General features: G+C 42.8%; 4 protein-coding genes across 11 annotated transcripts in view; 3 read left to right on the plus strand and 1 right to left on the minus strand.

Moving 5' to 3' along the window:
• The first annotated feature begins 40,073 nt into the window (after positions 1 to 40,073).
• LOC121879559 (neuroglian-like) lies at positions 40,074 to 212,580 on the plus strand. Of its 3 annotated transcripts, none has more exons than XM_042386208.1 (24): positions 40,074 to 40,231; positions 71,734 to 71,775; positions 125,156 to 125,217; positions 162,206 to 162,255; positions 191,281 to 191,520; positions 192,112 to 192,227; positions 192,383 to 192,576; positions 193,488 to 193,789; positions 194,087 to 194,286; positions 195,715 to 195,990; positions 196,686 to 196,863; positions 197,316 to 197,474; positions 197,735 to 197,949; positions 198,518 to 198,708; positions 198,885 to 199,064; positions 199,682 to 199,919; positions 200,503 to 200,621; positions 201,084 to 201,273; positions 201,992 to 202,245; positions 202,689 to 202,870; positions 203,197 to 203,368; positions 204,254 to 204,468; positions 205,523 to 205,620; positions 209,181 to 212,580. In XM_042386208.1, exons 5-24 carry the CDS (start codon positions 191,303 to 191,305, stop codon positions 209,288 to 209,290), a joined length of 3,807 nt encoding a protein of 1,268 aa, XP_042242142.1. In that variant the 5' UTR covers positions 40,074 to 40,231; positions 71,734 to 71,775; positions 125,156 to 125,217; positions 162,206 to 162,255; positions 191,281 to 191,302; the 3' UTR covers positions 209,291 to 212,580. The 3 variants fall into 3 exon arrangements, with proteins under 3 accessions (XP_042242142.1, XP_042242143.1, XP_042242141.1); XM_042386209.1 differs by lacking the exon at positions 162,206 to 162,255 and adding an exon at positions 208,111 to 208,226; XM_042386207.1 differs by lacking the exon at positions 162,206 to 162,255.
• An 11,291-nt stretch (positions 212,581 to 223,871) lies between these two features.
• On the minus strand, positions 223,872 to 230,625 carry LOC121879560 (thioredoxin domain-containing protein 12-like). Its single transcript, XM_042386211.1, has 4 exons — positions 230,480 to 230,625; positions 228,539 to 228,652; positions 227,712 to 227,855; positions 223,872 to 226,085 (listed from the first exon to the last, which is right to left on the minus strand). The coding sequence occupies exons 1-4, from the start codon at positions 230,589 to 230,591 to the stop codon at positions 225,934 to 225,936; spliced, it is 522 nt and encodes a 173-aa protein (XP_042242145.1). The 5' UTR covers positions 230,592 to 230,625; the 3' UTR covers positions 223,872 to 225,933.
• Positions 230,626 to 231,037: 412 nt separating this feature from the next.
• Positions 231,038 to 251,398, plus strand: LOC121879561. 2 transcript variants are annotated; one of them, XM_042386212.1, is made up of 12 exons: positions 231,038 to 233,715; positions 234,928 to 235,128; positions 235,256 to 235,404; positions 236,304 to 236,432; positions 237,117 to 237,298; positions 237,928 to 238,120; positions 239,138 to 239,312; positions 241,299 to 241,478; positions 241,622 to 241,834; positions 245,011 to 245,322; positions 247,777 to 247,874; positions 248,262 to 251,398. In XM_042386212.1, exons 1-12 carry the CDS (start codon positions 231,096 to 231,098, stop codon positions 248,370 to 248,372), a joined length of 4,563 nt encoding a protein of 1,520 aa, XP_042242146.1. In that variant the 5' UTR covers positions 231,038 to 231,095; the 3' UTR covers positions 248,373 to 251,398. The 2 variants fall into 2 exon arrangements, with proteins under 2 accessions (XP_042242146.1, XP_042242147.1); XM_042386213.1 differs by having other exon boundaries at positions 241,622 to 241,828.
• Positions 251,399 to 269,253: 17,855 nt separating this feature from the next.
• LOC121879563 (myelin regulatory factor-like protein) overlaps positions 269,254 to 288,358 on the plus strand; it is a 96,907-nt gene continuing 77,802 nt past the window's right edge. For 2 of the 5 annotated variants that reach the window (XM_042386218.1, XM_042386217.1), the window contains exon 1: positions 269,255 to 269,442. In XM_042386218.1, coding sequence (XP_042242152.1) covers positions 269,391 to 269,442 — 52 coding nt within the window. In that variant the 5' untranslated portion in view covers positions 269,255 to 269,390. Of the gene's footprint in view, positions 269,443 to 288,358 lie in introns of all 5 variants that reach the window. The other 3 variants (XM_042386215.1, XM_042386219.1, XM_042386220.1) reach the window with 3 other exon arrangements.

The following is a 288,358-nucleotide window of genomic DNA, read 5'->3' on the forward strand; positions in this document are numbered from 1 at the left end:
AGTTGTAGGATTCATTGACTTGTGATGTATACACTGGTGATAGACGGAGATGCATGTGTGAGACTAGTGTGTTTCTTGATGTAGAGGAGATGATACAGGGTGGTAGAGGGATGGTGCTTGAAAGTTAACATCCTGTATAGTGGTGCCTGTGACGCCCAGCCCAGCCCAGCCGCCCAACTCATCAAACAGCCCAGTCAACCTAACAAACTAGTTCAGCCAGTCAACTAAACATCCTATAGCTAGCCCATCAGACAGCCTAACTTAACTCGCCACTTGGTCCAGCCAGTCAAAAAAAAAAAAAAACAGCTCATCAGGCAGTCCAGTCAACCGAAAAACAGTCCAGCCAAAGTGTATCAGCCAACCAGCGAGGTCCTGTTGTGACTGGCCTCGTCCGTTACGTCGCGTCCCCTGTCAGTCAACTCTACCCCGGTGACCTGGAATTTTAGTCACGTATCTGTTGTGCCACCGTTATCAAGTGAATACGTAACAAGTTCGTATTTAATAAGGTCAAAGCCTAGTGTGATGCATTATCTTGACGTTGTGGTGGTGAGGAGGAGGAGGAGGAGGAGGATTTACACGTCATGACGGTATAAAGTGAGCCCGATGACGATGGTACTTCATTTGTTTACTGCTTCCCGCTTCCTGCCTCGCCTTGCTGCTTCCTGTTTCGTTTTACCGCTGCCGTTGGCCTCTTCCTGCTTGATTTATACTACTTGCTGCTCCTGGTTTTGGCTTGTTTACTGATTGAATTCCACTCTTGAGATGCTGTAACCCATTTGGTAAATCCAATTTGGTCCCTGGACAAACTTGTTTTGTGAACCTACTTTGTCGTTTGAAGTCATGGAGAAATTTGGGATCTTTTCTGTCGGCGTCTTGCAACCTTTTGTTTATTTTTCTCCAGTTACCTTAGAGTTAAAAGTTGGTTTATATATAATCTCAATCTCTTCATTTAATCGTAAATGTTTTTGATAAGATACAATAACTTCTTTACAATTGCTAAAGTGAGAAACTTCTTTCGGTGACCTTTACGAAGTGCGGAAGAGCTTATATCCTTGGCGTCTCCGTGTCGCCCATGGTAACTTAAGACTACGGGTAAAAAATAGTTTGGTTGAAAAAGGAAAAAAAATCTCGCCGTTTGATTTACACTAACTTATTACCTCCAGAATATCTGAATTAAATAACGGGAGTAATTATTGTATTGGTGAATCTTGTACAGTTATAAGGATGATTATTATGAGTCCTGAACAGTTGTAAGGATGAAACATGTGCTTAATTCTATCGTATAAGATACTCCTAGTGTGGTGCGAATTCATAGTTTGTATTGTAATAAGGACTCTGACGGTATAGGAATGCTGATGTGTGAAGCCAGACACGTGAATAAAATTTATTTACCTTTTCATAAAAACTTCACCAGAGACAAAATTTGGATCTCATTCCAGACAGTTGAGTAAAATTTATTTGACTTTTTATATTAAAAAAGAGAGATACAATTGAGATGTTAGCCTAAACAAGTGATTAAAATTTATTTGACATTTCATAAAAAATTAGCCCCAAAAAAGACAAAATTGGGTTACGTGTAATAAAAGTTCAATTACAAATGATAGTGTAGTTTAAAACACACGTGTAAAAAAATGGTGTTGCTGCTGCCTTCCCGTGTGTTGTGTGGGAGTGATGGAATGCCACTACAGTATCCCCAGTGTGTGTGTGTGTGTACGTACATGAAAGGGAAAGAGTGGGCATGGAAAAGGGAAGAGTGGACCTGGAGAGGGGAAGATTAGGTGTGGAAAGGGGAAAAGTGGACGTGGAAAGGAAAGAGAGGGTGAGTGGGGCAAGAGAGAGTGAGTGGGGTGAGAGGGGTCAGAGTGGTGTGAGCTTGGAAGTAAACAAAGGACTGCTGAGGGCGGTTATCCAGAAGTTTTAATATAAACCAAGTCCAATATTCCTCAACGTCACTTCCAGTATGGTTTAAATATTTTACTATGGCACCCAAAGTTGTTCAAAAATAAAATATAAAATGAAATCTCCATATAAAGGACTTCTCTCTCCACATATTTCACATCTAACGGACCCTCGATATAACGGACTTTTATCTCTATATATAGTTCGTTAGATGAAGGTTTTACATTTGACGGACCCAAAGGCGAAATAACCTGAGGGGTGGTGGGGTGCTAATCTTCAGGTGACCCGCATCATCTCCCTGCACATAACAGTTACTGTACGCCGCCTTGCCCCACAGAGGAAGCATCCCATCAAAGACGTTTTGACAATAACCCACACACTACCCTTTGCTCCCTCCTTCCCTCCCACCTTCTCCCAACAACCCAGATAACTCAATTCTGTTCTTTAAGGTCGCCAAAGTTATCCAGCAGAAGGTAAACATAATGCCACTGCTGATACAACACACCTCCCCAGCACAACATTAGGGGTTATGTCGACAAGTCGGCTATAATGAGGTCAAGAAACTCCTGCTTTCCTTCCCCTTGCGGATAAAACATGGATCCACCAAATTAACGTTGTTTTGGTGGGTGCTGACAGGTCCTGGTGGGTTCTGGCGGGTCTTGGTGGGTCCTGGCAGTTCTGGTAGGTTCTGGCGGGTACTAGTGGGTCCTGGCAGTTCTGGCGGGTACTAGTGGGTCCTCAGTTCTGGTAGGTTCTGGCGGGGGTACTAGTACCCTGGCAGTTCTGGTAGGTTCTGGCGGGTACTAGTGGGTCCTGGCAGTTCTGGTAGGTTCTGGCGGGTACTAGTGGGTCCTGGCAGTTCTGGTAGGTTCTGGCGGGTACTAGTGGGTCCTAGCAGTTCTGGTGGGTTCTGGCGGGGTACTAGTGGGTCCTGGCAGTTCTGGTAGGTTCTGGCGGGTACTAGTGGGTCCTAGCAGTTCTGGTGGGTTCTAGGCCTCTGGCGGGTCCTGGTGATCTCGGCCACACAGGTCATACTCCCATTATTGTTCACAAGTAAGTTATATTTTGGTTGTTGTAAAGTTGTTGACGTAGCGTTAATGTGGTTGTTACTGAAAGTTAGAATGATAATTGTCATGATATATAAACCCTGGACGTTAGTTGTGGGTGAAGTGTTTTGTTTCTCTTCACTGCTGTATATTGTTGGTTTATTTTTACGCTTTTAATCCAGAACCGAGTATATTTTTGTTTGTTGCTGCAGTGGACATAAAACTTGGTCCCAGGACAAATAAAGTTTGAGATGATAATAAGAGTTTCGAGTATAATTGTATCGTGTAAATCTCACATAGTGGTGGGAGCGTTTTGAAGCAGGCAGAGCTCTTGACCAGAGGAGCGACATGTTTTAATAACAGGACTGCAGGGCTAGCCAGGTCAATACAACAGGCGCCTGTGGAGTGCCGGCCCCGCGCGCTCAACTCTGGCTCAGCTCTGCATATTTCTTGGCTGTGAATCTGCTGCTGCTGCACCTCCCCCCAATTTTACTGCTAATACTCCTAGTCTGAAATTGAGGACCTGCGTGTAGATATCGTCAGTACTCACCGTCGACAGTGTTAGTGGTGATAACATGTAGTCGTAGGTTATGACTCGGCTCTCTTTAACACTGTCAATATTCCAGTCCGGAAGATTCATGTGACACCTACATAGTTCAGAAACAAGTTAAGAAGGTAATATCTGGCCAGGGTGCTATTTGGAAACACTTCTGGGTTAAATTTACAGATGAAAGAATCCTTGTTATACATTAGTGGTATGTATATATTTGTATGTGTAATTAGATACGTTTCCTCATTGTAATAAATCTACTGAAGGTGTTATTAAAATCATCTGTGTCCTGGTTGGCACCGTCTGGTACAAGGTTACAGTGAACAAACGTCTCCGGCAGGCTAGCACCAACACCATGCAGCCCCTCCAGTTATTCACACCATATTCCAGTGTCTGGCTCCATGCACAAAAATCACGGACAATTTATTTGGAAAAAGTTAGGTAGTAGGACATGGAAGCTTTTGAGTTTGTTGATTCCGTAATGTTGGTCTGGATTTATTTTATTTAATCCACTCATGGTCGTTGGTTGGGTATTTGAATATTCTCTTCTCTCTCTGTTTGTACTTTTGTGTGTATGTATGTATGTATGTGCGTGCGTGCGTGCGTGCGTGCGTGCGTGCGTGCGTGCGTGTGTGCGTGTGTGTGTGTGTGTGTGTGTGTGTGTGTGTGTGTGTGTGCCATAGCTCAATATTAGATATAGTACATTTAACCAGTTGAGAGTTGATAAAGTAAGGGACCTTACTACACCGGGCTGAAGATTTGACACCCCAACTTATTTTACCAGACTTTTAAACACCCTAACACTACTTGAGGTTGAGGGGGTTGGGTTATGTTTGGTTGGGTTGATTTGAGTTGGACTGGGCTGGGTTGAGTTAGGTTGAGTTGGTGTACGATATCGTTGGTTTAGATTGGATTAGCATTAGGGTGTCTAATCATAAGATGGATTAAGTTGGGGGCTAAACTACAGGTGACTCAATATATTTTTTTCTTAAGCAACCTCACTGTATATAGATATGTATTTTTAATGAGAATAATAGTTGCTGTTTGACATTTATCTATTTACTTATGGAAGTTTGTCGTGTTTCATAATGTGTGTTTTGTTATTCACTAATTATATATATTTTGTGTGTGATATTTTTCATTACTTTGTTACCTTTAGGTCGGGAAATTCAAAGTAAACATCACAGGGTTGATTAGATGGATTTAATTACAGGTGGGAAATTTGTCGTGTGTGTTTTAATCCACATAATCACACAACGAATTTAAGCTGAGATTGAACATACTCTAAGCTGCGTCAATGTGGACCAGTGAAGAAAATATCTGCCAGTGAGTGAGTTAGTCAGTTACTCAGCAGTCTAGCAGAGATCTATACATTAATTTTAGTTAGTAGTATACATAGGAGTGGTTGACGCCTATGTCTTACAGTGATTGTGTTGGTGGTGAGGGAGGTGGTGATGGTGGTGATAGTGGTGTTGAGGGGGAGGGAGGGAGTAATTGACTTCTCTACCACGCACCCACACGGAGGAGCCTCGGTCACTTTACCTGGGTGATGATGATGTCACCACCCACAGACGCAGAAACGATAGCCAGCTTTACCTGCCGTCGGGGTGTATCGTTGTATAGGACTTAATGTTACATTATATTAGTTATGTTCTATGTCGTTATGTTATACTCCTCCCCATCACACCTACTCCTCCCCATCTTACCTACTCCTCCCCATCACCCCCTCCCCCAATCACCCACTCCCCGTCGCTTGGTCAAGGTAGTGTCTTTAACATGAACGTCCCCGAGCTGATCCTAAAACACCCGGGAACTCGTGTAACGCTTCTCGGGGTGTGTTAACATGATAGTCTGGTGCCGTAGCCTGTTAATGTGAATCGCTATCCTGTTCTTGTGTCTGTAGGTTGAGTTTGGTGATCACAAGTGTAGTATTGAGTTCGTCAAAAGCTTCCTAATATGTGTTGTCAATAGTGAGGAGGTGGTGGTGATAGCTGGGAGGAGGAGGAGGAGGAGGAGGTGGTGATAGCCAGGCGGAGGAGGAGGTGGTGATAGCCAGGCGGAGGAGGTGGTGGTGGTAGCCAGGCGGAGGAGGTGGTGGTGGTAGCCAGAAGAAGGAGGAGGTCATAGCCGGGAGGAGGAGGAGGAGGGGGTGGTGATAGCCAGGAGGAAGAGGTAGGGCAGGACTGAGCAACCTGAATCTCGCCATAGAGTGACCGAGAGAGACAGACAAAGAGGTAGAGAGAGTTGAGCAGTACTGAACAGATTATTATTGATGTAGTTTTATCCAATCAGTTTGTGTTATGTTTACCTTCGACTGGGTGTGTCTTTGGTGACCTTAGAGAGCAGGATTGAGTTATCTGGGTTGTTGGGTGTGTGAGGGAGGGAGGGAGGGGGGAAGGGTAGTGTGTAGGTTATTAAGGATGTATTGTGAAGGTTATTGTCAGAACGTCTTTGATGGGATGTTTCCTGTGTGGGGCGAGGCGGCGCTGCTGCTGCTCCTCTACCCTCCACTGTGTCGAGGACCAGCTCATGGTGGGATGTGGTGGTTGTAAGTACACTGCTGTACCTGTGTATACACCACACACTGCTCGCTTACCAATGTACTACGTATACAAATTGGTTGAAGCGATAAGATGCAGACCAGGTGTGTGTGTGTGTGTGTGTGTACTACAGATAACCGCCTGTTGCTGCTAGGTAAGATGGGGGGAGTAGGTAACTCAGTAACTCGTCGAATTATGACGTCACCAGAGTCACGTGTAAAATGACGGGGATATACTAAACAAGAACAACTGTGAGGTCACTAGTGAACGATAATGACGTCATAGCAACAATGACGTCAGTGGTTGGTCTTGTGGTGGCTCCCGGCACAGTGTTAGCACAAGATATAGTGTCAGGCAAACAGTGGCAACTGATAGGCCACACTACACCACACTTAAGACTGAGTGAGACAATATGCGGGTAGATAAGTGGATACTAGCAGGATGTGACCCATGTGAACACTTAACTGGAGGATCTGTTGCCACCACCACATACACCACCTTCCCATCACCGCAGTCTTTGTTGGTAAACATGGGTTACTGCAAGTCTGTGTTTGTACACAGTTTATTGGTTGCTTACATGGGTGATAAGACATTTTCAGTTAGGTGTTACATATAATATTTGTTTGACGTGTGCTTGTTCGGTTTATGTGAAAATATTTACATTAACATTATTGTAAACATTAGAGTGAAAACCTGAATAAAAATTAGTTTATGGATAATGGACGAGGCAGTCACAGGAACCACAAAAGACTTTATTCAGCCCTTTGACCCGAGTGTGATAGTTAACGTTACCTAAGACTATACAAACTTTTGTTATTATTTATAAATCCAATTTGTCTCGTCAGCCACTTAATCTTAGTCTTGGGTCGTTTGGATGTTGAACTACAGCAACATCATGCAAAACAACTATATATATATCTAAAAAAAATTTAATGAAAATTTAAAGTTCCTTTCACTCGGATGTATAAATACAATCACTTATGTCTAACATCTTGGCGAACACAGGAGGTATAGATGACATGAACATTCGACTCTACAGTACGTAACAACATATGGAGGGAGGGAGGGAGGGTTGTGCACAACATGCTGCTCGGGGGATCACGCAACCAAGGAAGTCAGCCCCAGATGACTGCGGCCCACCATCGATTCCTGCACGATGCGGCGCTGTCCAATCATCAGTTTAGGGAGACACGGGCGAGGAAGGGGGGACTGCAGCCCAGCACTACAGGCCACATTCTCAGAAATTCGTAAAATGAATGATCCTCATAATTGAAGACGTAAGAATACACCTAAAAGGCGATTACACTCAACTGGTTGACTTAAGTTAAAATACAAAATTAACTTATGTTAATTTTATTTCACTAATGATGCAGAGTGACAGTGACCAGTTAAGGCAGTCTCATCCCCCCCACCCCCCAAATTTAGGTGCATTACTACACACACTGTACATTTACGAGAATATTCATCTTACGATCCTTTGAAACTCTGAACTCGGTGGTACATGGTCGAGTATAGTGCTTCGACCTCCTCTACTCCTCGTTTACTGATCTACTAACTTCCCTCATCAGTAATTCCTTTAAAATAGAATAAACGAATGAAAGCATCGATTTGACCTGCCAGATCAACGATACAGAGGTGGGTTTTGAGGGTCACGTGTGTTGAGTCTCTCTTCTGTTTTACTGTGTTAATGTATCTATACTTTTAAGGCAGGAAACTTATGATCAAGGATGGTCTCTAAATTGATCTGAGACTATAGTTTAATCCAGTGCGTTCTTTAATCACGTGAAGATTAGGCACCCCGGCTAATTTCGCTTGATTATTAAACAACCTAACCCCCCAGGTAGTTAGTTTTAATCACCTGGTGAAAATAAGCTGGCGTTCTCATACCCCAAGTTATGAGAATAGTTACCATATGGAGTTTTGAGAATTTTAAGGTTGACTCTCTCTCTCTCTCTCTCTCTCTCTCAGCAAGTGACGTCATACTAGTTCGTAAAAAATGCTTAATGTTTGGCTTGGTGTGTATGTATGTATGAATGTGGTACCATCATTATCCTCACCATAATCATAATTATTACCTCTAACGACTAAACTACCATCCATTATCGGCATTATTATTATTACGTATCCTATCGTCAAAATGTATAACTCGACTACAACATTCAGTATCGCTACTATCTTCACCACCACTGTTACAACCTCCCATCATTGCCATTATTACATACATACATACAAACGTACGCACGCAGAGTGAGTGTGGTGTTTCAGCCATGTATAGTGTGGCGAGTGCCGGCAGAAAAGTGTGTGTTTTACCGGCTCCTGGTTGATGAGCTTCTCAGGCTCAGGTGGTGCCAGTGCCAGTGCCATTAGGAGGGTGGCATTGTCTCCTTGGTGCCTCGCTGTTGAGAGTGGCTGAGGAGGAGGGAGAGTTCGGAGTATAAGAGGGAGGGTGTGGAGTGAAGGGAGGGAGGAAGGAAGGGAGAGAAAGTGTGGAGTGTAGGAAGGGAAGGAGGGAGGGTGTGGAGTGTGGGAAGGGGAGAAGGAATGTGTTGAGTGTAGGAAGAAAGGAGAGAGGGAGGGTGTGGAGTATAGGAAGGAGAGAAGGAGTGTGTTGAGTGTAGGAACAAGGGGGGGAGGGAATTTATATGATGGTGTTGGAGGGGAGGGTGTTGTAAGTAGATGCTGATTATGAGTGATGGATAGAGACATTCTCTCTCTTTCTCTCTCTCTCTCTTTGTTTGTTTTTCTATTTTTCATAATATCTGTCACTGATCTCCAAGTTACACAGTCTCCTCCATGACTAGTGACACACACACACACACACATATGCTCCCTGAATCGAGGTCATGGTCTCCCCTATAACAGGAGGAAATGCATTACCAACCCCCCCTCCTGCGTCCTCCAGAACTCCCCCCCCCCTCTGGGATCATCGCCACGGCCCTCTTTGTGTACCAGTTTATCAGCTCAGACCACCGAGCTTTGAGGACGTCAGGTGCTGTAACACACACACACACACACACACACATCGTATCTCTAGGGCCACAGATCAATAGGCCATCTCTTTGACCTCCGAGGTACACAAGTATCAGGTTTTGTTGATATCTGTTGAGTGGCAGTTGGAGGTGAGGTAAAAGTCCCACAACGAAAGACAAACAGAGGGACAAATTGATCGTGTGTAATATCCCGCTTTAGGCGGGGTATAAGACGTGCAGAGATAATATTATGTATTGAGTTTCGTTACTCTCTAGTCTCTCATCATGTATGTTGGTCTGCCTCTCATTCACATTTCTTTTTATATCCTAATGTTTATTCTCCATTTTTCAGATATACTTCAGACTCTGCTCTACGGGGATCTAAAGCAATACCAAACCTACACAAGAGTGATACTGCTGGCTGCCGGTGGCTCTCTCCCAGGTATTGAAGTCCACCGTCTGCGCCTTCACAGGTAGGTCCTTATCTTCTTACGATATATGAATTTCATCTCCCGCTAGCCGACGCTGGGAGGCTTGTATCTGAAGATTTGTGGTTTCGTCCACTGTTGGCTGGAGGTGAGGGGCCTTTCTTCTGGGATATATAGATCTCCTCCACCATGGTCGTCGTTTCCTCTGGGGTGTACGAATTTCAGGCACTGGGCTAATGAGGAACCAAGATGTATCGCCTTCACACGTCCGCTGTAAATTTCCCCTTCAGGTCAGAAACCGAACTTTAGCTGGTAGCTTTCCAACATTATAGCTGTTTAGGACGCGATACCTGCAGGTTGTGGTGGACTGACGGAGAGAACATGGCTTGTGATGTCTTGTGCGCGGGTTGTGGAGGGCTGAACGTGAGACTGACAGAGGGAATATGGCTTGTGATGGCTGCTGGTTGTGGTGAGGTTGACGGAGGGAACATGGCTTGTGATGTCTTGTCTCATGAGGGGAGGGGCGGCAGTCGGGTAGCCCCCGGAGGAGAAGAGCCGCCTGGAATACCTAATGTCATGGTGGGGTGCGTGCATGTGTGTGTGTGTGTTCGCGCGGTTGTGTGTGTTTGTTTATTTATGTATAAGTGTGTGTGTGTGTGTGTATAACCAGGTGTGTTAAGATGGCGTGGTATAATATAAGCTTCACTACGCTAGACTTAACCAGACCAAAGTTCACCACGGTATAATTAGCTCTGAGAGGCTGCATTATAACGAAAAAAAACCCCAAACACACACACTGGCGCAAGAATCATCAAGGTAAACTTTAATCTCCGCTGGCATGACCTCACCAAACAAATTTCACCGGACCTTAGTGGCTTTACCCGTTGAAGCTTGGCCCACAGAAACAGGAAGAGGCAGCATGCGTGCAGGCCACAGGCAGGCGTGCAGTTAACAGGCAAGCGTGGAAGCAACCGAGGCAGGCGTTCAGGTAACAGGCAGGCGTGCAGGTAACAGGCAGGCGTGCAAGCAACAGAAGCAGACGTGCAAGCAACAGACAGATGTGCGAGCAACAGAGGCAGGCGTGCAGGCAACAGAGGCAGGCGTGTAGGCAGCAGAGACAGGCATGCAGGCAACAGGCAGCTGTGTAGGCAACAGAGCCAGACAAGCAGGCAGGTGGTAATCAAGACACAATGACGTAGCTTAATGCAGTCTCTCTCTCTCTCTCTCGAGTATAGCCTAGCCCGGCCCGGCCCGGACCTTATTGCATTAGGATGTTTAATCATCAGGTGAAATAAGCTTCGGGTTCCTAGTCTTAATGAGAATTACTCAAGAGTCGCTGTAAGTCGTCTTGTTTACCTAATAATAAACCACTTGACCGTTTGATCCCCTGCCTCTCTAAATTCTCTTTGTGTCATCTATGTAAACACGGTAAATACTTTATTGAGAGATAGATAACAACAAGGTAGATGGAATAACAGGTCGACAAGTTAATGAGTACGTGTTTTCCAGGTGACCTATGAATCACTTCTCACCTGCGTGTGTATTTGTATCACCATCACATATCTTTCTGTGCTAATGATAAATTCGTCCCTTGGAGCTCATTCTACCTTGTGTAAATAGTGTTGGTCACGGATTGTGTGGTGGCCTCTTTCACTGTTGGACCGTTGTACCGTATACGACCCATAACCAGTATATAATGAGGCTAGAGGAATTAGTTATTGGGATATTTTCATTTAATTGTGGTTAATGTTTCCTCCCCTGGGGCCGTAACCCTGCTGCTAAACGGAAAGTACAGTACAGTATCTAGGTTGGTAGTTCACCGTTCGGCTATCCAAGATCCGGTTTCTTTAATTTTGTTTTTATTTATTTATTTTGTACGTTTTGCTTATCAAATATCCAGATGCTCTATGTTCCTGGATAACTGAGATCACCTGAAGATTAGACACCCCAGCTTATTTTACCTGAATATTAACCATCCTAGCGTTACCTGGGCGTGTTGGTCAATTTGGAGTAGGTTAAGTTAATAGAGTAAGGTTAACATTAATTAAGGTAGTTAATCTTCAGGTGAAATAAGATGGGGTGACTAATCTTCAGGTTATCCGTAACTGGGATGAGTGTGTGTACCTAAATACTATACTATTGTGAGTATTTTGGACGACATATCGGTCGCCAGTTCTGTGTTATACCAAAATTGTCTGGTATAGCTTCTCACTTGATTTAAACATTTTCCATTACTGTATTTATTTTTGGTTCAATTTATTTATTTTTTCTCAACCTAAATCCCGATGTGGGTCGGTGACCTGTGTCTGGGTGGGCTAATCCCCGTAAAAAAAAGTTACGGGAAAAAATAAAAGTTCTGTACATTGGATCTTAGAAAATCTGTAGTTAACGCTGTTGTCTACACGGATGGACAGAGGGATTGAGGCTGTCACTTGGGTTGACAACTAGAATATTGAATGTTGGATTCCCGAATAGAAAGTGACATTCGTCGTCTTGTTTATGACAGTTTGGAGGACAGGGCTGTGATATACGTACAATTGTTCTCGTTATTGGTCTACTGGTTTACTTAGACTTATGTGAAGAAAAGACCTTCATAAGCGTATTGAAAAGGACATCCCTCACTAGCTATTTGATATTAAGAATCTAGACAAAAGATGTATATAAACTCAACCTAAACTAATCTTAACTAAATAAATTAAAGGCGAGAAGGAAGAGGTGTAGGTAGGGGCTTCACGTGACACCCACCACCGGAAAAAAAAAGAAAATCACATAAAATATTTGAAGATAGAGTTCCAATTTCCAGCTGAAAATACTCCATACTGCACCAGGGAGGATTTGATATGCCAGAGCTGCCAATGAGATATGGTTTAGGTTCTCCCCTAGGAAGGCTCACCCATCCCGAGCCTTACTATATGGAGGTCGAACCCCTCCCTCCTCTCCGTTTCCTACCCCTCTTCCTTCCTCACTTTTCTACCCCCTTTCCTATCCCTCCTCCTTTCCCATTTCCTATCCCTCCTCCTTCCCCCTTTCCTATCCCTCCTCCTTCCCCCTTTCCTATCCCTCCTCCTTCCCCCTTTCCTATCCCTCCTCCTTCCCCCTTTCCTCCCCCCTTCCTTCCCCATTTTTTATCTTTGCCCCCCCCCCCCTCTTTTATATCTCCTCTTCCTCCCCCCTTTTCCACCCCTGCTAGTCTATCAAAACCTGAGACCGTCTTAATAAGATAATTTAAACTCGTAATATTAGCATCAAGTAACGCTAAATAAATAAAACGTACTGAACCTTACCCTAAAGTAACGCATACAGTATTGTATGTAAAGTTAATCTAAATAAAAGTAAACTAAACTTTTATTAGTTATGATAACCAACGGAAGTATGTATATAAATACACCGTAACATGAAAAACAAAGACATTATTATCTTGAAAGTCAGGAGGTATTTTTTTTATTATTTATCTCGATGTTGGTTAGAAAAGTTAATGACATATATATTTTTGGTTAAAACGTTTTTGTTTTATTATTTTTTCGTCTATATAAACTAATAGGGGCTGGATATACTTTGTGAGGTTGGGCCAAAAAAAAATTGAGTACAGTACATTATCTGTAATTTTGTTGTTCTCATTTTATTTTTTCATTCATGCTTGAGTGACCTTGTTAGGATGTGTTAAGGGGATTAGTCATAGAAAATGTGAATCATTCTGTACTGTGAATGTAAAGTAGCTGTATTTAATTAGGATGTGGATATCCTTTCCCGGCCTTTTTTTCTATTCTTTGTCTTGCACCATCTTTCTCTTACTGTTATTTCTCACTTTGTCTTGCACCGTCTTTCTCCTACTGTTATTTCTCACTTTGTCTTGCACCATCTTTCTCTTACTGTTATTTCTCACATTGTCTTGCACCGTCTTTCTCCTACTGTTTATTTCTCACTTTGTCTTGCACCGTCTTTCTCCTACTGTTATTTCTCAATTTGTCTTGCACCATCTTTCCCCAACTGTTATTTCTCCCCCATTAAAGTATATTGACAGGTTTCTATACCATGTGATCCACTACTCCACGTAGGAGAGATTGGAGTCAAGGAAGAGTTGTGTTATTATTCTACAAAAGCCAGCTGACGAGTGTAAATATTGAAGGGGTACGACACTAAACCCTCTCTGCCCACACACACACACACACACACACACACACACACACACACTGTTTACAAGTCCCCGGGTGTTTGTGTATACAGGGTCCCGTGAGAAAGCTTTTATTCAACGTCTTGGTAAACTTTGGATAAAATCGAGAAAGCTTTTTATTATTTTATTTTAAGAATATTACAAGGCAAGGCAAGAATAATTTTGGATGTAGTAATTTTTAATGAAGGTATTTGAATAATGTTGTAATAAGTCAGGAACTGCTTTGAATATTGGGATCACCTAAAGATTAGACACCCAAGCTTATTTCACCTGAAGATTGATCACCCTCATGCTACCTTGGGGGAGTTGGATTAGGTGGTTAATTAACGGGTGAATTATGCTGGGATGTCTTACCTCAAGTTGAAATAAGCTGGATTGCCAAATCTTAAGGTTAGGTTTGGTTAGCATTAGGGTGGTTAATATTCAGGTGAAGTAAGCTAAGGTGTCCAATCTCCAGGTGATAGAATATTGTTGTTGATGGTGACACCAGCAGGTTTCCGTCGCCCCGGGCCACTTAATTCACCAGAACACACAACTGAAACTCCCGCCACTGAGGGGAGACAAGTAATTTATTTGAGTGTGTGTGCGTAGGGGGAGGGAAAAAGGGCAGGGTGAGGGGGAAAAGGGGGCCAGGGGAGTGGTAGAGGAGGGTGATGGAAGGGGAGAGGGGAAAAGTGTCTGGGGGAGGGTTAATAAGGGTGATGGAAAGGGGAAAAGTGGCAGGTTGAATGGGGAAAGGCTAGGGAAGGGGTTGAGTCGGGTAATGGAAGAGGAGTGGAGTAAAAAGGGCCAAGGGAGGAGATGAGGAGGGTGATAGAAAGGGAAAAAGGGCTGAGACTGAGAAGAAAGAACAGGAGGGAAGAGGGGCGGCGTCCCATTCTAAACAGTGAAAAAAACAAAGTGAGTAAAGTTATCTATCGTGTGTGTGTGTGTGTGGTCAATTTGTTATTCTGCTTCATGTAAAACTCATCATCATCCTTGAATTAAGCCAGCGTCAACAGAGCCTCCAGCGCACCTCAAAACACAACAGCAGCTCATAACCAACGTCAACAAAGGCCCGGCAGACCACAGAGTACAGGGCATGTTGTTTAGCCTCTGTTTACCATCTCCTCATTGCTGATGGCCAACTGCTTCAGCCTCGAGTGTTTGACGTCTAAAGCTCGTTTCATTTTACGTAAAAACTGAAACGAGAGAAGCTCATATGTTTATTACTGTGAAATATTGTTTAAATTGTACTTCGAAAACATTATATGGGGAAAGACTTGGGGTTACTTATTTATTTATTTTTTGGTAGTGGTATGAGGTATTGTGATGATGAGACAGATATCACGCTATTTTTTTTATCATGGTGTTGAAGTTTGGGTTGGTGAAGATAACGGGTATTGTTTACTTGTGCCGGAGGGAGAATAATTTTTGTTGGGATGTGGATGTTGAGAGCAGCAATTGTAATGATTTTTTTGGACTGTATGTTGAACAATTAATATCTCTCTCTCTCTCTCTCTCTCTCTCTCTCTCTCTCTCTCTCTCTCTCTCTCTTTTCTATTTCTCCCTCCATACCTCCCCTCTCTGTCTATCCTCACCACCCCTTACCCTTCGGCCCCCGTCCTCCTCCCCTCCCTCTCCCTTCCCTTCCTTTCCTCCCCTTCCCTTCCTTTCCTCCCCTTCCTCCCCCTCTCCTTCAGCTCCCCCTCCCCTGCACAGTGAGCTACAGGTGGTGGGTGTGTGACAGGTATGAATGAGGCCATTAGCAGTAGTTGTGTTATCGCTCTCCAATCTCTTACCTGCGATATTGTGGTAGTTAGTCGTGCCGTGCTGGCCGGCTTATTGGCTACTGGGAGGGATAGGGGAGTGCCAGTGCCAAATCCCCCTGGGTAAACTTCCACAAGACAAAATCCTTCTGGGTGAACTTCCACTGGACAAAATCTCTCTGGATGAACTTAAAGCAAGTAAAATCTGTGGGAAATATTACATATGCAGGGACATTGAAAAGTATTGCCAGATTTTAAATAGTTTTATGTTAAAATCTGGGTAGTATTTATTTTAGATTTTCGTTTAGTATTTAGAATTGGCAAAGGGTTATTATGCTTCATGTTCGGACAGCAGGTGGAGGTATGTAATGAATTTAAACGAATGTAATCAATTTGTGTAGCCGAATGAGCATTATTATTTTGTCTGGATTATTATGCTTCTTACTTAAACAGACATGGAATTTTTTTTATGAATTTGAGAGAATATAATTCGTGTAGCCGATGGAGCATAATTATTTTTTACATGACATTAAAAAGGGGTATTTAATTAAATGGTGTAGCTGAAGAAATAATAATGTGCAGTACCGTTTTGTACATGGTGAAAATATTACTCCAGTATTATAGTTTTGTCTAATAGGAAAAAGTGACTCATTAGGCTCATGTCTTTTGAACTAGACAAATCGTACTCACTGGGGAATGTTATTCACAGAAGTCTAAATTTTGCATTGTATAATAAAAAAAAATTGCAGTTATTTAGGGTTTTGAAAGTATTATAAATTTGCTACATATACTGGAAATAAATATTGAATTTATTTTAGTCAGAGGGACAGTATACGCTTTTGTATTGTTTGTGTGTGTAGCACATTTTTGCTTCCGTTCGTTGTCACTAAAAAAGAAATAATTGTGTACATACTTGCAATGCCTCGTCGATGTAGGATGCGACAAACGTGGGCTCTGTGTGTGTGTGTGTGTGTGTGTGTGTGTGTGTGTGTGTGTGTGTGTGTGTGTGTGTTTTGGAGTGACTTGTACACTGTATCTTTCCTCCCTCTGTTTACTCACTTTTCTCTCCCCCTTTGCCCTTACCTCCTCTTCCCCCTTTCACGCCCTATATCCTTCCCTCCCTCACGACTTCCTCCGTCATCTTGCAGTGTTATGTCGGCTAATTGTTGTTACGTAACCGCCTGTGTCAGTCTCATCACCACTGGCTAAAAACCTTCTTAATGTCCACTTTTTTGCGGTCGTGTTTGGAGGCACCATCTGGCTGGCCACCGGCACCTTTGTCTCCCGTCACACCTTGACCGTCATCCTCCCCCCCAAAAAAACAATATTGATTTCTGAGATTTTACGATTAAAAAAAAAATCTAAATGATCCTTCTTCTTTGTTTTGGTTTCGTGTCCATGTCTTTTAACTCTAAAAATATATTATTTTAGGTTTACTGTATATATGTAATTTTGATTTAAGGATTAGAAATTTAACATAATTGTAGGTACATTTATTTTGATTTACGATAATTTTAGGTATATATATTTTGATTTGTGGCATAGAAATATATGGTTTTAGGGTTGTATATATTTTAATTTACGGTGGGAATTAATCTTGAACATTCATTATAACTTGAAAGATTAATTTGGTCAGTTATATACAGCGTAGGGGGTTGGTGAAGCAGACTCAGCAGGTAGGGCGACAGCTGTTCCAGTGGGTGATCCTTCCTTCCCTCCCTCACCATTACTCCTTCCCTCCTTCACCACTACCCCCTCCCAACATTTCCCCTTCCTTCACCACTACCCCCTCCCAACACTTCCCTCACCCCTATCCTCTCTCAACCCCTGTTTCTCCCTCCCTCCATCTTTCACCCCTCCCTCCCGCCCACCAACTGGCTCAACAGGAAGTTCTTAATTATTATCCCACTGCATAAATTTGGCGTTCATTATCCTTCAGTGATCCTTATAGTGGTAGAAACTCTTTGTTCATATACTTTTTTATTAAATTGTTTGTAAAAATTGTCAATGGTAGTTCCGTATTGTCTCTGTTACCAAAGCAAAATAGAATTAAATTAATTGGCGGGAAACCGTTGATGTGAACACTTCGTAAAATTGGGAATACTGCAAAATGATCGATTTACACTACACAGACGAATTGAATATGGAGCAATTTGGTTCCGGAAGTGGCGGCGTGTGTACGAAAATCAATGTTTTTTTTTTTTTTTTTAATAAATAATGACGGCGATTGTGTAGACGGGTCATCATGACGCACTGAGTTTCGGATAACAAATGCAGCGGATCCCTGCGGCTGTGTTCCAGTAATTATTAACCAAGGGCTCGATTGTTATTTACGGTGGCGTTCTATTGCTGTTAATTAATTGAAAAAAATGTGATACTGTACTTTTGGGTTTGATATTTTTCTGATATAACGAAAATAAATGTGTATTGATAAATTTATACCTGACAACAACGACCTGAACGTACCACCATGAGTCACGTTCACTCGGGGGCGGGAACTAGGGCAAAAATTGGTTAAAACCCTTACTTTCCAGGGCTAGGGTAATTTATGTACCCTTGAGGGGGAAAGTAAATTGAATCTGAGAGGGGCCGAGCCTGCCACGGCAAGAAGGGAAGACCTACTGCCAGTCCGCCACACCCACCCACCCACCCACCCACCCTCCATTACCATATCAAGGAGGGGCAGTGTACGGAGTTGGCATCTGTGTGTATCTGTCTACTGATAAGAAATGTACACCGATATGAATGATGTTTATGGAAGGTCTTGTAGTTATTTTAGGCCCACTGCAGTTTCCTCCATATGTTATTAACTAAACATAGCTAAAACTTAGGAACATTAAATCAAACCAGTCCTCTCCAAACTAGTTTAACCATACCCAGTTTAACATTGATGTACATAAGTAACTATGAAACTACGTACATTTAAATTAACTAGGGAGCTTTTCCTTACTGGTTTCGTCTTACATTCAGCGTTTGTCCAAGCGAGTAGCGAGAGAGACTTTGTACCGTTATAAACTTTCAAAACATGACTTGGGTTTAGTCTGGGCTGGCGCTGTCCAATGACAACACGACTTAACACTACTGCTTTCCTCACTGATGCTTGGGTAGCTGTTCGTTTTGCTAGTGTGTGTGTGTGTGTGTGTGTGTGTGTGACAGAAAGTGAGAGAATGTGTGTGTATGCTTGTGTGAGTGTCTGTCTGTGTGTATGCTTGCGTGTGTATGCTTGCATATGTATCTGTGTATGGTTGCGTGTGTATCTGTGTGTATTCTTGCGTGTGTCTGTCTGTGTGTATGCTTGTGTGTGTATCTGTGTGTATGCTTGCGTGTGTGTGTCTGTGTATGCTTGTGTGTGCGTGTGTGGATAAGTGCAGTTTACCCCATCTTGGTAAATAAACATATAAATGCTTCTCCAGCCCGGTTTTTGGATATGATGTAACCAGCTGTGTTAATCTTAATTCATTCATCTACAGTGTCGTCATCTTTAATTGTGCCTTGTCACACTCATTTAAGTTTCTTTGTATTTGACAATGCTATATATAGTTCAGTATCTTAGTATGAACTTGTATGTACTTGTATTTAACTAATACGAACATATCTGTACTTGTATTTAGCCCAAGTTTCTCTATAATCAGTTTAACCATAACTCAGTGTCGTAATCTGGACAAGAAATGCATTGATCACACTTGGTCTAATAATGTAAACATCTCAGTAAGGATAGCTGGTTATATAAAGGTGCTGGCAGGGGTATCAAGGTGTACTGTATAGCCTTTAGCCAGCACACACCACCGGAACATGATCATCGGCGACCTCAGTCAGGTTTGGCCATCAGGGGGAGGATTGGGGTAGGGGTGGGGGACGAAGGTGATTTTTGTGTTTCTCAATATCTCTTCCAAGAATTGATCATATTTCATAGTAGTTTTGTAGGAGACGTTATCCCCTCCACAAGTTAACAGCCTCAAGTAATCTTCTCCTTCTCACCAAGTTTTGTACTTACTATATATCAACCACGAACTGGGAGGCCGAAATAGCTATAATACTTCCAGAAGTAGAATTTTTAAAAGTCCATCTTCAGCCGCTGCCGCCATCACCGTCGCCACCACCACGGACTCGGTGTTAATAACTAGAAAATCCACTTATCCATTGTTCATCTTACTTTGAATTAGTAAAATAATCAGAAAAATACAAAGAAGCAACACATTTTAACATCCAACTTACGTTTATATTAGCGAGGTACAGGAGTGTTGTCTGGGAAGCTATGGCGAATCGTCTTGGGGAAATGAAACGTAGCCTAACCTAACCTAATCTAACGTAACCCCACCCTATCAGATAGCATCAGTGAAGTTAGCTGTTTAACTGTGGGTGTATGATGTTCACAGTAATCTCTCTTATAAAAATACTCTTCAACAGAGTGCATTGGTGGGGTTGTGTGAGGTTGTAGTCACCCATTACAACAAATTGAGCGGGGGGAACTGTTGTTGTTGAGTGGTGGTGGTTGTAGCGGAGGAGAGGGAGGGAGGGAGGGCACCATCTCCCCAGCGGCCTCCCGGGTGGTTCATTAAGAGGGTAATCATCAGAGGCAATTGTGTCCGCTCACTGACACATCCCCGCCGTAATTGGCTGGTCAGTGGGGAGGAGGGGGGAAGTTGGTGAGGTTTTGGGGTGGAATGGGGAGGGGAATAAAGGGGAAAGTTGGTGTGGGGTTCAAGAGAGGAAACTGGGAAAGGGTCAAATTTATGGGGTTCTGTTGTGGAAATGGGGGAAGGGAGAAAGTTGGTGTGGGATCTTGGGGTAGAAACTATGGAAAGGGAGAGGGAGGAAGGGGAGAAGTTAATGTGGAGTCCTGGGCTGGTCCGGGGGGTTCTGGAGGGGATGCAAGGGGAAGTATGATCTGGGGTAATGATTCCGCCTGTGTCATAATACGGTCGCACGTCTTCTGTTGGAGTGACCGCTATACAGTACTCGTCATTGTTTATGGTTGTGGAGAGTGAGAGTGTGTGGGAGGTGAGGGTTTTGTTATATATACTGTACAGTCTAAGAGCTACATGATACAAGGTGAGTGTGTTGTGGGTAAGTGTTATACAGGCTGAGTGTGTTTAAGGGGAATTTAACTTATAAAGATCTTTCAGCCTAAGTTATAATTTTCCTGTCAACAGTAATTAGCATAATCAGTTACGTCACATCTCCGTTTGTTCGTCAGTACACTAACAAAAAACACCACGCAGGTTGAGTACGGCGTCCAGACCTGGTGGACCCCGGATCAATATTCACAAAAATGGCTTTTTTTTGTGATAAAATCAATATTGTTTATACAGATGCAAAGAAAGAATAAAATATTTTTTCTGAGTCCAACCTGATCTAATCTTAAGAGTGCTTATTATATAAAAGAATTATGAACTGGTGTTTTATGTTTATAGGTATAGTATTTACATAATTTAGTGTAGTTGTTTGATCATTAATGTATTTGTCACATTTTATTAAATTCTGCGTGTATCGGTGTGTGGAGATAGTGTGGACGGTGTACACCGTGCAGGCAGGTGGAGCGTCGCGGGCTGGCGAGGGAGGGCGTGAGGACTCCGCCTGTTGAGGAGGAAATGAGGACGAGGGGAGGAGAGTCTACTGAGGGGACGGACCGGGGCGGAAGTGAGGGAAGGAAGTAATACGTAGGGGAGAAGGGAGGTGAGGGTGTGGCACACCACGGCGTCGACCTGCGCAACACTGCTTGTGCAAGACTGAACCTGTGGGGAACTGCGCACCACGGCTTGTAGGCGATACAATCTATGAAAAGTGCGCACGCCAGCTTGTGGAAGACGAAACATAAGAACTGCACACGATGCCTAGAGTTATAGCCTATGTATGACTTGTGGGGGACGGCAAGGACGGAAAACTGCGTACACCTATGCAGTATATGGCGTTAATGATGGTAACCACATGAGATACAGAAGAAACAGTCCACTCCCTCCCGCCCATATATCCCCTAACAACAACCTCCCTCCTCACCCCTGGCCACTGACCTTTTCTTCTAACCTAACCTAGCCAAGCCTAACCTAACCCTGGTCTTTCTCCCTCCACTTTTTATCAACGCTCTCCACAGCTTCGTGTTCTCCTGCACCTCCTTTTTTTTCATCACCTTCCACTGTTTTTCTTCGTCTGTCTTCCTCATCTTGTCCTCCCTCCTACGTTTTCTCTCCCTCCTGCTTTTTCTCTCCCTTCCTCTACCCCTACTCCTAATTTCTTTCTTTTCCCTCCTCACTCTCCCCGTCCTCACCCCCCCCCCTTCATTCCATCCCTTCCTCCCTCTCCTCGCCGTCGCCGTTAGTGAGGGCTGGGGGGTTAGTTAGTGAGGGCTTGTGGGATAGTTAGTGAGAGCTGGTGGGATAGTTAGTGAGAGCTGGTTGGTCAGGTAGTGAGGGCTGGAGGGTTAGTTAGTGAGGGCTGGAGGGTTAGTTAGTGAGGGCTGGTGGGATAGTTAGTGAGAGCTGGTTGGTCAGGTAGTGAGGCTGGAGGTTAGTTAGTGAGGGCTGGAGGGTTAGTTAGTGAGGGCTGGTGGGTTAGTTAGTGAGGGCTGGATGGTCTGGTAGTGAGGGCTGGAGGGTTAGTTAGTGAGGGCTGGAGGGTTAGTTAGTGAGGGCTGGTTGGTCAGGTAGTGAGGGCTGGTTGGTCAGGTAGTGAGGGCTGGTTGGTCAGGTAGTGAGGGCTGGTTGGTCAGGTAGTGAGGGCTGGTTGGTCTGGTAGTGAGGGCTGGATGGTCAGGTAGTGAGGGCTGGTTGGTCAGGTAGTGAGGGCTGGTTGGTCAGGTAGTGAGGGCTGGAGGGTTAGTTAGTGAGGGCTGGATGGTCTGGTAGTGAGGGCTGGAGGATTAGTCAGCGAGCAATGTCTTCCTTCTACAATATATTATTCCCGTGATAATTAGTTGACCTGAGACAAACCCCCGTCAAGGTTGTCTCGGCTCACTGCAGTGGTCGTCTGTATGTCTGGTGACGAGGATTATTAGTATTTTATTGTGTTGGATTACCTGAAGAATCTCCACCCCAGCTTATTTCACCTCAAGATTAACCACCACCCTAATGTTTACCTATCCTATGCTATCCTGGCCTGACCTGTCCTGTCCTGTCCTGTCCTGTCCTGTCCTAACGTAACGTAGCCAACATTAGGATGCGCTGTAAGATTTCTACCATTCACCCCCACATGATTTGTTTTGTGAGGCTCTAATGGGCTTTAAAAGAACATAATGTGCATTTTTGGTGACGTGACTTCTACATAAAAATATCATGGGGGGGGGGGTTACAACAAGGTACATTTAACCGTGTTGTCATCTTAATTAGTCTAAATAATGACCCAACAGCAGCTCAGGACTATAACTTTGTGGTTTGTTTAATATTTGAGACGATAAAGCCACGAATAGACCCCAAAAATCTGGTAATATTAGAGGTTGTGTTGGACGTATTGGACCGAGATAAAATTTGGCCAAGTTTCAAATTAATTGGAACAGAATTGAAGGAGAGACGATTACTTCTTAACTCTTAGGAAGAAGAAATCCGCCCAAAACTATGATTCCTCCCTGTGTTGGAAACTGAGTAATGATGTAAAATTCTTAAGGATGGGGGAACTTACTAATGTTTTTAGCTGTTAAGTGAAAAATAATATAGTTAACAGTCATATTGTGCTCTTCTGGTTATGAATATATCGCTGACTCATATGCCAGGTGTGAGGGTCGTGACTTGATAATTAATGAGGGGGTCAGGCCAGGTGTCATGGTAAATACACCGCATGGCAACCTACATGACAACAACAATGTGCATGCGTGAGGCAGTAATTCAGAAAATTATAGTCTTTCATTTTTGTTATTGGGGAAATTTGCATTCGAAGTATCCTTAAGTCAGCCAGGTCACTGTTTTTGTGGCAGGTTATATTAAATCCAGCCATGAACTTCTTTAAGTGGTGATATTGTACACACGCACAGTACTGTACATAGAAATTCTTAAGAACATTTTTTCACGAACTGGTGTTAAAAAAAATTACATCAGATACGACTTAACCGCCAGCTAGATGCATCCTCACACCACCAGTTAAGGGGAAAATATTAGGATGGTTTTCAAATAATTTAGGTCCGTGTTTGTCTGTTAACAAGGTAATTAAGGGTAATATGGGGTCACTTAAGCCATAGTCTTCCTTTTCCCCCCTTCAAAACCATCAGTTGGTGGAGGGTGGCGAGGTTGTTGGTCATCAGTATTCAGTATTGATAGTGTTGGCATGACGTGTTCCCATCAACCCTCACGCTACCTCTCATTGTCCAATACTGTCACCCTACACCTGCCATCTGTCCCTACACCTGTTATTTTTGTGTATATACCTGTCATCTATGTCTATATACCTGTCATATTTCACCCCCAGGCCTGTCATATGTCTCTGTACCTGTCATGTCACACCATACCCGTCATATGTCACCCTAGACCCGTCATCTATCACCTCTGAACCTTAATACCCCCAGACCTGTCATACTGTCAATAATTAAACTGTCAAGCCTCATCTGTCACACCTTTACACCTTCAGCTCGCTACATAGTTTGGCAATACAGTCGACAGGACAACCCAACCAGGACAAAGTTATGGGCCGCCAGGACAGATAATCGACATAACGTGTAGGCTTATGACACACACACACACACACACACACACACACACACACACAGGCATCCAGGGTTGCGTGATGAGCGGCTTTAGTGTGTTACCGCGACAACCCACCTCCTCCATCACAGCAACCCACCACCACCACCACTGCGGCAACCCACCACCACCATATCAACCCACCCCAACCACATCAACCCACCCCAACCACATCAACCCACCCCAACCACATCAACCCACCCCAACCACATACATCAACCCACCCCTACCACAATATCCCACTACCACATCAACCAAGTACTATAATGCATCACACTAACCACGACCACCTTTATAACGACACCCACTTATAACCACACCCACTTCTATAACCACGCCCACTTATAACCACACCCATCTCTATAACCACGCCTCCAGCACTCGGGGTATCAGGTGAGACGCGGCCATTAATCAGGGAGGTGAGGTCAGGTTACCTCAGAAAGTAACCCCCGGCGGCCTCTTGACTGTGTGACGTTGACTGAGGGAGGGAGGGACCGCTACTGTCTCACACACTCACTCACTTAAAACTGACGGTATAACATCATCTAAAAAAAAACATGTGATTTACCTCGATATAATTAAAAATATTAGACCAATTATTATATACTTCGTGTAAAATAACACCCAGCCCCCACCCACCCGCCCGCTTAAAAGTAGCTTATATCACAGCTCTGTTGGGATATTTATAAGGTAATTTGGGTGAAAGGGTTGGCGGTATATCGCTGTTTGAATAGAACAGGTAAATCAAAACAAACTCGTAGGAGAAGGGGTATGGAAGGAGGGGGGTGAAATGGAGGAGGAAGGGTGAGGAAGAGGAGAAGGGGGTGGAAGTGAGGGGTGAGGAGTGGAGCGGTGGAAATGAGGGGGCAAAGGAGAAGAGGGGTGGAAGTGAGGAGGGAGGAGGAGGAGGTTATGATGTCATTTTAAGCTCTTTCCAGTTCCCACCACTTTCCATCTCAATTATTATTCATAAGGTGATTAGTCGCGAGTCTTAATTACTCGTATGATGATTGGCCGCTCGTCATAATTACTCGTGAGGTGATTAGTATGTCATTAGGGTGTCTCAGGGGGCGGAGATTAGTCGTCCCTAGGGTGTGTGTGTTTACAGATCAGCTTCTTCTGTTCATAGACCCAGTCAAGAGGTCTTTCCGTGTTGACTCCTGGGGCCACCGTGTCTACGACTACTACTACTGTTTCTGTTGTTGTGATAAGCGGTACTCCTGTTTATGTCGTTTTTAGTCCTCACACAGTACTGCCGTTTCTGTTGCTTATATACTACTGTTAATGGTTCCCAGTTCAATGACGTTTTGAAATAGCTCGTGTGTTGGTCCCTCTCTTGTGTGACGTGAGCGGCGGCAAATCATCATTACTTGGGGGTAATTATTAAGACCTAGCGGACCGGGCCAGCCATACCAGCTGCTTGAAGAGACGATTGATGCTTTTATAACGGAGGCGGGGGTGATTGATACAGCAGCTTGGTCTCTCTCTCTCTCGTTATTGTCATTAATAGCTGTTCTGGCTGGCAGCGTCGGTATCCAGGTATGTGACTTGCCTCATTAGGAAGTTACCTGTTTGTTCACGGCTGTCAGATACGTAACTGAACTACTATAATATAATAAATAATAACAGCAATAATATAAATAATTAATAATAATAATAATAATAATAATAATGTACTAACTAACTCCCCGACATTGTCCAGGTTTTTCCCAGTTTCGCTTTTGCCTAGAAGCGCGCGCGCGCACACACACACACACACACACACACACACACACACACACACACACACACACACACCGCTTGTATTTTAGACGCTCTTTGTAACTCAAGCCTTTCATTTCTAGGATGAAAGACCAGAGCAGATTAAATCGATCTATACAATTTCTCCGTTGGAAGTTAAATTAGTTTTTTTTTTTTCGTTCTTGGCCCGGGGAATAATTTTAGGCGGGCGTTATTGAAGAGTGAATTAAATTTATTAGTTCTTATAATTAGTTGGCCTTTTTTACGTTCGGATACGAGAAAAATTTGTTAATAAAAGGCTTAGGTTTGTTTTTGTTTTTAATATAATTTTGATAATAGTTTTTGGAGGAAGTGTTGTGCCCGGGAGATGAGAAGCGTTCACAGTTTTCGGATACTCTTGAGGACACCTGTTCGAATCCCATATGCCAGTACAGTAGTCATTACCACAAATATCACAGTCATTAACATTTTCAATATCACGCTGCTGTGAGTTGGAATGAAACCATTACATTACCGTATGGAGGAACTACTGTACTGTACAACCTTTGGATTTTAAACAACTGTACACAATTAGGAAATCCAAAGTACTGTAAATGGATAAAAAAAATCGAGTTATTATGTTATTACTTCTATACAAAGAGACTGTAATGTTCACTAATGCGATTTTTGTAACGTAGTGGTATTTCACGTCGTTATACTGAAGTGCTTAACGCTATATATATGTCCCTCCCTTAATTGTGTTGAACATTAAATATGACGACGACAAGGGGAGGTAAAAACTATTAAATTTGTTGTGTTATATAAAGGCCGTAAATGCCATATAAATAGACACTATAGTATACCCGTAAAACCGTTCAACTATAGCTGTCCCGCGTCACCCAGGGTCGGTCTTTCAACACACACACATAGATTGAACTTTTAACTGTTAACTAAAAAGTTTCACCGTGTTGGCGTGATGAAAGTATACAATATATACGATAGTTTGCACTGTAGTTGGCTATACATAGAGTAATATAGAGGCAGTTTATAGGTGGTTGATGTAGTGGGCTGGGGAGTAGGAGGAGGAGTGGTTATATCCAGGGCGGCCCCGGCGATGGACAGAGCAACACATCAATAAATACGTTTTTTTTAATTCTTTTGTGTTTTTCCATTTATACGTATGAATATTTCATTGTATAAATTGATAGGTCTATACACACTCCATTGTGTCATTACATATTCATTATTTCGTATACTGTATGTCATTTTAGAATATGGCTAATACGTGGACAACATTTTAGAATCGAGTACAAAAAATGTCATTTAAAACTCTGATTACTCCCCCCGGATTATCGCTTTGTATATAGATCACTGCCGTATAGAGTGGGTTTGTTGTCATAATTCTTCGTTCAGTTTTAAATCTTCCCGTTTCATATAGTTTCGGTATTTTAGTTGGGGCCGCGTCTCTGGGTTGGTTAGGTTAGGTTAGCTATTTTAGATGGGGCCGCCTCGCTGCTAAGGTTAGGTTAGATGGGGTCGCCTCGCTGGGTAGGTTAGGTTAGGTTAGATGGGGTCGCCTTTCTGGTCTGGATGGGTTGGGTTAGGTTAAATTAGATGGGGTCGCCTTGCTGGGTAGGTCAGGTTAGATGGGGCCGTATCGCTGAGTAGGTTAGGTTAGATGGGGTCGCCTCGCTGGGTAGGTCACGTTAGATGGGGTCGCCTCGCTGGGTAGGTTAGGTTAGGTTAGATGGGGTCGCCTTTCTGGTCTGGATGGGTTGGGTGGTAAATTAGATGGGGTCGCCTTGCTGGGTAGGTCAGTTAGATGGGGCCGGCTCGCCTCGCTGGGTAGGTCACGTTAGATGGGGTCACCTTGGGTAGGTCACGTTAGATGGGGTCGCCTTGCTGGGTAGGTCACGTTAGATGGGGTCCTTGCTATCACGATTAGATGGGTCGCTTCGCTGGGTAGGTCGTTAGATGGGGTCGCCTCGCTGGGTAGGTCACGTTAGATGGGGTCGCCTCGGGTGCAGGTCACGTTAGATGGGGTCGCCTCGCTGGGTAGGTCACGTTAGATGGGGTCGCCTCGCTGGGTAGGTCACGTTAGATGGGGGTCGCCTCGCTGGGTAGGTCACGTTAGATGGGGTCGCCTCGCTGGGTAGGTCACGTTAGATGGGGTCGCCTCGCTGGGTAGGTCACGTTAGATGGGGTCGCCTCGCTGGGTAGGTCACGTTAGATGGGGTCGCCTCGCTGGGTAAATATTGACAAGAACACTACTTCTCTGATCTGTGTCTGCGGGTTTCAGTAGTTAAAGAGAATGCTGATATTGACGTGGAGGCCATGGACGTTGTCGTATCAGTTTTATGAATATTTTTCCCTGGAATTACCTTGTACGATATAAACAGGAAATTGATCCCACAAGCCAATTTCCATCCAGGTTATTTCCCTCTTACACACGCACCACACACACACACACACACACACACACACACACACACACACACACACAGAGAAAAAGTCCTCGCTCATGTTACTATCTTGTTTTGGTCACTTTTTGAGGGTTAGGAATATATACAGTAAAGGTTAACTAGAAAATTGTCAACACGATGAATCTCAGAAGTGTAGGAAGATCCATCTAAAACTTTGTAGACGTAATCTTTACTGTGTGTGTTGGTGGATAAAAGAGTTATCTATATTATTACACATATAGGGACAGAAGGCGAGAGTTTTCTCCGCACCCCAGCTGAGTTACATCATCAAAGCAGTATTATTATTTAGTGTCACTTGATTTTCTCGTTATAGTGATTTAAAATTCCCGTATTACGAAACTCTAGAAATTAAAAAAAAATTATCCTTAAGGAATAACGTAAATCACAGGTTATTTAACAGATTTTCCTACACTTATATACATAGAAAATATACATACGATTTTCCTGGGTCATATGTATAATACACTCGTTATTCCGGAAGTGGTTTATAAGTGGTCTCCCTGCTTATCGTTCCTCAAATGATTGATAGCGTAAAAATTTCTCATTCCTTCCCTGGTAGCTGTTGTGGCGTGGCCCAGCAGGTATAACACTGGGCGTCCGGGACATCCATCTTACCGGCAGCAGTAGGAGACAGCGCCCCTCTTCCCCCCCTCCCCCCTTAACCCCGAGCCATATGGGAGCACGTGAAAATTAGCCTCAAGTACTGAATATTTCACCGTAAGATTAACAACCCTAACGTTAACCTAACCTAACCCACTAGGTAGCATTAGTGTGTTTAACCATCAGGTGAAATAAAGTTGGGGTGGCTTATCTTCACGTGATCCTAATACGGCCTCGATGGCTTGGGTCACTTCCCTATCACCTCAACTCATTTCCCTCCACAGCTCACCAGAAAATACGAATATTTCCTCGACAGCTGTAGTTATGTGATTAGTTGTGAAATGTGCTCATTGTCGTTCAAAACTTACAAACGCAACACAACACAACACACACAACACACATACACACAACACACACACACACACACACACACACACACACACACACACACATACATCTAGTAACACCTAACATACTGATCTAATTCTACTGTCCATCTCTATCTCACCATTTTTCGTCAACTGGTCTTTCCATTTTACCATTTTAGTCACCCATCATAATTTCTCACTAAGATTAGACACGAGATTGAAGTCACTGTTGGCGAGTCATGACCTCCTCGAACGTATTTCTTCCCGTCCAGATGGTTTCCTCCCACTTTTCTTCCCCAAATTATCCCTAATGGCGGGGGAAATTCCCTCCGTAAGTGAGGGACTGAGTCGTGATGCACTTCTGGAATTGTTAACTCCTCCGTCAGGCAATTTTCCCTCTTTCCATCATACTTCCCCCCCCCACCCCCGCCACCCACCCCCACCCATCCCCACCACATCAAAACTTTGGGAATTTTCTTCGCATGTCAAGAAGATAACCTCCCCCTTCTCCTCCTCTCGATGACTTCTTCCAGGAAATTTCTCGTCTATTTTTCTCTTTCGTGGAAATTACGGTGAATATTTTTACCTGATAATGTTTTCCTCCTTTCAATATCCTTTCTTTTTTATCCACCTGATAATCCCGTTCATTTACCTTACTGTTAATAATACATGATTCCTAATACCGTTTTATTTCATTATTCATTATATTTCGTCTTTTATTGGCTATTTATTACATTATATAGCGTTGTATATATCCGTATTATTATTGCTAGTTGTTTATTCTTGGTGTAGTGGTATTAGTGCTAGTTGTTTACTCTCGATGTGGTTGAGGGGAGTGGTGGTGCAGGACTGGTGAATGTATACCAACTTTGTGTCGTGGTTGTGAGTGACGGCAGGACCGGCCAGGAGCCAGCCTCAAGTGCCCCTGCTGCTCTATAATGACTTATTGTAATGCTGTAAAGTTTATGACGCTATGCGTGTATATATGAATGTATAAGCCGATGAAGTTGTATAATGTCTTACTATAGTGGTATGAAGAATGACACTATTGTATGTTTGTGTGTATTCGTTTATTTTGGCTTGTTCAGGATATACGCAGGTTCTCCAGTATAAGTTATAGATATCACGATTATTCTTCAGTATTCTACACGAAAAATCGAATAAATATATTTAAACAAGCCGTTTTTCACAAATCCACCTTAATGTTTATGGGAAGTAGTTACAATAGATTGATAAAGATGATAACCCGAGTAAGATTAGTTTGTTTAGGTATGTAGAGTCATAGCTTAATAGACCATCAATATAGTGATAATTGTTGTAGGGTGAGAATAACCTTGGCTTTGGCTTACCCGGATTTGATGATTTTAGGATTTGGGTGAAAAGACAAAGTATTTTCTGTGAATGGCCGTTTTCCTGGTCATCTATTGATTTCCTGGCCATTGAATATATATATTTTATCATTAATATATACTGACGGCTACATTCTCATTCTACGAGCTTGATAATTTGGATTACTGCAAGTCGGCTATATTAAGGTCTGAAAAGTGTAGTGTTGGCTTAATGGCCGTAAGCTCTGGCCAAAAATTCAACAACAAAGCCTGAAATGTAAAGCGTAGGTGCGTGGTGCCTCAATGGTTTTCCCTGAATTATATTTTAGGCTCGCCACGTCAAGTCGAGTTATGGCGCGCTCTACAGGGGTGCGTGAGGCAGCAGGACAATAGGGGATTACATGGCTCGGGTGATGTGTGTGTGTAGAGAGCTGACTACTTGACCGGGGGATTAATGCTCCTCTAATGACACTCCGTAACATTGTTATTACCAGGTACTTCACTCATTTACCACACAGTGTTATCTTAATCATCCTTGGAGGTATACTTGATTCATGATCGGAGAATAAGCGACGGGAAAATCATCGTTTTAAAAGACATACAGTACAGTGACTCTGGTATGATGGCCATGTTCGTTAAATGATGATGTTTGATGTTTTTACTCTTCTGGTGATCGTGTTTGCTGGGTCGAGTGTCACCTGAATGGCATTTGGATACAATAAGGAGGGGGACTGAATTATTGATATTTAAGGTATTTATAGAGATTTTAATCACATGCAAAAAAGGAAAAAAGAGAAAATAAAGATCCTTTAAAATTAGGTACTGCAGTTACTTATAAGACAGAGGAGTGTTTTGAAGATGTGATTTACAATACTGTACTGCTCTCTGGCCACACAGTTGGACATTTAAGCTGTAAGGTATTGTGATCGAGCTGCGTGATGAGGATTATTTAGCATAGATTGAGTATCTGGCTCCTGGTTTCGTGGCTAGTGAAGCTTGCACGGGAGGAAGGACAGGTTGAGGATTACTGTTTGAGGGATGGAGGCGGGACATATGTTATGGGATTTGTTAGCGGGGCGGAGGGCGGCGCCCCTGGGATTGAGGACATGGTAACCTGTCCCAGGGTACTTATGGGGTGAAGATGGAACCAGGAAACGTGGTGAGCTGTGTTCTGAGAGCTCTTGGGGGAGGTCACATGTTCAGGGTGTGGAGCAACACCTGACCTTCAGGAACTCTATTCGTAATATTATATATAATTGTGCAACTCCTTGGCTCTGTAAGAGACTCGCCGTCTTAAGAAATGTATTCATTTAATCCTTGTTACGCGTTTCAGCCTTTAAAAAACCCTATTCTGAAAATCTCGGGGCATTATCATCAGTTCACTTCAGCCAAATAAAACCCAAAAGTAAAGAATGAAAGAATCTGATATATATATATATATATATATATATATATATATATATATATATATATATATTGTATTATGTATGTATTGCCGTAGTAGAGAAAGTAATTATGGAGGTAACACTTATGTTTTAATAATATTGTTGTAAGAATAAAAGGAGTGAGACAGTTGCAGTACTACAAGTACCTGGTGTAACATTAGAATTCGCAGCAGGTAAAAAGTTCATCATTAAAAGGACTATCTGGGCTATTTCTGACGGAAAAACACCAGACTTTTCCTGGTGCGTTTTTCCAGTAATGAAATGTCGGGCGCTAACACCCCCAACTTAGTCTTTTGTGAGCCAGGGTTCTCCGGAAATAGATTTGGAATTAGATTTCGTTTTTCCTGGGTTCTTTCAAGGTCTTTTATTATTACTGTTAATATTGTTTAGGATTTTCTCAAGATTTCTTTTGAATTTTTATTGTGTGTTGCACCGCACAGTGTAGGCAGCACGACCACCACACGTCATGGGCTTTAACTGTGTTTATCCTGGCACTGTCCTCCACCTGTCTCCTCTCCACACCACCTTTCTTCCCTTCCACACCGCCTTCCTCCCCTCCACACCGCCTTCCTCCCCTCCACACCACCTTCCTCCCCTCCACACCGCCTTCCTCCCCTCCACACCGCCTTCCTCCCCTCCACACCACCTTCCTCCCCTCCACACCGCCTTCCTCCCCTCCACACCGCCTTCCTCCCCTCCTCCCTCCTTCATCCCCTTCCTCCCCTCCACACCGCCTTCCTCCCCTCCACCCCCCTCCCCCTCCACCGCCTTCCTCCCTCTTCCTCCCCTCCACACCGCCTTCCTCCCCTCCCCTGCCTTCCTCCCTCCACACCACCTTCCTCCCCCCACCCACCTCCCTCCCACACCACCTCCCTCCCCACACCACCTCCCCCACCACCTCCCCCACACCCACCTCCCCCCTCCCCCACACCACCTCCCCCCACACCTCCCTCCCCCCTACACCACCTCACCGCCACACCTCCCTCCCCCCTACACCACCTCCCACCACACCACCTCCCCACACTGTTGGCGGCAAATGCTGCCCTTCCTAGAAACTTGTGTGGTCATATATTTGGTAAACATTTACAGTTTTCATCCACATCAATATGTCGGTAGTTACTGTTACACTTCATCATGGCTTAAAATGTCTTTATGTGAATTCTTTTTTACTTGTTTTTACAGTATTTGAAACGAGTCGCTGAAACAGACAATGTACCTCGTCTTGAAACAAAATTCCCCTCATCTGAACCAGGAGTTGTAGTAGTGGTAATAATTATTCTTAGAGAAGAAAATCGTGTGTGTGTGTACTGTATAACATTTGTTTTAGTCAGTGGTAGACAACTCGTGTGTTAATATTGGTGGGAAGTAGCTCTAACCCTCCACCCCAACTAGTCGTAAGCAAGGTATATGCCCGTGTTGGCTGTACTGGCTGGGGAGATAAACCCGGCTGAGGCTCTATCACAGTCTACCACGACGCAATAACACCAGGTGGGGCGGCTCTCACCTCACCACACCACACTAAACCAAATATTTTCCTGGCCGAGACGACTGTGTGACGACCATGGGAAGGTTGTATCACTGACCGCAAGAAATTCACTGAAAAAATAAAAAAGGTTGGATTTCCTTCACGTTTAAAATCATCAGATGACGACTTGTTTACGTATAAGGAAATTCAGCTTATTTTATTTTTGTGTTTATTACAAAAGTTGAACGTGGAAGTGTCATACATCAACTTGGAAACTGATTTTTTTTTAATGAAGTCTTGACTATACTTACGAGTTGTGAATAAAAAGATGGCAATGTTTACTTCTTGGCCCTGGTGAGTGTCCACAATAATATCTCTCTCTCTCTCTCTCTCTCTCTCTCTCTCTCTCTCTCTCTCTCTCTCTCATTCATTACGATTGAGAGACAACTGAACCATGAGGTCTTCGCCAGTACTCTTGACTCCTAGATGTATCTGGGATGAGAGAACATGTCTAGTTACGAACTCCGCAAATTTCAACACCATTTAATCGTCAGTCTTTTGTGTCGTGGCTTGAGTGAACGGCTGGGGGCGTTCCTAAATCTCTAGAACTAGTGTGTATTCACCCTCGGAGCTTAACCTTTTTAAGACAGTCAGAGAGCTTGGTCCTTTAAAACAGCGTAAGAGCTTGACCCTTTAAAACAGCCTTAGAGCTTGACCCCTTAAAACAGCCTTAGAGCTTGACCCTCAAATACAACCTCGCTATGAGTCAGTCAGTCAGTGGATGAGTCAGTGCGTCTGGAAAGGCGTTCGTAAAAGTGACTAACGCAGCTAATAATGGGTGCCTGGGCGGTAGTAACGTGTCATGCTGCAGCCCCTCACTAACGGTAATTTGGGTTATTATCCTGAATATCAGCCAAGAATAGATTTTGATAGGCGGTGCAGCGGAAGAGCTTCTCTGGGAAAACAGTCGTAGTTAAAATTCTGTTGTAAAAATTCATTTCCTGACGACGATTACACAGAATAGTAGCGGGAAACACACACACACACACACACACACACACACACTCTGCTTCAACCACAGCAAAAAAAAAATCACGAACACAAAGAGATTTACTCGTATGTGTCCGTGTATGTCCTTTCGGTTTGCTGTGTATGTATGTATGTATGTAATTTTGTGTATCATGTATGTATGTACTGAGGTTTTACTGTGACGGTGTGGTTATCATACTTTTGGCAGACTATCTACAGTATACAGTACTGGCCCAGGGTTCGACTCCCCATAACATAGGCTGTGTCTGTGTGTTTACTGTGCTTCAACAACATACAGTACACTAATCATCAAAAATTTTCAAGAGAGTTCTTTCACTATACTTCACTCTCAGACAACCTCAGATAGGTACAAGTTCATCATAATGTAAACAAGTGAATAAAGAGTTATGGGTATTGTCGTGTAATAAAACAAAACACTGCACTCATAACACCACCTTTTTAATATCCAATCCAAAGCGTAATACAGTTTTTATCCAAGCATTCTGGAGCACCACAAACCTAGCGTCACCCTCCCTCCGCCTCAGTCGCTTCCCCTAACCGCCGCTGAAAATTATCCCACTTTTTCCCGATTATTTCATGGAATCGAAATTTTTTTATCCTGTGATATGTTTTGGTATTGGCGATATTCTGAAATGATTCAATTTTGCGTGTAAAAATATTAGAGATTTTTTTTTACGCGAGAATATGTATGTATTCAACCATTCCAGTTTTAACTAGACGTTTTTTTTTTTTGGTTTGTGAGTCGACCAGATTATTGCAGTTTAAATTCAAATATCTTTCATATGAATTTTTGGATAACAGTTGGTGGGGTGGATTTTAAAACATTTGTGATATTTGTACTTAAAAACTGGACTATAAACACACACACACACAACACACACACACATTCCAATAACAATATCATCCCAACTATTTATATAAAAAAAAGCTTTATTATAACTCGTAAAAATCATAACTAAGAAACATTAAACCATTTCTTTGTGTGCCGAGCATTATCACCCAGGCCAGCAGCAGCGGGAATACAGGTCACGTCAGAGGGCTGCTGGTGGTCTGATATCCTGGGTAATTTTTCTGCCCAAATGTTGACGAATTAAGAAAAAATACGAAAATACCACCAGGAAGTTTTTTTTTTTTGCGGAAATCCTCTTAATTAGCGGAAAAATTTCTTTCTTGTGGATTTAACTGGAATTATATGTTCACAAAGCTATACTGTATACTAGGGGATGATTATAGAGGGACGTAATGTTATAGTAGGTTATATGACTGTTATATGGGATTATATGGACACTGTATATAGGAGGTTATTGGACTTTGTTACTATAGAGGAGATTATGCAACACTGACTTATGAGATTATACATGGTGACTGCTATAGATTATATAACATTGTGACACTTTATATTAGTGTTAGACGGGACAAGAGAAGAGGATAGGAAGAAATAGATATACCTCCATCCCTTCTCTCCTATCCCCTTCCTTTCCTTTTCTCTCCTATCTCCTTCCTCTCATCACAATACCTGTACCATACAAGACTCAAGATGGTGATATACAGTAATTGTCCTAGTACAATGTTTACCAATTAATTTTAGCCATTAACCCAAAACAAGTCCGATAACAATACCTGTACCCATTACCCTGACATAGGTTTATCAACTGTTTATTTACACTATTTTTGGTGTGTTCAGTACGTGAAGCAGACGCGGTTCCGCCGTGGGAGACTGAGGCAAGAGATACTAACTCTGCCGTGTTGAGGACGTGTCTGACACACGAATGACTAGTGGGTTGTGTGTGGAATCAAGAAGCAAGAAAAATATGGCTATATCTCTTGGGCTGTCGTTACCCACGGAGAATGTCAAGGGGTAATTTACCCCTAATGGGGAGCCGCTGTCTTCGAATGAGAGTGTCCCTTCTTCAGGTGTCCATAAGATACCAGAAGAGATCACCTAAAGAATCTCCTCCCGTTTGTTTCACCTCACGACTAATCAACGACTTTATCTCCCTAACGCTATTTAGGGGGAATGAGGTGAGACTAGGTTAGGTTAGTTTGAGTAAGATTAGGTGAGGTAAAGGAAGATGAGGTTAGCGTTAGGGTGGTTAACCTTTAGGTGAAATAAGCTGGGGTTGAGATTCTTTGGTGATCCGCTAATTGTGTATGCCAGGAGTTAGATGCTGGCGGCGACGAGTTAGAATGTATAATTTTCACGTGGAAAAAGTTTGAAGGGGACTAATCTTCAGGTGATAGAAAAAGAACTTCCTGATGAGAAACTAATGAGTTTTAACTATACAGCGACTGCGACTCTTGAGATGATCACAAACACAGGCGCTAACAGTGTCTTGTGGCTGTGAGGAAAAGTGATGGTGATAAAAGAATGTAAACTCTCTTAGGAATAAAAATCGATAAAACTTTTAACTTGGTGCTTCGAAGACTTGACATGTTTAGGCAACAGTCAGGAAGTTTGGAGAGGTTAAAAAAAACGAAGGGGTCAAGATATTGCGGAGCAAGAACGATCACGGGTGGAAGTTAGGAGGGTGGTGCAGGTGTAGGAAGTAGCAGGGTTTACGAGTGCAGAGGAGAGTGTGTGGCCGTGTATGGGTGTAGAGGGAGAGTGTGGGTGTGTAGAGAGAGGGTTTAGGAGTGTAGAGGAGGGTGTGACCGTGTCGAGGTGTAGAGGGAGAGTCGGTGTTTTCCTTACTCAGAGCAAGGCAGAGGTCAATTGACTGACCTCTAAATTGATGACCGAAGTGTTGCCACAACTCGCCGGCTCTCGCCCCTTAGAGACAGCCGTCCTACTCTGGTCTTACAGATGGGAACGCACTGTATTTCATCACGAGTCATTTAGTATTCAATAATTGCCACTTATCGTGTCTTCAAGTAATTAGGTGACTATAAAAGCAATTAATTATAAAAGCAGTCACCCACAAAAAAGTGGGTGTGTAGGAGGAGGGTCTGGGGTGTAGGAGGAGGATGGTGTAGGCTTAGGAAGCAGCATAGGAGAGGGTGTGTATGTGTAAAGACAGGGTGTAGAAACAGTGTATAGGTGTATATTATGGAAGGTCGCCAAGGTTGGTAAATCCCCTGGAGCGTAGATTATCCATGGCGGGTCTGTGTAATCCCTTCGTGACGAATAGTACAGCGTGGGGGTACCGAGTTGTGCTGTGCTGTTCCTTTTTTGTGTTATATTGCTGTGTTGTGTGTTCGTGATGGTGGTCACTATCTCTCCTCCCCTCACTAACTCCACACAGTCAACACTCACTCTACATACACACACATTCAACCGAAGATTTATAAATTATAACAACTAATTGACAATCTAATGATGATAGGGTTGATGATGACGAGGATTGATGATAATGATGAGGGATGATGATTGAAGATGGGTGATAATTGATGATGATAATGATCCGTCAACACCTGGGTTATTACAGCCGTCGCAAAGTTGTGTATTGGTCTAAGTTGACTTGAACCAGCTACAACCTGAAATGCAAACATAACAAAATTAAGTAATAGTAGTATTAGCAGCAGTAGTAGTAGTAGTAGGTTCAATGCTCACCCCCGCACCCCTCCGACCATGATTTGAACAAAAATACAAGCAGTATGAAAAAAAAGTAAATGCCCCGTCGTTATTGTGTCCAAATTTCTGGTTCGTAGTTCAAAAAAGTGCTCGAGATATCGCATGGACTAGTAAACAATGACAATAACACTGACAAACGGAGATACAACTGGGCATTTTTTTTTCTCGGGCACTTGGAGGTCACACAATGGGGCATGATGAGGAGCAGTGTACCAAGGCATTAAAATTATAGGCACCCATCTAATGAGTTCAGCTGAAGTGTAAATACTGTATATAATTCCAAACATTATAATTATACCGAGACTTTACCATAATAAAATATATTCACTTAGCATCAGTTAGTAGACAGACTAATGGAGCAATTTTTTTTCTTAATATTTTTATCTCCGAATAAATTATCTGAAGAATCTCCACCTCAGATTATTTCACGTAAAGATTAACTACCCTAATGCTAACCTAACCTAACTTAATCTAATCTAATAGTGTTGGTGTTAGGTTGGTTTAATCTTCAGGTGAAATAAGCTGGGATGGAGATTTCAGGTGATCCATCATTATAATCCTGATGCTGGCTTTGTTTTTACCCAAACCAATCAATTACGTTCATTCTTTCATGAATGACAAGAAATAGCTATCGTACGGACCCAGTGAACCCTGGCTTAGGATAACGGAAGGATAAAAGGGGAATATAATCGGATAACCATTAGTATAAATAGTTGGTGACCTCTGGATTAACTGGATGCGTCATATCTGGAAAACAGTGGAGGTTGCTAGCTACAAGCCGACCTAGTTATGGCTTGCTGTACATGATGCTCTTATTGTGCCCTGTACTTAACTGCCAAATATGGGGGAAATCTTGAAGCCATCTTGACGCAGCGGTTAGTGGACGAGCCCCAGTAAAGAATGCGCGCGGCTTAGGAAGGAAACAAGCAAGCAAGCAAGAAAGCACGAAATGTAATTCTCTGAATGTTATTGTTAGAACATTACTCAGATTTCGTATTAAGCTTCGTAAATAAGTAGGTTTAAAATTTCCTTCGGTGCAAAGTCCGGATATACTGTACAGTAGGTTAAAATTATATTTTATCTTTATGGTATTTGATAGTTTTCTTAAGTTTAATCAATCGAGCATTTTCTTGGTGTTTAAGAGTAAAACATGATGTTATTGGTAGCGTGGAATAACTCCGGGTGAGGGTAGTAACAGACATAACCTTGGCGGGGTGGCCAGTGGGGCTGGTCCGGCCTTTGTGAACGCCACCCACCCCTTCACCCTACCACCTCACTGTATCTACTTACCTACGGGTCTGCCAGACAGATTTTCTTGGCCTATCTGCTAATTGTTGTATATATGGGTATCTATTAATATATCTTAATGTATTGTATCATATGATTTCACAATGCGTATACTGTATATTTACACTGGACGGACGAACTAACAGGTTTTGAATAGTACAGTGTAGGTTATCAGTAATACTTTTGTGTTTCATTGTAATAAATCGGTTCTCTCTTGGGGGCAGGATTACTTTATTAGTGCTCGAGAGAAAAACTTGTAAATAAAATACAATATGTAGTACCTTTCTTTCCCTGACGTCTGAGTGTCTGCCTGCTCGCATGTGGTGTTCGCGCAGTCGTGCCAGCTGCAGGATATATACAATGTTTTGTGTATTTCCAGGATAATGGAAGGATTAGTAAGGTGATTTAGCGTTTTAAAATTATTAGTATAGTCAGATTGGGATCTACAAATTAGTTTTATCTTCAAACGCTAGAAAATGATGTAATTGCAAATATATTCGTTGGGCTGGCAGCGGTTTTATGCAGCGTTGTTTTGACGTTTAAATTTACTAGTCCGTACGCAAAGGAGGATATTAATAAGCGGATTCGTAGTATTCTAGAAATAATAAGAGGTTCACGTTTTTGTTAATTAAATTACAAATGATGTAAAATATAAATAGTAAAAAACAATTCATGTTCTCTACGGTACGATAAGTTCACTAACCCCGCCCGGCGCCAGCATCGACCTGCCGGACAAATGGGTGGAGCTCAGTAGCCCTTTTGCCAGTGTAGTTGGGGTGCATACCGTCCGTATCCCTCATTATTTCTCTAGTCAAGCAATTTTTTCGACATGTAACAGTGCGAGTGCTTCGTAGATCAAGAGGAAACCAGGAGTAAACATTAAGGATCTATACAGTTCAAGGTGAATATGCGTTTCAAGTGTCGATTTTAGTGAGTTTTTTGTGAGAGTTGTCTTGCTGGAAGCTCTCTGCACGGCGTCCGTTGGAAGTGAAGGTCCGGGCTGGAACACTCACGACTTGAAGGATTTTTTGAATTTGCGACGTCGTGGTGTTGTCATCATCTGTGTTTGTTTTCAGCGTTGTTTTGAGGGATGTCGATATCGTCTACTGCACAGGTTGGCTTGCTGCTGCTCATTCACATCCATGGCAGCAACGTGGTGGGAGGCGAAGGTCGCATGTTTACCACCACACTGGAGCATGGCGGTACAGGTTCCCATTAACTATTATTTCCCAGTAGTTAATCTAGTGCTGGAGCTTTTGATAATTAACTAAAATACAGTCATAGGGAGATGTATGACAGTATTGTACTTGTTAACACGGTCTATAGTTGAAGGCAGCCAGGGAGGGTGATTACGTGACGGGGATACGCCTATACACCTAGCAGACTTACCTGTCCCCCTTCCCCCATCCTCTTTCTCCCCCTCCCTCCCGCCTTTACCTGTCGTACACTGACTCATCGCGGCCGTTGGCTGATACCTCGGCAGAAATCGTTACTACACAACCTCACCACACATCCGCCCACTTGGCATGAGAACACAACACTACACCTGGAGATGACGATCTTTCTCACTCGAGATTTAAATGTCCGAAACCATAGTTATTACAATTATATTCTAAAATTCTTTCATGTACACTTAGTCAACCCATAATTGTATTCCACTCCAAGTAGATAATGTATTCATACACACTTATTAAGTACAATAAAGAGGCTTGGATTTAAAGCCTCTTTTACTGTCTTAAAAGCCTTGTAGAAGTCGCAATGGAAATTTGAAGAGCAATCCGTGGAAGGGTCACGTTGCATCGTGGCCGTCCCCATTGTTGAAGGTGAAGTGGCTCTGTGTAACGTTTCCCTGTCTTGCGGTTAACTGGATTTTATACATTTACTGTGGCGGCTGTTGTGTTGTGTGGTGATGGGAGTAGGTTACTGCCCGTCCTCCAGGCCACTGGCTGGGTACCACGCCCCTTTTACTCACCCTCCGCCCCATTCACGTCCTAGTAAATGTTATTACGTTGTTATGCCTGTTTCAGAAGCCTCGATTATTATCACATCGTGAGAAAAAGTTGATTGATAAACTTGTACCTGTATATACAAAGCTGATGACAAACACAGCTGCTGTTTGATATGTAGGCGTGTTCCTGATACCTTGAATATATTGATTTTTTTTTATGGAGATACTGATGACTTTATATTTGGTATTTGTACAAGCATTAACCATGGAACACATGGAACATAATGCCCTTGACGAACAAAAACTGCAGTGCGATAACCTATTTTATGATAGTCTGGTATTCTATTGTCCATGACGGTATCAATAAGTTTGTCTATCTCGGTAATGTGCACAGTGCAATTCCCAGGACTTGGGGAAATGGATTTAAGTGAGCCAAATCGTATTTCAAGGCGAAGGCAATCCAGCTTTATGGTGGATGTGTTCAACCAGGAACTCTGGCCTGTACGACCGGCTTACCTCAGGATTGTGGATTATACGATCCTCGGGTAGTGGATGTGGCCGGTGAGTGTTATTACAGTTTACCTTTCCATAATTACTGAGGGAGACGACTCTTGGTTACGAGGGTCTCGTAACTTCCCTCTGCGGACTTATCACAGGCTATGGCCCTCCTCACGCCTATGTCCGTGTACGATTATTGGTTATGACCATCCTATCATTGTTACTGCTGGAGACGACCAGTGACCACGACTCTCCTGCTCTACTGACTGAGACACGGCCTTTTGCTGTCTGTCGGCCTTGTGTGATGACTTACGTCACTACCACCACCTTCTATATACCCTCTGATAACTGTAAACTACAATCTCTTCATTTATCCAGTAACTTTTAAGAGAACATGAGCCAGTGTGAGGCGTCACCTTCCCTTCTATACTCCTGAGGCTTATGAGTGCACTACACGCCACAACCTATTTTTTCTTCATTGTCCTGATGAATTATTTCAACATAACAGCCCTTCCCTTCATTTACTAGCCCCAGTAAGAACCAAATACACACCACGATCCTTCCCCAACTGCAATCTCTTGAACGAGACGACTACATGCCACTCCCACCTCCCCCTCTTTAGTTCCGTGAGAAACGACTTTGATCCCTTACCTCCTCTAGCCTCTGATAAACAGTACAGGCCACTTCCTCTATAGCTCCGGCAAGACAAAGGCTTTCCACCTTGGTGACTGAGAGGTGAGACGAGGCCTATTCTGTGGTATAACCTAATGTGTGACCCCGTCGTAATTATTTATCCAGTAGGCCTATGAGGGTGTCCGTCCTGCACGTAGCTATCAAGGCGGCAGAGGTATTGTAGACGTGCGACCGTTCCTTATGACTGTGTTGAGGGACAAGAGTCGCTCCAGCTGTGGGTAGTCGAGTGGGTGGTTCTACTCACGACCAGAGGACCCCCTAGTTGAGCCCATCATCGTGTTTAAACAGTTTCGAGGATCTTGACCTGAATGTGTGTGTGAGAGAGAGATGGGTGGAACTGGACTGACAAGTCATGACGATCCTTATCAAGAAACGTGGATTTGGTCTGATGGTCTTGATCTGGGCCAAATTTAATATACCTTACGGTATGCGGTGTAAAATAGTTGTCAGGTGTGTTGGAACCCTAATAGTTATTGCCGTTATAATCTAAGCGTATAGCAAAACCCGTCAGCAAAAGACGGGGCGAGAGATTTCTTTTATTCTCATCTCCGGTTGTGGGTATCGGGCGAGTGTGTTTCAGTGAAGATGGTTGGGCAGGCGCTAGAGTGGTGTAACCTCATCTGCCGGAAAGTGGCTGAGTTTGAGGACTATAAATAGCTTGGCTTAACCCAGGTCTCTGCTGCTGGGTCTTGCTGATGAATTCCCTCGTCAGTATCTTATCCTGTTTTACCCAGACTGGTGGCAGAAGTATTTCCCAGGAAATGGTTCACGTATTCATCACCTTTCGCCTGTTTTACCTGTGTTGTTTTGGCTTACCCTATAGTTTAGTTTTGGTATTTTAATGATTTTAACAAGTCATTTTTCGAAGAAAACGAACTATTGTCACAACCTTTTCGTTGTTATACATATATCAGTGACGGTGCTCTTGTTAGTATTCATACCGGTAGTGTTTCACATCACTATTTCCATGCTATTTTGAGGTCTGATATTAGTTGTTTTGTTGTGGAAATGTTTAGCAGTGACTCATTTAGTGAGACATTGTGTGTCTTAGACTTCTTTACATAAGATGAATTGCTTTAGTAGTACAATAATGGGTCATATCTAAACAGATTATGTGAAATCTTGTGGTGTTATTAAATAATTAGCTTTTAGTGAAGCTAAAGTAGAAGGGTGGTTCAGTCGCAAACCTTGAATTATATTATTTACATAAAGAGCAATGCCCTGAGTTGTTTAAAGGCCACCAACACTGGATGACGGGGGTGTAGGGAGGACCTAGGGGCGGGGGTGGAGTTAAATCCCCGAGCAGAGGCGAGTCATCTGGCGACGGGCCGGCGTCAAAGGGGGAATCAATACACTCCGGATCATGTTTCTATGGCCACGATTGTCAGCACTCCCCGGAGATCAATAATGGGAATATTCACGTTTTGTTTTGCACTTACAGTTCGTTATGGGTGTGTAGTTGAGCGTGGCGAGGCGTGTGGAGGAGGTTTGTTGAGTAGTATTGTAATGGAGGTGTAACAGTGGAGCAACAATCACTGCAGGGGAGGGAGATGCTCCTGTCTGGCACTTTCAGCCTGACCACACTATATGGTTCAGACTTCTTCCGCAGCTATGTTTGTTCAGTGGGCATTACTGAACTGCTTTAGAGTGAAAGTTGTTCAGTTTTGCTCCTTTTTGTGAAGTGCCGTTGAGTTTTTAATTGTACTGGAACCATTAAATCATATACATTATTCAGAGGCAGGGTATTTAAAGAGGACTTCTCCATGGTCGCTGCTTTGTTTACACTTTACTAGAGTGAGACGTGTGTCTGGTACAGCTTTAACCTTTACCACTGTGTCTCGTGTTGTTCAGGTGGCTCGCCCCTAAAGGCTCGACAAAAGATTGGTTGAATGCATTTATACGGGTTGACGCTCGCACTGGATACACACATTGAGGTTTCTGCTAGTATTGGTTCGTCCTTATTGTAAATTGCACTTTTAGAATATAAATCTTAGTTTGGAACTGGACGTTTTTTAAATACCCTTTAATGGTTGTGGCTGTGTTACATGAACAGTTGAATTAAAGCTTCATACTGGAACGTAATGATATACGTATTATATTTTAAATCGGGATAAATTAATCAGTAAGAGATACAGGAGTGGGTGTATTTATGGGTGTGGAGGTGGATAAACGGTAAAATGTGCCCCGAAATAATATGACGACTTTTAACAAGTACCGTATAATGTTTGGGGAAAGAGTGGGTCGTGGGAGTGCTTGAGGGAGAGTGGGTTGTGGGAGTGGGTGGTGGGGGAAGGAGTGGGTTGTGGGTGAGGGGGAGAGGGTGGTGGGTGGCCGCGCAGGATGTGGGGAGTCAGTGCAATAATCCGTCTTTTAATGGTTCAGATTATCCAAAATGTTCTACTGTATAATGGCCGAGTACTTTCTGGGGAGATCCTGCTTGTTTTGTACGTCTGCCGCTCCTACACCTGTACAGTACTCCCTCTTCTGGAGTTGTTCGTTATTTTAAGTAGTGCTGGATCTCCTGATCTCTTGGCGTGCCTTATATGTCTCTCTAATAGCCACTGATGAAACGCTCAATAAGAACCACTAGCTCGTACAGTCGCGTTAATAGTCTTTTTGTGGCGTGGTTTTATCCATAGTCGTTAATTACGTACTGTATAAGCAGTTCGTTGTTAGGGTACAGTACTTGTGTGTTGGTGACTGTGCAACCCATGTCAGGCCAAGTCCCCTTCAGTTGAGTTAACGAGGGCACTCATCTTACAATTGATTTTTTTGTGTGCGCTCTCTTTCAACTCCCCACCCTCTTTCCTTGTTGGCTTGGTATTCGTCCTGCAGCTGGTTCGTTGGTTGAGCTTGGTCCTCTAGTCGACTGGCGAATCTGATTTTTTCCCCCTCACATCAGGCGAGTAAATTGGTGCTTCTCGGAAATTTTATTTTATTCTTGTTCTTTTTTTAGCAAATTGGCTGATTACCGTAAAAGAAAATATTGAATACATTTTAGTTTGAATTCTACTCCCGGCATCCGGTCTAAAGCAAAATCGGCGATAAGATAAAGTGGGGGAATAAAGTATTGAACATCCGGTCTGTGTGGATATCATACGTTTAAAAGTAGAAAGAAATTAGGTTATTTAATATATACAATACATGAGAAAACGACGGAAATCCCACTGTCGCCTGAGGATCTGTGATATATATATTTCTGCTGAATATTTAACTCTGAAAAGACAAGCTAAAGTCATTAAGACATGCCCGAGCTTTTGGATACATTATCTTGCTTTAATATTTCACTTCATAATGGCAGATGAGGGAGCGGTGAAGACGGCACACTGGCTGTGGGATAAATTTTCATGAATGGGGCTTAGTGATTCATGGCGTTATCTTATTATGAGTGGAATTTACCCGCGTCGTGTTAAAGGGTTAGGTTTAACTCGACGAGCATCTGCTGTATAGTGTGTGGTTTGCAGTCACCAGTGTATTTTGTTTACAACCTGTATTTTATTGTTGATTGACAAGCTGAGCCCTGCTTGTTTTTATAGTATACTACAGTAACATGAATAATATTTAGTATATTATCTTAAAACTTTAGCTACCTCTATTAAATGCCTTACAGGGTGCTTGTTTACAGGACAAGATTCAGAGTGTAGCGTTGCTCTGGACGAGGGAGGGAGGGTGGGTGTAAGACTACACTAGTGAGGCTAAACGGCCATAAAACGTTCTGGGTGTCGGAGTAACTCACCTCCCCGCGACCCTTACCGTATTTTACCTCCTCGCCCATCACTCGTCACCTTGCCGCCACCCACACCACACCCCTCACTTTCCCTCTTAGCCTCACTCTCTCTCGTCATGCGTATGCGGCTGGCGTAATAACGTGTGTGTGTGTGACCTTCTTGGTAGCTATTGTTTTGATGACGCGGAATTTGTTGGGATCTTTTTTTTCGACTTGTTATCGTTTAAATTTTCATGCTTGATTGGACGCTCGGTGCCGGTATCTGACTCCCCCCTCTCCACTGCTCTGATATACCAACTAAGACACGTCAAAACCTGCTCTGTAAACTTTAAGACAAGACCCGTGTGCAAAAACTATTTAGTCCCTGTGTGACATTAACACTTGTCGTGGAGTAAGTGCCAATCATTTCTTCGATTTAGTCTACTTTATCCCCGTTATTTTCGTAGATATATTACAAAAGAGTGATTTTATTTTCTTACAGTCTGCCATCCTCCTTTTCGTAGTGTAGTACACGTGATCAATACCTAGGATTAAATAATACGTGTTATTGGACTGGACGTGGCTAGCGACTGCGCGGTTGTCTTGTCCCGACTACATTTACAACTTTTTATTATTTTTTTACGTCGAACGTGAGGCGAGGTCGTGAATACTCGCAGTCTGGCTATTTATGGGATTTTTTTTATCGCCGTTTCTCTCTCTTGAGGAAGTTGACTCGTCTCCTGTGTTGGGGGGAGATGTCATAGCCCCCCCCCCCTTCATCCTCTTCTCCTTCACCACCATCTCTTCCGCCCCCTCTTCCCCTCCGCCTTTTCTTCACCATCATCATCATCTCTTCCTCCTCTTGTAGCCACCTTGGCAGTGCAGATATACGAACATTGAAATTAGAAACTGCAGGTACCGGTATAGTCATCGGTAAAGAGGTACAGTAAATAGATTTGACCAAGGATAGATCAAGAAAGCCAGCATGTGCTTATTACCAGTAGGATCATTCATTAATTCAGACCCACCAGTGTACGTCTAGGATATAAAACACAGGTAACTTAGGCCAGTACGTGTGGATAGACATGTGCCTGCTACTTTAACCTTGTCATATACTGTATGCGTATTTATTAGCAGATCTCTTATCTGGCCTGAGGAGAAGCACCTAGTTAGCCTACTCCAGTGCTCCACGTCTTCACAAGAGCCCGTACACGTGTGGGTAATGCTTCTGTGGCCTCCGGGAGATAGTGATGGCAATTTTTCTTCAAGTGCGTGGTTGCCTTATCTGTTTTATGGCGAAGAGGGTGTCTTAACTTCTGATTGGTGTTATATGGAGAAGTAAAGACTGTCGCTCATGTGGAAGGTGGCAGGAAGCAGAGCTGTGCAGGATATATAAAACTATAATATAATAATAATAATAATAATAAAGGACACATTAATAAAAAATCATTGTGTAAATGAGGTAAAGTCAGATCATCAACCTGGGACTTGGTCACAATTTTTGTGATGCCATATGGCAGCAGGGTCTACCATTAGACAACACATTATGCTTCCAATATCTTCCCAGGCGGTAGTACCTCCCTGTTTGATAGCAGACCTGTTGTTGAGATTCTCTCTAATTTTGTTTGAGTTATCATTACATTATTATTATTATCTATGCTACTTGTCCTCATCATTGGAAGGTTATTACACTCTTGCTCCCGTCAAAGTTCTGTGTCCCCACCAGGAACTGATTCGACATGGTGAGCTCCCTCCCCCTCCAGCCTCTCTGTCTCGCGCAATTAAGAATTACTCCTATAAATACTGCCTATTAACCCGTCCTTGAAGGTCGTCATGGGCCCTTGGCGTCCATGGCTCTGGACGGGGTCCCCTTCAACGGTAGGAGGGGTTGAGAGGGGAATATGACCCACCCCTACCCGCACATCATCTGTTCCCCTCAATACAGGCCGTTTGAGATTATGCTCGATTTGTCATTCGGTGAGGGGTGGGGGCGGGGAGAATCACCCAGGGTGCGATAAGTGTGTGTTGTGGTTCCCGGTGTTGGTTAGTTCCCTATTCTTGTGGAGTGGCTCAGGGCGTTTATCTTCTTGTGTTTGTTTACTTATGTTTAGCATGATCAAAAAATATATTAGTTACTCGATTTATGTATTTAATTGGTTCGGTAATGTTGTGGGTCGTGCTTCAGTGAATGAGGGATTGTGACGTCATTATTGAGTTTTTTTTTGGGGGGTTATCTTGACAAGGCCAAGCTGTCCGTGCTGGTCGCTTGTGAAGTAAATTGACGTTCTTGATTGTAGTTTTGATTGATGTGGTCGTATGTTCGTGTTTGATGTGGTTGTGTTGTTTTGGGGGGGCAGAGTTGGTGGTTGTTTGTTGAGTAGAATAATTGATATAATCCTTATAAATTGTGTATACTGTATATAGTTTCATTAATAAATGCACCACGGCGGTGACCAAACACAACATACTTCTGACTGGCATTAGCTTGGCGATCATTACAAAAGTTGACAAGTATTAAGGCAACGGAGAGACTGGTCTGGTTCTACTGGTGTGCTGGATCTCTTGGCAAAACTTCAGTCAACTAACTTTTATCAGGTGTAGGTTTCCCGCTGACGCTTGTAAGGAATTTGCGAGAATACGACAATTTAATGAGTAGATAAAGAAAGCGATGATGGTGAATTTATACCTCTTAAACCGTGTAACATTCAGCTGTACACTAGACCTAATATATATTCCTTCTGTCTGCTGTCCTTTGTGAGGCAGTTAGTCTGTCATCCCCAGAGGTCGTTGCCAGCAGCTGATCCACACCTTTGTTTGTCATTAATTGCACTAAGGTTATGTATACATGAAATTATGACGTAAAGAACGTTTGATTTGTGGGGATTTGGTCCACCTAGGGTACGGTGTTGTTGGGATTATGACAACTTTAATTATCCGGTCGTGAGGGAGAGGATGATGTCCGTGTGTCGGTTTGTGCGGCTGTCCCAAATTTGACGCAGAGACGTAAATCATTACAATCACAACCGACTTGGATGATGAGTATTTACCGTCATTATTGTACAGTTCCGGGCAGTTGAACTATAGCTGCGACGGACGGGGGGATATGATGACCCCAAATGACAAATACTGGTGGTGGGATTTTGTCGAGTGGTAGCTTAGTAACTTATCTGGTGGGGAGGGGGGTCGATGGTGCTGGGCATCACTTAATTTGTCAGTTTACCTTCCTCCTGTGGCTATGGGGTCGCCGGCGCCAATCCATGAGGCGCCTCTCCTGCTCTAGTCTAGACAGTGTATATTCTTCAAGAAGAGCCGGCACCAGTACTAACTTATAGTCCTATCTCAAGTAGGTAATCATGTGGCTGTAAACACGACCGGTAGCGAGCCCTTGAATGGCTTTATTATCGGCAGTGTTATCGTGAGCGAGGCGCGTATCTGTTATACTTCCGCCGTTTATCCGTCGACTACGCCGGCAGCCAGACGGTTGCCGCGTCTCGTCAGAGCAATGGTCACACTTGAATGGTTTCTTGGTCGGACTGGTGTTCGTCTCTACACACAGGCTTAAGTGTTGTTTTGCTTATGAATTCGAATAATTTGTTCACTTTGTGTGTGGTAGACAGAACAGTGGAAAACTATAAGAGGGAAGTTGGTAAATTCACTCAAATTAACCCATGATCAACCAGGAGGCTACTGTAGATATACTGACAGACAAAAGTTTTCAAAGCCTTGATTAATCAAACGACGATAAAGACAGTCTGGGGGGTTAGGGTGGACCGGCGTCAGTTAATGAACCAGTGACACGCAACAAGGAATTTATGGACCTGTGATTCTGGTGGAAATTATTTTGGGATTGATTTTGGAACATTATATATGATGAAATAAGGTTTCTTTATGTGATAGCTAATATACAACTGTAATTTCTTGATTAGTCATATTTTCGGGTCTCATTCTTTTGCGGTTGTGTGTGACTTTGTGAGCCAGATATGCCTATATATAACTTAAATGGCGAGCTGTGGATTGTAACCATACTTAGTGTACAATATATACCACAACAAGATCTTAGTTTCATTTGATGGTCAGTATTTTACGTTAATTTTTCACCAGAGTTAATGGTATACCGTAGACATTACTGCGGCGCTGTTTGGAATTTTGTCGCTTGAAGCAACAAACAAATGATTACGCAGAATATAGCATGTAATCATTTTCTTTTCTCTCGCAGTGAAGTGTAGGTGTAATGGTGAGTGCCAGCCGCCAGGGGACCTATGAGTCACGGGTGTGTGGGTGATGACGCTCATGGGGATTGTCCAGCCTTCAGTTCCTCGTTCGGCTGTCTCCCCGCCCACACACACACACATAACACGCAAGGTCACCCATGCACAGGTGAACCCCTCCCCGTAGCTTCTGGTTTTAGAGTTGAGGTGGGGTTCTCTCATGGAGGCTATCAGCTGTTGGGGGTTATTGCCCTGTTTACTGGCGGCTTGTGAATATAAACATACTGATAGGCCAAGAGGCAATAAATACTGTAAACCTGATAAAATTGGCGGGGTTTCAGCGAGGAATTATGAGGGCGTGAGTCACTGTAGAGGAACATTTAATTTATCGTCTGACTATACTCTTAATGCCTTTCACCTAAAATTAGCTATTATAAAATGCAAAATGGGATTACATTAAAAAAGAAGCTTAGTTAAAGGTTAATATATATGGCGAATAACATCAGGATTTCGATTATCAGTTTCCAAGTGTCTCCTCCACTGGCGAGTATCACGTGTTACCAAAACCAGTATAATCGTATTGCAGGGCCAGAGAGCTTTCGAGACTCTTTGATGAGTATTGAGACTTCATGAGCGCCTTAAATTCCTCATTCAAGGGTTTTGTACACAACCTTGGCTCTCGCTTTAAACTGAACCCCGTGAATCTGAAAAGGATTCCATACCGTGTAAGGTTCTCTTTGAGCCTAGTCACTGCGGTTCTCCCGGACCAGAGTGATCCCTGCAGGCATGACGTCTGTAGTGAGTGTGTGGTCGCCTCTGGTTGTCGCGGAATATCTGGGTTAAAGATTGTATCAGACCACTAGAGGTTGGATGGTTTTACACACATTCCGCACCCACCAGATTGAGGACAAGTTTTAAGTTCTATTTTTGAGTAGCTACCGCAGTTTCTTCAGTTTTGACAGGCAAATATATACTGGGTGCGGTACTTAATTTGTTATTGCCCCTCTAGGATCACTTGACGATTAGACATCCCAGCTTATTTCATCTAAAGATTAACCAACCTAACCTCATCCTCCAAATAGTATCTGAGTGGTTAATCTTCAGGTGAAATAAACTTGGGTGTCTAATCTTTACATGGTCCCTTTTTTAACGAATCGGATGAGAGAATAGATTCTGGTTTAAAATTTTATACCATTGTTTAAGTTGCTTTGGGAGGAAGGGAGGTGTATTGACAAGGAAGGTGGGCCAGGGAGGGAGGTCATGAAGGACACGAGGCCATTAGTCTTAGTGGTGGTAGATGGACCATGACCTTTCACACACCCGTGACGGTCCTCCTGCCACCGTCAGGTCATGTAACATGAGTAACGTGGTAGGGGGTCGCGAGTTCAGTGAAAGCAAGTAAACAAATTGTGTGTTGGGAGAGGGGTGGTGGGGGTCGTAGCAGGTGTAGACGGTGAGGTGAAGGTCCCGAGCATAACACACAGGTAAGGTGTAATGACAGGCTCTTGGGAATTGAGGAGTGCTGTGTAGTTGTGGCTCAAGGACGTTCATATATTGTATATAGCCGGTAGTGTGGAGAGAGATGAATCAGCTGTTCTCACTCGCATTTAACTTACATTTGTCCTCATCTTGGGTGTGGGATGACCCTGGTAACCACATAATAACAACACGTTTGTTTTCATCACTGTGTCCTGGCGACACCAGTGACAGGAGGTGGGGAGGGGATAAACAGTGTATGCCCGTATGTCCCAGTATTGACCATGCAGGGGAAGGTGCCAGGGAGGGGTAGTGGGTGTTGGTTATATGAAACATCTGGCCGCTTCTGTGCTAGTCATGGGCGGCTCGTGTTACTGATTGCACTACCATCTCTTTTAGTCTATTTTTTTTCGGGTACATCGTCGCTGGAAATGGTCGGTGAATTGGAGGAAATGGTGTGGGGTACACGTGGGTGTTGGACAGCTGCCTGTGTGTGGGTGGAGATGGGCGTGGGTTGTCGTCGGGGAGGTGCTTTTGAGTTGTGGTGGTTCAGTGGGTTACGTGGTGAGGGGAAAGGACTTGAAGGGTGAGGGGAGGCGTAGTGGGTGGGTATTGGTTACAAGGATGAAAAGTGCAAGTCGTGGGGGAGGTGGGTGATGTTTGGATCTGTATGGTGGTTATTAGGGTGTGTAAGGAAGTGTATCGTGTGGGGGGGGATTGTGCTCGTCCTAATCTACCTGGCGTAGTTCACACCAGGTGAACTAGGGTGAGTAATATGTGAAAGGGTTGAGTGAGAGTGAATCTTTATTTGTGATTGATTGTGCGTGGTTGAGCTCTGGTTAATAGTGAGTACTGAGTGAAGGTGGTGGTGGGGGAAGTAGTTTGGTTGCTGGGGTGAGTAGCAAGTGAGAGTTGTGGTGGTAGGGGTGGCAGACCGGGTTGGGTGGGTGGTGAGCGTGGCGGGAGGCAATAGGACACCAACGTGTAAGGTTACACCACCACCCTCCTCCCCTCCCTTCTCTCTCCACATGTAATTACCCTCCTAAACTCCCTGTTGTCCCCCTTTGTGCCGTTTTATAGGTTATTTCCTCTACAGGGTTGTCTTGGGGGTGTCCTCAAGTGTTGATGTATATAGTAGGCTGCCCCCGAGGAGCGACTGCTGCCACCGGGCGCGGTAGAGTAGTTATTGAGCTGTGTGGTTGGTGTCAATTCTTGAAAGCCTTGAGAATACAATAGTTTTGTTGTTAGAATATGTTAATATAATGCAGTTCCCCGTTCCTGTGTTGAAACATCCATGTTTTCGTGCTGTTGGGTGTGATAGCTACTTTACTTGTATTAATAACTAGTGTTGTTTTGTTGACTAAGAGTGACAACATTCACTGCAACTGTTGATGGTTTTGTTGGGGTTGGACACTTGAGGTACTCTGGGGGTATTGTTTCATCTCCATGTTAACGTTTCATTGTTGTTTAGGCTGGGCTCTTGACTCCCCACCTGTCACAACACAGTCACCAAAGTTTGACTTCTAACTCTGTGTTTGTTAGACAAATACGTATTTCTGTTGGTGAGGCAGTTTACTTGTTTGTTATAGTCGTTGTATTGTTCAACCGGAGCTTAAAGTGTCGCTGGCTCAGATTTGAGTGCTTAGCTGTGTCTGTATGTTTGTGCATGTGTGTTTTTAAGCCAATGTCGGGTGTGTTTGGCTACATGGCCTAATATCCTCCCCCCCTCTACACACACTCATATTGTTTGGTTTATTTCATTTTGTTGGGTATACAGTTGGCAGAATCGGCTGATCAGTGTTAGATTGATTCATTGTTTTCGAAAATTGAGAATTTGTAGAGCGTATTGAAATTTTAGGGATTTGCAAATAAACGACTCACCGGAATTAATTTTCATATTAATAGCCACATGGAGATAATCAAGTCAAAATGCCCGGCACACACACACACACGCTGTTGATAGTTTTGTGGATTACATTTCAATTTTGTGATGTAACCGTGGAATATTGCATTGATATGTCAAACTGCAGCGTTTTAATAGTTTCCCGCTCACAGTTTAACGAATGTATTGTCTTCATTGCTGCCAACTGTTTGTTTGTAATGTAGAATCGTTGACTGTATTAGTGTAGTCTCTTGTTACGGTGTATTCGCGTGCTTATTAAACATACTTGTATACCCTACCGCTGTTAATAAAACACTTCATTTAATTTACATGTTGAGTCACCCACACGCTGCCTGAATATCAACTGGAATCAGGATATAGATTTTACCAGTTATTTTATTTATTTACTTTTATCTGTTTTGAGGGGGGTGGATTATAACGGGGTAGTTAGGTCAAGAGTTTAGGTTTAGTCTCACTTGTTTGGGGCCGCAACCGGAAGCTGTTTGTTTGTTTATCCCGGAGTTGAACCATGTTGCGTTGGATCCGTGTTTATACGTCCGCCTTCACCTAATCTAGGATGGCACTTGGTTTTGGTGCTGGTATTAAATTTTAAGAGGTATTGCCTGAAGGTCTTGTAGTGGTAGGTGAATTTATTTATTTATTTATTTTAAATTTCCCGGGAGATTTCTTTGTGTCCAGCAAGCGTAACCATCTTGTGCGCGAGGAAAGGTTGTGGGGGAAAGAGAACGCGTGTAATACCGTGTGTAGGAGGGTGTATATAAGGGTGAGGAGGCCAGTTATAGCTAGTGGGGTGTATATAAGGGTGAGGAGGCCAGTTATAGCTAGTGGGGTGTATATAAGGGTGAGGAGGCCAGTTATAGCTAGTGGGGTGTATATAAGGGTGAGGAGGCCAGTTATAGCTAGTGGGGTGTATACAGGGTGTGTGTGTGTGTGTGTGTGCCCTAGCAGTAAGGGAGGGCAGATTGTAAACTTTTGTAGGGTATCAGCTGTGCGGGGTTTGGTACACACTGTATTCAGGTACCGTACGTGTCGTGTATAAACTCAGGGCTGGGGTGGCGTTCGGGAGGAATAAGGCGTTTTCTCCTCATTGGAAATTTCTCTAATATGCGTGGTTTTTTTTTTTTTTACATCTAATGGGGAAAGAGAAAGCGCCTAATGGTATTTCCGACTCACTTTTGTTGTGAGTGTGCCGAAGTGTAAGTGATTAGCTGCGTTTGGTTTGGAGGGCTGAACTTGGCAACCTTTGAGACACGGAGTTCAGCCTGTGTGTGTCCTGAAGGTTATTCTCTCCTGTAGTGATGGCTCCTCACTGTCTCCTTGGCCAATCCTCACAGTGTATACTTAATACAGTCGGCAAGATAAGAATTGGTGCGTAGCCTAATGCACCAGGAGGAAACTTTTGACTTAACATAATTCATCGCGTCTTAGCGTCAACTTTATCACCACTCGCATAACACGGTGTATCCATCAGGGATGATATGAATGGATAATTGAGCTAGCCCGTGGAAGATTCAAATTTATTTAATCATTGACATCATTCATGCGGTCACGTACGCGCGTGTACTCACAACATATACATAGACCGTGGGAAAGAGTATGTAAATAACCCTATCACCGTGATTCGTTAAGGGTGATGTCCCGGCGGCCCTGTCTTGGTCATCTCGTGGGGCCACTAACATTCCTCTGTCTGATTCTCCCCGCATTAGGCGCATAACAAGTCCCAGAGGATCTCCTGAGTTGTTTAAAGCTTTGTGTCCAGCTGGTACATAGAGCAACTTGTGTCATTGTCTGAAAGTCTTATCATCGGAATAAACACGTAAAACATCCCCACGTGGCTTTATTATGCAGCACGAAGATGGGAGACAAACATCACACACTCACTACAGTATATGTATTTTGTACATGCGGCTATTCCTATATCCACTTGTTAGAGGCTGAAAAATCATCCTGCATTTTCCATGATATGATAAATATAAAAAGATTAGCTGTTTCACAGTTATTATTTTATGAATTAAGGTACCTGTACTCTTGTGTCCCACGAACATTCCATTGTAAATGGGTACAAGGCCACAGCCTACCAGATGTCGCTCTGTATACTCGAGGTGAATCATACTCAAGGAAGATGGTGGAGGAGTCTGAAGAATGCATTCTCTACAACAGGTCTTGTTTTTTCAAGGGTGTGTGTAATGCGTTGTGTCGGGGAGCTGTCGCAGAGGCGGTGTCATTTTCGGAGATTTTGAGGAACTTGGCGTGGCTGGTGGAGGGCGCTGCCGGTAAATTGGCGAGACATTCTTTTCTGATGGTGATAGGTAGTGCTGAGGGTGGCGTGGTCTCGTGCTTCCCGCATCATTCATACTGTAGTCACTTAAGGCGCGGTATTTCCAACACGAAAATACCTCGCCTCAAATACTCATACCCGGCACCATCCATGCCGGAACTCTCTTGCCACAAGTACCCACCAACATTATTGCCTCGGCCTTTAATGTCAGAACTACCGTACCAGAAGTACAACACCCAGCACCTTTCGTCTCTCGTATTACCACAGTTACCATGCCAGCCACACTGCTGTACTTGGTATCGAGAAGTACAACAACAAGCAGCACCGTAAACAGTACAAGAACTGCTTAAAGTGTATTAATTATTCTTCTACTTATCCAGGTGAGAGTTGTAAGACAGACTTCACACAGACCTTTTCACTGTCGCTTCACACAACCAAGTACAGTATCAGCAGCAGGTCCATCCCCTCAGCTAAACCTTTCGACGTAATGCTCTCTTGTGTGCTCAATGTAGACTTCTGAAAGGCCCCCATAAATACATCCTGGTGGATTCGTGTGTATGAGAGAGAGAGAGATTGATTTTGATTGATTCAGGTGTTTGCAATTTTGTGGCTGGAGATTTGCAGACTCGTAGTTATTGTTTCGTTTTGCCAATAATTATTTTTTCCCCTGTTTTTATTCTGTCTTGTGCAGTATCTAGGAAAACACCCCGGAAGAGAGAATGAGGTTTAGTTGGTTCAGAAAATGACTGAGAGTGTGAGAAAGTAGATACCCATGTGGCCTTGACATTAGAAATTGAAGACAGTTGGGTGATGTCAAGAACTCGACTTGTATCTACATTCACACTCGCTGATGTACTGTTACACATATACCCACGCTATAAAGGGGTACCTTGGGACGGGAGAGTGATACGGTACATACATATATACAATCGCAGCCATAGAGGTACACAGTCACACACACACACGCACACACAGATGCTCCAACGGTACACAAAGAAGTGAAATCGGTAAAGAGGAGCTCATGACAAGGCGGCGGAGGGGACGGCGATGAGGGACACAGGGAGTGAAAGTGGTGGGTGAGGGTTGGTGGGTCAGAGAGCGAGGACGACACATTAACTTCTCTCTCTTGTTGCCTCACACACACTGCACCACTCCCACCTACTTGAATCCTCCTCATCCTGGTCTCTCGTTGAACCAGAACTTGTTTACAGGTTTTAAGTAATGTGTCTTAAACTTTGCTTCTGTGTGCCTCGTCATCATCAGTAAATATCTTGCGTCTTCTAACCTTCTACCTGTCTGAAGTTCATAGTTTCACCTTGATTATGTCTGTTAGTTTACCTTGTTTTTGACTGGGTGAGTTATATACAGCTCCATTGGGTTTAATTACAGTCCGAGTTTAACATATCTATCTAGTTTATTTGCCTCCTGCTGTTTAAACTTGTGTATATCGTTTGTTCTAACTGTGTTGTAATCAGCTCTTCTTTTACACCGCGGTAGATTTGTGTGTTGTTAAATGTTTTTGAAGGTCCAACTTTTTTGTGAAACGGCTGCAAAAAATTAAGCTGTTTATGGATATAGAAGTGAAAATTGAGTGTGTGTGAGTGAGTGTGTGTGTGTGTGTGTGTGTGTGTGTGTGTGTGTGTGTGTGTGTGTGTGTGTGTGTGTTCTTTCTTCCCTTATAACAGGATACCAAGCTTTCAGACCTTGAATCTCCTATCTTGTATATCTTCTCTTCACTGACTTACCATCAATACGTTTCTGTAATCTATTTTAACTTACATATTTCGAGACCTGTAAGTTACTAAATATCTGAATGTCTTGGTGATTGGTGCTTGAGGTTTTGAAATCATTATATATCCTCTTGTCTCTCCTACGTCCTCAGTTGGATCCTGCTGTAGCGAGTTTAACCATATGTTTCACTGATCCCTTGAGCCTCATTTCCCTATTCTTTCTTGGCGTCCTCTCTGTCTTGTCCTTGTTTTAATTCGGCTTTTCCTACCTCCTTCTTTCTCCCATCTTCTTCCTCCTCCTGTGACTCAACTGAATCTTTGTGTTCTCGACGGCGTTGACACAGTTTCTAATAGTTTGGTAGTTTTTATATTTTGGTTCATGTGATTATTTCAAGTTAATGACCTGTTTAAACGAATATATAAAGCTAAGTATGAAGGGACTTGAGGAAAATTAAAGCGTCAAACGTAAATATTCTGTTTGTGGTTAAGTGTTCCCTCAGGCATTCCCATATCCCGGTTGTTTTGAAATATGATCTGTGTGTTTGACAAATCGTGAGTGTAAAAGTAAATAATTAACAAGTGGCTGCTGAGATGCCAACGTGGTAACTTAAGTAGTTTTTATTATTATTTTCCTGGACACTGTTACGAGGTAGTAAAGATGTGCTTATTGCTCTGGGTCTTGTTAGCTTACTTACACTGGTGACAAGGCGGTTTACAGATGTTCCTGTTTGTCTTCCGTCATATGTTTGGATATGTGAGGTCCTAGGGTATGTGGTGGTGGTAGTAGGATGTGGTATGAGGGAAGGGTGTGGGTGGGAGGGTATGAGGCTGAGGGTTCTGCTGGTGTGTGGTGATGAGGGAGTGGCATTGTCATGGTGAATAGTGTGAGGTGATAGTGGAGTGGTTGGTCGTGATGATGATGCCATTGTGTAGTGGAGCCAGTGTTGTCATGTCCTTGGGGAGGGTAGTTGGTGGCCGGACCTCCGTATTTGATGGCCAACCGTTATAGGGCCACCGTCCTTGCACATTTTATCCTCATTATCATTCTTCCTCCTCCTCTTTATACTCTTCCTCTTCCTCATCATTCTTCCCTCTTCTTTCCTCCACCTCTCCCTGCCTTTACTAGTGCAATAGACCCTACGCCAGGTAAACTATGAAGTGCCAATGTGTCCCGCCAAACCATCTTATAGGCCCTCGTCTCCCCGTCCTATACCCATCACCTGTCGGCTCATTTTGCTCTCGGCAGGAGTGGCAGACCGGGGGGCCGCCTGTCGCATAATTTGTTAGGTTAGGTTACCATATTTTTATAATCAAGGGCTCTCGATGTGTTGGGAACGTTGCAACTCCTCCCAGGCCTAATAGTATCCCCTCTCGTGTGTCTGTTTACCAGGATACACACACACCAATTATTCTTGTTGTCACTAGTTAGCTACACACTTTCCGCCTTAATTTAGTTACCCCCCTACGTCTATGCCTTGTAGCTCACGAGGTAATTTCGCTCACACCGCCTGTTGCCAAGTTGGTTAAGCACACCTGCCGCCGCAAGTCCCTCTGTACTACCTGACAATTACCTAACAATGGGAAATAATGTCGAGAATCCTGGGGAAGGAGAAAGATGAAAGAAGGTGTAGTAGCTATAGTGTAAGGCTCTCTCACATTCTTGGAAGACGCTACACTAATTTCCCAAGCATCCGCCCACTTGTGTACAGGCCTAGATAGGTATTTGGAACCCGGCCATGACTGCGAGTGTCCATACTGCTTCTTATTATCGAGAAATAGTTGGAAATGTTCGGCTTAAAATAACATGAAGCAGCAGATGACAAGTTGGGTCACTTGGGCGGCCTAGTGACGTGGGCGGGTGGTTATTTTTACCTGCGCCCACCCCCTGATTTATATGGTTCTGGGAGGTGGGCAATGAGGAAGGGTTTTTGCGGCCATCACGTGTTATTGTGGAACTGTTTGGATTGTGTTGACGGACGGGGCCCCTGCTGGTGGTGGTGTGGCTGGTATGGTGAGGTTTTATTCTCTCAGCTTGTAGTAATGATTCCCTCTCTCTTTCTTTACAGGTACGATACCGTGGTGTTTGGTACAGCTGTGGGGTTCTGGCGGTAAAGTAAAATAGGTATAATAACATTGTTAATAATCCTCCTTGTGCAGGCAGGTAGGCACAGGTGTGGGTGTGGTGATTGCTAATGGTATTGCTGTGCTCATGGTCGTCCTGATAAAAGTATATGACACACTGCCTCGTTTAGCCAGGGGGACTGAATGAGTCCCTGGAAAGTGGAGGTATCAGTTGAGCTGGGCAGCACACACGATGCTTGTTCCTAAAAGCCGGGATTAACAAACGCACAAAAAATGTAGACATCAAAATCAATCACCTGAATATTAGACACCCCAGCTTATCTCACCTGAAGATTAACCACCCTAACGCTACCTGGGGTTTAGATTTGTATAGCATTAGGGCAGGCGGTTAATCTTCAGGTGAAATAACCAGGGGGTGTTTAATCTTCGGGTGACCCTAACAGTCGTCTCGGTAAGTGGGTTGGACCTAAAGTTTCCTAAATTACAAGGGAAATGAGTAAAAGTTTTAAGCCCAGCGGGGGGAAATTACCTGCACGTGTGATGGTTCCTGTGTCCACCCATGATTATTAAGGAGGCAGCAGTTATATAAGGGAAGAGTGAGATCATACTTGACTGATATTTGTTCTATGTATATGAGAGTAGAGAGAGGGCTGGAGTGACGGGGGGGGGGCACAAGGCAGGGTCAGATCGTGTGCAACACACGTGGCAGTATTTTCCGTGTGTTCACAGTTAGATCACTGCTATTCCCGTATTTTCCCTTGACGTCTTATCAAAACGATCATCCAGTGAACTTATTTTCCTAAAGACGTAATGAAGTTTTCTCGTTATTAATGAAAAGGGGGAAAATTCTTGGAGGTATTTTTGTCTCGGTAACCTTCCGTCTACAAAGTACATTCCCTTAGCAGCTACTCCTCCTCCCGCCTCCACAACCTTCATCCCAGCCTGAGTGTGTAGTTGAGATCAGGTTCGTGTGTCTTAACATTGTATACAGGGTCTCTCAAAAAATTTATGCACCCAAGATTTTAGTGGAAAATGCGTGAAAGTTTTGTGACAACATCAACTATGTCCTTACCTGTTGATGTGCGAGGTCTCCCACAAGTGCGGACAATGTTGCTGTGGAAGTACTGTACACGTAATGCAGTCATTCACGTGATCTCACAAAGTCTTGTAAAGTATAGTGTAGGTAGTGTGTATACATTTTTTGGAGACACCCTGTAGCATTTCAGGCTTTGGGAAAGTAGGATATGTAGATGGCCATCGCCTTAGTTACATATTCCATTTTGGAGCAGCCTGGATAAATTACCCTCGGCGTGCGCCCCTCGTCCGATGGCAATATTTATGAAGGAGTGATCGAGATGGGGCCCCCGCCAGGGAGACGAGAGAGAGTGAGAGAGACCCTGATGTGAGGTATGAGAGATGTCTGGAAGGGAGGGAGGAGGCTCTGTGAGGTTGAGTTATTGGAGTGGAAGAGATGGGGGGGGGGCGCTTGTGGTGTGAGGAGGGAAGATGGATTTTGAAAAGTGTGGGTGAAGGGGTTTTTGGGGTGGATGAATGAGTTGGTTCCTGGTGGTAGAACTCTCCTTCATTAGGGGAGAGGGTGTAGTAGATAAGTTACGAACGAGAGAGAGGGAAGGGTGAGGAGAGAGAGAAGTGTGTGAAGGAGGGGGGGTAGCGGGTGGGTTGCGGAGGGAGGGGCAGTAATGACGTGCATCATTGTGTCACTTGGATGATAATTACCCTCGATAATGACTATCAGAGAGGGTATCGTCACGGCTTTCGATGACGGATAATTAGGTTCTGGTGACGCCCTTCCAACTTCCTTCATGACGACAGTTTAATGTGTACATGTAATCAATAACTTAACAAACTTCTCAAAAGTCGTCGGCAAATGAAAGTAATGAGAGGGTACAAATTAGAGAGGGGGAAGGTTGAAGTAGTGTATCGAGGGAGAGGAGGAAATGATGATGAGACCCGGTGAGGCAGTGGAGACAGAGGGGAAGGTATTGATAAGAGACGGAGAATACGACTCGATGAGGGGAGAATGAGGTGGATAATGAGGGCGGCGAGGGGGTCCACTGAGATGTTAGGCGATAAATAAAAGCGCAGTTGAGGGGAAAATATGAATACGCAGATGGATTGTGAATGAGGCCCTCCTGGGTAGGATGTAGAGGGGGAATAGAGACATTAAGGGAAACGAGGGCCTGTGTGTGTGATCGACGAGAGGTGATAGGCTGGCTGGCTGGAACACTTTCACTAGTTTAGTCGCCGCCATTATTTACCTGGGTAGTCTTTATCTGTAGGTTTTTCAGCCGCTGGAAATTCTTTGTTAAACAGAACGGGTGTCAGCTCGGAAAAAAATGTGCTGCTAGACACTAACACACACAATAAGATCTTGTATTGAGTCATAAAAGGGCAAGAGAGGCGCTTCACAATAGAGGCCGGAGTCGGTGGAAGTAGAAGAGGGACAACCTGGCCTCTTGCCAAGTGTTGGTTGGCTGCGTCTCCGGCCGTTTCTAGAATTTTGGGTCCTACTGTATCTCGACCTTTCTGGAACATAGAAACAAACTGGCTTCGTCTTTTTTTTGTGAACTCTATTGGTGGTTTATCATCAGCTCGTGTAGTGTATCTCTTGAACCTGTTGGAGTGTTATTGGTTACTGGAACTTGGGGGACGTAATGGAGTCTTCTCTGTTATTAGAACTTAGGACATCTGAAATTATTAACACATTTTATCCTTTAGCTCCCCAAGATTTTATATTTTTTGTTTCGTAAACTGTTCTTACTTTTTCGTAGGTCATGCTGCTGCTTTAAACTATGGTGTCCCTTAAGCTTGTGAACCTGTGATACTACCTCAATCAACCCTGGAACTTGAGAAACCGGTGGATGTGGTCCTCTGCGGGAGTCTGGAGATGGTACTGGAATTGGTGTTTTCGCCCCCTCGTCTCGCCTCACGGGGAGCTTGTTGATGTTGTTAGGTTGACGAGGGTCGTCAGCACGGGGGGTTGGGGTTATGAATAGCCCTGATTGGCTCCAGGGTCTCACTCCCTCGCTCACGTTCTCTTTTTCTTGTTTTTTCTTTAGCTCGTTCTCTGTTCCCTTTTCTTTGAGGTTGATTTAATTTTTAGCTCGTTCTCTTTTCCCTTTTCTTTGAGATTGATTTAATTTTCAGATTCCCTCTCTCTCTCTTGGGGAGGAGGTAAATGAGATGTTATGAAACCACAAATTGATGACGTGATATCGGAAAATGAAAATTATCAGTGGTGGTGTCAGTCAGTGTTGAGACGCTAGTGGTAAGGGAGGGTGTATTTAGTGGCCTGGTTGAGGAAATGTTTAAAATTACAGTTTGGGTTGTGGTTTCAGGGATCTGTGATAAATATACCGCGAGAATTTCATGTGATTACGAGTTTGTAAGGACGAGGTAGAGGAAGGGAGTATATATTAATGTGGCTAATGCACTGAGTGAGATATATGGGTAATGTCGATAGTGATCAAATCCTTCTTCCTCAGCTGTTTCACAACACACACACACACACACACACACACACACACACACACACACACAGAAAATATGCAAATGTATCGAGTCATATGGTGTTTGTTTTTGTAACTGCTGGCAAATCTATTCATCATATGCTGGGAGTCAGTGTTAAAGCTCTCCTCTCGGACAGGATCGACAAATACGATCATGGAAATATCCAGTTGGTTAGGGGAGGGGAGGATGTCATGCAGCCAGCCAGATAGGATTACCCACCCCACCCCTCCTTACCCCACCCCTTCAAATCCCTCCCGACCCACCCCTCCCACGCTCGCCAATGCAGTTTTAGGTATTCTGTGACAATCCTGTGGGTGTGTTTGGTGTGTGAAATGAGGCCACAAGACGCGTCAGTAGCTTTTGTGGTAATCACACTCACGGGAGCAGTTGTGTTGCTTCCTACTCGTTTTACGGTGATAGATGGATAGTGATGGTGGTGGTGTTGTTGCAAGTTGGTGTTATTTCGTGGTATTTGGTGGTCATGTTGCAAGCTTTATTGTTTTTGGTTAGGTTGCAAGTTAAAGTAAACTTTCTTGGTATTTTGGCGGTCATGTTGCAAGTTGATGTAATCTTTCTTGGTATTTAATGATCATGTTGCAATATTTACTCTCGTGGTATATTCAATTTGGGTTAATTTTGCTGCATTGTGATATTGAGGGAGGCAGGGTGGGTGTTGTAGTGGGTGGCTGTTGGTATCACTGTTGCTTGACTGTTTGGATAACGGGAACTACTGGTCTAGTCTTAACAGTCTAGTGAGCAGGTTACCCGATGGTGCGATGCGAGTCTCGCTCTAATATATATATATATATATATATATATATATATATATATATATATATATATATATATATATATATATATATATATATATATATATATATATATATATATATATATATATATATATATATATCGGTCTGATGGGCGTTGTGTTTGTTCATGCATCTCTGTTTATGCTGTTTTTGTTTGTGTGTTCATATGTGTGGTATGTTTCTTGGTGTGTGTTCGTGTATCGTTATGGTGTTTTCACTTGTAGGCCTATATCTATTTCTTGTGTTTTGTGTATATGTGTTTGTTTCTTTGTGTTTGTATGTAGATATGTGTTTGTGTAGTGCGTACTGTAAGGGTATTTGCAGGTGTGTTTGTCTATATGTACACCGGGTTTATATACACCCTGTAGTACATCAGGTGAGAGAAGTAGGTAGGTACCCCGCTCCACCTCATCACAGGGTCACCTACATTAGCAACAACACAGTCCGGGCTCTACACAATACAGTACTGCACAAGAGAATCGGAAGATTTTTTACTAATAATCAAATAAACGTAGAGAGGGGGGTGGATTTTTTAGGGCTTATTTTGTCAGGGGAATCTTTTTATCGCGTTACAATTTGGTGTGCTTTGGCGGTGTGTGTGTATTGTTTATGTAATGTATATGTGTTAGTGTTCACGTGTTCATATGAATAGGTGTTGAACTATGACGGACATCCAAAAAATTTGAGCTTTGTTCTCTTATAAAGTTTGCTTGAATGGTGACACACACACACACACACACACACACACACACACACACACCAGCAAGGACTCCCCGATATTGTAGTGGTTAATGGTGAAGTCAATACGTTACTGCGGTACTTACCCGAATTTTGACTCTTGTCATGAGATGAGTATCATGGTGTAATGTGTTGGAAGTGCGTCATACGTTTGGCAGGATATAGAGTTGTATACGAACATACAACTGAGTGCGTGACGCGAGTGTTTTCGAGTTCGTCACAGGGAAAGCCAGTTGGATATGGTCAGAGGAGGAGGTCGATATAACATGATGTATTGGGTGTTGTGGGTCACAGGGAAGAGTTGGCACCCACGTGTTTCCCGCTCTAGTTGTGTATATTCCGTGTCGGCAAAATTACTGTCGCCTTCCTTGGCTATTACATCTGACCTTCCCCAGTGTTGAAGGTTGTATGTGGGGGGGGGGGTGTAAGAAACTAAGAGGTGGGAGCCATAAGGTTTCTTCCCTGTAGTGTTAATACCTCGCTCTTACTCTAGTGATCCAGGGTTGTATTATAGTCGTCAGGGAACATGAACACGCCGTCGTTAATACTGGCATTCATAAGGTGCGGTATTTACATTTCAAGGCTGCAGTGTGTTCGATTATTCTCATAAACTCTTAGCTGCGTTCATTATCTTTTGATCGCAGTGTGACACGGCATATATTACCCTGCATTACCATTGTTCTTACTGTTTGGGAAAAATTGGGAATTCCGACCCTCGGTAGATATTCCCCCCCCCCCCATTAGTGGTTACTTGAAGGGCGTCTCTGGTTCTTCTCTAAATCTTAGCCGCCATCTTTGTTTCCCTTCTACTACTGTATGACGTAGTTGATTGTTATAGGTATTATTTTTATTTTTATTATTTGTCAGACTTAAAGCTTGGTCTCGATTAGTGTGGTTATTAAATATCGTCTTATCATTTAAAGGCTGAAAGGTCCGGGAGAACTTGATCCTTATTTCTTGATGAAGACTTAATACAGTTAATTTAGTGGCTAGAAATGTGTCTGTGTCCAAAACTGTTTTTGTCTTAATTGGTCGCTGTAATTAGTAACCTTGTAATAACATGTCCGTATAATGACAGTCTTGGGGAATGTAAAAATTCTTATCGTTTGCTCCTCCTCGTCTGTGACGGTAATGGGGCTATTAAAATGATAGGTGGGTAGCACGAGGCAGGATACCCGAACGAGGTCATAGGGGTTGAGTCATTTAGGACAGGTCACACAAGGCAGGAAGTGTGGCTCCCCTTATGGACTGTGTCGAGGCTTGAAGGACAGGTACTGATGGATCAGCACCTAAGTCATGATATTTTCCCTCCGTCTTAGGGATACAGACACCTGTGTTTGTTAAAGTAATATTCTTCACTCCCTAGAGTATAAGAGGCAAAATGCACTGAAGTACCGGGTGTAGGAGAGTGTCGACTGTGTAAGGTTTGTGTTGCTACTCTCCTGTACAGTCATCACTCCGAGCTACTTTCTAAGCTGAAAACAGTACCGGTACAGTATAATTAACCTTATCTGAAGCGTGGTATGTTTGGCCAGTGTACACAGAGACGGAATTGTTATTGTTTGTTGCAGCGGTGTGGTAATGTGTTTATGGAGTGGCGCACCTCACACACCTGGTGGGAGAAGGTTCAGCCTCTCCCCCTCTGGTACTCGTGGTGGCAGCCAACAACAATGTTTGCTCAACCTGTGCGTGGTTTTGATTATTTTTTGTTTGTGTATACAGTAGTAGTAAAGAACAATGGTCGTGCCAAGTAACCTACTTGTTATCAGTTTGATTTGCCTTGGTGTTTCAATTATTTGCTTAGTTCATGAAAGTGGCGGCCAGGGATACGAAATAATTGTGGCATCTGAGACTTGTCAGTGTCATATTGGTGTATGTTAACGAATGTGTATGACAAATTATGTGGAGGAGTTAAAATGTTGTGTAAATAACTCCGGGTATTCCAGAAAATAAACGTGATGGAAGACATCACTCATATCTGCTTCAGGTGTTGTAATTTGTACATATTTTACTTGACCAAAATAACAATGAGCCCTCCTTACCCACCTCCCGCACCTTCTCACATTTTTGTATGTCGATTTCAAACTCAGACAGGTGGCCAAGGGTGTACAAAGGCGAGGACTTGAACGAGGGGGGGGGTGAGAATAGCCCCCTAAGCCAGCACCAGGTAAGCGCCAGGTTACATACTGTAGGTATTAGAACCGGCATATGGCCACGTTGGTTGGGAAGGGGGAAGTGGGGCCGCTTCATAGTCTTTCTCTACCCGTGAGCCCGTACTGTAGTCTTGGTTGAATGTTATCTCAACTTGTCAAGATCCTGTGTAGGCACTCGTAGTCGCTTAATTTCATTGTTATCGGTCTTAACGACTATTTTTTTATGCAACGTAAATGTATATGTACATTATGCATTAAGTGCGTTTCTTGATGCTTCAGCAGCTTGTTGGCCGTGGTGTGTGTGTGTTTTACCATCAATTAACGTCATCACAGGTGATTATCTCTACTTGGGAATAATAATACAGTTTCCCTTCCTTTTTCCCAAAATATTCCAGCCCAGTTTATTTGTTTATTTTTTTCATCTTGTAAGAATTAGCACATACAGTATTAATTTGTCTTAGAGTGTTTGCTTCCTACCCTCAGGTTTTATGTCCTCCTCCCGCCACACAATGTAGTATAAGATTATAAAACGGGTGTGAGGTAGTGCGTCAATGTGGTCGTTCCTGAGAGACACTGGGCAACGATAACCTCCCAGTAGAAGATTAAACCGTGATGACGCTCATAGGAAATTGGCAGCTTTTCTCGCCTGAGCGGGGGAGTTACGAGCATAGTTGGGATTAACTAGTGTTTATCAGGTGCTAACTGGGTAGTGTATGTGCCATGGCGGTGAGGTGTGGGCCACTTTGTCGGCGAGGGCCTGTTGTGTTAGTCGCCGGCCTGGCATGTTGGTAGCTGCCTCAGTTGTGATAGTATCAGCCAGTGCTCCTTCCTTACCTTGCTCGCCCTCTCCTGCCCACACCGCATGCCTCCAGCCTTTTATTGGAAGGATATGACGAAGTACTTATCTGTAACTACTTATTTGACGTGTGTTTCTAAGACTATGCCATCCCGTGACGGTGGCCAACGCGTTGTGTTTGTGTCAGGCTGAGCTTTTAGTTCTATGCCACCCTCAATCATCAGACTTGAATAAACGCTTCCTTTGAAGAAATAAGAGAACAGCGTTCGTTTGGTATTGGCAGCATAATGTTTATTTATATATATATATATATATATATATATATATATATATATATATATATATATATATATATATATATATATATATATATATATATATATATATATATATATATATATATATATATTTATACATACTGGAATTGGGCTGTCATTGTTGTGTGACATTATCAGGGCCCCAAGTTGGTTTCATGGTGTGGAATGCTCGTTAGAGATTGTGTGTTAAGCGCCTGATGAGTTTTACTGTTTATAATCTTTCTTTTAATGCTTGGTCGGGCCGGTCACCTTTTTTGTGGTAACGCCAGACTCTTGGCATTCGGTTCTGAGATAATCTTTAGTCCCGTTTAGTGTCTATCAATTGGCTTGTCTTTGATGTTCTTTTTTTTTATAAAGTTAATCCCGTTTGTGTGTCCAGGTGTTGACACATGTTTTTGTTGTACCTGTGCCTCCCCCGCGCTGTTCTTTGTTCCTACGTCTTTGTTTATGAGGCGTAAGAAAATATTATCAGTGGACGGTTGTTGTAGGTACTGGGGTGACGAGACCTAAATGTTACTTCAGTCTGTAGTACCAGTTGCTACCTTAAAATGGGTAAATCAAACACTATGACTGCTGGTTTTTAATAATGAATCCACTCGTGTAAATCCCGCGTGAAGATGTCATTGTGATTTACAGAATAACTATATACAGTTTATAGAGACAGTAGCTCTCATGTGTCGAGGCAACACGCACCGTACGGACCACCGTTTATTAAGAGAAGGAACCCGAGAGGGAACAGGGAAGGGAACTGTATCCGGGAATATGTGAGTCTCTCTTGTGTATGGCCTATTACCCCAGACACTGATGTGCTATTAAACATTCCTTGGTGGAGGGGGTGGGTGAGTGGAGAGCCTGGTGAAGTAAGACGGGCGGAGGTGAACCAGGGTTATTATTGTTCCTGTGGCGTCCTCCAGTGTGTTCCTTGTTGCTTCCTACCCACTGAGGCACCAACCTAACCTATATAAAGACCCAGCCACGTTTCTTATCTTTGTTGGTGGTTATCAAGTTGACAAGTGGAGGTTCTCAAATGCTCACACTGTTCTCAGATTTTACACCAGCAGGCACCTCTACTCCTCAAGGTGTCTTATTCTTGCACATTCTTCTGTCTTTCATGTCAGTTGTGATCATATGAAGTACCTGACATGTTTTCCGTAAGTTTTGTCATTAGTTTCTCGTCTGCTTTGTTTTAAGGAATACACTTGGAGTTCTTGAAGCCGTACCTAGAGCCGTTTGTCAGAAGTAGTAAATGTGTATAAACTAACCTAGCATTGCCAAACCGAACCCAACTGAACCTTGTTTACCTAATCTAACCTAGTTTATCTCACCAAGCGTAGTCTTCATAACCTGACCCGAACCTTTGATCCTGTTAGTGGGGAGAGGTTGTGAAGGGCCAGTCAGCGCCACCACTCACTCATACTCTGGGGAGGACTTGATTACTTCAGCTGGTGCGGCGGTGCAGACAAGTTGTGTTAGCCAGTCGTAAACACCCCCCTTCATGCCCACCTGGAGGATTCTTATAAATTACACGATAATATTTTCCCCTCCGTGAAAACATGCTAGCGAGCATCTGACTGGTTCACAAAGGTTACAGTACGGCTTAAAGTGGCGGAGACATTGCATTGAGACGACCACAAGTAGACATTTTCTCTCATATCCAGTTACGTTGGGAGTGAGTTGGAGTCTTTGGGGGACAAGAGGGTTAAGCCATCGTCCTGAGAGACTTAAGCCATCGTCCTCAAAGGGTGAACTCATCGTCTTGAGAGGATTGAGCCATCGTCCTCAAAGGGTTAAGGTTAAGCCATAGTTCTCGGAGTCTGAGGCTCAAGCTAGTGTGTGTGTGTGTGTGTGTGTGTGTGTGTGTGTGTGTGTGTGTGTGTGTGTCGGGTTCCTCTGCGGATCTGGAAGGCGGCGGTGGTGTAGACAGTGTGTCGCCCAAGCTATTATGTACAGCCACGCCCCGAGTTGTGTGTGTGGTAATTGCTGTGGATGATTCGGGGCTTTAAATCCTAGCTCTGAGTAATGGTTTATCGGCAGTGTGTGAGGGAGGGTGAAAGTTTATCCAATTTATTACTGATGTTACAAATGCTTTAAATTTTATCAAGAAGGGCAGTGCTTGGATCACATGAAGATTAACCACCCCGGCTTATTTCAGCTGATGATTAAAACTCCAAAACGCTATCTTAGGGGGGTTAGGTTAGGTTGGCTTTAGGATGTTGTTTAATCATTACGTCAAATAAGCTGGGGTGCTAAAATGTCCAAATGAATCCATTGCCCAAGCTGGAGTAGACACATCAGACAGGAGGGACCGTAAACATTGGTGACGAACTGAGAAAGAAGACACAACAGACAGGGGAGACCGTAAACATTAGAGGCAGGACATAACGTAAGGAGAGGGGGAAAGGGACTGGAGTAGTGGATGTCAGGTGTACAGATGATAGCTGGAGGATACACGGTGGTGGTTGTGTCTGGTGTGGTGAGGGAGGCTGACGGGTACAGGAAAGCAAGGTTGACTGAGGTATCCAAGAGGATGTGAGACTAGCATCATAACATTCACTCCCAGTGGACGTGTGCGTGATATTCAGAGATAAACATGTACTGTGTGTGTGTGTGTGTGTGATACATATTGATACTCCAGACTTAATGTGTTGGCTTATTTGATTACTTTTTACTTAGGCTTCTGTAATTAGTTTTGTTAGTAAACGCTGGCCATTAGAATGAGAGAGACGCTACATTAGGCTACCAGGAGTGACGTCAAGAAGAAGGTGACTAATGAGTGATTGCACCTCGCATCTCTTTCCAGAAGGTGCTCCCTCCCTCTCCCCATCACACACCTGACTGGTAACAATAAACAAGTAAATTAGGTTGAATCATTGTAGGGGTGAAGGTGGTGCTGGCAGTGTGTGTGTGTGGTCTTCTCGTGGTGCGTTGGGATCCTTAACATGGCTCCCCGGCTCACTGGTACATGCTCGGGTCGAGACGCTTGATGAATGCTTTCCTCCCTGCTCTTCCTCTTCGTCTTTCTACTCCTCCGCTTCACTTCCTCCGTCTCTTCCTGTTACTCTCATTCCTCTTCTTCCACGTCCGATGCGTTTTCCTCCTCTCATGTTGTTTTAACATTTTTACTAATATCTTTCCACGTCTCCCTTCACTGTCTCCTTTTCCTCTTCTTAGTCCGAATTCTCTTCTCCCCTGTTCTCTTCTTTGTTCTGCTTCTCCTTTGTCCCATTAACATTACCATCACCATCATTCTACACCTCACAATACTACCCACCCTCCCATATATCACCTCACTGACCTGAGCCAAGGCCACCTGTAAACGCACTAGTGAAGGGGACTGTACAATATATATATATATATATATATATATATATATATATATATATATATATATATATATATATATATATATATATATATATATATATATATATATATATATATATATATATATATATATATCACTGAGATGTATGTTTGTTTTTAATGTCCCTTTAATGCGACGTTTAATTTATATATATATTTCTTTTATTGCAGAAAACTGACCGAGAAATTGGCAAGGATCGAGGGATTGAGGAGGTGAGTGAGCCATACAGGTCTACGGTAACCATATACAATATGTTGCCACCATGGCGGAATGTACAGCACTTACCACCACACACCTGTAGCACCCATCGCCACCACACATCTGTATCACTCATCACCACTACACACCTGTAACACATTACCACCACACACTTGTAGCACCCATCGCCACCACACATCTGTATCACTCATCACCACTACACACCTGTAACACACATCACCACCACACACCTGTAGCATCTTACTACAGGTTTAATTTATATTATAGATTACAGAAAATTTACCGAGATGTTGGCAAGGATCGAGGAGTTGAGGTGAGTGTGAGGTCATAAAGGTGTACCAAGAACTAAGAATAGAGGAACTGTAGCGGGTCTATTGTCCCATACTAGGTGGCCCTGTTTACACCCAACCCCTATCGCTCATATATCCATCCAACCTATATTTGGAGCTTCCCAGCGATATCCATTCTGTAGTACAGTGACCAACACTGAACCGCATAATCCAAGTGAAGTCTCACAAGTGCAAGTTCCCCGTAGCTCAGGCCTAGTCACTCGGTCGTGGCTACACAACAATGCTGCGTAAAACAAACAAAGTTTTCATGTGATGTGTTCTTCAGCATTGATGTGTGGCCACGCAAAAAGGGGTAATTTCTAGTCTCACTCGCCTATGAATACCAACTTGGGGACTGTTGAGGTGAGAGGCGGCAGTGGACTTGGGTGTTGGGCATGGTCTGGGGTGTGAGGCGTTGATGGTAGTGGGTGGTGATATTAAAATGAATGTTGGTGGTGGTGAGAAGAGGCGGGCTAGTCATGAGTACCGTACAGGGTTAGGAGTTGTTGTAGTAGGAAGAGTAATAGTCGATAATATTGGCGGTGATGGTGATAGGAGTAGTGGTGGTGGTGAATGAAGTGTTAGTTACTGTTGTGGTGGCGTTGGTTATAAGAGGATTGTGGTGGTGAAGTTTGACGGGTTTTAGAGTTGAGGGGTTATGGGTGAGAGGCGAAGAGAAGTACCTGGTTGAACAGTAGAGCGAGTCTCAGGATCGTGGGTGTCACATTCTGGCCCCGTCAGGCTCTCACCTTCAGCTTCTCCAAATACGAGTGTGTCTGTTGGCCCCAGATATGAGCCCGTGTTGAGGGTTACGGCTTTACACGCTTGGCTCTCCCTTCCAACTATACAAACATCGCTTTTGTTTTCCTCTGTTTGCTTTGTACAAGTATTCCCTCCAAAAAGAATTTCTAAGTACTTTTTGGATATTTTATATAACTATGTTTACAATAAAATAATATATCGAATTGTATGATTTAATTTTGGTTCACACTTCTCGTTTTTGTAATCACTCCAATGATTCTTAGTTTTTTTATACAATTACTGTAATTGTGAAATCTGATGTTATTCAGGATTTTTTTTTATTTTCGGTATGTACGAAAAGTGTGTTTACTGTTACCATAAGTCATTGCACGTTTGGTTCAGTCGTTCCTCCCATGTAAACACGCCATTGTTTCCATATACTGTTTACGTTTTTTGTATACAAGTACTGTATACATTCAGAGAAGAGTTATTGTTATATTGTGGATGTTTGCTTGTTTGTTTGTTGTGGTTACGGTGTTTATATTTAGCCAGTGTGTTGAGGGTGGGGGAGCTTTACAGGTGTGTCGTGTTGGTCCACAGTTGTAAACATTGCATTTTGTTAACCATTTACACTTACTGTGTGTATTCAAACGCTTTTTTGGGAGATGTAGAATTAATTATATATTGTGCTGTTACTGCCTAATCTTGGCCTATACTGCATAACCTATTTCTGGGATAAATACTTACTATTATTATTATTATTATTATTATTATTATTATTATTATTTATTGTTGTAGTGTTGAAGGTTGGAAAGGAGAACTGGAGGGAAGAGGGGTGTGTGGGTCCTCTTCAACAGCTTGATAGTAGACATCAATATTACACTACGTCAGCTTGAAAATAATGATCCCGTAACTGGCATTATTCACATCTTGTAGGTTTTATAAACATATTAACAAACAAACTTTTAACCTATTAATATTTCAGTAGTTATTTGGTTATTTGATTAAAACAAATAACTTATTAGCTTTTACTCTCTGATGAATGATAATTATCGGGTTTAATTACCAGAGCTCTGATAGATAGATACCTTTAATCCTAAGTTAATTACATAATATATCAGAGAGCACACCTAATGCCCCCCCCCCCTCACCCCCGTGTTATATTATTAGATCGGTGGTAACCTTTACTGGCTGTTGTAGTTAATGAAAGAATTGGGATCACTTAAAGACTCTACCCCAGCTTATTTCACCTAAAGATTAACCACCACCCTATCGCTTATTTGAGAGGGGGGGGGTGAGGTTAAGTTAGGTTAGCGTTAGGATGGTTAATCTTAAGGTGAGGGAGAGGTCTAGTAGTTGATCAGTCACGATGTGGGATGAGGTTAGGGAGTGAGGTAAAGATCCCTTATACCGTGTGTGTGTGTGAGGTTGGAGGGAGTGGCGAGGTTGACCGATAAAAGGAAGGCCAGCTGCTCGATGTGGGTCCTGTGAGAGGTGGTCAGGGAGTGAGGAGGGGGGGTCCTTTTATTATACACAGTATGAGGGGAGAAGGGGCGGGAAGGGAAGGTCAGTATGGTGTGGGTGGAGGGTAGGGAGTGAGGAAATGGTTCTTTATAGTGTATGATTTCATGAGGGAGGGGTGGAGGGTGAAAAGGTCAGTCAAGTGTGGGAGTATGGATAAGGTCATATATGATCTCGTGAAGGAGGGAGGGAATGAATAAGAAGGAAGGAGGGAGGGAGTTGGCATGAAAAATGGGTGGGAGGGAGGGAGGGAAAGCATAAGAATGATGGTAGGGGGTGAGAGAGAATTAGAATGGGAGGAGGGAGCGAGTTAGAATGAAGGATGGGAGGAGGAAAATAAGCCAGGGTGACAGAGGAGGGAGAGCGTGTGAGATGTCTGCGTGGCCAAGGGTGAAACTGGAGCAGGGTGACGAGATGCTTTACCTGTACTGTAAACGATGGGAGTATGATAGTGTTTCACCTTGACCAGTAGTTAAGTTAAAGAGTGTGTGTGGGCAAGTTAGTGGTAGTTGTGGTAGTACTTGGGTATAACATGCTCAAGTTCTTCCTTCTTTAGTCATTATATACCTCCACTAAGGACTGAAGGGGCGCCTCTTAATATGGATTCTCAGGGCTGTTGTGTTGGGAGGTGAGGTTAGTATGTGGACGCCTTACTTGTGGGAATATGTGTAGCTAACCTTTGTAGTTTTTTTTCCTGGTGGGTAGCCTGCAGTACAAGACCGTGTTAGTCCCCAGGAATATATTTTTTATTTTATTTATTTTTTTATTAAAGTTAGCAAAGTTTGTGAAGTTTCAAGGTGTTGCCAGTGCTCACAGTTATTGCGTGTTGTGTGGATATGCGAGTCCGTGACCTTGTACATAGTGGAGTGGAGCAGTCAGTAGTGTACAGTAGTGCGTGAGACGATTACTGTATCCAGGGTAGTGTGTACATAATCGTGACGCTGCATGCATGTTAGACAACCCACTGTGCTCCGTATGGCTCAGAACCCAGTGTGCATCACATTGGCTGTGTGTCTTAGTGCAGAGGCGTTTTTGGATTAATGAGCAAATTTGGGGTTCATGTTAAATACTCAGACATAGAGAACTGGGTCAAATTATTTCTCGCCTCGCTAATTGATCTCACGATATCTGTTCGTCGAGGGAGTTGTACCTCAGCATCGTTTATTGTCAGTTAGTGTGGCCCAATTTGTTATCTGGAGTAGCATCATGCAGGCGTAATTGAGGCCACTCCACTGCACCCTCTGTTTATAGTTCTCAGAGGGAGTTACACGTCATGTATTTAGCGTTTACTGCACTCCAGTTTGTTATCGGGAACAATATCTGTATGTAATAGGTATCGAGGCCAGGGCGGTGTGTGTTGCAGCAGTAGTAGTTGGTGTGTGGCTGATGAAAGGTGTAGGTTTAGTGACAGGTGTACAGGTAGTGGTACAGGTGTGGGGGGTCTTTATGACTCGCTGTATTATGGACTCGCCCCGTTAAACTGACTCTCCTCGCTGTCTCGTGTTGGCTGCTACATAACGTTTATATAAAGGTGAGAAATAACTTTGATTTAATAATTTGTTTCGCCATTTTTTTATGACTTATATGTATGTCTGTCTACTCGGTGCTAATCCAAACAAGAACTCAGCGAGAGAGAGTCAGTCATATGGATGTATCCCTCCATACTCTCAAACAGCTGCATCGTTTATGTACGTGTGGTGTTAATGTAGGAAGGTGTTGGTGTGTGACTGCGGTCTCCGGCGTTGGCCTTTTGCCGACAGAACTGAGGACTGATGTACAGCTTGTCTGGCCGAGCTGCTGGGGTAGACGACGACACTAGGTGTGGTATGGTTCATCATAGGGTCATGTCTGAAGCGTTAAGTACAGTTTTAAGTGACTTAGATCCAGGGGCTAGGAAGAGTACCCGGACTCAACAATGTGTGGTACAATAGGTACGTTCATCAATGGTACACCAGCTGAGGCTCAGGTTATTGGGGCGGAACATCTGATGCTCGCGCCCAGGAGCTCTGTCCTCGCTTCACTGTTAATATGAACGTGGTGCAGTGAAAGTGATCTGGTGACACTCTGCCACCTCGTCTAAGGTGACTTTTAATTGCCATATGTGTGTATAATACTCAACGGTTGTCCTCTCAATTTTTTTAAGAGTTTAATTTATTTCTTGACGTGCTATTGTTACCTGGGCTACAAACATAGAGATATTGTTTGGTAAATACTGTAATTCACTTAGTTTGTAATATATTAAATGTTTCACGCCACGACCTCGGTAACTGATTAAATGAAGTGATTGGTCACCTTGTCTTATGAGTAGTTGCTAGGCCTATACGGGGAGTGGGTGTGGCCGGCCTCTGGTGTCTGCTTTTTCAACATTACTTCCGAGAGACCCAATTTGGAGGAGGGTTTGTATGCTCATAAAGTTGTCACCTGTGAGGCAAGATGGTTGGTTTGTGTGTTTGGCTTAGGACCCATAGAAAATATATAAGGTTGATTTTTGTTTGTATTTATGTATGAAACTTTGCACACTCATAAGGTAACTTTCTGAATAGCATGAGCCACAGAGTTTAAATATTGGGTTATGATTTTATCAGACAAGGTCACAGTAGAAGGCCCAAACGGCGCCACTAATTATTGTTTGGATGCCAAGTTAAATTTACCTTGATTTTAACTGTACGACGCAGCCAAGACTTTAAGGGGATATAATATATTCAAAAAAATCTGGAGCAAAAACGTCTTGGCCATCAAGGGCGTTGATAGCCTGTGCAGACACCGTAATAATTATGGTAGAGAGGAGAGGTCAGCCAACAGCCTAAACTTACAAAAACCCTCACGAAGGTCTTGGGTCCACCATTAGAGAACGAGGTGGTGTATGGGACTGGCGAGAGGGATAACGAGGGACCTGAAAGCCACCTTTAATCGCATCATTATAGCCTCCACAAGAACCTGTGTATGGGAGGGTGACCAGGGGATGAAAAAGAGGAATATCGACATGAGATAGAGTGAACCCTTGGACTGCCCTTGAGCCGCCACGTCCCCGAGATGATGACCATGAGAATGACGGTCGTGCACATTAGAGAGTCGTGCTGATCCAGAATACTATTAAGCCTCATTGTGCGTCCTTGTGGAGACCACTAAGTGACCCCCATCTTCCCTCTCATCTTTTACCATCAACATCATGTCCTCCCTCCCCAACCCCAGCTAAACACAACTCTACTTCTTATTCTTCCTCTTCTCCCTTCCCCTTTTTCTTCCCCACAGACCGTCCTTCTAGCTACTGATTATCATCCTTTCTTCTCTTATTCTTTCTCCTCTGTAACCACCATTCCTTCTCGTTAGTCCTCACTTTCCCAGCACCACCACTCCACCTCATTCCCTCTTTAAGCCACCACTCAGTCGCCTCCACTAACCATTCCCTGACCACCATCTCGCCAGCCTCTGTCTCCCACTAACCATGACCGCCGTATCCTCACTCCGGCAGCCAGCAAACGACCAGCAGTGAGGAGCAGACATTATCCGGGACGCGGGGTACGGCATGACACTCGGTACGCCTGGCTTGCTAGGGGCCTCGTCAGCTGTGTTGACGACCCGGCTCCGCTGATCTCTTCCCTCGCCTGGGCAACGGGACACAATACCCAGGGAGAGCGTGGCGTGGGCTGGGTTGTAAAAGCTGTAGTTTTATTCTGGCGAGTAAATTATTGGGTAGTATTTGAGGGGTTTTGTGAGATGTTGATATGAAGGGAAAATAGCTTATATAATTGTTATAGATAGATACTGTGTGGGGGGTGGAGCGGAGACTGTTGTATATTTAATGTTTGGAAGGCTTTTGTGGATAAGGTACGGGTAAGCAGGTATTGGTGTGGGATGGCTGAAGGGGCATGGGTTGGCATGGGGAGACATGGGTTGGCATAGGCAGGCGTGGGCTGGGCGTGGGTGACACGCGGCCACCGGAATCACAACATCAACACCGGTGGAGGATCGATACTCTCCCGCGGCTCCCAGAGGTCAGGGGTCACTCTCCCTCCCCTCCCAGCCTAGACCATCATGCTAACCTTTTTCTTGTAATTTTGCATTTTTTATCATTTTCCTCTTGTTCCTCTAGTCATCCTGCCCCCCACCGTGTCTCTAGTTGTTTATCCTTGTATTTCTTCCCCTTTATCAGGATTCTTTCTGCTATTTTCGTCTTTATTATCCTACCCTTTGTTAATGTTTTACTTATCTCTCTCCTTGTTGCTGTCAGTTTTCTTCTTTATTTTACGGGCTCTTATCGTTGATTTTCTACATCATCATTTTCTTCATCGTCGTCATCTTTTACTTCCTCGTCGTATGATTCTTCTTTTCCCATTGTCCCACCTTTCCCCATCATCTTCCTCCGCTTTTGACCAATATCTCCTCCTGCCCCCCCCTCTCCCCTCCCACTACCGCAGTGTGTAGCGTGACCTGCTGCCTGTGGTCAAGGTTCCTCACCAGTGGCCGTGATACTGCAATGGGCGTTCCTCAGATCATTATTTGGTATCCTGTGTGTGTGTGTGTACAGTATATATTTTTGTGTTTGGAAATCTTGTGTGTGTGTGCGTGCGTGTGTGTAACTGCATATGCGTGGACCTCAGCATATTAATCGGTCAATGGATTCAGTCTGAGATGGCGTGGTGTAGGTCGTGTGTTAACCCCTAATAGTCGGTAATACAGTGTCGTACATTTCATATAATTGTTTTAATGACTGAAACAATGATTTTACCACCCCTCACCCCCTCCTCTACCCATTGCCCCTCCACTACCCCGTCCACCACCACCCACCTCCACTAGCCAGATTAGTTGTCATTTATCTCTTGAAAAGGTTCCGAGGGATATTGACTCGTGATTAGTGCCCCCCCCCTCCTCCTCCTCCTCCTCCACCTCCATCGATAAGTTGCAATGATACGGTTTTGCCTGTAATTCGTGTTTTTTTTTGGGGGGGGAGGGGATTTATATGTATTTCTCTGTCTTTAATTTGATAAACTTAGACCAGGCAGCCAGAACTACAATCACCACCACCTCGACGCTCTGCCTAGGTGAACGGTATATATATATATATATATATTTTTTTTTTCGCCAAGTGGGGGGTTATTTTTTCTCCCCCAGGCAGCGATAGTTTTCCCCCCAGACGGCTGCTCATGTCCCAGCTCGCTTTGTCTGGTGTCAAGAGTAATAAGGCATTTTTTTGTTTCTATATCCAGCACTTTGCATTATTTCCTGCACCCACTGTTTTTGTTTGTTATTGTTGGTTGTTTCCTTCTCCTTTTAACACCCCCTCCTCCTCCTCCCCCCTTTTTACATCCCCCTCCCCCCGGCTTTAAGGATTTTCCCCTCGGTTGACTTGATATTTTTCCAACAGACTGACTGACCTTCTTTCCCTGGCTTCTTTATTTTTTCTCCCCCTCTGTCGGTGACCTTTTTGGGGGCCCCGGACGGCAGGTCATTTTTTCCCCTGAGTAGGATTTTTTCTTCAGGTCCGGCCGGCTGCTGGCGTGTCTCGGAAAGTATACATTATATAACAGGGCTTGTGGGGGGGGGGGCTGTAAGGTGAGGTGTATGACAAGGTGTTGCAGGGAAGGCATCCATTCACGGTCAAAGTCTCGGCGCAGTTTGGACGCCATTTTGAGCGTTGAGTTTGTGTCATAGATCAGGAAGTGAATCGATCAGTTTTGTTTCCTCCATATTTAGTTAACGGATGAGTTCATGAAAACATTTAAGGGTATCGTTGAGTCTCGGTGTATTTACTACACTATTTTGGGATTTATATTTGTACCGTAGAGAGCACTTGTAGTCCCGGTAAGAGTCTTGGGACAAGTTTGTCGCCATTTTGATATTTTTTAATCAGAGATGTGTGTGTGTGTGTGTGTGTGCGCGCGCGCTATAGCTGAAGTGAGTGAATTAAAGACGTTGCTACTTCTTCATTGGAGGGGAAACTTAATGTATAAACCCTTGAGGACCAAGGCCGGGTCACCGCCCCTCATCCTCCTCCTCCACCCCGCTCAATACACCCAATTTTACACCCCGTTACACCCACCCGGGAGATCCCTTCCCCCAGCCCGCCCTCAGCCCTCTCATCCTTCCTTCGTTTCCTCCCTCCCATTCACCAGCCCTCTCGGCCCCTTCTCCTTCTCCTATTCACAAGTCCTCAGTCCTATCTTCTCCTTCCCTCCTACCTATTCTCCAGCCCTCTTATTCTTCCTCCTACCAGCCCTCAGCCCTCTCTCTTGGCCGTTCACTACCCTGTCAGGCTATTCACTATATCTACAGCCTCATCAACATTCATGTAGCAATAGCAAGCGCGCGCGCGCACACACACACACACACACACACCTATCTCTCGTGAATCCAGGCAGAGTCCAGGTGAATACATTGCACTATACCGTATTGGAGGAGCGGACACTACACTATACACTGAAATCGAGACAGTGGTGATCGGTTTAGCCATGAGATACGTTCAATTACATTTAGATTGCGTCTATATGTCTGTCTGTCTGTGCCTGTCTGTCTGTCTGTCTGTCTGTCTGTCTCTGACTTTCCTGATCTGACTTTAAAAGTTTTATCCTCGTGTGAAGTTTTGATATATTTTTTAATGTGGCTTGGTGGAGAGACTCGTTGTAGCTACGGTAGGTTTAGTATCATGATAGTGTGGTTGATATTCACAGGTGTTACATGAAAAGGTTTCGAGTTCTCTGTTGTTGCTTTGATTGGTGTGATCCTCTTCCTTATTTTCCCTTCTCTTCCTTATGTCTCCTCGAGCTCCTCCTCTCTTTCCCCCCCACCTCCTTATTTATCATCCTCCTCTTCCTCCATATTGTTCATTTTCCCTCTTCCTCCCTATTTTTCATTTTCCCTCTTCCTCCCTATTTTTCATTCTCCTCCCCCCGACGTATCTCCCCCTCTCCTCAACCCGCGAAATCGTTCATCATCGACGACACGAGACAATTATAACGCGAGCTGCACGTGGCGCATCTCTGGCTGACATAAGTTGGTGACGTCCCCACCCTTTTGTGGTTCGTCATGGTAGTCCCCATCCCAAGACAATAATGATATATTGTCCTTATCGATGCCTGCTTGCCTATCTGTGTAGCCTCTAAAGGGTGGGGGGTGGGGGTAGAGGAGGGGATTAAGTTAGGGGAAGGTGGAGAGAAAGGAAGGAGAGGTGTGATGAATGATTATGAAGAGGAATGTGGTCGAGAGTTGGGTGGGTGGGGGAAGAGGTGGGTGAGGTGGGCAGTTGGGAGGCGGAGTAAATAAAGGAGGGTTAGGTGAGGTGGAGGGAGGTGGGTTTAGCTGAGGTAAAACGAGAGACTGTTGAGAGTTCATGGGAGGGTCGGGGAGGAGAGTTAATTGAGCTGGAAGAGATAAGTAATTCAGTAAAAAAAAGGTTAGATAGACCTAGGAAGATAGAGAGATTTTCTACCATAGTTAATAAGATCCATAACAGCTGAGCACCAGATTACAGAGGATTAAGAGCTGGGTGGGGGTGGGGTTAATTAGCAACAGGTAGAAGGAGGGATATGTGGGTGCCCCCTCCTCCTCCAGGTAGCTCACAGAGTACCTGAACGAGAGCTCTGACAGTCGGCAGGGGGGGGGCAGTGGGCTGAACGTGTGGCAAAAATACGGGATGGTGATGTAGGATGTGACGTATAGGGGTGTGTGTGTGTGTGTGTCATTTCCTCCTCTTCTCTACCCCTCACCTTCCTCTGACCCCTCCTCTTCCTCACCCCTACTCTACCCCTTCCTCCTCCCCTCCTCTTCCTCGACCTCCTCCTCGACCTCCTACCCCTCCTCTTCCTCGACCTCCTCTCCTCTCTCCTCCTCCTCCTCCTCCCCTCGACCTCCTCCTCTTCCTCTGATCCCCTCCCAAACCTCGACACTCCTCTTCCTCTTCCTCTTCCTCTACCCCTCCTCCTCGACCTCCTCCCTCTTCCTCCTCATCAACCTTAATATAAGTTTCACCACAACCTGCCAGAATCCTCTCTTGTGTCTCTCCGAGTCAATTTGTTCTCGTGAGTTTCTTGTGTGTTTTTCTCTCTTCTCAGGGTCTGTGTGTGTGTGTGTGTGTGTGTGTGTGTGTGTGTGAGAGAAGCGGTTATGCTGGCCTAAAGGTGAGGAGCTAGTAACTCTGGCGGCACACCAACCTCAAGTAGGAAATGGTGTCATTGGTGGAGTTTTAAAGGGTTTTGGGCGGAGTTTTACTGTGTGTGTGTGTGTTTGTGACCTAGACAAATATTCGATTTAATTGAGAAGGAATTTTGGGTTTGGTGTAGAGTGAAATAACGTTAAATGAATGATTGGAAATGAAAAATAAATTTAGACTTGTATGAAATTGGAAAATGAATTAAGAATTTTATATAAAGATTGAAAGATAAAAGTAGAGAATTGATGGGAAATTAAAAGCATATGATAAAATATTACCGTATGTAAGTTGTATAATATAGATTTAAATCACTGTTGGTGCGTTTGAATTGAAAATAAAAAATAATTCTAAATTGTTGTTGGGAGGAAAAATTGAGAATTCATGTGTGGAAATTAAAAGCAATGGGAACTTTATGTAAATTAAAAAGAATAATTGAGATTTAATCCGTGGAAATTAAAAAAAAGCAAAAAGCAAAAGGATTACACTAATGTAGATTGAAAAAAAATGTGTGTGGGGGGATAAAATGGAGATTAATCGAAAATTTGTTAATGGATATGCATTTTTTTCCTTGTTCCTCAATATTAACTGAATTGCTGTAGCTTGAGGCTTGTCTAGTATTGTTGGCTGATAGATAGTTGAGTAAATAGATAGATAGAGTAGTTTTGACTGATAGATGAGGGACAGTAAATGAATGGATAGATAGTAGTTTTTGCTGATAGATGATGGGGAGTGGAGATAGATAGATAGATAGATAAAGGGGGAAGTAAGATCGATAGATAGAGAGGAAATATATATAGAGAGAGAGAGTGAGAGGGGTGGGTGGAAATATACGAGAGGGAGAGCATGTGTGAGAGGGAACATTATTCGTGAAGGGTGACAAAGGTGGAGGCCAAAGGGGGTCATGACAACGCTACCGGAGTGGGCCAGGAAGGTTTTGTTGCCTTAAAGATGAGGGTTAATACTGCCTGTGTGTGTGTGTCTGTGTCTGTCTCTGTGTGTATGTGAGTGTATGTCTGTGTGAGCCTGTGTATGTCCTTATCTGTCTGTTTGTATACTGTTGTCATTGTAAATTACCTCCAGTTGTCGTAATCTAAATGCATTTTTTTTATTCGTATTTAGTTTCGTATTCCGACTTTATTCTTCTGTCAGTATAATGAAATGTTGTTAATATGTATACAGTTTACTTTCAGGACAAAAATAAGTAGGTAATATGTAACAAAATACGTGGGTGATTGTTGTTAATATGAGAAAAATACTTAGATTGTTGTTAAACGTGGGAAGTTGCGTAGATGATTGTTAATACGGGATAAAATAAGTAGATGACTGCTGTTAATACGTTATGAAGTACGTAGATAATTGCAAATACGGGATAAAATACTTAGATAATTGTTAATACGGGATAAAATACTTACATAATTGTTAATACGAATAAAATACGTAGGTAATTGTTAATACGTACAGTAGATATATATAATTGTTGTTAATACGAGATGCTTTAATGTAGACATACCAGTTGCTTCGGTGAGTCTCTTTTAAACCACAAAATCCAACACTGGAGCCCAAGTCGTGGTTTGGCTGGAGACTGAAAGTTGTAATCCCCGTGTGTCGCCTCCACCTAGCTCGAATTTCTTCCTCCTCTTCCTCCTCTTTTTTTCTTCTCCATCCTCCTCTTCCTCGTCATCCTCTATCTCTTCCTTCTTCCCACTCCTTTTCCTCTCTTCTTCCTTCTCATTCTTTTCCTCTCTTCTTCCTTCTCATTCTTTTCATCTTTCTCCTCATCCTCTTTTTCCCACCCTCCCTCATCATTTTCCTCCTCGTTTTGCCGAGAGAGAGAGAGAGAGAGAGAGAGAGGTGGGCCAAGGTCTTTAAAGGTGAGGGGAGGGGGAGGGTGGGATGAAAAGTATGAACTATTAGGCAAGGTTTGGTGGTTAGGCAGAGTGAGGGAGAGTTAATCTCTCTCTCTCTCTCTCTCTCTCTCTCGGAGAGATGGAAATAATCGCTCAGGATAACACACACACACACACACACGTATGAACCTCTGTCCTGCGTGGCAGTGAGAAGTGATAACACCCTCAGTGTCAAGACCTGACTGAATTACTCAGAATAGGCAAACTGTACTCCAAGCTTTGTCAATAAATTTGTTACACTAAAAAAGCTTAGTTCATGATCGTTGGGAAATAACGCTGGAGAAAGTCAGGATCGTTTGGGAGATTTGGAAATAATCATCGCCAAGGGACATCCATTGTGACAGAAGGTGAGTGAGGGAGGGATGTTGGCTGGGAAAATGGGAAATAATCGCCATGGGGGGGGGGGGGGGATCGAGAAATCATGACCCGGAAAAGTGAGATTGAAGCTGAGGGAGGAAATAAATTGCCGTGAAAAAAATGTGGAGCGACGCGGAAAAAATAGAGATTATGTAACGTTATTTCCCGGTGAATGTGAGAACCAGCTGGGGAAAAAATTGCTGGGAAATTAAAAAAAATAATAATGGAGTGTATTTAGAAATAATCTCTTAAGAAATAGATTGGTTTGGTAGTTAAGGGAGGTTTAATCGATGAGAGAACAATAATCACTGAGAAATAGACTGGTCGTAAGATATAATCGCTTAGGAGAAATTTAATTCGAGAGTGAGTTAAAAATCTCCAAAAAGTAAAAATGTGACACTTAGAAATAAATTATCGGGGAAATAGACGCATGCAAATTTGTTATCGCTGAGAAATACACGCAAGCTCGGGAGTGAGAAGTATCGCCTGGGGTAATAATTTTCAAGCGTGTTTATAACCTGAATGTTTTTACTAAGAAACCTCTATTGCTTATCCTCGATGACGTACGTGTGTGGGTGGGGCTATAGGTCTGCATATGGTGTCTGACGTAACGTGTTATTACTGTGTTGCGTATCATGTGTGAGGGATTTTTTTTTCTAGCCTTGTGTGGTGATAGTTGTTGTGTCGGTGTTCCTCTCTCTGTGTGTGTCAGTCAGCCAGCCAGCCATCTGGGTGTAATTTAAAGTACACCTGTAGGTTCCTGACGCACCTGTGAAATTTATGAGTAATGTATGTGTTGACCTACTTGTGTGTGTAGGTGAGCTGACACATCGTACACCTTATACACACACACACACACACACACACAGACGGACAGACAATGGAGTACTTTCACCCTCACTCCATTTTTATCCACCACTTGTGTTTTCGATTCCTCACCTATGTCCTCTTTATCTCCTTTTCCTTCATTTCGTATTCAGTTTGATTCTCCCCGTTTCTTTTTCACATACACTCCTCGTTTTCCCCCCTTTATTCAATTTCCTCTCTTATTCGAACGTTATCGCGTATTGTGTGTGTGTGTGTTCCTCTCTCTCTCTCTCTTTCATCACCCCCTCTTGTTTCCTCTCATCCATTCCCTTCATTTTTATGTGTTCTCCCTTCCTGTCTTTTGTTACCTTAGTTTGTTCCTGTGATCCACCGTTTATCTTCCCAAAGTTTCTCTCTCTCTCTCTCTCTCTCTCTCTCTCTCTCTCTCTCTCTCTCTCGTGTGTTGATTTGTGTGGTAGTTTTGTGTTCTTCCTGATTCATGTTGTTTGCTGTATGTAGGTGAGAGGGAGAGCTAGGGCGAAGAGATTTAAAGTGTGTGTGTGTGTGTTATTGGGTGACAGTTGGATGATGAGCCGAGTGTTTGTGTGCGGGTGTGGGTGGGTGGAGGAAGGGGGGGGGAGGGGGTGAGTTGTGGGCTAAGTCCAGGGAAGGGGGGGGGGGTCTGGTGAGTCATCAGTTGGGACAGTGGGTCTGACTACCACTACCACCCGGCGCCACTCTACCACTCCTCCTAGTCGTCCCGCTCCTCAGGCCCAGTCCCCACACCCTGCTGCTACTACTACACCGTTCCAGCCGCCCCTCGCCACCACCGTCACCAGCCAGCCAGACACTATGGTATCTCGGCGTCCTCACCTTCTGTATCTAAGCCATACAACGCCTAACAATACCATAACACGAGCATATAAGAGAGAGATTTATTACCATGGTCCTAGACAACAACAAGCGAGTCGTATTTTTGCATGGATGTAACTAACACCGTGTGATTGGGTACAAATAAGTGAAAAATAGTCGTATTCCTCGATTAAAACTGCACTATGTCTTAATCACCCACCCAAGGTTTCATATGAAAGTAGCCAAGGTTGTGTCAGGTAAAACTTGCCTGTGTGTGTGTGTTTGTGTGTGTTTGTTTCCTCTTGGCAGGGGAACGTGTGACTACCGTACAAGTGTGAGTTGCTGTTTATTTACTTTGGTATTATCACTTGTCATTGTCTGTAATAGTAAAGTGGAATGGCCTCTTGACTCAGTGATGGGGACACAAGAGCTTGGGTGATAAGGGACGTGGGAGGGTGTGGGGGGGGGGTTCTTGAAGTTAGGTTCCTTTGCACATTACGACACTTGAGGGCGTGAGGACGAGGAGTGGTGGGTGTTGATGATGATGTCGGGGCAGTGTTGTTGGTTTGGATGTGAGGGGGTGGGTGGTCTGGGTGTTGTGGAGTAGTGTTGTTATGTTAGGTGTGGTTTAATGTAGTGGTGTCGAGTGAGTGGATGTAGGTGGTGGTGTAGTGGTGTTGAGTGGGGGGGGTAGATGGTGTTGAGTGAGTGGGTGTGGGCATTAGCGTAACCAGCAGGCAGCCCACGCCCCTCCTGCTCTCTTTACCCTGGCTATTGATTTTGGTGTTGCCTGGCCACCAGCAGGAGCAGCAGCGGTGGTAGTGAGTGGGGAGCACCTGGACTCTTGCCATGTGTTGTTGTTTATACTCTTTACAACACGTTCATACATGTTATTGGCTCTGGAGGTGAATGGAGGCATTTTAGTCTGGTCTGGTCTGGCCATCAACAGCAGCAGCAGGTTAGTGGCGGTAAGAGAAGGAAAGGGAAGGGGTACAGGCAGCATCAGGGGTCGTCAGTCATCCTGTCTTGTGCCATTGTTTACACTTTTTGCAACATGTTTGTACACGTTATTGACCATGGCGCTGGAAGTATGTTTTGGGCCACTCGTGTCAGGAGTCGCTGTACTATCAGGTGTATTAAGTTCGCTGAAGAATTTTTTTTTTAAAGTTTGCTGGCGCGTAGTTTTTTTTTCTTTGTAGTTTTATGTTTTGGGGTCATACACAGTGATTTTCTGGATTCAGTGACCGAAAACAATTACCTGGCTTGAACATTACTTTGATACGAATGCCAGGTTATTGGGGAGAAAGAGGAGGGTAATGTGGGCGAGGTTGTGTGGCGGTGGTGGAGGTATCTGGCGACACCACCACTGGTACATAACCTTGTATAGCCTTTACTGTTATTGTTAGTCTGCTCGCACTGTCTCCGGTTCTACTGCTTGCTGAAGGGGCTGTGTTGGTGATTGTGTTTGTGATGTTGGAGATGTAAATTGTGGCGTTTGTGTGGGTTGTGTTAGAGTTGTTGCCATGTTATGGTGGATGTTTGTGTTAGTGCAAGTTGTGTTGGGGATGTGCCATAGTTGAACAAGCTTCTCTCCTGCCATAGTTGAACAAGCTTCTCTCCTCTCGGCCACAAACAACACAACTATTATTACACAAGTGACACCTAACTCACTCCGTTGCTGCGGGATTGGGCATATGACAAGACAGTGGTCAGATGTGACAGCTTGGTCATCCTCCGTTTACCCTAACAAGTCTGTGTCGTGATAGTTTAGGGCAACGGTTGTGTGAAGTGATATACAGTACATGGCGTAATACTGTCTGGTGTGAATAATGTGTGTTGTGATAGTCATGTGACGGGTGTGTGGCGTGGTATATATTTGTGAGAATGACCGTACACAAGTGCTGCTAAGGGGATAAGTATAACCTATGTTTATACCATAGTCATCCCTCCCCTATAACACCCTCTCTTCTTCCTCAGTTTCTTCCTCCCTGACCCCATTTCTAACCCCTTCCCCACCACCTTCCCTGACTTTGACCTTGACCCAGCGTCCCACATTGCGCTAGACGACGCCATCCCACCACCTTCCCTGAGTCAGCCAAGACCTCATTCTGGTACTGGTTCCCTGGGGAGGTGAGATGCGTGTACCGGAGTGATAGGGTCGTTATGAACACCGGTCCTTATCTTGTTCTGCTGAGAAAAGTATAGACGTGTTGGTGATTTATCACTTTAACAGACTACATCGTGTGTGTGTGTTCCTGTTTTGTCTATTAAGTGTATGATGACGTGGGAGGTAGAGCCCCTCACCCCATAAGACACTTCCAGGTAACTTACAGGAAAGGGCCTCATGACCATTGGTATTTTGGTGAACCTGGACACGTGTAATGGTGTTTCAGGAAATTGCTAGGCCTGTGTGTGTGTGTGTGTGTGTGTTAGGAAGGAAGGAAGGGAGGGAGGGGGGGGGGACAGGTATATAGTAGGCGTGGTCGCATTAGCTACACGTATGTATATTTGCCACGCCCTTCCACGCCCTCACTTTCCTAACACGCCATCCTAAAGCCTGGAGGGCACCCTGGTGGGCCGTCCACTAGTATATTACCCTTCATTCTCCCGAACACCGACACTTACCGTACTCTTTGCTTCTCTTTATTTAACTTGAACCATTATGTCTACTTCACTTATTCCCTTTAATATGAAAATTTATCAAGTTTAAGTGTTCATCCTTATTTCTTAAGAGTTTATTATAACATAATTTGGCTAATGGGTGAAGAGTTGTGTGGGGGGCTGGTATTGTATTCTAGTTGGTTGAGGATCGATCATAAAGCATGTTCTTTATGTAGGCGGTTCTTGGGAAGGCACTGTACCAGGTAGGGAGCATTGTTATTGATAATGAAATTGGCATTTTGACGTGTGCGTGTGTGTGTGGGCGGAACACAATGTAGGAGACGTCTTTGGGGAGGGAAAATAACTACAAAGTAATAATGTCGTTAATGAACTCGGCGTTTTGAGGTTTGGATGGATGGGGGGGTAGCCCAAATTATTGTTGTCGTTAATGACTCGGGTATTTTGTGTACTGTATACGTGGTGATGGATCTCCCAGGAGCAGCTGATGACAGTCTTTAATGGTGGTGGTAGTGGGGAGAAAGTCCAGCACAAGAGAAAGGTGGACGATGAAAGCAAACACGACACAGTTCCTCCCTTCCTCCCCCCTCCCCTTCCCTCCTTCCCCTCCCTTCCCCCCTCCAACACCACCAGCACCACTTTGGCCTTTTCTCCTTCTCTCCCTCTGTCTCTCTCGCTGTCTCTCACCCATTGTGTCGGGTATTTAAAAGGTGGAGGAGTGTTTCTCTGGCGCCTGAGAGCTGCCAGGACCCTTGTAGAGCGAGTCAGTCACTTCACCGCTGCTGCTGAGGGCCCGGGTGGGTTCTCAAAGCTTCGTACGTTAAATTTTCTCCCCAACTGGAGATAGAAGAGGACATATAACCGACCGCCTTAAGCTGCGACACAAAGGTGGTTGCTAAAAATAACTCTGAATTGCCTTTAGAGTCTGCCATAACTAGACGGGTTCTCTTGTACCATTTATAGAGGGTGGAGGAACTACTTGTACGTATCTCTCGACCATCTTGAGAGTGAAAAGGAAGACGAGAACGGGAGGAGGAGGGGGAACAACACAACGACGTTCTCTCCGCCGCCCAGGAAAGAACCTGTTAGTTGGGGAATGCATTCATGCCTCCGCCATTGTCATCGTTCTCGGCTAATTATTTTGGGACCTTTCCGGTTTTAAAAGTTTCGTCGGGATTTAAATTTGTTATTCTTTTTGTGGGGTCTGTCGTTATTGTTTCTTGACACGCTGAGAATTTTTGTTTTTGTTACGTGAAATTCAGTGTTTTTCAGTTTGTCACGATTTTAATTGTTATTTGTTTTCTGTTTTCATTCTGATAAGTTTTAAAAGGTTCTACATATTTTCTTGTTTGTCGTTTCGGCATTATGGTGTGATATCTCCCGTGGCAGGCGCTGTGGAGTAATTTGGTTACTAGAGCCGACCTCCGACCGACTTCCGCCCGACCCGCCGCTGATTTGCACCCAGCTCGGCCGCCGACAACATGGCGGCTATGCTGTTGTGTAGCGGTAATTGAAGTTGGTGGGTGTGCCAAGACGGAGCTGCGGCGGCTGCTGCTGCAAGGGCGGGGTAGTGGAGCTTTAGCTGTCAGGAACTGCTGATGGTGTGTGTTGAGGTTACTGCAGCTTCACCACTGCCGTCAGCAGCATCTTTAAGTTGTCTTCCTAATGACCATCATCATTAGTCATCATCGTCTTCATTACCATTGGTCATCATCATTGCTGTGGTCGTCATAGTCATAATTGTAGTCATCATAATCAGTTTTGTAGAGATCATTACCATACTCACCAGCTTCTTGTCTGTCTACTTCGTCTTGGCATTCATCATCATCATCATCATCATCATCATCTTCTTGTACTCTTTAAATTATCTTCTTTACCCCATCTGGCTTTTTGTCTCAAGTTTCCTTTCATTTCCTCCCACTTTCTCTCTGTCTGACTTTTTACATCTCCACCTCCTTCATTCTTCTACTTCCTCCTCCTCCTTTCACCTCACTCACTCACACACACCGCACTCACACCCACTCCTTACTCACTCACACCCTCTCCTTACTCACACCCTCTCCTCACTCACACCCTCTCCTCACTCACTCACACCCTCTCCTCACTCACCTCACACTCAGTTCACTCACTTGACTCACACTCTCGCCTTACTCATACCAGTGTGTAGAGGGGTTGTAGGTGTGTGTGTGTGTGTGTGTGTGTGTGTGTGTGGTGCTGGAGAGAGAGAGAGAGAGAGAGAGAGAGAGAGAGAGAGAGAGTGTCGCGAGGGAGAATTAGTGGTAATACGAGGGAGGAACTGCGCCAGGACGCGACTCGCTTCCCTAATGGGTTCGGCCCGTCTCTTCTCAGCTTGGCGGTGGGAGGCTCACGATACATCCCCCCCTCCCTCCCTCCTCCGGTATCGTAGTTGGGTGTCGTGGTTGTTGGTATCGTTATTGTCGTTGTTGTTACGCCTTCTCTGTTGTTGTTTATGGGGGTTTGGGTTAATAGTGGTTGTGGTGGGGGTTGATTGTTATTGCCGTGGTTGGTTGGGTGACGGATCTGTGGTTACTGGGTTATTGCTTGGTAGTTTGTCTGGTTGGTTTCTTGTCTGTGTTGTGGTTGTACTTTATTGATGTGGTTAAAAGCCGTTTGTCTGTGTGGGGGGTAAGACACACACACACACACACACACACACTTCAAAAATCTGTCTTGAACAATATTGCCTTAATCACCCGCCATAAATTACCCGGATTTGGGTTGGGCCTCGTAGAGTGGGGCCAATTTTTCATCCGGAAATTTCCTTAAGGTCCGATACTGTTTTTCTTTTCCTGTGAAATTTGTAGCGGGGAAATATTGAAGATTTATTTAATTAACTTTTTTTAAGTTGGTTTTTATTGTTTTATTTGTATATTTAATTTATTTATTTTTTATTTCCCTGGGAGGTCGAGTTGAACTTATTGGGTCTCTCTCTCTCTCTCTCTCTCTCTCTCTCTCTCTCTCTCTCTCCGTCACACTTTCACAAATCCTCTCTCATCATTAAACAGGTCGCTTTCTATGTATGGATGATGCCACAATGTGTTGAGCCTTGTATGTGTGTTGTACCACCCTCATTATTTTCATGGCAAGTTAGTCCTTAGTCACGGCTTCGTACCCGCTCTGTAATACTGCAAGTTGGTGAGGTGTTATATTTTGTTATTGAATTTATTGTGATTGGGTTTATTTTTTATGTTTCCTTTAGTCCTTTGTCGAAGTTTTCATTTTTGTTAGTCTTCGTTTTATTTGCGTTTTATCATTATTCGCATTGATTTTGTATTTTTCCTCTATTTTATTTTTAGCTGTTATTCCTCTGCCGTCTGTGTGTGTGTTTGTAGCGGGGGATATGGACGAGTAGTCACGTTAATGTATGGTTCCGTGCGAGTTCTGTCCCGCTAACTGTGGCCGTGTCATGCCTTATGCTCGTGTAACCGCCCGGGTCCAGATGTACTGTACCAGAATCCACAGGAACGCGGGCAAGACGTGCGCTGACTGCTCCGCTTGTCATTTTTTGAACATGTTTAAGTTGTGCGTCAAGATACCTCGTGGGTTGGGTAAAGTGTGGTAGTAGTAGTAGGTACAGTACATGTGCTTCATTACTTAGTGACTGTAGGCAAGTGTGTTTAATACGGGCGTCGTGTATTTTATCTCTGGGTTTGTGTAAATTATAGCAGCTGTGTTGTATTTTATACTTGGGGCGGTGTATTTTATAGTGCAGGGGGCGGCCACACGCTGCTGGTGGCCCGTCTATTGCTGTGGTTTATTGCCCTGCTGGTGAGGTTAACAGCCCGCCCTGGGTGCCTGCCTGCCTGGCTCACACACGGTACACATCAACCCCCACCCCACCTGCACACACACACTCGTGCTACTAGCTGCTGGGGGTCTCCTCCGCTTACTAACTGCTGGGGGTCTCCTCCTGTTGCAAGCTGCTGGGGGTCTCTTCCACTTACTAGCTGCTGGGAGATCTCATCCTCCTGCTTAATTGCTAGAACTGGTTCCTCCCCTTCTTGCTGCCAGCAGCTAGACTGCTAGCCACTACCCTCCCTCCTTCCTTCCCGACGATTGCCTCCTCCCTACTGGTGGTAAGGCTTCCTGCTGGCGCCTGCTGCTGCCATCTGGCGGTGCGGTGGGTGATAAGTTGCTTTTGCATGCTTATATTGCCACTGTTACACTCGGCTATAAATATGTTGGATATTTGCCACTTTATTTTGATAAGCATTGTGAAGGGGAGAGAGAAAATGTGCATGTTTTTCTTATACTGTACTTGTATATATATGTGTGTGTGTGTTTGATAGAGGTGTGTGTGCATATATATTAACAGGTATAAGCATATTGAGGTAGAGAGAGAGGGGAGGGGGTAAGTGTGTTGGTGTTTTACTCCGTCCATATACGATCGCTTGGAACAAATCCACACAAAAACTAGTAGTAGGGCCGCAGCAGCAGACGTCTTTAAAGGCGGTTCCCCGTGGCTTCATTCACAACCTCCCTCGCCAGGGTGTTGCAGGGGGGCCTCCTCCTGGGCCAAGACACACAAGGGATCATGAGTTGTGTTTTCCTCTTAGCTTGAATATATTGTTAGACAACTAAATTACTCACTGAAGTATGAAAAATAAAGAAACATGGCCTCTAAATTACACCGAGAGACTACCATCACTTGGCACTAAATTCGGCATAGAGTTTACATGTAGTGTGTGTCTATGGACCCGGGACCCCCTAGTGGCTTAGTTATCCATTATGTACCGTTGATTCATCTTGTTGTCGTGAGGCCTGGTGACTCATGCTTCCGTGTGCTGGTGTGACGCACCCCAGGGGTATTATGTCTACCCCTGGCAGGAGCGGAAGAGAGGAGGCGAAGGAGGTGACTAACAGAATGGGAGTGTGTGAGAGCTGTGAAAGAGGACCTGGTAGGTATAGAGTGGAGAGTGAGTGAGGAAGGGAGAAAGAGGGAGGGATGGCGAGTGAGTCACCTTCACTGTGCCGGGTTCGAGTCTCCAGCAATGGCCGGGACTTTATGCCAGCACTCAGTTACTCCCTGATTGAAAATTGGTCGAGAGTAGATAGTTAGGGGGGTTGAGAGTGATCCGGGTGAAAAACCAGTGAGAAAGTGATAGGAGAGAGAGAGAGAGGGGAGTGAAGGACCGATGAGAGAGAGAATAATAGGAGGGAAAGTGTAAGTGGGTAAGGGTGAACGACCGATAAAGAAGAGGAAACAGGACAGAATTAAAAGCCACCCGGAAGGAGGACTTAGTGGAGGAGAGAGGAAAGGAAGAGAGGAAGAAGAGATAAGGGAGAGAGGAATAGGAGGAGATGAGACGAGTTTAATAGAGACTTAAAAGAGGAATGTGTAATAGGTAATAGGAAAAAAAGTCGGTTTTGGTTAAGTTAGGCGACAACGTTTCTGGCAAATTTTTTCTTCGATTTTAATTTTTGAACTCCTATTGTTCGTGTGATTTTGTTAAGACAGTAATGATGAAGAAAGACTTGAGGCAAATTTGGATGAAAGACTGTACGAAGAAAAGAAGAAAAAGAGAGAGAAACTGATTGACGAAGTGTATTGGAAAAAGAATCGAGGGAGGGACGGACTTAATTGGTGATGGGGAAAAGATGTAGCGCAGACAAGAGTGTGTTGAGAGGAGCTTAACAGGAAGAAAAGTTCGATTCATTAAACAAAAAAGTGAGAAATAAGAAGAGTTGAAGGAAATTATAAGAGTGAGAGAGTTGATGAAATTGAGATGAAAGAAATAATGAAGTGAGAAAAAGAATAAAACGAGAAAGGGTAAAATATTGGAATGAGAAAAAAAATGACAGAAAAAGTGAAGGAAAAATTGAAATGTGATAACGAAAAGAAAATGTAATTAAGGGAGGGAAAAATTTTATATAAACTAGAGGAAATTGAGAGAGAGAGAGAGAGCAGATGTTGGTAGGGAAGTGTGAAAGTGGAGTGTCTTGAAGGAGATGGTTCAGTTGTGTGTCTCGCCAAGTCACCCAGCAGGCAGGCAGCTACCGACGGTGCTCTCTTGCCTCGGGTACTCTTCAGATAAGTGACCACCCCTGAATTGGTAATTATTAAGCACTCTGTTTGTTAATATCAGAAAAAGTGTGATTTTCATTTATGGGGGGACGAAGTCGTGAGTGATTCATCAAGTAGCGGGGAGGTATAATTGGGTGCGTTTGTGAGTGAGTGAGTCAGGTCATGACAGTGTTGACTAACGCAGCTAATTACATCGTTAGCTGGCCATGACTCAGTGACGATTTTGTCTCATAGTTTAAGACTTGCGAGTTTTGAACTTTCACCAGCGAAAGTTTATGACGTCATCATCATCTAGCAATTCTTGACTCACTCGCTGAGAGAATTTTTTTTTCAGCCAGTCAGCGGTGAGACTGTGTGACAAAGGTCTTGTTCACTTTTGTTGATAATGCAGTGACTGGTGGAGCAGCTGTCTTGTGTGAGCCAGTTAGGTGCATTCTCACATATTCCCTTGCGAGGAACACTAAGCGTACGAACACTTCAGTCTGACCTACGGTAAATAGAACTGAATGTGTCGTCACTTGTATGATAAATGTATGGCATTTAAATATCCTATACAAAGACAGTGTGTGTGTGTGTGTGTGTGTGTGTGTGTGTGTGTGTGTGTGTGTGTGTGTCATAGCTTTGAGAGAGATGTATAAAGAATAGACTCTTGCTCTGCTGTGAATAACTAAGACTGCATAGTGATTTGACATGTTTAGAACTGTCAGCGAAGTCTTCAGTTGTAACACGCGACAAGGTGTTTCTCACCCAGACTCGAGATAGGAACACACAGTTGGTGGTGATATATGACTTGTAAACATGAATGGTTAATTGGTGGAGAAACAGACTGGGGGAGGGAGGGGGCGTTGGGAAGCTCTTCCTTTTGAATTTAACGCCAGATAATTAATGAGCTTGTTGGAACACTGGTAGTGGTAGGTAGGTAGTGGTGTTGGCGACCTGAACTACTGCTGTGGTGTGTGTGTGTGGCGAGAACCGGTGGCAGTCTTCTCACATTACACCGGTCATTGATCCTCCACCTCTCATTACCCCCTCCCTCCCTCCCTCCCTCCATCCCCATCACCCCTCCCCGCTACACCCCTTCCCTCCTCCCCTCTTCATCCCTTCCCTCCTCCCCCTACCCCTCTCCTCCCTCTTATCCTCTCCTTCCTTGGGAAGGAACACATGCCAGGTCAGGGAGGAAGAGACAGGTTAAAGAGGAGAAGGGGATGGAAGGAGAGGAGAGAGAAGTATGAACAGGAAGAGGCATCAGTCAAGAAAAAGATAAGACTGTATTTACTATTTTAGGTTCACACACACACACACACACACACACACTGGAAAGGTTTGGCAGTGGACTACTGCACCACCCTCGTCATCGCCACCTCCTGCCACCTGCAGCCCCCACCCAACTCGCGCAGTCCGCCACTACAACAAAATTCAGCCCATAAGAGCCCGCACCGATAGATATAAGAACAGCACCATCCCATCTATTGTTAAAATAATAAACAACTCCTGATTTATGTACTGTACAGCCCTGTAAATGTATTCAATGCATATTATATCATTATGTCTAAATCAAATGTAAGTCTGTATATTTTCAGCCACCGGCAGCAACTCTATTAATAAACCGTTTATTATTATTATTATTACACACACACACACTTAACGAGGCACTACTGCTGCTGCTCTGGTGGTGATAAGTGTGATGGTCTTGTGCTATAAAACTTGAATAGATTCTTAACCACAACTTACTCGGGTGCTTATGATTAGTGTGTGCTTGGGGTCACTTGAAGATTAGCTACCCCAACTTATTTCACTTGATTAAACACCCTAACGCTAACCTAACCAAACCTAATATAATTTAATCCAACCTTCACGGCAATGTTACGGTGTTTTAATCATCTGGTGAAATAGGCTGGGGTGCCTAATTTTCACGTGTTCTGGCCATTATTGATTTAGGATATTAGTGCTATGCATAAAGTGATGTTTGTCGCAAGTGTATAGCGGTGGGGGGACGTGGGCGTGGTTGTGCCTTAGTATCACCTTCACCGTCCTCGGAGCCACACTGCTGCTGGTGATAACATTAATTAGCCAGAGGAGACCGGGGCACCATCCACCTACCCGCCCCTCCCGCCCACCTACCCGCCCACCACACAAGTTTCGCCTTGCCACACCGCTGCCCTACACGCTATAACCTGCCTTCTGCCCACTTTATACACACTGTGCAATTATCAAATGAGTCGTAAAGCGCAAGTAACGACGGTAAAATTGCCTCTGTCAGAAGAAACGAAGCTGGAGGGTGCAGGCAATAATTTCCCTAATTTACTTTAAACTCATTCAGTAGTCTCCCAGGCGTGTTAAACTCGTTGTTGGGGGCAAGATGGTGCTTAAAGCCACAGTGTTGGTAAGATTGACCTTCCAAGCAGCGGAGAATAGGATTGTGGATCTTACTGTCCTCGGACGGTGGAGCCACAATGTCTTGCCCCTCGCCTTGGGAATGTTTACCCCTCGCTTGCTACTTGATTTTGAAACTTGACTTCGATTTCCTGCGAGGATTCGAACGAGGCGGAAAAGTTGGTGTGTGGTAGTTAGCTTGTTATGGAGGAGTGTTGTTATTTCTCCCCAGTTGTGTGAGTATGTTAGTAGTTAGTCTAGTGTTACTCTCAAGTAGATCGAGTTGATTAAGGGGTCTGTCCCGGTGTTTGTTTTGCTGATCTAGACGCTGCTGGAGTGTGTCTTGTTTATATTTATAAGCTCCTGGAGCGTCGTGTTATGGGACAGTTCGTTTGTTTGCGGCGGTGAGTCTTTGGGAATAGTCACCCAGACTGAGAGAGGATGAGGTGAGGTGATGGATGCTGCTGGGGGTGTGGCGTTATGCTGGTGACCTCACCAGGCAACACAATGACGATGATGAGAATAGTCCTTTGAAATGTTGGTATAATTGTATCCCAAGTTAAATACATTCATCCCACGGGAAATGACGCAACTCACCAGCCCAGAGGACCTCATAAATGCTAGTACCTAATTAGATTAACGAGGGTTATTATCGACACGCCATTAGTGAGAGAGAGAAGTTTATTCAATATTAGCAAGGTTGAATGCATGGGCAGATGACAACGAGCATTTAGCCTTTCATTACCTCAGTATTACGAGGCGATGAAGCGGATTATGCAAATTTGAAGTGCTGTAAGTTATGGTAGTGACATTCGTCCTCTAGCTCGCCCTGGTTACACCATTACGCCCGCTGCTTCCGCATTCCTGCACACGAAGGGGGAGGAAAGACGGCAGAGAAGGGGACGAGGCGTGAGGGGAGGGAAAGAACCGGTCCCGGAGAGGAGGGGAAAGGGGTAGGGTGGGGGAGGGGGTGTGGAAGGGACGGGAGGGAAGGGAAAAGAAGAGAATTAGAATGGTTCCCCCAAGTCCTTTTTCCCCTCAGTATTCCTGTGCCGAGATTATTTTTACGAGGCGAGGGGAGGGTGGTGATATTCCCCCCAGATTTATAAGGCCGTGCACGACTGAGGGGACCGCCACGACCACCGTAAAATGCCCCACGCTATTTTCTCCTCCTTTCTCTCCCTCCCTCTCCCTCTTCCAGTCGTCTTCAGCAGCAAGGGGCGATGGGGAGTAATAGTTAAGATGATGGAGTTAAAGGGTGAGGAAGGGGGGGGGGATGGTATGGAAGGTCATTTGTTGGTGGGACGAGAAGAGGTTGTGAGGAGGATGCAGGTGGACGATGAGTGAGAGTGGCGAGGAGGAGGAGGAGGAGGACAGGTGGAAGTTAATAGTGAGGAAGGGAGGGTGAGGTGACGGGCGAGGGAGTGTATCAAGGAGAGAGAGTTGGTGGGGGGAGAAGAACGGGGTGACCAGCTTAAAGGACTCGGTTGGGTGACAGGACACGAAAGACGGGGACGGACCCTGAAGAAGGCCAGGAAGAGTGACTTGTTATCTCCAGGGAAGCCGTAGACGGGAGGACCTGGTGACTTGAAAAGAAAATTGTTAGTTACGGGAAGACCTTAGTGACGGAAATAACGACGGGAAGACCTAGTGGGAGGGATTGTTGATGGGGAAAAACATGGCTGCACACACACACACACACACACACACACACACACACACACACACACACACACACACACACACACACACACACACACACACACACACACACACACACACACACAGCCTCGTAAACCAGACTCATTTCAAGCCTCCATTGCTTCTTCCTCCTCCTCGATACACTCTTACCACATGAAACTACCCGTGGGGGAGAGGAGGAAGAGGCTGTAAAAGGAGGGGGGAGAGATACTGCAGGAGGAGAGAGGCAGAGAGAGGCTATACTCTCCCTCTCTCTCTCTCTCTCTCTCTCTCTCTCTCTCTCTCTCTCTCTCTCTCTCTCTCTCTCTCTCTCTCTCTCTTCGTACTCAAGCAGGAGAATAAAAACATTTTACTAAGTACGGGTGTTATTTGACGTAATCCAGGGAGCGGCAGCGAGAGAACCTGACACAAAGAGTTGACGACGATACACAACAAGTGGCGGATAATGCCTCACTCACCCACGGGGAAAGATGTACCCAGACCCCTTGGGGGGATAGGACAAAAACTCGCTGGACAAAACTTAATCTAAAGGTCATATTGTGAGACCTAACCTATCCGGTGAGTTTTTGTCCGTGCTTCACCCAGCTTACCCTTAACCTGGTCGTCCTAATTGGTATCGTCTAATTGGTGATATAATGATTTAATAATGATGATAATAACTGTAATAGTATATCAGTGTGTAATACAGGTTAATTAAAAATGGCGCCGGTATTGCATTTAATTTTTGCCTGCAACACAATCTCTCTCTCTCTCTCTCTCTCTCTCTCTCTCTCTCTCTCTCTCTCATGCAGTGTTATGAGGCAGAGAAATTACCGTGTAAACCTTGGGAGAATCTTGGACGTATCATCTGTCGACCAATATCACTTGTGTGTGTGTGTGTCGCATGGGTGTCACGAGAGGCAGCTGGCAGTCAGGTGGTGTGTCCCTGCCCTTGAGTTTTCATATTGTAGAGGTGATCGAAAAGTCCCTGTGCACCTGAAATAATGTACACTATAGTCGCTCATGAAGTAGGAATGGGTCGCAGGTGCACAATGATTTTTCGATCACCTTGTGTGTGGAATCCATGTGAGTGGGATGATGTTACTGGCGAGAGGTGCAGTGCTTCCATAAGTAATCGATGGTGTGTGTGTGTGTGTAATGGTAGTGGTGCGTCTTGGTGTGTAAGCTTGAAGAATGATTTCGCCCGAGGGTAGACGTTATTGGTGTGTGGGCGTGGGCGGAGGGGTATTGGTATCTTCTCACGGTCAAATATTAGTTCTGGGTCCAACGGATCAGCCCTTTCGCAAACACACACAGACTCACTACCACCACCTTCCTTCCCTCCCTCCCTCCCACCCACCTGCTGGGGATGTCATACTGGAGGAGCTGAAGCACCCTCTCATCCTGCACCTGCTCCTGCTGGTGATCATAGTTCGTGGCAGAGCTGGTGGTGATGGTAGTAGTGGTGGCGGTGGTGTTAGTACAGTAGTAGTAATAGTGACGGAAGTAATGGCAGTAGTACTTTATCAGTAGTGATGTTTTGGGGAATCGATATCATAATCTGCTTTTAACTTAGAGAGATACCGACCGACCACATGCAAAAATAAACACATTTCCTGATTCCAAGTTTATACAGCACACACACACACACACACACACACACACACACACACACACACACACACACACACACACACACACACACACACGATTTACCTCCTCCCCCATCCGTAGCGTGGAGTAGGGAGGGAGGGCAGCCAAGCGAGTCTTTATGTCAACAGGAGGGAGAAGCAGGAGGAGGCGAGGCAGAGGAGGGCACTGTGGGAAGAAGCCGCCTACCAAAAAAAAAAAAAAAAACATTTTATTAGTGCAGATGTGCAGATGTGTTATTTTATTGTAGGCTGGATAGACTGTTATTAAATCTGGTGTTTGACTTAGGGATGAAGAGGACCACCAGGCAAATATTAGGGTCGGGTCATGGTGCAGCCTGGGGTGAGGAGGGAGGGAAGAGGGCGAGAGGAAGGAAGGGGGCCGAGGGAGGGAGGGAGGGAGGGAAGAAGGAAAGAAAGACGGGAAATTAGAGGATGGTTGAGGAGGAGGAGGAGGAAAGGCGAGGGAGGTTTAGGAGAGTTGGTTTGTAGGGAAGAGAAAAATAAGTGAGGAGAAGTTGATGAGGAGGAAGAAAGAGGAGAGAGGGAAGACAAGCAAAGAAAAAAAGGAGGGGAGGATGGAAGGTGAACGATGAGAGGTTGAGGGAGAGAGAGATTATGGGAATGGAAAGAAAGATGAATTGGAAGAGAGAAAGGGAGAGAGAGTACCACTAGTTGAAGGAATGGCGAAATAGACGTGGAGGAAGAGAGAGAGAAAGGGAAGGGAGCTTAAAAAGAGGCGGAAGTGGAGACGGAAACTGAAGATGAGAGGAAGGGGAGGATCAAAGATAGGTAGAGAAGGGAAGGAATGGAGTGATGGCACAGTGAGAGAAGGGAAAGGGAAGCGAAGGAAATAAAGGAAAGAGGAATGAAAGAATGGAATAGCCAGTGGGTGTAGACTAGAGGGAGACGGAGGGAGGGAGCAGTATTGTGTGTGTGTGTTCCCATTATTATTAGCAACCTACTCCAGCTACACAATGACTATGACACACACACACACACACACACACACACACACAAAATAACAATAATACTGGCAATAATGATGACAATATTAGTAAAAAAAACAACGATAATGGGAATTGCTTTTCCACTCCACATAAGCTTCTCCACCCTCCACCCCCTCACCCCTCCACCCCCAGAGAAACCAGTGTAATATCTTCCCCCTTGAGAAGAGAGTAAAAAAAAATCAATTATTGTAACTGGCGTGAAATATCAGCCTAATTGATTATCGTCGAGAATTAGAGCAGAGCGGGCGGTGACAGCGGAGGGGGAGAGACCGAGTTTGTTATTAGACACATTGAGTTTGGTGAAGATTTTTGTGTTTTGTTGTTGTGATGGCGTGTGTTGATGCTTAGGCAGTGGTTGTTTATTGGTTGATGTTTATTTTGTAAACATCATTAATAAATGTTCCTCGCCTTGTACATAAAGTTAAACATCACAGGTCGTTCAAACACTCGGTAAACCGTGTTTCAGTTCAACCATTGTGTTTAGGTTGTGTTTATTTGATGTTTTTATGAATGTTGCAGTTCAGGCAGTGTTCATGTGCGTGGCTACAAGAATTTTAAAAGTTGGTACAATGTAGTTCTTGTTATTTGTCTTTTAACTTTACATTGTTGTTTGAATGTTCTCTTATTTCGGTGTTAGTAAACGTTGTTGTCCCTCTGGTTACCTGGAGTTGATTCGGGGGGGGGGGGTTCTTCCTCAACTCCCACGTACAGATTTGCAACCATGAATCCCGGGCGACTGCATGAATGATTCGAGTGGCGGAGGAACACAGCAGTGGGCGGCGGGCTGGCTGGCTCTGTGTCTATCTGTCTGTCTGTGGGCTACAACAGGGCCAGAATATACCCGGCTGGGGAAAGGATAATTTTGTAAGCCGAGAAGTTGGGGCTAACATTGTGCTGTAGGTGAGGAGTCAGGTGTGTGAGGTAACAAGGTTATAGGATTGTTGCTGCTTCTGGAGGCCGAGCACGTCCGCTCCTCCGCAGTGCCGGACGCCTGCCCCCCAGCCCCCTCCCGTTCCTGCTGTTGCTGCTATGTATGCCGCTGCCTCTTCTGCTACTGCCGCTGCTGCCGTCTCCGTTTTTATTGCAGGTTCTGATGGTGGTGTTTTTGTCGTTGCTGTCACTGCCGATGTTTTACGATTGGTGGTGGTGGATCTGCTTCTGTGCGCTAAAAATTCTTCTGCTGCTGTCAAACATGGCAACGCCCTCACACGTCATAGTATATCCTCTTGCTTCTGCCTCCCAAATAATGTCGTGCTTGTTGTCACGTTGATATCCAATTTCTTATCACCTCACCATCTCCCCCCAACACCTCCAGGCCACTGAACCTCCCTTATTTCTCCTGCTCATCTTATATTCATTTGTCACATTTTATGCTCTCACACAGCACAGTGTATTAGGGATATGTCCTGCCTCTGTGATCAAATAATACGAAATTTTCACGTCTGTTTTGAAACTTTACATTAAGCTGGTTTGCCCTTCTGTGTGTATGTTACAAGTTCGAGTACAGTATATAATGTCTGTCTGTCTGTCTGTCTGTCTGTCTGCCTGTCTGCCTGCCTGCCTGCCTGCCTGCCTGTTTGTTTGCCTGTCTGCCTCATGCTCTCATACACTATAAAAATAAATTGTTTCCATGTACGTTTTAATCGTGGGTTAAATATTATCGCATGTAGTTGTGTCTGAGAGTGTCGTTCATTGGTGGTGCTGGTGTATGTTAATTTGCTTGTTAGTCTCCAGCATATAGCTCCGGGTGGCTTGTTACCAGTCACCAAGTTGTAGCTGAGCGTCGAGTGAGCTTGTTAGTCACGCTCCAAACTTGCGACAAACTTGCCCACCAATACTACTCTGGGGACGACACTGAAACTGGCACTCCAATTAACTTGAAGGTGCTGTGCCTTTAGCGAGTTTAAGCCCCGGCAGGTCAAAGGTCAAGGTTACAGCGAGGCCCAGATTGATTTTTACATTCGGTGGACCATAATTATTATTTTTACAGTGCGCAGTTCATCTTTAGCTGGTTACTTGTATAGTCCTCTGTGATTGGCCACGAGTATAGAGCTTCCAGCCAATGATTGTGCTTCTGGTAGTCATTCGGGGATATGATAGGTTTTGTGATTGGCCACGAGTATAGAGGTTCCAGCCAATGATTGTGCTTCTGGTAGTCATTCGGGGATATGATAGGTTCTGTGATTGGCCACGAGTATAGAGGTTCCAGCCAATGATTGTGCTTCTGGTAGTCATTCGGGGATATGATAGGTTTTGTGATTGGCCACCAGTACAGAGCATCCAGCCAATGATTGTGCTTCTGGTAGTCATTCGGGGATATGATAGGTTCTGTGATTGGCCACGAGTATAGAGCCAGCCAATGATTGTGCTTCTGGTAGTCATTCGGGGATATGATAGGTTCTGTGATTGGCCACGAGTATAGAGGTTCCAGCCAATGATTGTGCTTCTGGTAGTCATTCGGGGATATGATAGGTTTTGTGATTGGCCACCAGTACAGAGCATCCAGCCAATGATTGTGCTTCTGGTAGTCATTCGGGGATATGATAGGTTCTGTGATTGGCCACGAGTATAGAGGTTCCAGCCAATGATTGTGCTTCTGGTAGTCATTCGGGGATATGATAGGTTTTGTGATTGGCCACCAGAACAGAGCATCCAGCCAATGATTGTGCTTCTGGTAGTCATTCAGGGATATAAATAGGCTGTATTTAAACTCCCTTGGCTTATCCACGACAACTCTCTGCCTCTTAAAAGAATACATTGCTCGTGCTGGTGAAGAAATGTTTGATATTTTTATTGCTCGTGGTGGCTGTGGTAGGTACGTGAGGTGTGTTCATTTTAGCTTAACTTCTGCAGAATGTGAATGACTCCGTGTGTCTACCTGCTCAGACATGGTCGTGTGTGCCGAGGTGGAAGGGGGGTTGAGGAGGGGGGAGTTGTGTTGGGGCGGAGGTGGGGGGGTTGTGTGTTGGGGTGGAAGGAGTAGTGTTTGTTAGGGAGGAAGGGGTCGAAGAAGGGGGAGGGGGGGAGGCTGTCGCAGTAAGGACGACGCAGTGTTTGGCCCACCCGTCAATATTGTTCCTCACCCCCTTCCCCTCCCCTCACCCCCTTCTTCCTCCTTGTTGGCTTTTTCCCCTCCTCCCCCACTTCTATTTTTGTTTTCCTTTCTTCCTTCTCCACCTCCTTGTAATATTAGCTTTTTCCACCAATTTCCTTCCTTCCCTCCTTCCTTCCTTCCCCTCTTGCCCTTCCTCCCCTCTTGCCCTTCCTCCCCTCTTGCCCTTCAGGTCATGCACGCGTGAGGGAGGGAGTGTGGCAGCACCTGGCCTGCACCTGAGGGGTCGTGACCAGGATTCATTATATCAGTCATGCCGGAATGTCTGCACTGGATGTGGCTGGACACTAAACAACGCCCCTCCTCCCTGTCTTCTTCCTCCCTGCCTTCTTTCTTTCGCCTACCTTTATGATATTATCTCTCTCTCTCTCTCTCTCTCTCACACACACACACATATCAGTCGTCCTCCTCCTCCTCCTCTTTCTTGATCCTTCCCTGTACTGTTCTAATCCCCTTCCTTCCCTCCCTTTCTTCTTTACGTCGTCTTCTTCGTTTACATGTCTTATCACTGTCTCTCATCACACATTCCTTTGACACTCTTTTTATCTTTCTTCGTGTGGCTTCTATTCCCCCTTCTATATGTGGACATTCCCCTCTCTTCCCTTTCCCAATTTATCTCACTCCCTTCCCCCCTCCCTCTCTCTCTCTCTCTCTCTCTCTCCATTTTTATCTCTTCCCCTTTTCTCATTTAGCCACTCTCCCTCTTATCTCCCTTCTCCCCCTTCCTTCATTCTGTTCCTCTTTTCGTTCTACCTTCTCTTCTCACCTTTTATGTCTACCCCTTTTTCATCTTGTCCTACCCAGTGATATGTGTGTGTGTGTGTGTGTGTGTGTGTGTGTGTGTGTGTTAGGGAGGGGGAGGCTAGGGAGTGATGTGAGCCCTATGTTTTTAAAAGGGGAACGTAAATTGATGATCGTCGTGACCTGAAAATTCCCGAGGCTGTTTGTTTGTATGTGCGTGTTTAGGGAAGGGGCTGTAGGGGCGGGCGGGCGGGCGAAGGAGACAGACGGGGTGGTGTTTATATGACAGGGGACGGGGGAGGTGGCCGAGACTGTCACTACCTCCTTGACCTGGTGTCGTAAATTATGGAGGAGTGTGTCTGTCTGTCTGTCTGTGTGCCAGGTGTGTTTGGGACATCGGCAGCTTTACGTCACCATCACCGCCAAGGGAAGAGCTGGTCCCACCCCAAATCTCTGCCTCCCTCGCTGATGTTAAGTGAACATTATTTACCACCGATATTTATTTACCATACTTCTGTTAAATTTGGATGGTAATAATTTAATGTTTGATTCTCCCAGTCTAGGTTCATTAGATTTCTTGTAGTTGTCGGCACCGTAAATGATCGTCTTTTTTCATACACTTGTCTTAACTGAGCTTCGTAGATGTTTAATGATTGTCATGTAATCGTATAAACTAGACGGCTGACCCTAATTCTCTCATCTTGCCACCCATAACCAAGCCACCCATCACCTCACCACCCATAACCAAGCCACCCATCACCTCACCACCCAACACTACGCCTCGCCTGGTGTCCTCGGGGTGGTCCTTGTGTTTACCGCCCCATTGAACTTGTTGCTTCATTCTTCCTCTTGTTTAGGAAAGAAGTGGTGTCCCTGGGTCTGCCTCCCTTACCCCCCCCATGGCCACCAATCCCTCGCTCTTGACGTGTTTGTTTGGCTATGTGAAGACGCCCCTCGTGCATGTGTGTGTGTGGGGGGATGGTGGAGTGTTTGATGTACGAATGTTATGGTAGTGGTAGTTGTTGTGATGGTGTATTTTGGTGGTGGTTGGATGGTTCGTAGTATTAGTAGTGGTTGTATTGGTGGTTGGGATGTGATGGTAGTACTAATTTGGTGGTAAGGATGCTCTAATGTTTGGGTGGTGGTGGTGTTGTAGGGAACCTGATCCACCTCTTGACGTTGGGTTAATTTGTGATGTGTTTTTGCCACGTGATGGTTATGTAAGTCCGATGAGGGGGGGGTCCTGTTTTGGTAGTGGCGTTGATGGTGGTGACGCTGCTGGTGGTGATAGTGGCGCTGCTGATGGTGGTGGTGGCGGCGTGCTGGAGGTGATAGTGGCGCTGCTGGTGGTGAAGATAGTGTGAGGGGTGTGTAATGTAACTCGTTGCAGTAGTGGTGTTAGAGTTGATGGTGTTGGTGGTGTTAAGTACATTTGGTGGTGTTAGTGGTGCTAAGCACATGTAGTGGTGGTGTTAAGTATGTGTGGTTGTGGTGTTAGGTACGTGTGGTAAGGATAGTATCATGGCAGGTATAATCTTTGTGTGGTAGAGTGGTCAGTGGGCAGGTACAGTATAACTATCATTGTTGTATAGACGCTCTTGCTTCCAGCTTTCACCTAACCTAACCTCACCTCACCTAACCTAACCTCACCTACCATCACTCAAAGGGCACACGCTCATCTTCTAACATTTAGCGCCTCCAAAACTCCAGCGCTCAACGGTATATATATATATATATATATATCGTAAACAAATAAATTTCTCTCGTCAGCATCACTTCGCTTAGCTGTCTTTCCCATATTAGTATTCCAGGGCCCCTCACCCACAATCTCTCTGGAGTCAACACATTTCTCAACTTCTCAAAAAATACTTATATACCTGTACTTAGTTTTCATATTTGTTTAAATTTTCTTCCTTTCAACAACTCTGATATAACTAAGTACGTCTTCCCACAGAAGGATTTTATTTATCTATTTATTGTTTATTTATTATACTGTGTTTTTATTTTTATTTTTTATAGGGTGGTGTGCCTCTGTCAGCCCTCTTTCGGCTTGCTAGGTAAAATCCAATCTAAAACGATACACCTGCCCCTCTATTTCAGCCTGCGTCGCCTCCGTGTGTGTGTTGTTTTAGTATCACATCACCACCTTTCCCCCCTCCTCTGCCGACGTTACTTTAATGGTCAAAGTCCTGATGATATTGGAGCTACCATATCCCATGACGTTAGTTGGAATTTAGTTGTTGCTCTACGTGGCTGCTCCTGCTTCAGTGCTTGCCATCAGTGTGTGTGTGTGTTTGTTTGTGTACAGTAACCTACTCTCGGAACTCCATATGTACAAGTACCCTCCTCCTCCTTCCTCCTGTGCCTCTAACTTTTCTTCCTTCTCCTTCCTCCTTCCTTCTCCTTCCTCCTCCCCCTCTTCCTCCTCTTCTTTCTTCTCTTCCACTTCCTCCTCCCTCGTCGAGAAAGGATACGCAGGAAGGTCATAAACTTCATTTCACATTAAGTTGGGTTGTCAAGGTGACTGTTATTGTATGTTGCTGATGTGTCGTACCGTATATTTCCTAGTGTTTTGTAAGTTCAGGGATGGATGAATAGATAGAGTCTATAGTTAATACTGTAGAGGGTAAGAGTGATGGAGGGGTGGGGTGGTGACTGCAGTATTTATTCAATTTTAGGGAACAGGAAAGAAAAAATAAATAAAAAAGCTGGAGGTGCCGAGCGTAAGTAACTTTATTAGCGTTTTAATTGGTTCTAAACGGAGTAATTCGTTTATCTTCAATGAATACTAAATATATGGTGATGTGTTTCTCGTCATGGCACTGCTGGTAGTAAGAGGAGGGTGAGGTACCAGATGGTATTTAGCATGACAGGGGGTGGGGGATGTCTTGGTGGTAATAGTACTCCTGTATATACACACAGGGTGTTAGTTGGGGGGAGCCTTGTGTTTACGTTAGGTTGGTCCAACATGTTGAGACAAGTTTGCCTGGCAAGTGTATCTACGATGGGTGTAAACAGGAGGGTGGGGGAGTACGTGTGGTGGTATGAGAGTAGTGTAGGTGTATTGTGTTGTGGGTGTATTGTACGTGGATTTTGTTGCGGGTGGATTATAAACTGTGTGTGTGTGTGTGTGTGTGTGTGTGTGTGTGTGTGTGTGTGTGTGTGTGTGTGTGTGTGTGTGTTCGGCCACGGTCTCATGATCTACTTGGAGACTCGCACAATAACCACTCCGCTACAGAGTCTACGTGGCGTGGTCCGTGGTCGCATTGTTAGTGACCATGAAACCTCCCCTGGTGGCATCACAGGCTCTACGTGTCGTGAAGCCTTGGCCTTCTGGTCCTCCGGCTAACTGCCTTAATCACCAGGATGACACTCACCCTCGAGGAGTTCAGAACAGAGGGTTTGTTGGGTGTGGCTGTGACCGGCGGGGGTTGGGGAGGGAGACTGTTAATATGATTTTGTATGTGTGACTGTGTAGTGTTTAGGTGGGTTGGTTTGTGCGAGTTGTTTATGTGGGTAGGTGTGTGTATGGATTGTTTGGGTGTGTATGTGTGTGGCACCGGAGGGGGTCACCAGGAAGGGGGGGGGGATCAAGTGCAAGTTGAGACTCAGGAACGACAATCTCCCTCCACCTAAGCCTTTGTGCCAGGACCCTATTGTGTTTGTTGTCAAGTACAGGTAAGGGGGAGAGAAGGTGAAGGGATGGGAGGAGAGGTTTGGAGAAGGGGTTGAAGTTCATGGGTTAGGGGATGGAGTGGGAGAAGGGGGGGCGACTAATTAGTGGGTTAAGGAGGAGCAATGGGGGAGGTGTTGCAAGAGCAGTGTGGTTGGAGTGCAGGTGAGGGAGGGAAGGTGCAGGGTGGAAAGAGGTTGAGGCTGCGAGTAGTGGAGATAAGTGTGGGTAAAGTATTGAGGGAGAGAGAGAGCGAGAGAGAGACAGCAGCCTTGGGTGAAATTATAGGAAATCCTCCTTACAATAACTGGACGTGGGTGGGTGTGTGTGTGTATGCGTGCGACAGCTACAATCGGCCTCGTGAGCATGTTTATGTATGGCGTTATATTGCCTGGCAGCAGACAAAGTGCTCCCCCGTGAAGGTACAATTGGTGCAAGTGTTGTGAGATATTGGCTCGTACCTCCTGACTCAGGTGGACGGCAGGGGGGGGGGGTCCTGCCGATACAAGGCATGTGTGGGTGGGTAGGATACATATTATCACCCGCTGTTGTCCTCACAAACTACTGCTACAGCGGAGTGTGGTTGTAGAGGGGTGTGGATATACAGTAGTGGTAGCTGGTGTGTTGGATGTGATGGTTGGTGTGGTGGCACTTGGGTTTGTGTAATGGCACTGTTGATATAGGATTGGTGGCAGATACGAGCGAGAGAGAGAGAGAGAGAGAGAGAGAGAGAGAGAGAGACTTACTAGTGTCAACCTTTCCTCCTTTACCTGTGCTTTCTTATCTCTCTCTCCCCCATGCTGGCCTCAACGTCTCATTAACCTCCCCTCGTCCCTCCCCTCCCTCTTCTATTTTCAATTTGGCCTCTCCCCTACCTCAGCTCCCCAACCTAATCTGTCTCTTTCTCTTCATTAACCTCCCTACCTGCAGGTCTCTTCCTCACCTTTTCCACTCTCTCTCCCCTTTATCTCCCTTCCCTTATCCCTATTTACTCTTTTCCTCGCTTCTTCATTCTATCTCTTGTTGTCCTCTCTTCCCCGTTTCCTCTTCCTTTCTCAGTTTCGTTTTCTCCCCGTTTCATCTTCCTTTCTTCATCTTCCCACATGATAGTGCCTTCTTCCTCACTGTCTCCTCCTCCTACTATTTCCATTCCCTCCCTCCCTCCCTCAGACACGGAAGACCAATGAAGGTGTTCCGGGGGGGGAGTTTATTACCTATATGAACGGGAAGTTCCATTAGCAGGGAGACGTTTGTTAATTGGCCGGTAAAGTAGTTGAGGAAACTTTGGTGTGTAATGAAGGAGAGATACATTAGTGTGTGTGTGTTTTAAGATGCTACCTTGGGATTACCTGAAGATTAGCTCACTACTCTCCCAGGTAATTTTATTTTGCCGTAAGATTAACTACCCTAACGTCATCTAATTATAACATACGGTAACTTAACATAACATAGCAGCATAATAAAACGTCCCGGCATAACATAGCATAATCTAACCTGACCCTCACCCCCTAAATGGCAAAGGGTTTCTGATGTCCAGGTAATCACCCTGAGGATGCTGTGAGTTAATGGTAATTACTGTACTGTACCTGTGTTTGTATTCTTGGTTTTGTATTTATTTATTTATTTTTCCATAATAAGCTTCTGAATCTGGTTGTGTTAGGAGCCTGTCTGCTTTGATTTGGTTAGGTTAGTTACAGGTAGTGGATGATAAGGGAGGTTGTTTTTTTTAATTGGTGTAAGCTATCACAGTAGGCGTGGTCGTGTGTCGTCACCCCACCACACTGGCGTCACTCAACACTGTGGTATCCTCATGCTTCAACCTTGAGTCCCCCTCCCCTCCCTCCCCCCATAACCTGCTTCACCTTCCCTCACTCACCCTCTGAACTATCCCTCACCTCCCCCTCATTACTTTCCTTTATGGCCACTTCCTTCCTCTTAGGGGTACTGGTGATGATACTGGTAGTGGGGGTGGACTGGTGGTAGTAGTAGTAGTGCATTTACCTCGCCCACCTCCAGTCTCAGGATAGTCTCGTGTGTGTGTGTGTGTGTGTCATAAACCTCACTCTTTATAGCCCCCACTACTCCCCATCTCTCAACCTTACCCTCCCCCTGTATAACGTTACCCATATATATATATATATATTTTTTTTTTTCATAGTCTTCTTCCACTTTATTCTTCCTTCTGTCACCTCTCCCATTCATCTGTTCTCCGATTTTTATCTTCCCACACCACACATCTCCCGTCATCCTCCTCTCTCTATCTCCTCTCTTTCTCTTCCGCTCTTCTCTCTTCCTCTCCTCTCTTCTCTCTCGGTGTTCTCTGCTACAATTCTTGATCTTAACGTAGTCTGGGCGTGGTGGTAATGTTTTATGGGTCCCGGGAGAGGCTTTCTCACCCACAAGGTGTTTCGCCACCAGTCTGATGTGTGTGGAGGAGGGGGGAGGGAGTAGAGGAGAAGCAAGACGAAGAGTTAATGTTTATGGAGGATAGAAGGGAAGGGAGGAGGAGGAAGACGAAGGGTTAATGTTTTTAGAGGATAAGAGGAGAAGCAAGACAAAGGGTTAATGTTTATAGAGGATAGAGGGGAAGAAGAGGAGTGGAGGAGAAATAAGACAAAGGGTTTTAAAGTGTTTTGGTACCGGTGTTAGCAGGTCTCAGGAAGATATAAGTAATGATAACTAATGCAGGGAGACAAGATAAGTAGGAGAGAGGGGCGGCTAGATAAGTAGGAGAGAGAAGGAGGGAGACAAGATAAGTAGGAGAGAGGGGGGGCTAGATAAGTAGGAGAGAGAAGGAGGGAGACAAGATAAGTAGGTGAGGGGGGCGGCTAGATAAGTAGGAGAGAGAAGGAGGGAGACAAGATAAGTAGGAGAGAGGGAGGGGGGAGGGAAGAAGGTTAGATGTAACGTGTCGAACCAGACAGGAGCCAGGATTAGCTTGTTAGTGGAGGAGGAGGAGGAAGAAAGAACATTAGGTAGGGCAACGTTCAAAGTCATGGCTGCAGCTGACCGTGTATGTAAGAATCACACGAAGCGGATAGATTAAGAGGGTGGCTCTGTACTCTCATTACCAGACCATGGAGAGGCGTCATACTCTTCCCATTAAGAAGAGGGACGGGTCTGAGTTGAAGGCTGGTGGCTTATACTTGCTCTGTCGTTACACAAATTCATAGACACCATCACCTGTCTGTTTATTCTCCGGGGTGGGAAGAATTAATAGATCTGCCATAGTTCCCATTAAGACAGTTATTATGGGTTGATGTCCTTACCACCGTATGGATCACCTGAAATTTGTCACCCCAGCTTATTTTTTGCTATTATTAAATACCTCAATGCTAGGTTAAGACAACCCAAACTAACCCCTCCAGGTAGCGTTAGGATGGGGGGTTTAAAGCATGTTAATTAAGCTGGGGTACTTCATCTTCAGGTGATCCCTTGATATGTTTGTATGTTATGAGTGATGGGTGTAGTGTTGACAGTGTGGTGGCAGGATTTCGCCAGTCCCACAAAACAGTACCATTATTAATCTTTATTGTTGACACAGAATTCTTATCTTGTTGGAGGGGGGGAGGGGGGGGGTAGGACGTGATTATCCTGTGTACAAAATGTTGCCATATACTGTATGTTTTTGTTTATAATGTGTTTTCGCTCTTAACGTGAGACCAGAGTATGAGTGAGAGGAGAGGTGTAGGTACGGTGAGGTGCACATGCGCCTTCCTCCCTCTCTCGTGTCTTTTATGTCAGAGGGGCTGGAGGGGTCGCCGCCATACGCCCACTTTATCGCTCTTTGTTGCCCTCCTGTTATCTCCCCTAAACGTTCTTGTTACGCCTTTTAGTACCTCCAAGGTGGCTGCTGCTTCCTCCTGACTCTTACTTCTCTTCTTTGTGTGTGTGACAGACAGACTGAGAAGTAACAGAAGAATAAGGGTGTGTTGTGGAGAGAATTATAAATATGTATATGTGCGCGCGCATGTATCGTAGGCCTACTGTATGTATGTGCACGTGTGTACTGTACATGTGTATAGGGGGGAGGTAGGTGTGGTGGTTGCCTGCGAGAGAGGGTGAGGGTGGTGGAGTAATCCGGTGTTTGCCACGTGACTTGTTAGTGATGATGTATTATGGTTCACCACACCCACCAGGTGCTGTGGCTCAAGTGACGTACACGGGTGAGGGAGAATCACCAGCAGAAGATGAATTCCTTTTCTCCTCTTATATTTATTTTGTTTTATTGAGAAGATACAATACCGTGAAGTGTTTTCCAGTGGGCAGTGAGGGAGAATTGTAGGTGCAAAGGTGAAAATAAACTTCTGTACTTTTTCCCAGTTTCCATTACGAAGGTGTTGATGTGTGTTGTGGAGGATGGTGGTGCTCCCGGCCATCCAGAGTGGTGCAGTGCTGTTGATGGTGGGTGGGTGAGTCAGTGTGGAGCGCGGAGTACTGCCTCCCTCACTCCTTGCCTTCTTGGTCCCAGGATGTAAGGTCTGTCGCGCACCGCTCCCTCTCCCACCTCCTTTTCCTCACCTGCTGATGACACCTTACGTATTATTGTACCACCACCTGTATTTTTATTGCACCTATCCTCTCCCCCGCCCACCCATCCTCTCCCCCGGCCTGCTGTTCAAGTCCTTTATTCCTCTGACGTCTGTACAGCCTTTGTTTCTAGACTTATGTTCCCTTTTGAGCACTCGTCCATCCTTCCTCCCTCTCTTCAATTTTCTTTTTCTCATCTCTTTTTTTTCACGTTTTATCCTTTCTCTTTCTCTCTGTCTCTCGGGTATCCTTCTGATTTGTTCCCACCAGTTTTCATGTGTTATGTAAGCGTTCCATTCTTCCGTTCTTGTTTCCTTCCTATTTATTCTCTTTCCTGTCCCCTGTATGTGGGGAGTTGAAGGAAATACCCTCCTTTCTCCATCTCTCACCCTTCCTCTACCAGGTAAACGTGAGGGGTATGTATGAATGAATGTATGTATGTGTGTGTGTTGTGGGGGGGGGGGTCACAAAGCCCGACACTGGTACTGACAGGATGGCCACCTCCTGGGGTGCAGTTCTTCCGCCACACCCACCATGGTAATTATGGTTGACGCTTGCCATTACCTACGAGTTATGGGGGAGAGTTAGCTGGGTGCGACAAGGCCTGGTGATGATCCAATGGTGTGGTGTCTAGTTTGGTGACGTGATGTATGGTGAGACTGTCTGGTGTTTGAAAGTAACGGTTAGGTTAGATGAGTGTGTAGTTGGTGAATTAAGATATATTTGGTGACCCTGTGTGTTTCCTGGTACTTGGTGACCTGAGATTAAAGCCTCATTAGTAAGATGATCTTGGCAGTGGTTCCTGGTGAGTAGGATTAACCTCGCTGCGGAAATTGGTGAGCCACTCCTAGAGTTGAGTATTGATTGTCAGTGATGCAGAACTCGTTAATGAGGGAGTCGGTGTGTGTCGAGGGCAGACGTGTCAGGCACCCCCCTAGGGAGGAAGGGGCTCGACTGCTGCTGGGTTGGTTGAAGGGGAAGGAAGTGTGTGTGTGTGTGTGGCATCATCTACGTGGTGGCATTGGAGGATGGGGAGTTATCGTTGTGTGTGAATATCGGAAACTGAATTTACAAACGTGGAAGACAAAAATATTTATAGTATCAGGATAGAATATGTTACAGTATCAAGGTATACTGTTACATCTTATATGGGCAAGGATCAATCGTCGACACAAGGAACATCACACCTGTTATTAGTCACCAACCACTAAGATGAACCAACAATAACTAACGCGGTTCGCTGGCCCGTAGGTGGGTGGGGGAAATAAAACCAAAATGTATTAAAATAAAAATAAAGATGAAAAAAAAAATCCCAGCCTCAATCCCGGATAGCAATGGGTTTTTGGACGGACATTAAAAGACCATTGTGACACATTTAAAAAGTTTTAACTCGCTAATGAAACCGGGTCATCAAATTATTTTTCGTCCATAGAAAACTGGCGTGACAACATTGTAAAAGGTTGCTGGGTAATGAATCCTGAGCATTAATTATTTGTCATCATTATACAAATGGTGGGCCAGTAGCACGCGGGGCATGTAAACCCTTAATGGGTGACTCCCGACACAAACTTTTTTTCTGTATTTATTTAATGATAGCACAACATTTTGGTGTATGTCGTGTTTGTGTGTAGCTGTCGTGTTTGTGTGTAGCTGGCGTGTTTGTGTGTAGCTGGCGTGGGTGTGTGTGTGTCACAAATATTTTTGTTGAATTTTAACATTGTTGCAATTAGACCAGCACAACATTGAAGCTGAACTTTTTAACCGTGGGTAAGGTCAACATATTTTACTTTGTTACTCTCTCTCTCTTTCTCTCTCTCTCTCTCTGTTAATTATTTTGTTGAATGACACGATACAGATGACAATGTGAAGAATTAGTAATTAATAGATAGCTGCCACAAGATTATAAAAATAATAATGGGTGGTGAGGTGACGTGTGATGACTGTGTTTTAAACAGCTGTTAGTCGTAATAGATTCAGGACATGAATTTCATGTACAGTGTTGTGTGTGACCCGGCAGCCGGGATATAGTTGTACCCGGGGATGCCAGTGAATACTGTTTATTTTAATGAATTTCATCAGAAAGAGCAGTGGAAAGGTGTTGAATAGTTGGGGTCTTTGTTTGCAACAAATTCATTGCTGCTGGGTGGCTGTGAGCAGAGTAAACTGCTCCCATGTTGTAGGATAAACAAAACACCCTTTTGTTTACTCCACATGATATGTTGTGCTTTGGTACGCCATGTTGTTTTGGATTGTGACCAGTGTCTCAGTGATGAGGGAATCCGCCAATCAGACGTCATCGTTCCGCTAGTGAGTACCAGCTATGTGTGTGTGCTGTATATGACAACAACAGGGATTACTGTATAAGCTGAGTGCTGGTAATATGTCACTCGCCTGCTGGATATTTATACCCTCCCCGCTACCGACAGGGGCGTCACGGGTTGGCCTTTTTCGTTCGTCCGTCTGTATTTGTCCGACTGAATTTTTCATAGAGGCGGAAGACACATATTTTACAGATGGTGTTTTTTTAATCTTATTTGCCATATTTAACGTCATAGTTATATACTGTATACCAGTTATATTTGGCGTTGATTGTAGCTACTTGGAATGTTGAATCTGCGTTCTGTGAGGCGTCTTAAGTCTAATGATGCAACTTATAAGGTGTAGCGAGTGTGTGAAAGAGAAGGGGTTAATATAGTGAGTGTGTCGGGTGATAAGTGCCTTAGTATGATAAAACGGTTAATTAACAAGTGTATAGTCAGGTGTACCAGATGCTGATTCTTCACCTGCCAGCCTTGACCGTTTGCTGCTGCCTGTGTCAAGTGTCTGGTGGTGTTGCTCCGCGTCATTGTATCACCTTGTTGGTGCTGTATTAAGTATTCTTGTACCTGTGCTGTAACCTGTACGTCCTGCGACTTTGGCACCTTTTTCTTTATTTATGGAAAATAGAAGACTATTGGGATCAACCTAATGCTAGCCTAACCAGCCCTCCCAGGTAGCGTTGGGGTATTTAATCATCAGGTGGCATAAGCTAGTGTCTATCTTCACGTGATTAGAATGTTTAGCAGCAATTGTGTGCACGTGACCCGGCTACTCTCACTTGATCCATAATATTAGAAACCTTCCATATGAAGAAAGACTGAAAAGCAGGCTACATTCATTAGAGAGGCGTAGAGACAAGTGGGTAAGTGGGATTAACAAGGGTAAAATGGAAGATGTTCTGAAGCTCAGTAATAACAGCGAACAAATGGCTTTAAATTAGATAAATTCCGATTCAGAAAGGATGTTGCACTGGTTTGGTAATAGAGTTGTGGATATGTGGAATAGGCTACAGTGCCTGGGGGCTTCAAGACGAAGTTGGATAGGCACATGGAAGTGGGGATGGTGTGAAAGGATCTGCCCTGTATGGGCAACTGTTCTTATGTTTTGTTGTCAGCTAGGTGAGACGACAGCTGGGGCGTGTCTGTGTTGCCGCCACCTGGGGGAGTGGTGGTGCTTCAACTGCCAGGGTTAAGTACCGAACACGACTCTTGGTATCTGACGACACACAAGTTTTAGAAATTAAGTATTTAGTGTGTGGGGTGTTACTCCAGTTTAGTTTCTCCTCCCCTCGCTTTCGTTCTCTTCCCTCCCCCGCCCCACCCCTCATGTCATCCCACCTCCTCCCTACCTCATGGATCAGCAAGATGCCCCCCTCCTCACCCCCGGCTTCACACTCCCGAGCCTGCTGAGCCAGCGTGAGGCCCCGCTACCCTCACCCCGGGCTGCTGACCTATGACCTGGGGTTAGCCTCCCCCCCCCGGAAACTACTGCGTCACACGCTGACTGTACCCCCAGGGGTTAAAAGTCAACTTTGTTACCCACCCCACAACACACTGCTGTGTGCTGCGAGCGTCAAATAGTTGGGTGTATATAGATTCAGTAAAATCGATAGATTAATTTATATTTATTCTATTAAATCGTTACACAATTTGACAATGTTTGTATAGATAGAGTGAAGGTATACGGACTGGTAAACAATAAAGCCATTTAAGTGTTTATAGTACTGTTATTACTGTTGGTGTCTCAACTTGATTTTCTTACCAGCTACTGAACGACTCGACCTGTTACGTGTTTTCATTACGCAGCAAGTTGTAGAGGGAGGTTATATAACGGAGTGTTGTGGATGAAGAGTTAAAAGACATGTTGGCGAGGAAGATAACTTAGCGGAGTTAGAGCGTAAACTTTGGAGAACACTCTTAATTTTAGCAAGTTGGCTAACGAGGCTACATGATCCTCCCCCTCCATTTAACCTCTCTTTGTTTTACCCGTTGTTGTTTATGACGAGGGAGAGGGTGTGGCAGTATTACTAGACACGATGGAAAGAATCAATGTGTGTGTGTGTGTGAACATATTAAAATGGTTCAATGTTAAGTACTGGAGCCGTGGGTGGTGGTGGGGTGAGGGAGGGCGTGGGTCTCGCAACATGTCGGGGGATAATGGTTGATTAATATTGTTGTTGTGATGGGGGTGTTGGTGTGGCTAAGGTGGTAAGATCCACCACCACAAACGATGATAGTGACGGTGGAGGAAGCTGCTGCTGTGTTATTATGCTTCGTTAATGATCACACCGAGGATGGAATGGTAACTGACTGAGGGTAGGAGGCGAGAGAGAGAGTGAGTGAGAAGGGTTGGGTATTCTTGGGTGGGTGGGTAGGAGGTTGTTGGAGTGAACCCAGAAGTTATAAGGACTGTGGGAATACTCGAGCTAGGGAGAGGGGAAACTTTGGAGGGTGTGGGGAGGTCCTCTGAGGGGAGGGGAGGGGAGGAGGTGTGCAGGGGAAAGGAGGGAGGGAGGTAAGGGAGAACAGGAAGGGGAGAAGTGGAATCAATTATTTAAACATGATGGTTTCCGATGATAAAAGCCGCAACACGCGGGCCTGGTGTGTTGTGCCTGACAAGCGGGCCACACCATTCATAATTCTTATATTTTTTACGATGTTTACACCCCATTCCAGAGAAACCAATTTCCCCCTCCCCCCCCGTCTCCCCTCGCCTACAAAACTCGACTATTGATAAGGTTTTTCTCTCCCTTGGCTCGACCAGATACCTCCCAGATAATGGCCGCTACCTACTTCCCCACTCCCTTCCCCATCTCCCCACCTACCCACTCCCCTCTCCTTCGGTTGTCTGTGGCCAGGATTTTATTTATGGAGGAAGTTGTGATGGCGGGTTTTGATTTCATTGAGGCAGGAAGCTGTAAAATGTGTCCTGGAGACATAAGGGGGTGAATGAGGGTGTCAGCTGAGCAACTGGTGGTAGGGGTGTGTGTGTGTGTGTGTGCGTGTGTGTCTGTCTGTCTGTCTCTGTCTGTCTGTCTGTCTGTCCGTCCGTCCGTCCGTCCGTCCGTCCGTCCGTCCGTCCCCCCCTTCCCCCATCACTACCCTGCTCCTCCCAGCCTCCCAACCACACGCACCATTGTCGTGTGTGAGAGACAGTTAATGCTCATTGTGTGTGTCTGTGATATACTGGTTGTCGCTCACACGGCCACTCGCTACCCCGCCACCGAGTGATCATTGATGCCAGACCCATATAAATATTATTGCATTACCGTGGCTGCAGGGGCGAGGCTATGACAGTGTTGGGGTGGGAGAGGTGGCGGGTGTGTGGTGCCACGGTGGGAGTGTGTGGTTTGCCTGCCTGCCTGCCTTGGTGTCATCTGTAGACCTTGATATCTTTCCCTTGCTCTTACTCTACCCTTTACTCTCACTCTACCCTTTACTCTCACTCTACCCTTTACTCTCACTCTACCCCTTTACTCTCACTCTACCCTTTACTCTCACTCTACCCCTTTACTCTCACTCTACCCCTTTACTCTCACTCTACCCTTTACTCTCACTCTACCCCTTTACTCTCACTCTACCCCTTTACTCTCACTCTACCCTTTACTCTCACTTTAACTCTTGCTCTCCCTCTCGTAATCTCACACACAGTCTGTCACCACCAGCCCTTTTTACTGTCCCTCACACCCTACTTAGTTTCCCATGACCCGTCTCCATCTCTTCTTCCCTCTGTCACTGACTCTCACTTTCTCTCTCTACATTCTTTCTTCCTCCCTCCTTTCATTCTCTCACCCTCTACCCACCTTTTCATCTCTCCTACTACCTCTTCCCTAGCCGCACGAGTCGTCATTGTCGATGCCCGCCCACCCACAAGGAGGGGTAATGTACGGTTGTGTGTGTGTGTGTGTGTGTGTGTGTGTGTGTGTGTGTGTGTGTGTGTGTGTGTGTGTATGGGGGAGCAGGAAAGGGGAAGTACAGGAGACAACTGGACACGAAAATGTTGGGTAGGTAGGAAGAAAGAAGGGGGCAGATGGACTTGGTAGTGAATTGGTGGAGGGGAAGATGATGGGAGAGGGTTTGATGGACATTGAAAGGGAAAGTTGGGTGTTGGGGTGACATGTGGGGAAGGAAGATTGGAAAAGACAACGGAAGAGAGGATATCCGGGCGTGCAGTAAGGTAATGAGGAGGAGGGGGGAGAGTTTGTGTGGCTGAGGTGACAGGGGTTAAGTCAGTGGTATGCAGGTGTGAGGGAGGGAGCGAGCGAGCCTAATGGTGAAGGAGGGAGAGGAGGAGGGGTAGATGGCGGTGGTAGAGAGGGAGGGGGGTGGAGGTGAGAGATGGGTTAGGTCAGGTAAGGTGTCGTGTGTGTAGGTAGTGAGGTAAGGGGGTGTGTGTGTGTGACCCCCCTCTCTCCCCAAATGTTGTCTCCCGTGTTCAAGTGTACCATTAGGGAGGTAAGTAGAAGAGAGGGAGGTTGGTGGGAGGTGTAGAGAGAGAGAGATGGGGGGGGGGGTAATACTGAACGGTAGGTTAGGTTAGGTTAAGGTATTGTGAATATTAGGTGGGTTAGGTGAGTAAGGTTAGGATAGTGTTATGGTTAGGTGAGTGGTGTTAGTGTGGTTATAGGCTGTGATAGGTTGGGGTGCTAGGAAGGCCAGGTAGGCTAGGCTTGGCTCGGGTCCTAGGAAGGGTTGGGTGGGTAGGGTGTTAGGATGGCTATAGGGTAGAGTAGGGCCGGGTGAAGGTGTAGTGAGTGGGTAATGGATTTAGAGGGTGGTTATGGGTAGGGGGGAGGCTCTGGTGCCCTGAATAGCGGGGCATTAGCGTGGCATTGTGCCCCTCCAACTATTATACACTGCCAGTTGCTCCATACATTCTCTCAGAGGTTACGTGAAATAGCCTCCCCACCTCTCCTCTTCTCTCACCCCACTCCACTCTCTCTAACTAGCAATGAGAGAACTTAATAATAGTCAGGATGAGTTTCTCTACAATATCGACGCCATCTTCTATCTGTGGTTCTTTTGTTTCGTAAGCTTGGGAATGGGTGCTTCTCTTATACCCGTTCTCACGTGTCCAGTGCAGGGGAAGAATTATCGTACGCATCTGTGTTTATCCCTCAAACCGGTTTACGCTTCACGACACTCATTTGTTTCGCCACTCCCCTCTCTCTCTTTCTCTTACTCCCATAATCCTTCAGTCGTTCGTTTTATCCTCCTGTCATTATCGTTCATCCCTTTTATTCCTGGTCCCTGCACCATGACCATTTATTGCTGCTCCCCATTCACCTCCATTACCATTCATCGCTTTATATACCATAGCTCTCTCTCTCTCTCTCTCTCTCTCTCTCTCTCTCTCTCTCCTTCCTTCTTCCTTCCTTCCTTTATTATCGTCCCCTCTTATTACTCACACTTTCCCCTTTATTATTTGGCTGCTTATTCATCACCTTTCCCCTCTTCCTGATTTATCCGTCTGTTCTGTGTATACTTATTTTTATAACTAATATCTCTCTCTCTCTCTCTCTCTCTCTCCTTACACCATGTTGACTCTCCCTGCCCCTGCCTCCCTCCTCCTCACCTTGTTGATTCTTCCTCTCACCTTCTCTCTCTCTCTCTCTCTCTCTCTCTCTCTCTCTCTCTCTCTCTCTCTCTCTCTCTCTCTCTCTCTCTCCTTCCTTCCTTCCTTCCTTCCTTCCTTCCTTCCTTCCTTCCTTCCTTCCTTCCTTCCTTCCTTCCCTCTTACCGTATTCCCTCCCCTGTATGTCACCCTCTCCTTCCCTGTTGTCTCCCTCTCTCCCTCCCTCTCACCCCTCGACCCTTCCCACTCTCTTTACGCCACCGTTATGTGATACTTTATCCCGCCTCTTTTAACTCTTCCAGTCTCTCCTCTCATCATCGTTATTACTTCTTCTCTTGTTACCGTTTGCTTCACCTGGTGTTGTTGACCTCTCATTCGTTTCGTCTTCCCACCCATTTATTTTGTTCCTTATCCGCTACTTGGTTGGTTTTCTCTTCTCTTCGCTTCTCCCCCCATTATCAGTTATTCCCCTCTTCTTCAATTTCATCTCTTCCTGTGTAATTATTTTCTCTCTTTGTCACTATAATTCCCTCATTCCTTTTCTCCTTAATTCCATTGCTCTCTCTCTCTCTCTCTCTCTCTCTCTCTCTCTCTCTCTCTCTCTCTCTCTCTCTCTCTCTCTCTCTCTCTCTCTCGTTCTGTTGGTCCTTGAATGTCTTTGTCATCTTGTTAACGGGAATCTCAAAGGGATGCGAGTTGGTTTTTCTCGTAATTGGAGAGTGTGAGAACGTATCTAACTCTGACTGTTGATGTGGCGGTGGTGGTTGTGGTAGGTAGTGGTGACGATGGTGGTTGTAGATAGTGGTGGTTACTGTTGAGTTAATGGTGGCTGTGATGGTGTTAGTAGTTGTGGTGGTTACTGTTAATGGTGGTTGTGATGATGCTAGTAGTTGTGGTGTTGGTGGTCACAATACGGTCCCCCTCCCATTTCCCTCCCTTCTCATATCTCCTCTTCGCTAAATTTACCTTTCCTTCCCGTTTTCTCACTTTTCCCCTCTTTTTCACACTTCCGTTCGTTAGTTTCCTTTCTTTCCGTTCCATCATTCCCCCCTCCTCCCTTGTCTCCCAACACCAACCTACCTTCTCCCCTTTCCCCCCCTCACTAGTTCTTCCTGCTGGTACTCTCGTCATTCCCCTCACCAGTTTCCCCTTTTTTCCCCTCGCCTCCCCTTGCTGGTCTCTCACCTCCCCTCACTCATCCCCTCATCTCCCCTCACCCCTGCCTGTGATGACTAGACTATAAGCATCAGTGGATTTGTGTTCATGGTCGGGGTACACATACTAGTTATCCCGTGTGTGTGTGTGTGTGTGAGAGATTGGTCTCGGTACATGCTGTTTCCTTCATGTGTACCTGTTATTTTACCCGGTTTGTTATTGAACTGTTCTTGTTATTTTGACTGTGGTTGCTATTTTATCAGTATTCAACTACGGCTTTTGTGTATCCGTCGTTGTAATACCGTTGTCCCTATTAAGCCGTGGGCTGACGGTACCGTATATATCGATATCTGTGGTCTCGCCGTAGTGATGACGTCATATACTCGTGATGGTGGGGGGTAGGGGTTGATGAGGCTAATGACGTCATGGAGGGTTGTTGATGAAGCTAATGACGTCATGGAGGGTTGTTGATGAAGTTAATGGAGGCACGAGGGGAAGGATGATGAAGCCACGTAGTAGACATTAACGTCATTCTTCCCTGCCATCATTCTCTCTCCTTCTCTTACTCCCTCTCCTCCTTTTTCCTCCAGTCCCTGTTTGTCGCCTTCGTCCTTCCTGTCGTCCCTCACCTCCCTCGCTCCCTCACCTCACCTCCCTCCCTCCCTCCCTCCTCCCTCCTCCTCCCTCCCCCTCCCCTCCCCTCACCTCCCTCCTCCCTCCCCTCACCTCCCTCCTCCCCTCCCTCCCTCCTCCCTCCCTCCCTCCCCTCCTCTCCTCCCTCCCTCCCTCTCCCTCCCTCCCTCCTCCCTCCCCTCCCTCCCTCCCTCCCTCCCCTCCCTCCCTCCCTCCCTAGCTGCCACCTTTCATTAAGTGAGGTGATGGTGTGGGTGGGTGGCTGTCCCTCCCCATGTCCGTATGTTGGATCATCCCGGGCTTTTGAGGCCACCCGGTAATTGGCATTTGGCTCATTCCTACCCCCGTGTGTGTGTCCCCTGAGCATCACACACACACACACACACACACACACACACACACACGAGATGTTCCCCCTAATGTGTGTGTCACCGCCGACAGCTTTTCCCCATCTCGTCATTTCACACACTGTCAATTAGTCAAACACACGAGTCTTCGCCGACATCTGGTGCCTTCCAACACCCCTTTCCTCTCCACCCCTCTCCACCCCCCGGCCACTGGCACCCCCCTTGTCTGTTGTACGCATATTTATCCCATCTGGAGCTTACCTGGTGTTGATTTCTGGTTGGCTTCTTCCCTCCCCTTGCCAGTCCCCTGTTTACCTATCTCCGACCCACCTACTACCCCTGTCTGGCGCTCAGTTGTACTCATGTTTGCCTTGGTTATGAGAGTTTACCTGGCATCGATTGGAGGGGATCTTCTGCTTCCTCTCCTCACCCCCTACACCCCCTCTCTCCCCCTCCTCCCTCTCGCACACACACACAGAGGTCTATTGGTTACTAAGCTCCCAGAGACGTCACAGAGGCTTTGTATTTTCATCTCATAATTAGAGGTTTGATGACACTTTAGTTACTACACAGTAAAGTCTTCGTGTAATTTCGACGCCATCTATATTTTTGTTATTCTGTTTTTTTTGGCCTCCAGTTGCGTACTTGAATGAACTTTTTTCTCCTGACACTACACACACACACACCTACCTACCTACCTACCTACCTACCTACCTACCTACCTACCTGAACCTTGGCCACCACCACCCACCCAACACCTGCATCATAAATTTACAGTGCAACGTGCAATGTACACCTGCACCTGTGGGGGGTGGGCAGCACCTGCACCCTGTATACTGTTTTGTCCCACAACTCTCACAAATAGTCGTGTGGGGGGTGGGGGGCTGACCCAGTAAACAACGCGGCTGAATGTTCGGACTTTGTGCCTGGGGTCTTTATGAATTTACATTACGTATATATTGAATCATTGCGTTATATTATCCTTCCCTCATTTTCCTCCTCATCGACGCTGTACCTACATACTGTACCCTCCTCATACTCCTTACACCGATACCTTAATATTATCTTAAATTTCCCCTCATGAATTGTTTCCCCTCTTTTACTCCTCTCCCCCATACTCACCCTCATTACTTCCCCACACTCGCCTTATAAGATGCTTATTTATATTCCCCCATTAATTCCCCCCAATGTACAGTCCCCCCTCCCCCGTCAGTATGGCCCACCCACTAATTGAAGTTTGTGTTGTCCTCAGATTCTCAAGATAGCGCACGGTGACTGGCGCCGGGCGTGCTGAGGCTGAACTGGAGGGGCTAGGTGAGTCCACGGCTCTGTGTGTGTGTGTGTGTGTGTGTGTGTGTGTGTAGTAACGAAGACTGGTTCGTAGGAGAGGTCTTCTGGAGGGAGCATGGTGAGTACAGGGGTTCGATCTCTCATTATTAAGAGAGGGATGGGACTGGGGGTGTAAGGAATGGGTGTGTACAAGGTGGGAGGGGAGGAGGGGCGGGTACTGTATCTTCGCCTCCTATCATTGTACGTTACTTTACCAGCTACTCGGGTCACCTGTGGACTAAAGATCCTTCCCTTCAGTTTATATCGCTTTTAAGATTTAGGCCTACCATCCGAACGCTAACCTAACCCAGATAATAAGCTAGAAGGATTAATATTTATGTAATCCAGAAGTATTTATAACCATGTGAATGTCTCCTCTCTGCTGTCTGATTCTTAAACGGTGTAAGTACTGTTAATTTGTCGAGTCTTTTTCCTGTTGTTGAAAAAATATATAAAAAAAATCCCTGGTGTTTGTGTGCACCGAGGGAAAAGGTATATATACACTGTTAAGTTTCAGTGTAGTGAAAGAAAGAAGTAAAACAAAAAATTCTCGGGGTCTTATAAAACTTTGATCATTAGGTTTGTGACACCCTCGCCACCCCCCGCCCGCCCGCCCCTCCAGATGGGGGAGGAGGAGGAGGAAACGTTCACTCACCCCTCCTGGCTTTGTTCTTCCTGTTAACTTTCTACTTTAATGTCATGATAGGAGGAGGAGGAGTATGAGGAGGAAGAAGAAGTGGAAGTGGTCCTGGGTGTTGATGAGGTAGAGGAGATTTTTTAAAGCAGGTTCCTCTTAAGTGAGACGTTGGTATCTGAAAGTAATATTTAGAGAACTGGATTTTGTTTTCTTCGTCTGGTTTCTACTCCCTTAGCCCCTCATTCACCCCCCCTCTCTCTCACCCCTCGGGAATGACTTATGAGGTGGGTGGTATTCCTGGAGGTGCCGTAAGAGGAGGGATAGAGGGGGGTGATGATAGGTCAGTTCCTGGGATTAGTTTGGTAGGTGTGGAGCGGCGGCGGCCAGGTGGACTCCCCCTGACTGTTCAGGTAGAGTGACGTCACGGACTGGGAATTTCCTGCACGACCCCGCCCACCTCCACTCCCTCATTCCTCCCCTCCCTCCTCCTGTCCCCTTTCCTCCTTTCCCTTCCCTACCTCCCTCCCTTCCCTCTCTCCCCTTCTTCCCTCCTCTTCCATCCCCTTCCTCCCCCCCCTAACTTCCCGCCCCTTTCCTTCCTCTCCACCACCACCTCCCTCTCCCTCCCGTCCCCTCTCCTCCCCTCTCCCTCTCCCTCCCCCCTCCCCTCCCCCTCCCTCCGACCCCGTTCCTCACTCACAGTTCATGGCTTTCCTCCCTGAACTTTCTCGTGACTTTGAGTAATTTGATAGATTTTCTTCCATGTTGTTCCTGGATTATTGTCTTTGTTGTTGCTGCTGGATTATTTTCGTCGTTGCTCCTGGTTTGTTGTTGTTGTTGTTGTTGTTGTGTAATTATCGTCTCAATTTTCCTCCCGATTTCGCTTGTTTACCATTGTTGGTGGTCTGGTCTGGTCTGGTCTCGTAACCTTTTTATGGGTAATTCTCGTGGCATTTCGTTCTGGAGGTTGAAAAGGACGAGAGTTACAGGTCTTATTATAGGTTTACATCTTGGCTTTATTGGTTTATTTATTTTGAAACGTTGAGTATTTTTTATTGGTTTTATTATTATATTCATTATTATTATTAGTTTCATATTTTTATTTTTAGATTTGTTCCGTTTACTTACTTTTAAGGAGTGAAGAAAGCCAACCATTAGCGGCAGTGAAGGTACACTAGTCATACCCCCCTCCCTCTCTGTCTGTCTGTCTGTCCCCAACACGGTGGCGTAACAAGGTAGTGTGGGTGTTGAACATGCATTACTCTACCCTCAGGTAACTCCCCTCTGACAAACACTAATTAAACGCCAACGGGCAGGTGTTGAGGTGACTGTGACACCTGTCCCTCGCCGCCGGGGTTCAGATTCTCCAGGTCCGCGCCTTCTATTTATCTCGTAAATGGAGACGTGTCAAGGCTCCAACAGACAAGACTTGGTCAAATCACTGAAAATGGCTGGCATCAAAATACACTGAGACTTGGCCTTTGCGTTAAATATATAGATGTTTAATTTAGCTCTGTTTTTAGGGGACAAAATTAACTTACTGATTGTTTATGAATCTGGACCCGGGAGGCTTCTGTCTTTGTCTTGTCTGTTGGAAAAGAGAATGAGTGAGTGAGTTAATGTTTGTGTGTGTCTATTAAAGGTAAGCCTTGTTTTCTGTACCTTGAACTTCATAAACGCTGTCAATTATCTGCCAGAAGGTGTGTGTGTGTGTAATAATAATAATAATAATAATAATAATAATAATAATAATAATAATAATAATAAACGGTTTATTAATAGTGTGTGTGTGTGTGTGTGTGTTTAGATCGATTAGTTATATAACCTCAGCAAGGTGGTGGTGGAGGAGGGGCCAGTGGGTGGCGGTGGTGAACTGGTGCGCCTTTGTGTTTGTGTGTTGACCTCAAACTCGTGAACTGTGTTGAGGAATAAGTGGATGATTGGCAGTTAGTGAATAGGAAAAAAAGGTAACTTATTAAAATTAGTAGTAAAGGGATGGGAAAAATAAGTTAAATTAATGATTGATAGATGAAGGGAACGTAGGTAGTTTGTTAATAAAAGAATGGGGATTATAAAAGATAAGGTTAATAATGAGAGGATTAAGAAATAGATAAGGGAATAATTTATTAAAACAAAAAAGAGAGAAGGTGATAAAAGTGTTTGTGGACTAAGACTATTCATGAAGGGTCAGAGGGTTAATGTTAATAAAAAATGATGAGAATTAAAATAAGAATTAAATGGTGGTGGTGAAGGAGGTTTATTTGGGAGGTCAGTGTGGAGGGTGTTGACCGCGCTTGACCTCCGTCCCTCCATCGTAATTTGACCTCCAGGATCAGATTCTGAACACTTGAGAGTGACTGGTGTGATGGTGGTCTCGAGGAACACCATTAGGAGTATGGGTTCATATATGGTGTGTGTGTGTGTGTGTGAAATTTTTCTCAGATACCCAGCTGACACCGGCTTTCAGGTAACCTAGGCTTGACTGAGGATTTGGTCGGTGGGCAGGAACCTGGTGCATGTGAATCCTTCCCCTTTACCCAGACTAGATTATTTATGTGCCCCCGATATGCTGTGGGGAAGGAGGGGGGGGGGGGCTAACTCTGGGAATAAATCAATAAAAATAATATACTGAGGGCAGAAACTAAGCCGCTTAACAGTTTACCTGGGCACGAAATATCATGATTTTGAAAGGACGGATGGCAGTTAGTCGGGTACATAAATATATCACGGGCGAGGTTTGGTCTGGCGGCTGCTGGCTGGTGGGGAATCAGGGCCACGACTCTTAAAGGTTCGGATGTTGATTTTTCCTCGCAAATCGAGATGTGAGGAAGCAACTGACTTGACCAGACTTTAGCTACAGCCCAGTAATAACATCCATCCTGGCGCCATAACTCCACCGAGACTCAACCTTCAATAAACTGACAAAACTTAGCACTACATGGGAGATAAGAACACCCTTATGGCTAAATATTAAAACTCCAACAAGACGTCCCAGCATGACTTCGAAAAATAATTGCATGGAGATTATATTACTGTACGAGATAAAAATTTTTCGTCCGCTATTACTTCCCCTTCCCTCCTCGCCCCCCCTCGTAACCCCCCCCCCCTCGCTATCCCCCTTAAAAAAAAGATGATGGTAAGATTCTTATGAAACCCGGTTCTCGTCGAGGAGTGAAGGAGGAGGATGCTGCTGCTGCTGGTACAATCTTCAATTTTTCTCGCTCGGGTTGTTTGGCACGAGAGCCAGGTGTGATCGTGTTTCTCATCCCAAGGTATTGAGATAGAAGTCGGACCAGGACGGGAAAATGTTGTCTTTTATTTTTTTCTCACTTAATTTATTTATTTTATTTTTTGGACATAGCCTTATTTCACCTGATAAAATACCCTAACGTTACCTCAGGGAGTTAGTTAGGTGAAATAAGCTTGGTGAGGGCTAATCTTCAGGTGATCACTCTTAGTATTTAGTTATGGGATTTATTTTATATAATTTTGTGTTCTATTTAGTGATTCAGGTTCATTGGGGCTGGAGGGGGAGATGGGTAGGGGGGTGGGAGGGGGAAGGGGGAGAAATCAATATACAGAACACCCGGTAGACTATACACTCGATACAGTATTGTTTAGCGTTGGGTGTGTTGACAAGTTGAGACGCTTGAAATGAAAGTGGGTGTTATGGCAGCTGTACTGATTTATAAACATCCAACCCACCCGAGCAAATTGTTTTCCATAGTTGAAGATACTCATGAATTCAGACATAGATTAACGAGGTTTATACGTAGACATTAGTACTGATGTAAGTGTAGGTTGTATGGTGATAGTATAGTAAAAGTAATAACCGGTGTCTTGTTATTGGGTACGGGTTTTGTGTTGCGTTGTGTGTGGGCGGAGGAAGTGTTGATTCATACCGAGAATGAACTCGTGTCCTCAAGAGTTGAGCTGGCTGTTGGCACCATGTCACCACTTTCTTCATCTTAAGAGGTTTAACATATCGTCATTTCCTGCCTCCCCCCTCCCCTCCAGCTGAAGAGTTACTCATTTAGTTCTAGGGATTTATTTCAGTACACAGCCCGCGTCATGATGGTTTATCTAAGGGGGTCTTCTCCGGGGTCATCCTTACCTGATGAAAATAGTACAGTACTGATAATAAAAAATGGTAATAAAAGTATCATAAAAAGTACGTGTATTAACAACAGGAAAAAAGTACAATAGCATCGTTGTATATTATTAACCTGGACCAAGAGTGTTTGTTTAGGGCCACACACTTGGAACCCTGAGGCTCTCGGCGTGTCTAAGAGTGTGTGAACTTGGTTTGTTGCAGTGGGGGAGTGGATGTTACAGTGATCATTGCTAGTGGGGGAGTGTGATGTGCCTTCAGTAGTGCAGACAGCGGTTGTGGCGGGCCGTCTGCAGGTTGTGTTGCCCAAGACACTCGCATAACATCAGCCAAGGTTGGAGGGAAATGACACACATGTCTCACTGACCACTGTAACATTCCCCCCCCCCCCACACACACACACTTCACCTCACTACCACCACTACTACTTCTCTCTCTTCCACCTCCTCCCTCTACCTTCTTCCACCTCCTCCCTCTACCTTCTTCCACCCTCTCACCTTACCTCAGTCATCCACACAGCGGGTCACCTTACCTTTACAGGCACGAGTGTTGAGCTTCCCTCTTGCAATATATCCTGTTCTGCATACCCAGGTAGTGACGTCACTACTTGAATCATCTCTTTACCTTACGTTGTACGGTGTGTGTGACTAGCTTATATTTAACCTGTTAATTAGGCATATCAGTTTTTGTTGCAGACTATTAACTCGAGCGGGTGTAAAGTTCAGGCACAGTGATGGCCATGGCGTTGTTGCTATGGTGGAGACCTTGGTGATCCTTGCACCGTCAGAGAGAGACACCACACACCGTCAAGGGACCATACGAGGGTGGTGGTGGTGGTAGTACTGAGGTGTGGTAGCCTGACTCTTGACACTCCCTCCTCACTCACCCGACTCTACACTTGACTCTGTTTACACTCAAACTAAACACACCATTCTCGTTATAAAACTTTCTCCTCCTCCTCCTCCTCGATGGGGGTATTTTTGGCCTGCCCCATCCTGAGTGGTCGCTTCGTGTGTGTGTGTGTACATGTATGTTTGTAGAATATGTAGATAAATGCGTGTGTGTATTTGCCACGCTGGTTTTTATATGGGATATTTGTGTAAAGAAAGAGGTAAATTATCACTCAATAAAAACAACCTCATGGCATATTACCTCACTTAAGGAATTTTAAACGATAAAAGTCAGATCATATTATCCTGTAATTACTTGAGACTGATAAATACTAAATGCAGTCGTTTTATGTGAGGCAACCCAACGACGCGTCAGTTTTGTCAAATTGGCCGATTTGTTAAAGTAAATGGACATTAAAGAAAGTGAATAAGAGTTTTGGTATTTAGAATTCACGGTATATATGTAGGGTTAAGTGATGACGTAGTGTGTGGGAGGTAGAGGGAGAGAGAGCCTGGTGGTGGTGAGGGAGAGAGTGTAGTGGTGATGGTGGAGATAGAGGTATAGGCAGTGCAGTGGTGGTGGAGAGGGCTGTCTGCTTTACTTTCGCAGTGTGCCCCCCCCCCCTCCTTCACTAGTCATCGTCGTTCTCCTACACGAGTCTTTCTCTTGCACTAGTCGTCCTCCTTCACTAGTCGTCCTCCTTCACTAGTCGTCCTCCTGCACTAGTCGTCCTCCTGCACTAGTCGTCCTCTGCACTACTCATCCTCCCACACTAGTCCTCCTCCTGTAAGACACTGGTATAACTTGAGATATGTGTCTGTGAGGATGCTATTGGGTGTGTGAGTGTGTAGTGACGTCAAGGGACTCGTAAGATATCGGCACCAGCACGGGTCAAGTGGCCGTGAACTGTGTCCACTCGTACCTTCTCATTCACTCGCACATCTTGTATAATTAATTAAAATCGTGCCCGGGGGGGAGGGTGGGGGTGTGTGAGATCATCAAATGGACCACACCTACATGCAGTACTGCTTTCTATCTGATACTGTAACTGGGAAGCGCCTCTGGTTTATTTGTGTTGTGTTTATGATTTTGTCTTCCTCTGTTCGTGCGTGTCTGTTTACCTCGTGCAGTTTATTGCCCGGTGCATTTTCCCTCCCTTCATTATACACCGTCAGTCACCCGTATAAAGAATTTAGTTTTCGTGTTGGGGTCTGGCAGCCGAACCTTGTCGTGTTTGGTATTTAAATAACATGATATTCTTCCTCACTTTGCGGTCCAGTAAATTCAGTCAGTTTATTTAATTTTTAATTTTTATTATTTTATATTTTTTTGGCGACTCCACTATTGTAAGTGTCTAATGTCAGTCAGTATGAGCAGAATACAAGTGTTCTCTCTGCTTTTCTGGGGGCGTACAAGGCGATATTAACACCCAAATACTGTTCCTTTAGTGGAGGGAGAGTGTTTGAAGTGCCCTGAAGAGTATCGAGGTAGGCTTGACGTCACTTGTTTCGGACAGTGTGACTAGTTTGGTGGATTATTTAATTTATTTTTTAATCGTGATATTCTGGTCCCGCTGCAGTCTCCTCCGTGTTTATTTATTTATTTTGTTTAGACGAGAAGAATGGAACAGATGGGGGTGAGGTGGAGGGGAGGGGAAGGGTGTGGAGGGAGGTGAGGGGGAGGGGTGGGGGGTATGGAGGGAGGGGAGGTGAGTGGATGTACCATGAATTTTATATAAATGATTGATATATTTTTACTGGGTACTCTATCAGTTATTAGTTACTGACTGGTCTGTCTCCCTTGAGGCTCGTGAGGGCCATCTCTCGTGGGTCCTGCAGTGTTATTAAAATTGAAACATTTTATTTATTCAGAATTTTACCAACAAAGTGAACAACTAATAAATCGCTACTGTACTGAACATCGATGTCAATAAATTAATTAGATAACGTATCATTTGGAATACAACAACTTAACACTTTGTCACATATAATGGATGAATAAACGGATACCGAGGCTCAGTAGCGGAATACTAAGTCAGTTTTGTCGACGTGAACAAAAATAAAAAATATAAAAATATCATTAAAACAGTTTCGGTTCTGGAGGAAACCGGAGAACATCTGCGATGCTCAGTGGGGTCACGCTGGACAACACTTCTCACATCCCACCCATGCGGATATGAACCTGAGTCACACTTGTAAGAGGGAGGCGCCTTATTACTGTGCCTCAGACACACCAAAATGGGCAGCTAGTGTTGGGGTAGGAGTGTTAAGATTACGGGGCATGGTGAGGTGGTGTGTGTGTACGGGTGCTTTGGGAAGTCGTACACCTAGTTAGCAGTAGAGGGGGAGGATGGGTGACATAGATGTAATAATAAAGGGAGGTAAGAGAGGGTGAGACTTGAGAGAAAAGCGAAGGGTGGGGGAGGGTGTAAAATAAGGGAGATGGTATAACAAAGGGAGATAGGGTGTGGTGGAATATTAAGGGAGGGAGAGAGGTGTACGTAGGGGGTAGTGTAACGTGAGAGGGAGTCCCAATTAGTGCCACTTTGGAATGATGACTAGCACTTGTACTATGACGGCTGGTGACAGGCTGGCCCGGCTGTGTGTGTGTCAAGGGGCCTGCTGGTCCACCCACATAGTGTCATGACACTCCCCTTCCCACTTACCCAACACCCACACACCCAACACCCACACACCCAACACCCACACACCCTTATTGTGTCCTGTCACCCTCCACACACACGCCCACCCACACCTATCATGCCACCCACCTACCACTCTTAAAATCATACCGCCCACCACCTGCTCTGTGTCATGCCACCCACCACCTACACTATCATGCCACCCACCACCTACACTATCATGCCACCAATGCAGCCTCGTAATCTCCTACCTCACAACAACCCTGAATCACTATAACACGCACCACTTTCCACTCACGCACCTACAACCACCCATCTTCCAACACAACACCACACCACACACTACAGCTCCACCACACGACCACCACCTCCCATCCTACTCGCACAACCACCCACATTCATTCCTAGCAATACAACCGCCACCCACCCACCCACTCTTCAACCCGTCCCTCTTCAACACATCTAACGCACCCACACACAGTAAAGTAGCGTCGAGGTCATTATTTTGCCGTGGTGAAAGGTTTGTGGATCTAGATGAGAAGGTAAACACGCTCACGCTGGACAACTTTTTTTTTTTTCGCCTTGAATTTACTGGTGGACCGAGTGTTGAGCTGTGAGAGTTTTGGGTTCACACATATGTAGTATACTCTGGCTATGACGTCTTGGTGTTAGTGTGTGTATAAGGATAGTGACATAACCACACATGCTCAGTATGTCATCTACAGTCTCTACCACTGCCTACTGTGCCGAGAGAGAGAGAGAGAGAGAGAGAGAGAGAGAGAGAGAGAGAGAGAGAGAGAGAGAGAGAGAGACTCCTTCCTGCTCTCTCTCTCTCGACCGTTGGAAGAAGTATTTCATCTCAAGCGAGTTTGTTTATTTACCGACTCTCTCTCTCTCTCTGACGTCCGTGGTCTTCATAGTCATATTTTTCTTGTCTCGGTGCAATTCTTGTGTCTCCCTCAGCTTGTTATTTTTATGCCTTTGTTGACTCGCTCTGTTTATTTAATCATTTTAGTCTCGTTCTTGAGTTGGATGAGTGAGTCGCCGTTGTGAGGCAGGTACCACTACCACCATACCCTACCACCTCCACACTACTTTTCACCATCACCACACCACCAACTCAGACCACACCACCCACCACCACCTGCACCAGCGTGAGTGTGAAGGTGTGGCACTGTACTGGGCTGGAGTAATCCCCGTCAAGTGTCGGGTCTGCATGCTCTCACCCCCATTCATAATCTGCTTAGCTGCTCGCTTACTTTCTTGCTTCTTCCTCCCTCTCTTCCTCCTCCTCTTCTTCCTTCTTCTCTTCATTTTCACCACTAAAACTTTACTCTTCTTCCTTTCTTTCTTTCGATATTCATTTCTTTTCGTGTTATTTTTTTTTTACCATCAAGTTAATTTTACTTTTCTTTTATGTACCCTGTCCCCCCTCTTATGTCACCTCTTCAAGTGTGTTTATTCCGGAATGTCGGTTACTGTAAGGCGCCTCAGGCCAGGGACAGTGTTTTACGTGTCTAGCTGAATTACCTTATTCATAAAAGCACGCGCAAATTGTCTCCAGTGTTTATACGGCTGCCAGGAGCCCATTGTTTATGTCGTAAGGTGTTTGTGTATACTTGGGGTTCGTTAAGCCAGCCAGTGTCTCCTCTCCTCTTATAACATAGATAGAGAGATAATTAACTTTCGAGGTTGCTTTTGACTTGACAGCTTAACAATAGGTTGTCTGCATTGTAACCTAGAAATGTCCCTTAGGTGTGTGCGTGCGCGCTTTCGCTTTAGCCTCGCTATATTTTACACACACACACACACTGCTTGTATATACATGTATTCATACACTCTCTGCTTGCATCTACACGCAATCACGCACACTGCTTGTAAACACACACACACCAGACTTAAAATTGTCAAATGACCATACTAGGGCCAGTCCTTATAGTTCCCGTGTATGTAGAGCACCGTGAAATTATTATGTCAGATAAAGTTAGTGTGGCAGTGCTGTGTATGCCAGATGGTTCTACAGGTGAGAGACGCTGCAGGTATACCAGGTGGTGAGGGTGTGTGTGTAGTTGGCTGCTGGTGTGAGGTGTCAGGGCATTGATTTTTAAAGCATTTCCCGTGTCGCCTTTGGACGTGCTCCCTGTAACTACCTGTATTTGGGAACTGTAGTTGCCTGTAATTTTGTACGTGTGTCGATTGCGGTATGTGTAGTTGTAACTGTCCTTTTGATAATACATAGAATACTGTATTGTATTTACACCCTTTAACTGTACCTATACCTACATACTGTATATTCCTGTATTTGGATCTCTTCTGCGTATACTGTATCTCTAACCTGTAGTACCTGTAACTGGTCTTTCATCTGTACTGTACTAGGGTTTTTACCTGTATTTGTTCATGCACCGGTACCAGTCATGCTCTTAACTTGTGTTTGTACCGGTACCTGCCTTACCTGTTTTGTATCTTTACCTGTTCTTATCTAGTGTATCTACCTATACCCCCACACGTATACCTGTCTTGTTCATACACCTGTACCAGTTTTCTACCTGTTCCTGTCTTGTACTTCTTGTTGAACCCGTTTTTGTACCAGCACCGTCATTATCACCATCATTCTCCGCATAATCACTATCGTCACTTCCACCTCCCTTACTATCACCACTTCCACCTCCCTCACTATCACCACTTCCCCTCACTATCACCATCACTACCCCCCTTTACCTGCCACCATCTTCCTCCACCACCTCACCATCTTCCTCCATCACCTCACTACCACCACCCATACACAAACTCTTATTGTGTTATCTTGGGGGAAGGAACTCTTTGCTTGAATTTGTCAACTTCACAGAGGAAAAGGAGGAGAAAAAACCACCACATGCGTTGGACGGTCGGGCTGCTATTGTTGGTATCGCTATTGTCGGCGCCGCTATTGTCGGTATCGTGTAAGTGAGGTATTTTTATCGTTCTTGAAAGTGGTTTTAGTGGGGGAAAAGTCCACCACTGTCTGACTTTGGTGTGGGTGAGGGAATTGTGTGTGTGTGTGTGTGTGTGTGTGTTTTTCGCAGAAGGTGTGTGGGGAGAAAAAACCTTGGCGGATTGTGTTTTTGAGATCGACTTTGCACAGGGAAACCGATTGTGTGTTTTCTCTGTCGGTGGTGTGTTGTTTTAGCTGTGGTTGTGGTAGAGGGAGTCGGGGAGGGGGGGTTGTTTTTAGCTTGGTTGGAGTGGTGGATGGTGATTTGAATTTGTAATTTTTAGCTGTGGGTTATGGTAGAACTTTTGTTTTTAGCTGTGGTGTGTGGTAGAACTTGTCGTTTCAGCTGTAGGTTGTGGTAGAACTTGTCGTTTTTGCTTTGGGTTGCGGTGGGAGGGCTGTTACTTCTCATTCTTTGTCAGGGCTATGAAGCCTCCTCGTCCACTAGGCTTATATAATCCTACAACAACTTTCAAAACATCGTATCTCTGGGATCTTCACGGTGATGCCTCTGGAGGAGGAGGGGGGGGGGGCATGAGGCGGTGTTGAGGGCAGCAGGTGAACGTTGCACATCCCCCCTCCACCCCTCCTATCCTCCCCTTCTATTTTTTTTTTATTATTATTGGGCACTCCCCTACATCCTTGTGTAAGGTGAAGCGCAGAAGCGTTTACAGTGCCCAACAGGGAAGCATGCTAAGTTCATGCTTGCCTTTATGTCTCTTCAGGCTTCTATGCCCTTGACCCCCCTTCTAGCGGTCCCTCTCTCCCTCACCAGACTTGACCTCCCTGACGCCACCAAGGGTTTGATTAACGATCCTGAGTGAGAGTGTAGCAGCTCTCACATCCTCTCCACCTCTCCACTTGCTCACTCCCCGCCTCTCCACTTGCTCACTCCCCGCCTCCTGTTAACTGGATCGAGTATATAGAGAATACCTGGACGTTAAATAATTTTGGATTAGATTAAGAAATGGCTGACTGGACGCTACCGGTAAGGGACAAGTGTTTGTTCAAGCTTACCGGTTATCTCTTTATAGTTGAAGCAGTTTATTGTGATTTGTGTTGGACGAATGGATACAGTAATCGCTTCTATCGTAAGGGTCACTAGTTCGCGCCCGCCCGGTACACCCCCAGTCCACTTTACAGCTGGGGAAATGAAGGCGCTCGAGTGCGGTGCCGCCCACTTAAACACCGAGTTGTTTTCGCACTGTCAGCAACAGACTCGAGGCCAGTAGAACCCAGTTTGAAGGAACTTTACTAGCATAGCGTTTGTTAATTTTATGTTGTTTACAATTAATACTAGACAAACTTACTAGAACTCATTTTCGGAAACGATTGCTACAGAGAGAGTGAGCGGCTGGCCGATAGAGGCTGTGTGTTTGTTCTTGTTCCCGGCCGTGTCTTCACTGTCGCGGGGATGACATAAACACTGATAATAAAATGTATGTTGATTATACAATGGCAAGAGTAGACGCTGAAGGAAAACATGACCTGTGTGTGTGTGTGTGTGTGTGTGTGTGTGTGTGTTTGTTGTCTGCAGGGTGTAAGCTTTCTCTTTTATATACAGCGGTGGGAGTGTCAGCTGGAGGCGGTGTATTACATTGGTGTTGCGTGGCGTGGGAACAGGGTGGATTACTATTATTGGTGTTGACTTGGTGTACCTCTTGTGGTGGCTGTGGTGTACCTGTGTTCACTGTTTGGGGACGTGTGGTGGGGGGGGGGGTAGAATCCACGTGATTTGGGTCATGACGTGAGTTGGTTGGTCAATATTCCTCATGAACTGTATTGCTCCTCCCACAAAGGACTCACAGATTTAACCTAACTTAATGTATAACGGAACCAAAATTAAACTAGTTAAACCCAGCATAACCACAATTAACCTAACTAAATTAACCTTAAAACAACCTAGCCTTATCCGTATTAACCTAACATAACTTGATTTGAACCCAATAACCTAACGACCTGACCTGACCTGACCTAACCTACAGTAGTGAAGGATTGGAGGCAGGGGTGGCAGTAGAGACGGTCGTGTTGTGTTATTAATTTACTCTCCCTCCCCGGCGCTGACCCGAGGCTGGGGGGAGATATAGAGGTCTCTCGGTACTGTCCAGATCCAGGTTGATACTGTGTTAAATAACTGAATGGGGACTACACGGTGACGGCATTATAGAACTAGGAGAAAAGCTCGAGTTTGTGGTAAAGTAGCAGCAAAAACAACCACAACAACAGGAGCAGCAGCAACAACAACATAAACAAGCACAATAACAACCACAACAGGAGCAACGACAACAACAAAAACAACCACAACAACAACAACAGCAAATACAACAACAACTTAAAGACAAAAATGGGTAGGAAAAAACTGTAGATTATTTTTGTTGCCTCAGCCACTACTCAAGTTGGCCATGAAGGTAACTTTAGCTTAAACACGTAATCCAATCATATTTCTTGATACACTTCTTCTTTTTACAACCAAAGTATGATGGATATGTCATTGCCGTGTTGTAGACTATATAATGGGCTCTCATGTTGATCAGAAACGCCACGTGTATTTCACCTGATGATTAAACACACCTGAGTGGTAAATTGATGGCTGGGGAGTAGGTTAGGTTAGCATTAGGTTGATCATCAAAATGGGGATCAGACTAATTTGATCGTTAGTAGTAATGGGGGGTGGGATGGTAGGGGAGAGGGGGGGCATTTCATCAATCAATTACCTGTTCATTTTTTACGAATATTTTAATGGGACACAATAGGATAGGTAAGCAAATGGTGTCACGTCAGTATTGGTTATCTGTGGCGGTGAAGGCTGTGCTGTGTTGTGTTAGAGTAAGTTTGTTTCCCCTACGTTGCGCTGTGTTAACCAAGGTAAAGGTATTCGCTGACGTTGGTGCTATATTCTGTGGGTGGGTGTGGTACTGGCGTTGGTTGGTGTGGGAGTGGTGGTTATGCAGGGGGGGGGGAGGAAGAGTAGTGATGAGGTTAGAGACGAGGAAATAGGCGGAATTGGTGGTGTTAGAGAGGAGGAAACAAGTTGAGATAAACAAAAGGAATAGCTGATAAAGGAGGAAGAGGAGCGAGGCAGACGAGGTAGTAGGGGTGCATGTTGCCGGGTCGTAGTAGGCCAAGGGAGGAGGGGGAGGTGAGCGTGCAGGTGAGGCAGCCTTGAGAGGGAGTGGGAGGAGCACCAGGGATAATAATCCAGGACCCGGCCAGACCCAGACTGGTGGCGGCTTAGTGGCCAGGACCAGCCAACCTACCTACCTACCAGTCAGGCGCCAACATACCAACCATCTAATTCTATAGGGTCAGTGAGCGGAGTAACTATCCAACCTCGTCACTTCCCACGCCTGTAGTGTTGTCCATTAGAAGATACTAGTGTTTGTTTGCTCTAGTATAACTTCTCCGTTCAAATTCTAAAGCGAAGTCTCAAGCTCATCTCTATAGAATTTGACCCTAAAAATCAAGTGAACGAACGAAATCCATCAGTTGTAAGTGTGAGGAGCGAGGTTTCCCAAGGTGTTGTGCTGGCACCCCCGCTGCTTACCTCCCCTCGCCTCTGACATAAGAGTGACAGTACAAATTACAGGAGAGTGACCAGCAGATATACGACACGTGACAAGGGAACAGAGGAATGATTTCAGAAAAGATAACCTGAACGTCCTAGTTTGCCGGATTTTTAACTCGCCATAGTGAACAGGTTATTGACAGGAGCCGCCTTGTTCATTGAGCTGCTTGGAGGAGGGGGGTAACTTAGGTAGTAGAGAGATCGACTTCTGGTTTGCCCTTCCTGCTGCAGCTGCGACTGGTGCAGCGGTGCGTCAGTTCTTTCATTATACTATTTCGTTGTTTGCTCCTACACCCTGAATTATTATTAGTCTGTTGAAATTCTCCTTTTGTATTTATTTCCTCTTTGTTCTTTCTCTTCTTGTTCTTTACTTAATGTTCTTTCACGTTATTGGTAATCTTGGTGGCGGTGGTGCTGCTTCTTCTTGCACGTTATCAGTTTTCGATACTTACGGTGCGGTATTGCTTCTCCTCCCTCAGATAACCCCGAGTCTTGGAAGGTTCCTGTGAGGTCAATACTTCATCAAGAGGGTTGTGTGGGGGTAGATAAGAGTATGTGCGGGGAGGTAGGTTTGTGTGTGAGGGGTTTGGGAGGTAGGTTTGTGTGCGTGGGTGGGAAGGAAGGAGGTGTGTGTGTGTGTGTGCAAGGTAGGCCAGCGATGAAGGTATTAAGCTGGGTAAGCCGCACCACGAAGCCCTATCGGTGATCTCGTTATTATCTGCCGCTCCACCACAGAGTAATCCCGAGCCTGATGCCCCCGGGATTACTCTGTGGTAAATCGGACTTTATTACCGCCTTGTGACCCGGAAGTTTTGCCCCCTCCCTCCCTCCCTCTTCCCGTCCCTCCTCCTAATTCATCCCTTCCTCTCACTCATACGGTCATTCCGTCCTCCCTCAAACTCACTAATTCGCTCGCTCGCTCACTCACTCACTGACTCAGGATTCACTGATTTTTTTTTCGCCGCCCGGGAGTTTTTAAAGGCTGTCACGGCTCACATGTCGCCTTCCCATGGTTTGTTGTCCTTTCCATGGGTTGTTACTTTTCCATGACTTATCAGTATTCCCTGGTCTGCCTTCCCTGACCTGACCTGACCTGACTGAACCTGGTCTTGAGTTTCATGTTAAAGAAACTTCATGGGAGTAAGAAGAACAAGGAAGATAATGGCCGGCGTGAATTACCAACCCTGATAATGGCTCTCGGTGGCGGCTGCCAACCCCCCCCACCCCTCAGGAGTGGTGTCTATGTAACCCCCCACTCCCTCTATCACACCGGGGGGGCGGGTGTAGTCCCAATGGAGTCATTAATAGCCGAGATTAAGCTGAAGTATTATCCTTTGTGGTGATCCGAGGGAGGTTCCTGGTGGTGGGCCGCCCTGGCAACACCACCGTGTTATTGATCATTACGTCAGATATCTACAGTACAGTGGTGGGGTACATGAGGGTCTTCCTGCCTGGATCACTACTCGTCTGAGGCTGAAATAGGTCTGTAAGCGTGGGCGGGAGGCTATAGATTTTGTATAAACTATTTGATTTTATCGTCGACAGCGTCCTCGAGTATGAAATGTACTGTATTGTTTTGAACTTTCCTGTTTTTGTTCTTTGGGGTTTTCTTCAATTGACTTTTTGTTGTTTATTTTTCTTTTAATAATTTATTTGTGGTATTTTTAGAGTGAGTATTAATGTACAGAACTGTGTTTGATTCATTTTGGGGGTGACGTGACTGTGAGGGGAGGAGCCACAGACGTCCGCACCTCACCGCCTGTTGCAGATAGCTTCAGTACAGTGTTGGGAGGGGTAGTGAGCTGTGCTAGTGACACCAAGAGTTCGGTCACCTGCGGCTGGTAGTGGTGGAGGGCATTACCATGCCTCAAAGTCTCTCTCACTCACTCACACCAACTCCTCAATCATGACGCCTTGACGCTGCCACCAGTTGTTATGATGCCTCGGGGGGGAGGGGGGAGTTTTAAGTCTCATAAATTGACTGATTACCTGAGAAAGTGTACGGACGTTGAGCGATATATCTACATAAAACTGGCGTTGATTTTATCTAGCTGGGTAGTGGTGGGGGGCAGCAAGGCCGTCCACACCCAGATTGCCCCCCCCCCCCACACCCAGAGTGACATGCCTCCTCTCTGTAAGTCCCGGTAATGTATTCTTAAAGTGACAATGATTTGGTAATGTTCTCGTGGTGTCTACTTCAAGTGGTGGTAATGCTGGACATGATCACCAGGAGAGAGAGTAGTTTTGGTTTATCAGTTGAATCTTGAAGCCACTTGAGGTATATATCACAGTGCTTCAGGGTTCTGTTGTACCTTTTACGTAGAGGTTGTGGGTCCAGTCATAGCTGAGAAAGGCTCTGGACACGACGACGCATATGTGATATTGGCTTTTATATCGTCTCAACTTTTAGATTTCTCCGTAAACTACACCCTTTCTCTCTCTCTTTCTTACACATACATACATACATACATACATACATACATACATACATACATACAGTGATGTGTCGTAATGTTAAACAGTATAAGCAGTTTACGTTGGGACATGTCATTCGGTGCCTTCCTCACTCTTTCACTTTACTCCGAGGAAAACAAAAGACTTACTTAGTACGCAATTGGGTTTATTTTTTACTTCATTTGTATTTGTAAAACGGCGTTGTTGGTTAATAACTGGTATTGTTCTGGGTTAATCACTGGTTTTGTTCGTCTCTATCTTGCTCTTTTAGTGTTAAGAGTTTGTCAGTGTGGTGGTCAATTTAAAAGTGTTGTAGTGGCTGTATAGTGTGTTACAGGGGCATTGAGTTGACCTGGACATGATTCTCAGGGGTCGTTCTCCCACTTACGACTTGACTTGGTGGATGAAATGACGTGTATATATTGTGTGGTGTGGATGGTGTAGTGGGTGTCACGTCTCGTGGTGGGTGATCTGTTGTAAATTATTCTGGGTCAAATCTTGTGGTCCCGAAGAGGTGTACGATACATGCCTAGTTTCATACATCAATATTATTCTTTATTTAGCTTCTCTTTGTTGTCTTCATTGTATCATGGTCTTGGATGCGACTCATATAACACCCTTTATACTGCATGGAACTATGTGCGTCGTGAGTAGCTCTATATAGTAATGTGTTTGTCTAGACGCGTGCCAGTATCGAGCCTCCACAGAGAAGGTGGAGTTGTGTTGTGGTGGAGGAGGAAGGCCGCCTGCACGACTTCCTCCACTCCTCGAGACCCTCCCCCTCAGGTTGGCCGGCTGTCATAGTAATTCATCCGACCTCTGTTTCTTACTAGTTAATACAAGAGTTCTGAAGGTCATGATTGCACTCACACACACCCCTGATTTTAGATCGATGTATATTATTGTGTCATGTCATTTATAAATAGAGTCTAGTTACTTGGTGGTGAGTTTTGATAGCAAAGTCTGATAACTCTTGTAAATCTTAGATAAGAAATCCTGACACCTTCTGATGCTTATAGATAGAAAACGTCTTGACTACCGATATGAGAACCTATTAGGTGTGTGTGTGTGTGTGTGTGTGTGTGTACTGAAGGCACTGTGGGTGTAATTAGTTCTGCAGGCTGCCAGTGGGTCGATACTGCATTATATCTGCAGGGGTTGGGGTGTGCTTGCCTGCCTTTCTACCTGCCTGCCTGCCTGTCTGTTTACCTCACTCAGTATGGAGCGCGTGTCGATGTTTTGTGTCTGCCGACGTATCTGCCTGAGTATTGGATTCCATCTGATTTACTTATTTGTGTACCGGCCTGGGTGCTTGTTGCCTCCATGGCCGGTTGCATGTTATTCTGTGATTGTGTTCGTGTGTGCCGGTTCTTGCGTGCCTGCTTGTCTGACTATAAATTTACCTTACTGTTTTTATATTCGCCAGCCAGCCAGTCAGCCGGATATTACATTATCACAGGAGAGAGGGGGCCACTGGCACAAGCCCCACATCTGATTGACCTGGTGCCACCCCAAGCAGGGGAGGCAGCTATAAACCTTGTCTGCTGCCATGCACCACCCAACTCCCTGGTGTGTGTGTGTGTGTGTGTGTGTGTGTGTGTGTGTGTGTGTGTGTGTGTGTGTGTGTGACCTCACCGTCCCCGCTCACCCAGCCAGGACACACCCGTCACCATACTGTCCACTGGCACGCTGTGATCTACTGGTTCTCCTCTCAGCTGGCCTCATGCCTCACCCCCCACCAGCTGGCACCACCAGCTGGCCCGCATACCTCACCCACACCAGCTGGCCCTCCGCCTCACCCCCACCAGCTGGCTCTCATACCTCACCCCCACTGGCTCATACCTCACCCCCCCAGCTGGCCCTTGATGGGGGGGGGTTGTCCCGACCACCTGAGACCATTACCTGCCCTTCTGCATACCAAAGAGGCTATGACGCCATCTACCTCTGGGCTAGCCTTGGCACATAGCAGGAGTCCCCCCTAGTTGTGTTTGGGGTTTTTGCCTGGGCTAATTTTGGTGTGAGGGCGTTGATCTGTTGCGTCATGGCTGTAGGCTTGACATACGGGTAGATGAGATGGTAAGGGAAAGGGAGAGTAGAAGGAACGGGAAAGAGTTATGAGGGCTGGATGAAACGGAAGGGGAGGGGAGAGTAAAAGAAACAAAACGGAAGGGAGGGGGGGAGGGTTGCATTGCTGGGTGTTTTGTCTCGCAGCCAGAGTTTAGGAGAAAGGTGTTGGTGTTAGTGTTGTGGCCAAGTGATGGTATGTTGCCGGGGACAGTAGCCAAGGGGGGGGAGGGGGTTCTCGGTAGGGTGTTTTGTTTACTATTTTATCTGTTGTTGATGTTGTTGTCTTCACTTGTTTATTATTATTATTGTTATATAAGAGATGCCTTTACCTGCTCTCTGGATTCATTTAGTCACACACACACACACACACTGTATTCTGTGTAGACCATTGTGTTTAGTGTAGGTAACCGTACTACATAATCCAGCTCAGTTATCGTTATTTTCCTTATCCCTTTTTTATATTTCTAACTTGTCTCGTGTCTCCTTTATTTATCCTTTCCCTCAGCATACCAGGTTTTGTCTCGACCTCCCCTCCCCTACAGCCTGTCCTCTTCCATATTCCAGATGATCTGTTCCGAAATTCATATCATATTCCTTCCCTCCGTCGCTCGTGTGTGTGTGTGTGGATCAAGGGTAATACAGCACAGACCGGGGGAGTGGGGGGGGTAGGGTACGTCCAGCTTCCTTGTTCCTGGGTAAATTGAATTTGACCCGCTCTTCTCTTCTCTTCTAAGATCAACAACAGTTTTGGCCTTTTTTTCTGTGAATGATGGCGGGTTCTTGCCTAGGAGTATTGGGCGTGTTTCCTCCAGTGTAGTTAGTAGTCGAGGAGTTATGGCTATTTTCGGCAGTAGGGCAGTAGAGGGCTTGTGTGGGGGTGTGGGGGGGTTATATTTATGCTGGGTTTTTTAATTCGTTGTGTGGGTGGGTGTGTGCAGTGTGTGTGGGGTGTAGTTGTGTGTGTGCTTGCGACAGTTTTGTGTCGGTGTTTTTGTGTGCGTTAGTATTGGATGGCAACTGGATGGTTTTGTCTGTGTGGATGGAGGAACAGCAGCTGTGGTGTGTGTGCGCAGTAGTAGGATTACTGTGTCCTTGTAGAGAATGTGTGTGTGTGTGTGTGTGTGTGTGTGTGTGTGTTGGACTTATCCCATGATATAATTAATTGCAACACCACCTCTTCTCCCATGCTAATCTTACCACCCACCACCTCACCACCCACCACCTCACCACCCACCACCTCACCACCCACCACCTCACCACCCACCACCTGCTCACCAACACACAGGAAAGCCCATTTCATATCCCCTCTCACACCCGTAATTAATAAGTGTTTTTCTGGACATAGATCATATCCGCCCACTAGGAGATAAAAACAAAGCGGGGAAATTTATGCGTGGCCACACCTCCCCGAAGTGATGACTGGTGGTAGTGGTGTTGATGAAGGGACGGTGTGTGTTGGGGGTGTGTGGGTGCAGTGGTGTGGGGGTTGGTATGGTAGTAGATGGGGTGGGGGAGAGAGTTCAGGGCGTGGTCTATGACGTAAGGTCGTGCGTGATGCTGAAGGGGAGAGGAGGAGTTTGTGTGTGCGTGTGTGGCAGGCGTGTGGCTCTGATTAGGGTACAGTAGAGTATAGTGGTGTGGGTGCGTGGTGTGATGATGATAGAGGAGAAATCGTGGTTGGGTAGCAGAAAGTATGTAGAGTGCAGCCTGTGGTTATGTACGGGAGGTTAGTGGGTAACTGGGGTAGAAGATGCGTCTCATAGTACTAGATGAGGTGAATGGGAGGCTTGAGAGGAGTGAATAGGCTTAGCTGAAAAGAGGAAGAGTGAACTTAATGTATGGTAGGGGAAGTACCGTGTGTGTGTGGAGCAGAGGGTCTTCCAAGTGTTGATGTAGTTCCTGCTGATTTACCTGACGTTGGCTTAACGATGTTTAGTCGTAATCTCTCGTCAGTAAACTACTTTCATCTCGTCTATTTTCCTTGTCTTAACCGCCAGGCTGTTGGAATGTGGTGATGAAGTAAGGTAGACGCTGAGGTGGGGTGGGAGGCAGTGCAGGTGGGCGTCGCGGCACCAGTCACTCACCTTCTGTGGTTTTTACAGGGAAGTGCCTCAGTGGGGGGGTCGGTGTTTGCGTCAGTAGTACTCGATTTATCTCTCCCAGCACTAGTGAGACTCTGTTCGTCTGGAATATTAGGGCATGTCTTCACTGCTGACACCTTGCATTCTTCTGTCATTATTGGTAAAGAAATAGTGTCAGTCAGCGGTACAGCCAGGTGTTAACATAGTATATATTTGGTCAAGTCCCATTAACTTTTAACCTGGGGGTAAAAGACATTAGGATGTAAGGCAGACCCAAACGTTGGATACATAGACGGAGGTCGAAAAATAATAATGTAAAAGCGTTTGAGAGTGAGAAGGACACTGAAACGTTGAGTGGGGAGAGAGGAACAAGGTAGTTAGAGATAGGAAGATTGAGAGAAGGAGACACCCAGGAGCGGGAGATTGGTGAGAGAGAGAGAGAGAGTTGAATTACAGTGTTTAACAATTTTCCTTTAAAATTTTTACTTTTCTCTTAATTTGTTTGTCGAACCTTTTCTTTTTTTCTTTTTTTACCTTTCCAAGATGTGTTTCATTTGTTTTTGTCTGTTTTCTTTTTCATTTTTATTGTTTGTTTGTTTGTTTTGGACCTGTTGACATATTTGTTTGTACAGTATTGGTAAACTGGATTTTCTTGTATGCATTGGCCAGTTTTTTTTTCCCCTACCCGACCTTCCCTTCCATTCCTCCCTACCCTCCTCACCTCTACACTCTCCATCCTTCCTTTCTCTCTCTGTGTGAGTATTGTGTTTTGCCGTAATTTCCTGTAGAGGGGAGGTGAGACAGGAGGCGGATATGACCACGGCGATTAATATGGGCGGCCCCGCTCCTCTGTATATCTTGGGTGGACTCTCTCTCTTGATCTACACTGTGCTGTTGTATGTGCAGAGAGAGGGGCGGGGTTATTTTTTTTTCTAACTTTTCGTGAACAAATTGCGTTCGGCTCATAAAATGGTGGATAGTATTGTCGAGAGAGAGAGAGAGAGAGAGAGAGAGATGTGTTGGTGTGGTCACTTGTCATTGTGTGTGTGAGACGTCATATTACCCTGCTCTTTTGTTAGTCATTGTAGCTGATGGTCTGCCTGTATGTGACACGTGGCAGTTGGTGGCCACTCGCTCCATACTGTGGCCACCTGAGGCTCCCAACACTATTACGTGATATTATTGGCAGAAATGTAAGGGGCGTCGCTAGGAGGCCCTTTGGTCACCAGGTTTGTAGTGTTTATTCGGTGCCTGGTGTAATGGGCCCCAATTTGCGTGGTTACATCGGGGCCTTTTAGGGCTGAGACCACAAGGTAGTAACAGTTATGCTAGCTTGTGGTCGTCACATGCGAAGCTTTGTCTCAGTCCGTGTGGAGGGGCGAGGAGGTTGTAGGAGGAGCCCTGGTTGTTTTAGCCGCCAACGTAGGTTGAAATCTAACTCTATTATATTACGATTGGGCTGTTTGGCACATTTCCTAATGGTTGGGTGAGACAAAGACAGTATTAGTACGTCAGGGACCCATGGGCAGGGACCCATTAGACCTGCAGCCTGGTGGTGGTGTTCGCTGTCACGCCCCAGGGAGCCAGGTAATACCCACCTGGGATTAACACGTCGCCATTTTCTGGTGGGCGGCGATGGTCTTCTAGGAGCACGGCGGTGTGTGTGTGTGTTCACGACTTTTGTGGTAGTTAGTAGTCTGTTGTGGAGACTAAAATACTCTCGAAGACCAGCCAAGAACACACGTCACCCTAACAATCAGTGTAGTGGTTCAGGAGTGTAGTTATCTTAATAGTGGTGGTTTAAATGACCTCAAGGCTTACATGGTACAGTATTATGCTATCTTGCAGACTCTCAAGGTCCAGGATTGTTGTTGCCGTCTTCAGTCTGGTTCAAATTAACGCCATTATCTCGGCTTAACGACTCTTGTGGTTGAGGACCATTGAAGCAGCAGCTGTTGTTATAATTATGCCACTATCGGGGCTCCCACCAACTTGCAACTCCGTGTCTACGTTTTGTGTGCATGGAAGATGTGCATATATGTATGTAGTTTTATATTTTTACTCAGAATCCTTTTTGATTTGATCGTTATGTGCTTGAAGTTGTTTCTTTACCTTTTTTATACTTTGTGAGGTGGATCTGATAGGTTAATTTGTGTGTGTGTGTGTGAGGGAGAGGGTCACTCAGGTTGATTAAAAACTGTGTAGTGAGGACATGTGTGTATGTTGACACCTAGAGGGAGAGTGAGAGATACAAGGGTGCTTCTGGTAGTGCTCTCACCCCGGTTAGCAAATTACTTCAACAACACTTCTCTTAATAACACCACAAGGAGTACTTCCCACAGCACTACACCCCCACCAACAGGAGACGGGTATGTGTGTACCTCGTCAGAATTAATGTTACCCTTCTCTCCTGCTCTCCACTCCACATACTCTGCTCTCCACTCCACATACTCCCTACTCTAAACACCCCCGGGCAACTGTCTCAATGCATTTTACCAAGCCTTCCTAGTTTGTCAGGTGTCACTACTGGTGCTGGACGTTGTAATTGGTGACGAACTCGCTAAAGGAAGTAGGAGGAGGAGGCAGATGATATTATTAATCATGGCATTGTATCTTGGGGATTATCGTTGTCTCGAGGTTTACTTGACAGGACATAGTGCGAGTAATGAGGTGATGTTACTGTGTTAAGAGAGTGAGAGAGGAGATAGTAGGTGAGGGTGTGTGTTGGGCTTGACTTGAGAGGTGCTGGATGGTGGTGGTGATGGCACTCTTGGTGAGGAGGGTTGAGAGAGAGAGAGTTGAGTAGCTTCATGTACAGTGTTAGGATGGGAGTATTTCAACCAGTGCGTGTTGAGTGTTTGAAAAGTCGAGTTTTTAAAAGGGTAAAAGGTGAAGATCGAGGCCAGGTAGACGTCGAGGGTGTAAACGAGTGAGTATTTGAAGGGTTGACAACACTTCGGACTTGGGGTATTTAAAGTCTGATGCAGTGTGTTATATTTCGCTTGATGGGGATACAGAAAAAATAAATGGTCAGTTACTGCACTATTTTGTTGGGTATGTTTGTGTCGTACTTAAAGTGAGTCATTTATGTGTGTGTTTTCTTGTCAGTATTTACAGGAAATAAACATTGCTATCATGATCAGAAGACCTGGAGTGGTGTGTGTTTGTGTGTGTGTTGAGCCCGCAGGTAGGATGAGAGATTGGTTAGCCCTTCACCTTCAAACGGCACGGCTCTAATACCTCGAGTGTTTAGAAGCGTTTTTACCCTGACGAAGGCTTGATGACGGAGTGTATAGACGGCCGAGGGCTTAAACAAGCCAGTCTTTTGAAGAGTAGAGGCTGTGGACTTGTGTGTGCGCGCGCAAATACCGCGTTGAGATGATGAAATGGTGTGGGGCAGAGTGACTGGTTGCTGCCCACCTGTGTTCAGTGACCCGTGATGTAGGTAAGGGGGTAAGAGAGCCACCAGGTGTACAAGTTATCGGCATACCAACCTTCTTCCCCTCCCCCTCCCTACCCTACCCCTCCACCAAGTCACCACCAACCAGACATATAAACACTTCCTCCCTCAGAATGTAGTGAGTGATGCCCCGGGCTGTACAAGAACTTGGTGGTGAGGCACATGTCAGGTGGTGAATGACTCTATTATGACGGAGAGAGGGTGACCTGCACGTGCTCCTCCTACCCCCCCCCCTCTCTCCCTCCCTCCCTCCCTTCCTTCCTCCCTCCCCCCCTCCAACTCTTACCATTCACTCCATCCTTCACCACCACAGCAGCAACAACAAGGGTCAACAAGATTTTCAACACACACACACACACACACACACACACATACACACACCAGAGCTGACCTGTATATCCTGGGGGAAAATACTATTAACCTTTGAACATGAGGATTGTTGTCAAAAGTTAAGAGTTTTTCAGAAGGGAGGTGCACGTCTTGTCTGTCTGCAAACAATTTACCTCTACATTTCAAGATCATGTGCCTGAAATGGTACTTCCACTTCCCCTCTCTCCCATTGCCATACTCTCCCGTCCTTTCTCACGCCTCTCTCTCTTCACCCAATCAACTCCCTCCCCTCTCCTCCCACCAGTCTAGTGCTTACAACCCCACTGTTAATAATTGCCTTCCCTTTCTTTCCCATTCCTGTTCTAATCCCTCCCATCTTTTTCTCTCCACTGCCCTCACACTCCTGTCTTCCCCTCCCCTGTCCTCTCCTCCCTACCCCTATCCTCCACTGTCTTCCCCTCTTTACCCCACCCCTCCCCTCCCCAACATAATTGCCTCCCAACACCCGGTCAGCTCAACTTATAACGAACTTACAACTTGTAATTAATTTCGACTTTTTGTTCCTTTTTCTAAATATTCACATAAATTTGTTTTTTATGGGGGTGGTGTTAGAGGCGCCCCCTGTGTGTGTTGCGGGAGGGAGTAGGGTGTGTTGAGAGATGGGGGGGTAGGGTGTGTTGAGGGAGGGAGGGGGTAGGGTGTGTTGAGGGAGGGAGGTGTAGGAGGAGGGATGGAGGAGGAGGTGTGTTGAATGAGGAGGTAAAGGGTGTGTTGAGGGAGTAGGTGTGTTGAGAGAGGGGGGGTAGGGTGTGTTGAGGGAGGGAGGGGGTAGGGTGTGTTGAGGGAGGGAGGTGTGTTGAATGAGGGAGGGGGTAAAGGGTGTGTTGAGAGGGAAGGAGCAAAAGATGAAGGGAGTTTATCGAGTGTTGAGTGAATCGAGTGCTTGAGTGAGTGTTGAGTGGGAGGGAGGGGATGGGTGTTGAGTGGGAGGGAGGGGATGGGTGTTGAGTGGATCTACCTCGTTAGAGTAAATCAAAACCGGTACGAACTAAAGGAGCCCTGGTGGCGATTAAATGGGCCCCGATGACGGTTAATGGGACCCCGATGACGATTAAATGGGCCCCAGTGGCGATTAATGGGTCCCGGTTCCGATTAATGGGCCCCGATGACGATTAAATGGGCCCCAGTGGCGATTAATGGGTCCCGGTGTCGATTAAATGGGCCCCGGTAGCGATAGACTCCCCACTCACCCATACCGTTATGACTGGGGGCCTAATTAATACCGGGCCCCAGTTTTAATGCACTGTAGGCGAATTGGGAGATCCACTAGAACAGGAATCTACTTATCATTATTAGCATCATCATCATCACTTTATTATTATTACAGGTATTATTATTAGTAGTAGTAAAGGAAAAGAGGAAGAGAGGGGAAAGAAACGGTTAGATAAAAATATGTAAGAAAAAGAATAAAAAAGGAATGGAAGATAAACAGGAAACGTAGACGATTAGAATGGAGATAATAAGTGGGTAAAATAAGTCGCATGTTTTTGTTGCGTTAGATAAATAAAAAAAAAATGTGCTTGAAAGTGTTTTTTTCTCTCACACTCTCAAAAAACAAGTCATCACGGCAGTACAGATTTTACAGATTGCCCCGGAGGGGGCTAGTTTATTGGGCACCCCCTTACATCCTGTGCAAGGTGAAGCGCAGAAGCGTTTACAGTGCCCAACTGGGAAGCATGCGGAGTTCATGCTTGCCTTTATGACTCATGCATTAAGGGCGTGGAAGCCTGAAGGGTCATGGGTTTTGTCAGCAAGTTACATAGTGACAGAATGATGAGTGTGTGGGGGGGAAATTCCCGGTACATTTCATCTGTTTATAGCAAAGCGTGGCAGGTCCCTAATAATGTCAAGTGCCAGGCCTGTGACTAGGAGGAGGGATATCTGGTCAGGGAGGGAAGAGGTGTTGGTAACGGCTGGGGACCTGTAGGGGGAGGTCATAGGGCAAGTGAGGATGTAGTGACGGAGGGTGTGAGAGTCGGGTTGGGTTAGGTTAGGTTAGGCTAGGCTAGGCAGTACTTGTTGTGTGGCGGCGTGAAGACTGGGAGCCACGATTTGACCTTTGACCTATGAGAGCGTGGTGGAGGGCGAGCGTAGATCCTACCTAAGCCTCGCCCACCACCTGTACCTCGCCACCGTCTGTGTTCATTATTGACGAGGCTGGCAGTGAGTGGATGGGTGACTTGAGCAACAGCACCATAGGGACTCGTCAGGGTCAGAGAGTGGGGAGAGGGATTCTATGGGAACTGTCAAGCCGTCTTTGGAATTCCTGTTTCGTGATGTAGGGATAGACGGTAGAGGATTAGCGAGGAGGGATGAAGAGAATAGGGGAGACGTGTATTGGAAGAGGGAGGAAAGGACTGGAGGAAAGGAGATTTGTTGTGTTGTGTGGGAGGCGGAATTGTAGGGAGGAACTTCAGGAAGAGGGAGATGAAATAACAGGAGAAGTGATGTGCTTAGGGGCGAGCAGGAGGTGGCGTCATGAAGTGATGGGGGTGTAGACAGGGGGAGAGGAGGAAGGTGGGGGGGGATCGAGAGGGAACCATAACGACACCTAACTAGTTAAGGGTTGCACGGGGAGAGCAGGATGATCCCGCGCTGTTATCGTTATTCACTCCTCATTACTCCCTCAAACGTCACCACCTTATTGCCAGCTTCCTTCCTCCCTCCTCCACCCTCCTCCTCCTCTTTATCTCCCCCTTAGTCTCCTCCGCCATTAAATTTGTCATCACTTGTCTTTGGAGAAGTGTCATTCACCTGAGAGAGAGAGAGAGAGAGAGAGAGAGTTGAGACGATGGAGAATAATTGGGAGAAGAGGAGTAGGGAGAATTGAAAGAGAAAGGGCGAAGAAGGATGGCATCAGGAGAGGAGGGGAGTCAGCTGATGAGAAAGAAGAGGGGTTAAAGAGGAGGAGGAGGAGGAAGAGGAGGATAACGATACGAGGAGGAGTTATTATATGAAGATTAAAGGAAGCGGAATGCGGTAAAGAAAGGGTCGGGAATGTAGTTTAAAGAGGAGAGTGAAGAGAAGGAGGAGGAAGAAGAGAAATGGTGTTGATTTTTTTTTTTAATTTGGGATGACAAAAAAGTAATCAGTATATTCGTAATTAAAAAGAAAAAAATAATTTGAAAAGAACAGGAAAAGAGAAGGTAGGAAACTGAGACAATAGGAAGATGGTTGAAAGGAGATAACCAGGGGGGGGGCAGAGGAGAAGGGAGAGAGAGACAAAAGTATTTCTTGGTCTCTAGTCTTGTTGCTCATGCTTTTGTTTAAGTTTTTGTGTTTACATTGTTGTAGGCGGGTGTTGTGTTGTGTACGAGGAGCAACACACTAGTACCGTATACTGTATTGTACAGCCTCCTCTTACCTCCAGGCAAGCTCTCTGGGGTGTATCTGTTTGTTCTCTCCACCTGCGTGCGGCTTCACTGGGTTATCGTGTGTGTGTGTGTGTGTGTGTGTGTGTGTGTGTGTGTGTGTGTGTGTGTGTGTGTACACCCTGCCATACATGCCCAGGTAGTGTGGTTTCATGTGGGTGTGAGTGAAGTGTGGTCAGTGTTATTATTGATGTATGCCGCCTGCATGTCGGTGTATGCCTGTGTGCGTGCATGTATACAGGAATGTGGTGTTCCTCAAGCCCCCTCCCCTACCTTGTGCTAGAGTGGTTAATGTCACCCCCCAGTAAGTGCTGTAGGGTATCGACCTCTCCACCTTACACCCAGCACTGCGGTATGCCCAGCCGAGTGTTAATGTGTGTGTTAACAACTGAAGAAGTCTTACTGTGCTGGTGTAGGTGACGTTGTGTGGGAGGTTCTGCTTTATCTGAATCTTGGCACTGTACTTCCTGCTTTCATCTAACCCTCCTTGATAGTGTGTTTGAGTCACCTGCCCTTATCAGCCACCTTCCTGTTGCTGTCGCCACCTTCCATGTCACTGCCACCACTTTCATGTCTCTGCCACCACCCCCTTGTCAGTGCCTGCCACCTGACGACGGAGGGGGAAAAACTGGCCCACTCCCAGCTTATTGCACCCTGTTAGATGGTTCACTTTTTGGCTACTGGAGCCTCGTGTGTGTGAGAGAGAGAGAGAGAGACCCTCATGGTACAGGATCTTGTCAGTCAACCTTCCTCCAAAATCCCCACCTATTCTGCTGCCCAGTTAGCCCCAGTTAATCCCAATTCTTCCTCCAGTAACTGTTAGGTAAGAGACTGTCTCCTGGTCGCCAAGTTTTAAAACCTGTCAGGCTCGTTATTGGCTCAAGTCTGGCCGGGCTTTGTATACTCATCATGACTGTTTGACTGGAACTGTGGAGAGAGAACCTTTGTGAGGGCATGTGTGTGTGTGTGTGCGTGCGTGTGTGTGTGTGTGTGTGCAGTGCGTGGGATTGAGTTTGTGATTCTATCCCATGTGTATGTTTTGTCTGTCTGTTGTCTGTCTGTTTTTACTACGTCTTATCTATGTTGGTCTGTATGTCTTCTCTTGTGTGTGTGTGTGTGTGTGTGTGTGTGTGTGTGTGTGTGTGTTCACGGGTTGAGGGTTCATAGTCTCTCGTGTTGTATGTGAAGTTGAAGAAGCAAGGGTGTGTGTAGAGAGCTGCTGTGGTGGCCCCCTTGTTTGTGTGAGTGAGTGTGTTTTGGGACGTAGGTGTAGTGGAGAGAGCAATGGTTAGACTGAAAGGAAAGAGAGGCGATTATACACAGAAACAAGAACAGGTAAATGGATAGACTGAGATGTAGATAAAGACTGACACACACACACACACACACACACACACACAGAGGGGGGAATAAAACTTAAGCTTCGCGTCCCAAACAATCGGATGTAGGCAGTGGGGTAAAGTCTTACCCGTAACTCTCTTAGTCTTGTCTAACACAAGGCAATAATCTCGCTCTCTCGATCTCGCTCTCTCTCTGTGTGTGTGTGTGTGTGTGTGTGTGTGTGTGTGTGTGTAGAGGTAAGCTGATTATTCACGTCAGAACATGTCGCCTGGTGCTGTACCAGCTTCTCCCTCCCTCCCATCCTCCCCTCCTCCTTCTCCAGGCTTCTCTTCACGCATTCAGAAAATTTTTTTTGAATGAACGACAATGTTGGGTGGTGGTGGAGGATAGAACTACACACACACACACACACACTACAAATGGACACAACAATGCAATCCCACCACCACCACCATCATCATCAACCCACATCAGCAACCACTACCACCATCCATCATCCAACCACCACTACCACCACCAACCATCACAATTTAATGCTCCAAAAAAGGCCGCATGAAGCGGACTGAAGTGTAGTGGTTAAACTGAATCCTTAGGGATCAGGTGTTCATCAGCAGGCAGTCAGGTGGCTGTAGAGGTAGATAAGTGCGCGCTCTCTCTCTCTCTCTCTCGTTCTTTACTCCTATCCTATACCTCACCTCCTTTCTCCATCTCTCGCCTCCCCAGTCCCCACACTTCGTTCTTGTCTCCCCACACCTTTATATTTTGTCACCCCACCCCCCACACCTCCACATTTGTCACCCACCTCTCCACACCCTTTCCATCTCATATTTACCCCTCCATTCCTATGATCACTCATCACCCCAGTTTGAACAGCGTGCCAAATCTCCCCACACACCTTAGTAACTCTTTCCCATAATCCCCCCCTACATTACCCCACTTTATATCTCCCCCCTTTTCAGCCTCCCCCCCACCCCTTCCCTCACTCGGCACACACACTGGTCATTCTCACCTCTCACTTGCTTCCAGTCTCTGTCGGCCGGTGAGGATGGCTGTGTGAGAGAGAGGAGGAGCTGGTTCACTGTCATCATCATCAAATTATTATTATTTATTATACGTAGCAGTAATAGTAGTGTCATGTTTTAAGGTGTTGTTATTTTCATATTTACTATAAAGTGTGTGTGTGTGTGTGTGTGTGTGTGTGTGTGTGTGTGTGTGTGTGTGTGTTGTATCTGGGTCAGTGTGTCCCTTATTCCGGCACTGTGGATAGCATTCAACTCTTACTGATGTTTTCAAATATAGTTTTGAATTGTAGATGTGAATATGCATGTAAATCTCTGGCTGAGCTGAGGTGAAATCTGCCGGTGCTTGAGGTGATTCTGTGGGTGCTTGGTTGTCCTGAGGTGAAATCTGTAGGTGCTTGAGGTGATTCTGTGGGTGCTTGGTTGTCCTGAGGTGAAATCTGTAGGTGCTTGGTGATTCTGTGGGTGCTTGGTTGTCCTGGGGTGAAATCTGCTTAGGTGCTTGAGGTGATTCTGTGGGTGCTTGGTTGTCCTGAGTGAAATCTACTTAGGTGCTTGAGGTGATTCTGTGTGGGTGCTTGGTTCTGAGGTGAAATCTGTAGGTGCTTGAGGTGATTCTTTAGGTGCTTGGTTGTCCTGAGGTGAAATCTGTTGTTGCTTGAGGTGATTCTGTGGGTGCTTGGTTGTCCTGAGGTGATATCTGCCGGTGCTTGAGGTGATTCTTTAGGTGCTTGGTTGTCCTGAGGTGAAATCTGTTGTTGCTTGAGGTGATTCTGTGGGTGCTTGGTTGTCCTGAGGTGAAATCTGTAGGTGCTTGAGGTGATTCTTTAGGTGCTTGGTTGTCCTGAGGTGAAATCTGTAGGTGCTTGAGGTGATTCTTTAGGTGCTTGGTTGTCCTGAGGTGAAATCTGCCGGTGCTTGAGGTGATTCTGTGGGTGCTTGGTTGTCCTGAGGTGAAATCTGTTGTTGCTTGACTGTCCATGTACTGAGGGGTGGTGGTGGTGTCAGGAACTAGTGAGTGTGCAGGGGCTGTGTAGTGGTTTATTAACGCCGCCTCTCCTTCCTCCCATCACAGGAGACTTTAAAGCTGTGCGTGGTGGAGGTGCCCGCCATTGAGGGCATCGACCACCACCACACCATCGACCTTGGCCAACTGAGCTATTGCATTGTGTTTTAATTCTTCTTCTTCTACCTGACCCACTGCACCTTTCCCGTTGGCTCTCGTTAATTAACAACTGAACACCTGTAACATCCTCAGAAGTAGTGGCAGTGCGAATCTCCACACCATCTCTAATAGTAAAATAGATGACTTAGCACTATTTTCAGACCTAAATGTGTAAATATGGATATGTGAACGTGACTCGCCTTGACTGTGTGTGTGTCAGCCTGCCAGTGTCTAGGGTGTGCGTAACTTTACCTCTCTCCTCTCCCACACCTGTCTACCGTGACCACCTTCCCAACACTTGACTCTCTCTCTCTCTCGTCTTCCCCTACGTCTCTTGTTTCAATCTCGGCTTACCTTCTGCATATCTACAATGTCCCTCACCGCCAGCGCCTGATGTTCCTTTTCCGCCACCGTCCATGTCTGGGTTCAGAGGTGTAAGGTGAGGGGGTGTGGTAGAGGTCATTCCCAGCGTGTAGGGTTACGGTGGCAGCAGCGGGGGGACCCTTACCACACCTCTTGAGTGACGGATGTCACTCAGGTGTAGGCTACTGGCGCTGTGGAGCGGTGGCGAGCCTGACGAACCATCGCACCGACCTGTACAAATGGTTGCAGTAGTTTATGGTGCGTGACTGTGTATTTTTATATGTTATTGTATATCATGTTGGAGTCTGTCTGTGCTGTTGTTGTCGAATTAACTGAATGGAAATTATGAGTTACGGTGTATGTAGGGGTTATAGCCGATGTAGAGGATAGGTGTGTGTGTGTGTGTTGGGGGGGGGGGAGACTCCCGCGTTGTGTGAGAGTCCCTTAACCCCGCCAGGATCAGGTGTCTTTGCCGGATGTGATACAGCTCACCTCCACACATCTACCTTATACTACCACACCCTACCACCACTCAACGTATCCTATCATCATGCCCCAAACCACGTCCCACAAACTGTCAGGCCAAGTGTGCTGAAGTGGTGGACTCATGTACACAATACACGTAGATACTCCTACATCCTAACCTAACACACACACACACACACACCCTGGAATAATACACATGCTTGACTGTTACTTTTCTTGGCTTTTAATTAGTTTGAAGTCTGGTGTATTATTGGAGAGACGAGAATGAGGCGAGGGAATGATTTGGCGATTTCAGTGTGTCTGTCTGTCTGTCTGTGAGTGAGGGTGATAGTGGTGGTGTCAAGTGTGATAGTAATGGTGTCAGGTGCAGCAGGAGTGTCAATTTCGTCGTTTTTGTTTGCGATGTGTGGCGGGGCGACACCCACCTGATGGAGTAGTGACCGTGGGTGGTGGTGATAATGGCGCTCTAAGCTGTGTACAATAGTCGTGTTAAAGAGGTATTGTACATAGCCATTAGTGCACCTGTAATTTATATAGGATGTTTACTGTCCTTCTCACTATCGTATCGTCCTCACAGCCACAAGTCCATTTCTAAATTATGTATTTTTTAACCGTGATGTGAATAACAAGTTCGTTTTCATCCTTGACGCCAGAAATAATGGAAAATGTAGAATTTTGGCGAGTGATATTTTGCTCCCATTTTGTATTATGGTGGCGGAGACGACTACTTGCGTGTTTTTTAATCTTACCTGGGGTGACCCGTGCAGGGTAGTGTGGCCATGGCGCTGTGTATGTCTTAGCAGGAGTGAGAACTTTCCCACACAGGAGTTTATAATGAGTTAGTGGATCTCTGGAATACATCTCACGTCTTACACTCAGCATTTATGACTCATTATTATCGCCTCGTCGTGTGATGAATCTTATTGAATTGTTCACGACAGTAAGTGGGAGTGAATCATTATTTTTCCCGTTGCCACTTGAAGGTTTCTTAAGGAGTCGCTCACCGTTGTGTGTCAGTGGTCAAGGAGCTTCCTGCATGATGTGTGCCCTTCACTGTTGACCCGGGGGGAAATTGTCTTTGTTTTTCATCGAAGACAAGTCATCATCGTTCACTGTACTCCACCATCACTTCCTCCTCCTCTCCATCTTCCACCTGTGTGTATATGTATTTATTACACCATTAAAGGAAGGTTATGGTGAAGACAGGTGTGTTAGTCTCGTATTGCCCCGAAAACGTGCATGTGAGAGGGGAGATCAGGTCTTGTGCTTCCAGTTCCTCCCAGTCACGTGATGCTCAGATGAAGCTCCACGTGTGTGTGTGTGTGTGTGTGTGTGTGTGTGTGTGTGTGTGTACCCCTTACCCCCCACACCTTACACACCCACACTGGTCATTCTCCCCACTTAACCCCTCCTCCCCCCCCTTCCTCCCCCTTCTCCCCCCTCTCCCCCCTCCTCGCCCCACTCACCCCTCCTCCCCCACTCACCCCCTCCTCGCCCCTCACCCCTCCTCCCCCCTCACCTCCCCCCCTCCCTCCCTCCCCCACTCACCCCTCCTCCCTCTCCTCCCCACTCCTCCCCCCTCCCCCTCCTCCCCCTCCTCCCTCCTCCCCCACCTCACCCCCTCCTCCCCCACCACCCCTCCCCTACTCACCCCCTCCCACCCCATCCTCGCCCCTCCTCCCCCACTCACCCCATCCTCGCCCCCTCCTGGCCTAGAGGTAAGGAGTTGATCATCGGCGCAGTGTTGCTTGTCACACCACCTCACCTTGCGACACACACACACCACACCTCCTCATCTTCCTCCTCAACACTCCACACCTCCCTCATCTTCCTCCTCAACACTCCCACACCTCCCCATCTCCTCCCCAACACTCCCACTCCTCATCTCCCTCATCCCTCCCCAACCTCCCACCCGTACCTCTCAACCTACAGTGTGACCTCCAACAGCTTTCAAACACAACCTCCCACCCGCCCCTCAAACCTCCCACCAAACCTTCCGACCAGCTCCCACCACCACCACCCAGCTCTCACCACCATCCAGCTCTCCCACCACCACCAGCTCTCCACCACCACCATCCAGCTCTCACCACCACCACACTCTTCCACCACCACCACAGCTCTCTACCACCACCACCCAGCTCTCCACCACCACCACCACCCAGCCCCCACCACCCAGCTCTCTACCACCACCCCCAGCTCTCCACCCCCAGCTCTCACCACCACCCCCAGCCCCCACCACCACCACCGCCCAGCTCCCCACCACCACCGCCCAGCTCTCCACCACCCAGCTCTCCACCACCACCACCCAGCTCTCCACCACCCAGCTCTCCAGCAGCTCCACCACCCAGCTCTCTACCACCCAGCTCTACCACCCCAGCTCCCCACCAGCTCTCCACCACCACCCAGCCCACCACCACAGCTCACCACCACCACCCAGCTCTCCCACCTACCACCACCACCACCCAGCTCTCCACCACCCAGCTCCCCCCACCATCCAGCTCTCCACCACCCAGCTCTCTACCACCACCACCCAGCTCACCACCACCACCCACCACCACCACGTTGGCAAGAGTAACTGTATGCTTCCTGACTGGGATTAATGTGTGGCACTTGTCAGTTTCCCGCGTTGAAGCTTGTTAATGGATGCGCTGCGGCGTTCTATTTTTTCTTGTTGTCTCACCTGTTTCATTGTGTATGTAGTTAATTATCTACATGTTAACAGATACAGTACACGGGAACGCTACAGTACACAGGGACGCTACATAAGACACGCGTATCCATCCATCAATTGGTCTACTCTATGCTGTCATGGTATGCGTTATATCTCCCAAGTATACTCTCATGTTTTAAGGTATATAAACAAACACGATATAGGAAGGTAGATGGGGATTATACGCCAAGTGGTTTTATATAGAGTATTATAGACAGATAAACGGGATGTTCCTGTTTATGCATCAGCTTCGTCTCTTATAGTGCTGTATCAAGGTGTGGGCCAGGTGTGAGCCAAGGGAAGCCAGCCATAATTGTGACTTGTGTTGTTTTTCCCGGTCACCGTAGAGGAACCCCGTCGCTGAGTCTATGTTATTACTGTGGCCAATATATATGTATGTGTTGTTCGGTGTTTGATGGTGTTATTATCACCGCCAGTATAGTTGTAATAGTTGTTGGTGACAGTAACACGACATGCAGCGGTAAAATGGGTATTATTTGTAGTTTGTCTGTTTATATATGGACCATTTTGACGTCCAGTACTGTTCTTTATTCAACAGTTTGGGGTGGTAGTACAGGTTGAATATATCCTTATATTCGTCCTGCATGATAACTCTGCCGGCTTGTAGTTATGTCCCCTCGTGTTAGTGGTGCGTGACATGACAAAAAATTGGTCGCAGGTTCACGTTTTCCATCCCTTTCAGATATTTTAAATGTATCATTGAGACTTCCCTATTTTGCCCTGTCTGAATGGTTGTTAGTCCTAAGGCCCACAGTCTACTTGGATAATCAAGATGTCATACAGTAGTTCTGGAATCATCTTAGTCGCTGTATCTTTCTAGGGTAGTGTTTCCATACCTGTATATAGTTATCCAGACTGGGGACTTACTGGAGATGTGTTCATCCTATGCATCTCGATTTGCTTTCCTCGCCCTTGCTCCCGCTTGTTCCGCCGCCTACAGTCGATGATCTTAAACAACAGCAAGATATTAATTTATTTTTAGTGTGTGTTTGTATGTCTCTGCGTAGTTTTTTTTCTTCTTCCAAAGGATTTGATGTAGTGATGATAATTAATGGAGGTATTGTTTAGGTACGAGAATAATTAACTGATGTGTTTTTTAGCTTTGTGATCATTAGTGTGTGTAACAAAATATACAAGCCTAAGTTTACTGTGTTATGGCTTCTTGATGATATACTCGTGTCCCCTGGGGTGTGTGTGTGTTAACGTGGTGTTTTTCTCTCTCTTAACAGGTACGTTGGCATCAGCATCATCGTGTGTTTGTGGGTGTGTCAACGGTGAGGTAAGGTGTTGGTGCGAGTAACTTCCTCCACCTTTTCCTCCTCCTTTTCTTAATTTTCCTCCTATTCTACCTTTTCCACATCCTCCTCTTCATTTTCCTTCTCCTAATTCTTCCCTTTTTTCCTCCTCTTTCCTTTTCCTCCTATTCATTTCCTATTCCTTTTATTCTTCCTCCCTTCCTTCTCTTTTTCCTCCTCTCCCTCCCATTTTCTCTTTCCCCCTCCCCCCCACCTCTCTCTCTCGTTCGCCTATTATTGCCATCATCTTGGTTGCCGCTGAGAGGGAAGAGGAGAATGGACAAGGAGAGTGTAAGGGGAAGGGGGAAGGAGGGGGGAAGAGGAGGCAGGAAGATGATATAGGAAGAGAGGAAGGGAAGGAGGCAGGGAGAGGACATAGAAAAAGAGGGAGATGGTGTGTGTGTGTGTATGGAAGGAGAGAGGGAGGAGGTACTGTAGGCGTTTTAGTCACAGTTCCGAGAAAACACGGGCCAGGGTGACCGAGGGTGACCAGGTATTTTGAGCAGTAATCTTCAGGTACCTGTACTCACACTTCCGCCCGTGTTCCGTGGTGTGTAAACGACCCGGATTAAACCACGGCAAGGGGGAATTACAGTTAATCCCGACTGGCTGGCATCTGTGTAAACAAGATTAAAAATTGCTGCCGCCTAACGTAAAGTAGTGATGTTTGGTTGTGGTGATGGTGGTGTTTGAATAAGAGGTCATTTTCACCTGGTGGTTTGGTGGTGTTGAAGTAAGGTTGGGATGATTATTATTTGGAGGGTTGAATAAACTGTTAGCAAGTTGAACTTTTACCACACGAGATTCTGTAACTCTTCTTGTGGCTGCGTTTTACTCTCTCTTTCAGGGTCGTTTCTCTGAAGTAATAACTGGACAAGATAAACCGACCTAACCAAAACCCCAGATAACGTTACGGTGGTTAATCTTTAGGTGATACATGAAGTTATTGAACGAAAACTAACCCCTCCCCCTGGGCAATATCGGAGGAGGGGAATTATAAGAAAAAAAAGTCTCATGGGTAGAATTTGATTAAGTGTCGTCCAGGGTGAGGGAATTGAAACTGATATAACTGTGTGTGTGACGTGAATTATATTGGCAGCTAATGAATATAATAATACTGCATCATTTTTTTCATCAGCTGCTGAAAGGGATTTGATGCTGATACGATTATACAATTAATTGTCTATGAATGTATTGACTATCCCGATGCTTAATGTGATTTGTTATTGTTATTTCTTTTATCGGTGATGTATATATTTTTTTGGTGTTATCGTTGTTACTTCTCTGCGTTGTTACCGAGTGTCCTTCCTTCCTTCCTTCCTTCCTTCCTTCCTTCCTTCCTTCCTTCCTTCCTTCCTTCCTTCGCCCTGGCTACTGGTGGTTCATTTCAACATGGTAATTGACACATCTTTACTTTCTGTGTGAGTTTTGGAAGCCACTGAGACACACACCACAACTTTACCTCACTAGAATATGTTTCGATAACTATGACGGGGAAATTAAGGAGTTATATTCCATCTCGGCTGTTCTCTCCCCCTCCCCGCTCGGACCTCTCCCTCCCTCAGCAGCCTGGCAGACGCAACGGAGTGTTTTTTAATCCTTTTATACACACGCCCTTATTGTTTGATTCCTCCCTCCCCCCTCCTTAAATTCACCCTCAGGGGGGAAGGAGGGGGAAGATTACTTTAGGAACAGATGCAGTTAGGTGATACCTGCTAGCATTTGACCTACAGTATAAATTATTATTATTATTATTATTATTATTATTATTATTATTATTATTATTATAATAATAATAATAATAATAATAATATATGGTGGTGTCACAGGGAGGCCAGTACCCATCATCAGACCTCAGCCAGCCTCCTCCTCCTCCTCCTCTTGCCAGGATGGTGGTAGCTGTGGTGGGTTGAGCCAGGGATTAGCTTCCCCGGGAGAGAAAACAAATTAATCTATTGGATACATTTGCATTTTAACTCCCTTGTTTAGGTAGTGTGTGTAAATAATAAAAATAATAATAATAATAAACGGTTTATTAATAGAGTCGCAGCCGGTGGCTGAAAATATACAGACTTACAGACATTACATTAGTGTGTGTGTGTGTTAATCAACTACAGCCGGATTTCTCGTCCTGTGTCCTGTCCACGTATCGTCCACCGGCATTATTTTGTACCTCAGATAAAACAACGCGTCAGTCTTCCTGGCTGTGTGTGATGTTTGATCTTCGGTGTTGGAGGAGGTGACTTGGTATCGTTCGTAGCCTTTCGTCATTGTTGTTTTTTTATGCCCCTTTCACCTCGTCATTATTAGCCACCTTGACCATTATTATCATCGTCATTATCGTGGTGGTGGTGGTGGTCGTCGCCGCCACCACCGCCAAGGTATGTGTACCCTACCACAACGGTGTGAGAATGTTCCTGGTGTACCCTAAATTGGGTATCCATCATCATTACCTCTCCCTCTCTCCTGATCGTGGCCCTGCCGCCTTCATGTTCAGGTAGTGCCCGGGTGGAGGTGATGGGCACTGCGTGGGAGAAGGTGGCTGTGTGGTGGTGGCTGCTGGTGTATGTTGGTGGTGGTTCGAGCAAAGAAAGTGTTGAGGTGGAGGAGAGGGGAGATGCAGGGTGTTTTGATGGTGATGGTGCAAGTGCTGAGGATGGCAGTAGATGGTTGTGGTGGTGCCGGGTTGTGGTAGTGGTGGTGTAACGTGGTGTGTGTTGGCTAGCCAGGCTTCAATAACATTAATTCAAGATGCTGCTCCGTCTCCGCTCTGCCCTGACTAGTAATGCTGAACACATGGTGAGAACTAAGCTCCCCGCCAGGCTGTGGGGGAGGTGGGGAGACAACAGTGTGTGGGGGAGATGGGGAGATAACACTGTAGGAAGACGGTCAATAGCACGGGTGAAGGTAACGTCTCCCCCTCCCTCCACTCCCTCTCACACCTCCCTCCACTCCCTCTCACACCTCCCTCCACTCCGCTCACACCTCCCTCCACTCCCTCTCACACCTCCCTCCACTCCCTCTCATACCTCCCTCCACTCCCTCTCATACCTCCCTCCTCTCACTCCCTCTCACACTCTCACACCTCCCTCCCTCCCTCCCTCTCACCTCTCCCTCCCTCTCACCTCTCCCTCCTTCCCTCTCACCTCCCTTCCCCCTCCCCATGTATGTATGTGAGCTTACACTTCTCTCGCAAAGGAGAGAGAGAGAGAGAGACTGAGAGAGAGAGAGAGAGACAGAGAGAGAGAGAGAGACTACTGAGGACGAAGGTAAGAATAATTGATCTGTTTGTTATTGTGGGCGAGGTGGGCAACACAATGGGCCTCACCTAGTACATTATTCACGGCTCACCTGATGATTTAGGCACTTCCATCTGAGTACACCTGTTGATTAAAACATCCTGGAGGGGTTAGAATGGGTTAGGGTAGGAGAGTTTGGGGGTTTAGGTAAGGATTGGATAAATTGTGTTGGATTGGGTTAGGTTATGTTAGATTATGTTTGGTTAGATTATTTTACATTATGTTTGGTTGGGTTATGCTTGGTTAGGTAAGGGTGAGGATGTTGAAATTATTAGGTTTAAGCTGGGGTGCCTAATCTTCAAGTGATCCGCAATTATGTGGCCCTTGTCCAGGTAAAGATACAGGTGGTGGTGGTGGATGTCTCCTCCGCCAGGGGTTATGACCGGCCTCGGGGGGTGTAGAAAGCGGAGAGAAAGCCAGGCAGGTCATCGGTGATGATATAACGTGCCCGGCTGCCCTCCCTACTACTGTACTGTATGTTAACGTTTCATTGATAAAGGCGGATTTAAGTGTCTAGGGTGAAGTGTCTGGTGTTAGGTGTGTGACAGGTGTTAGGTGTGTGACTGGTGTTAGGTGTGTGACTGGTGTTAGGTGTGTGATAGGTGGTAGATGTGTGATAGTGTGACTGGTGTTAGGCATTTGTTAGTTCACTGATAGTACATCCTTTATGTTGTAGTGTTTTGTTAATACAATTGGATGTACATGCATAACTATATGTATTATATTGAAGGTTTATCATTAACACTACTTTACTCTTCAATTTCCTGTTTGATTTTTTTAGTATAATTAGTGACGGGGTGGACACTTAAAGGCGGTTCAGCGACTGTAAGAAAATGGATAGTTTTAGTGTGACAAAGAATTACCCCTCAAGTGCCACATTCTTGTTACTTAAGGGCTGGTGCTGATACTTGAGGGTTGCTTCACCAGGAACACAGCCGCTGTACGTGTTTAGATTTTGAGGCTTCATTTACCAAAGATTATACTGTATGTACGTGTGTGAAGGTCGTCCCTGTTTAATGGTGGTAGTAGTAGTGTGTGTGTGTGTGTGTGTGTGTGTGTGTGTGTGTGTGTGTGTGTGTGTGTGTGTGTGTGTGTGTGTGTGTGTGTGTGTGTGTGTGTGTGTTCCCTAGAGTCATCCATACAGCCTGGTTAATCAAGAGAAGCTGGGCTAGGCTTGGGCTTGGAAGGGGTGGCCATAATACTCCAGGAATCATATGCAGGTAAAATCCGGCAGGGTGCACGTAATACGAGTAATGTAAATGTGTACAAACACGGCCATGACATTGTACGGTGGGGTGGGGGGGATTAACATTGAGTAATAAACAGATTAGTTCACCCCCCCTTCCTCCCCCCACTCCTTCACATCTGGCTCTCCTCCTCCTCCCCTCTATCCCCTCCCACCTGCCTCTCCCCTCCCCAGCCCTCCCTCCCCAGCCCTCCCCAGCACCGCCAGTAGCTCTCTCACACGGATATTGATTTATTATATTGCCCTTATACCCCTACACTGCCCTTAGTCACCCCTCCCCTCCCCCTAGTCACCCCTCCCCTCTCGTTATTTCTCTCTCTCTCTCTCTCTCCCTCTCCCTCAGTTCCTCCTTTTGCTTATGGATCTGTTCGTAAGTTTCCTTTCCCCATGATCATCTCTTCCCTTCCCCACCACCAAAAAGACCCCTGCCACTCCTCCTGTCCTCTTCCTCCCCATCCCTCTTCCTCCCCATCCCTCTTCCTCCCACATCCCGTTTCCTCATCCTTCTCTCCAATCCTTATTCTTTCTCCAACCCGAATGTCGTTCCTCCACCTACCCCACGCCCTTCCATATCTCACTCCCCCCCCCCCCCCTTCCCCCCCCCTTCCCATAACCCCCCTTCCCATAACCCCCTTCCCTGCTCCTTCATAACCCCCCCCGCCCTTCCATCTCTTTCTTTCTTTCTTTCTCTCCTTTCCATCCCCCCAGCTTGCCCGTGTGTTGGTGTTCAGTAACCAAAGCGCAGCTGGTGGTCAGCTTACACACGGGCCGAGAAGCAGGTGGCCACAGCTGTCCCCTCCTCCCTCCTCCCTCCCTCCCTCCCTCCCTTCCTCCCTTCCTCCTCTCTACCTACCATTTCCTAACACCTTATACCCCATGGCATAATCTCCTTCTTTCCTTCTCAACACCCTGTAACATTGCATAATATATACTCCCTTTTTCTAACATGTTTCCCTCCCTTACCTCTCCCCATGACCTTCCCTCCTTACCTTCCTTCCCTCCTTCCTCCCCATCCTCCTCCTTCCTCCCACTAACCCTCTCCTCCCTCAAAAATTTGGCAGGCAGGGCAGCTGTGTCAGAGGTTATAATGCCCTGCTGTCTGCACCCACTAATATTATTGTCTTGTTTGCCCCCTCCTTCCTCCTCTACCACCACCGCTATCACCATTACCTCCTGCCTTTACTATTACTTTTGCCACCACTACTATTTCCAACCACCACTACTACTTCCAACCACCATTACTTCTACTATACCTACTAACTCCATTACTACTACTACCCCTACCACCGCCAGTATCTATCCATCCCTACCCCCGTCGCCATTACCCCCCCTCTGACCCCATATTTATAACGTTTTGTCCCTCCTGTTTACGTGACAGCTCTCACCCCTTCCTCCGCTCCCACTCCCTTACAACTCTCCCCTCTACCAGCTCCTCACTATATAACACCACTTTTCCCTCTCCTTCAGCCCCCCCTTTTTTACTCTCCCTCTCCTCCCCTTCCTCCCACTCTGTCCCCTTTCCTAGCCTTATCAACTTTTTTCTACATCTCCCCGTCTAAGTCTCCCCTCCCTCTTATAGCGCTTGTCTCTCCTTCAAGACCCCCCAGTTCTTCTTTTGCCTTTTCAGTTCCTCCCACTATTCCAAGCTTTCTCTCTCTCTGTCTCTCTTCCAAAATACCCCTCCACCCTCTCTCCCAAGGTACTCCTCCCTTCGAACGTAGGTCCGCCAATTTATTGATATGGGACACGTTTGGATGTCTGTCTGGTGGTCACTGGCTCGATCAGTTGGTCTGGCTCTCCTGCGGGCGAGGTGAAGGGAGTGTAGTAGGGGACGGATACTTCATCCTCCTCCTCCTCCTCCTCCTCCTCCTCCTCGCGATAGACGGAGGATTAGTTGAGAATAGTCCATCTATTGTTGATTTGTTTTAATATTAGTTAAAAAGTCGGATCACGTGAAGATTAGCCCTCCCTTTCCCTTCAGCTAATATCACCGGAAGATGAAACACCCGGGGAGAGAGATTAAGTTTGGATGGTTACACGAGTGACATAGGCTGGGGTCTAATCTTAAGGTGACCCCAAAAGTTAATCCTTAGGTAACGGAGTCAATTCACAAGAACAAACACCTTGTCTTCTCACTAAAGAAGAAGAAAGAGTTAATGCATCGTGCTGTTGAGGTGAGAGCTTCCCGGCGGTGTGGACGGGGCTTCACTCATGTTATGTACCCACACGGCACTACCAGGATTCTCACATCAAAACATGTTATGTCTCGCCTTATCCCGGATTCTCCTCCCAGGGGAGCTGGTCTGTGGGGTCGTCTTTATGGTGTTTCTTCTTTCATTTCAGCTGTTTTGAATACATAACACTTGTTCTGTCTACGTGCGTGTGTGTGTGTGTGTGTGTGTATGTGTGTGTGTGTGTGTGTGTGTGTGTGTGTGTGTGTGTGTGTGTGTGTGTGTGTGTGTGTGTGTGTGTGTGTGTGTGTGTGTGTGTGTGTGTGTGTGTGTGTGTGTGTGTGTGTGTGTGTGTGTGTGTGTCAGATGGGGTTGTACATGGCCATGCATGTTTTAGAATATCCTTTGGTAATCTCTCGGCCAGAGTTGAGAGGTGTTGTGTCGTGTTAACACACACTCCGTGTCCCTAGGGCTTGACAGCATTCAACACCTCAGTTCTGGCGGTGATTGTCATTCGTCTTTCGTAGGTGTTCTTGGGCTCTTATTCTCTAGTGATGAATATTCCTCACATGAAGCTGTATGGACGCACCTAACTGGCTCAGTTATGCTGAAGTACAGAATGACATAAAACTATATGGAGACTTCAGTGTACAAGTAAGTAGATAGTGTTCTCCGAGCACCAGTTGGGAGATAATATATATATAGCCCAGAATCTTGGTGAATTGGGAGTCAAGACTGTCTGGGCTCACAGGGAGGGTGATGGTCACTGGTCACCTGTGGATACATTCCTTAAAGATTATAGTTAATTACGAGGATGGTAGAATTTGGGTTCAAAGGTGTGTGTGTGTGTATGTGTTTATAAAACTTGATGTGCAGTGCTTGTGTGTTTCGGTACTGTAGTCTTGGAGGAATAATTGTGTGCGCGCGTCAGGGTGTGTCCGCCGCCAGGAAGTTGCGCTCAGGGGTGTGTGTAGAATGATGCTGGTTGACGCAGCTGGCTGATAAGTTTACAGCAGAGGATTCCACTAAGAGGAGGATTATGTAAACTAGGAGTGCCACTCTTCCCTGGCCCCTGAAATATTATGAGAGAGACATTGGTTCCTCATCACGACCACCACACCCTTCACTACCACCCTGGTCAGGCTCTGCCCCGTCAGCACTACCTGCGCGGCTCAGACCTCGCCTGCTGCAAGTTTTGATTACACCAATTTACTCCACCTGGGGGGGGGGTGACCACCTCGAATTTTATGGAAGCATTTGGTGTGGAGATGATGAGAGGTGTGAAGCTGTGGGTGTGGCCGAGAGCACACTAAGACCCGGTGTTGTTGATGGATACAGGACACACCAGGAGTTACGTGACGATGACATCAAGAGAGTGTGCGCGCCAAGGTGTCATCATCACTGTCTGCCCGGATTCACGTGTTGAGGGTTATGGTGTCTTTAGCCTGTGTGTGTTATCCTCGGCCACCTGGTTGGTCTAGGGGGAGTAAATTATTTCAAGTTTTCTCCCCTTTGTAATTGTTTCAGTGGTGAGAGGAAGCGACTGTGGTGGCGCGGTGAGATCCACAAATACCTACAACAATATTCTGAGTTGAGGGACGGGTGTTTGTTGCCTGGTTCACATCTTCATATCTCGTCTGTTTTTATGTATTAGTGTGAGAATAGTCTGTTCCTTTAGGAGAGAGGGCGTAGTTGTTGGAGGTGGGGTCAGTGTACTTGAGACGGATGGTAGCGGCGTACAAATTTTTGGATGATGAAAACACACACACACACACACACACACACACACACAATTGTTGACAGTGTGTGGGTTGAGTCGTGTGTGTGAGGCAAGTGTCCCCGGAAACAGTGCATGTCACCTTGTTAGTTTCTGCCTTTGTCGGTAGTGTGTGTGTGTGAGGGGCGGTGGTCATATATTGTGATGCCGCTGCTCGTACTGTACTGTTGTTCACTTCGCTTTATTTATTGTTTATCACCGATACCAAATAATGTCTGCCGGATTTTTTTGGTTACAGATTAGTTTTTACTCCATTTTTTTAATGCATATTTGTTTTGGAAATTTCGGTGACCCCAATGCTAGAGGTCAAAGGTCAAGGTCCAGTAAGATGAAAGAGCGTTGTGACGACCAGGCATTTATATCTCCTCAAGGATGGATCTTCTACAGTGTTCACGTAGCTCTAAACAGTGACACGAAGACCTCATATGACAAGAGTGAAACCCCGACTCTGACCTTCAGTTGACCTTCAAAGTTCAGCAAACTCTGGACAGGAGATAAAAAGTCAATTGAGTCTTAACGTTTATCATATGTCTAATAATGTCGGTCTTCCATTGAGAAACTCTTAATTAACCCGGAGAGGAGAGGTGGGGAAGGGAGGAGAGCCAGCCACACCATCAACCCCTGCCACACCCCAGATCACGGTCCCCAATACACCACAAGCTTATAGGAATTCCCAATACAGAGGGGGGCCCCCGTGTGCCTGGAGGGTGTGACATAATTGACAGGGACATAATCAAGTTATTTCTTCACTGATTAGGTAAGAGGTAATGATATGGGTTGATGGGGGGGGAGGGGGGTGAGGATGGCTGCTGAGTCAGAGAGGACGTTCCATAGAATTAGTGGACGCTCTTGGAATGTGTGGTGTGAGTATAGCGAGGTGGATGGTGCTAGAGGTGGTCTTGCGGGGCTGGGTGCCCTGGTGGTTCTCTTCTCCTGCAGTGCTTGGTGTTGATGGTGGAGACTGGCTGGTGGTTGTGTTGTGGTATTAGTCATGTTGAGAGTTGTGGTGGATAGAGGAGGAAGTTGAAGAATGTCTTAACATGCTGAAGGATTTTTGCCTCAGGGGTCGAGGTATACAGACTGAGCTCCTTATCCTCCACCGTTGATATACAACACGGGGTCACATTTTCCTCAAACTGTTGGCTCCATTTTCCTCCTAATTGATGACCTTCATCTTGGCCTCATAAATCTCTCTCCAGATCTCCGCACAGACGCAGGTCATACATCTTGTAAATGCCGCCCCGGCTGTTGAAGGAGAGACTCTATTTATATTGCAAACTCTTCACCCGTCCTGTCCACTTCCTCTCAGCCATTGAACGCTCACCCTTAGAAAACATTCTCTGTTGTGTTCATCCCAGAAAATGTTGATGGAGTGTATTGTGTAGAAGGATGAATAAACAGGGAAGGATTAGTGATAAACAGCTGACAGACGGAGTGGACGTAAGTATTGAAACAGGGTCTGATGACAAGTGTTGATGATGGTGGTGTGGGAACACAGGAGGAGCACCTGGGAGAGTTCTCAAGTGAAGAAGGATGTTGGCTCTCATCTGGGGATGACTAATACATAGGAAGAGCAGATAACAGGAGACTTATTAGACCGGTTATGAGTGAACGAGGAAGATGAAGCTTATAAACCACTCGAGCGTTGGAAGATGATAAAGAAGAAAGGAGGAGGAAGAGGAAGAAGAAAAGGAGAGGTTACCAGTGGACGTCTTGGAGAGCAGGAGGACCATGAACTGTCTGCAGCAGAAGGGAAGATCCTGATTAACCTTCTGGAGGATTGCCAAGGGGAGGAAAAGGACGTGCAAAAAAGGGGGGAGGGGGAGGAGAACAGGGGGACGGAGGGAAAGACTGAGTTCATCGAGGTCTAGTCCTCACGTTTTAGCGGTGGAGGGAGGGGGAGGGAGATGATGGAGTCTCGGGTGTTGGGGCGGCCCTGATGCAGCTACTCTGATAAACCACAGCTCACCCACACACCATTATGCTGCCAGGAGGAGGGAGAGGGGGTGGGGTTGATGATGTAAGGTGTGTAGAGTGGGGGGGAGAGGGAGGGCAGGTAAATGATGTAAGGTGTGTGGGGAGAGATTTGGTTGAGGACAGAGGGAAGGGGAGGGGGCAGGCAGATGATGCATGGTATGTAGGAGGAGAAAGAGAGGAGAGGGAGGAGAGGCTTTGAATGGTTGTTGTGATGGAGGGAGAGGGGGAAGGAGGAGGAGGAGGTTGTGGTGAATACGTGGAGAGATGTGGAGTAGCAGCAGAGGGGGTGGAGGGAAAGGGGAGGAGGGCTTGAGGGGTATACAGTGGCAGAAGTATGTTGAAGTGGGAAGAGGTTGTACGGGTCTATATAATGCCTGATGAATAGGAATAAGAGAGAGAGAGAGAGAGAGAGAGAGAGTAAATGACTGAAGAACAAAGAAAAGGACATAAATCAAAGTATTTACCCATCATTAAATATAAAGAAATAAAAACAAAGTTATCCATAATTAAAGCAAAAAAAAAGTAATTGGCCATCATTAAAAAAGTAAACAAAAGTATCCAACATCAAATATAAAGAAATATATAAAAAGATATCCATTACAAAGCATATCCGTTATACCAGGGAGTTGTCCGTTATACCAGGGAGTTGTCCGTTATATCAGGTAGTTGTCCGTTATACCAGGGAGTCGTTCGTTATACCAGAGGGTCGTGTAACACAAAGTGGTCGGATAAACACCGCTGCTCTGAGTTATTCCCGGGTTGCGATAGTAAGCTGTTCCACATTAACTTTTGTGAGGTAGTTGAGATAACAAGCAAACTTGGCCTCGGTGTTGGGTGGATGGATGTGTAAGTGGGTTGGTAGGTGAGTGGGTGGGTGTGTGAATGTGAGTGAGTGGATTGGTGGGTGAGTGAGGAGTTAGTGTGTGAGTGGATGGGTGAGTGGGTGTGTGTGAATGTAAGAAGTGAGTGTGGAGTGAGTGAGTGACAGGGCGAGTGAGTGTGGCCGCGTGATAACTCTGCTCTAGTGGGTCATTTTGGTAACCCTGGCTGCTGCACTCGGCCCACATTCTCAGCTGCGCGTTATGTTATGCTATGTTCCCCCTTGACTCTCCTGAACAGAAACTTAATGTATTCTTGAATCTTATTGTGATTTCGTTGGCATTTTGGATTTGTTGTTTCTCAAGTAGGGAGAGAGAGAGTGAGGTAAGGTGTGGGTGAGAGTTAGAGAGAGGGGGAAGAGGGAGAGAAGAGGCTGGGTAGTAACACAAGTATCCTCCACATCGTCTTGAGGCAATTGTCTGGAGGTGAGAGCGTCAGCAGGTGTATTGGTTCCTGGGAGGGGTGTGCTGGAGTCACACTTTGCGGGGATAATATAAAATAACGAGTAAACAACTTTGTCACGCATCATATTGACGAAGATAAAATTTAAACTATTATGAGCACCGAAGCACAAACTGTTCTCTGGTGACTCACAGGGACACAGACGTCAGATAAGTTTTCATATATCACACGAAAATTGCGGCATCATTTGGGGTGAGGGGGCACACAGGTTTCATCATCTTGTGTGTTTTGTTTACAGTGCTGGGGGCTGTGTGTCCCTGGGGTGCCAGGTGAGGGGAGAGTGTAAGTAGTTTCTACAGCCGGGGGTGCCACTGCCCCTCGCACACAGGTGTATAGCGTGAGGCGGACCGTAGTGCACCAGGGTACCGGCGTAGAACCAGGGGTAAAAATTCTAGGATGAATGGACCGGAAAAGACAGATGCTAGAAAGTTTTATAAGCCGAAGGTGTTTCATTGTGATGGTCATTGGCATCCAGGCCGGGCAGGAGGGCGAGGTCTCCCCCCGTAATGTTCTTCCTGTAGGCCTAACAGGGAGCGAGGGAAGGAGCCCCGCCCCAGTCCTCCGCCAACGTCGCCGCCTGGGCCGCCGTGTGGAGGTGCCATAAGGGTGATACTACGCTATAAAGATCAGGTCATAATGCCTTTACTGCCTCTCCGCCGCCGTCGGAATTATCGCCACAGTGTTTTTGTTAGCTGCTTCGTGGTGCAGCCTGTTCCCTGGTGGTTGTTGGGCACGAGTGTCGTCTCTCGCTGTCGTCTACACTTTTTTCAGGCTCTGGTGTTGTCTTAGTTGGATTTAAGGGACGGGTTCATAGCTAGACATTGGTCGTGAACATGTCGCCTCGTGAAGCCCTCTTATCCCTCACACTGAATAACTCCACGTGATCGGGAAATGGTCGATGTCGTGTGTGTTGGTTGATGTGCGCGTGTGTAAGTGTACCCCGTTAACACAGACAAACAGTGAGTGAATGTCAGTCGTGATTTTCTTTGGCCACAGCTCGGCAATAACGTCAGTGCGGGTGAACACTTACACAGTACTCGGGGATCAAGATAAATGAGAGAAGGGGAGGAGGGTAAATATGGTGGTGTGGTGTGTCCCTACCTCACCTCCATCGTGCGTGCTTACGTTGGCTCCACACACACACACACACACACACACAAACACACACACACACACACATATACATACATACATCTCCCTGTATTTGATTGAAGACTCTTTCATTACCTTTGGATTTATTGGGAGAAAACTCAGTCGAATTCATTGCCTGAGTCGGTATCTCTCTCTCTCTCTCTCTCTCTCTCTCTCTCTCTCTCTCTCTCTCTCTCTCTCTCTCTTTGTGAACCGACCGCTTGAATGGCAACTATATTCTTTTTAATTATGAAACAAAATTTATGGAGACGAGATGAAGCAGGATAAGTAACCGGGGTGATGGACAAACTAACTAACAGGTGGATGGTGGACTATCTAAAACAAGCAGCGCAGCGGTCGACCCTTAATCCTGTTATTTCAAGACACGGGCAAGACATTCTTCCTAGATGGTGGTGGCGGCGTTCCCCTCCTCCCTTCCCTCCTACATTTGACTGCCATTTGTCTTGTCTCCCTCGGTCTCTCCTCTTCCAGTGTTCCCTTGAGTGTTGGTCGGTCTCTTTATCGTTTTATCGGTCTCTATTCTCCCCCCCCCCTTTTTTTTTTACCTTGCCTCGATCTCCTTCGGTCCCCTCTCTTCTTTCCTCTGGGTACCTCGGTCTTCCCCTTCCTTGATCCTCTCCTCACCCCTCTTTCGGTCTTCCCTTCCTCGGTCTCCCTCCTCGGTTTCTCCTCGGTTTCCTCGGTCTCCCTCTTCTCTCCCCCCTCCTCTTCTCTCCCCCCTCATCTCCCCTCGCGTTCTCCTCAGTTCGAGAAGTTCTTGAAACCAAAGTGTGATTTTGTTTTCGTGAGAGTTGGAACGCGGGAGACCAATCACTGGTGCGAGTGAATCAGCCAATAGGATTTAGTGTAGGAGCGGTAGATGGCCCGTGATTGGTGGGGATGGTAGGGGTAAGAAGTGGTAGTTGAGGTAACAAGAGGTAGGAGTGGTGATAGTGGTTGTAGGTGATGATTTTAGTAATAGCTAATGGTCGTGTGGATCGTGGTGGTCGAGGGTAGTGGTGGTGGTTGTAGGTGATAGTGGTAGCTAGTGGTGGTGGTGGTAGAAGCTGGTAGGTGGCTCCAGGAAGTTTGGAACATTGATGTCTCTTCCCCCTCAAGGCTCCGTATTTTTCATCGTTTCATTTCCTTTCTTTCCTCTACTGCACTTTCTCCTCTTTTTTTATCTCTTTCCATCCACTTTTAACAGTTTTCGTTTGTATTTTCTTCATTGTCTTTTATATTCTTTCTTTCCTCTTCTCATTTTCGTCTTTTACTTCTTCGTCGTCTTTCTTCTTCCTTCTCATCTTTTATTTGCTTTTTGTTTGATCATCTTGAGCTTTTTCTTGTCATATTCTACATTCTCATCTTCATCTAGTTTAACTCTTCGTCGTTTTCCTCTCTCTCTCTCTCTCTCTCTCGCTCTCGCTCTCGTGAGACGTGAGCTGTGGTTTTCTCCCTCCCTCCATGATGGATTGGGAGAGCTCTTGTGGGATTGGACCGAGTGAGGGGAAGCTGCACCACTGCCAGATAGAATGAGGCAAGGACGCAGAGGAGACCTTGAGGATGGTGGGGTGAAGGAGGGGGGGTGAGAAGGAAACAGACTGGAGGAGGTAAGGGGTGGGAACTTGTAAGGGGTGAGGGGAGGACTCTGAACTTACTTGTAGGGGTGAGGGGAGGACTCAGAACTTACTTGTAGGGGTGAGGGGAAGACTCAGAACTTACTTGTAGGGGTGAGGGGAGGACTCAGAACTTACTTGTAGGGGTGAGGGGAGGACTCAGAACTTACTTGTAGGGGTGAGGAGGACCCAGAACTTACTTGTGTGTGAGGGAGGACTCCAGAACTTACTTGTGGTGAGGGGAGGACTCAGAATTTACTTAGGGGGTGAGGGAAGACTCAAGAACTTACTTGTAGGGGTGAGGGGAGGACTCAGAACCTGTTTGTAGGGGTGAGGGGACCCTGAATTACTTCAGGGGTGAGGAAGAGAACTACTTGTAGGGGTGAGGAGGACTCAGAACTTACTTGTAGGGGTGAGGGAGGACTCAGGAATTTACTTGTAGGGGTGAGGGAGGACTCAGAACTTACTTGTAGGGGTGAGGGGAAGACTCAGAACTTACTTGTAGGGGGTGAGGAGGACTCTGAACCTACTTGCAGGGGTGAGGGGAGGACTGAACTTACTTTAGGAGGGAGGACTCAGAATTTACTTTGTAGGGGGGAGGGAAGACTCAGAACTTACTTGTCGGGGTGAGGGGAGGACTCAGAATTTACTTCTAGGGGTGAGGGTAGGACCCAGAATCTACTCTGTAGGGTGAGGGGGAGTGACTTGAACTTACTTTAGGGGTGAGGAGGACCAGAACTTACTTGTCGGGGTGAGGGGAGGATTCAGAATTTCTTGTAGGGGTGAGGGGTAGACTCTCAGACTTACTTGTAGGGTGAGGGAGGAGAACCACTTTAGTGAGGGAGGACTCAGAACTTACTTGTAGGGGTGAGAGGACTCTGAACTACCTGTAGTGAGGAGGACTGAACTTACCTGTAGGAGTGAGGGAGGACTCTGAACGTAGGTGGAGTTGAGGGATGGTCCAGTTTTTGCCAGAAGGAATGAGGAACGAAGAGGTGGAAGAAATATACCGGTAATACAAAGATGACAGGAAGAACCCTTGATGTATGTCCCGTGTGGGGGACCTGGTCACGAGAGAGAACGGAAACTCGGACCACAAGTAGCAAAAATACGAATTGCAATGAAGATTGGACACTCCAGTTTATTCCACCTGTAGATTAAACCACCTTAACGCTAACCTAACTTAACCCCCCCCCTCTCCCCCCAAGGTAGCGTTAGGGTAGTTAATCTTCAGATGAAAGAAGCCGAGTTGTCTAAATCTTGAGGTGATCCAAGAAGACTAATATCTGTAGTTTACCCGACGATGTTTCCAGGGCCTCCTTTTAGCTACCCCTCGGAACTGGGCGGACCACCAACGTCCACTCGGATGCCTGGAACAAGAATGAAGAGAGACGGGGAAGCAGGAGAGCTAATGAAAAAGAATTGGCGGGGAAGGAAGCAAGGTGAAGTGGAAATGAGTTGGGGGGGAGGGGGGGACGACCGGTCTAAAAGATTGGGGAGGGAGGAGAGGAAGAGGAGAGTGAGGGAATCATTGGTGGGGAGAAAAGGAAAGACACACACACACAGGTCACTTTGTTTATAGTGTGGGGCAGAGGACAAATGTGACGGGAGGGGGGAAGTTCAGGAAGGGAGGGAGCGAAGACACAGATATATGGCAGGAGGGGAGGAGATCTGCCCTGCAAGACGTTTATCAAGTCATAGAGGGGAGGAGAGCAGGCAGGCAGGGAGGGAGGGAGGGTAAATGGGAAGGTACAGGGGGAGAGATGGCTCGGTAATGGGTTTAGTGGGGAGGGGGGGTCGAGGTTGAGAGATATCCGGGAGCTGTCGATATGGTAAGTGAGGTGGACCAGCAGGAGAGTGACTGATTTACCCTGTGGTCGTGTGGGTGTATTACTGTGGACCGCGGTGGACCAGGCGAAGGGTGACTGCTTCTATTGTAGAGTATAGTATCTTGTTAGGTTTAGAGTATAGCGCTGGGTGGATTATGTAGAGCAGACTAGTGGATGTTGTGTTTAGTGTATACATCGCTCAGGGGAACAGATAACGTCGCGACATTTGTTTGTTATTATGTTGTAAGGTCCTTCATCCTGTTATTGTAATGTTACGTATTGTGTTGCACTCAGATTCAGTGGCATATGTACCCAGTTCTCAGAAATAATCAATTGTTATTATTATTGATATTGACCTTATAAAACCTGCATATTTCAGGTAACTTCAACATAGAGCAAAAATGCAGACAAAGCCTTGTTTGGGAATTTATTCTAAGACTTAGGTGAACGGTGTGGAGCTCCCGACGGTGTGTGTGTGTGTGTGTGTGTTTTGAGTCATCACCGTGGGGGGAGGGGGGCGGTCATACCATTAACACCACATGAACACTGCCAGACGATAATGTCCCCAGACTCGGTCTTGGGTAACATTTTACGATTCGGTCATGATAATGTGGAGGAACATATGTGTCGAGGTGTAAAATGAGCAATCTTGACGCGGCGACTTGGGGAGGGGTGTACGTGTGTTAACGGGGGAGGAGGTTAATGGTGAGGATAGAAGGAAGGATAAACACTTGGAAAGGAGGGAGATGTTTGGATGGGGGTTGTGGTTGGAGGTAGATGGGGAGAGTTGAGGGAGGGAGGGGGTACGTGTGTGGGTTGTGGTGGACGCTACAGCCCGTCCTCTCCGTCCTACAGTATCTACTCTGTCATCAGTGGCCGATCGTCTACCCCCATCACGTACAGTACATCCGGTGGAGGACGGCGGAGGAAGAGGAAGAGGTAGTAATAGTGAAGGTGTAGGTGGTGACGGTGGAGGCGAAGGGCAGGTGTTATGGGGAACAAGCTCTAGCCCCAGCCAGGTGTGGAGTTGGGACAGATGTTTGTGTGTGTGGGGCAGTGACGACGCCGTACTCATATGGCTGTTGCTGGTGATGGTGGCGAGTGAAGGTGTTGGAAATGGGGTCAGGCGGAGGTACTTCAATAAGAGGGAGTTATGGTGACACTTGTTTACTCTGGAGGAGGAGGAGGTAGATTTTGCCTGGTGGAGGAGAGGAAGCGAGAAAGGAAGAGGAAGAAGCTATACCCTGGTGGAGATGATGATGAGAGAGAGAGAGATGGAGCAAATGGTTTAGGTTTAACAACTTTATTGGCAAAGCTTGGAGTACATTTTGCCTTTTCTGAATAAGTCAGTCAGGTTTTGACACAGAGGGTGCTATCACTGTTCACTGCCACACAGGACAGAGGTTCATATACAGTAGAAGTCATATTGTATTTGAGGACGGATGAGGGGACGACCAGAGATACACAGAAGGAAGTTAAAGGGTAGTGAAGGAGGAGTACGGTCGGCAGAGGACGAGAGACGGAGGCTAAATAAAAAGTACTTGTTTGGAAGGGGGAAAATAACAACACGAAGAGAATGAAGGGTGACAGGGAGAGATGGGCAGAGAGGTGAGGGGGAGAGAAGAGTATACACAGGAGAGGGCGGAGTGGTGGGAAGGACAAGAGTAAGAAATGTGTGCATGTGTTTTCTTTGTGGTGTATGTTTTATGTATTTTGTGTGTATGTTTTCTGTGTTGTATGCACCACGAGCCAGGAAACACTTGCCTTTATTTTAATGATAGGTTGGCGTAACCACTATTTCCTGTCCTCACACTACAGTACTACTAGGTACACTACAGTACTACTAGGTTCATGGTGATATAATCTAGGGTGCCTTATCTTCATGTGATCCCAACTTTTTCTGGGTCAGTGATTCATTCAGATTTGGTGACTGACGGCTGCAAGGCGTGTGTGGTGTGGTGGTGGGTTGTCTGGACGTGGAGCCCACAAGCGTTACCACGTCACGACAAACCGCGTTGACTTGTGACGACGGGTGATGTGCGTGACGGGTGTTAACATTGTGGGGTGTCTCGGATGTTCCTCGGTTGGATAAAGTTTCCACCATTTCATTTAGGTTGTTAGAGAGGAATTGATGACGTCTTTCTAATCGTATTTATATGATGATGATGATAGACAAATTTCATAGGCATTTGAAAATTATACCTCTAAATCTTAAAATCCGGGAGTGGAAGACGAGACAAAATCAACAGAGTGAAGCCCACACAAAATAGCTGTGTCATCGGGACAATCGCGGTAAAAAACACAAAAAAAGACCCAACATCCGGTATGGGAGACATGAGGATACTTTATGTAGACTCCCCGACGGACAGACACAACAGATAAGAGCCTTTGTGGACTTGACCATGCAGGTTCTTAGTAGATAATCAGACTTGAGAGTTGTGTTGGAGGAAAAGTTCAAGTTGATTAGAAAGTAGACATTGTTTGTTTGGGAGGGGGGGGGGGCGTGGCAGGTGAACTGGATGTATGAGAAAGTTAGTTAATTTCGGGTAAATCGGAGGTGAGGGGAGTGACCTTCCATTCCAGGGGCCGGTGAAGGGAAGTCTCGTGTAGTGGTGGTGGTGGGCGGAGGTTGTGGTCGACCTGAAGATACAAGAACGAGGTGCTATTGTCTCTTCCCCCCACCCCGCCATAGAGGTCACTGAGCTGTCTCACTCTCTCTCCCCCGTGTCCTTTCTGTACCCATCCACACTTATATTCGTTTCGCTTGCCTTTTCCTCTTTCTCACACTTTCTCTCCTTTTGCTGCTACTCTTTCTTTCTCATGCCCTCACTCGTCACCATTCACCTTTCCTTATTCCTTACCAACACACACACACACACACACACACACACACACACGTTTTTCTTCTCATTTCTCTCTTCTCTCCTCATTTTTCCCCTAGTCTCCGTGCCTCTCGCTAGGTGGCGTGTGTGTGTGTCACGCCCTGGTGCTTCCCCGTGCCTCGCCGCGCCTGGGACTTTTGTCGTTGTTAAATTGAGCAGAGTATTGAGAGAGAGTTGTGCCCTTAATACCAGTGGGTGATGTGTCCCCGTTATGTTGTTTGGTTCATTCATAAACCTTACCGGGGGGGCGGGGGGGGGGTCACAGGTAAAAATTCCAAGTTGTGATTTTAACTCGGTGGTTTTGTTTATTTGTATCATACAGGTAGGTTTTCGCGTCTGTGTTTGCTAGGAGGAATGTCCATCTAGGAGTCTTGGTATATTCTAACCCTGGATGACATGTGCTGTGCTGTGTTGTGTTCCTGGAGATGGGTGTTGATAAGCGTTTCCTTGTCTGGAGAAGTGTGTGTGTATGCTTACATTTCGTTGTAACTTTGGAACTTCACATAGCAAAACAAATACACACACACACCATATCAGTAGACGAAGTATAGTTTACCAAATTCAAGCTTCTCGTTTTAAAGGCCAAGGTCACAGCTGAAGGTCAAAAGTCAACTCGGCAGCAGGACAAATCTGAAAGAAGAAAAAATTGATAACTACATCATCATTCTGGTTGCCTTGTGCACGGAGCAGCGTATAAAAGAACACATTTAAAAACAAACTCCCTCACGCGGGTAAAAGGTATCAGTCACGATGGATATTAAACTTAACACAACCAAAATCCCGTATGTGAAGAAGGGATTTTGTCTATAATTCTTGAAGGAGTCGAGATTTTGCTGGTTAAAATACTGTTCCTGTGACGTAAATATGACAATGTTTACAGTCGCGGCAGGTGGGGCGAGATGCACAGCGCTTGGCTAATGGAGGAGCCTGTGTTGTCGTGTGTGGGTGTTAGGTGTTCTCTCGGCGGTTTATAATAATTAAGGGGTGATGCTCAGGGGAACCAGGTGTTGCTCTGCTCGCTACCTGCCCACTGTATCAACACACACACACACAATGCTAACGGGAATGTTTTAGCTGGTGTGGGGTGGTGGATGTTGGTTGTGGGTAGTGGTGGTGGTGATGGTTGTAGGCTGTGAGTAGTTGTGGTGATAGTGTACGTAGTGGTGGTTAGTGTAGAACTGTAGATAGTGGTGGTTGGTGTAGATGGCGGGCCCACAAAGGGGTAGTGGTGGTTCACTGTGGTAGAGTTATGTGGGGGCTGATGGTCTCCGCCGCCACACTGATAGTTTCATTTCCGTGTTATTGTTACACTTGTTGGGTTCTTCTTTAGAGATGTGCCGGAGATTGTAGCTACATGGTGGTGATGGTGGTCAGATGTGTACGTGTTGAGATGTATATTTTTTCCTCCTTCTCTTCCTCCCTCCCTTATACACCTCAACACCAATCCCATTTCCTCTATAGTTGGGTTCATCAACTCCCCCTTTCCCTTCCTTCCCTCCACCAGGCCGTTCTTTACCCCACTCCCGACCCACACACCTTAGGCCCGTCCCCTCCCCTCCCTTCAGGCTGGTATACACTCCCCCTCCCCAGGCTGCTTCCCCTCCAACTTCATTTTTCCCTCCCCTCCCCAAAGGTCACCACAGCTGCAGTATAGGTTATTCTCCCTCTCAAAACTCACTCTCCCTCCTCAAAACCCACTCTACCCCCCGCTTCCCTCAGTACTACTCCCCTCATCTCCCCCTTCACCACCACTATCACTACTACTACTACCACCACCACCACCCTGGCAGGTCACAGGTGTAGCTCATCATCCGGTAAAGCCGACCAAAGCACGAGGCTCACAACCTTGTTACAGTACACGTTATACTGCCCCGCCAACCAGCCTCGGGATACTCTCTAGGTAAACCCCCGCCTGGAATGTTTGGGGAAAATCTACGTGGATGCTAGAATGATCTGCTCTGATTGGTCCTTTGGCAACTGATGCTTTCTCTCAGATCGCCGGCCGGATCCTGCCAGCCAGTGCCCACCAGCAAGACTCCACCGCCCAATTTTACGCCCCCGGATAAAATCACTCTCTTGGCATTGTGGAGATTTAGCGGGGAAATAAAGTTGAGGGCTCACTTAAAATATATAAAGCTGTCATGGGCGGCCGTGCACTGTGAAATATATAAATTGTTATTGTCCCCTGGGAGCTTGTCTTGAGACTTTCTTCACTGTGTTCGCGGACCAGGTGGAAAATGGCTTGTTTTGAGTAGTGTGTAGTAGTGTGGCGTGGTTTTTGGTCTCTTTCTTCTCTTCTCCTCCTCTGTCTTCTCTTCTCCTTCTCTGTCTTCTCTTCCATTTCAAGAAGGTTCCAGGCCGACCTTGGATGTGGCGGCACCTGGCAGTAAAGGCGGTGTTATTGGTGGTGACCCTTGGCACTCACTATCTTGGTCATTCAGGTGTGGGAGAGGGGGGGGTGTATTGATCACTGCTCTATGGCACTAATTGGTCACGTCTGTTTGTTGTCGTGGGTTGGATTTCTGGTGTTCCATGTTTGCCTTTGGGCATTGTGTGGTGATGGGAGGGAGATTGGTGTTGGCGGTGGCTGAGGGTCAAGAGTGGTGTTGTAGGAGGCTGGGGGTGAAGGAGGCTGATGAAGTATACTGTAGAAAGAGGGTCAACGTTGAAGGTATGAGGGGGAGAAGGGTTGAAGGAGGAGGGGGCTTGAATAATGTAACAGCAGTCGTACTCACCAGCCACAAGAGAGAGAGGAGAGGAGGGTTAGCTAGGTTACATAACGGGCACATGATTCACACGAGGAATATACTCGTCGTGACTGAAGAAAGTAACTTACAGTTTGATTCAGAAGATAAACAACACAAAGTGACATTAGATTTACACCTACGAGTTACGACATTTTTTTTATACGTGAATCTCGACCAAAAGATCACTTACTAGAATTTTTACCTGAGTTAATATCATGACGATGGTGTGTGTTGTACCCGTGTGTCGTATCTGCCAGTTGTTACCACCTATTAAACCTCTTCAACCTGTACTTATTCCTGGATTGTTTTATCAGAATTTAGAGTGACAGTGACCCAGGGCAGGCAGGCGTGGCGGGGACCAGATCTTGGGCACGTCCACCGCTGGCAGTACATACATACAGACGCATTCCAGGTTCATTAGTAACTCGTATACGTTCTGGCCCCGCGTCATCAGTACGCTGGCCGGGAGGTAGTGAGGATGGTTGGGGTGATGGTGTGGGTAGCGGTTGGTGTGGGTGCCGTAAAGATGGGGGAGGATAAGTTGTGGGGAGACGGCCAGGGTAGTCACGTCCATGCTTCATTTCCCTTGATGGTCGTCCCTGGGAGTACTCGTGCGTGACCCTCCACCACCACCACCCACTGAATCCCCCCCCTTCCCCAGAGTATATCCTACCCCCCTCTCCCCTCACCACCCCCTTCTCCCCATTCCCCTAAACTATTACACTTGTGATAATTTCCCAGTGGGCACTTGTAGGTAACCCGCCCACCACCACCACTATTGATTCTACCACAACATTACTCCACCTGTTAATTACTCTCTTAATGGTATATCGCTTCACTCTCGTAACACACACACACTCACACACACACACACACACACACACACCTCGATATCAATTCCCGCGACTACCAAGAGTTAACATGATGTGCTTTTGTTTGTTTTTTGGTCTTAGTAGTTATTGAAGCACAAGTACATGAAATTAAAAAAAAAAGGATCGATAATTTTTTGTTAGACTTTATGACACAATGAACGAAAGGATTTTTAACAGCCCTACCGAGACAACAGGAGCCACAAGTGTTCATTTTGACTTTCATCTGACCCCCACCGTCGAGATATTGTACATAGTGTGAGATAACATTATAATACGGGTGAACACAGATTTTTAATGACCCTAATAAAGTGATTTAATTATTTATTTAGGGGGGGAAGGGGCGATAAATGAAACCAATTATGTAAATTTTGAGATACAGGGGTACATGTACACCACACCACGTTGATATTAAGTAATTACTGTAATCATGTGTACTAAAAAAAATTATCTATATCACTTTTCATTGCAGTTAGTGAAATTATAATTGATACGGGTATATAATACTAGGTGTTTATTGGAAGGTCACGTTGATAAAGTGTGTGTGTGTGTGTGTGTGTGTGTGTGTGTGTGTGCGCGCGCGCGCGCGTGTTTTTGTGTGCGTGCGTGTGTGTAATACTCGTCCATCATTGAGGAGGTAACATCAGCCTTTCATGTTACCCAACGTTCTCTCCTTCACACACTCATTTGTCTGTGGTTGTGTTAATGCAGTAGGTGGATAGATAAGTAGAAAGAAGGACACAGCCCGCCCTCCCACACAACCCAATTATTCACCTGGGCTAATGAAAACCTCCGCGCGCCCGCTAATCTACCGCCCATCGTCATTAGGGTTTCATCGTCTCCCTTTGCCCCCAGTCACGCCCACCTATATTTTACCTGCCGCCCGCCCGCCCGCCCGCTCATTCCCCGCCACCCATCAGGCACCCAGTACCTACACTTAGTTCCTCTGCCACCCCCCCATCCTCACACCTACCATCTACACCCCAGCCCCTCCCTCCACTACCCCTCCTTCCCCTACAGCCCTACAGCCCTCCACTACCCCCACTAATTTTCCCCTACTCCCCCACCCTCTCTTCCCAAGAACGAAGACTGGGGCCTAATGGGACGGGTTCATATGGACGGGGGCCCATTAGGACGGGTTGATTAAGGCTACTTGGAGGTGTCTTGGGTGACGGGTTTATATGTTCGTCGTAATCCGTTAACATCGGTCTTTTTATTTTTTCCTGCATTACCCCTCTCCTCCCCCCTCTCATCTTAGAGCCCTCTCCTTCCCCTCTTTTCGTAACATCTCTCCCCTTTTTTGAAGTTACCTCCCATCTCTTTTTCTAGTCCTGCTCTTCCCTCTCCCTTTTCTAACAATTCTTCTCTCCCCTCACTTAGAATCATCCTCCCCCTCTCTCACTTTTTACCTCCCCCCCACATTCCGGGGCACTCTGTTTCCCCTCATTAATCTTGCACGCTTCGCTCCCTTCCTCCTAGTGCACTCTCTCTCTCTCTCTCTCTCTCTCTCTCTCTCTCGAACCGGTTATAAGCAAACAGATCACATTACTACAATCTCAGTGCATTCCCGTCTCCATTTTGAAAGCTTTGGGTTAATGAGCCAGTATAGACGCCTTTTTATTAAGCAGTTAGGGGAAAAATGACGCAAAATTGACTAGCGAGCCAGGGAAAAATTAGGGGAAAGTAACGCATGAGCCAGGGAGAATTTAAAGGGAAAACGTACGAGCTAGGGAGAATTTGAGGGGGAAATTTGACGTAAGACCAGGGAGAATGTGAGAGGGAAAGTATTGGGTGTACGAAAGTAAGGGATTTTTTTTTTTTCCTTGTGGGGATTTTCCGCTCCATCAGTCGTTTCCAATTTACCTCCGAAGTTAATTACAGTAGGTAAACAAGGAAGCTTGTTTATTCTGCCTTCTTTGTTTTTGTCTGTTTGTTTATCTGTTTATTGTTATTGTCTGTTTGTTTGTATATTCATTTTTATTGTCTTGTTCTTAGTTATCGTCTGATCTTATCCTCCTCCAATATTTCTGTCTCTCTCTTCGAGCTTAAAACCTTTGTGTCTGTGTGTCTGTCTGTCTGTCTGTCAACACTCATTAATTTATTTAAACTATGTAGGAAAGTGTATGTTTGTATGTATGTATGGTGTTCACTGTTATTGTGTTCACTTTATTTGATGTTGATGGTTAGTGTTAGTTGTTGTTGTTCAAGTGTATAATGTATAGATGTATTTTACTGATTGATTGTTATTATTATTGTTGACGTATATGAGGTGTAGTTGTTTGTTGTTGGCATTTGTACTTGTCGCTGTCTTGAAATGGTGGTGTTGTTTCTGTTAGTTGTTGCAGTACAGTGTTGGATTAAAATAGTGGGTGATAGTGACAGTAGAGGATAGTGACAGTCGGGGATAGTGACATTAGGGGTGAGCAAGGCCAAGTCACCTATTTTTATTTTTTCTTCAGGTCGTATTTAGTCATCCTTAAAAAAATCTTGGCGGAAGTTTTCGTCTGGATTCTTTGTTTAATTAAGACATATTGTGGGAGGGGAGGAGAGAGGCGGCTGGGAATGGAAAGGGGGGGGAGAAGGATGGGGAAGCCACCTATAGAAGGAGGAGGGAATAGGAAGGAACTTGGCAATTTAAATAAAATTTTATAAAGTTTATGTATATTTTACCGACATATTTGAAGTAAAAAATGTGTGTTTCTCAAGGATGTGTAGGCGGGGGTGCTACCTTCCTTCACTGATCCTCGTCACTGCGTATATTATGGCCAACTTTTGTCTTGTATACAGTTCACGGTGTTGGGTGTGTGTGTCGTGGTGGTGTGGTGCTGGAAGGCATGGAGATAATCCTAGCAGTCTCTTATCCCTGAGGTATCCACGTTTCACCAGCTGCCGTCTAGACATTGCTTAAACAATACACAAATACTGTAACATTTTGTCCTTGTGTGTGTATGCGAAGAAAGATGGATAAAATCACCCTAAAATTATGAGCGTGTGGAGCATATTTTTCACCTTAGGACCAGACCGTCCTAACGTTAATCTTACCTTAACTCCTCCAGGTAACAACACAGTACTGTACGTTTGTGTTGTGAACCGGGCTTGAGAAATAAGTCCCGGGTTCGATATTTCGTTTAACCATTGATATGTGAATAGATCTGACCGACACTGCTGAGTTACGATACAGAAGGCGGACAGAAATGACCTCAAAATCGCACTGAGGCTAGCGTAAGTAGCTACGTCCGGCTATTTGCCTATAGAAAAAAGAAATTTATTGGAATTTTACAATCTTGTGAATCTGACCTTTGGTTTATCAGTTTCATGATGTGTAATGTTAACATGATGCACTTTATAGTATACTGCGGTTAGATGTTCATCTGTACTCGGTTATCAGTTAGAGAAATTTAGTGTGGTAGTAGAGCTGTGATTCAAGGCCAGCCAAGGATGTGGTGGGATATAGTGGTCAGCAGGCCACGAGGGACAAGGGGGAGTGTGGCTCTTACCGTCATGTTGGTTATCTCTGTTGCTCCTGGCCTCACTACTTGCTCCGGGGTGTATATGATGGACCTGTAATGAAGGCAATTTTACATTGACTGTGGGTTGTGTGGCGGCGCTCCCGGCTGACTGTGTTGTGTTGTCTCACCCATGGTCCCACCACTGCCATTCTTCTGTTCGTCTTTCTCTTCCTCACTGTTCCTCCTCCTCCCCGTCTTAGGAACGGTGGTCCTTCCGTACGTAATATTTGTTTATAGTTGGCGTAGTGTTGTGTCTTCCCCTGGCGTAGCACATATGTTCTTGGCTATATACAGGGTATGGTGGGCAGGGGTGTGGGTGTGCCTGAGGACCACAACCCGTCTCACGCATATCTATGACACGATGTTGTAACACTTTAAACAGTCTCTCTTTATTTATGTGTTTTTCATTCTTGTTTTGTACAGAAAGTAAAAAAGTGAATGTTATGTTACGTTTATATCCCCCCCCCCCCACGATCAAGGCGACAATTTATAAAACTTATTGACTCGAGAATAATAACGATTTGGGAAAAAAAATACTATTCATATGTTTCACAGATATTTGACAGTCCCCGGTAGGAAACGTAGGTTGTGGGTACATTCTCGAAAAACGGAGTATGTCGTTACCCAGAGACAAGGCTGAAAAGAACCCATTGAAACATAGGAGTATCTTGTAGGAAGAGAGTTTGGAACATGTTAACCCCCGCCTTCTAATTGCTGATTCCAGACAGACAGACAGACAGACAGACAGGTTTATGACCAAAGGTCTTGACACTACACAAATATAATGTCTTGTGTATTTTGTTCTGAGGAAGAGCTAGTGAGTGAGATGAGTGTGGGTGGGAAACGAGGGATGGGATGCAGTGTGTGGTAAGGCGGAGTACAGTACAATATATGCGGGTTGTTGAAGGTTGGTGGGAGCTAGGTAGTTCTTTTGGGGGTACAGCAATATCAGTGTTCAGTATAAGTGAATGAGATTTGGTTATGGTCTCGAAGTATTTTTTTTTTTTTTTAATAATAAGCTTCACCTTCCTTTTTATAAGTAACATAAGTAACTGTATATATATATATATATATATATATATATATATATATATATATATATATATATATATATATATATATATATATATATATATATAATGCTTTATCGTGGTTTAAAGTACAGTATGTCATCTTTTCGTTTGTCTATGATTTGAGTGTTGCAAAGGTCTCGGGTACATATCAGTCTGCGTGTGACTAACAATTATTAGGGGGGCGTTAATCAGTGAAACGTTCTCAACAGTGCTTGCGTTCCCAAATAAATGACGTCACGTTATTTTGGACCTGTCCCCTTGTTCCCAGGATTTGTTGCTTCCAAGTTTTTTTTCATGTTGAAATGTTACATTTGCTTAAGTTTGGTTAGGTTTTTTGTTTCAGTGGAGCTCTTTATGATGTGTGTGAACGTGTACGTAATTTCAAAATATCCAATATTTTTTTTGTGTTCGAGGTAACGAGTCAAGCGAGATCATTTATTCGGAGATGATGAAAGTACTGTATATTGCTGTAGTGCGGAAGATTGTCATTTTTTGTAATGGCCTGTGTCAAGTCTGCCTGCTGTGTTATGTGCTGTGTTTAGGAGGAAAGCCAACAATGTCAGCTATAAAGGCGAGTCTGATTTATTTATTGGTTTTTTTTTTTACCTCAAGTTCTTACTTAACCTAACTTCATTAGTAGAACAGGTACATTAAAGTTAATAAACGCATATGAGAGAAAATCGAATCACACCTACCGTTTTTAGCAACACTACCCACATTACTGTTCGAAGAAATATCAACTGCAATACATTTTTTTTTTATCACTTGAATATTCACCTCAAAATTATTCCACCAGAAAATTAACCACCTTAACGCTGCCTAAGGGAGGGGTTAGATGTGCTAGATATTATGTTGGGGGAATCTTCGGGTAATCTATTTTTCTAATGTCTTGCTAATATGAGGTGCAAAATAAAGTTGAAAGAGCAAGAAGTAAAAACGTGTGTAGGGAGGTGGATTGGAGTCATTGAAACAAATGGGGAGTTTCCATTAGCGTAGCAGTCCCCTTCGCAATCTTGTTAGAGATGGTGGGTGGACCAGCATGCCTGAGTGATCCCGAGGAGGGCGAGGGGTAGGGGGGGGGTCGGGGTGTTCGATCATAGCTAACAATATAAGAAGAAAAAAATACGAATACTGTACAGTATATAGTCGGGAATAGTGCAAGTGCCTGGCTGGTAAAGTGGCCGGTACTTTACTGCTCTAGTGATTTAAATCCACACACACACACACACACACACACACACATATATATATATATATATATATATATATATATATGTGTGTGTGTGTGTATTTTTAGTGGGAAAATAATATTGCTCTATATCCTAGTTTTGTTGTACTGTATATGTTAATTGGAGGCAAGGTTAAGGCTCCTTATGTGAGTGTCTACACTGTTATAGTGTGAACCCTGGAAATATGCACACCCAGTTATTATATATGTGATGTGTCCACAAATTAATTTGTTTTTTATAATGTGTGAAAGAAAATTTTACATAACTGTAATAGTGAAGGTGTGATGTAATGATTATTGTTGTTTTGTTGCAGGTGGTGTTAGGGACGAGGCACGATGTTAGAGACGCGGTTATCAGGTGTGGGGCTGGTGCGGGCGGTCTTGGTGCTGATGCTTGTAGCTGTCAGTTGTGAGGCAGTTATCAAGTACCCACCTATGATGACCAAACAGCCGCCCTCCAACGAGGAGCTACTCTTCCAAGTGGCATCCAGGCAGGACGAGAACGACAAACCCTTTATCATCGAGTGTGAGGCTGAAGGAGAACCTGCCCCCAAGTATGTTCTTTCTGCTTTGGCTGTCATCTGCTAACCTGATTTGTTCCTCTTAAGCTGTGTAAGGCCTAATATGGGAAACAGTGTTGGCTGCACTGATCAGATGTTAGATGCAGAACAATGATTATGGAGGAGAATTCTCCAAAGTTAAGAGCCGTTTACCATATATAATACAGAATATAATCACTGTAGGGTGTTTGCATATAAGAAAATACTATAGTTATGCTAATGAAGTAAACATTATTTTGTCTTGAATGTTTCAATCATAGTACAGTACTGTAGTTGCATGATACCTATTTCTTACTGTATTTGTATGGAACTAAGACCAAGTACATTACAGGTACTGTACACTCTTGATTCTACTGCATTGTTGTTGAGAAGTTGTTTGCGGTCCCTGACTTAATAATTCAACAGTAGAATAAAGGTTTTGCTTTAAAATGAAAGCTTTGTTTTTAGTAATTTTTTTCCTCCACTTATTATATTGATTATATTATTTTATTGTGATGTATGGTGGGTCATACAAAGTAGCTGAAACACACACACATAGAAGTTAAACTGAGTACCTGTATGTTTACAATAAAATTACTTATACAGGTATCGGTGGGTTAAAAATGGTAAGGAGTTTGACTGGCAAACGTACGACAACCGTATCTTGCAGCAGCCAGGTAGAGGCACGCTGGTCATCACATCACCCAGAGATGAAGACTTGGGTATGTGTATTGTACATTACACCTTTAGCACAAATGTTGATATAAAGTAACCAGACTCTAGTGTCTTTAATCATTATACTGTACTAAAATGTAATGTGGAAATAATTTATACAAAATACTGTATTGTAAAACACACATTATACATTCTTCAACAGGTCAGTATCAGTGTTTTGCTACTAATGAGATGGGAACAGCCACATCCAACTCCGTGTTTGTTCGCAAATCAGAGTTGAATAGCTTCAAGAATGAAGATCCAATGACAGAAACTGTTAACGAAGGAGATCCTGTTGGCTTGACCTGCCAGCCTCCTGATGGTTATCCCAAGCCCTACGTTTACTGGATGATTCAGGTAACGACTGAAAATCTAATAAAGCGTTGTGATTTTTTACATTGAAAATTAGGTCATATAAGCTGTTTCAACTTCATATTATGCTGTTCTTAAGTTTGAAACCTCTTTTCATAAGGCCCAAGCCATGAACAGTTATATGAATGAAACCATTTTAAAAGATTGAAGATGATAAATATCGTAGTTTTTTAATGGAAAAGAAGAATATTTGTGGGTGCATGATAAATCACTGGATAAAAGCAATGATTTTGTCAATGTATAAAAGGAAGAGAAAGAAAATTTGAGGCTGAAGGCTTAGGAAAATTATTTCTATCATGGTTGGTTGTTATTATTTCTTGGGATAGGGAACAGAACTTTACAATGGTAGAGAGTGAATGATTTTGGAAAGAATTAAGATACATAGGTAAGACATTTATTTTCTCATCATTGGTTTGTGATCAAATAATTGGAAAAGAACAAAATATTGTGCATTGTAGTTATGGATATACTCTACTGTAAAGAGAAAAACTGCTTTTTCATCTTTACTGCATGAGGGAAGGCTGTTTGAGGACTGCTGTTAGGACTTTGTACAGAGAGAGTAGTGATTGGTGTCACAAATAAATGTTATGAAATAAGTGTGAATACACAAGGAAGTTTAATGGAGGAGACAATTACCCACCCAAAGAAACATTACCTTAAGAAATAAAACAGGTGTCAGTTTGCCCTTTCGTGGTCTGCTGATTTTAGTAAGTGCTTCAAGTGTGTCTGTCGTGTTCTGTACAGTACTACCTGTATGTGGATGCTGAGTGAAATGTTTGGAGGACATGTTATATCGGCAGCTTTTCTTTGGATATGAGAGACATTTAGACTTGAAGCTAATGATGCAAAGGTTGTCAACATGAAATAAAAATAAAATTTTTCGTTTTTATTTCTAGGATGACAGAGGTGCGCTGCGTAGCATTAACTCTTCGAGAATGACTGTAGACCCAGAAGGTACACTCTGGTTCTCAAATGTCACTCGCTTTGATGAATCCAACGACTTCACTTATGCTTGTTCTGCAACATCAACATTCCGTAACGAGTACAAATTGGGTAATCGAGTATACCTTCGTGTATATCAGAGCGGCAGTACAGCTGTTCAGACTAAGAATGAACCTGAGGAACAGTTCAAATCTCGTAAGAATACAAGCATTCTGAAAGGCAAGACGCTGCGGCTCTGGTGCATCTTCAGTGGAACGTAAGTTTCTTAAAGGTTAATTAATATTTGTCGGGACTAGATATGATATAGAGGGGCAGTCATTGGTTTAAAAGGAGAGGAAAGATTATTTAGAAGTGATGGAGACTTTATGGGTGATATTTGTTAAGGAGATTAAAGTTTAAATTTGTAAACATTTGGTTAACAAACAGGATGTGTTTAATACTTTTAATAGATATGGAAAAAATTTGTTTCATTGAATTTTTATATTGAATGTTCGGAAACTTATTTTGTGAACTTTTTGTGTACAAAGTGTTATTATGATTTTGTGTTTCACAGACCACTTCCTGAAATGCGATGGACAAAAAGAAATAATTCTCAACCAGCAAAACTTCCTCAAGATCGAGTTGACTATGAAAATTATGGCAAAACGCTTGTAATTCGCTATGTAGACTTTGAAGATGAAGGCAGCTATGAATGTGAGGCAAGCAATGGTGTAGGTGTGGCCAAGTCTTATTCCATGAATGTTAAAGTTCAAGGTGAGTCTGAAATCACTTGTAAAATAATTCGTCGCAAATTGTAACTGAATGTACAGTTGTCCACAAGAATAAGTGTACTGTACACCTACGGTTCGTGTTTGAGACAAAATACCTGGTAACACTGTCCTGAACAGAACAGTCAAAATTACAAAATGACCTGTAATTTATGTTTTATTCATACATATTTGTTATAGATACATTTGTTGTGAATGTCTTACTAGTGTCTTGTGTTTATATTACAAGTAATATATTGTATCCAATGGGAGTAAACTTGTTGCCGAATGGGATTGCAGTTTCGTACAGCTCCTTCCTCCTCCCCCACTTTTTCTCTTACCCTTCTTCTTTTTAACTGATGTTTGGATGACCTGGTAGTAAAGGGAGGAAGAGGAGTAAACAAGAATAAAGAAGGGGAAACAGAAAATAGTTAGAGCCGAGTTTCATCATGCGTCTGGGTGCGCAGTTTCAACGTTACCAGACCATTTTCGGACCGTACAGCTACTGTAGTATACTTATTCCTGTGGCCGACTGTACATGTGAAATATATGATATTTAGTGTAAATTTAAAATACAGTAAACCATAATTTGGTGAGAATAAGTGATGAATAAAGATCGAAATGCCAATTCTGGAAACAAGTTGTGGCAACTGTAAACGAATTTGTGGCAACTGTAAGCAAATTGAAAATTGTTTATATAAAGGTCATGGAGTTGATCAGCTTCCGATAGAATTTATAAAACAAATGGGCAAGAATGGGATAAAATGTTTAATTAAAATATGTAGTTACATATATACAGTACATACTTCAAAGGATACCTTTCCAATGATTTAAAAAAAATCAATACAGGAGTATTTGTATTATTAACTAAGAAGCCAGGAGCCTTAGAGTGCACCCAGTTTAGAACAATAGGCTTAAGTCATGCCTGCAAAGTTTTATTTAACATAATTTTAAGTATAGAATAAATTTTAGAAAAGACAATGAGTTATCTGAAGAGCAAAATGGACTTAGAAAGGAAAAAGGAAGCTATATTTGGTTAGAAATTTTTGAGTGAAAGCTCATTAGAGGTCCAAAGAAATTTGTACATCTGCTTTATTGATTTTGATAAAGCTTTTTATATGGTAAAGCACAATAAACTTACAGAGATCTTGTAAAAAATAGGCATTAATGAAGGAGGTATTAGATTTTTAAAGAATCTTAACTGGCAACAGGAGGCTGCAGTGTTAGTAAATAATGAACTTACTAATTGGAGGTTTGGTAAAAACAGCCCAAGAATATTTAGAGTGGAGAACTGTGGTCACCAGCCCTCAGATATGAGGATGGTACTCTGATTGATTGAAGTGATGAATATTGTGTAAACCAAGTTGTAGGATGTAATCTTAATGTGGAACTTTATCCATATCTCAAAAATGTGTTGTATCATCTTCCTGTACAGCAATTCCATACTTTGAGAAGGAGCCAGAGGTACAGAACAATGCTGAGGGAGAGACGGCAGTATTTTACTGTGAGTCAGCGGGAAAGCCTCCTCCCAGGATGGATTGGATTTACAACGGTATGCCTGTTGAGAAGGCACCCCCAAATCCTCGCCGTCTTGTAGAGCGTAATAAGATCACCATCTACAACTTGACCAAGGCTGATACTGGAAACTATGGTTGTAATGCTTCCAACGACCATGGCTACGTGTACAAGGATGTTTACGTCAATGTCTTGGGTAAGTTTGTAATGTATTTTCGCTGAATATTATCTGATTATTCATGTATATAACTGAATACAGTACAGTAGTGTGAAAAATAAAATAAAATAAATGGAGTCGCCAGTTAAAATGAAAAGTGACTTTGTGGGGGAAAAAAATAAAGTAAAGAAGATAGATAATATTTTGAGCAACTGGAAGACGAGAGAGATGAGGTAATCCGTTTTGCACATAGTGAATTGAACATTTTAAGCTGGAAAAGGAAAACCAGTAGTAAGTAAAGAGCAGATGAGACAAGCATTAAGTAATCTTCAGAATTACTGTTGGAGTCTCTCTCTCACTCTCAAAATTAAATGAATATGAAATATAGTGCGGTTACTGTACCCCATATCGTTACACCCCCACCAATTACCAATGCAAGACAACCTGAGGCCTTTATAAAATCTGGTAACAGTATATAAGACATGATATAACTTTTTATCCACTTTGAAAACTAATTCCTAACATTTTGAAATTATATTTGAAAACTCGGGTGTAATATTGGATAGGTTTAGAATATAGGTCTATGGAACTGACCCCATTTCATGCAGAATTGGTAGGAAAAGAGCAGAAGACTACTGTATTTAACCTCTTTTAAGTGAAATGCATATTGTGTCTGCAAGACATACTGTCCAGTGTATGAAGTGACATCCTTTAACACCCTTCATCATTTTCAGCTTTGCCCCCTGAGATTCGCGTTCCTCCAAGTGATGTGCGATCAGTTGATGGACAGCAGGTGAACATTACATGTCGTGTATTTGGTGCACCAAAACCACGAATCACTTGGATGAGGGATGGTCTTGAACTGACTGGTGGACGCTTCCAGGTCACTCCTGAAGGAGACCTTGTTATCCAGTATGTATCTTGGTATTTAATTGTACTGTAGTTTTTATTTGACATGGTTAAAGTTGGTGTTTTTTTTAGATGGTATACCAGAGTATCTATGGTAATTGTGATATTTTAACTAATATTGTTTTTTAAGAGACTGCAAGCACAAAGCAGTTAAATTTATTACTTAATGGATGTTGCATCCCTTTAAAGGTTCATTTATCAAAACAAACAGTGGAGAAAATAATTGTTTAAAAGAGCCATTCAACAATAGAATGTTGCCAAAAAATGTACAGATTTGTTAACATCCTTCTATTTGTAATTGTGTTTGTTACATTTGATTAATCAACTGCTGAATATTTAGAGTGAAACATATCAGTAATATCATGGGATAATACAAAAATTTATTAATACACTTAAACAAGTAAATGGAGACAATATGCTCACCATCTAAAACATCTTCAAATATTTTTCCACAGAGATGTTTCGTTTACGGACGCGGGAGATTATGTTTGCTCTGCGGAAAATAAATTTGGGCAGCAAGAGGCAGATGGATCCCTAGAGGTGAAGGAGAGAACCCGGATAACAGATGCCCCGCAGGACTACGAAGTTGCTGCGGGTCAAACTGCTACATTTAGGTATGTTGCTGTACATAACCCAGTACTGTACACTTTAATTGTTTTGTTTTTGATGACAAGGTCTATGCTGTTCATCATTTGTGCATGAGTGGCATTAAATCGGTAGAGTTTGATATGACAGTTACTGTAGTATGTTATATATTTGAATAATAATGATATTTCTTGTGTGTGGGGTGGGTGTGTTCTTTTCAGTTTCTTTGAATGATTTTGCTCTTGGTTTGGTATCAGCATTTACTGTTAACACTTGTTGTCTTACACAGGTGCAATGCTGTGACTGACAGTGATCTGGAATTGAGTATTGAGTGGCTTACTGATGGAAAACTGATTGATTTTGAGCAAGAACCACGATTTGTCCAGCAGTCTGATTTCTCCCTGAGTATCACCAAGACTACAGAATTAGACTCCGGGGTATACACTTGTGTTGCCTCGACGGAGTTAGACAAGATTACGGCTGAAGCTACACTTATAGTTCAAGGCGAGTACTGTACTGTATAGTGTTAAAGTTTGCAGCCTATATGCTCTGAAAGTGTTTTCTGCAGTTAACAGATAAATAGTATGTGTTGATATGTCTTAAACCCCTGACACAACTGAAAATACTGGTATATTAATATGGGCCATACATCAGGCAAGTTAACTGCCCTGCCCCCAGCTGTGGCACTTTATTATCTTTTGTACAAGTAGAGTCTGAAATGCTAGAAAAAGTATTAAGGATCCTGCTTTTTTCTTTTCTTTTTTCTTTTTTTTTTTGTCACAGGAGCTCACTGCTTGTATAGTATTAACCCAACAACTTAACTGATGCTACATCCTACAACTTAACTGATGCTACATACAGTTCAGTACTGCTCTTCAGCTTTTTGAAAACCTTATATTTTTTTCAATCGAAAGACAATTTTTTAATGACTTAAAAGAATTTGTGCCAATTTTATAGATATAATGGTATGTACAGTATTGTCTTTTTAGTACAGTAGTTACAGTCGGTCACATGTATCATAATAAATACAGAATTATTCATTTTATGATTAATTTGTAATCCATTTCTGCAGATGTGCCCAACCCTCCCCAACTGTTACTGCCGGTGATATGTAATGACCGTGATGCAAGTGTGGAATGGCAGCCCATGGGTGACAACAGAGCACCTATCCTGGGTTATGTCATTCAGTATAACACAAGCTTCACACCTGACACCTGGGAGAATGCCTTTGACTCAGTTCCTGCCACCAGTACACAATTTAATGTGAGTAGAAAATAAGTTGTCATGTTTGAGATTTTATTTATATAGCTGATATTTTATTTGTTGAATTGGGTTTCTTATAAAAATTTTAGTGTGTATTATAAACCTTTTTAATAGATATCTTTAATGTGTCTGTTACTAGAGTTTATATTAATTATGGTTTAATTACTTTATTTCAGATCAATTTAAGTCCATGGGCAAACTACACATTTAGGGTAATTGCTCGTAATGCAATTGGACCATCACAACCTTCAGACCACTCAGAGATGTGCACAACCCCTTATGATGTTCCCTACAAAAATCCAGATGGGGTCGAGGGAAAAGGTTCCACACCAAATGACTTGGTGATTAAGTGGTCGGTAAGTTGACTGAGGTGATGTCATTCTTGTCCCCCCAAACCTTTTTTTTTTTTTTTTTTCCAAAACCTGCTATCATGTGGTGGTAAGACTATTATGAAAAATGTGTTTGAAACTATTAGATGTAAAGTATATTAAAATAGATGTTTAAATAAGCTCACTACATGGCTGTGGAGTAGTAGATGATCCTGTCAGGTGCATGACGTGTTGACCATCTTGAGGTATTGATTCAAATGAATAAAAATATATATGACAATTATATGAAAGCAGCGGCATGATTACCAGATCTCCAAGGCCAACCTTAGGGTTTAGGGGGTAGCACAAAAATTGCAAATCCTTGGATTGCCAGTGCTGCATTCATATTCTGTGGGCTCAGTGATGCCAAAAACACGACTGTCTTGGTCATTCTGCTGAAAGGCCCACAAGTGAAACCCCTGGTTGGTCCCCTGTCCTGTACATCTTGTAACTCTTTGGTGGGTAAGACATCATTGGGGAAATATAGGCATAGTTGCTGAAGCCTCTTCCCCCCCAAAAAAATAAATCGGTCAGTCCAAAGTTTTTATTGACTATTTTTAAATCTTTCTTTAAATTACATACCTAATAGCATTACTCTTTTCTAGTCTATGCCAGAGATTGAGCACAATGGTCCAGGATTCAAATACCGTGTGTATTGGAAACGTGAGGACATAGAAAATGCAAGGTGGGAAACATATGACGTTGTTGATTGGCAACAGGACCACAAGTTAGTGCCAGACCAACCAACATTCAAGCCTTACAGAATCAAGGTTGAAGCACACAATGATCGGGGCCAAGCTCATGTTGCTGCTCCTGAGGTTATTGGATGGTCGGGAGAAGATGGTGAGTGCAGACAACTCTTGTGATTATTATGATTGGTAGATGTGCCCTCTGTCCCTCCCTCCCTCCCTCAAGATCAATTGGAGAAATTGTCTTCTTCAAAAGTTTTACTCATTCTAGTGTATTATTATGTTGTAGCCAAAAGTAAATTTGATTGGTCACTTGATATGATAAAGTTCTGTACTGTGGTCCTTTGAAATAGTATATTCTATTTTATGTGTATTACCATTAAGTCTCTAAAGAACTGTTCATATGTCATTGTTTGAGTAGTTTTAGGTTTGGGTACATACTTGAGTGAAGTGTGTACTTAAAGCACCAGTAAATCTTTCCACTTTGAGTTACTTTTGTCGTCCAGGTCATTATTTTTATCTAGTGTCACAGAGGAGCCTTATATCTCGTGTACTGTATCAGATTCCATTGTTGTTGATGGGAAACTTTTAACTATAGTACTGTTACTCTTTATGCATCATTACTCTCAGTTGTACAGTCTCCTTTTTTTTTTACAGGTTTTTTACCATCAGGTCCTTTGACTTTAAGTAAAGTATAATTTTCTGTACTAATTATAGTTTCATTTTATTTCTTGCAGTTCCAAACGAAGCCCCGAGGAATTTGACTTTACTTGATTTGAAGGATGCAACCACTGCACTCTTGGCATGGGATCCCGTCTCAAATGAATCTATCCGAGGCCACTTCTTAGGATACAAGGTTAGACTTGGGATTTCTTTGGAATCTAGACATGAAGTATAAGTTGAAATGCAGGAAACACTTCATATACCAGGAGAGTGGGGCAATTTTGAAGGTGAAATATGGAATCACTGTATTGAAGGTCTTGTATGTTACAGTATTTGGGATTTTATTTTTATTTATTTTTTATATGTATATAGAAATTTCGAGTTGTAATTTGTGGTTGTAACTGTATTATGTGGCCTTAATGTTTATTTAACTTTTTATATGCTTCTGTGATAATCTTGAATATTTTGTGTTTGACTCATGGTTAGAATTTGAATTGTTTCATGTTGATAGTACATGACAGACTAGGGAGAAATTGTGGGGGAATATTGAGGGATTCTCTATAACTGGTAAATGGGTAACACTAAACTTAACTTGGTTATTTTAACACTACTGAACATGGTTATTTTAACACTACTGAACATGGTTATTTTACAGATTCAAACTTGGACAGAACATGAAAGTGAGGACAAGGCTCGGGATATTATCGTAGAGAACAACAACGAGCCCACTGCTCTCGTCACCTCATTTGTTCCATTCACTAAGAACTTTGTGCGTGTGTTGGTGTTCAACGGTGCTTTTGACGGTCCTCCCAGTGAATCCATCAGTTTCAACACACCAGAAGGAAGTAAGTGTGTATGGCAGTCCAGTATGTTTATACATCCAATACGCTCTCTTTCATAAACAAGACTATATTATCTTGTTGGACTCCTTGCAATATTCTGTACTAATATTTTCCATAATCACTTTCCTCATTTTGCCTTTTCAACTCGGTCTGCCATTCATCTCGCACCTAGCTCTTTTATTCCTATGTCCATACCTCACCTGAGTTGTATACAGGTACTGTTTTTCAGTCACTCCTTTCCCTACAGCACAATCCATCCAATATTATGATAGCTTTTTAAACCAAAATTCATCTCGTCTTAAGCATGTGTATATATTTAGTTCTCACTTTATTTATATTTGATAGCAACAAATTACCAAAATAATAACTGATTTTTAGACAAATTTTTATAAGCCATGTTTCACAGCAGTTAATAGGATGGAAAAAAGGCAAGCAGGTTCACAAGGATTGAGGAGATTAACCATGTGAGAAAATAGAACAAAGAACAACTTAAGCATAATCATCCTAAACTCATTTTAAGACCAAATAAATTGAGACATCCACTCTGCTGGAATGCATTAAATCTGTTCACTTAACACTCTGATGTAGTTGATCAGTCCTCCAATTACTTCTCCACTTTCACTTGAAGTTCTTCTCTTCTAGATTCAAATGTGGTGATTGAAATTTCTGCCCAAAATATACTGATATCAAAATATTTACGAATGCTTTATATCACTCACAGAGCCTGGTCCAGTTGACTACCTTGATGCTATCCCCATGGGTTCATCTGCTTTCTTCCTCCTCTGGAAAAAACCTAAGCAGCCCAATGGTATTTTGACTGGTTACCACATCTACTTTCAAGAGGTTGATGGCACCAGTATAGGTATTCAGTCAGAGCGTGATCCTCCCATAAATGATCACACAGTAACTAGAGCTAAACTTGCATCACTGAAGCCAGCAACAAAGTACCGTATCACAGTTGTGGCTCGCACTGCAGTAAGTATTGTATGTGGTTGTGTAAGTCAGTGTTTCCATGACTTATCTTAAGATCTGTATACTGTAAGGTGTCCATAAGAACTAGGCTGCTCTATTAACTTGGTATTGGGAGGTTGATATACCCAGTACCATTAAGGTGACTATTAAATTAGGTTCAAGAGATTCCATAGTAGTTGCTATTAAAGGGTTTGGTGTATTTTAACCATGATCATCCACCCAGTGATCATTGTCTTCCAACTTTTGAAGCTTTTTATTGCTTCCAAGAAACTAAACTATAACACACACAGACTTCCATGCACAATAAACTTGGCAAATTATGAGCTTAGGGATGGTCTAATTTGAGTTTGGTCAATGTAACAATAAAAAATATCATTTAAAGTCTGCTGGACATGTGTTGCACATTTTTATCCACTTATTACATGATCGATTTATTCATATTTTAGATGGGTCTAGGGTCCACCTACTACATTGAGCGAATGACTCGAAGCACTGAAGCTACACCACCAGGGAAACCGTCTTTCATCTGGCAGCACATCAGTACAAAGACAGGAGCTCCAGCCATTAAGATCACCTGGATCCCCAACACTGAGTCCAACCCTGGCTCACACTTCTTCATCAAATACAGGTAAGTGTGATGATGGGTTTGGATGTCTCTAATGGGATGGACATGAGACAATTTTTACTTTGGGTGCTAATAGTAAACATGATACACTTACTGTACATTTATCTAAGTGTGACATTTAGAGTGAACTTATTTTATTAATAGTCAAGAGCAAATACAGACACACTATGCTACTGCCTCCATTCTTTTTCATTCATTCATTCTTCCTGGAGGTGATTTATTCTCCTTCACACAGTGGCTCTAAATATCCAGACATCTGTCGTCATAATGTTATAGTAAGATGCGACGTGATCCTGTTATTGGTTGTGTATGTGAATTAAAATTTTCAGGTTGTATGGGGAGAGCATGTTCCTGGAGACCAAGCCAGAACTGTACCAAGACTTCATTGTACTAAAGGGTCTCGAAGCTGAAGAGACCTACCAAGTGTGTCTGGTGGCTGTGGATGGAGTTTATTCAACCGAGTCGGATGTAGAAGAGATTGACACTCACCTAACTGGTGTTGTAAGTGATATATACCTCTTCTGAGGGGACTGTTATCACCCTTCATTTGTTTGTCTGGTTGTAAATTTTCACAATCTTGATATATGTGCAGAAACTCTCTTGTCATTTTCTCCCCTCCCCTCGGAAAAAAAAGGAAAAGAAAAAGATAAGTGTTCCTCTTCCATACTATATCTTTTAAGTATCATTGCACAGTGGAAATTGTCTAGATCGTAAATTAGGTACCAGCACCCTTCCTGATTTATGGATATAGTGGCAGAACTTACTGCACTGTACTCTACTAAAGTATCATCTACTGTTGTTTTCACTGTGTTAATGGAGTAGCTGATGAGAACATTATTCTTGGAAACAAATTTTACCCTTTAGCTCCTTAGTTTTCTTAAACAAATTACACTTAAAGCAATAATTAATAGATAACATACATTAGTAAACATTTATGGAAAACTTGATTCTAGACAGATTAGGTAATCCCTAGCACAATGTATGGAAAATAAATTTCTTATTCTAATGAACAAAACATGTTAAGTTTTGTCAATGCATCCCATGATCTAGGTACCATCTTCCATATTGATCTGAACAACTTGAGTTTGGCTTTAATTACTGTAATTTATCCCAATTCTACTATGCAAGTTCATCTTTTGAATTCAACATATTCTAGTACACCAGTAATTTTAATTCTAGTGTCTCTTTCATATTTTTCAAAACCTTTTCATTTTTAGACGGCAAATTTACAGATTTTTGCAAAATGCAAACTTTGGCCTCTCCTTGTTGGCTGAACTTTATTCACTGGCATCCTTTGCCCCTTTGCTTTAAGTGTGGCTTGCATTCAGTCTTTTAGTTGTTATTTTGGTAGGGAAACATCTTCAGATTTTCCTGTATTATTTGCAGACCTCAGGAGTGATTCTTCGCCCGACTGACAGCATTGCAACTCGTGGTTGGTTTATTGGGATGATGCTTGCCATTGCATTCCTTCTCCTGATCCTCATCATCGTATGCATTGTCAAACGTAATCGTGGAGGAAAATATGCTGTCCAGGAACGAGAGGCTGCCCATGGACGTACCGACTTTAATGAAGAACAAGGATTCCCTGAATTTGCCCAGCCGTATGTCAGATAAAATGTTTTTGAAATTTTCTCTCTGTCTTGCGTAACTTTTAGTAATTAAAAAAAAAAAAAAATTCAACTGTTAAAAGAATTACTCATTATTTTGATTGTTGTTTTAATTTTTATTTTACAGTAGAACCTCAAAAATCTGGCTATTGATGAAGTTAATGTCTTATATTCATGCATTCTCATTCAGATTGAAGAATTATTCAATATAAAACTTTTCAAAGTCGTAAGATCTATTTGCGAGGTCTCCTTCACTTTCGCATGAGGCAAAATTATCAATTGCCATGGCGAGTATGATTAGGCAGCCCTGGTTGGTTATCACTCCTATCCGGTGAATATGGAGAAGCACCTCTATTTATACTAGAGGTAAATACTTTACAGTACAAAACAGTCATATCAGTGAAAACTGTCACTGGCAACCAGACTTAGCAATGTCCGATTTTCTGGAAACGGTCCTGACCCCCAGATTCATCTTTTTTGGAATTTCACATTTTCGGGCTGGGGTCTGCCCCAATTAGTTCGGTCTGTTTATTATAGGCGTGATTGAATAATAAAAGCCCAAAATAAATGACAAGTTGAGCAGCCCTTTTCCTTCCTGGACAAAGAGACTAGGCCTGCCTCGGTTAGACTTGTAAGGCATTACAGTGTTGCAATGTGTTTCCGGAATTATAATTGTTCAGTTTACTGGTGCACAGCTATTCAGCCCAAATTTCATTAGAAAACTTGCTGACTATTCTTAATTGAAAGAATAAATCACCTTGCCACAAAAAAAAATAATAAAGGTGAACATATAAACATAAAATTAAAATGTGCATATGAAGTGTCTGTAAGTATAAACTCTTAATGATGACTCATGGCATGAACCAATCAAACTCGGCCTTAATTGAAAAGTATTATAAGGTCATTAAGGATACACTTACACAGGATAAATAATAATTTAGCATTATCTCAGTCACAATGTTTAGGATTTCTGTAGTCATATTGTTTCATTAAATTGTTTTCTTGCAGTTATACAGTATGTTAAGTAATATTAACTTCAATTTTACAGTTTGGATGGACCAAAGAGGGATAGTCTGGGAAGTGATGTGAAAAACCCAATAGAATCAGACACGGACTCTATGGCAGAGTACGGAGATGGAGACACGGGTAAGTTTTCTATCTTGGGTTTGTTTGATTGACTGTAGGACATTGTTTTATGAGTGTTGTAGTAATTTTGCATTTTCTTGTTGTGTTGTATTGTGATTTTATTCATTCTGTGTCTAGCTAGAGCCTGCATTACTTACATGTTACTATTAATGGCTGCCTTGATTACCCAGATATCATTAACACACACATGGGTCGTTCCACACAGTCACCATCACTGTTTTTGTAAGATGAAGTGTGCCCAGAGTTACTGTTGTCACAACCTCTACTTTTTCTTGATTAAACATGGATGGTGTTGATAGTCTTACATGACATAGTTTATACAGTATATATTTTTTTATTTCAAAATACTAAAATCACAGCTCAATGTAGGTTACAAAGTTGTGTAACCTCTTTCAGAAGTTAAATACTTAAACTGACACACTTGATAATTAAATGCTAGAAATGAAGAGAGTAAACTTTTAAGACAATTATTTATCACATTACTTCCGTTTTAGTAAAAAGTAGACAATACAATTCTTTGAATATCTGCATTTAAAATATATTCTTATATTAAAAAAAAGTATAGGTAATGTATATAAATTAAGGTCTTGGGATAGATTTATGTATAGGAAGACTTGAAGTTAAGGTATGGCAAATCATAGTGTGTGTGTGTGGACAGATGTTTGGTATCATAAAGTTATACTAGAAAATTCAGTTTGAGACTCCGTGAAATCATAAATGCATTTTCAATTTGGAACCATGTTGTAATGTTTTGTGGATAATCAAGATTGTAATTTTATCTTGCCAAGAGCTTTTCCATGTTCTGTAATAGTCTTTGGATAGTGCTGTTCATGTGTCAATAGTTCCTAACTTCTTTTGATATGCTTCATGTTTTGCAGTTTATTTAACAATTTTCAATTTAGCTAAAAAAAAATTACAATTACTGTACTATCTCTTGTGTGATTCTTTCCACAAAATATCACTTTGAAGTGAACCAAGTGTTCTTCCAGTCCTCGTGACAAACTGTTACTTCCTTTTTCTTCAACTCTTGGTCATCCCCACCTCCTTTACACATACAGTACTGTACTGTACATCTTCTATTACTATACCTTAACCACTTCTCATCATTTACAATCCTTAACAGTATGCAGTACGCCCTTTCCAAACCCTCGTCTTTAAATTCTACTGTACTGTATATATAATTTTCTTTGCAAGAATGGTAGTATTGAATTGTCATATTCTTGATTCCTGACAAACGTGTGTATGCTTTATGAATTAGATGCTCAAGTGAATGCGATCTTGCACATGCATTTATTGTGAAATATTACTTTACTTTCTATGTATATAAAAAATTCACAGCTCTGTTTTATTGGCTTGCATTATTTTTTTTTTTGAAGCACGTAAGCACCAATGAGTCGATTATCTGGTATTTATTACACCACAGTGACAGGATAAAGAAGCCTTTGAGGTATTATATCATAAAGCTCTGTTAGAAATAGTCCATCATTCTCATATTGATTTTGATGGCAACTGGGTCACCAGAGCTGTGCCCATCCTGAGGTCTCTGCTGCATATTTAGGGCTGGTGTATTATGTTTGCTGTGGGGAGGGGACATCCCTTTCTGGATTTACCCAGCAGCTGTCATCAGGTAATTATGGCTATCCATGCAAGCATGGAAAATGGCCAAAAAAATTCAATGATAAATGAATTAGGTACAGTAGGTGTACACTTAGTACTACAGTACAACACAATATTACACTATTTGTCAGTAAGTACAATATTATATTAAATAAATTTAGAATCCTATTTTGGTAATTTTCAATCCCCATGCTCAATTACGTTACTGTATAGTAAGAATTACCATATACTGTAGTGGTAAAAAAAAAAAGTCTGCTTTTAAGATACAGAAAGGACAGTAATTGAAGTCTCACATGATCACATGAATAGAGATACTGTTGGGAGGTATGGATGTTACAACTTGTCAGGAGTTGAACATGTGGGAATGCCCTTCCTCGATAGAGAGCATAACTCCAATTATAGAATGGAAATTAATATACAGTAATACTATATATGTATGTTAGATGTTGGCTTAGTGTTTTACTCCCAGAGTTTTAATTGCCCCTCCTACCTGCATTCTCAGTGTAAGGGAATCGTGCCCTTTGTTTGCCGTACATAACACATTTCAGAACACTACGAGAGTTTTGCATTAAACATGTATACATGTGCATTTTTCATAATTTTTTTTTTGTGCCTGACAGCATGTGATCACATATTTATAGACACAATATTTTCAGCATAACTGAATGACACTGAAAACAAATCATCCTCTCCATACATGATTAGGGTGTCTGGGTAATCGACCATAGTGTACTGTTTTATGCCAGAACAAAAGCTTTCTTTTTGTATTTTGTAGATGATAGTATTTTCAGTTGTTTTCTTATACTTAGAAATCCACTGCTTGTGTATATATATACTTGTATGCTGATTGCTTGAATATTTGGCCCCTCTCAGGAGCAGGTATGGCTGAAGATGGTTCCTTCATTGGTCAGTACGGCCGGAAGAAAGGCGAGACAACATCCAATGCATTTGCCACCCTAGTTTGATGTAATACCTGCATTCCTTTACATGTAAGCCTTGGATTTTATATTATGTGAAAGGTTTGGTTCCATATCTTTGTGTCCAATATCAGCTTTCATATGGCTTTCAATTGTAAAGGTAGAATTGTTTTATTATTAACCAAGATCTTGATTATGAAACAGGGACAGGACTGTAGTTGATTTAATGTTTTAGTAAGTCACTATTAAAGATAACTAGTATTGAAAGTGATCTGTTAGCTTGCTTCCTTTGCAGTTCCAATATTTTAACACTGGTATTTGCTGTTGTGTTGATGATATATAATCATTTAAAATAAATAAAATAAAAAACATTAAAATTAAACTAATTTATTAACAAAACCTTTGTTCTTTTGCACTGCACATTATCATTCCTAAGTGTGTAGTGATAAAATATATTTAGTATAATTGAAGACTTTAGATTACCATACTGATAAATGTTGACATAACCCCCTGTAGTTAACTTCCCCCCCCCCCCTACCAAAAAAAAATAATAATAAAATAAAATCCAGATACTAATTAACCTTTATTATTTTTACCTTCCAGACATTACTGTGTTTTTTAATCAACTAATCTTTCACTACTGTCTGTAGAATATTCTTTAGTGTTGAAGATTCACAAATTAATCTCAGTAATAGTTTGACATACTTTAAAAAAGATTTATTCTGATACAATAAATAATGCATTGTAGCATTGGATGTTGACAAAGCATAATAGCTTTACGTTATTTCATGATGTAGATTTGTAAAGAATAAGTCAGTGAGCACAGATCACCCTGAATTACCAATTTTTTCTCAAGAAGGCTTATCATCATATATGAAGTGAATTTTATTTTCTATACAGTACCTATTTTAATTGCCATGATTATCGTGTAATGTATCAACAGTGTGTGGAAGAACTTTTAATTTTTATTGTCTCTCCATTTATTATATACAGGTTTACTAATTAAAGTTTGTATATGCAATCCAGGAAGGTTCACAGAAGATGGGTCATTCATTGGACAGTATGGAGGAGCCACCGGTAAGAGGAAGCCAGCCCCCGAGGACAAATCACCATCTGCCGTGGCCACATTTGTCTAGAGACCATCTTCGTCAAGTGGCAATCTTCACCTAAGGCCACATACCTGTCAACACCCTTCCTTTGGTCACTTTTTCAGATTTGTATATCTGTAGTATGCTGTCATTTCAGGGTTTCTAGTAACTGACCTAGATACTAAAATTTGTTTTGATGTGTATACGTGATCTTATTGTCTTAATGGTACCACAATAAATAAGTTTACATTATTGAGCGTCAGCAGTGGTGTTGAGGATGATGAACTGATAAGATCCAGCAATCAATCAAAGAACTATGAGATTATTTATGACCTGTGGAATTAGAATATTTCACAATTATTTTAAAAATACCCAGTGACAACACACTTAAAAGTATTTTGATATGAAACAATTACAGGTTGGTGAATGAAAACTTCTGATATAGAAGACACTAAGGTCCATCCATCAGAGCCCTTTAGTGATGATTTACCTCAGAATTCCTGATAGAGTAGTTAATTATTACATGGCCTTGTAATATAACATAGGTCATGACACTTTGTATCTGTGAGTTAAAGTATTAAACATTTAGTTTGGAATACTTATAAGAACTGTGAAACCATATGTTGTTAATACTATGTCTCTTAATATTATTTGTGCCAAAATGGCCACAGAAATGATACTTCCTCTTATACTTTTGATTAGGGGAGGTAAAGGAATAATTACACCAATTGCAAAGGACAAAAATAGTGAATCTTGATAAAACAGTTTGCCACTTTTTGAGTGGGTGTATCCCCACACTGGGATAATCAAAGTGAGAAGTGTGATGGCTCATATGCATATGAGAGAGGACTCATGAGAGCTGTAGTGGGCCATCTGAACCCAAGCTCACCAGTGTTAATTAATTTAAGTTATCCATCATGATCAGATGCAATATATGCAGTGGAAATATGGAATCTCATCTTCATAGAATCTCCAGTGAATATGCCCCACAATTTAGCAGCATTGTTGCAGAATTATATAGTTGATAAGAAAGTGTTCCTGTCAAGGAGAATAAGTAAACATTTCTATATAGCCATCAGGCATTGATGTAAGTGTTGCAATTAAGATGTAAATGTGCCTCTTGTCAGCTTTTGAATCACAATTAAGCATTGCTAGTATTCTTTCCATTTAGAATGTGATGAGCGGAGTGAGGTTGATCCTTGATAAATGGTGCAATGAGACCAAGCTATTTTATTTGTTTAAAAAAAAGGAGGGTAAGTCTCATGGGAATCATAAATTAAGCTTCAGGCTCACTGGTCATCTCACTAATAATGCTTATGTGAATTTTTTTTTTTTGTGTGTGTGAATTTCATTCCTGAGAATTAATATATAATTTATGTTTCAAGTTTTATTCAAGTTTTTTAATTCTTTGTATAAATCTCACAATTTTTGCACAAACATTGCTAGAATCTGGTAATACTTGATCCTGGTAAGAGAAGAGTGTATTGTAATTACACATACTACTGATAAAGAAACATATGTATGCCAATGATCTCTAGGTTTGTGCATGAGGAAAGTTGTAGTGCGTGACAGCACTGAAGACTGTTTAGTCCATTGTGCGGCCAGCAAGGTATTCTCGCGTCACAGTTTATTTGTGTGCTGTGACAAGCACCAAGTGTCAAATTTTGCAAAAAACAATGCCAGCATTGTGTGAATGTTTGTTATTTTTATACAAGTGCCCTTTTGTATCTTCCTTTGAAAGTTTGTGGTAATATGCTGATTTTTCATTATTCTTGTGATTCATGTTTTTTGTTTAGTCCATAAATACTTATGGGAAGCGAATAAAACAAATAGGTTGTGAACATGAATGACATAATGAGAGCATAGTTTCCCATTTGCTTACAGCAAAGAACTAATAGTTAATGTCCATTTAGATTTTGATAAAGTGCCTATTTTCATTATGTATAGTCCAAAAAGGAGATTTTTTTGTAGTTTGTAAACTTTACTTTTCATTTCTTTATTAATACCATGTCTTATGTTTGACTACACGGTATATCATCACTGCACCATATATGTAGGAGGAAGTTTGCAATTGAAATAATGTAACTGTCCCATATAGAGAAGCAAATGGTAGTGTTGTGTGCGAGTGTGATTGGATGTTGTTTAATAGCACTGTACAGTGATGGTGTATGAAGTGTGTATCATGCCTTTGCATATATATGATGGAAACATGGATTATGAGGTCAAGGTTCCCTTTCTTAACCCTTACGCCCCGGGTGACATACCAGAACGCCCGACTAGCACGCCCCAGGTGACGTTCCAGAACGAGCGCCTTTTCCTGCCACTGTTTAAATGCCCAGCGCGGGGGTTATCAGGTTCCAATGTGACTATTTGCCTGTCACGCCACACGCTCGGCCACAAGGAAGCCTCCTGAACGTAATTACCTACTTTTGTTTGTCCATTTTATCATGTTTCAAAGTAATATTGTTAAAAGTAGAATAGTTGTAGTGTAGTATTACTGGAATATAATGCTATGATTATGTTATAAATGTATCTATTTGTGGAATGATTATTATTTTATGCATTACTTGCTCTACCAAACGCAAAGACAGACAGCTTGGCGACTAACTGCGTGTGTGTTGCTAAGCACTTTTTATGAAAAATAATGCAAATATTTTAAATGAATTATTTATAACAAATAAGTATTATGATCAGTAAATATATGCATTACTGGCCATCCCAGACACAAAGGCAAGCAGAAAATGGCCGCTAAGTGCATAGTGACCATGAGTGTTAGCTGTCAAAACAACACTGTCCCTTTATCTCCCTCTCCACTGCTGCCACAGGGAAGTTTCTAGAGGTTCAATATATAGTTTTTCTTACTTTTTTATTGTTTTTATCATTTAATAAGGTTAAAAATTAGTTTAGGAAAAGTTTTGATTTTTCTCGATTTACCCCCACATGGGGGGGACACGGCTAGCAGCACCCTAGCCCGGGGCTAGGGGGTTAAATGTTCTTTTTGTTCTGTTCAATATGGAAGTAGGCTTTATTGAAGCTTCATCATCGATGAATTCATCATATATTATAAAGGGAAAAAGTGATGGTTAATATCAGCATAATTGTAGATTTAAACTGGTAAATATTGGATTTAGTTAAATGTCAGTATCATATATAAAACCAATACATATAACTCACTCATGATATAAAGACCTCAATGATGCTACATCACTTTCCCTTTAATGTATTTACAATACTGCTGTATTTAGGATGGTCTTAAATTCTTGTCATCTACCTTGCAGACATGTAAAGCTTGTGAATGGAAGTACAGTAACAGATATAATAAAATAATTGGAAAAATTTGGATGATCTCACTGTTTCCACTAAAAGTTGGTTTTAGTGTAATGATCTGTACTTTCTTTTTTCTGTTTAATGGACATTGGCAGGTTCACATCAGTGTCTTTTTTTATGGACAATACAAGTGACCCACACCATGGATAAAAAACACAAAGGTACAACATTTAACTACACAATAAACCATTAGAGTAAGCCAATTTAAGAGTTGTAATTGTATGTGCTTAAGAACGGCCAAAATAGCCGAAAGGCGAAGTCGCCAGTATTCTCCGAACAAGCCAAGTTTAGGAAGATTTTGCCAATACATTTTCATTTTCCTTTGTAACAAGGCAAAAGATAGTGAGACTGGTGGTGACTGGTACAATGAGATGTTAGTGAACGTAAATGGAAGGACCAGACCCAAAGGAAAATGGCAGATCTTAAGTTGGTGAGTATTCAAGTATTTACTGGTTTTCTTTTGTCAGACAATTGTTCTCTAGTAGACCCTTGATATACTGTATAACGATAAGATATCTCACTTTTGTTCTTTCATGGTGCCCTAAATTACCATAATTTTAATTTATTTTGTGAAGAATGCCCAGAAAAATTTTATTACAGTAAAAGGATCACTGCATTCATTAGTTAACAAGTGTTTACAATGCACAGTTCAGGATATTTTGTAACGTGACCAAATATTTTGTTATACTCTACAGTACCATGAGAATAGAGAAGTAAAGTAAAATTTATGCTAGGTCTGGTGGTATTAAAAAGAAAAGACATGTTATTACGTTTGACGTGAAATTTTAAATAATCCCCTTGAACATTGCAAGTCGCCCTTCACCACCAAGAAATAATTTCCCTTTTCATCTGTAACTACAGTCGGAAAGTCCCTATAAGTTAGATGGGCTCTGGTGTGGGGCGGCAGGTTCCACATGTTTGTTATTGCCGTGCACTCTGATTTTTTTTCTTCACATTTAGTGCTTTCCTAGTGTATTATAATGACTTCTCAAGCAAGTAAAGGCACCACTGGTGCTCAGAACAGCACCAATTGAAGATATGAGTTCGAATCAACGCTGGGGTCTTCATGAATGTTATCTGTGAGAATTTTGGTCTGAAGTCGATTACTTTTTAAGACATCAGCTAGATTTAGGTACAGACTAAATATGAGTGTAACTAAATATGAATTGTAATTAAATATAAGTGTGAATACAGTATGTGCACTGTAAGTGCAAGCAGCCCCCCTTCATCCTTCACTTCAAGATTCATCTGCTACAAAATAAAAGTAAGTGCTGTGTAAATGTATACAGGAGGTTACGCACTTGCCACATTAATAATAACAAGCCTGGTTATCATCACCTGTCCTCTCTGAGGCTATAGAAACTCTGTTGATGGAGCAGTGACATCAAACTTATGTTTGCTAGCCATTTTCAAAGTTGCAGTTACACTGATCACTTCAGTCACCAAATCAGAGCAAAATCTGAACAATTATGTTTTCTTCTCATCAATAATGTCAAAGTATCACTGATCACAAGTTTATGCAACGATTGATAAATGATAACGTTTGTTACATGAGTGAGGGCAGATACGATCACCTTAAAACAAAACACGACTGTATTTCGCATGGTGGCTGTACAGTTAAGCTGCGCGGAGGATGGAAAAGCAGTTTCTGCGCATATCAGTCATCTTGGATTTGATGAAGTGAAGGAAATGTACGATTCCCCAGTATTTACATTTTGTGGCAGTGAGTTTAGTCTAACTATAATGATGGTTAACATGGATTTTGCTTAACATAAATTAATGTTAAAGCGATTTATCGTAAAACGGATGATCATAAATCGGGGGATACCTGTACCGTTTTCGTATTTTAATGGAGAATTGACTTCTTGGAGATGTAGCTTGGAAACAAAGTATGTTTCCAAAGTGTTAAATTGAAATACTGTACTGTATCGTATATTGAGACATATCTGTAATAGGAAGGGTGTAGTTTATACATTTTTAACTTAAATGTACATCAAAGAATTACATTTATAATTTATCATACCATTAAAATATCAATACGCAAAGTTTATAAAAGCTCATTTTTCCTCATTGTTACCAAGAATGAAAAACAAAAATGAAAATCTAATATTTGGTGTAATTAAAAATGCTTTACGAATCACATTATTTTAATTGACAAAGGTCAATCCCTTTATCTACTTTAGAAAACAAAATGAGAATGACTAGAAGTACTTTATATAAGTACGAAACTAGTACATTTTACAAAAGGCATTACAATATGACAAGATATGTTGTGAATTGATAAGGATAAAGATGTATACAGTATGTTAAGTGTAAAAAAAAAAAGGGTAGAAATAATACGTAAAATTATGGTCTAAAACCGATTGTGAAGAGAATATGAATTTTAAAACGCATAGGGGTTTTCATACACATTTCATGTACAGTACAAAATTTATTTACCTATTCATGAAAAAAGTGGCAAAATTTTGGTTTTCATTTGTATATGACCAAGTATGATTTAGGTTTACATGGATTTTAATACCAGGCAATGGGGAGCATTATGCACTTTGGTAGATCAGGCAGTATTAGTATCTTATGAAGAGCTGTCAGCGAGGACCCTGAGTCAGAGCCGTAGATATAGAGAATTTGGCCAACCAGGTGATCGAACCTGATTATTGGTAGCTGAGCCAATACTGTGATATGCAAGCACCAAGTTGTTAATCAGCTGAATTTACGTTAGTACTGTACAGTAATACCTCGTTTTCTATCGCGGTTTTGACCATTTGCGGATTTTTTTACTTAAAAATTATATATACAGTACCTGTATACAGTATATAAAATATCCTTTAAAAAACAAAATTTTAATTTCGCACCATTTTTTATATTCCCCCGTGCAGTGCGGCAAACAGACGCCACCCTTTCCCACCTCAGACACACGCTGCTCCGAGAAGCCTCAGTCCACATGTGCCTACCGTATTGTGAATGCTACTGTGATTACCGGTACCTCTTCTGTTAGTCCTCCCATGTGCATTCCACATGGCTCTGGGATGTAAGCTAGCCTCATCCAAGGCAAATATTATGAGCAAAGACTCGATAAGTGACCAAGAGATCAAGAATAGTGATGACCTTAACGGAAAAAACAGTTTATTGGACAAGCTCGGAGGTGGTATGAGCTATGGCTTGAGACATGGTGAAGACTGACAATTTATTTGTGTCTTGTCAGAATACAAGTCTTCAAGTGGAGGAATGTGGGTGGAAGAGGACTGGCTGGCTTGACTACGTGAGGGTGGGCAGACGCTGGGACAGCAAGGAGAGGCTGGCAATGTGGGTGTTGCTGACCTCAGCGAAATATAAAGAAATTTATTTACTTGTAATAAAGTTTTTTGTATATAACTATGTTTACGTTTTTCTATTATTGTACTACAATATGATTAGTTTCAAATAATGATGTTAGTAAATGCCGGTACAGTGCATCAGTGATCAGTCTGATCACTGGACTGTGAGTGGAGAGCATGGCGTGGTTAAGTGAATGACCTACCTGAGCTGTTTGGTGGCCACAGGTACAGTGATTCCTAAAAGAGTATTTGCAGTTTTGGCTTTTCGTGGGGGTTTCAGGAACGTAATTCCCGCGAAAAACACGGGATTACTGTACTGTAGAGAAGGAGGAGGAGGAGGATGATGGTGGTGGTGGTGGTGGTGGTTTAGTAAAATTGTCATACAGGTTTACAGTTGGTTAAGCACATTTATAAACTATGCAGTTATACAGGTCAGCATGAATATAGTCAATGGAGGTCCTGCATATGGTGTATGGAGGCCATGGGAGTATACTGTAAAGTTTCCTGTGTGGCGAGACGGTGCGACAATTGTAAACGGTAAGGCAACTTGACCAATGAAAGCTGTTAGGTAGTTATTTTCAGGAAGATTCCCGCTTTATCTCAGTAACTCGATATGCCTTGCTGTGTAGCATGTGGATGTTCTACTTGTCCAGGAAGGGGCAAAATAGTGCACCAGTTCCCCTGAGACCAAAATAGGAGGTGCATCAATGGGAAGTAAAAGTGCTGTTGAGCAGCTGTCACCTGAGCCTGCTCCAAATATTGCTGAACAAAACAGCTTGTATTACCTTGCTGGTTACTGTGTCCACAAGGTGAAAAGCTGCACGAAGCATGCCGATCTATCCTCCTGTCATGAAAATAGGAAACTGTTGCTTTGCATTTTTTCAGTGAGATTACATATTTATGCATGGAAGCAGCAAAACATTCATAAAGATGATGTGCAATAAGGAAAGTCATGGAGTAAACTGGGAAGTAAGAGTTTTGCCATGCGACTTGCCCTTACAGAAATTTAAATAAATGGTGTATGGATATTGATTAGTATTGATTTAATTCTGTATGTAGTATACAGTAGTATACTTATCAATTTGGTAATAATATGAGGACCCTCTTCGACATCTCATTAATAATGGTTTCTCCATATAAAATATATTAATTATAAATCCAATCATTATGTGGGAGACAGCCCAAGAAGATTTCCCACCCGCTGAGTAACAATATGATACCTGTGTTTTGGTTGGCCAAATTCTATATCTACGGCTTTGCCCTGAGTGAGTGGTTGGCTCAACCATGTCCGACCCGAGAGTCAAGAATTACAATTCTCTAAGTATGAAAGCAGCTAACAATTTTGATTTTAACACATATATCAACATAAATACAGTGGTATATCAGACCTACACAGTAGTATATCATCAGACTTACCTGAATAGTCATTTCTGAAAGATGTAGTCAAACAGGCTAATAGCTTCAGAAATTAAGTTAAAAAGTACAGGTGGCCCTAACTTTAGGCATCTTCACTTAGTGTTTTCACTAAAATGGAAAGCTCCTATTCCTTCCCCCTTTTGTGTGAGAAAAATATGCAATTATGCATATGGCCGGGTTGAATGTACGAAGCGCCATTGAGAAGAATGCCGACAAAGTAAGGAACTCAGTGATGCACTCAACATCTCTTGCAGCAAAGATAATAACACACAGAAGTCCTCAACTGGAAAAATGGAGTAGATGCTCATAATATAGATTGAGGACCAGACTGAAAAGAAGATAGCATGTGTCCCTCTCGATTGTGAATCTTCAAAGTAAATATTTTTTTTCTTTTCCTTTTTATTAATGTCAGATGATTCTATTATTTTATGAGGGGAATTTTAATTGAATTCATTATAAAATGGTGTCAGAAATAATTTTTTGGGTGGGTCTGTCCAGGTCCAACTGCATCCCCGCGTTATGAACGTCCGACTTACGAACATCCGCCAATTCGAACGAGGCCCCATAAACTTGAACTTTAAATTTACAGTGTTTTATTTACCTGATGACTTATTTTTACTTTCATTTACTGTATTTTGTCACTATTTCTTCTTTTCTCTTAAATTAAGTGATTTTAGATGTACAGTACTGTATGTACAGACGTAGGCCATGATAAAGTGGGATTTTAAACATTGTTCTTTAAGTACAGTATGCGCATAGGGTATGAGTTTCGACTTACTTACATTTTTATTAAAGAACGTCCCCAGGAACGGAACTCATTCATGACTCGGGGACTGCCTGTGTGTGTGTGTTAAAAACATTATAATGTACAAAATGCACTTATACTTTTTAAGATGACACATTGAGTTTATAATTTTGGTGCTGATTTGACGTGTTTGTTTACAAAACATAAGTACGCACAGCCATTCAGTCCACACACATGGTATATAGGTCCTTCAAGCTCAGCTCTATAACCAGTTTATAATAAACAGTTTCAAACTTCCCTCCTGGGTGTCATTTCAACACTAAACTGAAGGTAAGATACTTGTCCCCTTTAAACTAAAAAATTCAGGAGTGGTAGAGGATTTCTAATCACAATCGCCGGTTTGTATGATGACTAAATTTTCATTATTCTCCTAAAGCCTATAGTGGGGTCAAGGTACTGTCAACATATGAAGATCGTTAAACAAACAAGTCTCAAAGAATAGGAGACAAACATTAAATGAGGATATTGTTATAAGCATATAATATGCCCATAATACCAACAAGTAACATGCACAATTTTTAGGGGCAACTGCACAATAATAGGACTATTCCATCTTTTCACCTGTTACCTGACCTTTGATAATAAGACAACACTGTTTTACTCAACACTAACTAAAGATATACTGTACAGCTGAAGTAAAGTTAGGCTATACAGTATTTTCTCCACACAAGTTCACAGTCATGGGTACAGCCTTGATAAGTCTGTGGGTGGACAGACAAGCAAAAATTGCCTCAACATGATACAAAACCAAACTAAGCAATAATATCATCTGCAAACTTTGCCATATGAAACGAGTCATTTCCCGTCATTTGAAAAAGTCATACTGAACATAAAATGGCCTCTTTTTGCATCTTAAAACTGTATCAACAATTATTGGTATACTGTGTAACTTTAGACAAATTTACTATACTGTACACTGTTTAGAGAGAAAAGGCTTCAAAAGATGCACAATAGAAATATAAGGCATGGTGACATACCAGAGAAAAAGATACAACCCCTAATACTTGGATATCTGTTTAAAATGGAAAAAAAATTATAGCCAATGATGCATTATGAAGATTTAAGTATCATTATGACAATTAAACACTTAGCATAAAATACTGAAGCCAGTAACAATTGACCTCAATATTTAAATAGGGAGGTGTCAATGGCATAACATTTTCATGTTTCTGAAGACTGTGTGTAATCTTGAGTATGCCCGATCCATCTTAATTGTATATCTAATCAATTGGCAAAATGATTTTCCCTCAAAATTTGCAGTGGTGTTTTCTCGATTACAGAACCTACAGTTGATCACAAGCTGCATCACACCTTAAGAGGCAATATGCGAAGTATACTGTAGATAAATTCATCATTTCAGTAACACCCAACCTTTCTGGTTTAAAACTACAGCGTTATGAATGGTAATAATTACAGATGAAAATATGGGTTTTAAGTTTTTTGTTTTTTATCTTTTTGCACAACCATACATTTCCATAGTTCATTTAATGGTATAGTCACCCACAAAAATCCTAACACTTCTGCTGTTCCATGAACCCCGAAATTCAGACTCGTAAATCCAAAGCATTAGACACTGATGCATTATTCTATACATAAATGCTTCGGTTTCGTGAGTCTGAATTTCGAGGTTCATTGTTCAGGTGGAGAGGCGACAGGACTCTTGTGGGTGACTGTACCTAACCTTACTTAATGTAATACCAGGTATACAAATACTGATGTACTGTACAACTACCCTGAAAACCTTTGGTGATATTTAACACAATACAGGTGTTGACCATTTATACAATGGATCTATATACGATCAATCAGTTTTATGAAGTTTAAAAATTAACACCGTTTACCGCTATGTGAGGGTTAAGATCAGTTTTATGATGGTTTGCTACTCAAATGCTTTCCTGCATTATCATGATTATGAAAAAGTGATGTGCAATAACTCGCAGTATTCCGAGATATGATGACAACCTTGGAATGGCATAACATGTGCAACCCACGCAGGATGTGTGGGGAGCTCTGCCTGTCCCCAGTTAATATACTGTACCAGTAAATGTGAGGAACAAAAATAATAAGAATATAAAAAATACCGCATTGCCATTTGACAATCTTAATAATAATAATAATAATTAACGGTTTATTGAAAGAGCTTGGCAGCCAGAAGGCTGAAAATATACAGTTACATATTTGGGGAATGGGTTTCGAATTACAAATAATATACAAGTAACATAAGTGATACAAATAAGAAATATAATAACTAGATGGGGAAAAGCTCAAACTACAGTGCATTTCAACATAGTGACAGTGCAATGAGTAGTGTTTACTGGGAATGAATACACTGGTTTATTACAAGTTATTGATAATTTTTACAATGGTTGGGACTGGGCTGTTCTTATAGCGATCAGTTCGTGCACGTATGGGCTGGATGCGGTTGTGGTGTCGAAAAGCAATTCTCGGGCTAGGGATCTCTTGTTACCATGCACGAGATGAGTTGAGATCCCCCGCTATGTGTGTTAAGTCCCACACTTGTAAGAAATGTTATTCCCTTTATATTTTTGACCTTATAATAATTTTTCTATTCATATTCTGTATGAAAGATGTGTGTGCATTTAACAGGTAAAAAAAAAAAAAGTATGTCCACCCGAAATTATAAGCTGAAAAATAACGGAACCTATTTTCCCCTTAAGTTATTAATATCAACATACGATCAATCACCTCACGATGACTTTTCGAAGTCCCTAACCCCACCATATAACGGTAACACCTGTATTAGTGGTAGTTTAGTGGACTAGATAAATATAATATCAGCAATTAATCAATATACTGTAGTGCACAAAAACTTGAGGGGATTAACACTGTAGATTGGGCATGAGGGAAAGTAGACTGTACTATATATTTTGTGCAGTACAAAAAATATGAATACATGGTGTTAAACTTCTATACATACTGTACTGGGCACCATCACTACTTTCACCAAACACACTATTCTTATCTAAAGAACTTGACCTTGCCAACCAATATACCCACAACAGCCACTTTGCTCCCCAAGTTACTTCATCCTAGTGTACAAGTATGCAGTACTGTATCATTGTCTTCTACATAATACACCTTGCCTCCAAAATGTCACATACAGTTCCTAACTTTCACATTCCTGGTTTTTCATTATTGTTGGCAGTCTTTAAAAATGTGTTGTGATGTTTTTTCTTTGTCTTTTCTTAATATCCAAACTGCAGTACAGTGTGTGTATTTACCAGGATAAACTAACTTTGGTATAAACTGGTAAATGTCAGTAACAGACCAGCATGGGTAAAATACAGTACATATACGTATACAGACACAGACAGAGAAATAAACAGACTAGTGTAATCAAGTAACAGTATAGAGTACAGTACTTCATACTATTCAAAGTTTACAGTCAATCATTTTTGAGCGACCAAGAAAGTAACAAGACGCTGAAATTATATAAAAATATTTTGCATACAAAATTAAGAAAAAATATGTAAATTCTCTATATACATAAAATACTTTGGTCTTTAAAATATATATACTGGCACAGTTAAGTTTATCATATTTAGCAGGTGATCACTTTCACCTACAAGAAGTTCAATTCAACCAACATTTACTTTTCTCTTACAAAGTTAAATTTTCTCTTGTATCTGGTAGCATCTGTTGCTGTACCATTAAAGATCTAGAGGTAGAGCTTTCCTTCAACAGTACTTGTATTCAGGGTGGGGAATAAACCTATGTCGTAAATCTAACCAACTTGTAAATAAGACATTATCAATTTAACCTGTTAATTAAATACTGTAGTTGTGGCATTACCATGGTACAGTACACAATGTGATCTATACAGAGCCTCTAACCAACTGGATCCAGATCTATATACGGTACATACACTAAATCCTCTCAATACCAGAATTATCGGTGAGCGGAACTTCGGTATCAAGAATTTTACATTGCTTGTACATCCTCCCTTCAACAGAAATTGCCTCTCGACATTGATTTTTTTTTCTTTCACTTGGACACCATTTCTGTTAAGTTTTAAGGATGCACTACCACATTATAAAAAGTAATCCTGGTTAGGATTTTTAGGTTAGGTGCACATAAATCCCATTAAGTACTGTGTTTATTTGTTTGATGGTACAGTAATTTTTACTTAGTTATCTCGGATTTGTAACCCTGCAGTATTTGAGCATTTTCTGTTGTATGTGGACATTGCCAAATAATACACTGTACCTATAATGTACAGTACTACCATACACTTGCTTCACTGGCAGGCTAAACACAGGAAGGTGAGTCAGTTGGGAGTTACTTTTGGTCACTTCCATTCCCTCTATAGTAATGTCAAAGTGGAGGTTTGAAGTGGTGCCTGGAGGTGTGGGGAGGATGGCACTGGGATGAGGTTGCTATTAGGTCTTCTTGTTGTGGAAAGTGATATCGGAGGCACAACTGGTACTTCTAGAAAGCGAATTTTGGATCTTGGAGAAGTAATCATTAATCACAGAACCTCCGCTGCTCATCCTCCTCAGGGCATTGCTCCCTCAACATCTGTCACATCCATCATATTGTTGGGCAAGGACTTCAAGAATACGTCCAGTTCATCTGCACTGTTTAGTTCATACAGTATTTTCTCGATTTAACAAACTAATTCAAACCACCCCTTTCCATAAAATCAAAATTTCCTCTAAATTGAATTTCCATTATTTTCGCTCGATTTAGCGAACTAGTTCACTAAATCGAGCATGATTCCATTAAATTCCACGCCAAATGCCCGACTTGGTGCCTTGAGGTTTGTTTTCATCCGCTCAGTCTGTGTCCTGCCACCATCGCGTGTGTTGTTCACTGCCACATCTTGGTCGACTATCTACTGTGCTTAAACATCATGCCAAAAATCTCTCGGAAAGGAAATCGTGTGGGGAGGGAGAAAGTCAAAAGAGTGCGACAATCAATTGAAAAAAAATTGGAAATTATAGAAAAATTTGAAAACAAACACAGAACCCCCTAGTTTAAGGTAAGCCATGAATAATGTTTATGTACATATGTGTCTGAGGTGTCTCCATAGGTGTGAGTGTATTAACGGAATTAAATCTCAATTTAGTGAACTGGTTCACTAAATCAATTGAAAAATAACAGAAAAAATTCCTTCCATGAAATCGAGAGTTCGCCATATCAGATTCCATTAAATAGAGTACAGGTGCTCCTCGACTTACGACCTGCCTCAGTCGTACCAAAATTTGGTCAAATTATGTATTTTTGAGTCCCAAAGTCAGTACACAGATAAAATTTTCATCTGTAATTCACTTTAAAATGGCTGGCAAGCTTAAAATTAAGAGTTTTGTGGTGCTGAGAAGAAAAAGAGACATCCACGTGTTATTTAAGCATTTCCGACTTACGGCCTGGATGTCGGTCCCTAACCCCATCGTAAGTCGGGGAGTACCTGTATACTGTATCTGTGAATGTCATTCTCAAGTATTGTATCGGCTCCAGCAGTTACTAAAAGATGGGCCACATCAGCACTCACAGTATCATTAGCCACTTGCCTATTGGAGATTTTATATATCCTGTACAATTCTTCAAACTTGCAGTGTAGCATCACTTGAAAGAGTTCAGAGAATCTTAGGGCTGCTTCCTTAATATCAGCCCTACATGCTGGAATGCCACTTGTACACTCCTGCATATACCATTCCTACACTACCATATCCACTTTTTATACCCATCCTTATATATTTCAACCTTTCCTCTTCAAATGTTATCATTTCTTTCCATGCCCCATTCCAGTCTTTCTCAACACCTCAGTCAAGGTGAAAAACTTAAAAAACATGTACGTATACAAGCCATAAAATTTAAGTGCAACACATAAACTGTGTAAAGTATTGCACCCACAGCAGTACTGTACTTATGAGAGATTGCCTGGGAAAGCTAGGCAACCAGGGACAGCCCATCACAGCCTCCACTTGGTGTGCTTAATCAAAAAGAACAGTGCATAGGTATGGGTGGTGTCTCTGAGGTAGTCTTTCACATGGGAACATGTGTAGCACACACACCAGATGTTGAGAAAAATAAACCATGCATTGGCAAGTTGTATCTCAACCCAGGATGTGATACGCTTTTTTGATACGAGGAAGCCAGTATTGAGAGGATTTAATGCAGTAGATCAATATTAATCTCTCATTAATAAGCACCTATTTCATTTTATTTAAAATAATTAAGGCAGATTAATTCATCAAACAAACTGCTATTACTAAAGGTGACCTAAACAAAACCATTCTACCAGTGTAGCAGGCTGCTGTCCCAGAGGCACAGCAGCCTGCTGGTGTCAAATGTGGATACAGTATACCATAGACGTAGTCTTTTGGGTACATAAGGAGGCTGAACTGCACTCAACCACTTTTCTTTTCCCAATTGCAAAATCATACACCCATTCACATATGAATACAGTGGGGTGCACTGGGCAAGAACCAGTAATTTTAGGACAGGAGGCAAGTGCTTTATCCATTCAGCTTCATCACCCCATTTTCTTTTTTCTCTATTAATCAACATGTCACATTCACTTCCAAATTTTTTCAACTGTAAAGAACATGGGGAAGGGGGGGGTGTTTATGTTTCTCTCGATCATCTTCATAATCCTTCTATCAACATAGTTTTACTGACTTTTTTGCCACACAATCGCCTGCATTTCATCACCTCATAATATCCAATCCAAAATGACATACCAACTTGTTAAACTCCAAAATATCTGATTCTTTCTTATACCAATACCATACTATGGTGGGGGACTGCTTAACCCAACTCCATATGCATTTCTAACCAATTACTGTTTCAGTCTTCTTGTCTGTTGTGACTTTAATTGCTCCCCTACACATTTACGTTTTCTTTTAATGACTGGCAATTTAATAAGTATTCATGGTTTAACAGAACTGTTGCTACATCTGACAACATAGATAATACAGTACTTTATCAGTCATTAATATACAGCTGTAATATATACCTACTGTGGTACCTATTTACATTTCTAAAGTACAGTACAATACAGCACTATTTTACACGCCACACAAAGTCCTGTCCTCAGATGTGGTCTACTACAGTAAGTGTTATAAATGTTGGCATCAGTTACAAGTGTGGAGGTGATAGGCAGGACACTCAACAACAGGTTTGTGGGAAACTTCAACAAGATCTTTGCTGCTGGTGAAGGTCACCTCCATTTTTAATGCTGATGTAGGAGTGATGACTGCTGGAGTAGAGGGTGCCATTTATTTGTCACACTAGTACTTGTATCCTTTCAATAATAAGTGATCTTGGAGTGGGTAATGGTATTTCTCTGCAACTCAGTCATATATGATATCATTAGATTTAACTGCATAACATGGTGATCAGTAATCTGTCTATCCATTACCAGTACACTCCACCTTTATCATATATTGGAAGAACTCTTTTTCAATTGTAACTTCTGGGCAACCTCATAATTATCACTTTTATCCCAGGGTTGTTTAGGGCTGGTGAATATTTTCACAGCTTGTTATCAGGAAGGATTTTGGTGGATAACACATCCTTTTCAACAATGATTTACCCCTCAATATCACCATCACATTTTTTTTATTTTTCCTACTCATATCTTCATTATTTGTTCCAATGTCTTCTTTGTCTGTCTTACACTGAGCCCTTCAAAGTTCTGGCTTATTGCTTTGGAAAATATAAAATAAATATAAATGTATATACTGTATAGTCTTATACTGTACTGTATTGCATTTGAGGATTAAATAGAATTAAAAGAGAGAATTGAGATTCTACTGAACATTACTCCCTACTGAATTGAGAGCTATCATGGTTGTAGTAAATAGCTAAAGTTCATCACTTTTTGTAGAGCGAGATCCTAACACCTCTAGGGCCTCCTTCATTGATGTTATAACTGTTTCATCATCAAAGTAGAAGAATTTGTATTTTGGGTTTCCATTTTTGTTATACAGTTCTTGGTGTACTTCACCTTGGGAGTCTGGATAGAGAAAAAAAAAATGAAAATGCAATTATTAAATACGTCTTTGCTAATCCCAAAATCCTGTTCATAACCAAGCATAGAACCAGCAACTTGAGTACAGTACTTTGTAAAGAAGCTAACAGGATGACACTCGTGGGTAAATTAGAACCAGAGATCTAGAAACTATTACTTTGACTCAACCACAACCTCTAAAGAGTCGAGGGCATAACTAGCCATGCACAATATATGCAAGTGTGTATAGTTTTTCCTGGGCTCATCATTTTGTGGGCCATATGCCCTATTTTGTACTGCCCACAGGACCCATCTGTATGTAAATACTGTCTGAGTAAATGTACCGGTATGTAAGAGAGATTGGGAGGGGGGGGGTCACTGTGAGACAATGGAGTCTGACCTGATTTAGGTTGCACCTCTTAATTACCTTTCTGGAAAATTGCCCAACTTGAACACCTGGGCTGCCTAGCTCACCTCAATATCTATCATTGTCAAAAAATGGCCACTACACCTGACCTCATTAAGTCATCAGGGTTAATGCTTCCCGAGCAACCTATGATGCATGTACGTGTGTGTGTGTGATGAAATAGAAAAAAATGCATGTATGGCAACACCTCAATGATGGAATAGGTGGAAGAGATGACCAACACGGGAACCCAATGACTACATCGGTGGATGAGGGTAATGCAAGATGGACAGGCTACCAAGGCAAAACCCAATAAAATGGGCTATCGGCAGTCCATTGTAACTCTCCCTCTCCCCAATTGTTGCAGCTACCTACACCACTGGATCAGGGAGAGCCAAAGATGTGTGGTTGCAGCCTGTGCTCCTGCCTCACCATATATATCAACACCTGCACAGGCTATCATCCAGCTCAACATACTTTCCATCATCATCAGAACCTCTAAATCCCCAAAAGTCCTATGGCAACAGATCCGATCCTGTCTGTGTGAATAAGCAGCTCTTTCCAAGAACCACATAGGGAGGGGGCTAGAAAAGGTGCCCTAAATATAGCCTGCCTAATAAAATAACCTGACTGGGCAACTGCACCCAGTAAGTTCATCCTAATGCAGTTGAAAACTTAATCACAGATCAGAGCAGAAACAAACTATACAACCTATTATGATCATTGCAAGGAATGCCAGGACCCTTCTGGATACTGGCAAACATGAGCATCCTGAAAGAACTGCCCTCATGGCAAAATAGCTGTCTAAATATAACAGCTCCCAGATTAGGGCCAACTCAAAGAACGGGCCTGGCTATTCTTTCTTCCGGAAGGGTAAGCCTGCTGCGGAGAGGAACTGCATTTATAGAGTTGGCTTTGCCATTCACCAACCCACCATGCATAGGCTAACGAAATGCCTGTTGGGGTCAATGAACACCTCATGACACACTGAGTTCCAATGAAATACTGTACTCACATCATACCTTCTTCATCAGTGCATATGCTCATCTTGGGCTATCCTACCTCCTAAGAATAAGGGTAGGGTTGATTGCTAGATAAACTTTTTCCAATTCTAAAAGCAGATAGTCAAGCTTTATGCAATGGCATACGTCGGATAAACCTCATTGGTTACGATACTGTCGCTGAGCAGGAATCTTAAAAAAAATACTCTTGCAAGTAAGACTTACCAAGAAAGAGGATGCGAGGAATATATCCTCCATCTGGGGAGTACTTCTTGTCAGTTGGTTCTTCATCATCTATTGTGTTCACCATAACAAACTCCTTACTCAGTTCCTGTGCTTCACTAGATGCAGCAAACTTGGGTTTAAAAGCTGTAAACAGAAAATATACAAGTACTACACGGTATTCCACTTTTACTTTACAGTGGTCCCTCGGTTAACAAACACAATTCGTTCCAGAAGGTCGTTCGTTAACCGAAAATTTTGTTAACCGAATCCATTGTTTCAATGGGATATTGGGTAATTGGTTCCAGCTCACCAAAAGTACATAAAGTAAAAAAAAAAAAAAATGCAGTAAACTACACTTACTTTGAGGTGTGTATGTAGAAGGCTCCTGGTTGATGATGATGGGAATTAGAAGTGGGGTGGAGGAGAAGGGAGAAAAGAAGGAAGTGGTATGGGGAAAAATCACTTTCTTTCCATACTCCATGCCTCATTTCACCACTAAAATTTTAAGTTCACTAGGTGTACAGTAATTCAATATTATTTTCTTTAAATCAACACTGCACTGCGCTATATATTATCAATATGTGAACAGTAAAAAATATTAAAAAGATCAACTTAAATGATATTTAATCCATTAGAAACAAGTTTAAACTTAGAACAGATTACTGAATTTAGGGTTGCCATATCTGAACATTAAAAAAAGAGGACGTTCCTGAAAACATCAACCCCCTGCACACTCTTTCACTTTAGCGCTATGTAACCTTGAAGCAGCCGTGACAAGTAAATTTGCATACAGGAGATAGTCCAGTATAATTTGAGGACCTCCTTACCTTTACAGGCCCCACACCAGGACTTATGGATGATCAGCATTAATGGTTTTCTTGTTTCTTGAGAAATTTTAAGTCCATCTTGTAATGTATGCCAATCATAGCTTTCACCAAGGCCTGTAAAAGAATAAAACTGATAACTATTCATACATACAGTATATGTACAGTACTGTACAATGACTGAACTCTGGTGTTGATGGTCATGAAATATGTTTTAAATTTACTGTACATTACTATACTGTACATACATTTCATTGAAGAAAATGTACAGTAATGAATAATACATGTCTCCTCCCAGTACCTATAATTCTGCCATTTTCTTTATCTCGCCTAAAACCACTTCATGTGCATTATTGTTTAATTATCCTTTTACACTGCCAAGTTTGATGAAAAGTCTTTAGTGGCTTCTTGGTAATGAACATTAATGGAAAACATGACATATATAAGCAAACACAGGGAGAGCATTTCTATAGTTCCTTACGATTTTAACAGTACTGTAGTGTACTAATAAGGCAACAACCAAAGTACAGTAACTGGAACAATTTATAATTACCAGTAAGTGAATTTCACAAAGGTAATGGATTGAAGGAATTCTTAAATCTCCCCCAAATCCTAATTTAACCCATGCCAACTTTCCCAACCTAGCCTCAAGTTACAGAAGGGTTACGTTCCTGAATAGTTGTCAGTAACTCAATACTGTATTCCTGAATTTGACACTTACTCTTCTACTCATCATCAACGCTTTACAGCCATTTTCCACACTTGTGAGGGTTAGCCATGGTTACCTGATGGCAGCTGTTGGGTAAACCCAGAACGGCATGTCCCCCCTCCCCCTCCCGCTCACTGCAAACCCAGAGTGCCAGCCCAGAAAATGCAGCAGAGACCAGGGGATGGGCACAGCTCTGGTGCCCTTCATAACACCAACTGACAGGGTGGGTAACAGCTGGCAAGGCAGTCACAGCTAATTAGGTTAGGTTTGGAAAGTTAATTGTGAATTGTCCAATTTATAGTGTCAAACATTGGAACTTGAGAACAAATTCCATCATAAAATATAATGGAATCATTTCATTCATTTGCTTGGGTAAGAAATTTATTACCCCATTAGTTTCCACTATCACAACTGACACTCCAGTTTTCCTCTACTTGGCCAACTAAAGTAATTCTCACAGGCACCACCACAATCTTGGCCCAATAAAGCAACTCTCACAACCACTTCTAAAATTATCTTTTCTCTCTGTTGGACCATTAAAACAAGTTTCACAGTAAAAAATGCTAATTACACAGTCATCAATATCATATCCCTGTTTAGCCATGCCAGAAGCAAAATAGATTCTGGTGAACTAGACTCAGAATTATCCTAAGTGACTACTTCTCTTACACTGTTAACATTATGATTGTGAAGAAAGCTTTCACGTTAAATTACACATTCTTCTAAGAAATAATACTGCAGAGGAAAAAATATTTACATAAATCTGGGTTTGTCCAAAAACCATTTGTATTTATGCAAAAGGATAAACTACAGCAGTCAATTTGTTTTCATTTTCTGAGGCTAATGAACTAATCCAAAGATTAAGCAAAGTGGGTATTTGCACCTGATAGTGAAAATAATGATTTAAGGTTAGGTACTGGGTAACAAAGTAAGTTCTTTCTGCTTAATATGACGGGAAGTCCAGGCGGCTAGGCTAGGGAGTTAGGTAAGGTTAGGTTCTATACCAGACATCAGTGGAATATATTTCTAAGACAGATAAAACATTTCTTAAGTCTTAAGTTTGCGTCCTGTAAAAACTTAGGCCATTGCTGTTATTTCCGTAGATAAACAGTAATGAACATTGAAACAAGCACCGTCTACAACAAATGGTAGTTCAAGTATTTCAATCTTTCCTCAGATCAACATTATAGTTCATATCAAAGTGTTCATTAAAACGACAAAGCTAATCATATTACCTTTTCCTAAATCATCTTCGGCATCTGTTTTTACTCCAAGGATAAGAAAGAGGAAAACTGAAATACATATAGCGAGTTTGTTGTCCATTACTGCGTGGTGTTGCCGCCTCATGATAACAGATCTTTGTTTTTAGAGAATTGGTGAAATAAATTTGAAATAAGCACACAGAAGTGATAATATTACTCTATTTGGGGAATTTTTTTACAAGTTTATTAAGGTTATAATAATTTTCTAGGTATATTACTATTTGTTATCATAGGACACTACTTAAATTTAGAGACTCGTTTTATAATTCATTCATAGCTTCATACTATATAACAATAATATAAGTAAAGTATCGTAAATATTACTCACCACAACTAACAAAAATGTTTTCAAGAATTTTATTGTTCGTTTTTATAGGATGTCATGCTGTATTAACGAGGAATAATACATGTAAACAAATACCATTGCTAGTCCTCGAGCCTTACTACATTCCAGCGTGGGGAAGACTCGTTCGTTATAGCAGTGAGGTGAGGTAGCCACTCAGCCTATGGTCCTGGCTAGCCACCGAGCTTCTCATTGATCGTTGTCCTCTCGGAAGACCCCATAGGTAACTCCGAGACGGGGGTTCACATGTCACAGAACGGAACCCTAAACATTTCACGCGACGATGTTGGGGAGGGTACACGTGTGTTCATCGTCAAGAATGGAGGGAGTGATCAGGGTAATGGTGAAGGACAAGGAATGGCATCACTATCCCGAACACCCTCCATAAGCACCAGCACAAGTCAACATGGCGGCAGTGTTAGTGATAGTGGAGGGATGGGTAATTGTGAGAGTGATAATGTTATTAATGGGATGCTTAGGCCAGGGGATGAAGATGTAGATCCTACCTCAGATCTAGGTGCAGATCTTCAGCATATTGAAGAGTGGTTAAAAACACGCAGTGATAGTTTTTCGAGCTTTGATTTTGACCCCGAAATCAAACCCTCAGAAGTTGATATAAATGACTTCTTTAACCTCAAGAGTGGTGTGCAGTTTCATGTCAGTGGTCAAGACTATGGTTTAGTATTTTCCAAAGATAATACAAGTGATGCTGGTGCTTCAACAAGTACTATGTTGCCAAATCAGTTTACATTCCCTGACCTCGGTGACAGTCTTGGCGGCACGGGCAGTCGAAGGAATAGTTTTACAAAAAGGCTAGAGACACTGATGCAGGTGGATAAGGGTTTGTTTGAAGAATTGCTGTTAACAGACCCCAATAAGAAGTATGGCAACAAAAAATCAGAGAATTTACCTTCATTACCCGGAGAGGATCCTTCTCGAGGTTTATTTGAAGAGTTGTTGTTGCCCGGAGCACAGGAGGACTTGGCTCGTCACGCCCAGGAACTTCTTCTCACAGTGTCGATGGAGAAAAAAGAATCTAATACATCAGGTCAAGTAACCGGAGAGAATGAGTCGCTGCGTGAGCCAGTGGAATGTAGTGTTCCGCTGTCGGAGAATACCCAAGATGCGAGGAGTGACCATGAAACCTCCGACGAACTGGATCTCATGGTTAGGAATATTCAGCCGATCAAGTTGATGAGTCCGCAGGAAATAGAGAACATGGCATCAAGGCCACTAGGCTTTGATGAAACTCCTATCAAAACAGAAGTTCAAAGAAATAGAGACGGTTCTAGTCAGATGGAAGAAGATTTTAACTTCATGCCATTTGTTGCTCGGGGATGTGAAGACAATAGCACGCTTCCGCCAGATCTCTTGACAAGTCCAAATAGTGAGGTAGACAGTAAGCTCTCCAGTATATTGGCCATGGATGCGTCTAATGACACTCTAGAAATTCCGAGTTCTGAAGCCAGTGACATGCTTGAAACTCTCGGTAAAACTCCTCCAAAATTAGAAAGAAGCATTTCTCCGGGTACATTCTTGGTAAAATTGGAACCTAAGGAAAATCGAGAAGCGCGTGAGAAGACCCTCACACCAACAAATGTGTCAACGTCTAGTCAGCTTATAACTGTTGCTATGCCGCCCCCTTCAACAACATTTACCAATACAACAGCTTCTTTTCAACCTACTGTCCCTATATCAATTCTCAATGTAAATGATATTATTAGCACTGCCATAACTAAGACAACAACCACTCCTAGTAGCAGTTTGGTTACTGCTGTCAGTTGTAGTTCTGTTGTAAGCTTTACAACTGTCACAACTACTACCACTACTGCCTCAGTTAGTATGGCTCCTAAAGGACTTTTGAAAATCCCCTCAGGACCAGTCCGCACAGAATTGAAAAAACTGCCCATTGGTATGGTTCAACTTCGGCTCGCTGCACCACCGCCGCCAGTCACTTCCCTTGGTACTGCATTAACAACTGTGACAACAACAGCAAGTCCACAGCTGCCAAGACCTGCATTCATACTAAGGCCTCTGATTACACCTGGTCAACAACAACCATCTCAACAGCAAACCACAGTGTCAGAAAACCTAGTAACCTCTAAGGAAAGTACCAATGCTCCATTAACTTTCACACCACTTAAAATGGTAGCAGTACAGCCATCTAACAAACCAGGCACAGCCAATGTGACGATCACGGTTGACCGAAAAGCAAATTTGACCACAGTTAACATAGTGTCCTCAAACAATGAGCACACAGTTTTTAAAATTAATACTTGTGATTTGGTGCGTGCCGTCTCCAGCATCCGAGAGCCACATTTAGACCCATTGGGTCTTACTCCACAGCAATTGCTGCGTTCTGCTCACACTGCTCACCGTCTGATTCAGGAGGTTCATCAGCAAGGGGCTGCACGTCAACCCAAAGGCGCTGGTAAAGATGCTTCCCCAGGCCCACAAAATTTTGAAATCAATCAGGCCTTGCAAGAAGTTAAGGCACCAATCTCACGAATGCAGCAAGGTCAGTTAGCGCTGTTGAGACAGGCAGCAGCTGCAGCAGTCTCCACAGCAATTTCTACTACTGTAGCAAATACCACTAGTGAAACATGCCAAGCTGTCACAAGTAGTGGTATGTGCACAAGTATTGGATCAACCATAGTAGGAACAACACCACTGTTTACTACTGCTTCCACATCTGGTTCTGTTATGATACCTACAACAGTGAATGCAACTGTATTAAATACTGTCAAAGGTGTAGTATCTAGCTTAACATCACAGAAAGTACTTGGGGATACATGTGTGTCACCAGTTCGCACGGAGGTGAGGTCTTCGCGCCAGACTACAGTCACAGCTGCTGAGAAATCCCATAGTAAGTTATATGAATCTATTCAGTGTGGTTCATGACAATACACTAGTTAAATACAGTACTGTACTGTATAACAACATCTCTGCAAAGTAAATATATAAAGCAGGCACCAAAAAATTAAGAGTTGGGATTTTGTTTTTGTTTGTAATATAAAGTATGTAGCCAATGGGTATGTTGTTTGAACTACAATATATTGAATTTGCTATGCATTATCCCTCAAGGATTACCCTTATCCTGCATTACAAATGTAAAGTTGTGACAGTAAGATGTAATTTCTGTAATGTGCTTATCACTGGTCATGATTGTACAATTCCATCCAAGTAGAATTTGGTCTGGTTATATAAGATTAGGATTTCTGCATACTGGGGAAGATTTAGGTGGGTTAGATAATCTGAAGGACCCCGTTCTTTTTATGTTCCAAGAATTTTGTGTTTCACAATTAAATGGAATGGTGGCGAGAGTGTACAACCATTTTCTCCTTTTCCACCCCTTTGTGGTAATCCCATTTATGTGGGTTTTATTATGAACCAGCCACTGGCCAGTTACTAATTCACCTGACATCTTGACCTGTTTAAATCATGGCTGAGTTTAATTACAGGTATAAATATCTGTACGGCAACATTGGGGTCACAACCAAATCTTAAGTTGTCTCTTTTTATGGGTGAAAATTGAATGACTTTCGAGACACACAACTTTATCTCAAGTGAGACAACGTGACGATCACAGTAAGAGACAGTGTTATGAAATTTGGTCTTAACCCCTATTACCCCTATTTCCATACTGTCAGCCTGTGTAAACCAGCTGTACCATTAGCCACAGCATTAAATTATTTCTTTGATAAAATATCCAACCCATTGACATCCTCTTTGGGTCTGCTAGGTAGACTTAGTCAAAACTGTGTAAACTGATTTCTGCTGTAATGCTAAGGCTAAATCTGTACCTGAAGTAAACCCATTCTGATCTCTCATGATTGCAGGCTCAGCTTCTTGTATTGTCTATTAATATTACTTATCAGTTACAGGTACTGATAATTGAATACAGTACCATAGTAACTTTTAAGTCCTCTGTTTGGTAATACATACAGTATTTTTTTTTTAATTTATGTTAAATACCAAATAAATTATAGGTATTTATTGTAAACTGAAATAAATTAGAATTATTTTAAGATTCTTCTCAGAATATTTTGTTATAATGTTTTCATATTATCCAAAACAGTAAAGAGTGAGGGTGTTGGTGTGTCCCTACGTCCTGGAGCCCCACCAACTATGGTTTCAGTGCCTTCTGTCCTGGACACACTATCAGCCTCCTCACTCATCCCTGCTGACCTCCTACAAACATCTGATCAGTCGCCTTCTTCCTCTGCCCACATACAAAGTGATGATGACCTTAATGATGAAAATCCCGAGATGTGCACAGGTTAGACATTTATTTTTTGTGTAGTGTACTGCATATAGGAGGGTCGTTATTTTGGATGAGTATGAAAAGCCCCTAGAGCCAGGTACAGTATTAGTTTTATTTAATGGTTACTTGACTGTTCTTGCAGTTTCAGATGAGGTTGCCAACAAAGCCTTGGAAGAACTTGGTATTCACATAGATTCTCTTCAGTGTGAACCCTCACCACAGGGGGGCAAACGTTGGCTCTGTCCCATCAAAGGCTGCAGCAAGCATTTTCCAAAGCTTTCATCTCTAAAGGTACAATTAGTTTCTCAAGTGTGCACATTTGCTTTCTGCCATTATAATATTTTCTTGTTTTTTTAGGGACTATGTAGTGTTTCAGGGAAAAAAATTGTGATAGAAACTTACAGCGACAGTGATGAGGGAATTTCCAAATAAAGCCATATTTTAAGACCCATTCCTGGCCCCCATGATTTTCCACATTTCCTCAGTAAAATGGTCTTACTGTACTGTATAAATATGTATTAAGTTTGCAGTAGTTCTTGTTACCCCTCTGGAAGAGCTTACTCTACAATGGAATATTAAAATATGATACATTTGCTGTGTCTTTTTAAGTTCTATGTTGTTCGGAGATACAGCTGTTTCATCTGTGGGCTTCATATATGAACAGTGAAAAGTAACCATGATGAAGATACAACTACTTTACTATGCCAAAGAGAGGAATGACTCACGACTAAACACATTAGAAGTTAAATGGTTAGATAAGGGCAACTTTATTATTCCAATTATGTCAGAGGATGCCTTTTAGTCATAGCCAGATCTTTCATACTGTAGTTTTCTGACTGATCGACTGGTTGACTGTGTTGTGGTGGTGAGAGTTATGTCTTACGGTATGTTTCATTTGCTTTATCATCCACTTAAGAATTAAACACTTTTTTATATCATTTCCTATTCTCATTATGACCTTGACTGGCCTGTCTGATCCCCATTTTGTTCCACATCTCATTCCTATATTTCCATCTGCATGTGAGGTATATTAACTGTGTGTGTGTAAATGTCCTCTAATAGATACAGTACATTAGTTCTCTCGTCTGTTAAGAACACAGGGGAAAAAATATGACATTAAGTCCTGTCTAAACTTTTACTGTACATAGTTTTATAAATACAGTAATCAAGGTATTCTTTCTCCTTTCAAGGTTCACTTGCTGAGCCACAATGGAATCCGGCCGTATAAATGTAGTTATGAAAATTGTGACTGGGCCTTTTACACGTGGTATAAGCTGAAGCGACACATTGAAACACATCTGAAGAGAAGGGACTATGTGGTAAGTTATCCATTTCATCAAAACAAATGTTCCCCAAGTACCACACATGAGATGTGTTTCTCCTCTCTCGTGCCTAACCCATATGCAGTACCCTTATATTCCATCTTATCATTTTTTCCCTCCTCATCCTTAACATTTCATCAGCAATTCCATCCACTTCTTCATTCTTTACCCTTGTTAAACTTACTTGCAGCTTACCTTGCCTCTTCTTTATTATCTTCCATTCCTCCAGGTCTCAGACAGGATAGATACACCTGCTAAATATTTACTAGTAGTTGATCAAAACGCATTTCCAACCTCCCTTCCCTTTTTGCTTTAGTTAATTTTTTCTGCATTATATCCTCTCATTTATTTTGAATTACATTTCAATTTTTTTCTTGGATTGCTCACCCTAAACTGCTCTTTAAAATTTTGTGAGAAACACAAAGAAAACCATTTTCCTCATCTGTTATCTGCTCCTCATTTTCATTTTTGTACCAACATCTTGACTGTCTGTACTGTGCATCTATCTTTCAAGTTCCTTTATTACAACTGGTGTTTGTTTGCCATGCTCTTCTCTTTAACTAATATCACCCAAATCACCAAACTGCTTATTCCACCATTCTTTCAACCTCAAAATAACAACTCTCTGCATATTTCAGGTTCTGTACAAAATTGTTGAATTGTGTCTGAATATATTTTCAGTGTTCAGAAACCAACTGCAACAGGAGATTCACCACAGTTTATAACCTCAACACACATCTTCGCCTGCACCAGCGTCCAAAGTGCTGGATGTGCTCACTGCCAGAATGTACTCAAGCTTTCCACACCCGACGGGAGTTGGAGGTACACATGAAGACTCACAAGGATGTTGAAGCTCCATACAAGTGAGTGTATAGTGTACTCTGTGATGCTTGTTCAAGTACTGTGAAATATTTAGTTTACTTGAAGATTACTATTATCATTATTCCTTGCTGCCTCACAGGCCTTGTCATCCTTTTGAGACTGAATTTTGAGTTTAATGTTTAGTAGCAAGAGGCCAGAAGTGATAAATGGACAAACGTCCTGGATATTAGTGATTGAACATTAAGTAAACCAAGTGAAGTTACAAAGATCATGTATATCCAGGATGAAAAACAGAGATTTATGTCAAATAATTAATTGGAGTGTATAAGAACTTGAGCTGAAATATTCATGTTTCATTGTACATCATAGTGGCCACTTAATTATCATATGTATTTGAGAATTATCTTATATTTTGCAACACAGGGTGGCACCTGTTCACCCTCCCAAGTGAGAGCTAACTCAAGCTCATGGAAACTTCCAGTGAGATAGGCATTTGAGACAATAGAAAAAGTGGGGGGAGAATTGAAAGGATGAACGTGCAAAAGGCAAAGTAAGAAAGGTTTACTGTACGCTACCTAGAAATTTTACAACCAGTTGGGGCATATTCATGTTAGAGAGGCTCTTCTGATTTTATTCATTAATTTAGTTATATGTTTTATTAACTTCACAGATGTGGTGTGGATGGGTGCAGCAAATCTTACTTCACCCCCAACTCGCTCACATCACACATGCGTAGTCATCATAAGGAGGAAGAGTTACGATGCCAGTGGACAGGATGTGGCAAAAAATTTGACAAGCCCTGCAGACTTAAAGCACACATGAGAGTACACACAGGCCAGAGACCATTTGTGTGCACATTTGAGGTTAGATAATTTTGCCTGGCATATTTGTACTTGCAAAAGAAACTTCATACCTTTGTATAATATTTATGGTAACTTGTTGCATCCATATTCATTTTAACTTGAACAATTATGTAACTTTATTAACATACAAATACTTTAAGTCTATGGTATATGAGCTAACCTGTTTACACCTGAGGCCAATGTGTAGGGAGGGAGTGGTTGGCTACTATACCAGTGTCAGCTAGTACAGTACTGTATCTCAAAAGCCATGTCAGAGAGGTTCTGCTAATTCCAGTTTTCCGTATTGGTTTTTGTATTCATTTTGGCCTTAAACCCCCAAAACAAAACCCAACCTAACCAAACTGTTTAAACTAACAATACCAGACTTGTGGCTTTTGCATAGAAATTTAATTGTGATTCTGATTTTAAGAACTAGTTTTGCTCAGTTCATAAACACTTAAAAGGAGATCCTCAATTTTCTTAGGATTAATCTTATTGTCATTACTGTTATATGATACAGTGGGGTATGCTATAACGAACGGATCCTACTACGAATATTCCTATAACGAACGGTTTTACCTATAAAATTGAGAATGCTATAACGAACGAAACTCCTACAACGAACATTTTAAAAAAAATTTTTTTTTTTTTTTTTTACTAATTTATTGTTTTTTTTTATTACAGGTATTAATGATATTCTTTATTTCAGGTGTTTAGATGCATATGTATGCACTTTTTTACAATTTTTACAATTTTATATTATATTTTTCAGTGTTAAGTGGTTGTATTTGGGGGCCTGGAACGGATTAATCCTATAATGAACGAATGCTATAACGAACAAGGTTCTAGAACCAATTAGATTCCTTATAGCATACCCCACTGTATAAACATGAAAACAAAATGAAATGAATATACCTATATTAAGTATGGCTGGCAGATTAGCTCTGTTTCTGTTTTTTATTTTTTGTACATGAAGGGTTTTGAAGAGAGTGGCAATTAATGAAGGATTAAGCTTGATGTATTGATTTGTCATTTCAGGGTTGTAACTGGTCATTCCAAAGTGCAAGTAAATTAAGTCGTCATCAGCGAAAACACACCAACGACCGGAAATTTACCTGCCCCATCTGTCAAAAATCCTTTCTCCGGTCCGAACATCTTAAGGGCCATTTGCTTATCCACACAGGGGTTCGAAACTTTCAGTGCCCCATTGAACGTAAGTTTCTAAATACCCCTTTTTATATACAATGCCGTATACAGTAGATGTACATATATTTGTGTATTATTATTCAGTGTGGGACATCCTGCTAAGCAACACTGTTTAATGATTTCATTTTATAAAATTTGAAGAAGAATATCTATCTTTTGTGTAGTACTGTATTTCAATCATTTAATGCCTTCCCCTTTTTGGGGGGAAGGCGAGTGATAAGCTTAAGAAATTTTTCTGCTGGTCACTTGCTTGTGAGTAAAAGAATCAAGTTGTTCAGAAAGTCTGTTGGTAATGAGTTTAAGTAAATGTAGGAAAACAAAGAACACTGGAAATGGAATATGACTGGCGTTGCTTGAGTACAAGAGACAATGGTTGATCACTTTGATGGATCTAAAGGTCACCCCATGACATTAGGATTCATAAGGAGAAAACTGAAAGGTCCCCTACAAATAGCTTTTTGAGGTCCCTAACCCCACTGTATAACTCATTGCCAGTATAATTTTCTCAAGCCATAAATATATTTGCTTGCAGCCTCGCACCTCAAAAATAGATAATTTGCTGGCCAGTTACGGTATATTATATAGATTTTTATTGTTTCAAATATACGTATTTATTTAACCAAACTTTTATATAAACTATTAAGGATTGTTTGGGTAAAAAAAGTTTTTCTAAATTAATTAGAACTGCTTTTTTTGGACTCTGATATCAACATTTCTTTGGTCTTTTCATAAAAGAATTGAGTCCCCATCATTTTATCATGTCAAAATATTTTGTTTAAGGATCATTCATTGGAACAGTCTCGTAGAGAATTTATTCTGGATCATTATGGTAATAAAAGATTATACTTTCACTAGCCGTGAATATTTTTTCTCGTGCTCATGGTTTAAATGTAATGAGAGTGTTTGCCTGTGGGAGGTGAGATGTGTTGTTTAGAATCGAGATGCTGAGCATAGTTTAGACTCTTGGACTGAAGAAAAACTTTCCCAAATACCCAGAAACATTCCGGGGATGTGTGATAGTGTCTGCCCGTACGAGATGTATAATTGAAACTCTCGGAAACTTTTCCCAGTATACGAAAAATTTCTGGGGATGTTGGATTTTTTCCGGTTTGAGAGAATCTTCTCATTAGCTGGAATCTCTCATTCTCTGAAGAGCTCTGCACCAATTGCTCTGACTAACGGGGACATCACTACTAATTTGTTTACATCCTTAATTTTTTTTAAGCTGCCTTACATGAAATAAGAGATGGCATGGAAAGTTTTTGAGAACTTTGGTTTTCCTGAAGTAAAATATGTACAGTACAGTTGTACCCCGCTTAACGTGGTCAATTGAACCCACAGGGTACCGCGTTAAGTGAACAACAGAACATATGGGATTAATTCCAATAGAGACTGGCCCGACCCCCAAACTCCACTTTTTGACGACACACAACTATGTTGTAGTAAAAATATTATCTTAACTTTATGATGGTATGCACACACAATTAATAATTAAGAGAAATATCAATAATATTAGGTCTTTTAACACTTACATTAGTAGAAAAGATGGCTGGGCACACGGGGATGGGGGGTTGGTTCCGAGGCAGAGGGCAGATTATTGGCCCTCACCTGTATCAATTGTATCACTATCCACCACAGAGGCTTGCAGGGCCTCTTTGTCAAACCCCTCAAAGTCCATATAAGTCCATATCCTCACTATAATTATCACTATCACTGACTTGGGCCGGCTGTGGTGGGTGGCGGGTGAAGAACTCGGTAATGTTTTGATGACTGGGCGACCTTGTGCGCATCGTGCCCGCGCCGCTTCCCGCGTATATGACTAGATGAACCGCTTTAAATGAAAGTTCGGTTCTGGCGAGGCACCGCATATATGAGAAATCGCGTTAAGTGAAACCGCGTTAAGCGGGGTACAACTGTATATGATGTTATGTTAGTGTGCCTAATCATCCCACTTTATATTTAGGAACTTACTCATGTGGTTAATTCTTTGCAGATTGCAATGCTAAGTTCACTGCCAAAAGTAGCTTGTATGTACATCTTAAGAAACATGAAGGAAAGACTAAGGAAAATAACAACAAAGTTACTTATCACTGCCCAATAGATACCTGTGATAAGAGCTACAACTCCAAGTTTAATCTCCGTCAACATATGCTCAAGAACCATACTATACTGAGTGAGATAAAATTTTGATGTTTTGTTTATGTTGCTAAACAGATTTTAAGTAATATGTAGCTCATGTTGAGAGGAGTCATTAGTAATAGAATTTCTTCTTATGTTGTTCTTTAATATGATATATTAACACCTAATTTTTGGCAGCCACAAATCAAATGGACTACATAACACTGCTTAGTGACAAGGACCTGATGATGGACCAACTCCTGCCTTTAACAGCTGGGGGTACATCATCTTCATCAGTCACACTTGACTCCAATGTGCCATCCTCCACATTTTCTTCTGCATCTCCATCTAGTGATGCTCAAGCAACATTACTCTCAAGCATTGAACTCATCAATGGGGATATAGGTGCTGGTCAGTTGCCTTTTGTTTTCACTTTATGCTCAAAAATATTGAATTCATACAAGTACATCTCTTCTTTTCATTTATCATTCCATGTATTTATTGCTCATAAAGTAGGTAGCCAAGAATCTGAAGCATCACAAACAGTCTTTTGCATCCTTATTTTAAGATAATGGTAAAGAGATGAGCTGGAGGATATTTACAGATCCAAGAACTAAAATGTGAGCACTGGACACCAAACAGTCAAGAAGCTTTTAGTCAGATGTGTTCTTATGTGCTCCTCCTTTCACACAACACACAATCCATGTTGACTAAAAAAGTCTAATGTTATTACTCTTAAGAAAATCAGTTAAATAAAGATTAAAAATGTAACATATTGGATTGGGTGAAGAAGTTCCCAGACAGACTTAGGGATGAAAAGATGGTACGGACGTATGGCATGTATGATAAATGAAGGGAGTGTGGATAGTGTGAGGGCTGCTGAAAATCAAGATGAGATATTAGGAGAGTCGAATGTGGTGGAGACTGAAGGACACAGCCAGAGGAATGCTCTGACAGAAGGAAATGGACAAATAAGGGGTAGGAAGATATACAAATGGACACATGGAAAGGTAGGGATTGAGAAATGGGGTGAAATTTATATGGTAAGTGACTTAGTAATCCCTTGTGTATAGGCTCCTCTCCAAACTGAATAAAATCATCTGGGTTTAGCAAAATAAAGTATTAAAAGTGGCATCCCCGTAGTAAAGTAATTAAGATTTACTGGTGTCCTGCATCACTGAATAAGAATTTTAGCACCACATTAGTGAGTTGGTTCCCGGGCCGGTGGAAGTTGTTTGGACTAACTTCCTAGCCCCCATTAGTCCCTGTTCACCTAGCAGTAAAGTAGGTACCTGTTGTAAGTCGAAAGTTGCGAATTCTTATTCAGGGAAAGTTGTTGGAGCTTCCAATAACTTGATGACATAAACCACTGACTCTTCAGGCTTCTACGCCCTTAACTCATGAGACATAAAGGCAAGCACGAACTTAGCATGCTTCCTTGTTGGGCGCTGTAAATGCTTCTGCGCTTCACCTTACACAAGGATGTAGGGGAGTGCCCAATAAATAAAAAAAAAAAATGCGAGTTGGCACTGGATAATGAAGGAAGGGATATACAGCATTTCCTTGCATATTGGGCACATCATCATGGAAGACACACACACACACTTAACTATCTCGAAAAAAAAAATATTTGAAGAAACAGCATCTTCATTGTCAATGTTATCAAATACAATATAATGTCTTATACATAAATTACCCATATCTTATATTGTACTGTATTAACAGTTCCTTTCTTGCTTCTCTTCACTGAGGAACAGTTATCATGAAGTGGACAGTTTTATCCATTTTGGGAACTCGGAAAAAGAAAAAATAAGGCACTTTGAACACTTGTAAGCATTGTCTATACCTGTTGATATCATCTGCTTTGTACTTGTCTAAACACTCGCTATTGTTGCAACTACAGTATTAAAATGTCAAGCTTCAAAATGTATAATACAATACATGTACTGTATGTTATTCAATGCAATTTTTTTTTTTTTTTAATAAATACAACATTCAAGATTACCAGTAAATACTCACAACTACCACTACAGTACTGTACTGTATGAGGCAAAACATGTGTTCCAGAATCTGGGTGCTTAGTTGAGATGAGTTAAAGTCTTTTGTTTCGTATCAAATAATGAAAAAATATTTAATAAAACCTAATTATCAGCTAAATATAAATCAGTAAGTACTAATGTTTTTTTTTAAGTGAGACTAAGGTGGTTGACATCCTTACTGTAGTGTTGTGTACAACTTATATGTTGTGCTTGTGTTTTTGATCAGGCTGTATTGCTACAATTTGTTGGCAGAGATGCCAACTAATCTAATTCTTATGATGTTTTCTTCGTAATTTTCATTCTTGTTGGTAACTGTTAACCAGGAATCTAATAATTTCCAGTGATTGTCCAATTGTTACACATAATCAAAGGAAACAGAGGGGAGCATCAATTATGTTTAGAAAATATGAATTCATGCTTCCTGACCAGGTAATAGCAAAACTGCTTTATTCTTGAGGTAAGAAATAACTTTTATTCTAAATATTTTTCATTAGGTGGCTGGATTACTGGGACTAATGTCCTCAAATATTACCATCATGGTTTTAGTCGATGTCCTCATCCCTCTTGGGTTAACCTTTGTCATTTCATGTAAGATGCAGGATTAGTTTTGGAGAATTTGGGGGGAGAAAAGCACATCTTATAAGGCAGAAAATATATTGTGGAAAAAAGAGAAATGAAAAGTGTTAAAGTGAAATGGGGTAAAGTAATGTTGGAGGAAATAAGACAGTGTTTAAAGCTTAAGAAGTGTAATGAATCAGGAGTGGATGGAATCACTGTAGAAATAATAATAATATATGAGAGTTAATGAAGTTATTATGGATGACAAGAGTGTATAAGTAGTGATTGGTGGAGGAAATTTGTCCCTGAGGAAGAATTAACCTTTATACTACTGACTCGGTAGAAAAATAGGTCGGCGAATGACTACTGCTTTTACTGGTTCAAATGCAAGCAGCAGACTATTTAGGATACATAGACCCTTATTCTTTGTGGCCCTTTCCTTTAGAGGCAAGTTTATCTCAGTACGTTACTTAGTGAGTGATTTTCTCATGCATTCTCAACCCTCGCCAAACTCACAATCAACCACAAATCAAAGAGTTATTTAAGAGGGAGATTCAAAAGAGGTGGCTTGATACTATAGTAATGTTTCATTAAAGTGTGGCCAAAGAATCTTAAGAAGACGACATACAGCAGAGAATAATTGTGTAATGAAGTGGAAGAGAGAATGAATAGATGTGAAGTGTTGGTACAGTGTGGAAGTGTTGATTCTTTTTATTTCACACGTTAAATTGGGGATAAGTGAGTTAGTTGAGTTTTTTTCTTTCTTTTTCATCATATTATATTTAATGTTTTGTGAGGTTTAGTATACAGTAATTGTGGACCTCTGTTTATTTGGATATAATTTACAGTTGTTGAGTCACCAGTTTTGGAAAGGTAATATCTTTCTGTGTACAGTACTTTATCCATGGAATTCAAAGTGCTATTTTATTTACTTATTTATTCTATTTTTAGCACTTTTTCTTATTTTGTTGTTTTGTTTACTCTTTGTAGATGGAAATAATATTCCTCCCATTATTGTGATGGAGGGAAGAAGTGGTGCTGAAGCCATTGACAGCATGGACGTCAGCATGGCAGACACACTCATCGGAACAGCATCGGCTGCAAGCGGTGCAGAAGTGGAACCCCTTGATATGGCCACCATCACAAAGGACGCCGCTGAAGACATAATTGTGTCTGGGGGTTCTGCTCGCACAGATGTTTTAGGGAATATTATACGCTCTCAACGTGCTAAAAAGAGGCAACAGTTGAACTTGGCTAAGAAGATAGCAGAACTTGGTTGTCACACATCCAGTGATCATTCCAGTAAGCCAATCAGAAAATCTTGAAAAATCTTATGAATTGTCTGTTTATTGATGCAGTCATTTTTATAATTATCAAGCCTGTTTATTGATTTAATTTTAGTTTAATTTATTTATTTTCTGTGTGTATCTGTGCTAGCAAATGTTAAGTGTGAGAGAGAGAGAGAGAGAGAGAGAGAGAGAGAGAGAGAGAGAGAAAGAGAAAGGGAGGGTGCTCTGTTCCTCCATATTAGCAGTGAATGGAAGGAGTGTTGTTGATAGATAAAATGAAAATAAAGTAGGTAGGCACTCAGAAAGATGTGTACAGCATGATTGATTTTATGTTAATATAACTAATGAAAATCTGAAACTTCGGTAGAACCTCTCTAGTTCGCTTTGATTTTGGACTGACCATTTAACAGATGCATATTTTGCGAACTAACGAGTCATTAATAACGTGAATGCAGTAGACCATGGGACCATGAAATCAGTATGTTGGGTATGTGGAAAATGTCAAGGTTCGTAAAAACGTTACGTTTGGACCCAGAAGCCACAAGCCCAAGTTATCTGACACCCGGTATATAAAATACTTTATATTATAAATAAGTAACAAATGACCCAATAAGCCCACATTAGGCATATGCTCTGTTAATAGGGTTGAGTACAATACAAACTACAATACTGTACAGTGTAATTATATAATACTATATATACTCACCAACCAAAGAGCTGGACTTTTTAACTCTTAAACTGGGCCCATCATCAGTGGAAGTTAGCTGTAGCGACTGGTGCCATCATCAGTAGACTTTTCATGTTCTTTGTATTCCATTTTAGCACATACGCAGGGGACTAGGGAATCCTTGGCTGCCAGTTAAGGTTTAAGAGAAACTGATGGAGATACAGAATATAAGTCTTCATCCAGCTGTTCCTTACATAATTGGGCAAAATTAAAAAAAATATTATCTCTACAGGTCAATTTTCCATTGATACAGTATTATTATTACTATTTTCCCCCCTTTCTTCCCTTTCTTATTTGAATTTACTGGGAATATGTCAGCTGTATATAAATAATGCTAACAAGGATGTGACAATTTTTTTTAAATTTTCTTAGGCCAAGGTCACCACTGGATGTGGGCTAAAGTTATAATGGGCCGACTTCACTGAAAGTTTCGACTGTATTTACTAAGTGTCTTTCATGTGCCTAGAGTGTTTTATCATTTGATACGGTTAAGGTTTTCCATCGTGCTGTTTTCTTTCGTTATTTGGTAAATTTTTTCTCATCATAAAAAGTTGCAGGTACAGGATTATGTAACCAACTTGACTCTGCAGTTAATTGTTGAATAGCGGATGAGGGGTGTACACTGCCACATCACACTGATCATTGTGGTAGTGTGGATTTTGGGGACTTTCAACATTAACTTCACAAATACAGTATGAGCTAAAATTTTCTGTTAAATAGTTCTTAGGGATTTTTTCCTTTAAATGTTTTTAGATAAAGACTGTTGCATATTTGGGCAATTTTGATTCCTAAATAAAGTCAACGTAATATAAGCCATTTTGCAGAGCACTGCTCAGCGAATTAGAGAGGTTCTCCAGTAATCTGTAATTGTATTTTATTGTGATATATCTCACCCTGATCAAACATTCCTTGTAAATATTTTGGTTTGCACATCATGATATACAGTATTCATGCATTATCCTCAGTTAAAATTTTTTATTAGTTATACATTTCTCTCCAGCATCTACCCTCATCATTATGTTTGGTAAAGATGTGGGAGTTGTTTAATATTAATCCTGTCTCTATTTGACTGTCCATAATGATCTTGTATTATGCTAGTTTTAGTTGTTCTTTTATTTAGAGTCAAAATCAAAAGTTCATCAAAAATCCCCAGCCAGCATTGGGTTTCTATTCCTAACACATAGATGGCGCTCATTCCACCAAAATGTAGAGCATTGTCTTTTTGTAACTAGACTGCAGGTCAACCATTGGTGAAGAAAGACATAATGCTGGCTGGGGATTTTTGGCAAACTTTTGATATTGACTGTACTGTACATATACTGTATATCCTCTCCTTATTATCACCCCACCAGTAGCCTGAGGGCTTAAATTTCTGTGTATCTAACTCCCTGCTACAGTACTCAGTGGCTAGACTTGAAACCTGCCATTGGTCTTGCAGGTAGAAGTGTTATGGGGTATTACTTTTTTATTCCTTTACTTATATTGGACATCAGGGTTTGTACTTTGGATGTCAACTCCCTCCTTAGTTCCCCCCACCCCTCCTACCCACCCCTATTGATTTTAAAACTTGAATGCATATTGGATATTTGTTTCTGGAATAGAGGATTTTTGAATGCTCTGTGCACTTGGCTTACAAAAATGGGATTGTGGAGGAATACTCTTGCATTCTAGTCCACTTGTTTTTCAGGTATTTTTTCCCAGACTGACAAAGAGTAATCAAAATATTGTACTGTATTTCAGCTGGGGAAGGAGTGGTGAGTTTTACCAATGATGTTGTGTTGTCAGCCTCTGCAGTAACAATGTCTGCTACATCACATCTTCAATCTGCACTCTTACAGGTAAATGTAAATATTTTCTCATATTACAGTAGTTTATTTGCATATAAAAATATTTTTGAAGTGGTTAAACTTCAGGCACCGAAGTACCATATATTAACAGATATGATCAAGATTTTTGTTTACTTTATGCAGTGATTTCTTGTTAAAAATTTATTTTTTATTTTTATTTTATAAAAGACTTATTTTTACAGTAATTGAGCCCATTGCTGGGGTCCCCAAACTTGGATACTTTTGTTGGACTTAGTGTATGTAACGTGCAAATATCATAATCGGGTTATCGTGAATATTTAGTTTTAGATTTGAACATATTATGTTACTCGGCATAAAATTTGCATTTAGTTTGCCATTTGTGGAAGATTGTTAAAATGTGTGTTGCTTCAACCCCAGGATGATGGTGTTGGCAGTGAGCTGTACCAGGAGAGTCTGATGGGCCATGATCTCCTGTCTGATCCCACCACCGATCCACAGTCAACTATCAACCTTCGAGACTTAGAATAATGTTTTTAGTTCTCCTAGAATCCTTTTTAGCTTGGGGAATGTCTTGTTTACAGGTACTGTAATTTGTATTTATGAACATACACATGTTTATTGTATTTAATACTGTATAATGATCTCATGCAACACAACTGTTATTGTGTAAAACTTTACGGGAATCATTTTCATTTGACTTGTAAAGTGGTATTCCTTAAAATTATTTTATATTTGGGAAGTTTCCAGTTTGAAGTCTAGATATTGACAAGAACATACGTGGTATTTATGGTGATCTTTTTCTTATTGGTGGCAGAGATTTTACTTTTTTATGAGTATTGACTGCCCTGAAGAGATCTGTAATGTATTTATTAAGCTTCTGAATTTCTATTTTGTTAAAATGTCTATTTTCTTTTGAGTAAACTGATGCCCATTGATGCTTAGTTAATTAAGTTAAAATCTTTAGCCATAGAAAATCAGAAGCAAATTATAGCATTTTTCCTTGTGAAATGTGATCATCTTCTGGGTCTACACTAATTTACATTCTTTGGTGGAGAAACGAGTTCAAAAGGTATTTTTTACTTAGGGAGTTAATTGGAAGATATCTTGCCAAGCTATTGTGCCTGGATTCTCAAAGAGCTCGTAAGCAATAGTAGATAATTTATAGTCTGCTGTTATCACTAATGGTCCATGTCTAATTTTGAAAAGCCCAATCATTAATGGAATAATCTAATGGGAATTAAAAAAATAAAAAATCCAAGAAAACCTATTCCAGTACACAGATGACAAATATATTCAAGTTCCATGTTATTTGAGACAAACTCACACCATGTGTAATCACAACTTTTCATTATACATATTGCTTGTTATATCACGTCACTGGATGACTAATAGTGGGACATTTTGGTGAAGATGAAAATATGAAGGGCCTTACCTCATATAACATAGGTCAGCATAAATTAACATTTTACCCCACCACAACTGAACATTAATTCACCATAAGGACTCTGAATCTGCCACATGATTGTGACACAAAGATGAATGCAAGGTTAATCAACATATCTATAATATTAATGGGTAAGAAAGGGGATTTATTATTTACAATAATCAAGATTTGGGTAAATAGTTAATAGTGGTAGATATTACCTCACAAGGTACTCTGCAAAAGGGACACAGAGAATGTATTACTAGTTTTTGTTACCTATAGTCATGTTTGTTTAGAAGAGATACATTCACTTATATTTTTTTGAGAATGCCATAGTTACTTTTATCCTGAGAAGATCACTGTGTGAGCTATGATCACAGAGGTATGAGACTACATCTTTCTTTGGATGGCTTTATTCTTTCTCTATCTGATATACTGATAGTATACTCCATAGTTACATTGAGCAAGTTGAGTGTTTATCAAGAAAAGTTTATTTACTGAGGATTATGCATTCATCCCAAAAATTAAAATTGAGCATTAAGCCATAATGGTAGAATGTCAAGTGGCTTTGTACACAACTTAGTTTTTGTTCGTCTGATTAATCACAAGACCAGTTTTACCCCGTTTGTCAAGTTTTAAGAATTACCCACATAACCATAGTGATCTCGGATATATTCTCAGTTTGTGGTATTTTATACCATCACCCACCTGGTGAGTTCTTGGAAAGTTAATATAAAAAAATAGTAACTTTTATATTTTGACAATAGATGAAGTTGCTTTTTGTAATAATTATTTTTACCTGGCTAGTAAATCCTTTACCAAGCTTTCCAAGCAGTCTAACTGATAATCATTTTCTACGGAAGGTTTCCTACTACTGTATTTCTCTCAGTGAGCCTTCACTCGTGTACTGTTGGGCATGTGATTTTTTCCTGATCTGCGATGTAAAATTGACCTCTTGCTCATATAATGCTGCCATCTTCTCTTGTTGACAGAAGCTTTATGGTTAGTTTTCTTATAGAAGAAATGGTATTATCGAATTTGGATCAGTTTGTGCAGTCTTTCCAGTGTAGTGGTTCCTGTGGTTGTGTTCGGAGTCCAACATTGGGGCAGGGTTAGTACTTTTAATCTTAAACACATTGTACATATTGGGTTAAAAAACCCAAGTTGCATAACACTGCCGTAGATGCTAAGAAGGGAAATTATTGTAGTACATTATTGCCTTTGCCAAAATTACTTAAACAAATATTTAACGGTCCATACATAGATGTACAACTTGAGGTGTATAAAGAGTTTTTCCTTAAACTTAGACAACTGTAAACCAGATTGTTAATATGAAAGAATTCTCTCAGTAACATTACTCTTTATCGAAATACTTGTTACATAGAGAAAAGTATTTAGATTTTTGAGAAAGCGATATGTCCTCACATAAGTAAAACAAAATTACCTAATACAGTTTTAAGGTGCCATGAGAAAATGTGCACATTAAGTGTGCAGGTCATTGGGCTTTAAGGGGGATTCAAACAGTGAAGAAGTCGAATTATGGGGTTACAGATATTAAACTTAGGGAGTTAAAGTTATGTTGTCAGTTATCCGATATTTCTTCTGTTTAAATTAAGGATACTTTAATCAGAAGAAATTCAGATGTGGTTTGTTGAAGATTGAAATTGAGATTGTTTTTGTGGTCAGTCAATATTATTGTTACATGTTGTAGAAATATATGCCTTATGAATATTATTGTGTTGTACACTGATTCACAACATATACTGTATTACTACCATTTTCATATCATCGTGCACATAAGTCCAGAGATTCGTAGCATAATAATGTGTGTGTGTGTATTTGTAAGGGTGACTCTAATGTTTAACTGTGTACAGTATTAGTGTTTTTGCATGCAGTATTTTATACATTTACGTGTTTCAGACAAATGTATAATTTACAAGAGCATTTCACATTTTTATTGGTATTGGTGTCAAGAACTATGAACTGTGAAGATTGAAGATTAATCTTGTGTATTTACTGTACTTATGATTATGATTCACTGGCATACATAATAAGTGTTCTCTTTTTTAAAAGAAAAATCTGAGAAATGAGTGTTATCAATAGATTTTCTCACTCATCTAGTACCAGCATGTCTTCTATTTTATATATATATATATATATATATATATATATATATATATATATATATATATATATATATATATATATATATATATATATATATATATATATATATATATATATATATATATATATATATTTCATGTAAATCCACAATATATATATATATATATATCAGTTATGTAAGTGTATTTGTAAATTTGAGTAACTATACAATACTTAACGTTACATAATAAGAAACAACTGTCATGAAGAATTCTTACATATCCTTGTAACACATTGTAATTTTTTTCAGCAGTGGGTTTAACTCAGTTAGAGTTATTCTTGTGCCAAAGTGTGGCTGTGATAAGCTGTAACTAGTGGTAGAATGTAAACATTGTTTTAAATGGTTGACAATTCACAACAGTTACTAATTTTAAATGGTTCAGTCAGACTATTTCCATAATGAGTCAGTATTGTGGGTATTTGTGTGGGGGTTTGTCATTAATCTAATTTATACTGAACCTCAAAATTACAATAATTTTGTTGATAAGCTTCATTTCGTCATGATTGGAGATCTTTCAATAACCTTAACCTCAACCCATTGACAATCTTTATACACCACTCACTAGAAGTGCATTTTGTCACTTAGGAAATACAGTTTAGATATTAAGGAAGAAGCAGTATTAATGTGTTTTGGGGTAAATAAGTTGATTAACCAGGGCTGCTATAATATAATACCCTTAAGTGTTTTGAGGCTTGACATAATGGTGTAGTACTCACTTTAAGCTGTCAATCTCTTAATCTAAAGAGACATGAATTGTTTGCTTTATTCTGTTCAGTGCATTCTAGCCTGACGATGGTTATGAAATTCTCTTTACAAGGTTTCACATACCCAGTATGTTGTACTTGTAATTTAGTTATACTGTACAGTACTGTATCATTTATTGTTTTAAAACTACCCAAGTGAATTCATTCTTATATTGCTTTATCAGCAACTATTTTAATGAACTAAGGGACAATTTGGAATAATTTAAAATGCACAGTTTCCTTGTAAACTAGAACCCAGTTTGTGATTAAAGTTTGATTGCCTTGATTAAGCATTTTCAGAGTTGGAGTGGACAACTACTGTAGGTGCCTACAGGTTACAAAACATCCTGGAGCTCTTCAGAAATTACTGCCAACAAATTCTTGCCTCACACAGTATAGAGCAGCATTTCTTAACCTTAGCACCCCATGTAGTCAGGTCTAGGCAGTCTAGCTCCCCCTTCATCTGATTACAGAAACTACAGTTGCTACAGGACTATAAAAAGTAAGTGAAGTACTGCTTGATAATTTATTTTGTACTGCACTTGACAGAAGCTCTTTCCAAGCACCCCCTAAACTCGGTTTCAGCACCCCAGGTTAAGACATGCTGGTATAGAGGATTTTTTTTTCTTTTCTTTTTTAAACTTTGTGGTGGAACTAAGATTACTACTGTATTATTCACTCTGGTAATATATCAATATTTTACTCTGTATTTGAGGTAATACTTTAGTCACTATGTTATACAGTACTTTATTTACTGGCTTGAATTCAAACTATTAACTCAAATTGGAAATTTATGAGGATAGGTTAATATGTGTTATTTATGAAATGCTATTTAATCTTTTGTAATTATTGGCTGTATTGATAGTACAGGTACTAATAGAGCTTCAGGATTATTAACCCTTAGCAGAAACATTTTCATTGGCAGGTTTTCATTCTCACAACAGTATTTAATTCAGTTTATTGTTATTGTGTGTGTGGAAAATAGCCATAAAACTATGATGGGGATGGGTCATCAAGAGATAAGGAATTGGTGAAGATCCTATGAAGATAATTATTCAGGTTGGGAATTTAACTCCAAGGAATTTTTCTCATTAAAATTTTTATACCAGTGTATTGTATGTCTTAAGAAATAGTTTGGCCCATGGTTAATAAAATAATATAAATCTATTATTGTCACAACTAGTAATGTGGCTGCTGAGTTTATTGTGTAATGTAATGTTCAGTCTTCAGCAATCATCTTTTCGTCATTTAAAGTTCAACAGTAACGATCCAGAAATAAAAGGAATTTATTTTATTGCTTAAATTTTAATGCATTTGAAAAGAAACCCCCTTTATTTTATGGTTTATATCTTCTAATCTGTACTGTAATGTTGTCTCCCACTTGAAGTTTTGTGGTGTAATGATACAAGAGACTGTATCACCTTACTTTAGTGTCCATTGATTTGTTATAGTTTAGCTTTTTGTAGAATAATGGTCAGTCCTCATAATTCAGATTGTAATACTGTACAGCTGAGTCTGAGCATAAGTTAAAAGTTTAAATTGATTTTAGGTACTGAAAGTAATTATGTTAATATAGCAGCCAAACTTACCTGGAGCTAAATGCGTTTTGGGTTATTTTTCTTCATCATTCCATTATTTAAAGGGAGTTTTTGTAGTATACAGTGTTGTTAGCCTATTAACCCTTCAGCTGTGGCTTGCAGTAAAATTTTTGTGCAACTATGCACAATTTAAAAAAAAATCTTAAGGTACTTTAAATCTTACAAAGGTAAAAATTTGCATGGGAAACAACAGAATAAATAATTTATTTTGTTTGGTTTAGCCATGGTGAAGAACTCCTATACCACACAAAGTGGATGGTTCCAGGTCACTAGGAGATGGAGACAAGAATGTTTCCTCTATGACGAGTCATTGATGACTGTGTAATGAGGCAGGGCTAGGAGTTGGGGGACCTGGAGGCCAATGGGGGACAGTCTATAAATGGGTCACGTGGTGTGTAATTTTAAGAATTACCGCCAAAATCTTGGCTGCCTGCTGGCTTATCGCAGCCTCTATAACGACTCACTCTACTGGCTCTCTGCAGCTGAAGGGTTAACTCATTATGTCCACTTCAGAGTCATTATGGCAAGGCTTTGTGTGAGCATAAAGCTACTCCTGGATTCACCGAATTATTTTGATTTATAAACTGTAGGTTTAATAGTGATCTGTATAACATACTCTATACTTGTAATTATTATTGCTTCATTATGAAACCTTTTAGTTTTAATTTGATGCTTGGAATATTTTAACTGCCATATTTATATTATGTATCATGGACTTCCACTGAGGAAGAGGTATTAGTGAAGTAATAATATTTCATGGTACAGACCCTGGAAGCTGAAAGGTGTGCTGTGTTTATTAATGATCTCCTCATGTGTGGCAAAGTTGTGGTATGCCCCCAACACTGCTCGAAACAGAATGTACCTGATGTGTAGTTGTTAGTTTGGGCTTCAGCTGCTGTGTAGATTGTAGGTTGTAAGAAAAGTTGCAGTAACTCTTCTATCTAGTTTCATTATTAATCTCTCATTTATGTATGTCTTATATAATGTACTGTACTGAATTATAGACTGAAGGACACTACAGGTGATCTTATCCTTCATTTAAGATATACTTGTACAACATTTGACTAAAGGTGAATTGATCATTATCTTTGAGAACCTACAATTTTTTAGGGCTGTAGGTACCCACAAAGAGAATCCTTTGTGCAATATTTAATACACTTATATCTTGGGATAACACATAGTTTTATTTACTCCTGAAAAGAATTTTTGTGTGTGCAGAAACACTTCAGATTTATTAATGCAAAGCCTTAAAGTCAAATTGTCTGGACCCTTGATAATGGTGGATGCATAATTAATCCGATTACCTGATAACATCCATAATGATGGTCTAGCATCCCCCAAAATACTTCCCAGTTGTATTCACAAGCTCTCAAGCGAAGAGACAGGATAGAATAGCATTTTTTTCACTTTGGTTTTTTTACCACACCCCCCTTAAATATGCCCTTGTATTGGACATTTAAGTATACTGTACTATAGACTACATTTGCTTAGCACTAGAAGCAGCTGCTAAATTATAGGCCAACCTCCACACTCACATAGTGCCAGTGGAACTACAACAGAACACACACATTGTCATAGTAGTAGATGGTGGTACTGCTAGTACAGAACAAACTAAGGTAACACAACAGGTATGGTTACGTTACTTTGTTAGGTTAGGCTGATTTTGGTTGTTCAGCAATGTGTTTTTCCGATGTTTGTGTGATTTGAACGAATTTGACCATGATTTTTGCCGCCAATTAGCCGTGTGTGCTTCCTCTATCCAAAACCCCAATTTCCCTCGGGTCTCCCATACTGGAGGTAGGGAGGGGGAGGAGGCATAATTGAAAATCATGGTTCAATTCGTTCAAATCACAAAAACATCGGAAAAACACATTGCTCATCAAAAAATCCATGGTCATCCACTTGTAAAAATTACCCAATAATCATATTTTATTATAATATAGAAATAGATTACTCTCAATACCCAAAATCCCTTTTAATTAAACATAAACGTGCAGTACATCAGCCAGTTTTAAGTAACACTCGGCACAAAACAATTAATGTTAATATCTTACCACGGAATGCACCACTTCATAATTTACTTTATTTAATAAACCAAGTAAACCAAAAATTTACAATAAACCTAAATTACATTAATTATAATATATTATCTTTCAAACAAGCAAAGGTAAACAAAAAATGTTTTAGCACCAAATTCGGGGAAGTTTTCCAACATTCGTCGCTTAGCTCTGTCATCCTCAACAACATCTTCTGCAGAGAGTTTGTTCAACAGGTAAAGTACTCTACTGTATATATATCATATGTAAGCACTTAGTGGAATTTCATTATTCTAAATATTACCCAATTGATGTGCATTCTATGACACTTCAGTAGGTGAAAGATGGACAGATAGATATTTATTCATTAAAAATAGTTAAAGGTTCACAGTTGGTCAATGTGGATGCAGACAACGGTAAACAGTGAGTCACTTCAGAAGAACAAAACATAAGAATGGAGGAAACTGCAACGGGCCTATTAGTCCATACTGGGCTGTCCCATTTACACCCAACCCCTATCGCTTTTATTTCCATCTAACGTTTTTTTCTTTTTTTATGGAGATGCTGGAAAACCAGCTTTTTAAAGTGAGACAGATTTTATGAGTATGGCAATACAGAAGAAGGCAGAGCATTCCACAGTTGGCTGTGTGAGGAAAGAAGGATGTACTATAACGGGTTATTCTAGTGTGACCGACATTCACAGAGAAATGGTGGGCACCGCGGGCAAGACGAGTGTTACGAGCCCACGGCCTTGCCAGCGGTACACAGGATGCCAAATCCACTGAACATTGCCCATTAAAGTACCTGTAAAAGGGGGGGAGTGAAGCAACATTGCAGCAAAGAGAAAGGGAAGAAAGATTGTCAACTAAAGGAGGAGAGTTAATACGACGAAATGCTACCCCGGATATGAGAGCAGTACTCCAAGTTAGGACGAATGAATCCCTTAAATACTTGAAGCAACTGCTCAGGAGTGAAGTAGCTATGGCATCTGTACAGCATTCCCAGCTTTCAGGAGGCAGCTTTAGCAATGTTGTGGATGTGTGGTGTATTCGAGTTAATGTTGATGTTTGGTAACTTGTTCCACTCGTCCACTACTCTATTTCCAAACCAATGTTTACCCATTTTGTGCCTAAATTTAAATTTGTCTAATTTGAAACCATTGTTACAAGTTTGCTCCTGGTTGGATAGTTTGAGTACCTTTGTAATGTCCCTTTTGTTTAGCCCTTACTTCAATTTATACACCTCTATCATATCGCAAATTAAGATGCTTTAACCTGTCTCTGTACTCAAAGTTCCTAATTCCTGGGATTAGTCTTGTCATTCTTCTCAGAATTCTTTCTAGGGATTCTACATCCATTCTGTAATACGGTGACCAGAATTTAAATATGTAATCCAAGTGAGGTCTCGCAAGTGCAAGATATAGTTTTAGGATAACCTCGCTAGTCTTGTAACTAACATTCCTTTGTATGAACCCAAGTACTGTATTTATTAGCCTTGTTTCGAGCAAATACACATTGTTTACTTGGCTTAAGATTTCTACTTATCATTACTCCTAAATCTTTCTCGCAGTCGGATTTCTCTATAACATCGTTATTCATCTGATATCTGGTTTCTCTGTTTACTTCTTCTAGACTAAGTACTTTACATTTGCATAGTCCTCATCGGATTTAATTACCCCCCTATTTTAGTATCATCAGCAAATTTACTGATGTTGCTGTCTATGCCGATATCTATGTCGTTTATTCTTATAATGAATAATAATGGTCCAAGTACTGAGCCTTGGGGTACTCCAACTAGTGACGTGTTTTCTAACTCCTAAAGTTCGCTGGATGACCGAAACGATAATACCGATAGGTTGAAGATAGCTGTTAAAAACATCCTTGGGAGCAACACAATGAAAATATGAGTGTTACTAATACATTATGGATTATACTCAGTAAGTGTATATACTGTATCTGATTAATGGGTGGCCATTAGGTAAATTAGGTAAGCAAGTGTGAATATTTAGTAATACAATATATTCTGGAACAGTATACCGTACAGTATATGGCAGGTTAATCAGGAACTTTAAGAAGTTTTTTTGGCCAGCGTGCTTAAGATGTGGAATCGAGAACAGCGCTGGGCTTCCAAGGAGTCTCCATTCATATGTTATTAATGGAGGAATCCTACAAAGGCCACTGGCTTCCTTTCTCAGCATGGCTGCCCCTAGCTTGGGTGGCCATTTGGTAAATAAGATAAAGGTAATGTCTTAGAACAGCACTACCAACAGAAGGATTTGTTCGATTTCTTTAATTTTTCCACCGATTTTCTTATCATTATAGAAGGGGTTTTAAAAGAAGCGACATTTACTAGAATCTGGCCTAACCAACCAAAGAAACCTACATAACCTTACCTAACTTCCTAGCCAGGGGGCAGACCCCTCACCATATTAAACAGAAAGTACTTATTCTGATATCTGGTACCAATAAAAACAAATTTGTTGAAGCATCATGGTGTAATTTTACATCTTTGTGGATGTGAGAGTACGCTCGGACCGAGCAGGTCATGTGTAAACAAGCAGACAGCATGCAGAGATTTGGCAGATACTTCGGGGAGTATTTACGGTACATAACTAATTTCTTTACGCACAAACCACGAAGAGACATGATTTTAGTGTCATGTGATCAGTTTTTCACTATGTTTTACCTTACATTTTCCCTCATCCATCATGCCCTGCTCACCACAGGTGATTTATGATCGTAGATACAGAAAAGAAAACACTTATAATTAAAATGAAAAGTTGTTGCCTCTTTTAAAATATGTACATACTACTGTTTGATAATAAGAACATTTGTGTAAAAAATTAAGAAATTTAACAACTCCTACTGGTGGTAGTGCTGGTCTAAAAAATTAAAAAGATAAATTAAAGGATAACTAACTAATGAAATATTGTTAAGATTCGTATGATATTCAATACCAAGTTATTTTATATATATTATATATATATATATATATATATATATATATATATATATATATATATATATATATATATATATATATATATATATATATATATATATATATATATATATATATATATATATATATATATATATATATATATATATATATATATATATATATATATATACTGTATATATATATATATATATATATATATATATATATATATATATATATATATATATATATATATATATATATATATATTACGTATATCACATAACATGGTACTGTATTGAATATCATCCGATGACTTTATTTTACAAATTTATTTGAAAATATATACTGTACTGTCCAGTACGGTACAGGTATATTGTAATTCAAACATTTTAACATTGGGAAATGCAAGAAAGTACAGACCTATATTTGCTAGTGAAATTGATCTGTGGTCATGCTGCCTGTGCTTAGCATCCATCCTAGCTCCAATGTGAGTAGAGGCCACACCCCAGTTTTACCTTGTAATACTGTATACAGTATTTTGTTTTACTGTACAGTTCTGTATATGATAAAACATTTACCCTCATGGCTTAAATATATCTGTGCAGTTCCTCATTAATTGTAAGTGTACTGTACTGTTTTTACAAATAATTGTAAAGTGTGAAACAGAGTACTGTACCATGCAGATTTGTTTATTTATTTATATTTGTTTTGAAATTGATATGTGTGAAATTATTACTGAAGAATGTCAACTTGTGTTAGTGTTAAGTGCATGTCACAGGTTGCTCATTTATTCCCAAGTCTGGTAAATATAATGTGTTGAAGTTGAAAGGTTCCATTAAATTACAGTACAGTATTTTCATGCACACATCATAAACATATAGCTTTTACGAGTTGCATGTTTTAGAGAAGTCTGTAACAGATAGCTTGATAGTACAGTATGGTAATGCTGTACAGTACTTTTGATCTTGATATTTATATTGAAACAGTTTATTTATCCAGAAAAATAGATACGGAGTCGATAATAATAACAGTATTGACATGGCTCAGCCAATTGAGAACCTGAGCTCTCTTAATGGCACCTGATATATACTGTACATTTATCTCAAGGAAGTACAGTACAGTATTACCTATATAACATTAAGTATCATCTGGAATAGTACACGTAACATGGTTTTAGTAAGACTATATCAGAATGTTACCACAGTTATCACTTCATTATTATTATTTTTTTTTACATTTTCATTATAAGTACAGTATATACTGTACTGTACATATTTTACAGTGGAGTTGATATATATTAATATGATAAAGGAGGGAAGCAGTACAATATGTGTTGTATTAAGGTGGAACAATAGGAGAGAAGCTGTCAGTATCATGTCTTGTCAGCAAATATATAATTATTGCGATGGTAATTTCTATTTATCTACATAACAATTTATAATATAATGGTTATGGTGGTACAATAAAAGTAGGAATATAAAGCAGGTACAGTATTGTATTACTTTATTATAATACTCAATTAATTAATATGAGTTGGTTATTCTTCTCTTAACAGGTGGAGGATGAAGCCCAGCATGGTAGCTGATGAAATGTTTCCTGAGGGTGCTGGTCCATATATGGATTTGGATGAAGCTGGGGGTTCCGGGGGACTACTAATGGACCTCACTGCAAATGAAAAGGCAGTTCATGCTGATTTTCACAATGACTTTGAAGATTTATATGATGATGAAGATCTAAATTGAATAACAAAGAAACATTATGCACTGATATGTAGAAGCTTTATCATATCTGCCAAGAGCTGTATAAGATTTGTTGTACTCATTTACATACATGAGTTTTTTGTTGTTGTTTTTTTTACAAAGGAACACAAAAGTAAGTGCTCTTTATGGTTTCTTAATTTTGTATTGAAATAAACATAACCAAGACATCCGATATTATGTATTTGATATACCAATAATTCAGTTTTACAGAGTGCAGGTACAGTACCATATAGGTAAGCATTATTATATACAGTCAACCCTCACTTTACGCGGTCCCACATTCCGCGTTTCCACGTTTACGCGGTGCCCTGCCGGAACCCAGGATGCTCACATTCCGCGGTGCGTGTACCCCTTTACGTGGAGAGCGGCTGGCGAGCCGCGCCATTTTTGGATCCAAACCTCCCGCCATCCGCCATGTTGTGCAAGCGGCGCGAACATGGTGCGCACAAGGTCGCCCAGTCATCAAAACATTACCAGTTCTTCACCCGCCACCCACCACAGCCGGCCCAAGTCAGTGATAGTGATAATTATGGTGAGGATATGGACTTATATGGACTTTGGGGGGTTTGACAAAGAGGCCCTGCAAGCCTCTGTGCTGGATAGTGATACAAAAGATACAAGTGATACAGGTGAGGGCCAATAATTAATCTGCCCTCTGCCTCGGAACCAACTGCCCATCCCCGTGTGCCCAGCCATTTTTTCTAGTAGGTGATGTTCGTGGTATACTAATAACATTTCGTAACATTTGGGTGGGTCACTCGTTTTCTACGCCGCCATATTTACTGGGCTGAGCATAGGGATGGTTAAGTAATCTTTGAACCAACTCCAAAAATGTTCTCTTGATATTTGGATTTTGAATAAAACCTTGTGGGGTATGGGATGTTTGGTTCACACTCAGGATGGAATGGAGAAAGGAAACTCACAATGTGCTCTCTATATACATATTGTATTGGATGTAAAATGCAGCTTGGTGCTGGGAAGGCAGCATGGTTACAAGCATGATGTAGAGAGAGCTGGTTGATGAGGACGCTCAGAGAAGGACAGCTTGTGGGTCGCCATGCTCGCCGGCGGGAGAGAGGACCGCCAGGCAGGCGGAGGAGGAGCGAGGGCCGCCAGGCAGCGGCGGAGGAGGAGGTGTGTTGCTGGCTGGTTGGTGTAGGTAGAAAGAGAGAGATCACCAAGAGGTCAGGTCTTAAATAGCGGGGGTTGGCGTGGCTTAGTAGTTGACCCCCGCTCCGTGATGTATGGCGGCGCTGGTTGACCTAGACCACGAGGCATACACTGGGGTCGGTGTGGTCATACAGTATTTGATCGCTATTTCCATGTTTTACGTTTTCTGTTTGTGGATTACCTCGTGTTTGTGGCATCGTGAGGACTTCCAGGACTCTACGTTGTGGTTATTAGCAGTTGAGTGAAGGTAAGGTGATAACAAGTTGTGTTGTTGTACTGTGGGGTCCAGGGAGGAGGAGGCGGTAGTGTAGCTCTCCGCCGTATCTCCGGGAGTTGTGGATGCCGTGGCACGGACAGAAAATACTGCTATTAAGATGGCTATTAACCTAAGCTAATATATGGATAGACAGATAATACTGCTATGAAGATGGCCATTAACCAAAGTAAGCATATGGTATAGACAGATAATACTGCTATTAAGATGGCTGTTAACCTAAGCTAATATGTGGATATATGAATAAAATCTTAGAATTAGTATCAGTACATTGTTGTTGCGGTGCGGGGTACTTATCCACCTGTACTGGGACCTTGATTTTGTATGAATTTATTGAGTAAAAGTCATACACACATAAATACATGAGGGTTATCGGCCTGGTTATTTCATGTTAAACACCTTGTTCAGTTGAAGCTTTTGTTAGGGTAAGAGTGGTAGGTATTGTCACCGGGGCCCATATGCTGCTATTGCTGAAGTAAATTATGTCATGGGATCACTAACCAACATTTCCAATATAATTATTTGCCCTTGATAGTGTAAATACCTAGCCCGTCACTTGGATCAATTCAATTCAATTTCAATTGTTTATTCCTTGATAGAGGAAGCGGGATCCTAGTGCCATCACTAGGTACCCCTGTACAATAACACCAGAATCATCTGGCAAATCTCACAAGTATATACAGTATAAATATTATAAAGGGGCTTACTAAAGCCTAAGGAAGAAAGGATATTCCTTTAACACATAATCAATGTTATTTACATAATATCTGGCCAGTATGGGGAGAATCATCGTGTCTCTGTCAGGGGGTCGTGGAGTGGTGATCCAGCAGGCGTCACGGAAGCGTTGTGTGTGGGGACATCTTAGGAGGTAGTGGATAAGGGTGCGGCTGTCAGGTCTTCTGCATAATGCACAAGAGCATTGCTCAGGGGATGCGGGGATACCAATCACCCAAGCAAAGTCATACCCAATGATGATATGGGCAGCAATCACGTCCCTTTTCCGCGACCCTTTCCCATAGCCATACGAGAGGTCAGGAAGTTTACGGAGGACATCATACCAGGTGGGCGGGGAGTCCAGGGGCATGGCTGCTTCCCGAGCTTCTCTCTGTTTGCGGCGAATTTGGGTCCTAAGCTGTAAAAGTGTTCGAGGAACAACGTAGTCAGGTGTGGCCTTGTTGCAGCCAGTCTTGGCAAGGCCATCTGCTGCCTCATTCCCCAAGATACCGACATGACTGGGTATCCATAGGAATGTCACAGGACGGCCTGCATCCTGAAGTGTGGATGTTAACCCTCGTATTCGGAGGATGAGGTCCTTATTTTCCCCTGATCCAAATGCGATCCCGTCGAGAGCAGACCTGAAATCGCAGCAGACAAGCAAGGGCAGAAACCATCTGCTTCTTCCTCAGAGAGAAGGGCAGCAAGGAGGGCTATTAATTCCGCCTGAGTGGAGGATGCCCCGTCAGAAACTCTGAGAGACAGTTTGATAGGCTCAGGGGCATCAGGACGTGAGATGTAGACACCAGCCCTGGTCCGACCTGTAGCGGGGTCAAGAGAACCATCAGTGTAGAGGACTACCCTACCTGGGGACCAGTGGGCGATCCTGGAGAGGTGGTATTTGCAGAGAATAACAGAGTTCACGTGGGATTTCGGGAGCGGTCCACTGAGGGCAATCACTTCAGGTTGAATATCCAGCCAGGGAGGAGACGAACCAACAGCAGGGGTTCACTTGGATCTTGGGTTGTATATCGTAACGTGCGTATTTCTCTCCCACAAGTCCAGGGTTCGAATCGCCTCTGGTTTAAATGTATGTCTGACGTGGCACGATTTCCGGTTTTCGCCTGCACCAACATTGGATAAACTAACCACCCAGATGGCTTGTGTCCCGATATCAGGTGTTCTTACATATGGTAAACAAAAATATTCAATCTTTGGATACGCCCCTGGTAACTACGCCACTAGCAACCACGCCACTAGTAACTACGCGTGTATTATCATTTTATATTTAGCCTTTCATCCAGAGGTTTGCCACTGAGGGAATTAGTATGACTGAACATTCATAAATAGTAAATGAGGAACTCTGAGGTAGGTTATTATTGCACGGGGAGGAAGCCATAATGTGGAGTGAAATGAAACCTAACCTAACCTCACCCCTGTAGATCAAACCAAGTGTGTCAGTAGTGATGATGAATTGTCTTATAATAACTGGGGATCATTCAGCAGCATCAATCATCATTATTCATCATCACCATCTTTATCATCATCGTCGTCGTCACATATATGCCATCATTATCGTCATCATTCATTATTTATCATCATCATCATCGTCGTCATCACATATACGCCATCATCATCATCTATCATCACACACACACACCACACATTACCACCCCTGAGCCCTCTCCCCCGCCCGCCTTGACTACCAGCAGTGTCAGTTGGTACAAATTAGTGGTTATTTCGGTTCGTTTACGCCATTTTGTAGATTTTCTCATAAAAATAAATATATCGTAATATACCAAATAAAAATCTTTGTTTGGCATATGCAATAAATTCTGATTATCTACATAACATTACGTGTAATTTATTCAGAATGTATTCATCATGCAGAACCTCTACCTATGGGAATATGTCAACCTGTCGTTTGTATCATGAGTTCTGAGTGGCTGGGCACCAAAAAGGAAGTGCTGAATCTGTATCGAGAGTTCTGAGTGGCTGGGCACCACAAACGAAGCGCTGAATCAGGAGACGAGCTTGGAGCCACATTTCTCTGAACCATCTGTGATTTTTGTTGATCAGCTGAATGAAAAACGTTTCCCATTATTTCCTGCAGAAGCAACTCAGTTTTTCTGTTAGTGAGCATTTACATGTAATATCCGGTCCTTATCATTACAAGAGCGTGGTTAGATAGAAGTTTCGACCGGGTGGTTCAGTGTCTGGGAGTCGAGCTCTCAGTTGTCACTTTGGAAGGTATCAGTACTTTCTTATGCTGTCAAATTAAGCAAAACAAATATGGCCATGCCAGCCATCCGATTAAGTGTTATTACTAAGGTTCGCAAGTGACGCTTTATATCATGTGCTTCAACACCACAAGAGCATATGTTCGTACTGGAGATGGTTCAGTGCACCATGGTCCAATAAAAAATTTTCATAATTTATGTGTAACAAGGAAAGCAATACTGTCTTGGGAGTGCATATTCTTTTGGAGAAATACAGCCTATTACATTCACCATAAAGATTAGAGATTATAAATATTGAAAAAGAAAGTGGAAACGTAAAATATCAATTAAATTGCTTTCATGGTATTCCCGTGTGACTGATGTTTGATAATCTGTTGATAGTAGACGCAGCTCAACAGGCAGTTGTCAGGCCCCCAGCGGCGCCACTATCGAAGGCCAAGTTGTTTGCTCCCTCCACTCGCCATAGTTTAATGTGTTTATATACAATACAGCACTATCTTCCTCCACCCATAGTTTTATGGGTATTGCGGATTACACCATCACACCTCACGCATTTCAACATTTTTCTTTAAGTGGATGTTACTACATGACGTGAGTAAATCACATGTTTTCAAATTAAGGAAGGGGCAGGTGGAAACTATTGCCAGATTGATTAGATTACGGGTATCTTTTAGGTTATTTTTAGGTATTAGGTTACAATTCACAAAACTGTTACTCTCACCTACCTCAAACACATTACACGAGCCTTCATAACATTACGGGCTGTGTATTTTTCGTTGAAATAAAGATAATAGTTTTATCTTAATATAAAGGACTTGTTTAAGATTTGGGTAGCCGTTACAGTTGACGGTGACTACTATTTCGACATTTGCCTCCAGCCTACGGTATTCTCATTCACTAACCAACGATTTTAAGGTTCATACTGTAACTTTTTTGGCATATACTGTACATGTATAGAGATGGTAGGCAATGTATCGACAGAACCTTTAACCCAGTTTCTAGAATTTAATCACGTTTACTATACGGTGGATCATGGTACACACGGGTTGTTTGGGTTGGCTTATTTATTTTTTATCTTCAGTGGGTGATAAACTGTGCATGTAACACACCGAATTTTTTCATTGGGTAGAATATATTTCAAAGGATATTACTGCGTTATTTCTCATGTCATAAGATTGAATTAAAATTTGTTAATGAGCAAATAGAGTTAGGCTGTATATGGCAAGTGAACCATAGTACGTAAATTCTATATTAAGGATATCAGAGATGTAAGCAGTTACTGAATACCCTTAAGATACTGCATAAGTGGAGTGTTACTGGGATTAATTGATATCTTATCAACTTGTTTTGTGTCTTAGGTGTACTATTCATCTCAGATATACTGTATATACTGTACTACAAACTGGTTTCCTTTAGTATGTATCTTTAATTTTTACTCGTTTGTGGCTAGTGTCTGTACAAGCCTATATAGTGTACACACAAAAAAGTCCTTTGGTGATAAACATGGTAACACATTATATACAGCATATAATATCAAAAACATCCCTTTGTTGTGATTTGAAGTCCGGAATCTTTAGTTTTCAGTTTACTAGGGCGTCTGATAAATGTGTATATTTTTACATTTAACTAAGTATTTTGAATGGCGTTATAAGTCAAAATTATCTGGAAAATTTTTGGGTAAAAGAATATTTTTATTTGTTATTTAAGTTATTTTCAACACGAATAACCTTACTTTACCGTGACACGAAGTTCTAATAATGCATTCCCATTAAGTGATGTCAAATATTAATCTTCTGTGCTGATTTTTAGTTGGTTTGGTACTCGGTGTGTATTTTAGCTCCTGTTTATAGCTTGTGACTACCGCTGTGTTGTTGTTGTTGTTTTATTATTGGATAAAACACCCGAATAACTCTGGTTAGGAAGCTGAACTCCTAAATGACAAATTGTCCTCTGTGCCTTGCTGTGTCTGAGTGTAGCATTGAAGAACATTAAACTGTTTTGTAGACAGTCTGCTGCTTTCCTAAGGTACACCGCTATAGAGGAACAGTAATTTTCACTCTTACCGTGCGAGACTCCTATGATCTGGCGCCGAGATAATGAATGACAACGAAGACTGATAGATCGTCTTGCACGTCTGATGAGGAATGGCCTTGCCTGGGGGTAAGGTACGATTGTTTGCGGCAAACTTGATCACATATTATTAAGGCCTTGAGGGTGATGTGAGAGCTTTATTGTTGTCATAAACTGAAGGAATTGGTGATGAGTGAGCAGATATAACGTACGTCAGCCAATTGTGTCGGAGAGCCATACTAAATAGACGAGGCATCAAGGAGTGTTCCTCTTCTCGTGTCACAATATGCCACCTGTACTATTCTAGCGTTACAGAGTTAATGATCTCTTGTCTCAGGTATCCGTTGCAGTATCATCGTCACACTGTCGAGGTGGTCTAGTCAGAGTGGTTCACGAGGACAGGGTTTCACCTAAGCGTTGATCTAGTTAGGCAAAGGTACAGTAATTTGGTTAGGCTAGAGTGGATCCACCTGGACAAAGGTCTAGCCAGTCAGTAAACCAAACAATTGTTCAACTAGGCAGCAATTCAACTAATCAGTGGTCTAACGAATAACGTGAATAAGTTGTACACTGGTTTAGTGATACGTTGATTTAATTTACTGGACAGTGTTATTTTGGCACATTAGTTTAGTTGGATATTGGTTTAATTGTAGTGAGTCAGTTATACAGATGGAAAGTGGCCCAACCGGTTAAAAAAGACAGGTACCAGTCATTTAGTGATGGTGGGTGTGAGTGAAAACGGAGAGTTAGAACTGTCTTGACTGGTTCCTGCTGAAGTGACGAGGCTGCATCCGCCTTCTCCAAGATGCACTCGATGGATAATACTAGTAACCGAAAATGTGAAAAATTAAAAGAAAAAACAACATTTAATTTGGTTATTTTAGTCCTTTAGTTTAAGTTCACCGGTTAAGTTCATTCTCTGCGATACTTTATAACACAAAAGGTCACTTGGTAATTTCTTTGTACAATTTTGTTATTTTTTTAATTAAATATTTATTAACGCCTTCGGAAATAAAATTGCATTGGGAGTTAGGTGTTTCAATAAGTGTGTCGAGGATTGTTTTTGTGACAAGTGCGTTGAAATCTCCTTTATACTGTACCAAATGAGATCCGTAGAGTTTTCATAAACGTCTCGAGCTTTATCTTGCATGGGTATCGGGAGTATGAATTACCTATGTTTTTTATGACAACAAAATAAACACTGTAAATAAGAGTGATATCTAGTTATCAATATGAATTTTAAAAGTGCTTCAACCAGAGTAAGAGTATGTGCTTCTCGGCAGGAACTTCTGGAACAATGACAACCAGCTTAATTCAGTTCCCAACGAGAAAGTGTGGTATTTATTTACACTTCCCAATGAATGTCTGTGGCAATTTATACCTAACTGCACACACGTCCACCACATGCACAACCTTCACTGAACAACTCTTTAACTAATCTACCACACATAATGACCTCAAGATCAATGAACCAGACAATATTAAGAAGCCAAATAGCTACGGGACCGTTTGATGGCAGAGAAGGCGTGTATTCCAGATAGGTAGTGATGGTACAAACAATTTTAGCCCTTGTACTATACATACAGGAATGAAAATTTAATCTTGGCTCCGCGTTAGCCACATACCGCAGCAGCACTCTGAATCATTGTCTCTTATCAGGACGATAATTGTGTAGATAAGATGTACATTTCAGGCTGCACTCCTGTTTTTTGCCACTCTATGTTGGGCACTTCAAGTGTTGATAAATATCAGTAGTGTGATGTACAGCGTTCACAGAAATATGTCTAATAAACTTTTCGTCCCATCTAAGTTAAAACTTTAGCGTCATCTGTTTATACATACATCATAGGTAGAATATTTACTCACCGCATTCAGATAAATGTCAAAATGGGATTCGTGGTGCATACAAAAACTATGACACCGAAACGTGTTAAGAATAATATCTAGTATATTTTTTATTTCGCTAATTGTAATTGGTTTTAGTAAAATCTTCGTAAAGACACCGAGCCTGACTGTCCCGCCACCTGTTGAGCCAGCCGGAGACTACCCAGAAAGTACCCGATATTTTATCTCTACCGTGTCACTGCTCATGATAACACATGTTGTACATTGATTTTACTCATTTGCCATAGTAGAGTTGTTTATTATAGTAAATCAACAAGCAGGAAAAGATATCTTACGAGGAGGGAGGAGACAGGTCAGTGTGCGGGAGGGAGGTGGTGGCAGCGGGCATCTCCTTGCCTACGTAATCACTGGTGGCCAGCGGCAAAGGCCAGGCCGAGCAGCGCGAGGTGAATCAGTGTGGTGAGAACCAGTGAGTTGTGTGCTGTTTCCGTGTTGCAGTGCTGCTATGTGCGCTTATCCATGGAGTTATTAGCCCCAGAAAGGTGCTTGGCGTGTGGAATATGTCAATTATGGATCCTCTAGTAGTGGACGAAACCCTCAGCGCTTGTTTAGGTAAGTGTGGAAGGGAGAGTGGGCAGCGGAGGGCGAGTAACTAGGGTAGGGATGTAGGTTGTTCTGGCCTGGGCTTCGTCTTGCCCAATCGTTGCAGTTTACCCGGTCCTGACCACCTCTTTCTTCATGTTGGCGGCTCTAAGCACATTCACATGTATACTATTGGTGTTTGTAGGTACATCGTCACCTTAGAGATAAAGGTGGAATTGACAAACAGGTTGTGACAGATGGGCAGTCCATCTTCCTAATGTTTGCGTGTTTGTTTACAAACCATGTTGGGAAACCTCGATGCATACCTGACCAGTGCGATATTTGGGAAAGTAGACACAAGATATATACCAAGTAGAGTGCTTAATAATGACCTGTGCAGCTTTCATTGGCTTGATGCCAATGTAAGCGTTCGGCTACAACTCTTTCCTAGAATTAAAAAGTTGTCCTTTTAATGAAAATGTACATTTTTCACAATTGAAATTTTGGTCAGTGTTTTAATTTTGTAGTTCGTTATTAACGTTTTGAGAAGAGTTTCCCGAGAAACTTCCGTTTTTCTTAGCTCATTACCATATTCGTAGAGGTTGTATATTATTATATGCATATGGTACGATAAATTATTAGTACACTGTTGATTACATAAGATTTTCTTAATTTTGTGGCCCCACCTTTCAAGGAGGTGACAGTGGAGGATGTTTAATGATAGCTTTGCTTGGTATAAGATGTGAACGGACCTCTCGTGACCTGTCCTCGGGCCGCTTGCCAGTTCTCTGCTTGTTTAATTCCGGTTTTTTATGCGGGGGGGCCATTTAGGCTTGCCTGATGGGTTTTGTCCAGTGTCTTTAACCTGAATAGTCACACCAGCTGCCAATAATAGTTATTTAGCTCATGTGTAGGCCTGACTAATGCTGCAGAATAACGAATTACTGATGTCCTAATATATTTTATTATTTGATACACTTTTTTAAATGAGGTTATACACTAATAAACGTTCGGAAATGAGCTTTTGATTGATATATTAAATGCTTTTGTACCTGCGTCAAAGTGGTTTCGGTGGATTGTATTTGTTTTTAACGTTTACCATCAAAGGCAAGTCATACTCACTCCCTCGTCCGTTAGAAAGGACTTTGTAGGACACGAAGTGGGAAAGAATAGTGTGTATTTTTTATTTCATATATATATATATATATATATATATATATATATATATATATATATATATATATATATATATATTATATTTACTTATCAGCTTTGAAGACACTAGTTTCGCAAGAGAGTAACACCAAGCCTTGGACAGAGATGACGTCATGAATCTTGTCCGTCTTTGTTTACTAACGGTTCATTTGTTACAGCAGATCAGCAGTCATCATTATAATTCTAGAGGACGAGAAACGACAATATAAAATTAAACGAAAAACCAATATGTAACAGATATTAAAAAAATTTAGGCGTGAAATAGGTAAACACTGGTTTGGAAACAGAGTAGTGGATGAATGGAACAAGTTACCAAATATCATCATTAACTCGAATACGCTGAATACCTTCAAGCATAGGTTGGATGCTTATATGAGCAATAGGGGTTGGGTGTAAACGGGACTGCTTTAGTGTACTATAGTAATAGGCTGATTGATAACTAACTATATGTGTGTGATTAGCAACATAGACTATATAGCCCAATCCAGTGGAGCTAAAATATCGAACAGAACGTATTGGGTGTAGGTAGACGCCTTTACCGTGACTTATTTTTTTGCTTTTTAATTAAGTTTTATAAGTTTTGTTGTAAAAGCTAATATACAGTATGCGGTGCTGAATAACCATGGCAGTCGAAGCAACTCAATTTACATGAACAATGATCAGTAGGATGTTTTGGTCCTGGGTACGTGTACGTGATATTACATTTTTTATCGTTTACTGCTGGATTCAGAGACGAGACAAGAATTTTTTTTTGTGATCTCATAAAATAATTTTACATTGTGGATTTAAGACTACAAAAATCGTCTCAAAGTACTGGTTTTAGTGTAGAATTTATACCAAAATGACGAATTGCGTGATAATAGCAGCCCAATCATCACTTTTTATATATTTCCGCATATTCATGAAATTTTTGTGATTCTTGACGCCCCCTGGTGGTGATCATGGGTAGCCGTAGTAATTTTCGTAGACATATTATTAGTTGTAGTGGACACATTTTGAGGACCCAGGAGATTTACGGATAAGATAATAATCCTCACGGTATCACAAAAATGAAACAAGTGAAAATTTGAAACAGACCGAATGTATGTAAAATATTTTGCCATTGATGACCAAAAACCAGCAGTGTTGGATTTGGAAACGTCAAGGGCATTTGTATACATAAAAAAGTTTTAAATCATTTGTTATCAGTCAAGCTGAGAAAGCGGAGATTTTGAAATAGGAATTTTCTCATTGTCCTTCAACGTCTAGTCCGGTTTATAAATTAGCGCGGCGCAGAACTTTGGAAAGGAGGTTATATTTAGGGATGGTATCTGTAAACAGTAATACACTGTACTCTAATTAATATAACCCTGAATATACTTGACGTTCATAAGATTATTGCTTGTCAGGAAAACTCCATTATCTGTGATGTTTTGCTGATAAGTGTTACTGTCACTCGAAAGGTAATGTCCGTCTATAGCTTCTATTATTTCACAAAATACACTAGTAAGCGAAGGTGTATTGCAGAAACTGAGATCTAGTGAACGGTATTTAATAACCCTGGCATTTGAAGCACCTAAATGAAAAAAAGGTCCTCCGTATCTGCCACTTTCTGTCCTTTGTTACTTCATTCTATTCTTACTTTCACGGTCAGGGTCTTAATGAGATTCAATGTGTCACCTCTCAGCTGTGTTGATCCTGCCAATGCATCAGATACTGCCATTGTTTACAGTTCCTCCAACACCAACCAAGCATACAAAACCATCTTGAACAGGCTCCTCCCCTCTGGCGGTTCTTCCAGTCCCAGATTATCGTTCATCTTGCTTCACTTACTGCACGTTTTCCCTTGTTCATGTATATCAACGCGTTATCATGTCCAGTTCCTGCAGATGAACCGTCATCTATAACTCTGAAGCCTTACTTGGATAAATAATGTACAGAATTAATTCCATTTGTTTGTAAGTTAAGTCGTTGGTGAATTAATGTGTGATGCCGGCATGTGGGCTAACTTATGCCATTCATTTCTTCACCACCCTTTATTGGAGTTGTGCAACAGTGATTTGGCCGTCTATTCATTCTTCATTCTGTTCCTTTTATAACCTTTACTGATCTTGATTATATATATATTCGAAGCTTACAAGGTAATAACGCTTACATCATCTCCGAGCTGTCATGGATGCTGAAGCAACAACAATGGAGTGATCATTTTTTTCAGGGTATCATTTTTGTCAGCTGGTACCGCGACTGGACTGATGATGGTCTGAAGCACCAGATTTTACAAAACTTTTTTTGCAAGAAAATCCACAATGTCAAACTTCTTTTTTTCAGAAACAGTTATTCTACTTCACTACTGAATATCATTAACCGTCACTATCCTTCTGTCACAACACCCTGTCACTACTCTGTACACCTGTTGTCTTGTTAAATGTCTTGAAGGACCAGAACTGGTCAGTGTGTAAGATTTGTTTTTCACATGTTTGGGAGTAAACATGGGAGACGTATAGCTTTCATTTATTTTTATCTCTTCTGGTGTGTCTGACAGTTGTCCCTGATTTTAAAGGGTTGTAGTCAGATTATTATAACTATTAGTGCTGTTTAATATTATTACTACTTTTATTGTTGTTTTTACTATTACTATTTTTATTATTATTATTACCAGTTTGTTGTTGTTGTCTTCGTTGTTTTTTGATGTTGCTCCGGGTTTTTTTTATATAACTTAAAGAATAAAGAATGATTTTTATTGGAACACAAGCAGACATTACCCATCAGACACAATATCAGGTGCGAGGTGTGATTGTGATCTGCCTCATGACGACAATCTTGTAATACCTGTCATCCGCTTAGTGGGTAGATGAAGCTCCGGACGAGGCAGCGATTTGGATTTCATTGTGGTGAGGCGGGAGGGTGTAGCTGCTGGACAAAATGTTATGCATAAGTAGTGGAATTCATTTATGTGTGATGGGTGATATGTTAAAAGGCTAAAATTAGATATTGGGCTACAGTTTTCCCCCCGGTATTACATAGCTTAAATAATGAGATGTTGATGTTTAATGTATTACGGTATTACGTTTCAACAACTATAAGGTTCTTTTAAGCGCTTATTCTATATCAGTATATTACACACAAGGTATCAGTCAGTATTATTATATTGTTAATTATTTTGGTGTGTGTGTGTGTGTGTGTGTGTGTGTGTGTGTGTGTGTGTGTGTGTGTGTGTGTGTGTGTGTGTGTTACGTCTCTTTAAAGTTTGTAGAAGGATTCAGAAAAAAAAATCTAGTCATGTAAAAGATATTTGATGAAAAGAACAGCATTCCGTGAAGATTAGGCATCCCGGCTTGTTTCACATGGTCATTTAACACAACGCTAATCTAATCTAACCTACTCTACTCTATTCTAATATATATTAATCTAACCTAATCAACCCCTCCAGGTGTTTTAAGCGTTTGATCATATGGTAATATTAGCTGGAGGTGTTTAATGTTCACGTGATCTTAGAATTGTGAGGATGCCGAGATTCTGATGAGGCACTGTATAGCCGAGCCAGCAGCTGCTATATGAACACACACATCCCGACTGACTTGTTTACAGGCCCTGACCCAGCTGCTTGCCTCGTCCTGATGAACACTTGTTGGCCATCTTTAATTAACACTAAACTGATTATCAAGTGAAAAAATAATATAACTTAGGTCTTGCTGCCGCGTTTCCTATTAATTAAATCAACTGATAGAATATCTTAAGTTATGTAAATATGTGCAGTTGCTTTACATAATGGTCATATTAATCCCAGAATTATTATGATTTTTAGTGTTTTAAGATTTATAAATTATGGATACTGTGTTAACTGATGTTCATATTATATAAATTATATTTTTGATTTGAATCTAATGTCTTCGGTTTACTTTCCTTGAGGGCCAGTGATTATTTCAAGCTCTTCTTTTTGTTTGTGACGGATAATTACCGCGGAAACCAGTATATTGTTTTAAGTTATAATGCCACAACGACAAAAATCAGAGAATCAATAGAAAACGACAGCCACGGTAAAGGAGGGAAACTGGTGGTCCGACTAATTACCCAAATGTACCCGCAATGAAGTCAAATAATGGTCCTACATGAATAAATCGGACTGCCAATCACTTCTCGACTATTATTTGGTGTCACAAAGTAAAAAAAAATGGAAAACGTACTTTAATCTGAGTTAATAGATCGCGTGCATGTATCGAGGGAGCGAGTAATTACCCAAATGTACCTAAATGTAGTCGCAATGAAGTCAAATGGTGGTCCTACAAGCGTAAATCGGGCTGTGAATCACTTCTCGATTATTATTTGGTGTCATAAAGTCACAAAAAATTGGTAAACATAATTTAATCTGAGTTGTGTTAGGTTAGGTACATGCACTCGATCTATTAACTCGCTCCCTCGGTACAGGCACGCGATCTATTAACTCAGATTAAATTACGTTTTCCAATTTTTTTTTACTTTGTGACACCAAATACTAGTCGAGAAGTGATTGGTAGTCCGATTTTTTCATGTAGGACCATTATTTGACTTCATTGCGGCTACATTTGGGTAATTAGTCGGATCCGGGGACTGGTTTTGTCCCTGTGAGCTCGTCGACGACAACGGTACGAGAGCTCTATACCGACGACGAACGCAGACAAACATTACTCCCACTGACGATGACGGCAGCGGCTGGGAACGACTGTTGTTGTCATCTAAGAGCCATAAGGGGGGGGGGGTGAGTGTTATCTCCAGTTATCTAAGGGTTGATGATTACTTTGAAGGTCTGTCCTCGGCCATAGATACCTACGTGACATATTATAACATGTAGAGGGATAGAAGATCAAGTACTACACCCATACACAGTCGACACTCATTTGTTTTCTGTCACGTTTATACACTGCTGAAAGACGTTGCATCACCCGAAGACAAATCCCCCCCCCCTTATTTCATTCTTATTAAATACACTAATCTAAACTCCTCGGTAGCGATAGGGTGTTTTATCATCAGGTGAAATAAGCTGGGAAGGCTAAGACGATTCACTGTGAGGCGTTTGATGTCTGCGCCAGCCGACCGACGTTTTTTGGCGTATTTTAGCACAGTACTCGTAGGAGGGCTGAGCGTTTGTTTGCATCTGTAACGTGCTGGTCTTTCCTGGGCTTTTAATTCTGAAGGTTTGCGGCAAGTTTCACAAGGTAGGATCGTTAACGTAACACTTTATACATTTTAATTACTTCTCTATCTAGTTTTTCTTCGGTTTTGTTATTATGTGACAGTAGAGTAATGGCGTGACGGGTTCTTGTTGTTGAGAGAATGAGAAGCTCCCTATGTTCTCACGATTCTCTTGTGTCCGCCGAAGTTTAAGTTGTGTTGGATTGGGTTAAGGTTAGGTTGGGTCGTGTTGGGTTAGAATATCTGTAGTAGAAGAAAAAATATAATAATGTTTTGTGTCTTATATAATTTTTCGTTCTCGTTCGTTTTATTTACAGCTCATCTCTCTTTTAGTGAATCTGCTGATCAGTCGGTGTCTTCCCACTGGACTGACGACTTACTGTTGTCAGAAAACATTACACCTGGACCAGTTTAATGATGAACTCTGCATTTAAACTTACGAACGTTGTATTTGAGACGAGAACAATGGCGGCTTTACCCAGATATGTTACCCAAGAACGTGTCTACTTGTTAATGACATTTAATTCCAGTTCCTCTTTGGAAATTAGGACCACTTTAAAATTGGGTACCCGGGTTTATTTTTGTCTTGATGAGTAAACACCCTTACGTTATCTGGGGGGGGGGGGTGGACTAGGTCATTTTATGTTAGGTTATGTTATGGTAGATAAGATTATGTTAGGTTTGGTAATGTTAGATTATTATGTTATTTATGTTGAATTAGGTCGAGTTAGTGTAAACTTTAGCGTGAGGGTGGTTAATCTTCAGGTGAAATAAGATGGAGGGGCGAAACTGAAGTATAGGTGATGGGGAAAATGATCCTATGAGGTTGGTTGTCTACATGATTGTTGTACTACCATAAGCATCAGCGGACGTTAACCCTACCACGATTGTCTCTTATTTTTCGTTAGGTTTTTCCTCGTTAGCCTTACGTTGACTGCGTCTTGGGGAAGGTTGTTGCCAGTTAGCCCCCCGCCGCGGAATACTCTTAAAACACGCCAGCCAATCATCTTAGGTTTTCTTTGGTAACTGATGTCTTGGGATGAAGAGCTCATACCGTGCAACTGGTTTACATTCTCATCGAGGTTGGTTAGCAGGACCCTGAGGCACCCCTAGAGAATCATCAGGTGGGACGAACGAAGGAGCGCATTAAATTTCCTGTTAACATTGCAGCTTTCGTCATACTTCAGATGTTTATTACATTTGCGGTTTTTATCTTCATTAAGGAGAGTAGATGATATATTACGAACAGCAGTACAATAATATTTCCAGTCTGTGGTGCGTGTTTAAAGAAGCCGTAGGTTCGTGGGTGACTGGTCTGATGAATATACCAGTCATGGGATCACTTGACGATTAGACTTACTTCACCTGATGGTTAAACACCCTAACGCGATACATAGAGGGTTAGGTTAGTGTTAAGGTGGTTAATCTTATGGTAAAATAAGCTGGGGTGTCCAATATTCAGGTGATCTCAGTGGCTGGTGAACAGGTGGTGGCGAGAATATATAAACATTTATTTTTTGTATATATCATTTCATCATTTATCAGCTAACTTGCCATTTGGACGATTGATCTGTTCTTCGTTATTTTATTATGAAATTTATTGTCCAGTATAACCACTATAGCCTTGAGTGCACTATACGTGGATGGGGATATACTGTGTAGAATCTGAATTGATAATAACTGACTACTAGCCAGCACTTGTCGAGAAGTCCTTGAAGACCTGGAAGTGTGTTATATAAATCATAATTACTACCAGATGTTTTATACAGTCTCTCAAAAAAAAAATCTTTACTTTTCCGTCTTTACAATTTGAAACACGGGACGAAATACTTTGATATCTTCTCCGGTGCATCGTCATATCGGTGACGAGGTATTGTATATATTTAAAATTTAAAATTCTGTCAGTTCTTTGCACGCGTGTTCTCAGATAATATGATCTACGTAGTAGATAATGGTGTATAGTATACAGTATATTGTACCAATACCTGTGGTCGAACCAACCGTTCTGAAGCTAATGTACTACACTGCTTACAAAACCACGTACCGTGTATTGTATATATATATATATATATATATATATATATATATATATATATATATATATATATATATATATATATATATATATATATATATATATATATATATATATATATATATATATATGTGTGTGCATTGTACAGTATGTACTGTATGCATTTCTCCAAATATTAAAAACAATAATAATTTCACTTAATTTAGTTATCTTTAAATCAAAGGGACTGTATAGTATATTAATTGTTATACTGAACCAACACCATTTACAGAAATAGGAACTCTTTGTTATAGTTACTGTACACTTTTGTGCTTCGGTAACTACTGTATAGTTTTTAAGCACGTAGTCGTAAATAAGCTTTCGAGACGTCTTACAAAAATTAATTCAGTATTAATAGAAAATATAAACATTAGATTGATTATTTCAAGGAATAAATACAAAAAATCTACGAACGAACAATGACTTAGGTATTGTTTGAGAGTTATCAAGAATTGTACTGATCTCTGATTCCATAACATAATGGACCGTTCACTGTGTTTTGGCGCGTAATGAAAACGGGCATCACTCAAGGGGTGATGTGCCTAATGTATATCTTAGGACGTTTCTTACACTTTGCTATTTAACAGTTGCTTCGTTAAATAATTGTAAAATGTGTACATTATTTATCATTAACATATTTTAATTTGAGTCTTACTTGACGTTCATGTAAAGATGGGATGTTGTGTTACTGCACTTTTAAGAGGCCCCAGCGGTTTCTCTACCTTGTGAATGACGTTAACTAATATGCACTCTGAGTCTAAGAGCTACCCGTGAAGTAACTGCTAGTAATTCACTATAATTACGTGAAGAGATGTGTGGTGAGCGGGCAGCTACGTCCTATAATTGTCTGGGGTTTTTTTAGTGGCAAGACAGTTATGTGGTATAATTATCTATGTGGCTTTAAGGCTTAAGCTATGGATGTGTACTGTTCGATAATAATTATTGTACTATGGGCTTGCTAGGAGGTTATTGGAGATTCGGTCATAGGTTTTATAATTATTTACCGTGTATTGCTGATTTCATTCCTTATATCGTATAACTTCCGCATATCTATAATTGCCATCATCTATGACTATGTGCTCATTCATAACTGATCAGTGTGTTATAGATTTGCTACCTTATTTTCTATGATTATCTGGGGGGTTTTTCTCGCATATCTATAGATGCCAGAACACCGATTGTACGTTATACTCTATAATTATTATGTACCGGTGTGGCTACAAAAGTGATTTATGTAACCAATATCTTTATTTATTTTTTGTTTTAGTAACTTCTCTTGTGTTCAGTACCACCATTAGTATTTGTATTAGAGTGTGTAATGTTTTCTTAGCGTTTTTATTTATTTTTTCGTGATGTTTTTATTGTATTTCGCACTAATGGTATTAAATTTTGCTACTGTTTATATTTGTGTAATATTGTCGTTGTTTTCGGACCATCAGTAACGTTTTGCTTTATATCAGTTATATATTCTGTATCTTCGTGATATTTTCGTTGTTTTTCCTATCATTTATATTTTCTTAGTGGTTTCGGTGTTTACGCGGCCTCAGAGATATTTTTATTGCATTTTGTTAGATTGTCGTGATGTTTTCTTTTTTTTTTCCGTATCGTAATAGGCGTTTCCTTTGTGGTGAGCAGAACATATAAAGCAACTCATGCGGTCGTGCCAGACTCCCACACCCGACGGAGGTGTTGGTAACGTATCATAATGCCCGTGGTAGTATCCTCCGGGTGGGTGGGGGGCTGTGAGCTGCTGTCGTTGTTATGCCTGTGATTAGGTATTATAAGACCCGTGGCATTATCTTGAGGGGCTGGAGTACACTGTTATCAGTTTGTCTTTATTGTGGTGTTTGTGATTCTCCAAAGGGCTTGTTGTCGTATTTCGGGGGCGAGGAGCGGGGGAGGGGGGGGGGTGGTGGAGTGGGTTTATTATGCTTTTTGTATAAGTCTGGTAAATGATTATTATGAAACCATGGGAGTTAGAACACGTTGATCTTACTGACTGGACATATTTAGGATCACCTGAAAATTCACCCCCCTCCCTCCCCCAGCTTATTCCTAACCTAACCACTTTTTTATACTGTATGATCCATCTTTAAGTGTTACTGAGCTTATATTTCTCACTTATTAATACTTGTATTGAATTTAATCCGAGCGATAATGGCGTTTCTAATGTGGGAACGATTCTTAACTGGTTCATTAGTGTATTTTTAATGTTTTGTCATGGTGAGGTTTAGTGTATGTGATGAAAATTGATTGATGGAAAATTGCTGCTCCTCCTCAGTTTTGATATCAGTGCAGGAGCAGAGGTACAGTCCCCTTCACTAGTGCGTTTACAGGGGCTCGTCATATAAACATTCCACCAATCATCTTTGAGATATTTCTTTTAATTTGATTCCATAGTGTATTTACTATTGGTAGTTTCCTTCTGTCGACTGTCAACAAACACAGCTCTGCCACACTGCACACAACCTGACGATCCCCTGTAAACGCATTAGTGAAGGGGACGACAATACAGTATAGCACCGTACTTTGTCTCGAGTTCGATACCCACTTACAGTAGGTCGACTATGAGAAGGGTGTTGTCCGGTGTGAACATTCTGAACATGGCGGCGGGTTTATTCTGGATAATTTGGTTTCGTCATGTATTAACCCGTCAGTTTAAACCAACCAATTAAATCCCTTCTGGCATCTTGAAGACTCTGGAGGACTCTCTATGCATCACAGCCCACTCAGTGTCCGTAATTACTAAAGGAGACAGTTAAAAGAGAAGGTGCGTGGCCGTGCATACTAATAACCTACCTCACAACACCACGCTCCTCCCCTCAGTACACACAAAGGAGATTCCTAGTTTTTCTTTAGCTTGATGGATGGATAGATAGATAGATAGATAGATAGATAGATAGATAGATAGATAAATCGATAGATAGTTAGATAGAATCATTAAAATCGCCGCCTAAGTTCAAATTAGTTCAGCAATATACACAAACAGTTTCCTGTATACAAACCAGGCGTATGCAGCGACAGTGTTTACATGTGTTTGTGTTACTTTTGATGTATAAACATTCCTGGGCCACATTCGGCCAGAAACACAAACATTAATCCTCAGTTTATCATTATGTTGCCGTACAAAAGTATCATTACGATTTTGTGTTAGACAATATGACACAATGGACGAAGGTTATGACAACCCTACCGAGACAACAGGAGTCATTGTGTTCATTTTGAAATACGTCAGACCCCTCCGTAAGGAAAATTTTTTGGGGTGTGTGTACATACATTAACCCTTTAAGGTCTATAATTTACCAAGATGATGGTTCAGGATTCTCAACTAATCATTCATTAAGTGTTTTCTTTAATAGGATGGAGAACAAATCCAGGTACAGGGAAGTCCCAAGTAATGTCGACACCCACTCACCGCCTTATTTGGGTCGCTGCCCACGTTATCTGGGTTGATACGTTTTCTCTTGCTCTTGTTGTGAAAATCGTATGTAGGAACCCAAGAGAAACTGGAGCCTGCCTTCTCTTGGATCATGTACACACAGGTATCATGGCGGGATGGGTCAAGGGTAGTCATCAGAATTGGGAGCCGCGTCAGGAAGGTTCTGGCAGCCACAGTGGCGCCCCGAGTCTCATTCCTTGCTGTGTAAGTTTCCTTCACGTGGCGTCACCGCCCTAAACTACACACACCGTTGTCGAAATCTGGACAGAAGTGACCGTTGTGTTGAGTCATCAGAGATGTTGGTCGTTTAGGAGATGTTTATCAGCACAACAACACGGATCGGATCGTACGGTGCAAATAACCCTGGCAGTTGACACGCCTCAAAATACACCAGCAACAACAGCACAAGTGTCCAGCTGCCACCTGAGTCTGACCTCCACTTGAGGAATACTTTGTTGTGGGGAATGTGTTATTTTTTCCTGGTACGAAAGACAGTGTTTGGAATAGCCGCCACCGTCGTCAACTAGATGTGTTGGTTACACAGATCTCTAAGTACAGACTTCATCTTCTCGTTGAACACTCGATGTAGCGAAGAGAATTATAGCAAAGCAATTTGATTATATAAACGAGAAGAACAAGAGCAGACGCGTGAGAGATATATGATGCTAGGAGGTGTGTCTCACACTTGATCAGGTCAGATAGCTTGTTGAAGACATTTTTTGTTCTCACGACATATGCATCGCCACCATAAAAGACGCGTTAATACTTCCTGTAAGGTAGGACGGGCGTGGGAAGGGTAGAGGAGCGTCCCTTGAGGCCAGAGGTCAATGTTGACTGACAGTGCACGGCCTTGCTTGACCTCCCCTCCCCGGACACCAAAACACAACGCATCACATGATTGAATGAAACACAACTGTTGTCTGGGTTATGCTGACGAGGGCTGTTGGTGGCTTGGGTCCTGGTTTACACTGATTATTTGTGGTTTCTTTATCTGAGTGAGTGTGTCTCGGTACTATTTTTTCAATATCAAGTTGGCTGTCATGTTTGTGCTGTAGGTGAGGCACTTAGATGTGTCCTCATACTTTCAGTTCAGGGAAAACTTTACCGTAGGAAGCCTTTATACTCCTGGCCGTGAGGTGAAGGAGGGGGGGGGAGACAGGTCAGCGGATTGTTGTGTGGTGAGGGATGAACACCTGGGGGCCCTGCTGCTTGTGGTGGAGACGAAGGTTAGCCTGGCCAGGTCTCCGTCAGCAGCTGAGCCAAGCAATCAACTCCTCACGCCACCTACCCGTTTGTTAATACGTTCGTTAACCACCTCGGCCTTGCTGCCTCTCCCACTACTAACACTATGTCCTCATCTTTTAGACGTTGTATCACCTACTACCCATTACACACCTGATATGAACACACTAGTCTCGGTGCTATTCCATCTCCATTTCAACTTGTGTCATAGTTTAAGACAGGCAGATAGAGTGAAACCTCTATATAGTGGATTTCTCTCCATATAATCCGTGAGATGGGGGTTTCACATATAACGGACCCTCGATATAATGGACTTTCTTCTTCATATAGACCGTTAAATAGAGGTTTCGTTGTATATACGTTTTGACATAGCTCGTTAGCGGAAATAGATAACAGGAGGAATCTTTCAACAACTACATACATACATTTGTGAGGCAGTTTAACACAGCCAGGTAGATGCATTCAACGGAAGACTTTAACATAGGAACCTTTTGAGAGATCTGAACTTATCTTCTCCTGGGTGTGTCGTGACGTGTCTGGGCTGTAGCGTCCCCCAGGGTGATGCTACCATAACAGGCAGTAATTAGCGGGAACTACTACTACTACTACAACAACATCCCAAGGTGGTTACGTGCTATTAGATCTAGGGTAGTTAGACTGGCTGACAAAAACTGGCAGGGTGTGTATGTGGAAGCCCCCGACACTTGACTGTTTACGAGTGACGTATACACACACACACACACACGTAGAGTAACTATACTTAAAATAATAAAACTAATGCAATATATTCAGTCCGGTATAATAAGAAAGACTACCTGGACAACAAGACAGTATAAATGAGTTAAAGAGACGCCGCCACACCAATAACCTACTGAGAGAGAGAGGAGAGGTAAGGGGGGTAGACCCATGTGATAAGACTCTCTCTCTCTCTCTCTCTCTCTCTCTCTCTCTCTCTCTCTCTCTCTCTCTCTCTCTTGTGTTCAGCATCGACAACAACCAGACATAACAAAACAGGATGGTGCAGGATGCCTCAAGGTCGCTTACCGTGGGAATATTAATGTTCTACTCTTGTTATTTTATTTATTTATTTTTATTAGGTGATGAAATCCAAACTAATCAACGGAGAATTTAATACTAGAGGAAAGAATTAGTTTAGTTTACACGTAGGGGAGGAATTAGTTGACGATAATAATCAGGTGATAGGTATTACGTATGCAAGTGATAGGTATTGTAAGCGCCTGGTTTATCCTGTATGAATATTAAACTGACTTTGTTTTTTTTTTCCCTTGTGTTAATTTCTCTTCCGTTGTCGTTTTTTTTTATTTCATCGTCAGAAAAATAATAAAAAAACAGATTATTTTTATTCTTTTCCTTTGAGTGATATTTTTGTTTTATGACTTTCTCAACCTAAAATATTAAAATAGAGAAGATAATTTTTGTTATGCCTCGTGGGTAATCTCTTGCGTGGAAGCTATAATTCTGTAATAATACTATTGTTTGACAGTAAATAATTCTACAAGGGATAATTATTCTCCGATGAAAATCCCTCACGTTCGAAACTTGACTTAAATTCTACCATAACAAATACCATGGAATTAATGTTTGATGTATAACTTGCTTAATTCCGGACGGGTTAAATTCTCTGAAACAATAAATTGGGTGGACGTGGTCAAGACTTTATGTTGAGGCTATTTGATCGTCGGGTCGTGTGGTGGTGGCTGGTTCCTGGAAAGAGTGAGGAGGGGCAGTGTGTGTGTGTGTGTGTGTGTGTGTGTGTGTGTACGTCCCCCCTCCCCAATACAAATGAGTGGGAGGAGGGGTTTAGTGGCTCTGTGTGCACGTCTTTACCCACTAGTGTTATCTGTTGAGCATTGACCATTTTTTTTTCTATTATTCACGTGTTATTTAATCTTTTTTATGCTACTTACTTTCCTTTTACTGTCGACTTGCCTACCAGTGTTTATATACCTCTTATCTTCCTTCCAGGTATTGACCACTTTCCACTTACCACTTAATACCCATTTGCCACTTTATACCCACATGATATACTGTACTGTCTGCCATTTACCACCACCCACCGAGCACTACTTGTGTTCCTTCAAGCTACGTTACATTGCTGCCCTCTGCCAATACCCACCTGCCACTTGCTACCTATTTAATACTTATTACTTTCCACTACCCGCTCACCCACCAAATGCCACTACCCACACCCACCAAATGCCACTACCCACACCCACCAAATGCCACTTACCCACCAAATGCCACTACCCCCACCCACCAAATGCCACTACCCACCATTGCACCACCCACCCTGATACTACACACACAAATGCCACTACCCCACCACCAATGCCACCACCCCACCAATTGCCACTATACCCACGTTTATAAAATGGTAGCAATGCCCCTTCCCTCAAGCTATAGTGGATATCGCCGTCTTCTTGTCGTACCCTGCCTATACCCCCACCCTATTACCTGGGCACAGGCCACTGAGCGCGTCACTACCCAGAATGCAAGTAGAGGTGACACTGCAGTTCATCGGGGGAGGAAGGGAGAGGGGGCCTTTCTTGCACCTCCATCCCTGTCAATACCCACCAACTCTCTCTCTCTACTTTAATACATGACTGTCCATCACTGATACGTGTGTGTGTGTGTGTGTGTGTGTGTGGGGTAATAGAGATTGTGGTGGTTGGTAAGGTATGATGGTGAGGGGTGGTGATGGTGGTAGTGGGTTGTGGTGAAGGTGGTGGTGGTTGGTTAGTGAGGGGTAGTGGTAGTGATTCTTGGATGGGCGTGTGATGAGCAGGCTGGGGTGGGCGTAGGATTCTTGAGAGCTGGTGTGGGCGTAAGGCTGTTAGGGCTGGTATGGGCGTAAGGCTGTCAGGGCTGGTATGGGCGTAAGGCTGTCAGGGCTGGCGTGGGCGTAAGACTGTCAGGGCTGGCGTGGATGGACGTGGGCGCGTGATAGTCAACCCGGCAGAGAGAAAAGTGGCCTTACTGGTCCCGGTAAGGCGGAGAGACGGACGGAACCTGCCTGACGTAGGTGGGTGTAGGAGGAGGAGGAGGGGCAACGGACGGGAGGAGGAGAAATAATAGACGGAAGAAGAACAGGAACGCGAGGAGGAGGAGGAACGAGAAACAACGAACGGGAGGAGGAAACAGACTGTTATTATTTTTTTTGTGATTAATTAAAATCAAGCGTTTAGATGCATTCTTATAAACGATTAAATATCTTGAGTTACGAGAAATATTCACCGTACGAATCTCTCTGAGCTAGTACCAAGGTCGGCAGAATTGGGGAACTCCTCTTTGATGATGCTTCACTGTTTGACACGAAGAACGAGGCGGTACAGGCTAGAGGGGGGCGCTTCCATCACCTGTAATTTTTATACTCATAATATCCTCTTAAGACTCCTTTTCACATCCTCTTAGATTCCTTTTCACACAATCCCAGCGGAGTTTGGTATAATGTTACTTTTTTTGCTTTTGGTTGTGAAGTGAAAAGCCACCCGGTTTCGTTGTCATGAAAGCAAGCACTCCGAACACCTCGAGTCAGATTAGATTACATGTGTAAACTCTCAGGTGGCTTTTCATGAGTTGTGACAGCTCTCAAAAAAGGGCTCAACCGTGTCGAAATTATGTACAATTTAAACCTGTATCCTTTTTATTGGGGGTGGGGGGTAATAATGGTTCCAGCTTCAGGTTGTCATCAGACCTCGGGGATCAACCAGGGTCACTCGGCTGTTTTAGAGACTAGGGGTGAGAGTATTTGTGGTCGTTCATTGATGTATAAAGATATATTATGTAAAGTGTTTGAGCAGAATGATCACTATTGTATATTCATTTCATACACTTTATGGCGTTACCGTAGTGTTAGTGTCTGCACAATTCACTCGACGTCAACAATATTGCATCACCAGTTAGTGTTCTCCGTCGTTCAAGTGTTTCCGGGGATTATTCTCCAGGGGTATAATTACTGTACGTGTGCAAGTGAAAGATATAATTTGGATCTCGCTGAAAGTAATATTTGATTATGAAACTATTTGTTGTGGTTCAATTTTACACATAATTCACATTGGTAATTAATGGGCGCGAGGTTATTGATGTTTGTTGTGTAGGTGGGGGCCTTCCTGGTCAGTGAACCTGACCCCGTCAACAAGACACCTCCTGCCTCAAGACATGTGTACCGAGACTTGATTTTACACACTTTTACCCGCCAGCGGAGTAACATCCCCCGCCCTGCTGCTGCCTAACTCTGCTCCAAACCTCTCTTTTTTTAATCTCACTCGTTTATATAATCTTTAGTAGTCTTAACCTATACGAGTCTTGATATGGCAGTGTATACAACAAATACCGATCAGGCGTTGATGATTTCTGGGGGTGTAAACAAAGTTAGAAAATAAAGAGGAAGATCACGGTGCGCGCTGGACGGGTGAGTGAGGTAGAGCTTCAGGCCACGACAATTATATCTCATTTCACTTTATTAATTCACAAACAACAACGTTAACAGTAAACACACACACACACACACACACTAAAGTACACGATTATGCCACGTAAACTTATACCTTACACATTGATAGTAAAGACTCGTATTAATTTCACTCGTAAGAAACTGCACGTGAGGGGAGATGAAGTTAGGTTAGGGTAGATTAGATTAGATTAGCGATAGGGTGGTTAATAATCTTCAGGTGAAATAAGCTGGGGTACAGATTCTTCAGGTGATCGAAACTTACCAACAACTTTGCCTTCCCAGTCTGCTCTTGTTCTTGCACACACACACACACACACTTTATTATGTTGCGTGTAGATTGTCATCGCTGGAGGGCTGGAGGAAGTACAAATACTCATGAGTTGAGTGTGTGTGTGTGTGTGTGTGTGTGTGTGTGTGTGTGTGTGTGTGTGAAGGTGTTGTATGCTGTATATGTGTATGTATGTATATATATACTGTATGTGTGTAGGCCTGGTGTTGCGTCATATATTTATCAAATAGGCCCCTTTCTCCCTCCCCTCCTCCCTCCCCCACCCACCCCCCCACCACCCTGCAATACATCCTGCAGAAGGTGTCTCGGCGAAGTAGCCAGGTGGAAGGTGTGGGAACTTACCTGCACCAGATACTCCACTACTACCCCCCCCTCCCCTCATCCCACACCACACACACAAAGTTCACAGAGGTTATCTAAGCCCCCCCTCTCCTCTCTCTCCTACCTGTGAGAGACGAGGTGGGAGGAAGCAGAAGGGGGGGAGTGGGTTGCTATCTTGTCTACTAGTTACCTCCACCTCCCACCACTTCCTCCTCCTTTCCCCTCTTTTCCCCCTCCTCCTCTTCTTCCTCTTCCTCCTCCTCTTGCTCCTTCCCCTCTCCTTCCTTCCCCTTTCCTTCCTCCTCCTGTCCCATCTCCTTTCCATCTTTTTGGTGATATTCTTTCCCGTTTTCTTTCTCCTTCTTCTTTCGTCTTCCATCTTCATAACCTTCCTTCCTTCCCTACCTTTGTATCTCCACTTACCCTCTAGTCCCCTCCGTTATCACATCCTTCTTTCCCTCCTCTTCCTTCTTTCCTTCTTGTGACGTCTCTTCTCTTCCCCCACTGTTTTCTTTCTCTTTTTCTCCCCATTTTCCTCCTATCGGTTCACTAACCCCCATTTTCTTCCCTCTTCCTTCCACCTCACCATCATCACCCCTCTCCTCTTCCCCAGGTCATCTCTCCTCCCCCGTCTCCTCACATCATCACTCCTGTACTCACCCTTGCCTCAGTATCCCCCCCCAGTGTCACCAGGAGGGGGGGATTGTGGTAGTCTAGCTTTGTTGTGATAGATAATAAATAAAG

The sequence above is a fragment of the Homarus americanus genome, unplaced genomic scaffold (genome assembly GCF_018991925.1).
Source record: "Homarus americanus isolate GMGI-L3 unplaced genomic scaffold, GMGI_Hamer_2.0 scaffold9741, whole genome shotgun sequence".
NCBI classification, from domain to species: domain Eukaryota; kingdom Metazoa; phylum Arthropoda; class Malacostraca; order Decapoda; family Nephropidae; genus Homarus; species Homarus americanus.

What these genes read in the sequence shown, in the direction of transcription:
- LOC121879559 (XM_042386208.1), top strand. Translation starts at nt 191,303, where the DNA reads ATGTTAGAGACGCGGTTATCAGGTGTGGGGCTGGTGCGGGCGGTCTTG. An exon ending in ACGTTTACTGGATGATTCAG is followed by an intron (nt 192,577 to 193,487) that starts GTAACGACTGAA and finishes TTTTATTTCTAG; the next exon opens with GATGACAGAGGTGCGCTGCG. An exon ending in TGGATGGTCGGGAGAAGATG is followed by an intron (nt 199,920 to 200,502) that starts GTGAGTGCAGAC and finishes TATTTCTTGCAG; the next exon opens with TTCCAAACGAAGCCCCGAGG.
- LOC121879560 (XM_042386211.1), bottom strand. Translation starts at nt 230,591, where the DNA reads ATGAGGCGGCAACACCACGCAGTAATGGACAACAAACTCGCTATATGT. An exon ending in CTGGTGTGGGGCCTGTAAAG is followed by an intron (nt 227,856 to 228,538) that starts GTAAGGAGGTCC and finishes TTCTGTTTACAG; the next exon opens with CTTTTAAACCCAAGTTTGCT. An exon ending in TCCTCGCATCCTCTTTCTTG is followed by an intron (nt 226,086 to 227,711) that starts GTAAGTCTTACT and finishes TTCTCTATCCAG; the next exon opens with ACTCCCAAGGTGAAGTACAC.
- LOC121879561 (XM_042386212.1), top strand. Translation starts at nt 231,096, where the DNA reads ATGTCACAGAACGGAACCCTAAACATTTCACGCGACGATGTTGGGGAG. An exon ending in GATGTTGAAGCTCCATACAA is followed by an intron (nt 237,299 to 237,927) that starts GTGAGTGTATAG and finishes TTAACTTCACAG; the next exon opens with ATGTGGTGTGGATGGGTGCA. An exon ending in CATTTGTGTGCACATTTGAG is followed by an intron (nt 238,121 to 239,137) that starts GTTAGATAATTT and finishes TTGTCATTTCAG; the next exon opens with GGTTGTAACTGGTCATTCCA.